This window comes from Pleurodeles waltl, unplaced genomic scaffold (assembly GCF_031143425.1).
Source record: "Pleurodeles waltl isolate 20211129_DDA unplaced genomic scaffold, aPleWal1.hap1.20221129 scaffold_39, whole genome shotgun sequence".
NCBI lineage: Eukaryota > Metazoa > Chordata > Amphibia > Caudata > Salamandridae > Pleurodeles > Pleurodeles waltl.
In genome coordinates this window covers 8,652,526-8,940,178 of record NW_027150097.1, presented here as the reverse complement: position 1 = coordinate 8,940,178, position 287,653 = coordinate 8,652,526, and the positions used below count along the sequence as shown (strand labels likewise).

General features: G+C 46.3%; 56 non-coding genes across 56 annotated transcripts; all 56 read right to left on the bottom strand.

The window, feature by feature from the left end:
* Positions 1–4,059: 4,059 nt before the first annotated feature.
* TRNAL-CAG (transfer RNA leucine (anticodon CAG)) lies at positions 4,060–4,142 on the bottom strand. The gene has a single exon. It is a non-coding gene; the product is annotated as a tRNA-Leu (tRNA).
* A 4,763-nt stretch (positions 4,143–8,905) lies between these two features.
* On the bottom strand, positions 8,906–8,988 carry TRNAL-UAA (transfer RNA leucine (anticodon UAA)). Its single transcript has one exon. It is a non-coding gene; the product is annotated as a tRNA-Leu (tRNA).
* Positions 8,989–33,774: 24,786 nt separating this feature from the next.
* Positions 33,775–33,857, bottom strand: TRNAL-UAG (transfer RNA leucine (anticodon UAG)). Its single transcript has one exon. It is a non-coding gene; the product is annotated as a tRNA-Leu (tRNA).
* Positions 33,858–38,627: 4,770 nt separating this feature from the next.
* On the bottom strand, positions 38,628–38,710 carry TRNAL-CAG (transfer RNA leucine (anticodon CAG)). The gene has a single exon. It is a non-coding gene; the product is annotated as a tRNA-Leu (tRNA).
* A 5,980-nt stretch (positions 38,711–44,690) lies between these two features.
* TRNAL-CAG (transfer RNA leucine (anticodon CAG)) lies at positions 44,691–44,773 on the bottom strand. The gene has a single exon. It is a non-coding gene; the product is annotated as a tRNA-Leu (tRNA).
* A 3,558-nt stretch (positions 44,774–48,331) lies between these two features.
* TRNAL-CAG (transfer RNA leucine (anticodon CAG)) lies at positions 48,332–48,414 on the bottom strand. The gene has a single exon. It is a non-coding gene; the product is annotated as a tRNA-Leu (tRNA).
* A 9,623-nt stretch (positions 48,415–58,037) lies between these two features.
* On the bottom strand, positions 58,038–58,120 carry TRNAL-CAG (transfer RNA leucine (anticodon CAG)). Its single transcript has one exon. It is a non-coding gene; the product is annotated as a tRNA-Leu (tRNA).
* A 2,347-nt stretch (positions 58,121–60,467) lies between these two features.
* Positions 60,468–60,550, bottom strand: TRNAL-CAA (transfer RNA leucine (anticodon CAA)). Its single transcript has one exon. It is a non-coding gene; the product is annotated as a tRNA-Leu (tRNA).
* Positions 60,551–71,825: 11,275 nt separating this feature from the next.
* On the bottom strand, positions 71,826–71,908 carry TRNAL-CAG (transfer RNA leucine (anticodon CAG)). The gene has a single exon. It is a non-coding gene; the product is annotated as a tRNA-Leu (tRNA).
* Positions 71,909–73,038: 1,130 nt separating this feature from the next.
* Positions 73,039–73,121, bottom strand: TRNAL-CAG (transfer RNA leucine (anticodon CAG)). Its single transcript has one exon. It is a non-coding gene; the product is annotated as a tRNA-Leu (tRNA).
* A 1,131-nt stretch (positions 73,122–74,252) lies between these two features.
* On the bottom strand, positions 74,253–74,335 carry TRNAL-CAG (transfer RNA leucine (anticodon CAG)). Its single transcript has one exon. It is a non-coding gene; the product is annotated as a tRNA-Leu (tRNA).
* A 1,130-nt stretch (positions 74,336–75,465) lies between these two features.
* On the bottom strand, positions 75,466–75,548 carry TRNAL-CAG (transfer RNA leucine (anticodon CAG)). Its single transcript has one exon. It is a non-coding gene; the product is annotated as a tRNA-Leu (tRNA).
* A 5,913-nt stretch (positions 75,549–81,461) lies between these two features.
* TRNAL-CAG (transfer RNA leucine (anticodon CAG)) lies at positions 81,462–81,544 on the bottom strand. The gene has a single exon. It is a non-coding gene; the product is annotated as a tRNA-Leu (tRNA).
* Positions 81,545–82,665: 1,121 nt separating this feature from the next.
* On the bottom strand, positions 82,666–82,748 carry TRNAL-CAG (transfer RNA leucine (anticodon CAG)). Its single transcript has one exon. It is a non-coding gene; the product is annotated as a tRNA-Leu (tRNA).
* Positions 82,749–85,095: 2,347 nt separating this feature from the next.
* On the bottom strand, positions 85,096–85,178 carry TRNAL-CAG (transfer RNA leucine (anticodon CAG)). The gene has a single exon. It is a non-coding gene; the product is annotated as a tRNA-Leu (tRNA).
* Positions 85,179–88,740: 3,562 nt separating this feature from the next.
* Positions 88,741–88,823, bottom strand: TRNAL-CAG (transfer RNA leucine (anticodon CAG)). Its single transcript has one exon. It is a non-coding gene; the product is annotated as a tRNA-Leu (tRNA).
* A 2,348-nt stretch (positions 88,824–91,171) lies between these two features.
* Positions 91,172–91,254, bottom strand: TRNAL-CAG (transfer RNA leucine (anticodon CAG)). The gene has a single exon. It is a non-coding gene; the product is annotated as a tRNA-Leu (tRNA).
* Positions 91,255–96,027: 4,773 nt separating this feature from the next.
* On the bottom strand, positions 96,028–96,110 carry TRNAL-CAG (transfer RNA leucine (anticodon CAG)). Its single transcript has one exon. It is a non-coding gene; the product is annotated as a tRNA-Leu (tRNA).
* A 3,553-nt stretch (positions 96,111–99,663) lies between these two features.
* On the bottom strand, positions 99,664–99,746 carry TRNAL-CAG (transfer RNA leucine (anticodon CAG)). Its single transcript has one exon. It is a non-coding gene; the product is annotated as a tRNA-Leu (tRNA).
* Positions 99,747–104,519: 4,773 nt separating this feature from the next.
* TRNAL-CAG (transfer RNA leucine (anticodon CAG)) lies at positions 104,520–104,602 on the bottom strand. The gene has a single exon. It is a non-coding gene; the product is annotated as a tRNA-Leu (tRNA).
* Positions 104,603–113,026: 8,424 nt separating this feature from the next.
* Positions 113,027–113,109, bottom strand: TRNAR-CCG (transfer RNA arginine (anticodon CCG)). Its single transcript has one exon. It is a non-coding gene; the product is annotated as a tRNA-Arg (tRNA).
* Positions 113,110–127,419: 14,310 nt separating this feature from the next.
* TRNAL-CAG (transfer RNA leucine (anticodon CAG)) lies at positions 127,420–127,502 on the bottom strand. The gene has a single exon. It is a non-coding gene; the product is annotated as a tRNA-Leu (tRNA).
* A 3,562-nt stretch (positions 127,503–131,064) lies between these two features.
* On the bottom strand, positions 131,065–131,147 carry TRNAL-CAG (transfer RNA leucine (anticodon CAG)). Its single transcript has one exon. It is a non-coding gene; the product is annotated as a tRNA-Leu (tRNA).
* A 1,131-nt stretch (positions 131,148–132,278) lies between these two features.
* TRNAL-CAG (transfer RNA leucine (anticodon CAG)) lies at positions 132,279–132,361 on the bottom strand. The gene has a single exon. It is a non-coding gene; the product is annotated as a tRNA-Leu (tRNA).
* Positions 132,362–134,705: 2,344 nt separating this feature from the next.
* On the bottom strand, positions 134,706–134,788 carry TRNAL-CAG (transfer RNA leucine (anticodon CAG)). The gene has a single exon. It is a non-coding gene; the product is annotated as a tRNA-Leu (tRNA).
* A 1,130-nt stretch (positions 134,789–135,918) lies between these two features.
* On the bottom strand, positions 135,919–136,001 carry TRNAL-GAG (transfer RNA leucine (anticodon GAG)). The gene has a single exon. It is a non-coding gene; the product is annotated as a tRNA-Leu (tRNA).
* Positions 136,002–137,130: 1,129 nt separating this feature from the next.
* Positions 137,131–137,213, bottom strand: TRNAL-CAG (transfer RNA leucine (anticodon CAG)). Its single transcript has one exon. It is a non-coding gene; the product is annotated as a tRNA-Leu (tRNA).
* Positions 137,214–138,343: 1,130 nt separating this feature from the next.
* On the bottom strand, positions 138,344–138,426 carry TRNAL-CAG (transfer RNA leucine (anticodon CAG)). The gene has a single exon. It is a non-coding gene; the product is annotated as a tRNA-Leu (tRNA).
* Positions 138,427–139,556: 1,130 nt separating this feature from the next.
* TRNAL-CAG (transfer RNA leucine (anticodon CAG)) lies at positions 139,557–139,639 on the bottom strand. Its single transcript has one exon. It is a non-coding gene; the product is annotated as a tRNA-Leu (tRNA).
* A 4,771-nt stretch (positions 139,640–144,410) lies between these two features.
* TRNAL-GAG (transfer RNA leucine (anticodon GAG)) lies at positions 144,411–144,493 on the bottom strand. The gene has a single exon. It is a non-coding gene; the product is annotated as a tRNA-Leu (tRNA).
* A 1,130-nt stretch (positions 144,494–145,623) lies between these two features.
* On the bottom strand, positions 145,624–145,706 carry TRNAL-CAG (transfer RNA leucine (anticodon CAG)). The gene has a single exon. It is a non-coding gene; the product is annotated as a tRNA-Leu (tRNA).
* Positions 145,707–149,263: 3,557 nt separating this feature from the next.
* Positions 149,264–149,346, bottom strand: TRNAL-CAG (transfer RNA leucine (anticodon CAG)). Its single transcript has one exon. It is a non-coding gene; the product is annotated as a tRNA-Leu (tRNA).
* A 1,130-nt stretch (positions 149,347–150,476) lies between these two features.
* Positions 150,477–150,559, bottom strand: TRNAL-CAG (transfer RNA leucine (anticodon CAG)). Its single transcript has one exon. It is a non-coding gene; the product is annotated as a tRNA-Leu (tRNA).
* Positions 150,560–151,689: 1,130 nt separating this feature from the next.
* Positions 151,690–151,772, bottom strand: TRNAL-CAG (transfer RNA leucine (anticodon CAG)). Its single transcript has one exon. It is a non-coding gene; the product is annotated as a tRNA-Leu (tRNA).
* Positions 151,773–156,542: 4,770 nt separating this feature from the next.
* Positions 156,543–156,625, bottom strand: TRNAM-CAU (transfer RNA methionine (anticodon CAU)). Its single transcript has one exon. It is a non-coding gene; the product is annotated as a tRNA-Met (tRNA).
* Positions 156,626–166,255: 9,630 nt separating this feature from the next.
* TRNAM-CAU (transfer RNA methionine (anticodon CAU)) lies at positions 166,256–166,338 on the bottom strand. Its single transcript has one exon. It is a non-coding gene; the product is annotated as a tRNA-Met (tRNA).
* A 12,814-nt stretch (positions 166,339–179,152) lies between these two features.
* On the bottom strand, positions 179,153–179,235 carry TRNAM-CAU (transfer RNA methionine (anticodon CAU)). The gene has a single exon. It is a non-coding gene; the product is annotated as a tRNA-Met (tRNA).
* A 2,341-nt stretch (positions 179,236–181,576) lies between these two features.
* Positions 181,577–181,659, bottom strand: TRNAL-GAG (transfer RNA leucine (anticodon GAG)). The gene has a single exon. It is a non-coding gene; the product is annotated as a tRNA-Leu (tRNA).
* Positions 181,660–182,789: 1,130 nt separating this feature from the next.
* Positions 182,790–182,872, bottom strand: TRNAQ-CUG (transfer RNA glutamine (anticodon CUG)). Its single transcript has one exon. It is a non-coding gene; the product is annotated as a tRNA-Gln (tRNA).
* A 32,850-nt stretch (positions 182,873–215,722) lies between these two features.
* On the bottom strand, positions 215,723–215,805 carry TRNAL-UAG (transfer RNA leucine (anticodon UAG)). The gene has a single exon. It is a non-coding gene; the product is annotated as a tRNA-Leu (tRNA).
* Positions 215,806–219,366: 3,561 nt separating this feature from the next.
* TRNAL-CAG (transfer RNA leucine (anticodon CAG)) lies at positions 219,367–219,449 on the bottom strand. Its single transcript has one exon. It is a non-coding gene; the product is annotated as a tRNA-Leu (tRNA).
* A 3,565-nt stretch (positions 219,450–223,014) lies between these two features.
* Positions 223,015–223,097, bottom strand: TRNAL-UAG (transfer RNA leucine (anticodon UAG)). Its single transcript has one exon. It is a non-coding gene; the product is annotated as a tRNA-Leu (tRNA).
* Positions 223,098–226,658: 3,561 nt separating this feature from the next.
* Positions 226,659–226,741, bottom strand: TRNAL-CAG (transfer RNA leucine (anticodon CAG)). The gene has a single exon. It is a non-coding gene; the product is annotated as a tRNA-Leu (tRNA).
* Positions 226,742–230,302: 3,561 nt separating this feature from the next.
* On the bottom strand, positions 230,303–230,385 carry TRNAL-CAG (transfer RNA leucine (anticodon CAG)). The gene has a single exon. It is a non-coding gene; the product is annotated as a tRNA-Leu (tRNA).
* Positions 230,386–233,946: 3,561 nt separating this feature from the next.
* On the bottom strand, positions 233,947–234,029 carry TRNAL-CAG (transfer RNA leucine (anticodon CAG)). The gene has a single exon. It is a non-coding gene; the product is annotated as a tRNA-Leu (tRNA).
* A 3,561-nt stretch (positions 234,030–237,590) lies between these two features.
* On the bottom strand, positions 237,591–237,673 carry TRNAL-CAG (transfer RNA leucine (anticodon CAG)). Its single transcript has one exon. It is a non-coding gene; the product is annotated as a tRNA-Leu (tRNA).
* A 3,561-nt stretch (positions 237,674–241,234) lies between these two features.
* TRNAL-CAG (transfer RNA leucine (anticodon CAG)) lies at positions 241,235–241,317 on the bottom strand. Its single transcript has one exon. It is a non-coding gene; the product is annotated as a tRNA-Leu (tRNA).
* A 5,993-nt stretch (positions 241,318–247,310) lies between these two features.
* TRNAL-CAG (transfer RNA leucine (anticodon CAG)) lies at positions 247,311–247,393 on the bottom strand. Its single transcript has one exon. It is a non-coding gene; the product is annotated as a tRNA-Leu (tRNA).
* A 2,344-nt stretch (positions 247,394–249,737) lies between these two features.
* Positions 249,738–249,820, bottom strand: TRNAL-CAG (transfer RNA leucine (anticodon CAG)). Its single transcript has one exon. It is a non-coding gene; the product is annotated as a tRNA-Leu (tRNA).
* Positions 249,821–252,088: 2,268 nt separating this feature from the next.
* On the bottom strand, positions 252,089–252,171 carry TRNAL-UAG (transfer RNA leucine (anticodon UAG)). Its single transcript has one exon. It is a non-coding gene; the product is annotated as a tRNA-Leu (tRNA).
* A 5,985-nt stretch (positions 252,172–258,156) lies between these two features.
* Positions 258,157–258,239, bottom strand: TRNAL-CAG (transfer RNA leucine (anticodon CAG)). The gene has a single exon. It is a non-coding gene; the product is annotated as a tRNA-Leu (tRNA).
* A 1,131-nt stretch (positions 258,240–259,370) lies between these two features.
* On the bottom strand, positions 259,371–259,453 carry TRNAL-CAG (transfer RNA leucine (anticodon CAG)). Its single transcript has one exon. It is a non-coding gene; the product is annotated as a tRNA-Leu (tRNA).
* A 1,978-nt stretch (positions 259,454–261,431) lies between these two features.
* Positions 261,432–261,514, bottom strand: TRNAL-CAG (transfer RNA leucine (anticodon CAG)). Its single transcript has one exon. It is a non-coding gene; the product is annotated as a tRNA-Leu (tRNA).
* Positions 261,515–267,499: 5,985 nt separating this feature from the next.
* Positions 267,500–267,582, bottom strand: TRNAL-CAG (transfer RNA leucine (anticodon CAG)). Its single transcript has one exon. It is a non-coding gene; the product is annotated as a tRNA-Leu (tRNA).
* A 1,131-nt stretch (positions 267,583–268,713) lies between these two features.
* On the bottom strand, positions 268,714–268,796 carry TRNAL-CAG (transfer RNA leucine (anticodon CAG)). The gene has a single exon. It is a non-coding gene; the product is annotated as a tRNA-Leu (tRNA).
* A 2,430-nt stretch (positions 268,797–271,226) lies between these two features.
* TRNAL-CAG (transfer RNA leucine (anticodon CAG)) lies at positions 271,227–271,309 on the bottom strand. Its single transcript has one exon. It is a non-coding gene; the product is annotated as a tRNA-Leu (tRNA).
* Positions 271,310–287,653: the final 16,344 nt, after the last annotated feature.

Genomic DNA, 287,653 nt, shown 5'->3' with positions numbered 1-287,653 from the left:
ACTCTATATTATTCTCTGTGTATTTATTAAAACTTATCTGCGAAACAGGCACTGTGTGTGCACGATGCAACACACCCCTCCCATGCCCTGAATACTGAAGTTAAAAACCAGCTGTGATTGGGACGCAGGGGACCCTGGAGCCACTGAACCTTCTGCAGTATGAACCTGCTGAACTATTGACAGCTGCGCCATTGATATACAGGGTCGAAACCTTTATCTCTGCAACTCTATCACGATTTGTTGAAGATGCTGAGATTTCCCGCTTTACCGATTTACTGCGATTTGGCCAACTTCAGGAAATTAGTGCAAGCAACGGACAATAGATCTTATCGATAATTTACAGAAACTGTTGACATTCATTTTGATACGGGTGCTTGGGGAAAAAAATATATATATATCCACCTCGCAAAATACACTTGTCACAAGTGGGATTTGAACCCACGCCTCCAAGAGAGACTGCAACCTGAACGCAGCGCCTTAGCCCACTCGGCCATCCTGACACTCTTGACACCACACTGATGGCTCAATTTCCAGCTAAGAAACCAAAATGAGTGCCATGTACAGAGTGAATGTTGTTTAATGTCCTCTGTATTTTCAATTCTAGACCTTCCTGCTCAGGGTAACACTGGGATCTGAAGCTGATGAAGGAGAGAGGATGGATAATCCTGACAGCGGATCCGGTGGTGACTGCTACTAATTCTCAATCATCTACTACATGGGGTGTGGACATGCAGAATTTTGAGCCAGTGCATATGGCCGGTGGTGACTGCTACTAATTCTCAATCATCTACTGCAGGGGGTGTGGACATGCAGAATTTGGAGCCAGTTCAAGATTCAGATCAGGAGGTGCCTGGCTCCATACCAATCAACTCAGTGCCTCTGAGACAAGGACTTGAATGGTACAGTTTGAGTCCTCGACCGCCATGCTCAACGCGGCTGCAAGGATTCGGGGTGGATTGACTGAATGTGGTATTTCTTGTTGTGTACTATTTTGTATACTGGATTAGTATAGTATCTTTTTTTTGAGCAGCTATGTTTGTTTTGTATTGGTTAAGGAGAAATGTTGTGTTCGTCATGGGCACGCCCATGATGCACACCAAGGGAGGTAGAGAGTGTTAGTCTCCCCCGAGGTATGGAGTTGGATGGTAGGCGCGGTGACGTGGAACCGGAGAGAATAAAAGGTCAGGAAAGGTGTTCCTCGTGGCCATTGACTCTATATTATTCTCTGTGTATTTATTAAAACTTATCTGCGAAACAGGCACTGTGTGTGCACGATGCAACACACCCCTCCCATGCCCTGAATACAGAAGTTAAAAACCAGCTGTCATTGGGACGCAAGGGACCCTGGTGCCACTGAGCCTTCTGCACTGTGAACCTGCTGAACTATTGACAGCTGCGCTCTTGATATGTAGGGTCGAAACCTTTATCTCTGCCCCTCTATCACAATTTCTTGAAGATGCTGTGATTTCCTGCCTTACCGATTTACTGCGATTTAGCCAACTTCAGGCAATTAGTGCAAGCAATGGACAATAGATCTTATCGATAATTTACAGAAACTGTTGACATTGTTTTTGATACGGGTGCTTGGAAAAAAAAAGTCCAAAAATGTACCCACCTTGCAAAAGACACTCGTCAGAGGTGGGATTCAAACCCACACCTCCAAGGGAAACTGTGACCTGAACGCAGGACCTTAGACCACTTGGCCATCCTGACACTTTTCACATCTCGCTCATGGCTCAATTTCCAGATAATAAACCAAAATGAGTGCCATGTACTGAGTGAATGTTGTTTAATGCCCTCTGTATTTTCAATTCCAGACCTTCCTGCTCAGGGAAACAGTGGGATATGAAGCTGCTGAAGGAGAGAGGATGGATCATCCTGACAGTGGATCCGGTGGTGACTGCTACTAATTCTCAATCATCTACTACATGGGGTGTGGACATGCAGAATTTTGAGCCAGTGCACATGGGCGGTGGTGACTGCTACTAATTCTCAATCATCTACTACAGGGGGTGTGGACATGCAGAATTTGGAGCCAGTTCAAGATTCAGATCAGGAGGTGCCTGGCTCCATAACAATCAACTCAGTGCCTCTGAGACAAGGACTTGAACGGTACAGTTTGAGTCCTCGACCGCCATGCAAAACTCGGCTGCAAGGATTCGGGGTGGATTGACTGAATGTGGCATTTCTTGTTGTGTACAATTCTTGTACACTGGATTAGCATAGTATCTTTTTTTTGAGCAGCTATGTTTGTTTTGTATTGGTTAAGGAGAAATGTTGTGTTCGTCATGGGCACGCCTATGATGCACACCAAGGGAGGTAGGGAGTGTTAGTCTCCCCCGAGTTTTGGAGTTGGATGGTAGGCGCGGTGACGTGGAACCGGAGAGAATAAAAGGTCAGGGAAGGTGTTCCTCGTGGCCAATGACTCTATATTATTCTCTGTGTATTTATTAAAACTTATCTGCGAAACAGGCACAGTGTGTGCACGATGCATCACACCCCTCCCATGCCCTGAATACAGAAGTTAAAAACCAGCTGTGATTGGGACGCAGTGGGACCCTGGTGCCACTGAACCTTCTGCACTGTGAACCTGCTGAACTATTAACAGCTGTGCTTTTGATATGTAGGGTCGAAACCTTTATCTCGGCCCCTCTATCACGATTTGTTGAAGATGCTGTGATTTCCTGCTTTACCGATTTACTGCGATTTAGCCAACTTCAGGCAATTAGTGCAAGCAACGGACAATAGATCTTATCGATAATTTACAGAAACTGTTGACATTGTTTTTGATACTGGTGCTTGGAATAAAAAAGTCCAAAAATGTATCCACCTCGCAAAAGACGTTTGTCTGAGGTTGGTTTCGAACCCACGTCTCCAAGAGAGACTGTGTTCTCAACACAGCTCCTAAGACCACTCGGCCATCCTGACACTCTTGACACCACACTGATGGCTCAATTTCCAGCTTATAAACCAAAATGAGGGCCATGTACTGAGTGAATGTTGTTTAATGTCCTCTGTATTTTCAATTCCAGACCTTCCTGCTCAGGGAAACAGTGGGATCTGAAGCTGATGAAGGAGAGAGGATGGATCATCCTGACAGTGAATCCGGTGGTGACTCCTACTAATTCTCAATCATCGACTACATGGGGTGTGGACATGCAGAAGTTTGAGCCAGTGCACATGGCCGGTGGTGACTGCTACTAATTCTCAATCATCTACTACAAGGGGGGTGGACATGCAGAATTTGGAGCCAGTTCAAGATTCAGATCAGGAGGTGCCTGGCTCCATACCAATAAACTCAGTGCCTCTGAGACAAGGACTTGAACGGTACAGTTTGAGTCCTCGACCGCCATGCTCAACGCGGCTGCAAGGATTCGGGGTGGATTGACTGAATGCAGCATTTCTTGTTGTGTACTATTCTTGTATACTGGATTAGTATAGTATCTTTTTTTTGAGCACCTATGTTTGTTTTGTATTGGTTAAGGAGAAATGTTGTGTTCGTCATGGGCACGCCTCTGATGCACACCATGGGAGATAGGGAGTGTTAGTCTCCCCCGAGTTTTGGAGTTGGATGGTAGGCGCGGTGACGTGGAACCGGAGAGAATAAAAGGTCAGGGAAGGTGTTCCTTGTGGCCAATGACTCTATATTATTCTCTGTGTATTTATTAAAACTTATCTGCGAAACAGGCACCGTGTGTGCACGATGCAACACACCACACCCATGCCCTGAATAAAGAAGTTAAAAACCAGCTATGATTGGGACGCAGGGGACCCAGGTGCCACTGAACCTTCTGCACGTTGCACCTGCTGAACTATTGACAGCTGCGCTCTTGATATGTAGGGTCGAAACCTTTATCTCGGCCCCTCTATCACGATTTGTTGAAGATGCTGTGATTTCCCGCTTTACTGATTTACTGCGATTTAGCCAACTTCAGGCAATTAGGGCAAGCAACGGGCAATAGATCTTATCGATAATTTACAGAAACTGTTGACATTGTTTTTGATACGGGTGCTTGGATAAAAAAAGTCCACAAATGTATCCACCTCGCAAAAGACACTTGTCAGAAGTGGGATTCGAACCCACACCTCCAAGGGAGACTGCGACCTGAACGCAGCACCTTAGACCACTTGGCCATCCTGACACTTGTGACACCACACTGATGGCTCAATTTACAGCTTATAAACCAAAATGAGTGCCATGTACTGAGTGAATGTTGTTTAATGTCCTCTGTATTTTCAATTCCAGACCTTCCTGCTCAGGGAAACAGTGGGATCAGAAGCTGATGAAGGAGAGAGGATGGATCATCCTGACAGTGGATCCGGTGGTGACTGCTACTAATTCTCAATCATCTACTACATGGGGTGTGGACATGCAGCATTTTGAGCCAGTGCACATGGCCAGTGGTGACTGCTACTAATTCTCAATCATCTACTACAGGGGGTGTGGACATGCAGAATTTGGAGCCAGTTCAAGATTCAGATCAGGAGGTGCCTGGCTCCATACCAATCAACTCAGTGCCTCTGAGACAAGGACTTGAACGGTACCGTTTGAGTCCTCGACCGCCATGCTCAACGTGGCTGCAAGGATTTGGGGTGGATTGACTGAATGTGGCTTTTCTTGTTGTGTACTATTCTTGTATACTGGATTAGTATAGTATCTTTTTTTGAGCAGCTATGTTTGTTTTGTATTGGTTAAGGAGAAATGTTGTGTTCGTCATGGGCACGCCTATGATGCACACCAAGGGAGGTAGGGAGTGTTAGTCTCCCCCGAGTGTTGGATGGTAGGCGCGGTGACGTGGAACCGGAGAGAATAAAAGGTCAGGGAAGGTGTTCCTCGTGGCCAATGACTCTATATTATTCTCTGTGTATTTATTAAAACTTATCTGCGAAACAGGCACCGTGTGTGCACGATGCAACACACCCCTCCCATGCCCTGAATACTGAAGTTAAAAACCAGCTGTGATTGGGACGCAGGGGACCCTGGAGCCACTGAACCTTCTGCAGTATGAACCTGCTGAACTATTGACAGCTGCGCCATTGATATACAGGGTCGAAACCTTTATCTCTGCAACTCTATCACGATTTGTTGAAGATGCTGAGATTTCCCGCTTTACCGATTTACTGCGATTTGGCCAACTTCAGGAAATTAGTGCAAGCAACGGACAATAGATCTTATCGATAATTTACAGAAACTGTTGACATTGTTTTTGATACGGGTGTTTGGGAAAAAAAAATATATATATCCACCTCGCAAAACACACTTGTCAGAAGTGGGATTTGAACCCACACCTCCAAGAGAGACTCCAACCTGAACGCAGCGCCTTAGCCCACTCGGTCATCCTGACACTCTTGACACCACACTGATGGCTCAATTTCCAGCTTATAAACCAAAATGAGTGCCATGTACTGAGTGAATGTTGTTTAATGTCCTCTGTATTTTCAATTCTAGACCTTCCTGCTCAGGGTAACACTGGGATCTGAAGCTGATGAAGGAGAGAGGATGGATAATCCTGACAGCGGATCCGGTGGTGACTGCTACTAATTCTCAATCATCTACTACATGGGGTGTGGACATGCAGAAGTTTGAGCCAGTGCATATGGCCGGTGGTGACTGCTACTAATTCTCAATCATCTACTACAGGGGGTGTGGACATGCAGAATTTGGAGCTAGTTCAAGATTCAGATCAGGAGGTGCCTGGCTCCATACCAATCAACTCAGTGCCTCTGAGACAAGGACTTGAACGGTACAGTTTGAGTCCTCGACCGCCATGCTCAACCCGGCTGCAAGGATTCGGGGTGGATTGACTGAATGTGGTATTTCTTGTTGTGTACTATTTTGTATACTGGATTAGTATAGTATCTTTTTTTTGAGCAGCTATGTTTGTTTTGTATTGGTTAAGGAGAAATGTTGTGTTCATCATGGGCACGCCCATGATGCACACCAAGGGAGGTAGAGAGTGTTAGTCTCCCCCGAGTTATGGAGTTGGATGGTAGGCGCGGTGACGTGGAACCGGAGAGAATAAAAGGTCAGGGAAGGTGTTCCTCGTGGCCATTGACTCTATATTATTCTCTGTGTATTTCTTAAAACTTATCTGCGAAACAGGCACCGTGTGTGCACGATGCAACACACCCCTCCCATGCCCTGAATATAGAAGTTAAAAACCAGCTGTCATTGGGACGCAGGGGACCCTGGTGCCACTGAACCTTCTGCACTGTGAACCTGCTGAACTATTCACAGCTGCTCTCTTGATATGTAGGGTCGAAACCTTTATCTCTGCCCCTCTATCACAATTTCTTGAAGATGCTGTGATTTCCCGCTTTACCGATTTACTGCGATTTAGCCAACTTCAGGCAATTAGTGCAAGCAACGGACAATAGATCTTATCGATAATTTACAGAAACTGTTGACATTGTTTTTGATACGGGTGCTTGGAGAAAAAAAAGTCCAAAAATGTATCCACCTCGCAAATGACACTTGTCAGAGGTGGGATTCAAACCCACGCCTCCAAGGCAAACTGCGACCTGAACGCAGCACCTTAGACCACTTGGCCATCCTGACACTTTTCACATCTTGCTCATGGCTCAATTTCCAGATAATAAACCAAAATGAGTGACATGTACTGAGTGAATGTTGTTTAATGCCCTCTGTATTTTCAATTCCAGACCTTCCTGCTCAGGGAAACAGTGGGATCTGAAGCTGCTGAAGGAGAGAGGATGGATCATCCTGAGAGTGAATCCGGTGGTGACTGCTACTAATTCTCAATCATCTACTACATGGGGTGTGGACATGCAGAAGTTTGAGCCAGTGCACTTGGCCGGTGGTGACTGCTACTAATTCTCAATCATCTACTACAAGGGGTGTGGACATGCAGAATTTGGAGCCAGTTCAAGATTAAGATCAGGAGGTGCCTGGCTCAATACCAATCAACTCAGTGCCTCTGAGACAAGGACTTGAACGGTACAGTTTGAGTCCTCGACCGCCATGCTCAATGCGGCTGCAAGGATTCGGGGTGGATTGACTGAATGTGGCATTTCTTGTTGTGTACTATTCTTGTATACTGGATTAGTATAGTATCTTTTTTTTGAGCAGCTATGTTTGTTTTGTATTGGTTAAGGAGAAATGTTGTGTTCGTCATGGGCACGCCTATGATGCACACCAAGCGAGGTAGGGAGTGTTAGCCTCCCCCGAGTTTTGGAGTTGGATGGTAGGCGCGGTGACGTGGAACCGGAGAGAATAAAAGGTCAGGGAAGGTGTTCCTCGTGGCCAATGACTCCATATTATTCTTTGTGTATTTATTAAAACTTATCTGCGAAACAGGCACTGTGTGTGCACGATGGAACACAACCCTCCCATGCCCTGAATACAGAAGTAAAAAACCAGCTATGATTGGGACGCAGGGGACCCTGGTGCCACTGAACCTTCTGCACTGTGAACCTGCTGAACTATTGACAGCTGTGCTTTTGATATGTAGGGTCGAAACCTTTATCTCGGCCCCTCTATCACGATTTGTTGGAGATGCTGTGATTTCCTGCTTTACCGATTTACTGCGATTTAGCCAACTTCAGGCAATTAGTGCAAGCAACGGACAATAGATCTTATCGATAATTTACAGAAACTGTTGACATTGTTTTTGATACGGGTGCTTGGAAAAAAAAAGTCCAAAAATGCATCCACCTCGCAAAAGGCACTTGTCAGAAGTGGGATTCGAACCCACGCCTCCAAAGGAGACTGGGACCTGAACGCAGCACCTTAGACCACTCAGCCATCCTGACACTCTTGACACTGCACTGATGGCTCAATTTACAGCTTAACGACCAAAATGAGTGCCATGTACTGAGTGAATGTTGTTTAATGTCCTCTGTATTTTCAATTCCAGACCTTACTGCTCAGGGAAACAGTGGGATCTGAAGCTGATGAAGGAGAGAGGATGGATCATCCTGACAGTGGATCCGGTGGTGACTGCTACTAATTCTCAATCATCTACTACATGGGGTGTGGACATGCTGAATTTTGAGCCAGTGCACATGGCCGGTGGTGACTGCTACTAATTCACAATCATCTACTACAGGGGGTGTGGACATGCAGAATTTGGAGCCAGTTCAAGATTCAGATCAGGAGGTTCCTGGCTCCATACCAATCAACTCAGTGCCTCTGAGACAAGGACTTGAACGGTACAGTTGGAGTCCTCGACCGCAATGCTCAACGCGGCTGCAAGGATTCGGGGTGGATTGACTGAATGTGGCATTTCTTGTTTTGTACTATTCTTGTATACTGGATTAGTATAGTATCTTTTTTTTGAGCAGCTATGTTTGTTTTGTATTGGTTAAGGAGAAATGTTGTGTTCGTCATGGGCATGCCTATGATGCACACCAAGGGAGGTAGGGAGTGTTAGTCTCCCCCGAGTTTTGGAGTTGGATGGTAGGCGCGGTGACGTGGAACCGGAGAGAATAAAAGGTCAGGGAAGGTGTTCCTCGTGGCCAATGACTCTATATTATTCTCTGTGTATTTAATAAAACTTATCTGCGAAACAGGCACCGTGTGTGCACGATGCAACACACCCCTCCCATGCCCTGAATACAGAAGTTAAAAACCAGCTGTGATTGGGACGCAGTGGGACCCTGGTGCCACTGAACCTTCTGCACTGTGAACCTGCTGAACTATTGACAGCTGTGCTTTTGATATGTAGGGTCGAAACCTTTATCTCGGCCCCTCTATCACGATTTCTTGAAGATGCTGTGATTTCCTGCTTTACCGATTTACTGCGATTTAGCCAACTTCAGGCAATTAGTGCAAGCAACGGACAATAGATCTTATCGATAACTTACAGAAACTGTTGACATTGTTTTTGATACGGGTGCTTGGAAAAAAAAAGTCCAAAAATGTATCCACCTCGCGAAAGACGCTGGTCAGAAGTGGGATTCGAACCCACGTCTCCAAGAGAGACGGCGATTTAAACACAGCGCCTTAGACCACTCGGCCATCCTGACACTCTTGACACCACACTGATGGCTCAATTTCCAGCTTATAAACCAAAATGAGTGCCATGTACTGAGTGAATGTTGTTTAATGTCCTTTGTATTTTCAATTCCAGACCTTCCTGCTCAGGGAAACAGTGGGATCTGAAGCTGATGAAGGAGAGAGGATGGATCATCCTGACAGTGAATCCGGTGATGACTCCTACTAATTCTCAATCATCAACTACATGGGGTGTGGACATGCAGAAGTTTGAGCCAGTGCACATGGCCGGTGGTGACTGCTACTAATTCTCAATCATCTACTACAAGGGGTGTGGACATGCAGAATTTGGAGCCAGTTCAAGATTCAGATCAGGAGGTGCCTGGCTCCATACCAATCAACTCAGTGCCTCTGAGACAAGGACTTGAACAGTACAGTTTGAGTCCTCGACCGCCATGCTCAACGCGGCTGCAAGGATTCGGGGTGGATTTACTGAATGTGGCATTTCTTGTTGTGTACTATTCTTGTATACTGGATTAGTATAGTATCTTTTTTTTGAGCACCTATGTTTGTTTTGTATTGGTTAAGGAGAAATGTTGTGTTCGTCATGGGCACGCCTATGATGCACACCAAGGGAGGTAGGGAGTGTTAGTCTTCCCCGAGTTTTGGAGTTGGATGGTAGGCGCGGTGACGTGGAACCGGAGAGAATAAAAGGTCAGGGAAGGTGTTCCTCGTGGCCAATGACTCTATATTATTCTCTGTGTATTTATTAAAACTTATCTGCGAAACAGGCACCGTGTGTGCACGATGCAACACACCCCTCCCATGCCCTGAATAAAGAAGTTAAAAACCAGCTGTCATTAGGACGCAGGGGACCCTGGTGCCACTGAACCTTCTGCACTGTGAACCTGCTGAACTATTGACAGCTGCGCTCTTGATATGTAGGGTCGAAACCTTTATCTCTGCCCCTCTATCACGATTTGTTGAAGATGGTGTGATTTCCCGCTTTACCGATTTACTGCGATTTAGGCAACTTCAGGCAATTAGTGGAAGCAACGGACAATAGATCTTATCGATAATTTACAGAAACTGTTGTGATTGTTTTTGATACGGGTGCTTGGAAAAAAAAAGTCCACAAATGTATCCACCTCGCAAAAGACACTTGTCAGAAGTGGGATTCAAAACCATATCTCCAAGGGACACTGCAACCTGAACGCAGCGCCTTAGAACACTCGGCCATCCTGACACTCTTGACACCACACTGATGGCTCAATTTCCAGCTTATAAACCAAAATGAGTGCCATGTACTAAGTGAATGTTGTTTAATGTCCTCTGTATTTTCAATTCCAGACCTTCCTGCTCAGGGAAACAGTGGGTTCTGAAGCTGATGAAGAAGAAAGGATGGATCATCCTGACAGTGGATCCGGTGGTGACTGCTACTTATTCTCAATCATCTACTACATGGGGTGTGGACATGCAGAATTTTGAACCAGTGCACATGGCCGGTGGTGACTGCTACTAATTCTCAATCATCTACTACAGGGGGTGTGGACATGCAGAATTTGGAGCCAGTTCAAGATTCAGATCAGGAGGTGCCTGGCTCCATACCAATCAACTCAGTGCCTCTGAGACAAGGACTTGAACGGTACAGTTTGAGTCCTCGACCGCCATGCTCAACGCGGCTGCAAGGATTCGGGGTGGATTGACTGAATGTGGCATTTCTTGTTGTGTACTATTCTTGTATACTGGTTTAGTATAGTATCTTTTTTTGAGCAGCTATGTTTGTTTTGTATTGGTTAAGGAGAAATGTTGTGTTCGTCATGGGCACGCCTATGATGCACACCAAAGGAGGTAGGGAGTGTTAGTCTCCCCCGAGTTTTGGAGTTGGATGGTAGGCGCGGTGACGTGGAACCGGAGAGAATAAAAGGTCAGGGAAGGTGTTCCTCGTGGCCAATGACTCTATATTATTCTCTGTGTATTTATTAAAACTTCTCTGTGAAACAGGCAACGTGTGTGCACGATGCAACACACCCCTCCCATGCCCTGAATACAGAAGTTAAAAACCAGCTGTCATTAGGACGCAGGGGACCCTGGTGCCACTGAACCTTCTGCACTGTGAACCTGCTGAACTATTGACAGCTGCGCTCTTGATATGTAGGGTCGAAACCTTTATCTCTGCCCCTCTATCACGATTTGTTGAAGATGGTGTGATTTCCCGCTTTACCGATTTACTGCGATTTAGGCAACTTCAGGCAATTAGTGGAAGCAACGGACAATAGATCTTATCGATAATTTACAGAAACTGTTGTGATTGTTTTTGATACGGGTGCTTGGAAAAAAAAAGTCCACAAATGTATCCACCTCGCAAAAGACACTTGTCAGAAGTGGGATTCAAAACCATATCTCCAAGGGACACTGCAACCTGAACGCAGCGCCTTAGAACACTCGGCCATCCTGACACTCTTGACACCACACTGATGGCTCAATTTCCAGCTTATAAACCAAAATGAGTGCCATGTACTAAGTGAATGTTGTTTAATGTCCTCTGTATTTTCAATTCCAGACCTTCCTGCTCAGGGAAACAGTGGGTTCTGAAGCTGATGAAGAAGAAAGGATGGATCATCCTGACAGTGGATCCGGTGGTGACTGCTACTTATTCTCAATCATCTACTACATGGGGTGTGGACATGCAGAATTTTGAACCAGTGCACATGGCCGGTGGTGACTGCTACTAATTCTCAATCATCTACTACAGGGGGTGTGGACATGCAGAATTTGGAGCCAGTTCAAGATTCAGATCAGGAGGTGCCTGGCTCCATACCAATCAACTCAGTGCCTCTGAGACAAGGACTTGAACGGTACAGTTTGAGTCCTCGACCGCCATGCTCAACGCGGCTGCAAGGATTCGGGGTGGATTGACTGAATGTGGCATTTCTTGTTGTGTACTATTCTTGTATACTGGTTTAGTATAGTATCTTTTTTTGAGCAGCTATGTTTGTTTTGTATTGGTTAAGGAGAAATGTTGTGTTCGTCATGGGCACGCCTATGATGCACACCAAAGGAGGTAGGGAGTGTTAGTCTCCCCCGAGTTTTGGAGTTGGATGGTAGGCGCGGTGACGTGGAACCGGAGAGAATAAAAGGTCAGGGAAGGTGTTCCTCGTGGCCAATGACTCTATATTATTCTCTGTGTATTTATTAAAACTTCTCTGTGAAACAGGCAACGTGTGTGCACGATGCAACACACCCCTCCCATGCCCTGAATACAGAAGTTAAAAACCAGCTGTGATTGGGACGCAGGGGACCCGGGTGCCACTGAACCTTCTGCACGTTGCACCTGCTGAACTATTGACAGCTGCGCTCTTGACATGTAGGGTCGAAACCTTTATCTCGGCCCCTCTATCACGATTTGTTGAAGATGCTGTGATTTCCCGCTTTACTGATTTACTGCGATTTAGCCAACTTCAGGCAATTAGTGCAAGCAACGGACAATAGATCTTATCGATAATTTACAGAAACTGTTGACATTGTTTTTGATACGGGTGTGTAAGGAAATGCCTCCTTGGCATGGTTGCCCCCTGACTTTTTGCCTTTGCTGATGCTATGTTTACAATTGAAAGTGTGCTGAGGCCTGCTAACCAGGCCCCAGCACCAGTGTTCTTTCCCTAACCTGTACTTTTGTATCCACAATTGGCAGACCCTGGCATCCAGATAAGTCCCTTGTAACTGGTACTTCTAGTACCAAGGGCCCTGATGCCATGGAAGGTCTCTAAGGGCTGCAGCATGTCTTATGCCACCCTGGAGACCTCTCACTCAGCACAGACACACTGCTTGCCAGCTTGTGTGTGCTAGTGAGGACAAAACGAGTAAGTCGACATGGCACTCCCCTCAGGGTGCCATGCCAGCCTCTCACTGCCTATGCAGTATAGGTAAGCCACCCCTCTAGCAGGCCTTACAGCCCTAAGGCAGGGTGCACTATACCATAGGTGAGGGTACCAGTGCATGAGCATGGTACCCCTACAGTGTCTAAACAAAACCTTAGACATTGTAAGTGCAGGGTAGCCATAAGAGTATATGGTCTGGGAGTCTGTCAATCACGAACTCCACAGCACCATAATGGCTACACTGAAAACTGGGAAGTTTGGTATCAAACTTCTCAGCACAATAAATGCACACTGATGCCAGTGTACATTTTATTGTAAAATACACCACAGAGGGCACCTTAGAGGTGCCCCCTGAAACTTAACCGACTGTCTGTGTAGGCTGACTAGTTCTAGCAGCCTGCCACAAACCGAGACATGTTGCTGGCCCCATGGGGAGAGTGCCTTTGTCACTCTGAGGCCAGTAACAAAGCCTGCACTGGGTGGAGATGCTAACACCTCCCCCAGGCAGGAATTGTCACACCTGGCGGTGAGCCTCAAAGGCTCCCCTCCTTTGTGCCAACCCAGCAGGACACTCCAGCTAGTGGAGTTGCCCGCCCCCTCCGGCCAGGCCCCCACTTTTGGCGGCAAGGCCGGAGAAGATAATGAGAAAAACAAGGAGGAGTCACTGGCCAGTCAGGACAGCCCCTAAGGTGTCCTGAGCTGAGGTGACTCTAACTTTTAGAAATCCTCCATCTTGCAGATGGAGGGTTCCCCCAATAGGGTTAGGATTGTGACCCCCTCCCCTTGGGAGGAGGCACAAAGAGGGTGTACCCACCCTCAGGGCTAGTAGCCATTGGCTACTAACCCCCCAGACCTAAACACGCCCTTAAATTTAGTATTTAAGGGCTACCCTGAACCCTAGAAAATTAGATTCCTGCAACTACAAGAAGAAGGACTGCCTAGCTGAAAACCCCTGCAGCGGAAGACCAGAAGACGACAACTGCCTTGGCTCCAGAAACTCACCGGCCTGTCTCCTGCCTTCCAAAGATCCTGCTCCAGCGACGCCTTCCAAAGGGACCAGCGACCTCGACATCCTCTGAGGACTGCCCCTGCTTCGAAAAGACAAGAAACTCCCGAGGACAGCGGACCTGCTCCAAGAAAAGCTGCAACTTTGTTTCCAGCAGCTTTAAAGATCCCTGCAAGCTCCCCGCAAGAAGCGTGAGACTTGCAACACTGCACCCGGCGACCCCGACTCGGCTGGTGGAGATCCGACACCTCAGGAGGGACCCCAGGACTACTCTAAGACTGTGAGTACAAAAACCTGTCCCCCCTGAGCCCCCACAGCGCCGCCTGCAGAGGGAATCCCGAGGCTTCCCCTGACCGCGACTCTTTGAATCCTAAGTCCCGACACCTGGGAGAGACCCTGCACCCGCAGTTCCCAGGACCTGAAGGACCGGACTTTCACTGGAGAAGTGACCCCCAGGAGTCCCTCTCCCTTGTCCAAGTGGAGGTTTCCCCGAGGAATCCCCCCCTTGCCTGCCTGCAGCGCTGAAGAGATCCCGAGATCTCTCATAGACTAACATTGCGAACCCGACGCCTGTTCCTACACTGCACCCGGCCGCCCCCGCGCTGCTGAGGGTGAAATTTCTGTGTGGACTTGTGTCCCCCCCCGTGCCCTACAAAACCCCCCTGGTCTGCTCTCCGAAGACGCGGGTACTTACCTGCAAGCAGACCGGAACCGGGGCACCCCCTTCTCTCCATTCTAGCCTATGTGTTTTGGGCACCACTTTGAACTCTGCACCTGACCGGCCCTGAGCTGCTGGTGTGGTGACTTTGGGGTTGCCCTGAACCCCCAACGGTGGGCTACCTTGGACCAAGAACTGAGCCCTGTAAGTGTCTTACTTACCTGGTTAACCTAACAAATACTTACCTCCCCTAGGAACTGTGAAAATTGCAGTGTGTCCACTTTTAAAACAGCTATTTGTGAATAACTTGAAAAGTATACATGCAATTTTGATGATTTGAAGTTCCTAAAGTACTTACCTGCAATACCTTTCGAATGAGATATTACATGTAGAATTTGAACCTGTGGTTCTTAAAATAAACTAAGAAAATATATTTTTCTATACAAAAACCTATTGGCTGGATTTGTCTCTGAGTGTGTGTACCTCATTTATTGTCTATGTGTATGTACAACAAATGCTTAACACTACTCCTTGGATAAGCCTACTGCTCGACCACACTACCACAAAATAGAGCATTAGTATTATCTATTTTTACCACTATTTTACCTCTAAGGGGAACCCTTGGACTCTGTGCATGCTATTCCTTACTTTGAAATAGCACATACAGAGCCAACTTCCTACATTGGTGGATCAGCGGTGGGGTACAAGACTTTGCATTTGCTGGACTACTCAGCCAATACCTGATCACACGACAAATTCCAAAATTGTCATTAGAAACTCATTTTTGCAATTTGAAAGTTTTCTAAATTCTTAAAAGTCCTGCTAGGGCCTTGTGTGTTAAGTCCCTGTTTAGCATTGTCTTTTTAGAGTTTAAAAGTTTGTTAAAAGTTTGAATTAGACTCTAGAAACAGTTTTAGATTCTTAAAAAAAGGTATTCCAACTCTTAGCAGAATAATGTCTGATACAGAGATGCAGGTGGTGGAACTCGACACCACACCTTACCTCCATCTTAAGATGAGGGAGCTAAGGTCTCTCTGTAATATAAAGAAAATAACCATTGGCTCCAGACCTACCAAAATTCAGCTCCAGGAGCTGTTGGCAGAGTTTGAAAAAGCCAACCCCTCTGATGATGACATCACAGAAGAAGAAATTAGTGACTTGGAGGCCAATGTCCCTCCTCCAGTCCTAAATAGGGAGAACAGGACCCCTCAAGTCCTGTCTCCAACTGTGTTAGTCAGAAATAGTGAGTCCCTCACAGGAGGGTCCCACATTTCTGAAATCACTGAGGATGCTCTCAGTGAAGATGACCTCCTGTTAGCCAGGATGGCCAAAAGATTGGCTTTAGAGAGACAGCTCCTAGCCATAGAAAGGGAAAGACAAGAGATGGGCCTAGGACCCATCAATGGTGGCAGCAATATAAATAGGGTCAGAGATTCTCCTGACATGTTAAAAATCCCCAAAGGGATTGTGACAAAATATGAAGATGGTGATGACATCACCAAATGGTTCACAGCTTTTGAGAGGGCTTGTGTAACCAGAAAAGTGAACAGGTCTCACTGGGGTGCTCTCCTTTGGGAAATGTTCACTGGAAAGTGTAGGGATAGACTCCTCACACTCTCTGGAAAAGATGCAGAATCTTATGACCTCATGAAGGGTACCCTGATTGAGGGCTTTGGATTCTCCACTGAGGAGTATAGGATTAGATTCAGGGGGGCTCAAAAATCCTCGAGCCAGACCTGGGTTGACTTTGTTGACTACTCAGTGAAAACACTAGATGGTTGGATTCAAGGCAGTGGTGTAAGTAATTATGATGGGCTGTACAATTTATTTGTGAAAGAACACCTGTTAAGTAATTGTTTCAATGATAAACTGCATCAGCATCTGGTAGACCTAGGACCAATTTCTCCCCAAGAATTGGGAAAGAAGGCGGACCATTGGGTCAAGACAAGGGTGTCCAAGACTTCAACAGGGGGTGACCAAAAGAAAGGGGTCACAAAGACTCCCCAGGGGAAGGGTGATGAGACAACCAAAACTAAAAATAGTAAAGAGTCTTCTACAGGCCCCCAAAAACCTGCACAGGAGGGTGGGCCCAGAGCCTCTTCACAAAACAATGGGTACAAGGGTAAAAACTTTGATCCCAAAAAGGCCTGGTGTCATAGCTGTAAACAGCATGGACACCAAACTGGAGACAAGGCCTGTCCCAAGAAAGGTTCCACTCCAAACTCCCATCCAGGTAACACTGGTATGGCTAGTCTCCAAGTGGGATCAACAGTGTGCCCAGAGCAAATCAGGGTCCACACTGAAGCTACTCTAGTTTCTGAGGGTGGGGTGGATTTAGCCACACTAGCTGTCTGGCCGCCTAACATGCAAAAATACAGACAGCAACTCTTAATTAATGGGACTAGAATAGAGGGCCTGAGGGATACAGGTGCCAGTGTCACCATGGTGACAGAGAAACTGGTTTCCCCTGGCCAATACCTGACTGGAAAAACTTACACAGTCACCAACGCTGACAATCAGAGAAAAGTACATCCCATGGCAATGGTTACTTTAGAATGGGGAGGGGTCAATGGCCTGAAACAGGTGGTGGTCTCCTCAAATATCCCAGTGGACTGTCTGCTTGGAAATGACCTGGAGTCCTCAGCATGGGCTGAGGTAGAACTAAAAACCCATGCAGCAATGCTGGGTATCCCTGAACTGGTGTGTGTGAAAACCAGAGCACAGTGCAAGGCACAGGGTGAACAAGTAGAGCTGGAGTCTGGAAGAATGGCCCAGCCTACCAAGAGGAAAGGAAAGTCAGTTGGGAAACCAACTGCAACACAGCAAAAGAAAGGGAACCTCTCTTCTCAGGAAGAAGTTCTGCCCTCTGAGGGAACTGAGCCTTTGGAGCTTGAACCTTATCAGGTTGAGCTCTTAGGCCCAGGGGGACCCTCAAGGGAGGAGCTGTGTAAGGGACAAGAAACCTGTCCCTCTCTTGAAGGCCTTAGGCAGCAAGCTGCTGGAGAGTCCAAAGGCAAGAAAAATGGAACGCATAGGGTCTATTGGGAAGATGGACTCCTGTACACTGAGGCCAGAGACCCCAAACCTGGTGCCACTAGGAGAGTGGTAGTGCCTCAGCTGTTCAGAGAGTTCATCCTAACATTGGCCCATGACATTCCCCTTGCTGGACATTTGGGACAAACCAAGACGTGGGAGAGGTTAGTCAACCACTTCTACTGGCCCAATATGTCCAACCTGGTTAAGGAGTTTTGCCTCTCCTGCCCCACCTGTCAAGCCAGTGGTAAGACAGGTGGGCATCCAAAGGCCCCCCTCATTCCACTTCCAGTGGTGGGGGTTCCCTTTGAAAGAGTGGGTGTGGACATAGTTGGTCCACTGGAACCTCCCACAGCCTCAGGAAATATGTATATCCTGGTAGTAGTGGATCATGCTACCAGGTATCCTGAAGCTATTCCCCTTAGGTCGACTACTGCCCCTGCAGTAGCCAAGGCCCTCATTGGTATCTTTACCAGAGTGGGTTTCCCTAAGGAGGTGGTGTCTGACAGAGGTACCAACTTCATGTCAGCATACCTAAAGCACATGTGGAATGAGTGTGGAGTGACTTATAAATTCACTACACCATACCATCCACAAACTAATGGCTTGGTTGAGAGATTCAACAAGACATTAAAAGGCATGATCATGGGGCTCCCAGAAAAGCTCAAAAGGAGATGGGATGTCCTCTTGCCATGTCTGCTTTTCGCTTACAGAGAGGTGCCACAGAAGGGAGTAGGATTCTCACCCTTTGAACTTCTGTTTGGTCATCCTGTAAGGGGACCACTTGCCCTTGTTAAAGAAGGCTGGGAGAGACCTCTCCATGAGCCTAAACAGGACATAGTGGACTATGTACTTGGCCTTCGCTCTAGAATGGCAGAGTACATGGAAAAGGCAACCAAAAACCTTGAGGCCAGCCAACAGCTCCAGAAGTTTTGGTATGACCAAAAGGCTGCACTGGTTGAGTTCCAACCAGGGCAGAAAGTCTGGGTTCTGGAGCCTGTGGCTCCCAGGGCACTCCAGGACAAATGGAGTGGCCCTTACCCAGTACTAGAAAGGAAGAGTCAGGTCACCTACCTGGTGGACCTGGGCACAAGCAGGAGCCCCAAGAGGGTGATCCATGTAAACCGCCTTAAGCTCTTCCACGACAGGGCTGATGTCAATCTGTTGATGGTAACAGATGAGGATCAGGAGGCAGAGAGTGAACCTCTCCCTGATCTTCTGTCATCAGACCCAAAAGATGGCACAGTAGATGGAGTGATCTACTCAGACACCCTCTCTGGCCAACAACAAGCTGATTGTAGGAGAGTCCTACAACAGTTTCCTGAACTCTTCTCCTTAACCCCTGGTCAGACACACCTGTGTACCCATGATGTGGACACAGGAGACAGCATGCCTGTCAAGAACAAAATCTTTAGACAATCTGACCATGTTAAGGAAAGCATCAAGGTGGAAGTCCACAAGATGCTGGAATTGGGAGTAATTGAGCGCTCTGACAGCCCCTGGGCTAGCCCAGTGGTCTTAGTCCCCAAACCTCACACCAAAGATGGAAAGAAAGAGATGAGGTTTTGTGTGGACTACAGAGGGCTCAATTCTGTCACCAAGACAGATGCTCATCCAATTCCAAGAGCTGATGAGCTCATAGACAAATTAGGTGCTGCCAAATTCTTAAGTACCTTTGACTTGACAGCAGGGTACTGGCAAATAAAAATGGCACCTGGAGCAAAAGAGAAAACAGCATTCTCCACACCTGATGGGCATTATCAGTTTACTGTTATGCCCTTTGGTTTAAAGAATGCCCCTGCCACCTTCCAAAGGTTGGTGAATCAAGTCCTTGCTGGCTTGGAGTCCTTTAGCACAGCTTATCTAGATGATATTGCTGTCTTTAGCTCCACCTGGCAGGATCACCTGGTCCACCTGAAGAAGGTTTTGAAGGCTCTGCAATCTGCAGGCCTCTCTATCAAGGCATCCAAATGCCAGATAGGGCAGGGAACTGTGGTTTACTTGGGACACCTTGTAGGTGGAGGCCAAGTTCAGCCACTCCAACCCAAGATCCAGACTATTCTGGACTGGGTAGCTCCAAAAACCCAGACTCAAGTCAGGGCATTCCTTGGCTTGACTGGGTATTACAGGAGGTTTGTGAAGGGATATGGATCCATTGTGACAGCCCTCACTGAACTCACCTCCAAGAAAATGCCCAAGAAAGTGAACTGGACTGTAGAATGCCAACAGGCCTTTGACACCCTGAAACAGGCAATGTGCTCAGCACCAGTTCTAAAAGCTCCAGATTATTCTAAGCAGTTCATTGTGCAGACTGATGCCTCTGAACATGGGATAGGGGCAGTTTTGTCCCAAACAAATGATGATGGCCTTGACCAGCCTGTTGCTTTCATTAGCAGGAGGTTACTCCCCAGGGAGCAGCGTTGGAGTGCCATTGAGAGGGAGGCCTTTGCTGTGGTTTGGTCCCTGAAGAAGCTGAGACCATACCTCTTTGGGACTCACTTCCTAGTTCAAACTGACCACAGACCTCTCAAATGGCTGATGCAAATGAAAGGTGAAAATCCTAAACTGTTGAGGTGGTCCATCTCCCTACAGGGAATGGACTTTATAGTGGAACACAGACCTGGGACTGCCCATGCCAATGCAGATGGCCTTTCCAGGTTCTTCCACTTAGAAAATGAAGACTCTCTTGGGAAAGGTTAGTCTCATCCTCTTTCGTTTGGGGGGGGGGTTGTGTAAGGAAATGCCTCCTTGGCATGGTTGCCCCCTGACTTTTTGCCTTTGCTGATGCTATGTTTACAATTGAAAGTGTGCTGAGGCCTGCTAACCAGGCCCCAGCACCAGTGTTCTTTCCCTAACCTGTACTTTTGTATCCACAATTGGCAGACCCTGGCATCCAGATAAGTCCCTTGTAACTGGTACTTCTAGTACCAAGGGCCCTGATGCCAAGGAAGGTCTCTAAGGGCTGCAGCATGTCTTATGCCACCCTGGAGACCTCTCACTCAGCACAGACACACTGCTTGCCAGCTTGTGTGTGCTAGTGAGGACAAAACGAGTAAGTCGACATGGCACTCCCCTCAGGGTGCCATGCCAGCCTCTCACTGCCTATGCAGTATAGGTAAGCCACCCCTCTAGCAGGCCTTACAGCCCTAAGGCAGGGTGCACTATACCATAGGTGAGGGTACCAGTGCATGAGCATGGTACCCCTACAGTGTCTAAACAAAACCTTAGACATTGTAAGTGCAGGGTAGCCATAAGAGTATATGGTCTGGGAGTCTGTCAAGCACGAACTCCACAGCACCATAATGGCTACACTGAAAACTGGGAAGTTTGGTATCAAACTTCTCAGCACAATAAATGCACACTGATGCCAGTGTACATTTTATTGTAAAATACACCACAGAGGGCACCTTAGAGGTGCCCCCTGAAACTTAACCGACTGTCTGTGTAGGCTGACTAGTTCTAGCAGCCTGCCACAAACCGAGACATGTTGCTGGCCCCATGGGGAGAGTGCCTTTGTCACTCTGAGGCCAGTAACAAAGCCTGCACTGGGTGGAGATGCTAACACCTCCCCCAGGCAGGAATTGTCACACCTGGCGGTGAGCCTCAAAGGCTCCCCTCCTTTGTGCCAACCCAGCAGGACACTCCAGCTAGTGGAGTTGCCCGCCCCCTCCGGCCAGGCCCCCACTTTTGGCGGCAAGGCCGGAGAAGATAATGAGAAAAACAAGGAGGAGTCACTGGCCAGTCAGGACAGCCCCTAAGGTGTCCTGAGCTGAGGTGACTCTAACTTTTAGAAATCCTCCATCTTGCAGATGGAGGGTTCCCCCAATAGGGTTAGGATTGTGACCCCCTCCCCTTGGGAGGAGGCACAAAGAGGGTGTACCCACCCTCAGGGCTAGTAGCCATTGGCTACTAACCCCCCAGACCTAAACACGCCCTTAAATTTAGTATTTAAGGGCTACCCTGAACCCTAGAAAATTAGATTCCTGCAACTACAAGAAGAAGGACTGCCTAGCTGAAAACCCCTGCAGCGGAAGACCAGAAGACGACAACTGCCTTGGCTCCAGAAACTCACCGGCCTGTCTCCTGCCTTCCAAAGATCCTGCTCCAGCGACGCCTTCCAAAGGGACCAGCGACCTCGACATCCTCTGAGGACTGCCCCTGCTTCGAAAAGACAAGAAACTCCCGAGGACAGCGGACCTGCTCCAAGAAAAGCTGCAACTTTGTTTCCAGCAGCTTTAAAGATCCCTGCAAGCTCCCCGCAAGAAGCGTGAGACTTGCAACACTGCACCCGGCGACCCCGACTCGGCTGGTGGAGATCCGACACCTCAGGAGGGACCCCAGGACTACTCTAAGACTGTGAGTACAAAAACCTGTCCCCCCTGAGCCCCCACAGCGCCGCCTGCAGAGGGAATCCCGAGGCTTCCCCTGACCGCGACTCTTTGAATCCTAAGTCCCGACACCTGGGAGAGACCCTGCACCCGCAGCTCCCAGGACCTGAAGGACCGGACTTTCACTGGAGAAGTGACCCCCAGGAGTCCCTCTCCCTTGTCCAAGTGGAGGTTTCCCCGAGGAATCCCCCCCTTGCCTGCCTGCAGCGCTGAAGAGATCCCGAGATCTCTCATAGACTAACATTGCGAACCCGACGCCTGTTCCTACACTGCACCCGGCCGCCCCCGCGCTGCTGAGGGTGAAATTTCTGTGTGGACTTGTGTCCCCCCCGGTGCCCTACAAAACCCCCCTGGTCTGCCCTCCGAAGACGCGGGTACTTACCTGCAAGCAGACCGGAACCGGGGCACCCCCTTCTCTCCATTCTAGCCTATGTGTTTTGGGCACCACTTTGAACTCTGCACCTGACCGGCCCTGAGCTGCTGGTGTGGTGACTTTGGGGTTGCCCTGAACCCCCAACGGTGGGCTACCTTGGACCAAGAACTGAGCCCTGTAAGTGTCTTACTTACCTGGTTAACCTAACAAATACTTACCTCCCCTAGGAACTGTGAAAATTGCACTGTGTCCACTTTTAAAACAGCTATTTGTGAATAACTTGAAAAGTATACATGCAATTTTGATGATTTGAAGTTCCTAAAGTACTTACCTGCAATACCTTTCGAATGAGATATTACATGTAGAATTTAAACCTGTGGTTCTTAAAATAAACTAAGAAAAGATATTTTTCTATACAAAAACATATTGGCTGGATTTGTCTCTGAGTGTGTGTACCTCATTTATTGTCTATGTGTATGTACAACAAATGCTTAACACTACTCCTTGGATAAGCCTACTGCTCGACCACACTACCACAAAATAGAGCATTAGTATTATCTATTTTTACCACTATTTTACCTCTAAGGGGAACCCTTGGACTCTGTGCATGCTATTCCTTACTTTGAAATAGCACATACAGAGCCAACTTCCTACAGGGTGCTTGGAAAAAAAAAGTCCACAAATGTATCCACCTCGCAAAAGACACTTGTCAGAACTGGGATTTGAACCCACGCCTCCAAGGGAGACTGCGATCTGAACGCAGCGCCTTAGACCACTTGGCCATCCTGACACTTGTGACACCACACTGATGGCTCAATTTCCAGCTTATAAACCAAAATGAGTGCCATGTACTGAGTGAATGTTGTTTAATGTCCTCTGTATTTTCAATTCCAGACCATCCTGCTCAGGGAAACAGTGGGATCTGAAGCTGATGAAGGAGAGAGGATGGATCATCCTGACAGTGGATCCGGTGGTGACTGCTACTAATTCGCAATCATCTACTACATGGGGTGTGGACATGCAGAATTTTGAGCCAGTGCACAAGGCCAGTGGTGACTGCTACTAATTCTCAATCATCTACTACAGGGGGTGTGGACATGCAGAATTTGGAGCCAGTTCAAGATTCAGATCAGTAGGTGCCTGGCTCCATACCAATCAACTCAGTGCCTCTGAGACAAGGACTTGAACGGTACAGTTTTAGTCCTAAACCGCCATGCTCAACGCGGCTGCAAGGATTCGGGGTGGATTGACTGAATGTGGCATTTCTTGTTGTGTACTATTCTTGTATACTGGATTAGTGTTGGAAAATGGGTTATTGGTAAGGGCAGGTAGGTACCTACACCTAGCAACAAGCCACTAACCTCCAATTAGGTACAGTTAGGTCTCAGTAAATTAATCCCAGCTCAACCCTTGGTAGCTTGGCAACGAGGGTCAAGGCTTAACTTAGGAGACAAAGTGTAAAGCATTCAAATATCACAAAACAGTAATTAAATAAAACACTGGAAACAGTTTAAAAATCCAAAACCAATTGATAAAAATAGTTTATATTTTTATCTTTAAAATGACACAAAAACGAATAAAATTGGTTCGGGGGAACCGGAGATATGAATTTTTAAAGTATTATTATTTTTCTAGCACTTAGAAACAAAAAGCGCCAATCGGGTCATCTGGTTGCACCAGGACCGGGGCAAAGTCAAAGTTTCAGGCCGACCGCGATGGAGCCCTGCTCGGCTACAAGTCGCGGGAGGCCTCGGTTAAAAAGTTACCTTCTGACTTAGTCTCTTTTTTGAAGTTTTTCTTCACCGGGACGAACCTGCCAGTTGAATCCGACCTCCTGGAGCCCTTGTCCGGATACGCGATGTGGGTTTCCTCGGTGGAGATTTTTACCTTCGGACTTAGTCGTTTTTTCGAGATGAAAATCCTTCGACCGGGGTAAACCTGGATCTTGATCCGACGTCCGTGGAGCCCTTCTCGGATACGATGGCTGGGAGGTCCCGGTCAACTTTTTACCTTCGGACTTAGTCTCTTGTTTGGAGGTTTTTCTTTACCGGGACGAACCACGAAGTCAGGCCGGGTCGCGGTTGAGGCAAGCCGGCTAGAATTTCCGCGGCGGGTCGGTCCCTCTCTGGAGCTTTTTTTCAAAAATTCTCAAATCTTTTCCAAACTTCTAGGGCTTCACCCAGATGTTCTTTTAAGGTTATTTTGGGGTCCACAGCTCACCCCAAGGGTCCAGAAGTTCTGTGATGGTCCTTGGGGGGTGCGGACTTCAACTCCCAGAATGCACCTGGCGCAAACTCCTTTTTGGCCACTAGGCAGTGGTCACTGGTCTCTTTTTTCAGGAGTTGGTGGAGGGGACTCTGGATAGCAATTTTTCACCTGTAGCAAACAGGGAGTCCCTCCTTGAACCAGTTGAAGCCAGGCAAAGTCCTTCTTGTGGTGAAGCCCAAGTGTGCAGCTGGTGCAGTCCTTCTGAGTGCAGGTTCCAGGTGCAGGCCAGGGGTCCAGCAGGGCAGTCCTTCTTCTCCTTGAGTTCCTTCTTCTTGAAATTTGGTGGGGATCTGAGGTGTGGGTGCAGGTCTGCCAGTTTTATCCTTGCTCCTGGGTGAAAAGCAGGGGGGTCCTGGTTCTCCAATCAGGGACAGGGTCGTCCCCCTGTGATGACCACTTCCTGGGAAGTGTGGCAAAAATCCAACCCAGAAGGCAACAGTCTCTAAAAATCCAACATGGATGAATCTGATTTTTGGAGATTACATCTGGCTGAGCCCACCCACTGGTGTGGCTAAAAATCATAAACACACCCCTCTCCTGCCCTCTCCTAATCTAATCAAGGGGGCACCTAATTGTCTGGGGTTGCAGGATGTGGGGGTGTTGCTGGGTGCTCCAAATGTCCTTCTCTGCCTTTGAAGACCAGTTTGGCCGCCCTCCCCCTTCCTGCCTCACCATCTGCTGAGGGGAGATTATCTCCCCCAAGCACATTCCTTTGTGTGAAGCCAGGCCACTTCACACCTCATCAAGGCAGCCTGGCAGAAGCTGCTGCAGGCTGGCCAATCAGAGCACAGCAGCAAAAACACTGCAGAGCTGAAATTGGCAACTTTTTAGGTAAAGTCTAAACTTTTTACCTGAACAAGTTATATTAAATCCCACAACTGGAAGTTGTGGGATTTATTACAACAATTAATTTGATACCAAATTCTTGGTATGTAACATTTAAGGAGACTTTAAAATTTAAAATAAAGTCTGCCCATTCTAGCCTATGAAGGCCATTTACTTCAATGAGGGAAAAACGAATTTGGCTGTTTTTACCTCACCAGGGCTTATAAATCTATTTTTATAAAGTCCCTGCTTATAGTTACATGGCACCCAGCCCTAGGGGCACATAGGGCACACCTTAGGGGTGACTTATATGTAAAAATAAGGTAGTTTAAGACTTTGGAAGTACCTTTAATTCCAAAGTCGAATTTGCATATAACTTTAATTTAAAAGCAGCCAGCAAGGCAGGCTTGCTTTTAAAATGACACTGGGCACCTCAGCAGTGCACCTAGGTGTGCACCACCTATGCTGTGGTCCCTAAACCTACATGCCCTACCATATACTAGGGTCTTATAGGTAGGTTAACTTAGCCAATTATAATTAGCCTAATTTGCATATCCATTTTACACAGAGCACAGGCCCTGGGACTGGTTAGCAGTACCCAGGGCACCATCAGAGTCAGGAAAACACCAGCAAGAAGGGGAAAATGGGGGCAAAAAGTTAGGGGGCCTCTGCAATCAGCCCTGTTTTCTCACACAACCGCCCCCCCCAGCCCACACGCCCAGGAGACTCAGCCCAACCCTGGGAGAGTCTTCCTGGCTTGTTAGGCGAGGAAGACAGTGAAGAAAACTAGCTGTCCCTTTGCAGGGCCTACTCTGCCTTACATCCTCCTGTCAGGGTCACTCCCTCTGGGTAGTGAACCCACCCCAACAATGAAAGGACCCATCTCTAACTGAAACTTCCCTCTAGGGGGGTCTTCCTCCTCTCTCTCTGCCAACTTGGGTAGTGAGGTGCCCACCTCCCCTACTCCTAACTTTGCTAGGACAACACCTAGCTTACCCAAAGAGGTCACCCAACACTTGAGCAACCCCACCATGACCAATAGGGTCAGGGGGCCTACTTTGCTATTGGCCCTGGGGTCTGCCTCCCAGGCCAAGTACAGTGCTGCCAGGAAGGCTAGCACCCAGCAGAGGCTACTGACAGCTGTCAGTACCCAGAACCACACCCTAAGCTCTCCACTGACAGGTGGCTGAGCTGCTTTAGGGGCAATTTTGGGGTCCTGGCACCCCTCTTGCTGTCTAGAGTGGGGGGCTACCACCTCTTGTGGCAGACACCCTCCTTCCACTCTCCCTTCTGTCAATGCAGGGGCAACACCCTGCACTTGGACAGCTACCTGACTACTCAGGACTTCCTTGGGGTCAGGGGAGGCCTCACCAGTGCCAACTCTGGGCTCCCCCCCTACTGGGGCAGAAGGCCTTTGGCTCCCTGGAACTCTCTTTAAGAGTGGCCTACCCTTCCTTTTCTTCTTTCCTTTTCTTGGGACCCCTGTCTCCTAACTGTAGGGACTGACTCCCCAGGACTTTGGTTTGGGGGGGCGCCCTGTGCGACCGCCCCATCTGGGACCAGACTCACCTCTGGGAGGTCATTGCCCAGGATACAATCTAGAGGGAGGTCAGCACTGACTACCACCCTAATCCAGTCAAGGATACCCTCCCTCTCTAGGGACACTATGGCTACAGGTTTGGAGGTGACCTCCCCTGTGGCTATCCTGACTTTCTTTGTCTCTCCTGGGACATACATGTCTGGTGTCACTAACCGGTCACTCACTATAGTGTGACTGGCACAGGTGTCTCTCAGGCCAGTGGTAGGGATCCCATTCACCTGAATGGGGTGGAAGTGCCTACTTCCACCCTCAGGGATCACCAGCTTACCAGCTGGTCGTGTCTTCCAGCTCAATGCTAGGAGGACTTCATCATCTGAGGAGTCCTCCTCCATGGCTACACTGGATAGCCCAATGCTAACCACCTTCTTTGGACAGGCTGCATCTCCTCTGAAGTGACCTGTCTGCTGACAGTCAAAGCAAGCCCTACTGTCCAAGAGCTTTTTTAACCCTGGGTCTCCCTGTCTCTTCTTGTCAGAGTGGGAGTGGGATTTACTCTACTCCTTTTTAGGGTTCTGGGGTACAGAGGGAGTCTCTGTGGTGGGCTTACCACCTCCCTCCTTAGGTTTTTGGGGACCTGACCCCCCCTTCTTGGAGTCTCCCCCCTGGGACTTGACAACCACCCTGGTTCTCAACCACTCATCAGCTGCCTCCCCTAGCTCTCTAGGGTTGGTCTGCTTAGAGTCCACTAGATGCTGGCGTAACCTTTCTTGGGTACAATTGGTCAAGATGGGCTCTCTCATGATCAGATTGTATAACCCCTCATAAGTATTTACTTTGTTACCAATAATCCAGCCCTCCAGTGCCTTTAGTGAGGTGTCTACAAAGTCAACCCATGACTGGGTACTGACCTTCTGGGTGTGCCTGAACTTCATTCTATATTGCTCTGGGGTCAGACCAAACTTCTTGGTTAAGCACCTCTTCATACTAGGGTATGAATCTGCCTCCTCCCCCCTTAAGGTCAGAAGCCTATCCCTCCCTGAGTTGGGGACCAACTCCCACAAAAGGGAACCCCAGTATTGAGGCCTAACCCTTCTCATCTGGAGTGCCCTCTCAAAGGCCCCCAGCCACTTATCTATGTCATCCCCCTCTACATAAGCAGGAACCACCCCCTTGGGTAATCTGGGGAAAACTCCCCCACCCATGGACACCTCAACTTCTCTGTCGCTGCCACCATCTCTTTTCTCTTTGTTTGCCCACTTTTTCTTTTCTAGGGCCAGCTTCTCTGCTTCCAAAGCTATGTATGCTAGCTGGGCCTCCAGCTCTCTTTCTCTGATGGATGGGTTCTCTCCTCCTGAAAGGACCCCCTTCCCACCACTAGCTTTGGATCTGCCCCTAGTGACTGTATTTACTGAGGACCGTTCTTCCTCATCCTCACTTGGGCTCAGATGCCTTCCCTCCCCTGAGAGGTTAGAGTTAGCATCGTCCCCTTTTTCTTCCTCCTCTGGAGCTTCCTCTGTGCCTAGCTCTTGGGCCTCAGCCCATGCTGTCAGGGATTTAATCAGGATTTGCTTCCTGAGATCAGTGGTTGCAGGCAACCCTCTTTCAATACACAACCCGCTAAGCTGGGCTACTGTCAGTGTGGGTAGGCTAGCCAGATCAAGCTCCATGGTTCCCTAGTTTTGTGTCAACAAAAACTTTTTGCAAAAATTGGAAACAATAATTTAGAAAAATTACAAAAATTCAATAATTGAAATTAATCCAAATTAAAAAAATTAAAATTAAGAATTAAAAATTAAAAAAAAACTTTTTTTTGCACTAAGACAATTTAAAGGATTTTTAATTTGTTTTACTCAAAACTGTAACGTGATACTGAACACAAGTACAGGATCCCACCGCTGCCACCAAAAATGTTGGAAAATGGGTTATTGGTAAGGGCAGGTAGGTACCTACACCTAGCAACAAGCCACTAACCTCCACCTAGGTACAGTTAGGTCTCAGTAAATGAATCCCAGCTCAACCCTTGGTAGCTTGGCAACGAGCGTCAAGGCTTAACTTAGGAGACAGTGTGTAAAGCATTCAAATATCACAAAACAATAATCAAATAAAACACAGGAAACAGTTTAAAAATCCAAAACCAATTTATAAAAATAGTTTATATTCTTATCTTTAAAATGACACAAAAACGAATAAAATTGGTTCAGTGGAACCGGAGATATGAATTTTTAAAGTATTATTATTTTTCTAGCGCTTAGAAACAAAAAGCGCCAATCGGGTCATCTGGTTGCACCAGGACCGGGGCAAAGTCAAAGTTTCAGGCCGACCGCGATGGAGCCCTGCTCGGCTACAAGTCGCGGGAGGCCTCGGTTAAAAAGTTACCTTCTGACTTAGTCTCTTTTTTGAAGTTTTTCTTCACCGGGACGAACCTGCCAGTTGAATCCGACCTCCTGGAGCCCTTGTCCGGATACGCGATGTGGGTTTCCTCGGTGGAGATTTTTACCTTCGGACTTAGTCCTTTTTTCGAGATGAAAATCCTTCGACAGGGGTAAACCTGGATCTTGATCCGACGTCCGTGGAGCCCTTCTCGGATACGATGGCTGGGAGGTCCCGGTCAACTTTTTACCTTCGGACTTAGTCTCTTTTTTGGATGTTTTTCTTTACCGGGACGAACCACGAAGTCAGGCCGGGTCGCAGTTGAGGCAAGCCGGCTAGAATTTTCGCGGCGGGTCGGTCCCTCTCTGGAGCTTTTTTTCAAAAATTCTCAAATCTTTTCCAAACTTCTGGGGATTCACGCAGATGTTCTTTTAAGGTTCATTTGGGGTCCACAGCTCACCCCAAGGGTCCAGAAGTTCTGTGATGGTCCTTGGAGGGTGGGGACTTCAACTCCCAGAATGCACCTGGCGCAAACTACTTTTTGGCCACTGGGCAGTGGTCACTGGTCTCTTTTTTCAGGAGTTGGTGCAGGGGACTCTGGATAGCAATTTTTCACCTGTAGCAAACAGGGAGTCCCTCCTTGAACCAGTTGAAGCCAGGCAAAGTCCTTCTTGTGGTGAAGCCCAAGTGTGCAGCTGGTGCAGTCCTTCTGAGTGCAGGTTCCAGGTGCAGGCCAGGGGTCCAGTAGGGCAGTCCTTCTTCTCCTTGAGTTCCTTCTTCTTGAAATTTGGTGGGGATCTGAGGTGTGGGTGCAGGTCTGCCAGTTTTATCCTTGCTCCTGGGTGAAAAGCAGGGGGGTCCTGGTTCTCCAATCAGGGACAGGGTCGTCCCCCTGTGATGACCACTTCCTGGGAAGTGTGGCAAAAATCCATCCCAGAAGGCAACAGTCTCTAAAAATCCAACATGGATGAATCTGATTTTTGGAGGTTACATCTGGCTGAGCCCACCCACTGGTGTGGCTAAAAATCATAAACACACCCCTCTCCTGCCCTCTCCTAATCTAATCAAGGGGGCACCTAATTGTCTGGGGTTGCAGGATGTGGGGGTGTTGCTGGGTGCTCCAAATGTCCTTCTCTGCCTTTGAAGACCAGTTTGGCCGCCCTCCCCCTTCCTGCCTCACCATCTGCTGATGGGAGATTCTCTCCCCCAAGCACATTCCTTTATGTGAAGCCAGGCCACTTCACACCTCATCAAGGCAGCCTGGCAGAAGCTGCTGCAGGCTGGCCAATCAGAGCACAGCAGCAAAAACATTGCAGAGCTGAAATTGGCAACTTTTTAGGTAAAGTCTAAACTTTTTACCTGAACAAGTTATATTAAATCCAACAACTGGAAGTTGTGGGATTTATTACAACAATTAATTTGATACCAAATTCTTGGTATGTAACATTTAAGGAGACTTTAAAATTTAAAATAAAGTCTGCCCATTCTAGCCTATGAAGGCCATTTACTTCAATGAGGGAAAAACAAATTTGGCTGTTTTTACCTCACCAGGGCTTATAAATCTATTTTTGTAAAGTCCCTGCTTATAGTTACATGGCACCCAGCCCTAGGGGCACATAGGGCACACCTTAGGGGTGACTTATATGTAAAAATAAGGTAGTTTAAGACTTTGGAAGTACCTTTAATTCCAAAGTCGAATTTGCATATAACTTTAATTTAAAAGCAGCCAGCAAGGCAGGCTTGCTTTTAAAATGACACTGGGCACCTCAGCAGTGCACCTAGGTGTGCACCACCTATGCTGTGGTCCCTAAACCTACATGCCCTACCATATACTTGGGTCTTATAGGTAGGTTAACTTAGCCAATTATAATTAGCCTAATTTGCATATCCATTTTACACAGAGCACAGGCCCTGGGACTGGTTAGCAGTACCCAGGGCACCATCAGAGTCAGGAAAACACCAGCAAGAAGGGGAAAATGGGGGCAAAAAGTTAGGGGGCCTCTGCAATCAGCCCTGTTTTCTCACAATATCCACCTCGCAAAATACACTTGTCAGAAGAGGGATTTGAACCCACGCCTCCAAGAGAGACTGCAATCTGAACGCAGCGCCTTAGCCCACTCACCCATCCTGACACTCTTGACATTGCACTGAAGGCTCAATTTCCAGCTTATCAACCAAAATGAGTGCCATGTACTGAGTGAATGTTGTTTAATGTCCTCTGAATTTTCAATTCTAGACCTTCCTGCTCAGGGTAACACTGGGATCTGAAGCTGATGAAGGAGAGAGGATGGATAATCCTGACAGCGGATCCGGTGGTGACTGCTACTAATTCTCAATCATCTACTACATGGGGTGTGGACATGCAGAAGTTTGAGCCAGTGCATATGGCCGGTGCTGACTGCTACTAATTCTCAATCATCTACTACAGGGGGTGTGGACATGCAGAATTTGGAGCTTGTTCAAGATTCAGATCAGGAGGTGCCTGGCTCCATATCAATCAACTCAGTGCCTCTGAGACAAGGACTTGAACGGTACAGTTTGAGTCCTCGACCGCCATGCTCAATGCGGGTGCAAGGATTCGGGGTGGATTGACTGAATGTGGTATTTCTTGTTGTGTACTATTTTGTATACTGGATTAGTATAGTATCTTTTTTTTGAGCAGCTATATTTGTTTTGTATTGGTTAAGGAGAAATGTTGTGTTCGTCATGGGCACGCCCATGATGCACACCAAGGGAGGTAGAGAGTGTTAGTCTCCCCCGAGTTATGGAGTTGGATGGTAGGCGCGGTGACGTGGAACCGGAGAGAATAAAAGGTCAGGGAAGGTGTTCCTCGTGGCCATTGACTCTATATTATTCTCTGTGTATTTATTAAAACTTATCTGCGAAACAGGCACCGTGTGTGCACGATGCAACACACCCCTCCCATGCCCTGAATACAGAAGTTAAAAACCAGCTGTCATTGGGACGCAGGGGACCCTGGTGCCACTGAACCTTCTGCACTGTGAACCTGCTGAACTATTGACAGCTGCGCTCTTGATATGTAGGGTCGAAACCTTTATCTCGGCCCCTCTATCACGATTTGTTGAAGATGCTGTGATTTACTGCTTTACCGATTTACTGCGATTTAGCCAACTTCCGGCAATTAGTGCAAGCAACGGACAATAGATCTTATCGATAATTTACAGAAACTGTTGACATTGTTTTTGATACGGGTGCTTGTAAAAAAAAAGTCCAAAAATGTATCCACCTCGCAAAAGACACTTGTCAGAAGTGGGATTCGAACCCACGTCTCCAAGAGAGACTGCAACCTGAACGCAGCACCTTAGACCACTCAGCCATCCTGACACTCTTGATACCACACTGATGGCTCAATTTCCAGCTTATAAACCAAAACGAGTGCCATGTACTGAGTGAATGTTGTTTAATGTCCTCTGTATTTTCAATTCTAGACCTTCCTGCTCAGGGAAACAGTGGGATCTGAAGCTGATGAAGGAGAGAGGATGGATCATCCTGACAGTGGATCCGGTGGTGACTGCTACTAATTCTCAATCATCTACTACATAGGGGTGTGGACATGCTGAATTTTGAGCCAGTGCACATGGCCGGTGGTGACTGCTACCTATTCTCAATCATCTACTACAGGGGGTGTGGACATGCAGAATTTGGAGCCAGTTCAAGATTCAGATCAGGAGGTGCCTGGCTCCATAACAATCAACTCAGTGCCTCTGAGACAAGGACTTGAGCGGTACAGTTTGAGTCCTCGACCGCCATGCAAAACTCGGCTGCAAGGATTTGGGGTGGATTGACTGAATGTGGCATTTCTTGTTGTGTACTATTCTTGTATACTGGATTAGTATAGTATCTTTTTTTTGAGCAGCTATGTTTGTTTTGTATTGGTTAAGGAGAAATGTTGTGTTCGTCATGGGCACACCTATGATGCACACTAAGGGAGGTAGGGAGTGTTAGCCTCCCCCGAGTTTTGGAGTTGGATGGTAGGCGCGGTGACGTGGAACCGGAGAGAATAAAAGGTCAGGGAAGGTGTTCCTCGTGGCCAATGACTCTATATTATTCTCTGTGTATTTATTAAAACTTATCTGCGAAACAGGCACTGTGTGTGCACGATGCAACACAACCCTCCCATGCCCTGAATACAGAAGTTAAAAACCAGCTGTGATTGGGACGCAGGGGACCCTGGTGCCACTGAACCTTCTGCACTGTGAACCTGCTGAACTATTGACAGCTGTGCTTTTGATATGTAGGGTCGAAACCTTTATCTCGGCCCCTCTATCACGATTTGTTGAAGATGCTGTGATTTCCTGCTTTACCGATTTACTGCGATTTAGCCAACTTCAGGCAATTAGTGCAAGCAACGGACAATAGATCTTATCGATAATTTACAGAAATTGTTGACATTGTTTTTGATACGGTGCTTGGGAAAAAAAAGTCCAAAAATGTATCCACCTCGCAAAATACACTTGCCAGAAGTGGGGTTTGAACTCACGCCTCCAAGGGAGACTGCGATCTAAACGCAGTGCCTTAGACCACTCGGCCATCCTGACACTCTGCACACCTTGCTCATGGCTCAATTTTGAGCGTATAAACCAAAATGAGTGCCATGTACAGAGTGAATGTTGTTTAATGTCCTCTGTATTTTCAATTCCAGACCTTCCTGCTCAGGGAAACAGTGGGATCTGAAGCTGATGAAGGAGAGAGGATGGATCATCCTGACAGTGAATCCGGTGGTGACTGCTACTAATTCTCAATCATCGACTACATGGGTTGTGGACATGCAGAAGTTTGAGCCAGTGCACATGGCCGGTGGTGACTGCTACTAATTCTCAATCATCTACTACAAGGGGTGTGGACATGCAGAATTTGGAGCCAGTTCAAGATTCAGATCAGGAGGTGCCTGGCTCCATACCAATCAACTCAGTGCCTCTGAGACAAGGACTTGAACGGTACAGTTTGAGTCCTCGACCGCCATGCTCAACGCAGCTGCAAGGATTCGGGGTGGATTGACTGAATGTGGCATTTCTTGTTGTGTACTATTCTTGTATAGTGGTTTAGTATAGTATCTTTTTTTTGAGCAGCTATGTTTGTTTTGTATTGGTTAAGGAGAAATGTTGTGTTCGTCATGGGCACGCCTATGATGCACACCAAGGGAGGTAGGGAGTGTTAGTCTCCCCCGAGTTTTGGAGTTGGATGGTAGGCGCGGTGACGTGGAACCGGAGAGAATAAAAGGTCAGGGAAGGTGTTCCTCGTGGCCAATGACTCTATATTATTCTCTGTGTATTTAATAAAACTTATCTGCGAAACAGGCACCGTGTGTGCACGATGCAAAACACCCCTCCCATGCCCTGAATACAGAAGTTAAAAACCAGCTGTGATTGGGACGCAGGGGACCCTGGTGTCACTGAACCTTCTGCACTGTGAACCTGCTGAACTATTGACAGCTATGCTTTTGATATGTAGGGTCGAAACCTTTATCTCTACCCCTCTATCACGATTTGTTGAAGATGCTGTGATTTCCTGCTTTACCGATTTACTGCGATTTAGCCAACTTCAGGCAATTAGTGCAAGCAACGGACAATAGATCTTATCGATAATTTACAGAAACTGTTGACATTGTTTTTGATAAGGGTGCTTGGAAAAAAAAAGTCCAAAAATGTATCCACCTCGCAAAAGACACTTGTCAGAAGTGGGGGTTGAACCCACATCTCCAAGGGAGACTGTGACCTGAATGCAGCACCTTAGACCACCCGGCCATCCTGACACGCTTGACACCAGACTGATGGCTCAATTTCCAGCTTATAAACCAAAATGAGTGCCATGTACTCAGTGAATGTTATTTAATGTCCTCTGTATTTTCAAATCCAGACCTTACTGCTCAGGGAAACAGTGGGATCTGAAGCTGATGAAGGAGAGAGGATGGATCATCCTGACAGTGGATCCGGTGGTGACTGCTACTAATTCTCAATCATCTACTATATGGGGTGTGGACATGCTGAATTTTGAGCCAGTGCACATCGCCGGTGGTGACTGCTACTAATTCTCAATCATCTACTACAGGGGGTGTGGAAATGCAGAATTTGGAGCCAGTACAAGATTCAGATCAGGAGGTGCCTGGCTCCATACCAATCAACTCAGTGCCTCTGAGACAAGGACTTGAACGGTACAGTTTGAGTCCTCGACCGCCATGCTCAACGCGGCTGCAAGGATTCGGGGTGGATTGACTGAATGTGGCATTTCTTGTTGTGTACTATTCTTGTATACTGGTTTAGTATAGTATCTTTTTTTTGAGCAGCTATGTTTGTTTTGTATTGGTTAAGGAGAAATGTTGTGATCGTCATGGGCACGCCTATGATGCACACCAAGGGAGGTAGGGAGTATTAGTCTTGCCCGAGTTTTGGAGTTGGATGGTAGGCGCGGTGACGTGGAACCGGAGAGAATAAAAGGTCAGGGAAGGTGTTCCTCGTGGCCAATGACTCTATATTATTCTCTGTGTATTTATTAAAACTTATCTGTGAAACAGGCACTGTGTGTGCACGATGCAACACACCCCTCCCATGCCCTGAATACAGAAGTTAAAAACCAGCTGTGATTGGGACACAGGGGACCCTGGTGCCACTGAACCTTCTGCTGTGAACCTGCTGAACTATTGACAGCTGTGCTTTTGATATGTAGGGTCGAAACCTTTATCTCTGCCCCTCTATCACGATTTGTTGAAGATGCTGTGATTTCCTGATTTACCGATTTACTGCGATTTAGCCAACTTCAGGCAATTAGTGCAAGCAACGGACAATAGATCTTATCGATAATTTACAGAAACTGTTGACATTGTTTTTGATAAGGGTGCTTGGGAAAAAAAAGTCCAAAAATGTATCCACCTCGCAAAAGACACTTGTCAGAAGTGGGGGTTGAACCCACGTCTCCAAGGGAGACTGCGACCTGAATGCAGCACCTTAGACCACCGGCCATCCTGACACTCTTGACACCAGACTGATGGCTCAATTTTCAGCTTATAAACCAAAATGAGTGCCATGTACTGAGTGAATGTTATATAATGTCCTCTGTATTTTCAATTCCAGACCTTCCTGCTCAGGGAAACAGTGGGATCTGAAGCTGATGAAGGAGAGAGGATAGATCATCCTGACAGTGGACCCTGTGGTGACTGCTACTAATTCTCAAACATCTACTACATGGGGTGTGGACTTGCAGAATTTTGAGCCAGTGCATAAGGCCGGTGGTGACTGCTACTAATTCTCAATCATCTAGTACAGGGGGTGTGGACATGCAGAATTTGGAGCCAGTTCAAGATTCAGATCAGGAGGTGCCTGGCTCTATACCAATCAACTCAGTGCCTCTGAGACAAGGACTTGAACGGTACAGTTTGAGTCCTCGACCGCCATGCTCAACGCGGCTGCAAGGATTCGGGGTGGATTAACTGAATGTGGTATTTATTGTTGTGTAATATTCTTGTATACTGGATTAGTATAGTATCTTTTTTTTGAGCAGCTATGTTTGATTTGCATTGGTTAAGGAGAAATGTTGTGTTTGTCATGGGCACGCCCATGATGCACACCAAGGGAGGTAGGGAGTGTTAGTCTCCCCCGAGTTTTGGAGTTGGATGGTAGGCGCGGTGACGTGGAACCGGAGAGAATAAAAGGTCAGGGAAGGTGTTCCTCGTGGCCAATGACTCTATATTATTCTCTGTGTATTTATTAAAACTTATCTGCGAAACAGGCACTGTGTGTGCACGATGCAACACACCCCTCCCATGCCCTGAATACAGAAGTTAAAAACCAGCTGTGATTGGGATGCAGGGGACCCTGGTCCCACTGAACCTTCTGCACTGTGAACCTGCTGAACTATTGACAGCTGTGCTTTTGATATGTAGGGTTGAAACCTTTATCTCGGCCCCTCTATCACGATTTGTTGAAGATGCTGTGATTTCCTGCTTTACCGATTTACTGCGATTTAGCCAACTTCAGGAAATTAGTGCAAGCAACGGACAATAGATCTTATCGATAATTTACAGAAACTGTTGACATTGTTTTTGATACGGGTGCTTGGAAAAAAAATGTCCAAAAATGTATCCACCTCGCAAAAAACACTTGTCAGAAGTGAGATTTGAACCCACGCCTCCAAGGGAGACGGCGACCTGACCGCAGCTCCTTAGACCACTCGGCCATCCTGACACACTTGACACCAGACTGAAGGCTCAGTTTCCAGCTTATAAGCCAAAATGAGTGCCATGTACTGAGTGAATGTTATTTAAGGTCCTCTGTATTTCCAATTCCAGACCTTCCTGCTCAGGGAAACAGTGGGATCTGAAGCTGATGAAGGAGAGAGGATGGATCATCCTGACTGTGGACCCTGTGGTGACTGCTACTAATTCTCAATCATCGACTACATGGGGTGTGGACATGCAGAATTTTGAGCCAGTGCATATGGCCGATAGTGACTGCTACTAATTCTCAATAATCTACTACAGGGGGTGTGGACATGCAGAATTTGGAGCCAGTTCAAGATTCAGATCAGGAGGTGCCTGGCTCCATACCAATCAACTCAGTGCCTCTGAGACAAGGACTTGAACGGTACAGTTTGAGTCCTCGACCGCCATGCTCAACGCAGCTGCAAGGATTCGGGGTGGATTGACTGAATGTGGCATTTCTTGTTGTGTACTATTCTTGTATACTGGATTAGTATAGTATCTTTTTTTTGAGCAGCTATGTTTGTTTTGTATTGATTAAGGAGAAATGTTGTGTTCGTCATGGGCACGCCTATGATGCACACCAAGGGAGGTAGGGAGTGTCAGTCTCCCCCGAGTTTTGGAGTTGGATGGTAGGCGCGGTGACGTGGAACCGGAGAGAATAAAAGGTCAGGGAAGGTGTTCCTCGTGGCCAATGACTCTATATTATTCTCTGTGTATTTATTAAAACTTATCTGCGAAACAGGCACTGTGTGTGAAAGATGCAACACACCCCTCCCATTCCCTGAATACAGAAGTTAAAAACCAGCTGTGATTGGGACGCAGGGGACCCTGGTGCCACTGAACCTTCTGCACTGTGAACCTGCTGAACTATTGACAGCTGCGCTCTTGATATGTAGGGTCGAAACCTTTATCTCTGCCCCTCTATCACGATTTGTTGAAGATGCTGTGATTTCCCGCTTTACCGATTTACTGCGATTTAGCCAACTTCAGGAAATTAGTGCAAGCAACGGACAATAGATCTTATCGATAATTTACAGAAACTGTTGACATTGTTTTTGATACGGGTGCTTGGTAAAAAAAATTCCAAAAATGTATCCTTCTCGCAAAAGACTTTTGTCAGAAGTGGGGTTCGAACCCACGCCTTCACAGGAGACTGCGACCTGAACGCAGCGCCTTAGACCACTCGGCCATCCTGACACTGCACTGATGGCTCAATTTCCAGCTTCTAAACCAAAATGAGTGCCATGTACTGAGTGAATGTTGTTTAATGTCCTCTGTATTTTCAATTCCAGACCTTCCTGCTCAGGGAAACAGTGGGATCTGAAGCTGATGAAGGAGAGAGGATGAATCATCCTGACAGTGGATCCGGTGGTGACTGCTACTAATTCTCAATCATCTACTACATGGGGTGTGGACATGCTGAATTTTGAGCCAGTGCACATGGCCGGTGGTGACTGCTACTAATTCTCAATCATCTACTACAAGGGGTGTGGACATGCAGAATTTGGAGCCAGTTCAAGATTCAGATCAGGAGGTGCCTGGCTCCATACCAATCAACTCAGAGCCTCTGAGACAAGGACTTGAACGGTACAGTTTGAGTCCTCGACCGCCATGCTCAACGCGGCTGCAAGGATTCGGGGTGGATTGACTGAATGTGGCATTTCTTGTTGTGTACTATTCTTGTATACTGGATTAGTATAGTATCTTTTTTTTGAGCAGCTATGTTTGTTTTGTATTGGTTAAGGAGAAATGTTGTGTTCGTCATGGGCACGCCTATGATGGACACCAAGGGAGGTAGGGAGTGTTAGTCTCCCCCGAGTTTTGTGAGTTGGATGGTAGGCGCGGTGATGTGGAACCGGAGAGAATAAAAGGTCAGGGAAGGTGTTCCTCGTGGCCAATGACTCTATATTATTCTCTGTGTATTTATTAAAACTTATCTGCGAAACAGACACCGTGTGTGCACGATGCAACACACCCCTCCCATGCCCTGAATACAGAAGTTAAAAACCAGCTGTGATTGGGACGCAGGGGACCCTGGTGCCACTGAACCTTCTGCACTGTGAACCTGCTGAACTATTGACAGCTGCGCTCTTGATATGTAGGGTCGAAAACTTTATCTCTGCCCCTCTATCACGATTTGTTGAAGATGCTGTGATTTCCCGCTTTACCGATTTACTGCGATTTAGCCAACTTTAGGAAATTAGTGCAAGCAACGGACAATAGATCTTATCGATAATTTACAGAAACTGTTGACATTGTTTTTGATACGGATGCTTGGAAAAAAAAAGTCCAAAAATGTATCCACCTCGCAAAAGACACTTGTCAGAAGTGGGATTCGAACCCACGCCTCCAAAGGAGACTGCGACCTGAACGCAGCGCCTTAGACCACTCACCATCCTGACACTCTTGACACTGCACTGATGGCTCAATTTCCAGCTTATAAACCAAAATGAGTGCCATGTACTGAGTGAATGTTGTTTAATGTCCTCTGTATTTTCAATTCCAGACCTTCCTGCTCAGGGAAACAGTGGGATCTGAAGCTGATGAAGGAGAGAGGATGGATCATCCTGACAGTGGATCCGGTGGTGACTGCTACTAATTCTCAATCATCTACTACATGGGGTGTGGACATGCTGAATTTTGAGCCAGTGCACATGGCCGGTGGTGACTGCTACTAATTCTCAATCATCTACTACAGGGGGTGTGGACATGCAGAATTTGGAGCCAGTTCAAGATTCAGATCAGGAGGTGCCTGGCTCCATACCAATCAACTCAGTGCGTCTGAGACAAGGACTTGAACGGTACAGTTTGAGTCCTCGACCGCCATGCTCAACGCGGCTGCAAGGATTCGGGGTGGATTGACTGAATGTGGCATTTCTTGTTGTGTACTATTCTTGTATACTGGATTAGTATAGTATCTTTTTTTTGAGCAGCTATGTCTGTTTTGTATTGATTAAGGAGAAATGTTGTGTTCGTCATGGGCACGCCTATGATGCACACCAAGGGAGGTAGGGAGTGTTAGTCTCCCCCGAGTTTTGGAGTTGGATGGTAGGCGCGGTGACGTGGAACCGGAGAGAATAAAAGGCCAGGGAAGGTGTTCCTCGTGGCCAATGACTCTATATTATTCTCTGTGTATTTATTCAAACTTATCTGCGAAACAGGCACCATGTGTGCAGGATGCAACACACCCCTCCCATGCCCTGAATACAGAAGTTAAAAACCAGCTGTGATTGGGACGCAGGGGACCCTGGTGCCACTGAACCTTCTGCACTGTGAACCTGCTGAACTATTGACAGCTGCGCTCTTGATATGTAGGGTCGAAACCTTTATCTCTGCCCCTCTATCACGATTTGTTGAAGATGCTGTGATTTCCCGCTTTACCGATTTACTGCGATTTAGCCAACTTCAGGAAATTAGTGCAAGCAACGGACAATAGATCTTATCGATAATTTACAGAAACTGTTGACATTGTTTTTGATACGGGTGCTTGGAAAAAAAAAGTCCAAAAATGTATCCACCTCGCAAAATACACTTGTCAGAAGTGAGATTTGAACCCACGCCTCCAAGGAAAACTGCGACCTGAACGCAGCTCCTTAGACCACTCGGCCATCCTGACACTCTTCACACCTCGCTTATGGCTCAATTTCGAGCGTATAAACCAAAATGAGTGCCATGTACTGAGTGAATGTTGTTTAATGTCCTCTGTATTTTCAATTCCAGACCTTCCTGCTCAGGGAAACAGTGAGATCTGAAGCTGATGAAGGAGAGAGGATGGATCATCCTGACAGTGAATCCGGTGGTGACTGCTACTAATTCTCAATCATCGACTACTTGGGGTGTGGACATGCAGAAGTTTGAGCCGGTGCACATGGCCGGTGGTGACTGCTACTAATTCTCAATCATCTACTACAAGGGGTGTGGACATGCAGAATTTGGAGCCAGTTCAATATTCAGATCAGGAGGTGCCTGGTTCCATACCAATCAACTCAGTGCCTCTGAGACAAGGACTTGAACGGTACAGTTTGAGTCCTCGACCGCCATGCTCAACGCGGCTGCAAGGATTCGGTGTGGATTGACTGAATGTGGCATTTCTTGTTGTGTACTATTCTTGTATACTGGATTAGTATAGTATCTTTTTTTTGAGCAGCTATGTTTGTTTTGTATTGGTTAAGGAGAAATGTTGTGTTCGTCATGGGCACGCCTATGATGCACACCAAGGGAGGTAGGGAGTGTTAGTCTCCCCCGAGTTTTGGAGTTGGATGGTAGGCGCGGTGACGTGGAACCGGAGAGAATAAAAGGCCAGGGAAGGTGTTCCTAGTGGCCAATGACTCTATATTATTCTCTGTGTATTTATTAAAACTTATCTGCGAAACAGGCACCATGTGTGCACGATGCAACACACCCCTCCCATGCACTGAATACAGAAGTTAAAAACCAGCTGTGATTGGGACGCAGGGGACCCTGGTGCCACTGAACCTTCTGCACTGTGAACCTACTGAACTATTGACAGCTGCGCTCTTGATATGTAGGGTCAAAACCTTTATCTCTGCCCCTCTATCACGATTTGTTGAAGATGCTGTGATTTCCCGCTTTACCGATTTACTGCGATTTAGCCAACTTCAGGAAATTAGTGCAAGCAACGGACAATAGATCTTATCGATAATTTACAGAAACTGTTGACATTGTTTTTGATACGGGTGCTTGGAAAAAAAAAGTCAAAAAATGTATCCACCTCGCAAAAGACACTTGTCAGAAGTGGGATTCGAACCCACGTCTCCAAAGGAGACTGCAACCTGAACCCAGCACCTTAGACCACCTGGCCATCCTGACACTCTTGACACCAGACAGATGGCTCAAATTTCAGCTTATAAAACAAAATGAGTGCCATGTACTGAGTGAATGTTATTTAATGTCCTCTGTATTTTCAATTCCAGACCTTCCTGCTCCGGGAAACAGTGGGATCTGAAGCTGATGAAGGAGAGAGGATGGATCATCCTGACAGTGGATCCGGTGGTGACTGCTACTAATTCTCAATCATCGACTACATGGGGTGTGGACATGCAGAAGTTTGAGCCAGTGCACATGGCCGGTGGTGACTGCTACTAATTCTCAATCATCTACTACAAGGGGTGTGGACATGCAGAATTTGGAGCCAGTCCAAGATTCAGATCAGGAGGTGCCTGGCTCCATACCAATCAACTCAGTGCCTCTGAGACAAGGACTTGAACGGTACAGTTTGAGTCCTCGATCGCCATGCTCAACGCGGCTGCAAGGATACGGGGTGGATTAACTGAATGTGGCATTTCTTGTTGTGTACTATTCTTGTATACTGGATTAGTATAGTATCTTTTTTTTGAGCAGCTATGTTTGTTTTCTATTGGTTAAGGAGAAATGTTGTGTTTGTCATGGGAACGCCTATGATGCACACCAAGGGAGGTAGGGAGTGTTAGTCTCCCCCGAGTTTTGGAGTTGGATGGTAGGCGCGGTGACGTGGAACCGGGGAGAATAAAAGGTCAGGGAAGGTGTTCCTCGTGGCCAATGACTCTATATTATTCTCTGTGTATTTATTAAAACTTATCTGCGAAACAGGCACCGTGTGTGCACGATGCAACACACCCCTCCCATGCCCTGAATACAGAAGTTAAAAACCAGCTGTGATTGGGACGCAGGGGACCCTGGTGCCACTGAACCTTCTGCACTGTGAACCTGCTGAACTATTGACAGCTGCGCTCTTGATATGTAGGGTCGAAACCTTTATCTCTGCCCCTCTATCACGATTTGTTGAAGATGCTGTGATATCCCGCTTTACCGATTTACTGCGATTTAGCCAACTTCAGGAAATTAGTGCAAGCAACGGACAATAGATCTTATCGATAATTTACAGAAACTGTTGACATTGTTTTTGATACAGGTGCTTGGAAAAAAAAAGTCCAACAAAGTATCCACCTCGCAAAAGACACTTATCAGAAGCGGGATTCAAACCCACGTCTCCAAAGGAGACTGTGACTTGAGCACAGCGCCTAAGACCACTCGGCCATCCTGACACTCTTGACAGTGCACTGATGGCTCAATTTCCAACTTATAAACCAAAATGAGTGCCATGTACTGAGTGAATGTTGTTTAATATCCTCTGTATTTTCAATTCCAGACCTTCCTGCTCAGGGAAACAGTGGGATCTGAAGCTGATGAAGGAGAGAGGATGGATCATCCTGACAGTGGACCCTGTGGTGACTGCTACTAATTCTCAATCATCTACTACATGGGGTGTGGGCTTGCAGAATTTTGAGCCAGTGCATATGGCCGGTGGTGACTGCTACTAATTCTCAATCATCTACTACAGGGGGTGTGGACATGCAGAATTTGGAGCCAGTTCAAGATTCAGATCAGGAGGTGCCTGGCTCCATACCAATCAACTCAGTGCCTTTGAGACAAGAACTTGAATGGTACAGTTTGAGTCCTCGACCGCCATGCTCAACGCGGCTGCAAGGATTCGGGGTAGATTGACTGAATGTGGTATTTATTGTTGTGTACTATTCTTGTATACTGGATTAGTATAGTATCTTTTTTTTGAGCAGCTATGTTTGTTTTGTATTGGTTAAGGAGAAATGTTGTGTTCGTCATGGGCACGCCCATGATGCACACCAAGGGAGGTAGGGAGTGTTAGTCTCCCCCGAGATTTGGAGTTGGATGGTAGGTGCGGTGATGTGGAATCGGAGAGATTAAAAGGTAGGGGAAGGTGTTCCTCGTAGCCAAAGACTCCATATTATTCTTTGTGTATTTATTCAAACTTCTCTGCAAAACAGGCACTGTGTGTGCACGACGCAAAACCCCCACCCCTCCCATCCCCTTAATACAGAAGTTAAAAACCAGCTGTGATTGGGACGCAGGGGACCCTGGTGCCACTGAACCTTCTGCACTGTTAACCTGCTGAACTATTGACAGCTGCGCTTTTGATATGTAGGGTCGAAACCTTTATCTCGGCCCCTCTATCACGATTTGTTGAAGATGCTGTGATTTCCTGCTTTACCGATTTACTGCGATTTAGCCAACTTCAGGCAATTAGTGCACGCAACGGAAAATAGATCTTATCGATAATTTACAGAAACTGTTGACATTGTTTTTGATACGGTGCTTGGGAAAAAAAGTCCAAAAATGTATCCACCTCGCAAAATACACTTGTCAGAAGTGGGATTTGAACCCACACCTCCAAGGGAGGCTGCGACCTGAACGCAGCGCCTTAGACCACTCGGCCATCCTGACACTATTCACACCTCGCTCATGGCTCAATTTCGAGCGTATAAACGAAAATGAGTGCCATGTACTGAGTGAATGTTGTTTAATGTCCTCTGTATTTTCAAGTCCAGACCTTCCTGCTCAGGGAAACAGTGGAATCTGAAGCTGATGAAGGAGAGAGGATGGATCATCCTGACAGTGAATCCGGTGGTGACTGCTACTAATTCTCAATCATCGACTACATGGAGTGTGGACATGCAGAAGTTTGAGCCAGTGCACATGGCCGGTGGTGACTGCTACTAATTCTCAATCATCTACTACAAGGGGTGTGGACATGCAGAATTTGGAGCCAGTTCAAGATTCAGATCAGGAGGTGCCTGGCTCCATACCAATCAACTAAGAGCCTCTGAGACAAGGACTTGAACGGTACAGTTTGAGTCCTCGACCGCCATGCTCAACGCGGCTGCAAGGATTCGGGGTGGATTGACTGAATGTGGCATTTCTTGTTGTGTACTATTCTTGTATACTGGATTAGTATAGTATCTTTTTTTTGAGAAGCTATGTTTGTTTTGTATTGGTTAAGGAGAAATGTTGTGTTCGTCATGGGCACGCCTATGATGCACACCAAGGGAGGTAGGGAGTGTTAGTCTCCCCCCAGTTTTGGAGTTGGATGGTAGGCGCGGTGATGTGGAACCGGAGAGAATAAAAGGTCAGGGAAGGTGTTCCTCGTGGCCAATGACTCTATATTATTCTCTGTGTATTTATTAAAACTTATCTGCGAAACAGGCACCGTGTGTGCACGATGCAACACACCCCTCCCATGCCCTGAATACAGAAGTTAAAAACCAGCTGTGATTGGGACGCAGGGGACCCTGGTGCCACTGAACCTTCTGCACTGTGAACCTGCTGAACTATTGACAGCTGCGCTCTTGATATGTAGGGTCGAAACCTTTATCTCGGCCCTTCTATCAAGATTTGTTGAAGATGCTGTGATTTCCTGCTTTACCGATTTACTGCGATTTAGCCAACTTCAGGCAATTAGTGCAAGCAACGGACAATAGATCTTATCGATAATTTACAGAAACTGTTGACATTGTTTTTGATAAGGGTGCTTGGAAAAAAAAAGTCCAAAAATGTATCCACCTCACAAAGACACTAGTCAGAAGAGGGGTTTGAACCCACGTCTCCAAGGAAGACTGTGACCTGAATGCAGCACCTTAGACCACCCGGCCATCCTGACACTCTTGACACCAGACTGATGGCTCAATTTCCAGCTTATAAACCAAAATGAGTGCCATGTACTGAGTGAATGTTATTTAATGTCCTCTGTATTTTCAATTCCAGACCTTCCTGCTCAGGGAAACAGTGGGATCTGAAGCTGATGAAGGAGAGAGGATGGATCATCCTGACAGGGGACCCTGTGGTGACTGCTACTAATTCTCAATCATCTACTACATGGGGTGTGGACTTGCAGAATTTTGAGCCAGTGCATATGGCCGGTGGTGACTGCTACTAATTCTCAATCATCTACTACAGGGGGTGTGGACATGCAGAATTTGGAGAAAGTTCAAGATTCAGATCAGGAGGTGCCTGGCTCCATACCAATCAACTCAGTGCCTCTGAGACAAGGACTTGAACGGTACAGTTTGAGTCATCGACCGCCATGCTCAACGCGGCTGCAAGGATTCGGGGTGGATTGACAGAATGTGCTATTTATTGTTGTGTACTATTCTTGTATACTGGATTAGTATAGAATCTTTTTTTTGAGCAGCTATGTTTGTTTTGTATTGGTTAAGGAGAAATGTTGTGTTCGTCATGGGCACGCCTATGATGCACACCAAGGGAGGTAGGGAGTGTTAGTCTCCCCCGAGTTTTGGAGTTGGATGGTAGGCGCGGTGACGTGGAACCGGAGAGAATAAAAGGCCAGGGAAGGTGTTCCTCGTGGCCAATGACTCTATATTATTCTCTGTGTATTTATTAAAACTTATCTGCGAAACAGGCACCATGTGTGCACGATGCAACACACCCCTCCCATGCCCTGAATACAGAAGTTAAAAACCAGCTGTGATTGGGACGCAGGGGACCCTGGTGCCACTGAACCTTCTGCACTGTGAACCTACTGAACTATTGACAGCTGCGCTCTTGATATGTAGGGTCAAAACCTTTATCTCTGCCCCTCTATCACGATTTGTTGAAGATGCTGTGATTTCCCGCTTTACCGATTTACTGCGATTTAGCCAACTTCAGGAAATTAGTGCAAGCAACGGACAATAGATCTTATCGATAATTTACAGAAACTGTTGACATTGTTTTTGATACGGGTGCTTGGAAAAAAAAAGTCAAAAAATGTATCCACCTCGCAAAAGACACTTGTCAGAAGTGTGATTCGAACCCATGCCTCCAAAGGAGACTGCGACCTGAACGCGGTGCCTTAGACCACCCGGCCATCCTGACACTCTTGACACCAGACTGATGGCTCAATTTCCAGCTTATAAACCAAAATGAGTGCCATGTACTGAGTGAATGTTATTTAATGTCCTCTGTATTTTCAATTCCATACCTTCCTGCTCAGGGAAACAGTGGGATCTGAAGCTGATGAAGGAGAGAGGATGGATCATCCTGACAGTGGACCCTGTGGTGACTGCTACTAATTCTCAATCATCGACTACATGGAGTGTGGACATGCAGAAGTTTGAGCCAGTGCACATGGCCGGTGGTGACTGCTACTAATTCTCAATCATCTACTACAACGGGTGTGGACATGCAGAATTTGGAGCCAGTTCAAGATTCAGATCAGGAGGTGCCTGGCTCCATACCAATCAACTCAGAGCCTCTGAGACAAGGACTTGAACGGTACAGTTTGAGTCCTCGACCGCCATGCTCAACGCGGCTGCAAGGATTCGGGGTGGATTGACTGAATGTGGCATTTCTTGTTGTGTACTATTCTTGTATACTGGATTAGTATAGTATCTTTTTTTTGAGAAGCTATGTTTGTTTTGTATTGGTTAAGGAGAAATGTTGTGTTCGTCATGGGCACGCCTATGATGCACACCAAGGGAGGTAGGGAGTGTTAGTCTCCCCCCAGTTTTGGAGTTGGATGGTAGGCGCGGTGATGTGGAACCGGAGAGAATAAAAGGTCAGGGAAGGTGTTCCTCGTGGCCAATGACTCTATATTATTCTCTGTGTATTTATTAAAACTTATCTGCGAAACAGGCACCGTGTGTGCACGATGCAACACACCCCTCCCATGCCCTGAATACAGAAGTTAAAAACCAGCTGTGATTGGGACGCAGGGGACCCTGGTGCCACTGAACCTTCTGCACTGTGAACCTGCTGAACTATTGACAGTTGCGCTCTTGATATATAGGGTCGAAACCTTTATCTCTGCCCCTCTATCACGATTTGTTGAAGATGCTGTGATTTCCCGCTTTACCGATTTACTGCGATTTAGCCAACTTTAGGAAATTAGTGCAAGCAACGGACAATAGATCTTATTGATAATTTACAGAAACTGTTGACATTGTTTTTGATACGGATGCTTGGAAAAAAAAAGTCCAAAAATGTATCCACCTCGCAAAAGACACTTGTCAGAAGTGGGATTCGAACCCACACCTCCAAAGGAGACTGCGACCTGAACACAGCGCCTTAGACCACTCGGCCATCCTGACACTCTTGGCACTTCACTGATGGCTCAATTTCCAGCTTATAAACCAAAATGAGTGCCATGTACTGAGTGAATGTTGTTAAATGTCCTCTGCATTTTTAATTCCAGACCTTTCTGCTCAGGGAAACAGTGGAATCTGAAGCTGATGAAGGAGAGAGGATGGATCATCCTGACAGTGGATCCGGTGGTGACTGCTACTAATTCTCAATCATCTACTACATGGGGTGTGGACATGCTGAATTTTGAGCCAGTGCACATGGCCGGTGGTGACTGCTACTAATTCTCAATCATCTACTACAGGGGGTGTGGACATGCAGAATTTGGAGCCAGTTCAAGATTCAGATCAGGAGTTGCCTGGCTCCATACCAATCAACTCAGTGCCTCTGAGACAAGGACTTGAACGGTACAGTTTGAGTCCTCGACCGCCATGCTCAACGCGGCTGCAAGGATTCGGGGTGGATTGACTGAATGTGGCATTTCTTGTTGTGTACTATTCTTGTATACTGGATTAGTATAGTATCTTTTTTTTGAGCATCTATGTTTGTTTTGTATTGGTTAAGGAGAAATGTTGTGTTCGTCATGGGCACGCCTATGATGCACACCAAGGGAGGTAGGGAGTGTTAGTCTCCCCGAGTTTTGGAGTTGGATGGTAGGTGCGGTGACGTGCAACCGGAGAGAATAAAAGGCCAGGGAAGGTGTTCCTCGTGGCCAATGACTCTATATTATTCTCTGTGTATTTATTCAAACTTATCTGCGAAACAGACACCATGTGTGCACGATGCAACACACCCCTCCCATGCCCTGAATACAGAAGTTAAAAACCAGCTGTGATTGGGACGCAGGGGACCCTGGTGCCACTGAACCTTCTGCACTGTGAACCTGCTGAACTATTGACAGCTGCGCTCTTGATATGTAGGGTCAAAACCTTTATCTCTGCCCCTCTATCACGATTTGTTGAAGATGCTGTGATTTCCTGCTTTACCGATTTACTGCGATTTAGCCAACTTCAGGCAATTAGTGCAAGCAACGGAAAATAGATCTTATCGATAATTTACAGAAACTGTTGACATTGTTTTTGATACGGTGCTTGGGAAAAAAAAGTCCAAAAATGTATCCACCTCGCAAAATGCACTTGTCAGAAGTGGGATTTGAACCCACGCCTCCAAGGGAGAATGCGACCTGAACACAGCGCCTTAGACCACTCGGCCATCCTGACACTCTTCACACCTTGCACATGGCTCAATTTCGAGCGTATAAACCAAAATGAGTGCCATGTACTGAGTGAATGTGTTTTAATGTCCTCCTGTATTTTCAATTCCAGACCTTCCTGCTCAGGGAAACAGTGGGATCTGAAGCTGATGAAGGAGAGAGGATGGATCATCCTGACAGTGAATCCGGTGGTGACTGCTACTAATTCTCAATCATCCACTACTTGGGGTGTGGACATGCAGAAGTTTGAGCCAGTGCATATGGCCGGTGGTGACTGCTACTAATTCTCAATCATCTACTACAAGGGGTGTGGACATGCAGAATTTGGAGCCAGTTCAAGATTCAGATCAGGAGGTGCCTGGCTCCATACCAATCAACTCAGTGCCTCTGAGACAAGGACTTGAACGGTACAGTTTGAGTCCTCGACCGCCATGCTCAACGCGGCTGCAAGGATTCGGGGTGGATTGACTGAATGTGGCATTTCTTGTTGTGTACTATTCTTGTATACTGGATTAGTATAGTATCTTTTTTTTGAGCAGCTATGTTTGTTTTGTATTGGTTAAGGAGAAATGTTGTGTTCGTCATGGGCACGCCTATGATGCACACCAAGGGAGGTAGGGAGTGTTAGTCTCCCCCGAGTTTTGGAGTTGGATGGTAGGCGCGGTGACGTGGAACCGGAGAGAATAAAAGGCCAGGGAAGGTGTTCCTCGTGGCCAATGACTCTATATTATTCTCTGTGTATTTATTAAAACTTATCTGCAAAACAGGCACCATGTGTGCACGATGCAACACACCCCTCCCATGCCCTGAATACAGAAGTTAAAACCAGCTGTGATTGGGACGCAGGGGACCCTGGTGCCACTGAACCTTCTGCACTGTGAACCTACTGAACTATTGACAGCTGCGCTCTTGATATGTAGGGTCAAAACCTTTATCTCTGCCCCTCTATCACGATTTGTTGAAGATGGTGTGATTTCCCGCTTTACCGATTTACTGCGATTTAGCCAACTTCAGGAAATTAGTGCAAGCAACGGACAATAGATCTTATCGATAATTTACAGAAACTGTTGACATTGTTTTTGATACGGGTGCTTGGAAAAAAAAAGTCAAAAAATGTATCCACCTCGCAAAAGACACTTGTCAGAAGTGGGATTCGAACCCACGCCTCCAAAGGAGACTGCGACCTGAAAGCAGCGCCTTAGACCACCCAGCCATCCTGACACTCTTAACACCAGACTGATGGCTCAATTTCCAGCTTATAAACCAAAATGAGTGACATGTACTGAGTGAATGTTATTTAATGTCCTCTGTATTTTGAATTCCAGACCTTCCTGCTCAGGGAAACAGTGGGATCTGAAGCTGATGAAGGAGAGAGGATGGATCATCCTGACAGTGGACCCTGTGGTGACTGCTACTAATTCTCAATCATCTACTACATGGGGTGTGGACTTGCAGAATTTTGAGCCAGTGCATATGGCCGGTGGTGACTGCTACTAATTCTCAATCATCTACTACAGGGGGTGTGGACATGCAGAATTTGGAGCCAGTTCAAGATTCAGACCAGGAGGTGCCTGGCTCCATACCAATCAACTCAGTGCCTCTGAGACAAGAACTTGAACGGTACAGTTTGAGTCCTCGACCGCCATGCTCAACGCGGCTGCAAGGATTCGGGGTGGATTGACTGAATGTGGTATTTATTGTTGTGTACTATTCTTGTATACTGGATTAGTATAGTATCTTTTTTTTGAGCAGCTATGTTTGTTTTGTATTGGTTAAGGAGAAATGTTGTGTTCGTCCTGGGCACGCCCATGATGCACACCAAGGGAGGTAGGGAGTGTTAGTCTCCCCCGAGATTTGGAGTTGGATGGTAGGTGCGGTGATGTGGAATCGGAGAGAATAAAAGGTAGGGGAAGGTGTTCCTCGTGGCCAAAGACTCCATATTATTCTTTGTGTATTTATTAAAACTTCTCTGCAAAACAGGCACTGTGTGTGCACGACGCAACACCCCCAACCCTCCCATCCCCTGAATACAGAAGTTAAAAACCAGCTATGATTGGAACGCAGGAGACCCTGGTGCCACTGAACCTTCTGCACTGTTAACCTGCTGAACTATTGACAGCTGCCCTTTTGATATGTAGGGTCGAAACCTTTATCTCGGCCCCTCTATCACGATTTGTTGAAGATGCTGTGATTTCCTGCTTTACCGATTTACTGCGATTTAGCCAACTTCAGGCAATTAGTGCAAGCAACGGAAAGTAGATCTTATCGATAATTTACAGAAACTGTTGACATTGTTTTTGATACGGTGCTTGGGAAAAAAAGTCCAAAAATGTATCCACCTCGCAAAATACACTTGTCAGAAGTGGGATTTGAACCCACACTTCCAAGGGAGGATGCGACCTGAACGCAGCACCTTAGACCACTAGGCCATCCTGACACTCTTCACACCTTGCTCATGGCTCAATTTCGAGCGTATAAACCAAAATGAGTGCCATGTACTGAGTGAATGTTGTTTAATGTCCTCTGTATTTTCAAGTCCAGACCTTCCTGCTCAGGGAAACAGTGGGATCTGAAGCTGATGAAGGAGAGAGGATGGATCATCCTGACAGTGAATCCGGTTGTGACTGCTACTAATTCTCAATCATCGACTACATGGGTGTGGACATGCAGAAGTTTGAGCCAGTGCACATGGCCGGTGGTGACTGCTACTAATTCTCAATCATCTACTACAAGGGGTGTGGACATGCAGAATTTGGAGCCAGTTCAAGATTCAGATCAGGAGGTGCCTGGCTCCATACCAATCAACTCAGTTCCTCTGAGACAAGGACTTGAACGGTACAGTTTGAGTCCTCGACCGCCATGCTCAACGCGGCTGCAAGGATTCGGGGTGGATTGACTGAATGTGGCATTTCTTGTTGTGTACTATTCTTGTATACTGGATTAGTATAGTATCTTTTTTTTGAGCAGCTATGTTTGTTTTGTATTGGTTAAGGAGAAATGTTGTGTTCGTCATGGGCACGCCTATGATGCACACCAAGGGAGGTAGGGAGTGTTAGTCTCCCCCGAGTTTTGGAGTTGGATGGTAGGCGCGGTGATGTGGAACCGGAGAGAATAAAAGGTCAGGGAAGGTGTTCCTCGTGGAAAATGACTCTATATTATTCTCTGTGTATTTATTAAAACTTATCTGCGAAACAGGCACCGTGTGTGCACGATGCAACACACCCCTCCCATGTCCTGAATACAGAAGTTAAAAACCAGCTGTGATTGGGACGCAGGGGACCCTGGTGCCACTGAACCTTCTGCACTGTGAACCTGCTGAACTATTGACAGCTGCGCTCTTGATATGTAGGGTCGAAACCTTTATCTCTGCCCCTCTATCACGATTTGTTGAAGATGCTGTGATTTCCCGCTTTACCGATTTACTGCGATTTAGCCAACTTTAGGAAATTAGTGCAAGCAACGGACAATAGATCTTATCGATAATTTACAGCAACTGTTGACATTGTTTTTGATACGGATGCTTGGAAAAAAAAAGTCAAAAAATGAATCCACCTCGCAAAAGACACTTGTCAGAAGTGGGATTCGAACCCACGCCTCCAAGGGAGACTGCGACCTGAACGCAGCCCCTTAGACCACTCTGCCATCCTGACAATGCACTGATGGCTCAATTTCCAGCTTATAAACCAAAATGAGTGCCATGTACTGAGTGAATGTTGTTTAATGTCCTCTGTATTTTCAATTCCAGACCTTCCTGCTCAGGGAAACAGTGGGATCTGAAGCTGATGAAGGAGAGAGGATGGATCATCCTGACAGTGGATCCGGTGGTGACTGCTACTAATTCTCAATCATCTACTACATGGGGTGTGGACATGCTGAATTTTGAGCCAGTGCACATGTCCGGTGGTGACTGCTACTAATTCTCAGTCATCTACTACAGGGGGTGTGGACATGCAGAATTTGGAGCCAGTTCAAGATTCAGATCAGGAGGTGCCTGGCTCCATACCAATCAACTCAGTGCCTCTGAGACAAGGACTTGAACGGTACAGTTTGAGTCCTTGACCGCCATGCTCAACGCGGCTGCAAGGATTCGGGGTGGATTGACTTAATGTGGCATTTCTTGTTGTGTACTATTCTTGTATACTGGTTTAGTATAGTATCTTTTTTTTGAGCAGCTATGTTTGTTTTGTATTGGTTAAGGAGAAATGTTGTGTTCGTCATGGGCACGCCTATGATGCACACCAAGGGAGGTAGGGAGTGTTAGTCTCCCCCGAGTTTTGGAGTTGGATGGTAGGCGCGGTGACGTGGAACCGGAGAGAATAAAAGGTCAGGGAAGGTGTTCCTCGTGGCCAATGACTCTATATTATTCTCTGTGTATTTATTAAAACGTATTTGCGAAACAGGCACTGTGTGTGCACGATGCAACACACCCCTCCCATGCCCTGAATACAGAAGTTAAAAACCAGCTGTGATTGGGACGCAGGGGACCCTGGTGCCATTGAACCTTCTGCACTGTGAACCTGCTGAACTATTGACAGCTGTGCTTTTGATATGTAGGGTCGAAACCTTTATCTCGGCCCCTCTATCAAGATTTGTTGAAGATGCTGTGATTTCCTGCTTTACCGATTTACTGCGATTTAGCCAACTTCAGGCAATTAGTGCAAGCAACGGACAATAGATCTTATCGATAATTTACAGAAACTGTTGACATTGTTTTTGATACGGGTGCTTGGAAAAAAAAAGTCAAAAAATGTATCCACCTCGCAAAAGACACTTGTCAGAAGTGGGATTCGAACCCACGCCTCCAAAGGAGACTGCTAGCTGAACGCAGCGCCTTAGACCACTCGGCCATCCTAACACTCTTGACACTGCACTGATAGCTCAATTTCCAGCTTATAAACCAAAATGAGTGCCATGTACTGAGTGAATGTTGTTTAATGTCCTCTGTATTTTCAATTCCAGACCTTACTGCTCAGGGAAACAGTGGGATCTGAAGCTGATGAAGGAGAGAGGATGGATCATCCTGACAGTGGATCCGGTGGTGACTGCTACTAATTCTCAATCATCTACTACATGGGGTGTGGACATGCTGAATTTTGAGCCAGTGCACATGGCCGGTGGTGACTGCTACTAATTCTCAATCATCTACTACAGGGGGTGTGGACATGCAGAATTTGGAGCCAGTTCAAGATTCAGATCAGGAGGTGCCTGGCTCCATACCAATCAACTCAGTGCCTCTGAGACAAGGACTTGAACGGTACAGTTTGAGTCCTCGACCGCCATGCTCAACGCTGCTGCAAGGATTCGGGGTGGATTGACTGAATGTGGCATTTCTTTTTGTGTACTATTCTTGTATACTGGATTAGTATAGTATCTTTTTTTTGAGCAGCTATGTTTGTTTTGTATTGGTTAAGGAGAAATGTTGTGTTCGTCATGGGCACGCCTCTGATGCACACCAAGGGAGGTAGGGAGTGTTAGTCTCCCCCGAGTTTTGGAGTTGGATGGTAGGCGCGGTGACGTGGAACCGGAGAGAATGAAAGGTCAGGGAAGGTGTTCCTCGTGGCCAATGACTCTATATTATTCTCTGTGTATTTATTAAAATTTATCTGCGAAACAGGCACCGTGTGTGCACGATGCAACACACCCCTCCCATGCCCTGAATACAGAAGTTAAAATCCAGCTGTGATTGGGACGCAGGGGACCCTGGTGCCACTGAACCTTCTGCACTGTGAACCTGCTGAACTATTGACAGCTGCGCTCTTGATATGTAGGGTCCAAACCTTCATCTCTGCCCCTCTATCACGATTTGTTGAAGATGCTGTGATTTCCCGCTTTACCGATTTACTGCGATTTAGCCAACTTCAGGAAATTAGTGCAAGCAACGGACAATAGATCTTATCGATAATTTACAGAAACTGTTGACATTGTTTTTTATACGGGTGCTTAGAAAAAAAAAGTCCAAAAATGTATCCACCTCGCAAAAGACACTTGTCAGAAGTGGGATTCAAACCCACGTCTCCAAGGGAGACTGTGACCTGAACGCAGCACCTTAGACCACCTGGCCATCCTGACACTCTTGACACCAGACTGATGGCTCAATTTCCAGCTTATAAACCAAAATGAGTGCCATGTACTGAGTGAATGTTATTTAATGTCCTCTGTATTTTCAATTCCAGACCTTCCTGCTCAGGGAAACAGTGGGATCTGGAGCTGATGATGGAGAGAGGATGGATCATCCTGACTGTGGACCCTGTGGTGACTGCTTCTAATTCTCAATCATCTACTACATGGGGTGTGGACATGCAGAATTTTGAGCCAGTGCATATGGCCGGTGGTGACTGCTACTAATTCTCAATCATCTACTACAGGGGGTGTAGACATGCAGAATTTGGAGCCAGTTCAAGATTCAGATCAGGAGGTGCCTGGCTCCATACCAATCAACTCAGTGCCTCTGAGACAAGGACTTGAACGGTACAGTTTGAGTCCTCGACCGCCATGCTCAACGCGGCTGCAAGGATTCGGGGTGGATTGACTGAATGTGGTATTTATTGTTGTGTACTATTCTTGTATACTGGATTAGTATAGTATCTTTTTTTGGAGCAGCTATGTTTGTTTTGTATTGGTTAAGGAGAAATGTTGTGTTCGTCATGGGGAAGCCCATGATGCACACCAAGGGAGGTAGGGAGTGTTAGTCTCCCCCGAGTTTTGGAGTTGGATGGTAGGTGCGGTGATGTGGAATCAGAGAAAATAAAAGGTAGGGGAAGGTGTTCCTCGTGGCCAAAGACTCCATATTATTCTTTGTGTATTTATTAAAACTTATCTGCAAAACAGGCACTGTGTGTGCACGATGCAACACCCCCACCCCTCCCATCCCCTGAATACAGAAGTTAAAAACCAGCTGTGATTGGGACGCAGGGGACCCTGGTGCCACGGAACCTTCTGCACTGTGAACCTGCTGAACTATTGACAGCTGCGCTCTTGATATGTAGGGTCGAAACCTTCATCTCTGCCCCTCTATCACGATTTGTTGAAGATGCTGTGATTTCCCGCTTTATCGATTTACTGCGATTTAGCCAACTTCAGGAAATTAGTGCAAGCAACGGACAATAGATCTTATCGATAATTTACAGAAACTGTTGACATTGTTTTTGATACGGGTGCTTGGAAAAAAAAAGTCCAAAAATGTAACCACCTCGCAAAATACACTTGTCAGAAGTGGGATTTGAACCCACTCCTCCAAGGGAGACTGCGACCTAAACGCAGCACCTTAGACCACGCAGCCATCCTGAAACTCTTGACACCTTGCTCATGTCTCAATTTCGAGCGTTTAAACCAAAATGAGTGCCATGTACTGAGTGAATGTTGTTTAATGTCCTCTGTATTTTCAATTCCAGACCTTCCTGCTCAGGGAAACAGTGGGATCTGAAGCTGATGAAGGAGAGAGGATGGATGATCCTGACAGTGAATCCGGTGGTGACTGCTACTAATTCTCAATCATCGACTACTTGGGGTGTGGACATGCAGAAGTTTGAGCCAGTGCACATGGCCGGTGGTGACTGCTACTAATTCTCAATCATCTACTACAAGGGGTGTGGACATGCAGAATTTGGAGCCAGTTCAAGATTCAGATCAGGAGGTGCCTGGCTCCATACCAATCAACTCAGTGCCTCTGAGACAAGGACTTGAACGGTACAGTTTGAGTCCTCGACCGCCATGCTCAACGTGGCTGCAAGGATTCGGGGTGGATTGACTGAATGTGGCATTTCTTGTTGTGTACTATTCTTGTATACTGGATTAGTATAGTATCTTTTTTTTGAGCAGCTATGTTTGTTTTGTATTGGTTAAGGAGAAATGTTGTGTTCGTCATGGGCACGCCTATGATGCACACCAAGGCAGGTAGGGAGTGTTAGTCTCCCCCGAGTTTTGGAGTTGGATGGTAGGCGCGGTGACGTGGAACCGGAGAGAATAAAAGGCCAGGGAAGGTGTTCCTCGTGGCCAATGACTCTATATTATTCTCTGTGTATTTATTAAAACTTATCTGCGAAACAGGCACCATGTGTGCACGATGCAACACACCCCTCCCATGCCCTGAACACAGAAGTTAAAAACCAGCTGTGATTGGGACGCAGGGGACCCTGGTGCCACTGAACCATCTGCACTGTGAACCTGCTGAACTACTGACAGCAGCGCTCTTGATATGTAGGGTCAAAACCTTTATCTCTGCCCCTCTATCACGATTTGTTGAAGATGCTGTGATTTCCCGCTTTACCGATTTACTGCGATTTAGCCAACTTCAGGAAATTAGTGCAAGCAACGGACAATAGATCTTATCGATAATTTTCAGAAACTGTTGACATTGTTTTTGATAATGGTGCTTGGAAAAAAAAAGTCAAAAAATGTATCCACCTCGCAAAATTGACTTGTCAGAAGTGGGATTCGAACCCACGCCTCCAAAGGAGACTGCGACCTGAACGCAGTGCCTTAGTCCACTCGGCCATCCTGACACGCTTGACACTGCACTGATGGCTCAATTTCCAGCTTATAAATCAAAATGAGTGCCATGTACTGAGTGAATGTTGTTTAATGTCCTCTGTATTTTCAATTCCAGACCTTCCTGCTCAGGGAAACAGTGGGATCTGAAGCTGATGAAGGAGAGAGGATGGATCAACCTGACAGTGGATCCGGTGGTGACTGCTACTAATTCTCAATCATCTACTACATGGGGTGTGGACATGCTGAATTTTGAGCCAGTGCACATGGCCGGTGGTGACTGCTACTAATTCTCAATCATCTACTACAGGGGGTGTGGACATGCAGAATTTGGAGCCAGTTCAAGATTCAGATCAGGAGGTGCCTGGCTCCATACCAATCAACTCAGTGCCTCTGAGACAAGGACTTGAACGGTACAGTTTGAGTCCTCGACCGTCATGCTCAAGGCGGGGTGCAAGGATTCGGGGTGGATTGACTGAATGTGGCATTTCTTGTTGTGTACTATTCTTGTATACTGGTTTAGTATAGTATATTTTTTTTTAGCAGCTATGTTTGTTTTGTATTGGTTAAGGAGAAATGTTGTGTTCGTCATGGTCACGCCTATGATGCACACCAAGGGAGGTAGGGAGTGTTAGTCTCCCCCGAGTTTTGGAGTTGGATGGTAGGCGCGGTGACGTGGAACCGGAGAGAATAAAAGGTCAGGGAAGGTGTTCCTCGTGGCCAATGACTCTATATTATTCTCTGTGTATTTATTAAAACTTATTTGCAAAACAGGCACTGTGTGTGCACGATGCAACATACCCCTCCCATGCCCAGAATACAGAAGTTAAAAACTAGCTGTGATTGGGACGCAGGGGACCCTGGTGCCACTGAACCTTCTGCACTGTGAACCTGCTGAACTATGGACAGCTGTGCTTTTGATATGTAGGGTCGAAACCTTTATCTCGGCCCCTCTATCAGGATTTGTTGAAGATGCTGTGATTTCCTGCTTTACCGATTTACTGCGATTTAGCCAACTTCAGGCAATTAGTGCAAGCAACGGACAATAGATCTTATCGATAATTTACAGAAACTGTTGACATTGTTTTTGATAAGGGTGCTTGGAAAAAAAAGTCCAAAAATGTATCCACCTCGCAAAGACACTTGTCAGAAGAGGGGTTTGAACCCTCGTCTCCAAGGGAGACTGTGACCTGAATGCAGCACCTTAGACCACCCGGCCATCCTGACACTCTTGACACCAGACTGATGGCTCAATTTCCAGCTTATAAACCAAAATGGGTGCCATGTACTGAGTGAATGTTGTTTAATGTCCTCTGTATTTTCAATTCCAGACCTTCCTGCTCAGGGAAACAGTGGGATCTGAAGCTGATGAAGGAGAGAGGATGGATCATCCTGACAGTGGATCCGGTGGTGACTGCTACTAATTCTCAATCATCTAATACCTGGGGTGTGGACATGCTGAATTTTGAGCCAGTGCACATGGCCGGTGGTGACTGCTACTAATTCTCAATCATCTACTACAGGGGGTGTGGACATGCAGGATTTGAAGCCAGTTCAAGATTCAGATCAGGAGGTGCCTGGCTCCATACCAATCAACTCAGTGCCTCTGAGACAAGGACTTGAACGGTACAGTTTGAGTCCTCGACCGCCATGCTCAACGCGGCTGCAAGGATTCGGGGTGGATTGACTGAATGTGGTATTTATTGTTGTGTACTATTCTTGTATACTGGATTAGTATAGTATCTTTTTTTTTAGCAGCTATGTTTGTTTTGTATTGGTTAAGGAGAAATGTTGTGTTCGTCATGGGCACGCCCATGATGCACACCAGGCGAGGTAGGGAGTGTTAGTCTCCCCCGAGTTTTGGAGTCAGATGTCAGGTGCGGTGATGTGGAATCGGAGAGAATAAAAGGTAGGGGAAGGTGTTCCTCGTGGCCAAAGACTCCATATTATTCTTTGTGTATTTATTAAAACTTCTCTGCAAAACAGGCACTGTGTGTGCACGACGCAACTCCCCCACCCCTCCCATCCCCTGAATACAGAAGTTAAAAACCAGCTCTGATTGGGACGCAGGGGACCCTGGTGCCACTGAACCTTCTGCACTGTGAACCTGCTGAACTATTGACAGCTGCGCTTTTGATATGTAGGGTCGAAACCTTTATCTCGGCCCCTCTATCACGATTTGTTGAAGATGCTGTGATTTCCTGATTTACCGATTTACTGCGATTTAGCCAACTTCAGGCAATTAGTGCAAGCAACGGAAAATAGATCTTATCGATAATTTACAGAAACTGTTGACATTGTTTTTGATACGGAGCTTGGGAAAAAAAAGTCCAAAAATGTATCCACCTCGCAAAATACACTTGTCAGAAGTGGGATTCGAACCCACGCCTCCAAAGGAGACTGCGACTTGAACGCAGCACCTTAGACCACTCGGCCATCCTGACACTCTTGACAGTGTACTGATGGCTCAATTTCCAGCTTATAAACCAAAATGAGTGCCATGTACTGAGTGAATGTTATTTAATGTCCTCTGTATTTTCAATTCCAGACCTTCCTGCTCAGGGAAACAGTGGGATCTGAAGCTGATGAAGGAGAGAGGATGGATCATCCTGACAGAGGAGAATGTGGTGACTGCTACTAATTCTCAATCATCTACTACATGGGGTGTGGACTTGCAGAATTTTGAGCCAGTGCATATGGCCGGTGGTGACTGCTACTAATTCTCAATCATCTTCTACAGGGGGTGTGGACATGCAGAATTTGAAGCCAGTTCAAGATTCAGATCAGGAGGTGCCTGGCTCCATACCAATCAACTCAGTGCCTCTGAGACAAGGACTTGAACGGTACAGTTTGAGTCCTCGACCACCATGCTCAACGCGGCTGCAAGGATTCGGGGTGGATTGACTGAATGTGGTATTTATTGTTGTGTACTATTCTTGTATACTGGATTAGTATAGTATCTTTTTTTTGAGCAGCTATGTTTGTTTTGTATTGGTTAAGGAGAAATGTTGTGTTCGTCATGGGCACGCCCATGATGCACACCAGGCGAGGTAGGGAGTGTTAATCTCCCCTGAGTTTTGGAGTTAGATGTCAGGTGCGGTGATGTGGAATCGGAGAGAATAAAAGGTTGGGGAAGGTGTTCCTCGTGGCCAAAGACTCCATATTATTCTTTGTGTATTTATTAAAACTTCTCTGCAAAACAGGCACTGTGTGTGCACGACGCAACACCCCCACCCCTCCCATCCCCTGAATACAGAAGTTAAAAACCAGCTCTGATTGGGACGCAGGGGACCCTGGTGCCACTGAACCTTCTGCACTGTGAACCTGCTGAACTATTGACAGCTGCGCTTTTGATATGTAGGGTCGAAACCTTTATCTCGGCCCAACTATCACGATTTGTTGAAGATGCTGTGATTTCCTGCTTTACTGATTTACTGCGATTTAGCCAACTTCAGGCAATTAGTGCAAGCAACGGAAAATAGATCTTATCGATAATTTACAGAAACTGTTGACATTGTTTTTGATACGGTGCTTGGGAAAAAAAAGTCCAAAAATGTATCCACCTCGCAAAATACACTTGTCAGAAGTGGGATTTGAATCCACACCTCCAAGGGAGGCTGCGACCTGAACGCAGCACCTTAGACCACTCGGCCATCCTGACACTCTTCACACCTCGCTCATGGCTCAATTTCGAGCGTATAAACCAAAATGAGTGCCATGTACTGAGTGAATGTTGTTTAATGTCCTCTGTATTTTCAATTCCAGACCTTCCTGCTCAGGGAAACAGTGGGATTTGAAGCTGATGAAGGAGAGAGGATGGATCATCCTGACAGTGAATCCGGTGGTGACTGCTACTAATTCTCAATCATCGACTACATGGGGTGTGGACATGCAGAATTTTGAGCCAGTGCACATGGCCGGTGGTGACTGCTACTAATTCTCAATCATCTACTACAGGGGGTGTGGACATGCAGAATTTGGAGCCAGTTCAAGATTCAGATCAGGAGGTGCCTGGCTCCATACCAATCAACTCAGTGCCTCTGAGACAAGGACTTGAACGGTACAGTTTGAGTCCTCGACCGCCATGCTCAACGCGGCTGCAAGGATTCGGGGTGGATTGACTGAATGTGGCATTTCTTGTTGTGTACTATTCTTGTATACTGGATTAGTATAGTATCTTTTTTTTGAGCAGCTATGTTTGTTTTGTATTGGTTAAGGAGAAATGTTGTGTTCGTCATGGGCACTCCTATGATGCACACCAAGGGAGGTAGGGAGTGTTAGTCTCCCCCGAGTTTTGGAGTTGGATGGTAGGCGCGGTGACGTGGAACCGGAGAGAATAAAAGGTCAGGGAAGGTGTTCCTCGTGGCCAATGACTCTATATTATTCTCTGTGTATTTATTAAAACGTATTTGCGAAACAGGCACTGTGTGTGCACGATGCAACACACCCCTCCCATGCCCAGAATACAGAAGTTAAAAACCAGCTCTGATTGGGACGCAGGGGACCCTGGTGCCACTGAACCTTCTGCACTGTGAACCTGCTGAACTATTGACAGCTGCGCTTTTGATATGTAGGGTCGAAACCTTTATCTCTGCCCCTCTATCACGATTTGTTGAATGTTGGAAAATGGGTTATTGGTAGGGCAGGTAGGTACCTACACCTAGCAACAAGCCACTAACCTCCACCTAGGTACAGTTAGGTCTCAGTAAATTAATCCCAGCTCAACCCTTGGTAGCTTGGCAACGAGCGTCAAGGCTTAACTTAGGAGACAAAGTGTAAAGCATTCAAATATCACAAAACAGTAATTAAATAAAACACAGGAAACAGTTTAAAAATCCAAAACCAATTTATAAAAATAGCTTATATTTTTATCTTTAAAATGACACAAAAACGATTAAAATCGGTTCAGGGGAACCGGAGATATGAATTTTTAAAGTATTATTATTTTCTAGCGCTTAGAAACAAAAAGCGCCAATCGGGTCATCTGGTTGCACCAGGACCGGGGCAAAGTCAAACTTTCAGGCCGACCGCGATGGAGCCCTGCTCGGCTACAAGTCGCGGGAGGCCTCGGTTAAAAAGTTACCTTCTGACTTAGTCTCTTTTTTGATGTTTTTCTTCCCCGGGACGAACCTGCCAGTTGAATCCGACCTCCTGGAGCCCTTATCCGGATACGCGAAGTCGGTTTCCTGGGTGGTGATTTTTACCTTCGGACTTAGTCGTTTTTTCGAGATGAAAATCCTTCGACCGGGGTAAACCTGGATCTTGATCCGACGTCCGTGGAGCCCTTCTCGGATTCGATGGCTGGGAGGTCCCGGTCAACTTTTTACGTTCAAACTTAGTCTCTTTTTTGGATGTTTTTCTTTACCGGGACGAACCACGAAGTCAGGCCGCGTCGCGGTTGAGGCAAGCCGGCTAGAATTTCCGCGGCGGGTCGGTCCCTCTCTGGAGCTTTTTTCCAAAAATTCTCAAATCTTTTCCAAACTTCTGGGGCTTCACCCAGATGTTCTTTTAAGGTTCTTTTGGGGTCCACAGCTCACCCCAAGGGTCCAGAAGTTCTGTGATGGTCCTTGGGGGGTGCGGACTTCAACTCCCAGAATGCATCTGGCGCAAACTCCTTTTTGGCCACTGGACAGTGGTCAGCTGTTCGCTTTCTTCAGGAGTTCGTGCAGGGGACTCTGGTTTAGCAATTTTTCACCTGTAGCAAACAGGGAGTCCCTCCTTGAACCAGTTGAAGCCAGGCAAAGTCCTTCTTGTGGTGAAGCCCAAGTGTGCAGCTGGTGCAGTCCTTCTGAGTGCAGGGTCCAGGTGCAGGCCAGGGGTCCAGCAGGGCAGTCCTTCTTCTTCTTTAGTTCCTTTCTTGTTGAATTCTGGAGGGGATCTGAGGTGTGGGGTCAGGTCTGCCAGTTTTATCCTTGCTCCTGGGTGAAAAGCAGGGGGGTCCTGATCCTCCAATCAGGTACAGGGTCGTCCCCCTGTGATGACCACTTCCTGGGAAGTGTGGCAAAAATCCATCCCAAAAGGCAACAGTCTCCAAAAATCCAACATGGCTGAATCTGATTTTTGGAGGTTACATCTGGCTGAGCCCACCCACTGGTGTGGCTAAAAATCATAAACACACCCCTCTCCTGCCCTCTCCTAATCTAATCAAGGGGGCACCTAGTTGTCTGGGGTTGCAGGATGTGGGGGTGTTGCTGGATGCTCCAAATGTCCTTCTCTGCCTTTGAAGACCAGTTTGGCCGCCCTCCCCCTTCCTGCCTCACCATCTGCTGAGGGGAGATTCTCTCCCCCAAGCACATTCCTTTGTGTGAAGTCAGGCCACTTCACACCTCATCAAGGCAGCCTGGCAGAAGCTGCTGCAGGCTGGCCAATCAGAGCACAGCAGCAAAAACAATGCAGAGCTGAAATTGGCAACTTTTTAGGTAAAGTCTAAACTTTTTACCTGAACAAGTTATATTAAATCCAACAACTGGAAGTTGTGGGATTTATTACAACAATCAATTTGATACCAAATTCTTGGTATGTAACATTTAAGGAGACTTTAAAATTTAAAATAAAGTCTGCCCATTCTAGCCTATGAAGGCCATTTACTTCAATGAGGGAAAAACGAATTTGGCTGTTTTTACCTCACCAGGGCTTATAAATCTATTTTTATAAAGTCCCTGCTTATAGTTACATGGCACCCAGCCCTAGGGGCACATAGGGCACACCTTAGGGGTGACTTATATGTAAAAATAAGGTAGTTTAAGACTTTGGAAGTACCTTTAATTCCAAATTCGAATTTGCATATAACTTTAATTTAAAAGCAGCCAGCAAGGCAGGCCTGCCTTTAAAATGACACTGGGCACCTCAGCAGTGCACCTAGGTGTGCACCACCTATGCTGTGGTCCCTAAACCTACATGCCCTACCATATACTAGGGACTTATAGGTAGGTTAACTTAGCCAATTATAATTAGCCTAATTTGCATATCCATTTTACACAGAGCACAGGCCCTGGGACTGGTTAGCAGTACCCAGGGCACCATCAAAGTCAGGAAAACACCAGCAAAAAGAGGAAAATGGGGGCAAAAAGTTATGGGGCCTCTGCAATCAGCCCTGTTTTCTCACACAACCCCCCCCCCAGCCCACACGCCCAGGAGACTCAGCCCAACCCTGGGAGAGTCTTCCTGGCTTGTTAGGCGAGGAAGACAGTAAAGAAAACTGTCTGTCCCTTTGCAGGGCCTACTCTGCCTTATATCCTCCTGTCAGGGTCACTCCCTATGGGTAGTGAAGCCATCCCAACAGTAAAAGGACCCAACTCAATCTGAAACTTTCCTCTAGGGGGGTCTTCCTCCTTTCTCTCTGCCAACTTGGGTAGTGAGGTGCCCACCTCCCCTACTCCAAACTTTGCTAGGGCAACACCTAGCTTACCCAAAGAGGTCACCCAACACTTGAGCAACCCCACCATGACCAATAGGGTCAGGGGGCCTACTTTGCTATTGGCCCTGGGGTCTGCCTCCCAGGCCAAGTACAGTGCTGCCAGGAAGGCTAGCACCCAGCAGAGGCTACTGACAGCTGTCAGTACCCAGAACCACACCCTGAGCTCTCCACTGACAGGTGGCTGAGCTGCTTTAGGGGCAACTTTGGGGTCCTGGCACCCCTCTTGCTGTCTAGAGTGGGGGGCTACCACCTCCTGTGGCAGGCACCCTCCTTCCACTCTCCCTTCTGTCAGTGCAGGGGCAACACCCTGCATCTGGACAGCTGCCTGACTACTCAGGACTTCCTTGGGGTCAGGTGAGGCCTCACCAGTGCCAACTCTGGGCTCCCCCCCTACTGGGGCAGAAGGCCTTTGGCTCCCTGGAACTCTCTTTAATAGTGGCCTACCCTTCCTTTTCTTCTTTCCTTTTCTTGGGGACCCCTGTCTCCTAACTGTAGGGACTGACTCCCCAGGACTTTGGGTTGGGGGGGCGCCCTGGGCGACCACCCCATCTGTGACCAGACTCACCTCTGGGAGGTCATTGCCCAGGATACAATCTAGGGGAAGGTCAGCACTGACTACCACCCTAATCCAGTCAAGGATACCCTCCCTCTCTAGGGGCACTATGGCTACAGGTTTGGAGGTGACCTCCCCTGTGGCTATCCTGACTTTCTTTGTCTTTCCTGGGACATACATGTCTGGGGTCACTAACCGGTCACTCACTATAGTGTGACTGGCACAGGTGTCTCTCAGGCCAGTGGTAGGGATCCCATTCACTTGAATGTGGTGGAAGTGCCTACTCCCACCCTCAGGGATCAACAGCTTACCATCTGGTCCTGTCTCCCAGCACAATGCTAGGAGGACTTCATCATCTGAGGAATCCTCCTCTATGGCTACACTGGACAGCCCAGTGCTAACCACCTTCTTTGGACAGGCTGCATCTCCTCTGAAGTGACCTGTCTGCTGACAGTCAAAGCAAGCCCTACTGTCCAAGAGTTTTTTTAACCCTGGGTCTCCCTGTCTCTGCTTGTCAGAGTGGGAGTGGGATTTACTCTCCTCCTTCTTAGGGTTCTGGGGTACAGAGGGAGTCTCTGTGGTGGGCTTACCACCTCCCTCCTTAGGTTTTTGGGGACCTGTCCCCCCCTTCTTGGAGTCTCCCCCCTGGGACTTGACAACCACCCTGGTTCTCAACCACTCATCAGCTGCCTCCCCTAGCTCTCTAGGGTTGGTCTGCTTAGAGTCCACTAGATGCTGGCGTAACCTTTCTTGGGTACAATTGGTCAAGATGTGCTCTCTCATGATCAGATTGTATAACCCCTCATAAGTATCTACTTTGTTACCAACAATCCAGCCCTCTAGTGCCCTTAGTGAAATGTCCACAAAGTCAACCCAAGACTGGGTACTGACCTTCTGGGTGTCCCTGAACTTCATTCTATATTGCTCTGGGGTCAGACCAAACTTCTTGGCTAAGCACCTCTTCATACTAGGGTATGAATCTGCCTCCTCCCCCCTTAAGGTCAGAAGCCTATCCCTCCCTGAGTTGGGGACCAACTCCCACAAAAGGGAACCCCAGTATTGAGGCCTAACCCTTCTCATTTGGAGTGCCCTCTCAAAGGCCCCCAGCCACTTATCTATGTCATCCCCCTCTACATAAGCAGGAACTACCCCCTTGGGTAATCTGGGGCAAACTCCCCCACCCATGGACACCTCAGCTTCTTTATCGCTGCTTCCATCTCTTTTCTCTTTGTATGCCAACTTTTTCTTTTCTAGGGCCAGCTTCTCTGCTTCCAAAGCTATGTATGCTAGCTGGGCCTCCAGCTCTCTTTCTCTGATGGATGGGTTCTCTCCTCCTGAAAGGACCCCCTTCCCACCACTAGCTTTGGATCTGCCCCTAGTGACTGTTTTTACTGAGGACCGTTCTTCCTCATCCTCACTTGGGCTCAGATGCCTTCCCTCCCCTGAGTGGTTAGAGCTTGCATCCTCCCTTCTTTCTCCCTCCTCTGGAGCTTCTTCTGACTCTACCTCTTGGGCCTCAGCCCATGCTGTCAGGGATGTGATCAGGATTTGCTTCCTGAGATCAGTGGTTGCAGGCAACCCTCTTTCAATACACAACCCCCTAAGCTGGACTACTGTCAGTGTGGGTAGGCTAGCCAGATCAAGCTCCATGGTTCCCTAGTTTTGTGTCAACAAAAACTTTTTGCAAAAATTGGAAACAAGAATTTAGAAAAATTACAAAAATTCAATAATTGAAATTAATCCAAATTAAAAATTAAAAACAATTTTTGCACTAGGACAATTTAAAGGATTTTTAATTTGTTTTACCTAAAACTGTAACGTGATATTGAACACAAGTACAGGATCCCGTCGCTGCTTCCAATTATGTTGGAAAATGGGTTATTGGTAGGGCAGGTAGGTACCTACACCTAGCAACAAGCCACTAACCTCCACCTAGGTACAGTTAGGTCTCAGTAAATTAATCCCAGTTCAACCCTTGGTAGCTTGGCAACGAGCGTCAAGGCTTAACTTAGGAGACAAAGTGTAAAGCATTCAAATATCACAAAACAGTAATTAAATAAAACACAGGAAACAGTTTAAAAATCCAAAACAAAATTAATAAAAATAGCTTATATTTTTATCTTTAAAATGACACAAAAACGATTAAAATCGGTTCAGGGGAACCGGAGATATGAATTTTTAAAGTATTATTATTTTCTAGCGCTTAGAAACAAAAAGCGCCAATCGGGTCATCTGGTTGCACCAGGACCGGGGCAAAGTCAAACTTTCAGGCCGACCGCGATGGAGCCCTGCTCGGCTACAAGTCGCGGGAGGCCTCGGTTAAAAAGTTACCTTCTGACTTAGTCTCTTTTTTTGATGTTTTTCTTCCCCGGGACTAACCTGCCAGTTGAATCCGACCTCCTGGAGCCCTTGTCCGGATACGCGAAGTCGGTTTCCTCGGTGGTGATTTTTACCTTCGGACTTAGTAGTTTTTTCGAGATGAAAATCCTTCGACCGGGGTAAACCTGGATCTTGATCCGACGTCCGTGGAGCCCTTCTCGGATTCAATGGCTGGGAGGTCCCGGTCAACTATTTACGTTCGGACTTAGTCTCTTTTTTGGATGTTTTTCTTTACCGGGACGAACCACGAAGTCAGGCCGGGTCGCGGTTGAGGCAAGCCGGCTAGAATTTCCGCGGTGGGTCGGTCCCTCTCTGGAGCTTTTTTCCAAAAATTCTCAAATCTTTTCCAAACTTCTGGGGCTTCACCCAGATGTTCTTTTAAGGTTCTTTTGGGGTCCACAGCTCACCCCAAGGGTCCAGAAGTTCTGTGATGGTCCTTGGGGGGAGCGGACTTCAACTCCCAGAATGCACCTGGCGCAAACTCCTTTTTGGCCACTGGACAGTGGTCAGCTGGTCGCTTTCTTCAGGAGTTGGTGCAGGGGACTCTGGTTTAGCAATTTTTCACCTGTAGCAAACAGGGAGTCCCTCCTTGAACCAGTTGAAGCCAGGCAAAGTCCTTCTTGTGGTGAAGCCCAAGTGTGCAGCTGGTGCAGTCCTTCTGAGTGCAGGGTCCAGGTGCAGGCCAGGGGTCCAGCAGGGCAGTCCTTCTTCTTCTTTAGTTCCTTTCTTGTTGAATTCTGGAGGGGATCTGAGGTGTGGGGTCAGGTCTGCCAGTTTTATCCTTGCTCCTGGGTGAAAAGCAGGGGGGTCCTGATCCTCCAATCAGGTACAGGGTCGTCCCCCTGTGATGACCACTTCCTGGGAAGTGTGGCAAAAATCCATCCCAAAAGGCAACAGTCTCCAAAAATCCAACATGGCTGAATCTGATTTTTGGAGGTTACATCTGGCTGAGCCCACCCACTGGTGTGGCTAAAAATCATAAACACACCCCTCTCCTGCCCTCTCCTAATCTAATCAAGGGGGCACCTAGTTGTCTGGGGTTGCAGGATGTGGGGGTGTTGCTGGATGCTCCAAATGTCCTTCTCTGCCTTTGAAGACCAGTTTGGCCGCCCTCCTCCTTCCTGCCTCACCATCTGCTGAGGGGAGATTCTCTCCCCCAAGCACATTCCTTTGTGTGAAGTCAGGCCACTTCACACCTCATCAAGGCAGCCTGGCAGAAGCTGCTGCAGGCTGGCCAATCAGAGCACAGCAGCAAAAACAATGCAGAGCTGAAATTGGCAACTTTTTAGGTAAAGTCTAAACTTTTTACCTGAACAAGTTATATTAAATCCAACAACTGGAAGTTGTGGGATTTATTACAACAATCAATTTGATACCAAATTCTTGGTATGTAACATTTAAGGAGACTTTAAAATTTAAAATAAAGTCTGCCCATTCTAGCCTATGAAGGCCATTTACTTCAATGAGGGAAAAACGAATTTGGCTGTTTTTACCTCACCAGGGCTTATAAATCTATTTTTATAAAGTCCCTGCTTATAGTTACATGGCACCCAGCCCTAGGGGCACATAGGGCACACCTTAGGGGTGACTTATATTTAAAAATAAGGTAGTTTAAGACTTTGGAAGTACCTTTAATTCCAAAGTCGAATTTGCATATAACTTTAATTTAAAAGCAGCCAGCAAGACAGGCCTGCCTTTAAAATGACACTGGGCACCTCAGCAGTGCACCTAGGTGTGCACCACCTATGCTGTGGTCCCTAAACCTACATGCCCTACCATATACTAGGGACTTATAGGTAGGTTAACTTAGCCAATTATAATTAGCCTAATTTGCATATCCATTTTACACAGAGCACAGGCCCTTGGACTGGTTAGCAGTACCCAGGGCACCATCAAAGTCAGGAAAACACCAGCAAAAAGAGGAAAATGGGGGCAAAAAGTTATGGGGCCTCTGCAATCAGCCCTGTTTTTTCACATTGAAGATGCTGTGATTTCCTGCTTTACCGATTTACTGCGATTTAGCCAACTTCAGGCAATTAGTGCAAGCAACGGACAATAGATCTTATCGATAATTTACAGAAACTGTTGACATTGTTTTTGATAAGGGTGCTTGGAAAAAAAAGTCCAAAAATGTATCCACCTCGCAAAGACACTTGTCAGAAAAGGGGCTTGAACCCACGTCTCCAAGGGAGACTGTGACCTGAATGCAGCACCTTAGACCACCCGGCCATCCTGACGCTCTTGACACCAGACTGATGGCTCAATTTTCAGCTTATAAACCAAAATGAGTGCCATGTACTGAGTGAATGTTATTTAATGTCCTCTGTATTTTCAATTCCAGACCTTCCTGCTCAGGGAAACAGTGGGATCTGAAGCTGATGAAGGAGAGAGGATGGATCATCCTGACAGTGGACCCTGTGGTGACTGCTACTAATTCTCAATCATCTACTACATGGGGTGTGGACTTGCAGAATTTTGAGCCAGTGCATATGGCCGGTGGTGACTGCTACTAATTCTCAATCATCTACTACAGGGGGTGTGGACATGCAGAATTTGGAGCCAGTTCAAGATTCAGATCAGGAGGTGCCTGGCTCCATACCAATCAACTCAGTGCCTCTGAGACAAGGACTTGAACGGTACAGTTTGAGTACTCGACCGCCTTGCTGAACGCAGCTGCAAGGATTCGGGGTGGATTGACTGAATGTGGTATTTATTGTTGTGTACTATTCTTGTATACTGGATTAGTATAGTATCTTTTTTTTGAGCAGCTAGGTTTGTTTTGTATTGGTTAAGGAGAAATGTTGTGTTCGTCATGGGCACGCCCATGATGCACACCAAGGGAGGTAGGGAGTGTTAGTCTCCCCCGAATTTTGGAGTTGGATGGTAGGTGCGGTGATGTGGAATCGGAGAGAATAAAAGGTAGGGGAAGGTGTTCCTCGTGGCCAAAGACTCCATATTATTCTTTGTGTATTTATTAAAACTTCTCTGCAAAACAGGCACTGTGTGTGCACGACGCAACACCCCCACCCCTCCCATCCCCTGAATACAGAAGTTAAAAACCAGCTCTGATTGGGACGCAGGGGACCCTGGTGCCACTGAACCTTCTGCACTGTGAACCTGCTGAACTATTGACAGCTGCGCTTTTGATATGTAGGGTCGAAACCTTTTCTCGGCCCCTCTATCACGATTTGTTGAAGATGCTGTGGTTTCCTGCTTTAACGATTTACTGCGATTTAGCCAACTTCAGGCAATTAGTGCAAGCAACGGAAAATAGATCTTATCGATAATTTACAGAAACTGTTGACATTGTTTTTGATACGGTGCTTGGGAAAAAAAAGTCCAAAAATATATCCACCTCGCAAAATACACTTGTCAGAAGTGGGATTTGAACCCACACCTCCAAGGGAGACTGCGACCTGAACGCAGCGCCTTAGACCACTCGGCCATCCTGACACTCTTCACACCTCGCTCATGGCTCAATTTCGAGCGTATAAACCAAAATGAGTGCCATGTACTGAGTGAATGTTGTTTAATGTCCTCTGTATTTTCAATTCCAGACCTTCCTGCTCAGGGAAACAGTGGGATCTGAAGCTGATGAAGGAGAGAGGATGGATCATCCTGACAGTGAATCCGGTGGTGACTGCTACTAATTCTCAATCATCGACTACATGGGGTGTGGACATGCAGAAGTTTGAGCCAGTGCACATGGCCGGTGGTGACTGCTACTAATTCTCAATCATCTACTACAAGGGGTGTGGACATGCAGAATTTGGAGCCAGTTCAAGATTCAGATCAGGAGGTGCCTGGCTCCATACCAATCAACTCAGTGCATCTGAGACAAGGACTTGAACAGTACAGTTTGTGTCCTCGACCGCCATGCTCAACGCGGCTGCAAGGATTCTGGGTGGATTGACTGAATGTGGCATTTCTTGTTGTGTACTATTCTTGTATACTGGATTAGTATAGTATCTTTTTTTTGAGCAGCTATGTTTGTTTTGTATTGGTTAAGGAGAAATGTTGTGTTCGTCATGGGCACGCCTATGATGCACACCAAGGGAGGTAGGGAGTGTTAGTCTCCCCGAGTTTTGGAGTTGGATGGTAGGCGCGGTGACGTGGAACCGGAGAGAATAAAAGGCCAGGGAAGGTGTTCCTCGTGGCCAATGACTCTATATTGTTCTCTGTGTATTTATTAAAACTTATCTGCGAAACAGGCACCATGTGTGCACGATGCAACACACCCCTCCCATGCCCTGAATATAGAAGTTAAAAACCAGCTGTGATTGGGACGCAGGGGACCCTGGTGCCACTGAACCTTCTGCACTGTGAACTTGCTGAACTATTGACAGCTGCGCTCTTGATATGTAGGGTCGAAACCTTTATCTCTGCCCCTCTATCACGATTTGTTGAAGATGCTGTGATTTCCCGCTTTACCGATTTACTGCGATTTAGCCAACTTCAGGAAATTAGTGCAAGCAACGGACAATAGATCTTATCGATAATTTACAGAAACTGTTGACATTGTTTTTGATACGGGTGCTTGGAAAAAAAAAGTCCAAAAATGTATCCACCTCGCAAAAGACACTTATCAGAAGTGGGATTCGAACCCACGCCTCCAAAGGAGACTGCGACCTGAACGCAGCGCCTTAGACCACTCGGCCATCCTGACACCCTTGAAACTGCACTGATGGCTCAATTTCCAGCTAATAAACCAAAATGAGTGCCATGTACTGAGTGAATGTTGTTTAATGTCCTCTGTATTTTCAATTCCAGACCTTCCTGCTCAGGGAAACAGTGGGATCTGAAGCTGATGAAGGAGAGAGGATGGATCATCCTGACAGTGAATCCGGTGGTGACTGCTACTAATTCTCAATCATCGACTACATGGGGTGTGGACATGCAGAAGTTTGAGCCAGTGCACATGGCCGGTGGTGACTGCTACTAATTCTCAATCATCTACTACAAGGGGTGTGGACATGCAGAATTTGGAGCCAGTTCAAGATTCAGATCAGGAGGTGCCTGGCTCCATACCAATCAACTCAGTGCCTCTGAGACAAGGACTTGAACAGTACAGTTTGTGTCCTCGACCGCCATGCTCAACGCGGCTGCAAGGATTCGGGGTGGATTGACTGAATGTGGCATTTCTTGTTGTGTACTATTCTTGTATACTGGATTAGTATAGTATCTTTTTTTTGAGCAGCTATGTTTGTTTTGTATTGGTTAAGGAGAAATGTTGTGTTCGTCATGGGCACGCCTTTGATGCACACCAAGGGAGGTAGGGAGTGTTAGTCTCCCCCGAGTTTTGGAGTTGGATGGTAGGCGCGGTGACGTGGAACCGGAGAGAATAAAAGGCCAGTGAAGGTGTTCCTCGTGGCCAATGACTCTATATTGTTCTCTGTGTATTTATTAAAACTTATCTGCGAAACAGGCACCATGTGTGCACGATGCAACACACCCCTCCCATGCCCTGAATACAGAAGTTAAAAACCAGCTGTGATTGGGACGCAGGGGACCCTGGTGCCACTGAACCTTCTGCACTGTGAACTTGCTGAACTATTGACAGCTGCGCTCTTGATATGTAGTGTCGAAACCTTTATCTCTGCCCCTCTATCACGATTTGTTGAAGATGCTGTGATTTCCCGCTTTACCGATTTACTGCGATTTAGCCAACTTCAGGAAATTAGTGCAAGCAACGGACAATAGATCTTATCGATAATTTACAGAAACTGTTGACATTGTTTTTGATACGGGTGCTTGGAAAAAAAAAGTCCAAAAATGTATCCACCTCGCAAAAGACACTTGTCAGAAGTGGGATTCGAACCCACGCCTCCAAAGGAGACTGCGACCTGAACGCAGCACCTTAGACCACTCGGCCATCCTGACACTCTTGAAACTGCACTGATGGCTCAATTTCCAGCTAATAAACCAAAATGAGTGCCATGTACTGAGTGAATGTTGTTTAATGTCCTCTGTATTTTCAATTCCAGACCTTCCTGCTCAGGGAAACAGTGGGATCTGAAGCTGATGAAGGAGAGAGGATGGATCATCCTGACAGTGAATCCGGTGGTGACTGCTACTAATTCGCAATCATCGACTACTTGGGGTGTGGACATGCAGAGTTTGAGCCAGTGCACATGGCCGGTGGTGACTGCTACTAATTCTCAATCATCTACTACAAGGGGTGTGGACATGCAGAATTTGGAGCCAGTTCAAGATTCAGATCAGGAGGTGCCTGGCTCCATACCAATCAACTCAGTGCCTCTGAGACAAGGACTTGAACTGTACAGTTTGAGTCCTCGACCGCCATGCTCAACGCGGCTGCAAGGATTCGGGGTGGATTGACTGAATGTGGCATTTCTTGTTGTGTACTATTCTTGTATACTGGATTAGTATAGTATCTTTCTTTTGAGCAGCTATGTTTGTTTTGTATTGGTTAAGGAGAAATGTTGTGTTCGTCATGGGCACGCCTATGATGCACACCAAGGGAGGTAGGGAGTGTTAGTCTCCCCCGAGTTTTGGAGTTGGATGGTAGGTGCGGTGACGTGGAACCGGAGAGAATAAAAGGTCAGGGAAGGTGTTCCTCGTGGCCAATGACTCTATATTATTCTCTGTGTATTTATTAAAACTTATCTGCGAAACAGGTACCGTGTGTGCACGATGCAACACACCCCTCCCATGCCCTGAATACAGAAGTTAAAAACCAGCTGTGATTGGGACGCAGGGGACCCTGGTGCCACTGAACCTTCTGCACTGTGAACCTGCTGAACTATTGACAGCTGCGCTCTTGATATGTAGGGTCGAAACCTTTATCTCTGCCCCTCTATCACGATTTGTTGAAGATGCTGTGATTTCCCGCTTTACCGATTTACTGCGATTTAGCCAACTTCAGGAAATTAGTGCAAGCAACGGACAATAGATCTTATCGATAATTTACAGAAACTGTTGACATTGTTTTTGACACGGGTGCTTGGAAAAAAAAAGTCCAAAAATGTATCCACCTCGCAAAAGACACTTGTCAGAAGTGGGATTCGAACCCACGCCTCCAAAGGAGACTGCGATCTGAACGCAGCGCCTTAGACCACTCGGCCATCCTGACACTCTTGACACTGCACTGATGGCTCAATTTCCAGCTTATAAACCAAAATGAGTGCCATGTACTGAGTGAATGTTGTTTAATGTCCTCTGTATTTTCAATTCCAGACCTTCCTGCTCAGGGAAACAGTGGGATCTGAAGCTGATGAAGGAGAGAGGATGGATCATCCTGACAGTGAATCCGGTGGTGACTGCTATTAATTCTCAATCATCGACTACTTGGGGTGTGGACATGCAGAAGTTTGAGCCAGTGCACATGGCCGGTGGTGACTGCTACTAATTCTCAATCATCTACTACAAGGGGTGTGGACATGCAGAATTTGGAGCCAGTTCACGATTCAGATCAGGAGGTGCCTGGCTCCATACCAATCAACTCAGTGCCTCTGAGACAAGGACTTGAACGGTACAGTTTGAGTCCTCGACCGCCATGCTCAACGCGGCTGCAAGGATTCGCGGTGGATTGACTGAATGTGGCATTTCTTGTTGTGTACTATTCTTGTATACTGGATTAGTATAGTATCTTTTTTTTGAGCAGCTATGTTTGTTTTGTATTGGTTAAGGAGAAATGTTGTGTTCGTCATGGGCACGCCTATGATGCACACCAAGGGAGGTAGGGAGTGTTAGTCTCCCCCGAGTTTTGGAGTTGGATGGTAGGTGCGGTGACGTGGAACCGGAGAGAATAAAAGGCCAGGGAAGGTGTTCCTCGTGGCCAATGACTCTATATTATTCTCTGTGTATTTATTAAAACTTATCTGCGAAACAGGCACCATGTGTGCACGATGCAACACACCCCTCCCATGCCCTGAATACAGAAGTTAAAAACCAGCTGTGATTGGGACGCAGGGGACCCTGGTGCCACTGAACCTTCTGCACTGTGAACCTGCTGAACTATTGACAGCTGCGCTCTTGATATGTAGGGTCAAAACCTTTATCTCTGCCCCTCTATCACGATTTGTTGAAGATGCTGTGATTTCCCGCTTTACCGATTTACTGCGATTTAGCCAACTTCAGGAAATTAGTGCAAGCAACGGACAATAGATCTTATCGATAATTTACAGAAACTGTTGACATTATTTTTGATACGGGTGCTTGGAAAAAAAAAGACAAAAAATGTATCCACCTCGCAAAAGTCACTAGTCAGAAGAGAGATTCGAATCCACGCCTCCAAAGGAGACTGCAACCTGAACGCAGCGCCTTAGACCACTCGGCCATCCTGACACTCGTGACAGTGCACTGATGGCTCAATTTTCAGCTTATAAACCAAAATGAGTGCCATGTACTGAGTGAATGTTGTTTAATGTCCTCTGTATTTTCAATTCCAGACCTTCCTGCTCAGGGAAACAGTGGGATCTGAAGCTGATGAAGGAGAGAGGATGGATCATCCTGACAGTGGATCCGGTGGTGACTGCTACTAATTCTCAATCATCTACTACAGTGGGTGTGGACATGCAGAATTTGGAGCCAGTTCAAGATTCAGATCAGGAGGTGCCTGGCTCCATACCAATCAACTCAGTGCCTCTGAGACAAGGACTTGAACGGTACAGTTTGAGTCCTCGACCGCCATGCTCAACGCGGCTGCAAGGATTCGGGGTGGATTGACTGAATGTGGCATTTCTTGTTGTGTACTATTCTTGTATACTGGTTTAGTATAGTATCTTTTTTTTGAGCAGCTATGTTTGTTTTGTATTGGTTAAGGAGAAATGTTGTGTTCGTCATGGGCACGCCTATGATGCACACCAAGGGAGGTAGGGAGTGTTAGTCTCCCCCGAGTTTTGGAGTTGGATGGTAGGCGCGGTGACGTGGAACCGGAGAGAATAAAAGGTCAGGGAAGGTGTTCCTCGTGGCCAATGACTCTATATTATTCTCTGTGTATTTATTCAAACCTATTTGCGAAACAGGCACTGTGTGTGCACGATGCAACACACCCCTCCCATGCCCTGAATACAGAAGTTAAAAACCAGCTGTGATTGGGACGCAGGGGACCCTGGTGCCACTGAACCTTCTGCACTGTGAACCTGCTGAACTATTGACAGCTGTGCTTTTGATATGTAGGGTCGAAACCTTTATCTCGGCCCCTCTATCACGATTTGTTGAAGATGCTGTGATTTCCTGCTTTACCGATTTACTGCGATTTAGCCAACTTCAGGCAATTAGTGCAAGCAACGGACAATAGATCTTATCGATAATTTACAGAAACTGTTGACATTGTTTTTGATAAGGGTGCTTGAAAAAAAAAAGTCCAAAAATGTATCCACCTCGCAAAAGACACTTGTCAGAAGAGGGGTTTGAACCCACGTCTCCAAGGGAGACTGTGACTTGAATGCAGCACCTTAGACCACCCGGCCATCCTGACACTCTTGACACCAGACTGATGGCTCAATTTCCAGCTTATAAACCAAAATGAGTGCCATGTACTGAGTGAATGTTATTTAATGTCCTCTGTATTTTCAATTCCAGACCTTCCTGCTCAGGGAAACAGTGGGATCTGAAGCTGATGAAGGAGAGAGGATGGATCATCCTGACAGTGGACCCTGTGGTGACTGCTACTAATTCTCAATCATCTACTACATGTGGTGTGGACTTGCAGAATTTTGAGCTAGTGCATATGGCCGGTGGTGACTGCTACTAATTCTCAATCATCTACTACAGGGGGTGTGGACATGCAGAATTTGGAGCCAGTTCAAGATTCAGATCAGGAGGCTCCTGGCTCCATACCAATCAACTCAGTGCCTCTGAGACAAGGACTTGAACGGTACAGTTTGAGTCCTCGACCGCCATGCTCAACGCGGCTGCAAGGATTCGGGGTGGATTGACTGAATGTGGTATTTCTTGTTGTGTACTATTCTTGTATACTGGATTAGTATAGTATCTTTTTTTTGAGCAGCTATGTTTGTTTTGTATTGGTTAAGGAGAAATGTTGTTTTCGTCATGGGCACGCCCATGATGCACACCAAGGGAGGTAGGGAGTGTTAGTCTCCCCCGAGTTTTGGAGTTGGATGGTAGGTGCGGTGATGTGGAATCGGAGAGAATAAAAGGTAGGGGAAGGTGTTCCTCGTGGCTAAAGACTCCATATTATTCTTTGTGTATTTATTAAAACTTCTCTGCAAAACAGGCACTGTGTGTGCACGACGCAACACCTCCACCCCTCCCACCCCCTGAATACAGAAGTAAAAAACCAGCTGTGATTGGGATGCAGGGGACCCTGGTGCCACTGAACCTTCTGCACTGTGAACCTGCTGAACTATTGACAGCTGCGCTTTTGATATGTAGGGTCGAAACCTTTATCTCGGCCCCTCTATCACGATTTGTTGAAGATGCTGTGATTTCCTGCTTTACCGATTTACTGCGATTTAGCCAACTTCAGGCAATTAGTGCAAGCAACGGAAAATAGATCTTATCGATAATTTACAGAAACTGTTGACAATGTTTTTGATACAGTGCTTGGGAAAAAAAAGTCCAAAAATGTATCCACCTCGCAAAATACACTTGTCCGAAGTGGGATTTGAACCCACACCTCCAAGGGAGGCTGCGACTTGAACGCAGCGCCTTAGACCACTCGGCCATCCTGACACTCTTCACACTGCCCTCATGGCTCAATTTCGAGCGTATAAACCAAAATGAGTGCCATGTACTGAGTGAATGTTGTTTAATGTCCTCTGTATTTTCAATTCCAGACCTTCCTGCTCAGGGAAACAGTGGGATCTGAAGCTGATGAAGGAGAGAGGATGGATCATCCTGACAGTGAATCCGGTGGTGACTGCTACTAATTCTCAATCATCGACTACATGGGGTGTGGACATGCAGAAGTTTGAGCCAGTGCACATGGCCGGTGGTGACTGCTACTAATTCTCAATCATCTACCACAAGGGGTGTGGACATGCAGAATTTGGAGCCAGTTCAAGATTCAGATCAGGAGGTGCCTGGCTCCATACCAATCAACTCAGTGCCTCTGAGACAAGGACTTGAACGGTACAGTTTGAGTCCTCGACCGCCATGCTCAACGCGGCTGCAAGGATTCGGGGTGGATTGACTGAATGTGGCATTTCTTGTTGTGTACTATTCTTGTATACTGGATTAGTATAGTATCTTTTTTTTTGAGCAGCTATGTTTGTTTTGTATTGGTTAAAGAGAAATGTTGTGTTCGTCATGGGCACGCCTATGATGCACACCAAGGGAGGTAGGGAGTGTTAGTCTCCCCCGAGTTTTGGAGTTGGATGGTAGGCGCAGTGACGTGGAACCGGAGAGAATAAAAGGCCAGGGAAGGTGTTCCTCGTGGCCAATGACTCTATATTATTCTCTGTGTATTTATTAAAACTTATCTGCGAAACAGGCACTGTGTGTGCACGATGCAACACACCCCTCCCATGCCCTGAATACAGAAGTTAAAAATCAGCTGTGATTGGGACGCAGGGGACCCTGGTGCCACTGAACCTTCTGCACTGTGAACCTGCTGAACTATTGACAGCTGCGCTCTTGATATGAAGGGTCAAAACCTTTATCTCTGCCCCTCTATCACGATTTGTTGAAGATGCTGTGATTTCCCACTTTACCGATTTACTGCGATTTAGCCAACTTCAGGAAATTAGTGCAAGCAACGGACAATAGATCTTATCGATAATTTACAGAAACTGTTGACATTGTTTTTGATACGGGTGCTTGGAAAAAAAAAAGACAAAAAATGTATCCACCTCGCAAAAGACACTTGTAAGAAGTGGGATTCGAACCCACACCTCCAAAGGAGACAGTGACCTGAACGCAGTGCCTTAGACCACTCGGCCATCCTGACACTTGTGACACTGCACTGATGGCTCAATTTCCAGCTTATAAACCAAAATGAGTGCCATGTACTGAGTGAATGTTGTTTAATGTCCTCTGTATTTTCAATTCCAGACCTTCCTGCTCAGGGAAACAGTGGGATCTGAAGCTGATGAAGTAGAGAGGATTGATCATCCTGACAGTGGATCCGGTGGTGACTGCTACTAATTCTCAATCATCTACTACATGGGGTGTGGACATGCTGAATTTTGAGCCAGTGCACATGGCCGGTGGTGACTGCTACTAATTCTCAATCATCTACTACAGGGGGTGTGGACATGCAGAATTCGGAGCCAGTTCAAGATTCAGATCAGGAGGTACCTGGCTGCATACCAATCAACTCAGTGCCTCTGAGACAAGGACTTGAACGGTACAGTTTGAGTCTTCGACCGCCATGCTCAACGTGGCTGCAAGGATTCTGGGTGGATTGACTGAATGTGGCATTTCTTATTGTGTACTATTCTTGTATACTGGTTTAGTATAGTATCTTTTTTTTGAGCAGCTATGTTTGTTTTGTATTGGTTAAGGAGAAATGTTGTGTTCGTCATGGGCACGCCTATGATGCACACCAAGGGAGATAGGGAGTGTTAGTCTCCCCCGAGTTTTGGAGTTGGATGGTAGGCGCGGTGACGTGGAACCGGAGAGAATAAAAGGTCAGGGAGGGTGTTCCTCGTGGCCAATGACTCTATATTATTCTCTGTGTATTTATTAAAACTTATTTGCGAAACAGGCACTGTGTGTGCACGATGCAACACACCCCTCCCATGCCATGAATACAGAAGTTAAAAACCAGCTGTGATTGGGACGCAGGAGACCCTGGTGCCACTGAACCTTCTGCACTGTGAACCTGCTGAACTATTGACAGCTGCGCTTTTGATATGTAGGGTTGAAACCTTTATCTCGGCCCCTCTATCACGATTTGTTGAAGATGCTGTGATTTCCCGCTTTACCGATTTACTGCGATTTAGCCAACTTCAGGAAATTAGTGCAAGCAACGGACAATAGATCTTATCGATAAGTTACAGAAACTGTTGACATTGTTTTTGATACGGGTGCTTGGAAAAAAAAAGTCCAAAAATGTATCCACCTCGCAAAAGACACTTGTCAGAAGTGGGATTCGAACCCACGCCTCCAAAGAAGACTGCGACCTGAACGCAGCGCCTTAGACCACTCGGCCATCCTGACACTGCACTGATGGCTCAATTTCCAGCTTATAAACCAAAATGAGTGCCATGTACTGAGTGAATGTTGTTTAATGTCCTCTGTATTTTCAATTCCAGACCTTCCTGCTCAGGGAAACAGTGGGATCTGAAGCTGATGAAGGAGAGAGGATGGATCATCCTGACAGTGGATCCGGTGGTGACTGCTACTAATTTTGAATCATCTACTACATGGGGTGTGGACATGCTGAATTTTGAGCCAGTGCACATGGCCGGTGGTGACTGCTACTAATTCTCAATCATCTACTACAGGGGGTGTGGACATGCAGAATTTGGAGCCAGTTCAAGATTCAGATCAGGAGGTGCCTGGCTCCATACCAATCAACTCAGTGCCTCTGAGACAAGGACTTGAACGGTACAGTTTGAGTCCTCGACCGCCATGCTCAACGCGGCTGCAAGGATTCGGGGTGGATTGACTGAATGTGGCATTTCTTGTTGTGTACTATTCTTGTATACTGGTTTAGTATAGTATCTTTTTTTGAGCAGCTATGTTTGTTTTGTATTGGTTAAGGAGAAATGTTGTGTTCGTCATGGGCACGCCTATGATGTACACCAAGGGAGGTAGCGAGTTTTAGTCTCCCCCGAGTTTTGGAGTTGGATGGTAGGCGCAATGACGTGGAACCGGAGAGAATAAAAGGTCAGGGAAGGTGTTCCTCGTGGCCAATGACTCTATATTATTCTCTGTGTATTTATTAAAACTTATCTGTGAAACAGGCACTGTGTGTGCACGATGCAACACACCCCTCCCATGCCCTGAATACAGAAGTTAAAAACCAGCTGTGATTGGGACGCAGGGGACCCTGGTGCCACTGAACCTTCTGCACTGTGAACCTGCTGAACTATTGACAGCTGCGCTCTTGATATGTAGGGTCGAAACCTTTATCTCTGCCCCTCTATCACGATTTGTTGAAGATGCTGTGATTTCCTGCTTTACCGATTTACTGCGATTTAGCCAACTTCAGGAAATTAGTGCAAGCAACGGACAATAGATCTTATCGATAATTTACAGAAACTGTTGACATTGTTTTTGATACGGGTGCTTGGAAAAAAAAAGTCAAAAAATGTATCCACCTCGCAAAAGACACTTGTCAGAAGTGGGATTCGAACCCACGCCTCCAAAGGAGACTGCGACCTGAACGCAGCGCCTTTGACCACTCGGCCATTCTGACACTCTTGACAATGTACTGATGGCTCAATTTCTAGCTTATAAACCAAAATGAGTGCCATGTACTGAGTGAATGTTGTTTAATGTCCTCTGTATTTTCAATTCCAGACCTTCCTGCTCAGGGAAACAGTGGGATCTGAAGCTGATGAAGGAGAGAGGATGGATCATCATGACAGTGAATCCGGTGGTGACTGCTACTAATTCTCAATCATCGACTACTTGGGGTGTGGACATGCAGAAGTTTGAGCCAGTGCACATGGCCGGTGGTGACTGCTACTAATTCTCAATCATCTACTACAAGGGGTGTGGACATGCAGAATTTGGAGCCAGTTCAAGATTCAGATCAGGAGGTGCCTGGCTCCATACCAATCAACTCAGTGCCTCTGAGACAAGGACTTGAACGGTACAGTTTGAGTCTTCGACCGCCATGCTCAACGCGGCTGCAAGGATTCGGGGTGGATTGACTGAATGTGGTATTTATTGTTGTGTACTATTCTTGTATACTGGATTAGTATAGTATCTTTTTTTTGAGCAGCTATGTTTGTTTTGTATTGGTTAAGGAGAAATGTTGTGTTCGTCATGGGCACGCCCATGATGCACACCAAGGGAGGTAGGGAGTGTTAGTCTCCCCCGAGTTTTGGAGTTGGATGGTAGGTGCGGTGATGTGGAATCGGAGAGAATAAAAGGTAGGGGAAGGTGTTCCTCGTGGCTAAAGACTCCATATTATTCTTTGTGTATTTATTAAAACTTCTCTGCAAAACAGGCACTGTGTGTGCACGACGCAACACCCCCACCCCTCCCATCCCCTGAATACAGAAGTTAAAAACCAGCTGTGATTGGGACGCAGGGGACCCTTGTGCCACTGAACCTTCTGCACTGTGAACCTGCTGAACTATTGACAGCTGCGCTTTTGATATGTAGGGTCGAAACCTTTATCTCGGCCCCTCTATCACGATTTGTTGAAGATGCTGTGATTTCCTGCTTTACCGATTTACTGCGATTTAGCCAACTTCAGGCAATTAGTGCAAGCAACGGAAAATAGATCTTATCGATAATTTACAGAAACTGTTGACATTGTTTTTGATACGGTGCTTGGGAAAAAAAGTACAAAAATGTATCCACCTCGCAAAATACACTTGTCAGTAGTGGGATTTGAACCCACACCTCCAAGGGAGGCTGCGACCTGAACATAGTGCCTTAGACCACTCGGCCATCCTGACACTCTTCACACCTCGCTCATGGCTCAATTTCGAGCGTATAAACCAAAATGAGTGCCATGTACTGAGTGAATGTTGTTTAATGTCCTCTGTATTTTCAATTCCAGACCTTCCTGCTCAGGGAAACAGTGGGATCTGAAGCTGATGAAGGAGAGAGGATGGATCATCCTGACAGTGAATCCGGTGGTGACTGCTACTAATTCTCAATCATCGACTACATGGGGTGTGGACATGCAGAAGTTTGAGCCAGTGCACATGGCCGGTGGTGACTGCTACTAATTCTCAATCATCTACTACAAGGGGTGTGGACATGCAGAATTTGGAGCCAGTTCAAGATTCAGATCAGGAGGTGCCTGGCTCCATACCAATCAACTCAGTGCCTCTGAGACAAGGACTTGAACGGTACAGTTTGAGTCCTCGACCGCCATGCTCAACGCATCTGCAAGGATTCGGGGTGGATTGACTGAAAGTGGCATTTCTTGTTGTGTACTATTCTTGTATACTGGATTAGTATAGTATCTTTTTTTTGAGCAGCTATGTTTGTTTTGTATTGGTTAAGGATAAATGTTGTGTTCGTCATGGGCACGCCTATGATGCACACCAAGGGAGGTAGGGAGTGTTAGTCTCCCCCGAGTTTTGGAGTTGGATGGTAGGCGCGGTGACGTGGAACCGGAGAGAATAAAAGGTCAGGGAAGGTGTTCCTCGTGGCCAATGACTCAATATTATTCTCTGTGTATTTATTAAAACTTATCTGCGAAACAGGCACCGTGTGTGCACGATGGAACACACCCCTCCGATGCCCTGAATACAGAAGTTAAAAACCAGCTGTGATTGGGACGCAGGGGACCCTGGTGCCACTGAACCTTCTGCACTGTGAACCTGCTGAACTATCGACAGCTGCGCTCTTGATATGTAGGGTCGAAACCTTTATCTCTGCCCCTCTATCACGATTTGTTGAAGATGCTGTGATTTCCCGCTTTACCTATTTACTGCGATTTAGCCAACTTTAGGAAATTAGAGCATGCAACGGACAATAGATCTTATCGATAATTTACAGAAACTGTTGACATCGTTTTTGATACGGGTGCTTGGAAAAAAAAAGTCCAAAAATGTATCCACCTCGCAAAAGACACTTGTCAGAAGTGGGATTCGAACCCACGCCTCCAAAAGAGACCGCGACCTGAACGCAGCGCCTTAGACCACTCGGCCATCCTGACACTCTTGACACTAGACTGATGGCTCAATTTCCAGCTTATAAACCAAAATGAGTGCCATGTACTGAGTGAATGTTGTTTAATGTCCTCTGTATTTTCAATTCCAGACCTTCCTGCTCAGGGAAACAGTGGGATCTGAAGCTGATGAAGGAGAGAGGATGGATCATCCTGACAGTGGATCCGGTGGTGAATGCTACTAATTCTCAATCATCTACTACATGGGGTGTGGACATGCTGAATTTTGAGCCAGTGCACATGGCCGGTGGTGACTGCTACTAATTCTCAATCATCTACTACAGGGGGTGTGGACATGCAGAATTTGGAGCCAGTTCAAGATTCAGATCAGGAGGTGCCTGGCTCCATACCAACCAATCAGTGCCCCTGAGACAAGGACTTGAACGGTACAGTTTGAGTCCTCGACCGCCATGCTCAACGCGGCTGCAAGGATTCGGGGTGGATTGACTGAATGTGGCATTTCTTGTTGTGTACTATTCTTGTATACTGGTTTAGTATAGTATCTTTTTTTTTAGCAGCTATGTTTGTTTTGTATTGGTTTAGGAGAAATGTTGTGTTCGTCATGGGCACGCCTATGATGCACACCAAGGGAGGTAGGGAGTGTTAGTCTCCCCCGAGTTTTGGAGTTGGATGGTAGGCGCGGTGACGTGGAACCGGAGAGAATAAAAGGTCAGGGAAGGTGTTCCTCGTGGCCAATGACTCTATATTATTCTCTGTGTATTTATTAAAACTTATTTGCGAAACAGGCACTGTGTGTGCACGATGCAACACACCCCTCCCATGCCATGAATACAGAAGTTAAAAACCAGCTGTGATTGGGACGCAGGGGACCCTGGTGCCACTGAACCTTCTGCACTGTGAACCTGCTGAACTATTGACAGCTGTGCTTTTGATATGTAGGGTCGAAACCTTTATCTCGGCCCCTCTATCACGATTTGTTGAAGATGCTGTGATTTCCTGCTTTACCGATTTACTGCGATTTAGCCAACTTCAGGCAATTAGTGCAAGCAACGGACAATAGATCTTATTGATAATTTACAGAAACTGTTGACATTGTTTTTGATAAGGGTGCTTGGAAAAAAAAAAGTCCAAAAATGTATCCACCTCGCAAAAGACACTTGTCAGAAGAGGGGTTTGAACCCACGTCTCCAAGGGCGACTGTGAACTGAATGCAGCACCTTAGAGCACCCGGCCATCCTGACACTCTTGACACCAGACTGATGCCTCAATTTCCAGCTTATAAACCAAAATGAGTGCCATGTACTGAGTGAATGTTATTTAATGTCCTCTGTATTTTCAATTCCAGACCTTCCTGGTCAGGGAAACAGTGAGATCTGAAGCTGATGAAGGAGAGAGGATGGATCATCCTGACAGTGGACCCTGTGGTGACTGCTACTAATTCTCAATCATCTACTACATGGGGTGTGGACATGCAGAATTTTGAGCCAGTGCATATGGCCGGTGGTGACTGCTGCTAATTCTCAATCATCTACTACAGGGGGTGTGGACATGCAGAATTTGGAGCCAGTTCAAGATTCAGATCAGGAGGTGCCTGGCTCCATACCAATCAACTCAGTGCCTCTGAGACAAGGACTTGAACGGTACAGTTTGAGTCCTCGACCGCCATGCTCAACGCGGCTGCAAGGATTCGGGGTGGATTGACTGAATGTGGTATTTCTTGTTGTGTACTATTCTTGTATACTGGATTAGTATAGTATCTTTTTTTTGAGCAGCTATGTTTGTTTTGTATTGGTTAAGGAGAAATGTTGTGTTCGTCATGGGCACGCCCATGATGCACACCAAGGGAGGTAGGGAGTATTAGTCTCCCCCGAGTTTTGGAGTTGGATGGTAGGTGCGGTGATGTGGAATCGGAGAGAATAAAAGGTAGGGGAAGGTGTTCCTCGTGGCCAAAGACTCCATATTATTCTTTGTGTATTTATTAAAACTTCTCTGCAAAACAGGCACTGTGTGTGCACGACGCAACACCCCCACCCCTCCCATCCCCTGAATACAGAAGTTAAAAACCAGCTCTGATTGGGACGCAGGGGACCCTGGTGCCACTGAACCTTCTGCACTGTGAACCTGCTGAACTATTGACAGCTGCGCTTTTGATATGTAGGGTCGAAACCTTTATCTCGGCCCCTCTATCACGATTTGTTGCAGATGCTGTGATTTCCTGCTTTACCGATTTACTGCGATTTAGCCAACTTCAGGCAATTAGTGCAAGCAACGGAAAATAGATCTTATCGATAATTTACAGAAACTGTTGACATTGTTTTTGATACGGTGCTTGGGAAAAAAAAGTCCAAAAATGTATCCACCTCGCAAAATACACTTGTCAGAAGTGGGATTTAAACCCACACCTCCAAGGGAGGCTTCAACCTGAACGCAGCACCTTAGACCACTCGGCCATCCTGACACTCTTCACACCTTGCTCATAGCTCAATTTCGAGCATATAAACCAAAATGAGTGCCATGTACTGAGTGAATGTTGTTTAATGTCCTCTGTATTTTCAATTCCAGACCTTCCTGCTCAGGGAAACAGTGGGATCTGAAGCTGATGAAGGAGAGAGGATGGATCATCCTGACAGTGAATCCGGTGGTGACTGCTACTAATTCTCAATCATCGACTACATGGGGTGTGGACATGCAGAAGTTTGAGCCAGTTCACATGGCCGGTGGTGACTGCTACTAATTCTCAATCATCTACTACAAGGGATGTGGACATGCAGAATTTGGAGCCAGTTCAAGATTCAGATCAGGAGGTGCCTGGCTCCATACCAATCAACTCAGTGCCTCTGAGACAAGGACTTGAACGGTACAGTTTGAGTCCTCGACCGCCATGCTCAACGCGGCTGCAAGGATTCGGGGTGGATTGACTGAATGTGGCATTTCTTGTTTTGTACTATTCTTGTGAACTGGATTAGTATAGTATCTTTTTTTTGAGCAGCTATGTTTGTTTTGTATTGGTTAAGGAGAAATGTTGTGTTCGTCATGGGCACGCCTATGATGCACACCAAGGGAGGTAGGGAGTGTTAGTCTCCCCTGAGTTTTGGAGTTGGATGGTAGGCGCGGTGACATGGAACCGGAGAGAATAAAAGGTCAGGGAAGGTGTTCCTCGTGACCAATGACTCTATATTATTCTCTGTGTATTTATTAAAACTTATCTGCGAAACAGGCACCGTGTGTGCACGATGCAACACACCCCTCCCATGCCCTGAATACAGAAGTTAAAAACCAGCTGTGATTGGGACGCAGGGGACCCTGGTTCCACTGAACCTTCTGCACTGTGAACCTGCTGAACTATTGACTGCTGCGCTCTTGATATGTAGGGTCGAAACCTTTATCTCTGCCCCTCTATCACGATTTGTTGAAGATGCTGTGATTTCCCTCTTTACTGATTTACTGCGATTTAGCCAACTTCAGGAAATTAGTGCAAGCAACGGACAATAGATCTTATCGATAATGTACAGAAACTGTTGACATTGTTTTTGATACAGGTGCTTGGAAAAAAAAAGTCCAAAAATGTATCCACCTCGCAAAAGATACTTGTCAGAAGTGGGATTCGAACCCACGCCTCCAAAGGAGACTGCAACCTGAACGCAGCGCCTTAGACCACTCGGCCATCCTGACACTCTTGACACTGCACTGATGGCTCAATTTCCAGCTTATAAACCAAAATGAGTGCCATGTACTGAGTGAATGTTGTTTAATGTCCTCTGTATTTTCAATTCCAGACCTTCCTGCTCAGGGAAACAGTGGGATCTGAAGCTGATGAAGGAGAGAGGATGGATCATGCTGACAGTGAATCCGGTGGTGACTGCTACTAATTCTCAATCATCGACTACTTGGGGTGTGGACATGCAGAAGTTTGAGCCAGTGCACATGGCCGGTGGTGACTGCTACTAATTCTCAATCATCTACTACAAGGGGTGTGGACATGCAGAATTTGGAGCCAGTTCAAGATTCAGATCAGGAGGTGCCTGGCTCCATACCAATCAACTCAGTGCCTCTGAGACAAGGACTTGAACGGTACAGTTTGAGTCCTCGACCGCCATGCTCAACGCGGCTGCAAGGATTCGGGGTGGATTGACTGAATGTGGCATTTCTTGTTGTGTACTATTCTTGTATACTGGATTAGTATAGTATCTTTTTTTTGAGCAGCTATGTTTGTTTTGTATTGGTTAAGGAGAAATGTTGTGTTCGTCATGGGCACGCCCATGATGCACACCAAGGGAGGTAGGGAGTGTTAGTCTCCCCCGAGTTTTGGAGTTGGATGGTAGGTGCGGTGATGTGGAATCGGAGAGAATAAAAGGTAGGGGAAGGTGTTCCTCGTGGCCAAAGACTCCATATTATTCGTTGAGTATTTATTAAAACTTCTCTGCAAAACAGGCACTGTGTGTGCACGACGCAACACCCCCACCCCTCCCATCCCCTGAATACAGAAGTTAAAAACCAGCTCTGATTGGGACGCAGGGGACCCTGGTGCCACTGAACCTTCTGCACTGTGAACCTGCTGAACTATTGACAGCTGCGCTTTTGATATGTAGGGTCGAAACCTTTATCTCGGCCCCTCTATCACGATTTGTTGCAGATGCTGTGATTTCCTGCTTTACCGATTTACTGCGATTTAGCCAACTTCAGGCAATTAGTGCAAGCAACGGAAAATAGATCTTATCGATAATTTACAGAAACTGTTGACATTGTTTTTGATACGGTGCTTGGGAAAAAAAAGTCCAAAAATGTATCCACCTCGCAAAATACACTTGTCAGAAGTGGGATTTAAACCCACACCTCCAAGGGAGGCTGCAACCTGAACGCAGCACCTTAGACCACTCGGCCATCCTGACACTCTTCACACCTTGCTCATGGCTCAATTTCGAGCGTATAAACCAAAATGAGTGCCATGTACTGAGTGAATGTTGTTTAATGTCCTCTGTATTTTCAATTCCAGACCTTCCTGCTCAGGGAAACAGTGGGATCTGAAGCTGATGAAGGAGAGAGGATGGATCATCCTGACAGTGAATCCGGTGGTGACTGCTACTAATTCTCAATCATCGACTACATGGGGTGTGGACATGCAGAAGTTTGAGCCAGTGCACATGGCCGGTGGTGACTGCTACTAATTCTCAATCATCTACTACAAGGGGTGTGGACATGCAGAATTTGGAGCCAGTTCATGATTCAGATCAGGAGGTGACTGGCTCCATACCAATCAACTCAGTGCCTCTGAGACAAAGACTTGAACGGTACAGTTTGAGTCCTCGACCGCCATGCTCAACGCGGCTGCAAGGATTCGGGGTGGATTGACTGATTGTGGCATTTCTTGTTGTGTACTATTCTTGTAAACTGGATTAGTATAGTATCTTTTTTTTGAGCAGCTATGTTTGTTTTGTATTGGTTAAGGAGAAATGTTGTGTTCGTCATGGGCACGCCTATGATGCACACCAAGGGAGGTAGGGAGTGTTAGTCTCCCCTGAGTTTTGGAGTTGGATGGTAGGCGCGGTGACGTGGAACTGGAGAGAATAAAAGGTCAGGGAAGGTGTTCCTCGTGGCCAATGACTCTATATTATTCTCTGTGTATTTATTAAAACTTATCTGCGAAACAGGCACCGTGTGTGCACGATGCAACACACCCCTCCCATGCCCTGAATACAGAAGTTAAAAACCAGCTGTGATTGGGACGCAGGGGACCCTGGTGCCACTGAACCTTCTGCACTGTGAACCTGCTGAACTATTGACAGCTGCGCTCTTGATATGTAGGGTCGAAACCTTTATCTCTGCCCCTCTACCACGATTTGTTGAAGATGCTGGGATTTCCCGCTTTACCGATTTACTACGATTTAGCCAACTTCAGGAAATTAGTGCAAGCAACGGACAATAGATCTTATCAATAATGTACAGAAACTGTTGACATTGTTTTTGATACAGGTGCTTGGAAAAAAAAAGTCAAAAAATTTATCCACCTCGCAAAAGACACTTGTCAGCAGTGGGATTCAAACCCACGCCTCCAAAGGAGACTGCGACCTGAACGCAGCGCCTTAGACCACTCGGCCATCCTGACACTCTTCACACTGTACTGATGGCTCAATTTCCAGCTTATAAACCAAAATGAGTGCCATGTACTGAGTGAATGTTGTTTAATGTCCTCTGTATTTTCAATTCCAGACCTTCCTGCTCAGGGAAACAGTGGGATCTGAAGCTGATGAAGGAGAGAGGATGGATCATGCTGACAGTGAATCCGGTGGTGACTGCTACTAATTCTCAATCATCGACTACTTGGGGTGTGGACATGCAGAAGTTTGAGCCAGTGCACATGGCCGGTGGTGACTGCTACTAATTCTCAATCATCTACTACAAGGGGTGTGGACATGCAGAATTTGGAGCCAGTTCAAGATTCAGATCAGGAGGTGCCTGGCTCCATACCAATCAACTCAGTGCCTCTGAGACAAGGACTTGAACGGTACAGTTTGAGTCCTCGACCGCCATGCTCAACGCGGCTGCAAGGATTCGGGGTGGATTGACTGAATGTGGCATTTCTTGTTGTGTACTATTTTTGTATACTGGATTAGTATAGTATCTTTTTTTTGAGCAGCTATGTTTGTTTTGTATTGGTTAAGGAGAAATGTTGTGTTCGTCATGGGCACGCCTATGATGCACACCAAGGGAGGTAGGGAGTGTTAGTCTCCCCCGAGTTTTGGAGTTGGATGGTAGGCGCGGTGACGTGGAACCGGAGAGAATAAAAGGCCAGGGAAGGTGTTCCTCGTGGCCAATGACTCTATATTATTCTCTGTGTATTTATTAAAACTTATCTGCGAAACAGGCACCATGTGTGCACGATGCAATACACCCCTCCCATGCCCTGAATACAGAAGTTAAAAACCAGCTGTGATTGGGACGCAGGGGACCCTGGTGCCACTGAACCTTCTGCACTGTGAACCTGCTGAACTATTGACATCTGCGCTCTTGATATGTAGGGTCAAAACCTTTATCTCTGCCCCTCTATCACGATTTGTTGAAGATGCTGTGATTTCCCGCTTTACCGATTTACTGCGATTTAGCCAACTTCAGGAAATTAGTGCAAGCAACGGACAATAGATCTTATCGATAATTTACAGAAACTGCTGACATTGTTTTTGATACGGGTGCTTGGAAAAAAAAAGACAAAAAATGTATCCACCTCGCAAAAGACACTTGTCAGAAGTGAGATTCGAACCCACGCCTCCAAAGGAGACTGTGACCTGAACGCAGTGCCTTAGACCACTCGGCCATCCTGACACTCGTGACACTGCACTGATGTCTCAATTTCCAGCTTATAAACCAAAATGAGTGCCATGTACTGAGTGAATGTTGTTTAATGTCCTCTGTATTTTCAATTCCAGACCTTCCTGCTCAGGGAAACAGTGGGATCTGAAGCTGATGAAGGAGAGAGGATGGATCATCCTGACAGTGGATCCGGTGGTGACTGCTACTAATTCTCAATCATCTACTACATGGGGTGTGGACATGCTGAATTTTGAGCCAGTGCACATGGCCGGTGTTGACTGCTACTAATTCTCAATCATCTACTACAGGGGGTGTGGACATGCAGAATTTGGAGCCAGTTCAAGATTCAGATCAGGAGGTGCCTGGCTCCATACCAATCATCTCAGTGCCTCTGCGACAAGGACTTGAACGGTACAGTTTGAGTCCTCGACCGCCATGCTCAACGCGGCTGCAAGGATTCGGGGTGGATTGACTGAATGTGGCTTTTCTTGTTGTGAACTATTCTTGTATACTGGTTTAGTATAGTATCTTTTTTTTTAGCAGCTATGTTTGTTTTGTATTGGTTAAGGAGAAATGTTGTGTTCGTCATGGGCACGCCTATGATGCACACCAAGGGAGGTAGGGAGTGTTAGTCTCCCCCGAGTTTTGGAGTTGGATGGTAGGCGCGGTGACATGGAACCGGAGAGAATAAAAGGTCAGGGAAGGTGTTCCTCGTGGCCAATGACTCTATATTATTCTCTGTGTATTTATTAAAACTTATCTGTGAAACAGGCACTGTGTGTGCACGATGCAACACACCCCTCACATGCCCTGAATACAGAAGTTAAAAACCAGCTGTGATTGGAACGCAGGGGACCCTGGTGCCACTGAACCTTCTGCACTGTGAACCTGCTGAACTATTGACAGCTGCGCTCTTGATATGTAGGGTCGAAACCTTTATCTCTGCCCCTCTACCACGATTTGTTGAAGATGCTGTGATTTCCCGCTTTACCGATTTACTGCGATTTAGCCAACTTCAGGAAATTAGTGCAAGCAACGGACAATAGATCTTATCGATAATGTACAGAAACTGTTGACATTGTTTTTGATACAGGTGCTTGGAAAAAAAAAGTCCAAAAATGTATCCACCTCGCAAAAGACACTTGTCAGAAGTGGGATTCAAACCCAAGCCTCCAAAGGAGACTGCCACCTGAACGCAGCGCCTTAGACCACTCGGCCATCCTGACACTCTTCACACTGTACTGATGGCTCAATTTCCAGCTTATAAACCAAAATGAGTGCCATGTACTGAGTGAATGTTGTTTAATGTCCTCTGTATTTTCAATTCCAGACCTTCCTGCTCAGGGAAACAGTGGGATCTGAAGCTGATGAAGGAGAGAGGATGTATCATGCTGACAGTGAATCCGGTGGTGACTGCTACTAATTCTCAATCATCGACTACTTGGGGTGTGGACATGCAGAAGTTTGAGCCAGTGCACATGGCCGGTGGTGACTGCTACTAATTCTCAATCATCTACTACAAGGGGTGTGGACATGCAGAATTTGGAGCCAGTTCAAGATTCAGATCAGGAGGTGCCTGGCTCCATACCAATCAACTCAGTGCCTCTGAGACAAGGATTTGAACGGAACAGTTTGAGTCCTCAACCGCCATGCTCAACGCGGCTGCAAGGATTCGGGGTGGATTGACTGAATGTGGCATTTCTTGTTGTGTACTATTCTTGTATACTGGATTAGTATAGTGTCTTTTTTTTGAGCAGCTATGTTTGTTTTGTATTGGTTAAGGAGAAATGTTGTGTTCGTCATGGGCACGCCTATGATGCACACCAAGGGAGGTAGGGAGTGTTAGTCTCCCCCGAGTTTTGGAGTTGGATGGTAGGCGCGGTGACGTGGAACCGGAGAGAATAAAAGGTTAGGGAAGGTGTTCCTCGTGGCCAATGACTCTATATTATTCTCTGTGTATTTATTAAAACTTATCTGCGAAACAGGCACCGTGTGTGCACGATGCAACACACCCCTCCCATGCCCTGAATACAGAAGTTAAAAACCAGCTGTGATTGGGACGCAGGGGACCCTGGTGCCACTGAACCTTCTGCACTGTGAACCTGCTGAACTATTGACAGCTGCGCTCTTGATATGTAGGGTCGAATCCTTTATCTCAGCCCCTCTATCACGATTTGTTGAAGATGCTGTGATTTCCCGCTTTACCGATTTACTGCGATTTAGCCAACTTCAGGAAATTAGTGCAAGCAACGGACAATAGATCTTATCGATAATTTACAGAAACTGTTGACATTGTTTTTGATACAGGTGCTTGGAAAAAAAAAGTCCAAAAATGTATCCACCTCGCAAAAGACACTTGTCAGAAGTTTGATTCGAACCCACGCCTCCAAAGGAGACTGCGACCTGAACGCAGCGCCTTAGACCACTCGGCCATCCTGACACTCTTGACACTGCCCTGATGGCTCAATTTCCAGCTTATAAACCAAAATGAGTGCCATGTACTGAGTGAATGTTGTTTAATGTCCTCTGTATTTTCAATTCCAGACCTTCCTGCTCAGGGAAACAGTGGGATCTGAAGCTGATGAAGGAGAGAGGATGGATCATCCTGACAGTGAATCCGGTGGTGACTGCTACTAATTCTCAATCATCGACTACTTGGGGTGTGGACATGCAGAAGTTTGAGCCAGTGCACATGGCCGGTGGTGACTGCTACTAATTCTCAATCATCTACTACAAGGGGTGTGGACATGCAGAATTTGGAGCCAGTTCAAGATTCAGATCAGGAGGTGCCTGGCTCCATACCAATCAACTCAGTGCCTCTGAGACAAGGACTTGAACGGTACAGTTTGAGTCCTCGACCGCCATGCTCAACGCGGCTGCAAGGATTCGGGGTGGATTGACTGAATGTGGCATTTCTTGTTGTGTACTATTCTTGTATACTGGATTAGTATAGTATCTTTTTTTTGAGCAGCTATGTTTGTTTTGTATTGGTTAAGGAGAAATGTTGTGTTCTTCATGGGCACGCCTATGATGTACACCAAGGGAGGTAGGGAGTGTTAGTCTCCCCCGAGTTTTGGAGTTGGATGGTAGGCGCGGTGACGTGGAACCGGAGAGAATAAAAGGTCAGGGAAGGTGTTCCTCGTGGCCAATGACTCTATATTATTCTCTGTGTATTTATTAAAACTTATCTGCGAAACAGGCACCGTGTGTGCACGATGCAACACACCCCTCCCATGCCCTGAATACAGAAGTTAAAAACCAGCTGTGATTGGGACGCAGGGGACCCTGGTGCCACTGAACCTTCTGCACTGTGAACCTGCTGAACTATTGACAGCTGCGCTCTTGATATGTAGGGTCGAAACCTTTATCTCTGCCCCTCTATCACGATTTGTTGAAGATGCTGTGATTTCCTGCTTTACCGATTTACTGCGATTTAGCCAACTTCAGGAAATTAGTGCAAGCAACGGACAATAGATCTTATCGATAATTTACAGAAACTGTTGACATTGTTTTTGATACGGGTGCTTGGAAAAAAAAAGTCAAAAAATGTATCCACCTCGCAAAATACACTTGTCAGAAGTGGGATTCGAACCCACGCCTCCAAAGGAGACTGCGACCTGAACGCAGCGCCTTTGACCACTCGGCCATTCTGACACTCTTGACACTGTACTGATGGCTCAATTTCCAGCTTATAAACCAAAATGAGTGCCATGTACTGAGTGAATGTTGTTTAATGTCCTCTGTATTTTCAATTCCAGACCTTCCTGCTCAGGGAAACAGTGGGATCTGAAGCTGATGAAGGAGAGAGGATGGATCATCATGACAGTGAATCCGGTGGTGACTGCTACTAATTCTCAATCATCGACTACTTGGGGTGTGGACATGCAGAAGTTTGAGCCAGTGCACATGGCCGGTGGTGACTGCTACTAATTCTCAATCATCTACTACAAGGGGTGTGGACATGCAGAATTTGGAGCCAGTTCAAGATTCAGATCAGGAGGTGCCTGGCTCCATACCAATCAACTCAGTGCCTCTGAGATAAGGACTTGAACGGTACAGTTTGAGTCCTCGACCGCCGTGCTCAACTGCAAGGATTCGGGGTGGATTGACTGAATGTGGCATTTCTTGTTGTGTACTATTCTTGTATACTGGATTAGTATAGTATCTTTTTTTTGAGCAGCTATGTTTGTTTTGTATTGGTTAAGGCGAAATGTTGTGTTCGTCATGGGCACGCCTATGATGCACACCAAGGGAGGTAGGGAGTGTTAGTCTCCCCCGAGTTTTGGAGTTGGATGGTAGGCGCGGTGACGTGGAACCGTAGAGAATAAAAGGCCAGGGAAGGTGTTCCTCGTGGCCAATGACTCTATATTATTCTCTGTGTATTTATTAAAACTTATCTGCGAAACAGGCACCATGTGTGCACGATGCAACACACCCCTCCCATGCCCTGAATACAGAAGTTAAAAAACAGCTGTGATTGGGACGCAGGGGACCCTGGTGCCACTGAACCTTCTGCACTGTGAACCTGCTGACCTATTGACAGCTGCGCTCTTGATATGTAGGGTCAAATCCTTTATCTCTGCCCCTCTATCACGATTTGTTGAAGATGCTGTGATTTCCCGCTTTACCGATTTACTGCGATTTAGCCAACTTCAGGAAATTAGTGCAAGCAACGGACAATAGATCTTATCGATAATTTACAGAAACTGCTGACATTGTTTTTGATACGGGTGCTTGATAAAAAAAAGACAAAAAATGTGTCCACCTCGCAAAAGACACTTGTCATAAGTGGGATTCGAGCCCACGCCTCCAAAAAAGACTACGATCTGAACGCAGCGCCTTAGACCACTCGGCCATCCTGACACTCGTGACACTGCACTGATGGCTCAATTTCCAGCTTATAAACCAAAAAGAGTGCCATGTACTGAGTGAATGTTGTTTAATGTCCTCTGTATTATCAATTCCAGACCTTCCTGCTCAGCGAAACAGTGGGATCTGAAGCTGATGAAGGAGAGAGGATGGATCATCCTGACAGTGGATTCGGTGGTGACTGCTACTAATTCTCAATCATCTACTACATGGGGTGTGGACATGCTGAATTTTGAGCCAGTGCACATGGCCGGTGGTGACTGCTACTAATTCTCAATCATCTACTACAGGGGGTGTGGACATGCAGAATTTGGAGCCAGTTCAAGATTCAGATCAGGAGGTGCCTGGCTCCATACCAATCAACTCAGTGCCTCTGAGACAAGGACTTGAACGGTACAGTTTGAGTCCTCGACCGCCATGCTCAACGCGGCTGCAAGGATTCGGGGTGGATTGACTGAATGTGGCATTTCTTGTTGTGTACTATTTTTGTATACTGGTTTAGTATAGTATCTTTTTTTTGAGAAGCTATGTTTGTTTTGTATTGGTTAAGGAGAAATGTTGTGTTCGTCATGGGCACGCCTATGATGAACACTAAGGGAGGTAGGGAGTGTTAGTCTCCCCCGAGTTTTGGAGTTGGATGGTAGGCGCGGTGACGTGGAACCGGAGAGAATAAAAGGTCAGGGAAGGTGTTCCTCGTGGCCAATGACTCTATATTATTCTCTGTGTATTTATTAAAACTTATTTGCGAAACAGGCACTGTGTGTGCACGATGCAACACACCCCTCCCATGCCCTGAATACAGAAGTTAAAAACCAGCTGTGATTGGGACGCAGGGGACCCTGGTGCCACTGAACCTTCTGCACTGTGAACCTGCTGAACTATTGACAGCTGTGCTTTTGAATGTAGGGTCGAAACCTTTATCTCGGCCCCTCTATCACGATTTGTTGAAGATGCTGTGATTTCCTGCTTTACCGATTTACTGCGATTTAGCCAACTTCAGGCAATTAGTGCAAGCAACGGACAATATATCTTATCGATAATTTACAGAAACTGTTGACATTGTTTTTGATACGGGTGCTTAGAAAAAAAAAAGACAAAAAATGTATCCACCTCGCAAAAGACACTTGTGAGAAGTGGGATTCGATCCCACGCCTCCAGAGGAGACTGCGACCTGAATGCAGCGCCTTAGACCACTCGGCCATCCTGACACTCTTAACACTGCACTGATGGCTCAATTTCCAGCTTATAAACCAAAATGAGTGCCATGTACTGAGTGAATGTTGTTTAATGTCCTCTGTATTTTCAATTCCAGACCTTCCTGCTCAGGGAAACAGTGGGATCTGAAGCTGATGAAGGAGAGAGGATGGATCATCCTGACAGTGGATCCGGTGGTGACTGCTACTAATTCTCAATCATCTACTACATGGGGTGTGGACATGCTGAATTTTGAGCCAGTGCACATGGCCGGTGGTGACTGCTACTAATTCTCAATCATCTACTACAGGGGGTGTGGACATGCAGAATTTGGAGCCAGTTCAAGATTCAGATCAGGAGGTGCCTGGCTCCATACCAATCAACTCAGTGCCTCTGAGACAAGGACTTGAACGGTACAGTTTGAGTCCTCGACCGCCTTGCTCAACGCGGCTGCAAGGATTCGGGGTGGATTGACTGAATGTGGCATTTCTTGTTGTGTACTATTCTTGTATACTGGTTTAGTATAGTATCTTTTTTTTGAGCAGCTATGTTTGTTTTGTATTGGTTAAGGAGAAATGTTGTGTTCGTCATGGGCACGCCTATGATGCACACCAAGGGAGGTAGGGAGTGTTAGTCTCCCCCGAGTTTTGGAGTTGGATGGTAGGCGCGATGACGTGGAACCGGAGAGAATAAAAGGTCAGGGAAGGTGTTCCTCGTGGCCAATGACTCTATATTATTCTCTGTGTATTTATTAAAACTTATTTGCGAAACAGGCACTGTGTGTGCACGATGCAACACACCCCTCCCATGCCCTGAATACAGAAGTTAAAAACCAGCTGTGATTGGGATGCAGGGGACCCTGGTGCCACTGAACCTTCTGCACTGTGAACCTGTTGAACTATTGACAGCTGTGCTTTTGATATGTAGGGTCGAAACCTTTATCTCGGCCCCTCTATCACGATTTGTTGAAGATGCTGTGATTTCCTGCTTTACCGATTTACTGCGATTTAGCCAACTTCAGGCAATTAGTGCAAGCAACGGAAAATAGATCTTATCGATAATTTACAGAAACTGTTGACAATGTTTTTGATACAGTGCTTGGGAAAAAAAAGTCCAAAAATGTATCCACCTCGCAAAATACACTTGTCAGAAGTGGGATTTGAACCCACGCCTCCAAAGGAGACTGCGACCTGAACGCAGCGCCTTAGACCACTCGGCCATCCTGACACTCTTCACACTGTACTGATGGCTCAATTTCCAGCTTATAAACCAAAATGAGTGCCATGTACTGAGTGAATGTTGTTTAATGTCCTCTGTATTTTCAATTCCAGACCTTCCTGCTCAGGGAAACAGTGGGATCTGAAGCTGATGAAGGAGAGAGGATGGATCATGCTGACAGTGAATCCGGTGGTGACTGCTACTAATTCTCAATCATCGACTACTTGGGGTGTGGACATGCAGAAGTTTGAGCCAGTGCACATGGCCGGTGGTGACTGCTACTAATTCTCAATCATCTACTACAAGGGGTGTGGACATGCAGAATTTGGAGCCAGTTCAAGATTCAGATCAGGAGGTGCCTGGCTCCATACCAATCAACTCAGTGCCTCTGAGACAAGGACTTGAACGGTACAGTTTGAGTCCTCGACCGCCATGCTCAACGCGGCTGCAAGGATTCGGGGTGGATTGACTGAATGTGGCATTTCTTGTTGTGTACTATTCTTGTATACTGGATTAGTATAGTATCTTTTTTTTGAGCAGCTATGTTTGTTTTGTATTGGTTAAGGAGAAATGTTGTGTTCGTCATGGGCACGCCTATGATGCACACCAAGGGAGGTAGGGAGTGTTAGTCTCCCCCGAGTTTTGGAGTTGGATGGTAGGCGCGGTGACGTGGAACCGGAGAGAATAAAAGGCCAGGGAAGGTGTTCCTCGTGGCCAATGACTCTATATTATTCTCTGTGTATTTATTAAAACTTATCTGCGAAACAGGCACCATGTGTGCACGATGCAATACACCCCTCCCATGCCCTGAATACAGAAGTTAAAAACCAGCTGTGATTGGGACGCAGGGGACCCTGGTGCCACTGAACCTTCTGCACTGTGAACCTGCTGAACTATTGACATCTGCGCTCTTGATATGTAGGGTCAAAACCTTTATCTCTGCCCCTCTATCACGATTTGTTGAAGATGCTGTGATTTCCCGCTTTACCGATTTACTGCGATTTAGCCAACTTCAGGAAATTAGTGCAAGCAACGGACAATAGATCTTATCGATAATTTACAGAAACTGCTGACATTGTTTTTGATACGGGTGCTTGGAAAAAAAAAGACAAAAAATGTATCCACCTCGCAAAAGACACTTGTCAGAAGTGAGATTCGAACCCACGCCTCCAAAGGAGACTGTGACCTGAACGCAGTGCCTTAGACCACTCGGCCATCCTGACACTCGTGACACTGCACTGATGTCTCAATTTCCAGCTTATAAACCAAAATGAGTGCCATGTACTGAGTGAATGTTGTTTAATGTCCTCTGTATTTTCAATTCCAGACCTTCCTGCTCAGGGAAACAGTGGGATCTGAAGCTGATGAAGGAGAGAGGATGGATCATCCTGACAGTGGATCCGGTGGTGACTGCTACTAATTCTCAATCATCTACTACATGGGGTGTGGACATGCTGAATTTTGAGCCAGTGCACATGGCCGGTGTTGACTGCTACTAATTCTCAATCATCTACTACAGGGGGTGTGGACATGCAGAATTTGGAGCCAGTTCAAGATTCAGATCAGGAGGTGCCTGGCTCCATACCAATCATCTCAGTGCCTCTGCGACAAGGACTTGAACGGTACAGTTTGAGTCCTCGACCGCCATGCTCAACGCGGCTGCAAGGATTCGGGGTGGATTGACTGAATGTGGCTTTTCTTGTTGTGAACTATTCTTGTATACTGGTTTAGTATAGTATCTTTTTTTTTAGCAGCTATGTTTGTTTTGTATTGGTTAAGGAGAAATGTTGTGTTCGTCATGGGCACGCCTATGATGCACACCAAGGGAGGTAGGGAGTGTTAGTCTCCCCCGAGTTTTGGAGTTGGATGGTAGGCGCGGTGACATGGAACCGGAGAGAATAAAAGGTCAGGGAAGGTGTTCCTCGTGGCCAATGACTCTATATTATTCTCTGTGTATTTATTAAAACTTATCTGTGAAACAGGCACTGTGTGTGCACGATGCAACACACCCCTCACATGCCCTGAATACAGAAGTTAAAAACCAGCTGTGATTGGAACGCAGGGGACCCTGGTGCCACTGAACCTTCTGCACTGTGAACCTGCTGAACTATTGACAGCTGCGCTCTTGATATGTAGGGTCGAAACCTTTATCTCTGCCCCTCTACCACGATTTGTTGAAGATGCTGTGATTTCCCGCTTTACCGATTTACTGCGATTTAGCCAACTTCAGGAAATTAGTGCAAGCAACGGACAATAGATCTTATCGATAATGTACAGAAACTGTTGACATTGTTTTTGATACAGGTGCTTGGAAAAAAAAAGTCCAAAAATGTATCCACCTCGCAAAAGACACTTGTCAGAAGTGGGATTCAAACCCAAGCCTCCAAAGGAGACTGCCACCTGAACGCAGCGCCTTAGACCACTCGGCCATCCTGACACTCTTCACACTGTACTGATGGCTCAATTTCCAGCTTATAAACCAAAATGAGTGCCATGTACTGAGTGAATGTTGTTTAATGTCCTCTGTATTTTCAATTCCAGACCTTCCTGCTCAGGGAAACAGTGGGATCTGAAGCTGATGAAGGAGAGAGGATGGATCATGCTGACAGTGAATCCGGTGGTGACTGCTACTAATTCTCAATCATCGACTACTTGGGGTGTGGACATGCAGAAGTTTGAGCCAGTGCACATGGCCGGTGGTGACTGCTACTAATTCTCAATCATCTACTACAAGGGGTGTGGACATGCAGAATTTGGAGCCAGTTCAAGATTCAGATCAGGAGGTGCCTGGCTCCATACCAATCAACTCAGTGCCTCTGAGACAAGGATTTGAACGGAACAGTTTGAGTCCTCAACCGCCATGCTCAACGCGGCTGCAAGGATTCGGGGTGGATTGACTGAATGTGGCATTTCTTGTTGTGTACTATTCTTGTATACTGGATTAGTATAGTGTCTTTTTTTTGAGCAGCTATGTTTGTTTTGTATTGGTTAAGGAGAAATGTTGTGTTCGTCATGGGCACGCCTATGATGCACACCAAGGGAGGTAGGGAGTGTTAGTCTCCCCCGAGTTTTGGAGTTGGATGGTAGGCGCGGTGACGTGGAACCGGAGAGAATAAAAGGTTAGGGAAGGTGTTCCTCGTGGCCAATGACTCTATATTATTCTCTGTGTATTTATTAAAACTTATCTGCGAAACAGGCACCGTGTGTGCACGATGCAACACACCCCTCCCATGCCCTGAATACAGAAGTTAAAAACCAGCTGTGATTGGGACGCAGGGGACCCTGGTGCCACTGAACCTTCTGCACTGTGAACCTGCTGAACTATTGACAGCTGCGCTCTTGATATGTAGGGTCGAATCCTTTATCTCAGCCCCTCTATCACGATTTGTTGAAGATGCTGTGATTTCCCGCTTTACCGATTTACTGCGATTTAGCCAACTTCAGGAAATTAGTGCAAGCAACGGACAATAGATCTTATCGATAATTTACAGAAACTGTTGACATTGTTTTTGATACAGGTGCTTGGAAAAAAAAAGTCCAAAAATGTATCCACCTCGCAAAAGACACTTGTCAGAAGTTTGATTCGAACCCACGCCTCCAAAGGAGACTGCGACCTGAACGCAGCGCCTTAGACCACTCGGCCATCCTGACACTCTTGACACTGCCCTGATGGCTCAATTTCCAGCTTATAAACCAAAATGAGTGCCATGTACTGAGTGAATGTTGTTTAATGTCCTCTGTATTTTCAATTCCAGACCTTCCTGCTCAGGGAAACAGTGGGATCTGAAGCTGATGAAGGAGAGAGGATGGATCATCCTGACAGTGAATCCGGTGGTGACTGCTACTAATTCTCAATCATCGACTACTTGGGGTGTGGACATGCAGAAGTTTGAGCCAGTGCACATGGCCGGTGGTGACTGCTACTAATTCTCAATCATCTACTACAAGGGGTGTGGACATGCAGAATTTGGAGCCAGTTCAAGATTCAGATCAGGAGGTGCCTGGCTCCATACCAATCAACTCAGTGCCTCTGAGACAAGGACTTGAACGGTACAGTTTGAGTCCTCGACCGCCATGCTCAACGCGGCTGCAAGGATTCGGGGTGGATTGACTGAATGTGGCATTTCTTGTTGTGTACTATTCTTGTATACTGGATTAGTATAGTATCTTTTTTTTGAGCAGCTATGTTTGTTTTGTATTGGTTAAGGAGAAATGTTGTGTTCTTCATGGGCACGCCTATGATGTACACCAAGGGAGGTAGGGAGTGTTAGTCTCCCCCGAGTTTTGGAGTTGGATGGTAGGCGCGGTGACGTGGAACCGGAGAGAATAAAAGGTCAGGGAAGGTGTTCCTCGTGGCCAATGACTCTATATTATTCTCTGTGTATTTATTAAAACTTATCTGCGAAACAGGCACCGTGTGTGCACGATGCAACACACCCCTCCCATGCCCTGAATACAGAAGTTAAAAACCAGCTGTGATTGGGACGCAGGGGACCCTGGTGCCACTGAACCTTCTGCACTGTGAACCTGCTGAACTATTGACAGCTGCGCTCTTGATATGTAGGGTCGAAACCTTTATCTCTGCCCCTCTATCACGATTTGTTGAAGATGCTGTGATTTCCTGCTTTACCGATTTACTGCGATTTAGCCAACTTCAGGAAATTAGTGCAAGCAACGGACAATAGATCTTATCGATAATTTACAGAAACTGTTGACATTGTTTTTGATACGGGTGCTTGGAAAAAAAAAGTCAAAAAATGTATCCACCTCGCAAAATACACTTGTCAGAAGTGGGATTCGAACCCACGCCTCCAAAGGAGACTGCGACCTGAACGCAGCGCCTTTGACCACTCGGCCATTCTGACACTCTTGACACTGTACTGATGGCTCAATTTCCAGCTTATAAACCAAAATGAGTGCCATGTACTGAGTGAATGTTGTTTAATGTCCTCTGTATTTTCAATTCCAGACCTTCCTGCTCAGGGAAACAGTGGGATCTGAAGCTGATGAAGGAGAGAGGATGGATCATCATGACAGTGAATCCGGTGGTGACTGCTACTAATTCTCAATCATCGACTACTTGGGGTGTGGACATGCAGAAGTTTGAGCCAGTGCACATGGCCGGTGGTGACTGCTACTAATTCTCAATCATCTACTACAAGGGGTGTGGACATGCAGAATTTGGAGCCAGTTCAAGATTCAGATCAGGAGGTGCCTGGCTCCATACCAATCAACTCAGTGCCTCTGAGATAAGGACTTGAACGGTACAGTTTGAGTCCTCGACCGCCGTGCTCAACTGCAAGGATTCGGGGTGGATTGACTGAATGTGGCATTTCTTGTTGTGTACTATTCTTGTATACTGGATTAGTATAGTATCTTTTTTTTGAGCAGCTATGTTTGTTTTGTATTGGTTAAGGCGAAATGTTGTGTTCGTCATGGGCACGCCTATGATGCACACCAAGGGAGGTAGGGAGTGTTAGTCTCCCCCGAGTTTTGGAGTTGGATGGTAGGCGCGGTGACGTGGAACCGTAGAGAATAAAAGGCCAGGGAAGGTGTTCCTCGTGGCCAATGACTCTATATTATTCTCTGTGTATTTATTAAAACTTATCTGCGAAACAGGCACCATGTGTGCACGATGCAACACACCCCTCCCATGCCCTGAATACAGAAGTTAAAAAACAGCTGTGATTGGGACGCAGGGGACCCTGGTGCCACTGAACCTTCTGCACTGTGAACCTGCTGACCTATTGACAGCTGCGCTCTTGATATGTAGGGTCAAATCCTTTATCTCTGCCCCTCTATCACGATTTGTTGAAGATGCTGTGATTTCCCGCTTTACCGATTTACTGCGATTTAGCCAACTTCAGGAAATTAGTGCAAGCAACGGACAATAGATCTTATCGATAATTTACAGAAACTGCTGACATTGTTTTTGATACGGGTGCTTGATAAAAAAAAGACAAAAAATGTGTCCACCTCGCAAAAGACACTTGTCATAAGTGGGATTCGAGCCCACGCCTCCAAAAAAGACTACGATCTGAACGCAGCGCCTTAGACCACTCGGCCATCCTGACACTCGTGACACTGCACTGATGGCTCAATTTCCAGCTTATAAACCAAAAAGAGTGCCATGTACTGAGTGAATGTTGTTTAATGTCCTCTGTATTATCAATTCCAGACCTTCCTGCTCAGCGAAACAGTGGGATCTGAAGCTGATGAAGGAGAGAGGATGGATCATCCTGACAGTGGATTCGGTGGTGACTGCTACTAATTCTCAATCATCTACTACATGGGGTGTGGACATGCTGAATTTTGAGCCAGTGCACATGGCCGGTGGTGACTGCTACTAATTCTCAATCATCTACTACAGGGGGTGTGGACATGCAGAATTTGGAGCCAGTTCAAGATTCAGATCAGGAGGTGCCTGGCTCCATACCAATCAACTCAGTGCCTCTGAGACAAGGACTTGAACGGTACAGTTTGAGTCCTCGACCGCCATGCTCAACGCGGCTGCAAGGATTCGGGGTGGATTGACTGAATGTGGCATTTCTTGTTGTGTACTATTTTTGTATACTGGTTTAGTATAGTATCTTTTTTTTGAGAAGCTATGTTTGTTTTGTATTGGTTAAGGAGAAATGTTGTGTTCGTCATGGGCACGCCTATGATGAACACTAAGGGAGGTAGGGAGTGTTAGTCTCCCCCGAGTTTTGGAGTTGGATGGTAGGCGCGGTGACGTGGAACCGGAGAGAATAAAAGGTCAGGGAAGGTGTTCCTCGTGGCCAATGACTCTATATTATTCTCTGTGTATTTATTAAAACTTATTTGCGAAACAGGCACTGTGTGTGCACGATGCAACACACCCCTCCCATGCCCTGAATACAGAAGTTAAAAACCAGCTGTGATTGGGACGCAGGGGACCCTGGTGCCACTGAACCTTCTGCACTGTGAACCTGCTGAACTATTGACAGCTGTGCTTTTGAATGTAGGGTCGAAACCTTTATCTCGGCCCCTCTATCACGATTTGTTGAAGATGCTGTGATTTCCTGCTTTACCGATTTACTGCGATTTAGCCAACTTCAGGCAATTAGTGCAAGCAACGGACAATATATCTTATCGATAATTTACAGAAACTGTTGACATTGTTTTTGATACGGGTGCTTAGAAAAAAAAAAGACAAAAAATGTATCCACCTCGCAAAAGACACTTGTGAGAAGTGGGATTCGATCCCACGCCTCCAGAGGAGACTGCGACCTGAATGCAGCGCCTTAGACCACTCGGCCATCCTGACACTCTTAACACTGCACTGATGGCTCAATTTCCAGCTTATAAACCAAAATGAGTGCCATGTACTGAGTGAATGTTGTTTAATGTCCTCTGTATTTTCAATTCCAGACCTTCCTGCTCAGGGAAACAGTGGGATCTGAAGCTGATGAAGGAGAGAGGATGGATCATCCTGACAGTGGATCCGGTGGTGACTGCTACTAATTCTCAATCATCTACTACATGGGGTGTGGACATGCTGAATTTTGAGCCAGTGCACATGGCCGGTGGTGACTGCTACTAATTCTCAATCATCTACTACAGGGGGTGTGGACATGCAGAATTTGGAGCCAGTTCAAGATTCAGATCAGGAGGTGCCTGGCTCCATACCAATCAACTCAGTGCCTCTGAGACAAGGACTTGAACGGTACAGTTTGAGTCCTCGACCGCCTTGCTCAACGCGGCTGCAAGGATTCGGGGTGGATTGACTGAATGTGGCATTTCTTGTTGTGTACTATTCTTGTATACTGGTTTAGTATAGTATCTTTTTTTTGAGCAGCTATGTTTGTTTTGTATTGGTTAAGGAGAAATGTTGTGTTCGTCATGGGCACGCCTATGATGCACACCAAGGGAGGTAGGGAGTGTTAGTCTCCCCCGAGTTTTGGAGTTGGATGGTAGGCGCGATGACGTGGAACCGGAGAGAATAAAAGGTCAGGGAAGGTGTTCCTCGTGGCCAATGACTCTATATTATTCTCTGTGTATTTATTAAAACTTATTTGCGAAACAGGCACTGTGTGTGCACGATGCAACACACCCCTCCCATGCCCTGAATACAGAAGTTAAAAACCAGCTGTGATTGGGACGCAGGGGACCCTGGTGCCACTGAACCTTCTGCACTGTGAACCTGTTGAACTATTGACAGCTGTGCTTTTGATATGTAGGGTCGAAACCTTTATCTCGGCCCCTCTATCACGATTTGTTGAAGATGCTGTGATTTCCTGCTTTACCGATTTACTGCGATTTAGCCAACTTCAGGCAATTAGTGCAAGCAACGGAAAATAGATCTTATCGATAATTTACAGAAACTGTTGACAATGTTTTTGATACAGTGCTTGGGAAAAAAAAGTCCAAAAATGTATCCACCTCGCAAAATACACTTGTCAGAAGTGGGATTTGAACCCACACCTCCAAGGGAGGCTGCGACCTGAACGTAGCACCTTAGACCACTCGGCCATCCTGACACTCTTCACACCTCCCTCATGGCTCAATTTCGAGCGTATAAACCAAAATAAATGCCATGTACTGAGTGAATGTTGTTTAATGTCCTCTGTATTTTCAATTCCAGACCTTCCTGCTCAGGGAAACAGTGGGATCTGAAGCTGATGAAGGAGAGAGGATGGATCATCCTGACAGTGAATCCGGTGGTGACTGCTACTAATTCTCAATCATCGACTACATGGGGTGTGGACATGCAGAAGTTTGAGCCAGTGCACATGGCCGGTGGTGACTGCTACTAATTCTCAATCATCTACTACAAGGGGTGTGGACATGCAGAATTTGGAGCCAGTTCAAGATTCAGATCAGGAGGTGCCTGGCTCCATACCAATCAACTCAGTGCCTCTGAGACAAGGACTTGAACGGTACAGTTTGAGTCCTCGACCGCCATGCTCAACGCGGCTGCAAGGATTCGGGGTGGATTGACTGAATGTGGCATTTCTTGTTGTGTACTATTCTTGTATACTGGATTAGTATAGTATCTTTCTTTTTGAGCAGCTATGTTTGTTTTGTATTGGTTAAGGAGAAATGTTGTGTTCGTCATGGGCACGCCTATGATGCACACCAAGGGAGGTAGGGAGTGTTAGTCTCCCCCGAGTTTTGGAGTTGGATGGTAGGCGCGGTGACGTGGAACCGGAGATAATAAAAGGCCAGGGAAGGTGTTCCTCGTGGCCAATGACTCTATATTATTCTCTGTGTATTTATTAAAACTTATCTGCGAAACAGGCACTGTGTGTGCACGATGCAACACACCCCTCCCATGCCCTGAATACAGAAGTTAAAAACCAGCTGTGATTGGGACGCAGGGGACCCTGGTGCCACTGAACCTTCTGCACTGTGAACCTGCTGAACTATTGACAGCTGCGCTCTTGATATGTAGGGTCAAAACCTTTATCTCTGCCCCTCTATCACGATTTGTTGAAGATGCTGTGATTTCCCGCTTTACCGATTTACTGCGATTTAGCCAACTTCAGGAAATTAGTGCAAGCAACGGACAATAGATCTTATCGATAATTTACAGAAACTGTTGACATTGTTTTTGATACGAGTGCTTGGAAAAAAAAAGACAAAAAATGTATCCACCTCGCAAACGACACTTGTCAGAAGTGGGATTCAAACCCACGCCTCCAAAAAAGACTGCAACCTGAACGCAGCGCCTTAGACCACTCGGCCATCCTGACACTCGCGACACTAGACTGATGGCTCAATTTCCAGCTTATAAACCAAAATGAGTGCCATGTACTGAGTGAATGTTGTTTAATGTCCTCTGTATTTTCAATTCCAGACCTTCCTGCTCAGGGAAACAGTGGGATCTGAAGCTGATGAAGGAGAGAGGATGGATCATCCTGACAGTGGATCCGGTGGTGACTGCTACTAATTCTCAATCATCTACTACATGGGGTGTGGACATGCTGAATTTTGAGCCAGTGCACATGGCCGGTGGTGACTGCTACTAATTCTCAATCATCTACTACAGGGGGTGTGGACATGCAGAATTTGGAGCCAGTTCAAGATTCAGATCAGGAGGTGCCTGGCTCCATACCAATCAACTCAGTGCCTCTGAGACAATGACTTGAACGGTACAGTTTGAGTCCTCGACTGCCATGCTCAACGCGGCTGCAAGGATTCGGGGTGGATTGACTGAATGTGGCATTTCTTGTTGTGTACTATTCTTGTATACTGGTTTAGTATAGTATCTTTTTTTTTAGCAGCTATGTTTGTTTTGTATTGGTTTAGGAGAAATGTTGTGTTCGTCATGGGCACGCCTATGATGCACACCAAGGGAGGTAGGGAGTGTTAGTCTCCCCCGAGTTTTGGAGTTGGATGGTAGGCGCGGTGACGTGGAACCGGAGAGAATAAAAGGTCAGGGAAGGTGTTCCTCGTGGCCAATGACTCTATATTATTCTCTGTGTATTTATTAAAACTTATTTGCGAAACAGGCACTGTGTGTGCACGATGCAACACACCCCTCCCATGCCCAGAATACAGAAGTTAAAAACCAGGTGTGATTGGGACACAGGGGACCCTGGTGCCACTGAACCTTCTGCACTGTGAACCTGCTGAACTATGGACAGCTGTGCTTTTGATATGTAGGGTCGAAACCTTTACCTCGGCCCCTCTATCACCATTTGTTGAAGATGCTGTGATTTCCTGCTTTACCGATTTACTGCGATTTAGCCAACTTTAGGCAATTAGTGCAAGCAACGGACAATAGATCTTATCGATAATTTACAGAAACTGTTGCCATTGTTTTTGATAAGGGTGCTTGGAAAAAAAAGTCCAAAAATGTATCCACCACGCAAAGACACTTGCCAGAAGAGGGGTTTGAACCCATGTCTCCAAGGGAGACTGTGACCTGAATGCAGCACCTTAGACCACCTGGCCATCCTGACACTCTTGACACGCTTGACACCAGACTGATGGCTCAATTTCCAGCTTATAAACCAAAATGAGTGCCATGTACTGAGTGAATGTTATTTAATGTCCTCTGTATTTTCAATTCCAGACCTTCCTGCTCAGGGAAACAGTGGGATCTGAAGCTGATGAAGGAGAGAGGATGGACCATCCTGACAGTGGACCCTATGGTGACTGCTACTAATTCTCAATCATCTACTACATGGGGTGTGGACTTGCAGAATTTTGAGCCAGTGCATATGGCCGGTGGTGACTGCTACTAATTCTCAATCATCTACTACAGGGGGTGTGGACATGCAGGATTTGGAGCCAGTTCAAGATTCAGATCAGGAGGTGCCTGGCTCCATACCAATCAACTCAGTGCCTCTGAGACAAGGACTTGAACGGTACAGTTTGAGTCCTCGACCGCCATGCTCAACGCGGCTGCAAGGATTCGGGGTGGATTGACTGAATGTGGTATTTATTGTTGTGTACTATTCTTGTATACTGGATTAGTATAGTATCTTTTTTTTGAGCAGCTATGTTTGTTTTGTATTGGTTAAGGAGAAATGTTGTGTTCGTCATGGGCACGCCCATGATGCACACCAAGGGAGGTAGGGAGTGTTAGTCTCCCCCGAGTTTTGGAGTTGGATGGTAGGTGCGGTGATGTGGAATCGGAGAGAATAAAAGGTAGGGGAAGGTGTTCCTCGTGGCCAAAGACTCCATATTATTCTTTGTGTATTTATTAAAACTTCTCTGCAAAACAGGCACTGTGTGTGCACGACGCAACACCCCCACCCCTCCCATCCCCTGAATACAGAAGTTAAAATCCAGCTGTGATTGGGACGCAGGGGACCCTGGTGCCACTGAACCTTCTGCACTGTGAACCTGCTGAACTATTGACAGCTGCGCTTTTGATATGTAGGGTCGAAACCTTTATCTAGGCCCCTCTATCACGATTTGTTGAAGATGCTGTGATTTCCTGCTTTACCGATTTACTGCGATTTAGCCAACTTCAGGCAATTAGTGCAAGCAACGGAAAATAGATCTTATCGATAATTTACAGAAACTGTTGACATTGTTTTTGATAAGGGTGCTTGAAAAAAAAAAGTCCAAAAATGTATCCACCTCGCAAAAGACACTTGTCAGAAGAGGGGTTTGAACCCACGTCTCCAAGGGAGGCTGCAACCTGAACGCAGCGCCTTAGACCACTCGGCCATCCTGACACTCTTCACACCACGCTCATGGCTCAATTTCGAGCGTATAAACAAAAATGACTGCCATGTACTGAGTGAATGTTGTTTAATGTCCTCTGTATTTTCAATTCCAGACCTTCCTGCTCAGGGAAACAGTGGGATCTGAAGCTGATGAAGGAGAGAGGATGGATCATCCTGACAGTGAATCCGGTGGTGACTGCTACTAATTCTCAATCATCGACTACTTGGGGTGTGGACATGCAGAAGTTTGAGCCAGTGCACATGGCCGGTGGTGACTGCTACTAATTCTCAATCATGTACAACAAGGGGTGTGGACATGCAGAATTTGGAGCTAGTTCAAGATTCAGATCAGGAGGTGCCTGGCTGCATACCAATCAACTCAGTGCCTCTGAGACAAGGACTTGAACGGTACAGTTTGAGTCCTCGACCGCCATTCTCAACGCGGCTGCAAGGATTCGGGGTGGATTGACTGAATGTGGTATTTATTGTTGTGTACTATTCTTGTATACTGGATTAGTATAGTATCTTTTTTTTGAGCAGCTATGTTTGTTTTGTATTGGTTAAGGAGAAATGTTGTGTTCGTCATGGGCACGCCCATGATGCACACCAAGGGAGGTAGGGAGTGTTAGTCTCCCCCGAGTTTTGGAGTTGGATGGTAGGTGCGGTGATGTGGAATCGGAGAGAATAAAAGGTAGGGGAAGGTGTTCCTCGTGGCCAAAGACTCCATATTATTCTTTGTGTATTTATTAAAACTTCTCTGCAAAACAGGCACTGTGTGTGCACGACGCAACACCCCCACCCCTCCCATCCCCTGAATACAGAAGTTAAAAACCAGCTGTGATTGGGACGCAGGGGACCCTGGTGCCACTGAACCTTCTGCACTGTGAACCTGCTGAACTATTGACAGCTGCGCTTTTGATATGTAGGGTCGAAACCTTTATCTCGGCCCCTCTATCACGATTTGTTGCAGATGCTGTGATTTCCTGCTTTACCGATTTACTGCGATTTAGCCAACTTCAGGCAATTAGTGCAAGCAACGGAAAATAGATCTTATCGATAATTTACAGAAACTGTTGACATTGTTTTTGATACGGTGCTTGGGAAAAAAAAGTCCAAAAATGTATCCACCTCGCAAAATACACTTGTCAGAAGTGGGATTTGAACCCACACCTGCAAGGGAGGCTGCGACCGGAACGCAGCGCCTTAGACCACTCAGCCATCCTGACACTCTTCAAACTTCCCTCATGGCTCAATTTCGAACGTATAAATCAAAATGAGTGCCATGTTCTGAGTGAATGTTGTTTAATGTCCTCTGAATTTTCAATTCCAGACCTTCCTGCTCAGGGAAACAGTGGGATCTGAAGCTGATGAAGGAGAGAGGATGGATCATCCTGACAGTGAATCCGGTGGTGACTGCTACTAATTCTCAATCATCGACTACTTGGGGTGTGGACATGCAGAAGTTTGAGCCAGTGCACATGGCCGGTGGTGACTGCTACTAATTCTCAATCATCTACTACAAGGGGTGTGGACATGCAGAATTTGGAGCTAGTTCAAGATTCAGATCAGGAGGTGCCTGGCTCCATACCAATCAACTCAGTGCCTCTGAGACAAGGACTTGAACGGTACAGTTTGAGTCCTCGACCGCCATTCTCAACGCGGCTGCAAGGATTCGGGGTGGATTGACTGAATGTGGCATTTCTTGTTGTGTACTATTCTTGTATACTGGATTAGTATAGTATCTTTTTTTTGAGCAGCTATGTTTGTTTTGTATTGGTTAAGGAGAAATGTTGTGTTCGTCATGGGCACGCCTATGATGCACACCAAGGGAGGTAGGGAGTGTTAGTCTCCCCCGAGTTTTGGAGTTGGGTGGTAGGCGCGGTGACGTGGAACCGGAGAGAATAAAAGGTCAGGGAAGGTGTTCCTCGTGGCCAATGACTCTATATTATTCTCTGTGTATTTATTAAAACTTATCTGCGAAACAGGCACCGTGTGTGCACGATGCAACACACCCCTCCCATGCCCTGAATACAGAAGTTAAAAACCAGCTGTGATTGGGACGCAGGGGACCCTGGTGCCACTGAACCTTCTGCACTGTGAACCTGCTGAACTATTGACAGCTGCGCTCTTGATATGTAGGGTCGAAACCTTTATCTCTGCCCCTCTATCACGATTTGTTGAAGATGCTGTGATTTCCCGCTTTACCGATTTACTGCGATTTAGCCAACTTCAGGAAATTAGTGCAAGCAACGGACAATAGATCTTATCGATAATTTACAGAAACTGTTGACATTGTTTTTGATACGGGTGCTTGGAAAAAAAAAGTCAAAAAATGTATCCACCTCGCAAAAGACACTTGTCAGAAGTGGGATTCGAACCCACGCCTCCAAAGGAGACTGCGACCTGAATGCAAAGCCTTAAACCACTCGGCCACCCTGACACTCTTGACACTGCACTGATGGCTCAATTTCCAGCTTATAAACCAAAATGAGTGCCATGTACTGAGTGAATGTTGTTTAATGTCCTCTGTATTTTCAATTCCAGACCTTCCTGCTCAGGGAAACAGTGGGATCTGAAGCTGATGAAGGAGAGAGGATGGATCATCCTGACAGTAAATCCGGTGGTGACTGCTACTAATTCTCAATCATCGACTACTTGGGGTGTGGACATGCAGAAGTTTGAGCCAGTGCACATGGCCGGTGGTGACTGCTACTAATTCTCAATCATCTACTACAAGGGGTGTGGACATGCAGAATTTGGAGCCAGTTCAAGATTCAGATCAGGAGGTGCCTGGCTCCATACCAATCAACTCTGTGCCTCTGAGACAAGGACTTGAACGGTACAGTTTGAGTCCTCGACCGCCATGCTCAACGCGGCTGCAAGGATTCGGGGTGGATTGACTGAATGTGGCATTTCTTGTTGTGTACTATTCTTGTATACTGGATTAGTATAGTATCTTTTTTTTGAGCAGCTATGTTTGTTTTGTATTGGTTAAGGAGAAATGTTGTGTTCGTCATGGGCACGCCTATGATGCACACCAAGGGAGGTAGGGGAGTGTTAGTCTCCCCCGAGTTTTGGAGTTGGATGGTAGGCGCGGTGACGTGGAACTGGAGAGAATAAAAGGCCAGGGAAGGTGTTCCTCGTGGCCAATGACTCTATATTATTCTCTGTGTATTTATTAAAACTTATCTGCGAAACAGGCACCATGTGTGCACGATGCAACATACCCCTCCCATGCCCTGAATACAGAAGTTAAAAAACAGCTGTGATTGGGACGCAGGGGACCCTGGTGCCACTGAACCTTCTGCACTGTGAACCTGCTGAACTATTGACAGCTGCGCTCTTGATATGTAGGGTCAAAACCTTTATCTCTGCCCCTCTATCACGATTTGTTGAAGATGGTGTGATTTCCCGCTTTACCGATTTACTGCGATTTAGCCAACTTCAGGAAATTAGTGCAAGCAACGGATAATAGATCTTATCGATAATTTACAGAAACTGTTGACATTGTTTTTGATACGGGTGCTTGGAAAAAAAAAAGACTAAAAATGTATCCACCTCGCAAAAGACACTTGTGAGAAGTGGGATTCGATCCCACGCCTCCAGAGGAGACTGCGACCTGAATGCAGCGCCTTAGACCACTCGGCCATCCTGACACTCTTAACACTGCACTGATGGCTCAATTTCCAGCTTATAAACCAAAATGAGTGCCATGTACTGAGTGAATGTTGTTTAATGTCCTCTGTATTTTCAATTCCAGACCTTCCTGCTCAGGGAAACAGTGGGATCTGAAGCTGATGAAGGAGAGAGGATGGATCATCCTGACAGTGGATCCGGTGGTGACTGCTACTAATTCTCAATCATCTACTACATGGGGTGTGGACATGCTGAATTTTGAGCCAGTGCACATGGCCGGTGGTGACTGCTACTAATTCTCAATCATCTACTACAGGGGGTGTGGACATGCAGAATTTGGAGCCAGTTCAAGATTCAGATCAGGAGGTGCCTGGCTCCATACCAATCAACTCAGTGCCTCTGAGACAAGGACTTGAACGGTACAGTTTGAGTCCTCGACCGCCATGCTCAACGCGGCTGCAAGGATTCGGGGTGGATTGACTGAATGTGGCATTTCTTGTTGTGTACTATTCTTGTATACTGGTTTAGTATAGTATCTTTTTTTTGAGCAGCTATGTTTGTTTTGTATTGGTTAAGGAGAAATGTTGTGTTCGTCATGGGCACGCCTATGATGCACACCAAGGGAGGTAGGGAGTGTTAGTCTCCCCCGAGTTTTGGAGTTGGATGGTAGGCGCGATGACGTGGAACCGGAGAGAATAAAAGGTCAGGGAAGGTGTTCCTCGTGGCCAATGACTCTATATTATTCTCTGTGTATTTATTAAAACTTATTTGCGAAACAGGCACTGTGTGTGCACGATGCAACACACCCCTCCCATGCCCTGAATACAGAAGTTAAAAACCAGCTGTGATTGGGACGCAGGGGACCCTGGTGCCACTGAACCTTCTGCACTGTGAACCTGCTGAACTATTGACAGCTGTGCTTTTGATATGTAGGGTCGAAACCTTTATCTCGGCCCCTCTATCACGATTTGTTGAAGATGCTGTGATTTCCTGCTTTACCGATTTACTGCGATTTAGCCAACTTCAGGCAATTAGTGCAAGCAACGGAAAATAGATCTTATTGATAATTTACAGAAACTGTTGACAATGTTTTTGATACAGTGCTTGGGAAAAAAAAGTCCAAAAATGTATCCACCTCGCAAAATACACTTGTCAGAAGTGGGATTTGAACCCACACCTCCAAGGGAGGCTGCGACCTGAACGTAGCACCTGAGACCACTCGGCCATCCTGACACTCTTCACACCTCCCTCATGGCTCAATTTCGAGCGTATAAACCAAAATAAATGCCATGTACTGAGTGAATGTTGTTTAATGTCCTCTGTATTTTCAATTCCAGACCTTCCTGCTCAGGGAAACAGTGGGATCTGAAGCTGATGAAGGAGAGAGGATGGATCATCCTGACAGTGAATCCGGTGGTGACTGCTACTAATTCTCAATCATCGACTACATGGGGTGTGGACATGCAGAAGTTTGAGCCAGTGCACATGGCCGGTGGTGACTGCTACTAATTCTCAATCATCTACTACAAGGGGTGTGGACATGCAGAATTTGGAGCCAGTTCAAGATTCAGATCAGGAGGTGCCTGGCTCCATACCAATCAACTCAGTGCCTCTGAGACAAGGACTTGAACGGTACAGTTTGAGTCCTCGACCGCCATGCTCAACGCGGCTGCAAGGATTCGGGGTGGATTGACTGAATGTGGCATTTCTTGTTGTGTACTATTCTTGTATACTGGATTAGTATAGTATCTTTCTTTTTGAGAGTTAGTCTCCCCCGAGTTTTGGAGTTGGATGGTAGGCGCGGTGACGTGGAACCGGAGATAATAAAAGGCCAGGGAAGGTGTTCCTCGTGGCCAATGACTCTATATTATTCTCTGTGTATTTATTAAAACTTATCTGCGAAACAGGCACTGTGTGTGCACGATGCAACACACCCCTCCCATGCCCTGAATACAGAAGTTAAATACCAGCTGTGATTGGGACGCAGGGGACCCTGGTGCCACTGAACCTTCTGCACTGTGAACCTGCTGAACTATTGACAGCTGCGCTCTTGATATGTAGGGTCAAAACCTTTATCTCTGCCCCTCTATCACGATTTGTTGAAGATGCTGTTGACATTGTTTTTGATACGGGTGCTTGGAAAAAAAAAGACAAAAAATGTATCCACCTCGCAAACGACACTTGTCAGAAGTGGGATTCAAAACCACGCCTCCAAAGAAGACTGCAACCTGAACGCAGCGCCTTACACCACTCGGCCATCCTGACACTCACGACACTAGACTGATGGCTCAATTTCCAGCTTATAAACCAAAATGAGTGCCATGTACTGAGTGAATGTTGTTTAATGTCCTCTGTATTTTCAATTCCAGACCTTCCTGCTCAGGGAAACAGAGGGATCTGAAGCTGATGAAGGAGAGAGGATGGATCATCCTGACAGTGGATCCGGTGGTGACTGCTACTAATTCTCAATCATCTACTACATGGGGTGTGGACATGCTGAATTTTGAGCCAGTGCACATGGCCGGTGGTGACTGCTACTAATTCTCAATCATCTACTACAGGGGGTGTGGACATGCAGAATTTGTAGCCAGTTCAAGATTCAGATCAGGAGGTGCCTGGCTCCATACCAATCAACTCAGTGCCTCTGAGACAAGGACTTGAACGGTACAGTTTGAGTCCTCGACTGCCATGCTCAACGCGGCTGCAAGGATTCGGGGTGGATTGACTGAATGTGGCATTTCTTGTTGTGTACTATTCTTGTATACTGGTTTAGTATAGTATCTTTTTTTTTAGCAGCTATGTTTGTTTTGTATTGGTTTAGGAGAAATGTTGTGTTCGTCATGGGCACGCCTATGATGCACACCAAGGGAGGTAGGGAGTGTTAGTCTCCCCCGAGTTTTGGAGTTGGATGGTAGGCGCGGTGACGTGGAACCGGAGAGAATAAAAGGTCAGGGAAGGTGTTCCTCGTGGCCAATGACTCTATATTATTCTCTGTGTATTTATTAAAACTTATTTGCGAAACAGGCACTGTGTGTGCACGATGCAACACACCCCTCCCATGCCCAGAATACAGAAGTTAAAAACCAGCTGTGATTGGGACACAGGGGACCCTGGTGCCACTGAACCTTCTGCACTGTGAACCTGCTGAACTATGGACAGCTGTGCTTTTGATATGTAGGGTCGAAACCTTTACCTCGGCCCCTCTATCACCATTTGTTGAAGATGCTGTGATTTCCTGCTTTACCGATTTACTGCGATTTAGCCAACTTTAGGCAATTAGTGCAAGCAACGGACAATAGATCTTATCGATAATTTACAGAAACTGTTGCCATTGTTTTTGATAAGGGTGCTTGGAAAAAAAAGTCCAAAAATGTATCCACCACGCAAAGACACTTGCCAGAAGAGGGGTTTGAACCCATGTCTCAAAGGGAGACTGTGACCTGAATGCAGCACCTTAGACCACCTGGCCACCCTGACACTCTTGACACCAGACTGATGGCTCAATTTCCAGCTTATAAACCAAAATGAGTGCCATGTACTGAGTGAATGTTATTTAATGTCCTCTGTATTTTCAATTCCAGACCTTCCTGCTCAGGGAAACAGTGGGATCTGAAGCTGATGAAGGAGAGAGGATGGACCATCCTGACAGTGGACCCTATGGTGACTGCTACTAATTCTCAATCATCTACTACATGGGGTGTGGACTTGCAGAATTTTGAGCCAGTGCATATGGCCGGTGGTGACTGCTACTAATTCTCAATCATCTACTACAGGGGGTGTGGACATGCAGGATTTGGAGCCAGTTCAAGATTCAGATCAGGAGGTGCCTGGCTCCATACCAATCAACTCAGTGCCTCTGAGACAAGGACTTGAACGGTACAGTTTGAGTCCTCGACCGCCATGCTCAACGCGGCTGCAAGGATTCGGGGTGGATTGACTGAATGTGGTATTTATTGTTGTGTACTATTCTTGTATACTGGATTAGTATAGTATCTTTTTTTTGAGCAGCTATGTTTGTTTTGTATTGGTTAAGGAGAAATGTTGTGTTCGTCATGGGCACGCCCATGATGCACACCAAGGGAGGTAGGGAGTGTTAGTCTCCCCCGAGTTTTGGAGTTGGATGGTAAGTGCGGTGATGTGGAATCGGAGAGAATAAAAGGTAGGGGAAGGTGTTCCTCGTGGCCAAAGACTCCATATTATTCTTTGTGTATTTATTAAAACTTCTCTGCAAAACAGGCACTGTGTGTGCACGACGCAACACCCCCACCCCTCCCATCCCCTGAATACAGAAGTTAAAATCCAGCTGTGATTGGGACGCAGGGGACCCTGGTGCCACTGAACCTTCTGCACTGTGAACCTGCTGAACTATTGACAGCTGCGCTTTTGATATGTAGGGTCGAAACCTTTATCTAGGCCCCTCTATCACGATTTGTTGAAGATGCTGTGATTTCCTGCTTTACCGATTTACTGCGATTTAGCCAACTTCAGGCAATTAGTGCAAGCAACGGAAAATAGATCTTATCGATAATTTACAGAAACTGTTGACAATGTTTTTGATACAGTGCTTGGGAAAAAAAAGTCCAAAAATGTATCCACCTCGCAAAATACACTTGTCAGAAGTGGGATTTGAACCCACACCTCCAAGGGAGGCTGCGACCTGAACGTAGCGCCTTAGACCACTCGGCCATCCTGACACTCTTCACACCTCCCTCATGGCTCAATTTGGAGCGTATAAACCAAAATGAATGCCATGTACTGAGTGAATGTTGTTTAATGTCCTCTGTATTTTCAATTCCAGACCTTCCTGCTCAGGGAAACAATGGGATCTGAAGCTGATGAAGGAGAGAGGATGGATCATCCTGACAGTGAATCCGGTGGTGACTGCTACTAATTCTCAATCATCGACTACATGGGGTGTGGACATGCAGAAGTTTGAGCCAGTGCACATGGCCGGTGGTGACTGCTACTAATTCTCAATCATCTACTACAAGGGGTGTGGACATGCAGAATTTGGAGCCAGTTCAATATTCAGATCAGGAGGTGCCTGGCTCCATACCAATCAACTCAGTGCCTCTGAGACAAGGACTTGAACGGTACAGTTTGAGTCCTCGACCGCCATGCTCAACGCGGCTGCAAGGATTCGGGGTGGATTGACTGAATGTGGCATTTCTTGTTGTGTACTATTCTTGTATACTGGATTAGTATAGTATCTTTCTTTTTGAGCAGCTATATTTGTTTTGTATTGGTTAAGGAGAAATGTTGTGTTCGTCATGGGCACGCCTATGATGCACACCAAGGGAGGTAGGGAGTGTTAGTCTCCCCCAAGTTTTGGAGTTGGATGGTAGGCGCGGTGACGTGGAACCGGAGAGAATAAAAGGCCAGGGAAGGTGTTCCTCGTGGCCAATGACTCTATATTATTCTCTGTGTATTTATTAAAACTTATCTGCGAAACAGGCACTGTGTGTGCACGATGCAACACACCCCTCCCATGCCCTGAATACAGAAGTTAAAAACCAGCTGTGATTGGGACGCAGGGGACCCTGGTGCCACTGAACCTTCTGCACTGTGAACCTGCTGAACTATTGACAGCTGCGCTCTTGATATGTAGGGTCAAAACCTTTATCTCTGCCCCTCTATCACGATTTGTTGAAGATGCTGTGATTTCCCGCTTTACCGATTTACTGCGATTTAGCCAACTTCAGGAAATTAGTGCAAGCAACGGACAATAGATCTTATCGATAATTTACAGAAACTGTTGACATTGTTTTTGATACGGGTGCTTGGAAAAAAAAAGACAAAAAATGTATCCACCTCGCAAACGACACTTGTCAGAAGTGGGATTCGAATCCACGCCTCCAAAGGAGACTGAAACCTGAACGCAGCGCCTTAGACCACTCGGCCATCCTGACACTCGTGACACTGTACTGATGGCTCAATTTCCAGCTTATAAACCAAAATGAGTGCCATGTACTGAGTGAATGTTGTTTAAGGTCCTCTGTATTTTCAATTCCAGACCTTCCCGCTCAGGGAAACAGTGGGATCTGAAGCTGATGAAGGAGAGAGGATGGATCATCCTGACAGTGGATCCGGTGGTGACTGCTACTAATTCTCAATCATCTACTACATGGGGTGTGGACATGCTGAATTTTGAGCCAGTGCACATGGCCAGTGGTGACTGCTACTAATTCTCAATCATCTACTACAGGGGGTGTGGACATGCAGAATTTGGAGCCAGTTCAAGATTCAGATCAGGAGGTGCCTGGCTCCATACCAATCAACTCAGTGCCTCTGAGACAAGGACTTGAACGGTACAGTTTGAGTCCTCGACCGCCATGCTCAACGCGGCTGCAAGGATTCGGGGTGGATTGACTGAATGTGGCATTTCTTGTTGTGTACTATTCTTGTATACTGGTTTAGTATAGTATCTTTTTTTTTAGCAGCTATGTTTGTTTTGTATTGGTTTAGGAGAAATGTTGTGTTCGTCATGGGCACGCCTATGATGCACACCAAGGGAGGTAGGGAGTGTTAGTCTCCCCCGAGTTTTGGAGTTGAATGGTAGGCGCGGTGACGTGGAACCGGAGAGAATAAAAGGTCAGGGAAGGTGTTCCTCATGGCCAATGACTCTATATTATTCTCTGTGTATTTATTAAAACTTATTTGCGAAACGGGCACTGTGTGTGCACGATGCAACACACCCCTCCCATGCCCAGAATACAGAAGTTAAAAACCAGCTGTGATTGGGACGCAGGGGACCCTGGTGCCACTGAACCTTCTGCACTGTGAACCTGCTGAACTATGGACAGCTGTGCTTTTGATATGTAGGGTCGAAACCTTTACCTCGGCCCCTCTATCACCATTTGTTGAAGATGCTGTGATTTCCTGCTTTACCGATTTACTGCGATTTAGCCAACTTCAGGCAATTAGTGCAAGCAACGGACAATAGATCTTATCGATAATTTACAGAAACTGTTGCCATTGTTTTTGATAAGGGTGCTTGGAAAAAAAAGTCCAAAAATGTATCCACCACGCAAAGACACTTGTCAGAAGATGGGTTTGAACCCATGTCTCCAAGGGAGACTGTGACCTGAATGCAGCACCTTAGACCACCCGGCCATCCTGACACTCTTGACACCAGACTGATGGCTCAATTTCCAGCTTATAAACCAAAATGAGTGCCATGTACTGAGTGAATGTTATTTAATGTCCTCTGTATTTTCAATTCCAGACCTTTCTGCTCAGGGAAACAGTGGGATCTGAAGCTGATGAAGGAGAGAGGATGGACCATCCTGACAGTGGACCCTGTGGTGACTGCTACTAATTCTCAATCATCTACTACATGGGGTGTGGACTTGCAGAATTTTGAGCCAGTGCATATGGCCGGTGGTGACTGCTACTAATTCTCAATCATCTATACAGGGGGTGTGGACATTCAGAATTTGGAGCCAGTTCAAGATTCAGATCAGGAGGTGCCTGGCTCCATACCAATCAACTCAGTGCCTCTGAGAAAAGGACTTGAACGGTACAGTTTGAGTCCTCGACCGCCATGCTCAACGCGGCTGCAAGGATTCGGGGTGGATTGACTGAATGTGGTATTTATTGTTGTGTACTATTCTTGTATACTGGATTAGTATAGTATCTTTTTTTTGAGCAGCTATGTTTGTTTTGTATTGGTTAAGGAGAAATGTTGTGTTCGTCATGGGCACGCCCATGATGCACACCAAGGGAGGTAGGGAGTGTTAGTCTCCCCCGAGTTTTGGAGTTGGATGGTAGGTGCGGTGATGTGGAATCGGAGAGAATAAAAGGTAGGGGAAGGTGTTCCTCGTGGCCAAAGACTCCATATTATTCTTTGTGTATTTATTAAAACTTCTCTGCAAAACAGGCACTGTGTGTGCACGACGCAACACCCCCACCCCTCCTATCCCCTGAATACAGAAGTTAAAAACCAGCTGTGATTGGGACGCAGGGGACCCTGGTGCCACTGAACCTTCTGCACTGTGAACCTGCTGAACTATTGACAGCTGCGCTTTTGATATGTAGGGTCGAAACCTTTATCTCGGCCCCTCTATCACGATTTGTTGAAGATGCTGTGATTTCCTGCTTTACCGATTTACTGCGATTTAGCCAACTTCAGGCAATTAGTGCAAGCCACGGAAAATAGATCTTATCGATAATTTACAGAAACTGTTGACATTGTTTTTGATAAGGGTGCTTGAAAAAAAAAAGTCCAAAAATGTATCCACCTCGCAAAAGACACTTGTCAGAAGAGGGGTATGAACCCACGTCTCCAAGGGAGGCTGCAACCTGAACGCAGCGCCTTAGACCACTCGGCCATCCTGACACTCTTCACACCATGCTCATGGCTCAATTTCGAGCGTATAAACCAAAATGACTGCCATGTACTGAGTGAATGTTGTTTAATGTCCTCTGTATTTTCAATTCCAGACCTTCCTGCTCAGGGAAACAGTGGGATCTGAAGCTGATGAAGGAGAGAGGATGGATCATCCTGACAGTGAATCCGGTGGTGACTGCTACTAATTCTCAATCATCGACTACTTGGGGTGTGGACATGCAGAAGTTTGAGCCAGTGCACATGGCCGGTGGTGACTGCTACTAATTCTCAATCATCTACTACAAGGGGTGTGGACATGCAGAATTTGGAGCCAGTTCAAGATACAGATCAGGAGGTGCCTGGCTCCATACCAATCAACTCAGTGCCTCTGAGACAAGGACTTGAACGGTACAGTTTGAGTCCTCGACCGCCATGCTCAACGCGGCTGCAAGGATTCGGGGTGGATTGACTGAATGTGGCATTTCTTGTTGTGTACTATTCTTGTATACTGGATTAGTATAGTATCTTTTTTTTGAGCAGCTATGTTTGTTTTGTATTGGTTAAGGAGAAATGTTGTGTTCGTCATGGGCACGCCTATGATGCACACCAAGGGAGGTAGGGAGTCTTAGTCTCCCCCGAGTTTTGGAGTTGGATGGTAGGCACGGTGACGTGGAACCGGAGAGAATAAAAGGTCAGGGAAGGTGTTCCTCGTGGCCAATGACTCTATATTATTCTCTGTGTATTTATTAAAACTTATCTGAGAAACAGGCACCGTGTGTGCACGATGCAACCCACCCCTCCCATGCAATGAATACAGAAGTTAAAAACCAGCTGTGATTGGGACGCAGGGGACCCTGGTGCCACTGAACCTTCTGCACTGTGAACCTGCTGAACTATTGACAGCTGCGCTCTTGATATGTAGGTTCAAAACCTTTATCTCTGCCCCTCTATCACGATTTGTTGAAGATGCTGTGATTTCCCGCTTTACCGATTTACTGCGATTTAGCCAACTTCAGGAAATTAGTGCAAGCAACGGACAATAGATCTTATCGATAATTTACAGAAACTGTTGACATTGTTTTTGATACGGGTGCTTGGAAAAAAAAAGACAAAAAATGTATCCACCTCGCAAAAGACGCTTGTCAGAAGTGGGATTCGAACCCACGTCTCCAAAGGAGACTGCGACCTGAAAGCAGCGCCTTGGACCACTCAGCCATCCTGACACTCTTGACACTGCACTGATGGCTCAATTTCCAGCTTATAAACCAAAATGAGTGCTATGTACTGAGTGAATGTTGTTTAATGTCCTCTGTATTTTCAATTCCAGACCTTCCTGCTCAGGGAAACAGTGGGATCTGAAGCTGATGAAGGAGAGAGTATGGATCATCCTGACAGTGGACCCTGTGGTGACTGCTACTAATTCTCAATCATCTACTACATGGGGTGTGGACTTGCAGAATTTTGAGCCAGTGCATATGGCCGGTGGTGACTGCTACTAATTCTCAATCATCTACTACAGGGGGTGTGGACATGCAGAATTTGGAGCCAGTTCAAGATTCAGATCAGGAGGTGCCTGGCTCCATACCAATCAACTCAGTGCCTCTGAGACAAGGACTTGAAGGGTACAATTTGAGTCCTCGACCGCCATGCTCAACGCGGCTGCAAGGATTCGGGGTGGATTGACTGAATGTGGTATTTATTGTTGTGTACTATTCTTGTATACTGGTTTAGTATAGTATCTTTTTTTTGAGCAGCTATGTTTGTTTTGTATTGGTTAAGGAGAAATGTTGTGTTCGTCATGGGCACGCCTATGATGCAAACCAAGGGAGGTAGGGAGTGTTAGTCTCCCCCGAGTTTTGGAGTTGGATGGTAGGCGCGGTGACGTGGAACCGGAGAGAATAAAAGGTCAGGGAAGGTGTTCCTCGTGGCCAATGACTCTATATTATTCTCTGTGTATTTATTAAAACTTATTTGCGAAACAGGCACTGTGTGTGCACGATGCAACACACCCCTCCCATGCCCTGAATACAGAAGTTAAAAACCAGCTGTGATTGGGACGCAGGGGACCCTGGTGCCACTGAACCTTCTGCACTGTGAACCTGCTGAACTATTGACAGCTGTGCTTTTGATATGTAGGGTCGAAACCTTTATCTCGGCCCCTCTATCACGATTTGTTGAAGATGCTGTGATTTCCTGCTTTACCGATTTACTGCGATTTAGCCAACTTCAGGCAATTAGTGCAAGCAACGGACAATAGATCTTATCGATAATTTACAGAAACTTTTGACATTGTTTTTGATAAGGGTGCTTGGAAAAAAAAAGTCCAAAAATGTATCCACCTCGCAAAAGACACTTGTCAGAAGAGGGGTTTGAACCCACGTCTCCAAGGGAGACTGTGACATGAATGCAGCACCTTAGACCACCCGGCCATCCTGACACTCTTGACACCAGACTGATGGCTCAATTTTCAGCTTATAAACCAAAATGAGTGCCATGTACTGAGTGAATGTTATTTAATGTCCTCTGTATTTTCAATTCCAGACCTTCCTGCTCAGGGAAACAGTGGGATCTGAAGCTGATGAAGGAGAGAGTATGGATCATCCTGACAGTGGACCCTGTGGTGACTGCTACTAATTCTCAATCATCTACTACATGGGGTGTGGACTTGCAGAATTTTGAGCCAGTGCATATGGCCGGTGGTGACTGCTACTAATTCTCAATCATCTACTACACGGGGTGTGGACATGCAGAATTTGGAGCCAGTTCAAGATTCAGATCAGGAGGTGCCTGGCTCCATACCAATCAACTCAGTGCCTCTGAGACAAGGACTTGAAGGGTACAATTTGAGTCCTCGACCGCCATGCTCAACGCGGCTGCAAGGATTCGGGGTGGATTGACTGAATGTGGTATTTATTGTTGTGTACTATTCTTGTATACTGGTTTAGTATAGTATCTTTTTTTTGAGCAGCTATGTTTGTTTTGTATTGGTTAAGGAGAAATATTGTGTTCGTCATGGGCACGCCAATGATGCACACCAAGGGAGGTAGGGAGTGTTAGTCTCCCCCGAGTTTTGGAGTTGGATGGTAGGTGCGGTGATGTGGAATCGGAGAGAATAAAAGGTAGGGGAAGGTGTTCCTCGTGGCTAAAGACTCCATATTATTCTTTGTGTATTTATTAAAACTTCTCTGCAAAACAGGCACTGTGTGTGCACGACGCAACACCCCCACCCCTCCCATCCCCTGAATACAGAAGTTAAAAACCAGCTGTGATTGGGACGCAGGGGACCCTGGTGCCACTGAACCTTCTGCACTGTGAACCTGCTGAACTATTGACAGCTGCGCTTTTGATATGTAGGGTCGAAACCTTTATCTCGGCCCCTCTATCACGATTTGTTGAAGATGCTGTGATTTCCTGCTTTACCGATTTACTGCGATTTAGCCTACTTCAGGCAATTAGTGCAAGCAACGGAAAATAGATCTTATCGATAATTTACAGAAACTGTTGACATTGTTTTTGATACGGTGCATGGGAAAAAAAAGTCAAAAAATGTATCCACCTCGCAAAATACACTTGTCAGAAGTGGGATTCGAACCCACGCCTCCAAAGGAGACTGCAACCTGAACGCAGCGCCTTAGACCACTCAGCCATCCTGACACTCTTGACACCATATTGATGGCTCAATTTCCAGCTTATAAACCAAAATGAGTGCCATGTATTGAGTGAATGTTGTTTAATGTCCTCTGTATTTTCAATTCCAGACCTTCCTGCTCAGGGAAACAGTGGGATCTGAAGCTGATGAAGGAGAGAGGATAGATCATCCTGACAGTAAATCCGGTGGTGACTGCTACTAATTCTCAATCATCAACTACTTGGGGTGTGGACATGCACAAGTTTGAGCCAGTGCACATGGCCGGTGGTGACTGCTACTAATTCTCAATCATCTACTACAAGGGGTGTGGACATGCAGAATTTGGAGCCAGTTCAAGATTCAGATCAGGAGGTGCCTGGCTCCATACCAATCAACTCAGTGCCTCTGAGACAAGGACTTGAACGGTACAGTTTGAGTCCTCGACCGCCATGCTCCACGCGGCTGCAAGGATTCGGGGTGGATTGACTGAATGTGGCATTTCTTGTTGTGTACTATTCTTGTATACTGGATTAGTATAGTATCTTTTTTTTGAGCAGCTATGTTTGTTTTGTATTGGTTAAGGAGAAATGTTGTGTTCGTCATGGGCACGCCTATGATGCACACCAAGGGAGGTAGGGAGTGTTAGTCTCCCCCGAGTTTTGGAGTTGGATGGTAGGCGCGGTGACGTGGAACTGGAGAGAATAAAAGGCCAGGGAAGGTGTTCCTCGTGGCCAATGACTCTATATTATTCTCTGTGTATTTATTAAAACTTATCTGCGAAAGAGGCACCGTGTGTGCACGATGCAACACACCCCTCCCATGCCCTGAATACAGAAGTTAAAAACCAGCTGTGATTGGGACGCAGGGGACCCTGGTGCCACTGAACCTTCTGCACTGTGAACCTGCTGAACTATTGACAGCTGCGCTCTTGATATGTAGGGTCAAAACCTTTATCTCTGCCCCTCTATCACGATTTGTTGAAGATGCTGTGATTTCCCGCTTTACCGATTTACTGCGATTTAGCCAACTTCAGGAAATTAGTGCAAGCAACGGACAATAGATCTTATCGATAATTTACAGAAACTGTTGACATTGTTTTTGATACGGGTGCTTGGAAAAAAAAAGTCCAAAAATGTATCCACCTCGCAAAAGACACTTGTCAGAAGTGGGATTCAAACCCACGCCTCCAAAGGAGACTGCAACCTGAACTCAGTGCCTTAGACCACTCGGCCATCCTGACACTCTTGACACTGCACTGATGGCTCAATTTCCAGCTTATAAACCAAAATGAGTGCCATGTACTGAGTGAATGTTGTTTAATGTCCTCTGTATTTTCAATTCCAGACCTTCCTGCTCAGGGAAAAAGTGGGATCTGAAGCTGATGAAGGAGAGAGGATGGATCATCCTGACAGTGGATCCGGTGGTGACTGCTACTAATTCTCAATCATCTACTACATGGGGTGTGGACATGCTGAATTTTGAGCCAGTGCACATGGCCGGTGGTGACTGCTACTAATTCTCAATCATCTACTACAGGGGGTGTGGACATGCAGAATTTGGAGCCAGTTCAAGATTCAGATCAGGAGGTGCCTGACTCCATACCAATCAACTCAGTGCCTCTGAGACAAGGACTTGATCGGTACAGTTTGAGTCCTCGACCGCCATGCTCAACGCGGCTGCAAGGATTCGGGGTGGATTGACTGAATGTGGCATTTCTTGTTGTGTACTATTCTTGTATACTGGTTTAGTATAGTATCTTTTTTTTGAGCAGCTATGTTTGTTTTGTATTCGTTAAGGAGAAATGTTGTGTTCGTCATGGGCACGCCTATGAGGCAAACCAAGGGAGGTAGGGAGTGTTAGTCTCCCCCGAGTTTTGGAGTTGGATGGTAGGCGCGGTGACGTGGAACCGGAGAGAATAAAAGGTCAGGGAAGGTGTTCCTCGTGGCCAATGACTCTATATTATTCTCTGTGTATTTATTAAAACTTATTTGCGAAACAGGCACTGTGTGTGCACGATGCAACACACCCCTCCCATGCCCTGAATACAGAAGTTAAAAACCAGCTGTGATTGGGACGCAGGGGACCCTGGTGCCACTGAACCTTCTGCACTGTGAACCTGCTGAACTATTGACAGCTGTGCTTTTGATATGTAGGGTCGAAACCTTTATCTCGGCCCCTCTATCACGATTTGTTGAAGATGCTGTGATTTCCTGCTTTACCGATTTACTGCGATTTAGCCAACTTCAGGCAATTAGTGCAAGCAACGGACAATAGATCTTATCGATAATTTACAGAAACTTTTGACATTGTTTTTGATAAGGGTGCTTGGAAAAAAAAAGTCCAAAAATGTATCCACCTCGCAAAAGACACTTGTCAGAAGAGGGGTTTGAACCCACGTCTCCAAGGGAGACTGTGACCTGAATGCAGCACCTTAGACCACCCGGCCATCCTGACACTCTTGACACCAGATTGATGGCTCAATTTCCAGCTTATAAACCAAAATGAGTGCCATGTACTGAGTGAATGTTATTTAATGTCCTCTGTATTTTCAATTCCAGACCTTCCTGCTCAGGGAAACAGTGGGATCTGAAGCTGATGAAGGAGAGAGGATGGATCATCCTGACAGTGGACCCTGTGGTGACTGCTACTAATTCTCAATCATCTACTACATGGGGTGTGGACTTGCAGAATTTTGAGCCAGTGCATATGGCCGGTGGTGACTGCTACTAATTCTCAATCATCTACTACAGGGGGTGTGGACATGCAGAATTTGGAGCCAGTTCAAGATTCAGATCAGGAGGTGCCTGGCTCCATACCAATCAACTCAGTGCCTCTGAGACAAGGACTTGAAGGGTACAATTTGAGTCCTCGACCGCCATGCTCAACGCGGCTGCAAGGATTCGGGGTGGATTGACTGAATGTGGTATTTATTGTTGTGTACTATTCTTGTATACTGGTTTAGTATAGTATCTTTTTTTTGAGCAGCTATGTTTGTTTTGTATTGGTTAAGGAGAAATGTTGTGTTCGTCATGGGCACGCCAATGATGCACACCAAGGGAGGTAGGGAGTGTTAGTCTCCCCCGAGTTTTGGAGTTGGATGGTAGGTGCGGTGATGTGGAATCGGAGAGAATAAAAGGTAGGGGAAGGTGTTCCTCGTGGCTAAAGACTCCATATTATTCTTTGTGTATTTATTAAAACTTCTCTGCAAAACAGGCACTGTGTGTGCACGACGCAACACCCCCACCCCTCCCATCCCCTGAATACAGAAGTTAAAAACCAGCTGTGATTGGGACGCAGGGGACCCTGGTGCCACTGAACCTTCTGCACTGTGAACCTGCTGAACTATTGACAGCTGCGCTTTTGATATGTAGGGTCGAAACCTTTATCTCGGCCCCTCTATCACGATTTGTTGAAGATTCTGTGATTTCCTGCTTTACCGATTTACTGCGATTTAGCCAACTTCAGGCAATTAGTGCAAGCAACGGAAAATAGATCTTATCGATAATTTACAGAAACTGTTGAGATTGTTTTTGATACGGTGCTTGGGAAAAAAAAGTCAAAAAATGTATCCACCTCGCAAAATACACTTGTCAGAAGTGGGATTCGAACCCACGCCTCCAAAGGAGACTGCGACCTGAACGCAGCGCCTTAGACCACTCGGCCATCCTGACACTCTTGACACTGCACTGATGGCTCAATTTCCAGCTTATAAACCAAAATGAGTGCCATGTACTGAGTGGATGTTGTTTAATGTCCTCTGTATTTTCAATTCCAGACCTTCCTGCTCAGGGAAACAGTGGGATCTGAAGCTGATGAAGGAGAGAGGATGGATCATCCTGACAGTAAATCCGGTGGTGACTGCTACTAATTCTCAATCATCGACTACTTGGGGTGTGGACATGCAGAAGTTTGAGCCAGTGCACATGGCCGGTGGTGACTGCTACTCATTCTCAATCATCTACTACAAGGGGTGTGGACATGCAGAATTTGGAGCCAGTTCAAGATTCAGATCAGGAGGTGCCTGGCTCCATACCAATCAACTCAGTGCCTCTGAGACAAGGACTTGAACGGTACAGTTTGAGTCCTCAACCGCCATGCTCAACGCGGCTGCAAGGATTCGGGGTGGATTGACTGAATGTGGCATTTCTTGTTGTGTACTATTCTTGTATACTGGATTAGTATAGTATCTTTTTTTTGAGCAGCTATGTTTGTTTTGTATTGGTTAAGGAGAAATTTTGTGTTCGTCATGGGCACGCCTATGATGCACACCAAGGGAGGTAGGGAGTGTTAGTCTCCCCCGAGTTTTGGACTTGGATGGTAGGCGCGGTGACGTGGAACTGGAGAGAATAAAAGGCCAGGGAAGGTGTTCCTCGTGGCCAATGACTCTATATTATTCTCTGTGTATTTATTAAAACTTATCTGCGAAACAGGCACCATGTGTGCACGATGCAACACACCCCTCCCATGCCCTTAATACAGAAGTTAAAAACCAGCTGTGATTGGGACGCAGGGGACCCTGGTGCCACTGAACCTTCTGCACTGTGAACCTGCTGAACTATTGACAGCTGCGCTCTTGATATGTAGGGTCAAAACCTTTATCTCTGCCCCTCTATCACGATTTGTTGAAGATGCTGTGATTTCCCGCTTTACCGATTTACTGCGATTTAGCCAACTTCAGGAAATTAGTGCAAGCAACGGACAATAGATCTTATCGATAATTTACAGAAACTGTTGACATTGTTTTTGATACGGGTGCTTGAAAAAAAAAAGACAAAAAATGTATCCACCTCGCAAAAGACACTTGTCAGAAGTGGGATTCGAACCCACGCCTCCAAAGGAGACTGCAACCTGAACGCAGCGCCTTAGACCACTCAGCCATCCTGACACTCTTGACACTGCACTGATGGCTCAATTTCCAGCTTATAAACCAAAATGAGTGCCATGTATTGAGTGAATGTTGTTTAATGTCCTCTGTATTTTCAATTCCAGACCTTCCTGCTCAGGGAAACAGTGGGATCTGAAGCTGATGAAGGAGAGAGGATGGATCATCCTGACAGTAAATCCGGTGGTGACTGCTACTAATTCTCAATCATCGACTACTTGGGGTGTGGACATGCAGAAGTTTGAGCCAGTGCACATGTCCGGTGGTGACTGCTACTAATTCTCAATCATCTACTACAAGGGGTGTGGACATGCAGAATTTGGAGCCAGTTCAAGATTCAGATCAGGAGGTGCCTGGCTCCATACCAATCAACTCAGTGCCTCTGAGACAAGGACTTGAACGGTACAGTTTGAGTCCTCGACCGCCATGCTCAACGCGGCTGCAAGGATTCGGGGTGGATTGACTGAATGTGGCATTTCTTGTTGTGTACTATTCTTGTATACTGGTTTAGTATAGTATCTTTTTTTTGAGCAGCTATGTTTGTTTTGTATTGGTTAAGGAGAAATGTTGTGTTCGTCATGGGCACGCCTATGAGGCAAACCAAGGGAGGTAGGGAGTGTTAGTCTCCCCCGAGTTTTGGAGTTGGATGGTAGGCGCGGTGACGTGGAACCGGAGAGAATAAAAGGTCAGGGAAGGTGTTCCTCGTGGCCAATGACTCTATATTATTCTCTGTGTATTTATTAAAACTTATTTGCGAAACAGGCACTGTGTGTGCACGATGCAACACACCCCTCCCATGCCCTGAATACAGAAGTTAAAAACCAGCTGTGATTGGGACGCAGGGGACCCTGGTGCCACTGAACCTTCTGCACTGTGAACCTGCTGAACTATTGACAGCTGTGCTTTTGATATGTAGGGTCGAAACCTTTATCTCGGCCCCTCTATCACGATTTGTTGAAGATGCTGTGATTTCCTGCTTTACCAATTTACTGTGATTTAGCCAACTTCAGGCAATTAGTGCAAGCAACGGAAAATAGATCTTATCGATAATTTACAGAAACTGTTGACATTGTTTTTGATACGGTGCTTGGGAAAAAAAAGTCAAAAAATGTATCCACCTCGCAAAATACACTTGTCAGAAGTGGGATTTGAACCCACACCTCCAAGGGAGGCTGCGACCTGAAGGCAGCGCCTTAGACCACTCAGCCATCCTGACACTCTTCACACTTCCCTCATGGCTCAATTTCGAGCGTATAAACCAAAATGAGTGCCATGTACTGAGTGAATGTTGTTTAATGTCCTCTGTATTTTCAATTCCAGACCTTCCTGCTCAGGGAAACAGTGGGATCTGAAGCTGATGAAGGAGAGAGGATGGATCATCCTGACAGTGAATCCGGTGGTGACTGCTACTAATTCTCAATCATCGACTACATGGGGTGTGGACATGCAGAAGTTTGAGCCAGTGCACATGGCCGGTGGTGACTGCTACTAATTCTCAATCATCTACTACAAGGGGTGTGGACATGCAGAATTTGGAGCCAGTTCAAGATTCAGATCAGGAGGTGCCTGGCTCCATACAAATCAACTCAGTGCCTCTGAGACAAGGACTTGAACGGTACAGTTTGAGTCCTCGACCGCCATGCTCAACGCGGCTGCAAGGATTCGGGGTGGATTGACTGAATGTGGCATTTCTTGTTGTGTACTATTCTTGTATACTGGATTAGTATAGTATCTTTTTTTTGAGCAGCTATGTTTGTTTTGTATTGGTTAAGGAGAAATGTTGTGTTCGTCATGGGCACGCCTATGATGCACACCAAGGGAGGTAGGGAGTGTTAGTCTCCCACGAGTTTTGGAGTTGGATGGTAGGTGCGGTGATGTGGAACCGGAGAGAATAAAAGGTCAGGGAAGGTGTTCCTCGTGGCCAATGACTCTATATTATTCTCTGGGTATTTATTCAAACTTATCTGCGAAACAGGCACCGTGTGTGCACGATGCAACACACCCCTCCCATGCCCTGAATACAGAAGTTAAAAACCAGCTGTGATTGGGACGCAGGGGACCCTGGTGCCACTGAACCTTCTGCACTGTGAACCTGCTGAACTATTGACAGCTGCGCTCTTGATATGTAGGGTCGAAACCTTTATCTCTGCCCCTCTATCATGATTTGTTGAAGATGCTGTGATTTCCCGCTTTACCGATTTACTGCGATTTAGCCAACTTCAGGAAATTAGTGCAAGCAACGGACAATAGATCTTATCGATAATTTACAGAAACTGTTGACATTGTTTTTGATACGGGTGCTTGGAAAAAAAAAGTCCAAAAATGTATCCACCTCGCAAAAGACACTTGTCAGAAGTGGGATTCGAACCCATGTCTCCAAAGGAGACTGCGACCTGAACGCAGCGCCTTAGACCACTCGGCCATCCTGACACTCTTGACATTGCATTGATGGCTCAATTTCCAGCTTATAAACCAAAATGAGTGCCATGTACTGAGTGAATGTTGTTTAATGTCCTCTGTATTTTCAATTCCAGACCTTCCTGCTCAGGGAAAAAGTGGGATCTGAAGCTGATGAAGGAGAGAGGATGGATCATCCTGACAGTGGATCCGGTGGTGACTGCTACTAATTCTCAATCATCTACTACATGGGGTGTGGACATGCTGAATTTTGAGCCAGTGCACATGGCCGGTGGTGACTGCTACTAATTCTCAATCATCTACTACAGGGGGTGTGGACATGCAGAATTTGGAGCCAGTTCAAGATTCAGATCAGGAGGTGCCTGGCTCCATACCAATCAACTCAGTGCCTCTGAGACAATGACTTGAACGGTACAGTTTGAGTCCTCGACCGCCATGCTCAACGCGGCTGCAAGGATTCGGGGTGGATTGACTGAATGTGGCATTTCTTGTTGTGTACTATTCTTGTATACTGGTTTAGTATAGTATCTTTTTTTTGAGCAGCTATGTTTGTTTTGTATTGGTTAAGGAGAAATGTTGTGTTCGTCATGGGCACGCCTATGATGCACACCAAGGGAGGTAGGGAGTGTTAGTCTCCCCCGAGTTTTGGAGTTGGATGGTAGGCGCGGTGACGTGGAACCGGAGAGAATAAAAGGTCAGGGAAGGTGTTCCTCGTGGCCAATGACTCTATATTATTCTCTGTATATTTATTAAATCTTATTTGCGAAACAGGCACCGTGTGTTCACGATGCAACACACCCCTCCCATGCCCTGAATACAGAAGTTAAAAACCAGCTGTGATTGGGACGCAGGGGACCCTGGTGCCACTGAACCTCCTGCACTGTGAACCTGCTGAACTATTGACAGCTGCGCTTTTGATATGTAGGGTCGAAACCTTTATCTCGGCCTCTCTATCACGATTTGTTGAAGATGCTGTGATTTCCTGCTTTACCGATTTACTGCGATTTAGCCAACTTCAGGCAATTAGTGCAAGCAAGGGAAAATAGATCTTTTCGATAATTTACAGAAACTGTTGACATTGTTTTTGATACGGTGCTTGGGAAAAAAAAGTCCAAAAATGTATCCACCTTGCAAAATACACTTGTCAGAAGTGGGATTTGAACCCACACCTCCAAGTAAGGCTGCGACCTCAACGCAGCACCTTAGACCACTCGGCCATCCTGACACTCTTCACATCTCCCTCATGGCTCAATTTCGAGCGTATAAACCAAAATGAGTGCCATGTAATGAGTGAATGTTGTTTAATGTCCTCTGTATTTTCAATTCCAGACCTTCCTGCTCAGGGAAACAGTGGGATCTGAAGCTGATGAAGGAGAGAGGATAGATCATCCTGACAGTGAATCTGGTGGTGACTGCTACTAATTCTCAATCATCGACTACATGGGGTGTGGACATGCAGAAGTTTGAGCCAGTGCACATGGCCGGTGGTGACTGCTACAAATTCTCAATCATCTACTACAAGGGGTGTGGACATGCAGAATTTGGAGCCAGTTCTAGATTCAGATCAGGAGGTGCCTGGCTCCATACCAATCAACTTAGTGCCTCTGAGACAAGGACTTGAACGGTACAGTTTGAGTCCTCGACCGCCATGCTCAACGCGGCTGCAAGGATTCGGGGTGGATTGACTGAATGTGGCATTTCTTGTTGTGTACTATTCTTGTATACTGGATTAGTATAGTATCTTTTTTTTGAGCAGCTATGTTTGTTTTGTATTGGTTAAGGAGAAATGTTGTGTTCGTCATGGGCACGCCTATGATGCACACCAAGGGAGGTAGGGAGTGTTAGTCTCCCCGAGTTTTGGAGTTGGATGGTAGGCACAGTGACGTGGAACCGGAGAGAATAAAAGGTCAGGGAAGGTGTTCCTCATGGCCAATGACTCTATATTATTCTCTGTGTATTTATTAAAACTTATCTGCGAAACAGGCACCGTGTGTGCACGATTCAACACACCCCTCCCATGCCCTGAATACAGAAGTTAAAAACCAGCTGTGATTGGGACGCAGGGGACCCAGGTGCCACTGAACCTTCTGCACTGTGAACCTGCTGAACTATTGACAGCTGCGCTCTTGATATGTAGGGTCGAAACCTTTATCTCTGCCCCTCTATCACGATTTGTTGAAGATGCTGTAATTTCCTGCTTTACCGATTTACTGCGATTTAGCCAACTTCAGGAAATTAGTGCAAGCAACGGACAATAGATCTTATCGATAATTTACAGAAACTGTTGACATTGTTTTTGATACCGGTGCTTGGAAAAAAAAGTCCAAAAATGTATCCACCTCGCAAAAGACACTTGTCAGAAGTGGGATTCGAACCCACGCCTCCAAAGGAGACTGCAACCTGAACGCAGCGCCTTAGACCACTCGGCCATCCTGACACTCTTGACACTGCACTGATGGCTCAATTTCCAGCTTATAAACCAAAATGAGTGCCATGTACTGAGTGAATGTTGTTTAATGTCCTCTGTATTTTCAATTCCAGACCTTCCTGCTCAGGGAAACAGTGGGATCTGAAGCTGATGAAGGAGAGAGGATGGATCATCCTGACAGTGGATCCGATGGTGACTGCTACTAATTCTCAATCATCTACTACATGGGGTGTGGACATGCTGAATTTTGAGCCAGTGCACATGGCCGGTGGTGACTGCTACTAATTCTCAATCATCTACTACAGGGGGTGTGGACATGCAGAATTTGGAGCCAGTTCAAGATTCAGATCAGGAGGTGCCTGGCTCCATACCAATCAACTCAGTGCCTCTGAGACAAGGACTTGAACGGTACAGTTTGAGTCCTCGACCGCCATGCTCAACGCGGCTGTAAGGATTCGGGGTGGATTGACTGAATGTGGCATTTCTTGTTGTGTACTATTCTTGTATACTGGATTAGTATAGTATCTTTTTTTTGAGCAGCTATGTTTGTTTTGTATTGGTTAAGGAGAAATGTTGTGTACGTCATGGGCACGCCTATGATGCACACCAAGGGAGGTAGGGAGTGTTAGTCTCCCACGAGTTTTGGAGTTGGATGGTAGGCGCGGTGACGTGGAACCGGAGAGAATAAAAGGTCAGGGAAGGTGTTCCTCGTGGCCAATGACTCTATATTATTCTCTGTGTATTTATTAAAACTTATCTGCGAAACAGGCACCGTGTGTGCACGATGCAACACACCCCTCCCATGCCCTGAATACAGAAGTTAAAAACCAGCTGTGATTGGGACGCAGGGGACCCTGGTGCCACTGAACCTTCTGCACTGTGAACCTGCTGAACTATTGACAGCTGCGCTCTTGATATGTAGGGTCGAAACCTTTATCTCTGCCCCTCTATCACGATTTGTTGAAGATGCTGTGATTTCCCGCTTTACCGATTTACTGCGATTTAGCCAACTTCAGGAAATTAGTGCAAGCAACGGACAATAGATCTTATCGATAATTTACAGAAACTGTTGACATTGTTTTTGATACCGGTGCTTGGAAAAAAAAGTCCAAAAATGTATCCACCTCGCAAAAGACACTTGTCAGAAGTGGGATTCGAACCCACGCCTCCAAAGGAGACTGCAACCTGAACGCAGCGCCTTAGACCACTCGGCCATCCTGACACTCTTGACACTGCACTGATGGCTCAATTCCCAGCTTATAAACCAAAATGAGTGCCATGTACTGAGTGAATGTTGTTTAATGTCCTCTGTATTTTCAATTCCAGACCTTCCTGCTCAGGGAAAAAGTGGGATCTGAAGCTGATGAAGGAGAGAGGATGGATCATCCTGACAGTGGATCCGGTGGTGACTGCTACTAATTCTCAATCATCTACTACATGGGGTGTGGACATGCTGAATTTTGAGCCAGTGCACATGGCCGGTGGTGACTGCTACTAATTCTCAATCATCTACTACCGGGGGTGTGGACATGCAGAATTTGGAGCCAGTTCAAGATTCAGATCAGGAGGTGCCTGGCTCCATACCAATCAACTCAGTGCCTCTGAGACAAGGACTTGAACGGTACAGTTTGAGTCCTCGACCGCCATGCTCAACGCGGCTGCAAGGATTCGGGGTGGATTGACTGAATGTGGAATTTCTTGTTGTGTACTATTCTTGTATACTGGTTTAGTATAGTATCTTTTTTTTGAGCAGCTATGTTTGTTTTGTATTGGTTAAGGAGAAATGTTGTGTTCGTCATGGGCACGCCTATGATGCACACCAAGGGAGGTAGGGAGTGTTAGTCTCCCCCGAGTTTTGGAGTTGGATGGTAGGCGCGGTGACGTGGAACCGGAGAGAATAAAAGGTCAGGGAAGGTGTTCCTCGTGGCCAATGACTCTATATTATTCTCTGTATATTTATTAAAACTTATTTGCGAAACAGGCACCGTGTGTTCACGATGCAACACACCCCTCCCATGCCCTGAATACAGAAGTTAAAAACCAGCTGTGATTGGGACGCAGGGGACCCTGGTGCCACTGAACCTTCTGCACTGTGAACCTGCTGAACTATTGACAGCTGCGCTTTTGATATGTAGGGTCGAAACCTTTATCTCGGCCCCTCAATCACGATTTGTTGAAGATGCTGTGATTTCCTGCTTTACCGATTTACTGCGATTTAGCCAACTTCAGGCAATTAGTGCAAGCAACGGAAAATAGATCTTATCGATAATTTACAGAAACTGTTGACATTGTTTTTGATACGGTGCTTGGGAAAAAAAAGTAAAAAAATGTATCCACCTCGCAAAATACACTTGTCAGAAGTGGGATTCGAACCCACGCCTCCAAAGGAGACTGCGACCTGAACGCAGCGCCTTAGACCACTCGGCCATCCTGACACTCTTGACACTGCACTGATGGCTCAATTTCCAGCTTATAAACCAAAATGAGTGCCATGTACTGAGTGGATGTTGTTTAATGTCCTCTGTATTTTCAATTCCAGACCTTCCTGCTGAGGGAAACAGTGGGATCTGAAGCTGATGAAGGAGAGAGGATGGATCATCCTGACAGTAAATCCGGTGGTGACTGCTACTAATTCTCAATCATCGACTACTTGGGGTGTGGACATGCACAAGTTTGAGCCAGTGCACATGGCCGGTGGTGACTGCTACTAATTCTCAATCATCTACTACAAGGGGTGTGGACATGCAGAATTTGGAGCCAGTTCAAGATTCAGATCAGGAGGTGCCTGGCTCCATACCAATCAACTCAGTGCCTCTGAGACAAGGACTTGAACGGTACAGTTTGAGTCCTCAACCGCCATGCTCAACGCGGCTGCAAGGATTCGGGGTGGATTGACTGAATGTGGCATTTCTTGTTGTGTACTATTCTTGTATACTGGATTAGTATAGTATCTTTTTTTTGAGCAGCTATGTTTGTTTTGTATTGGTTAAGGAGAAATTTTGTGTTCGTCATGGGCACGCCTATGATGCACACCAAGGGAGGTAGGGAGTGTTAGTCTCCCCCGAGTTTTGGACTTGGATGGTAGGCGCGGTGACGTGGAACTGGAGAGAATAAAAGGCCAGAGAAGGTGTTCCTCGTGGCCAATGACTCTATATTATTCTCTGTGTATTTATTAAAACTTATCTGCGAAACAGGCACCATGTGTGCACGATGCAACACACCCCTCCCATGCCCTTAATACAGAAGTTAAAAACCAGCTGTGATTGGGACGCAGGGGACCCTGGTGCCACTGAACCTTCTGCACTGTGAACCTGCTGAACTATTGACAGCTGCGCTCTTGATATGTAGGGTCAAAACCTTTATCTCTGCCCCTCTATCACGATTTGTTGAAGATGCTGTGATTTCCCGCTTTACCGATTTACTGCGATTTAGCCAACTTCAGGAAATTAGTGCAAGCAACGGACAATAGATCTTATCGATAATTTACAGAAACTGTTGACATTGTTTTTGATACGGGTGCTTGGAAAAAAAAAGACAAAAAATGTATCCACCTCGCAAAAGACACTTTTCAGAAGTGGGATTCGAACCCACGCCTCCAAAGGAGACTGCAACCTGAACGCAGCGCCTTAGACCACTCAGCCATTCTGACACTCTTGACACTGCACTGATGGCTCAATTTCCAGCTTATAAACCAAAATGAGTGCCATGTATTGAGTGAATGTTGTTTAATGTCCTCTGTATTTTCAATTCCAGACCTTCCTGCTCAGGGAAACAGTGGGATCTGAAGCTGATGAAGGAGAGAGGATGGATCATCCTGACAGTAAATCCGGTGGTGACTGCTACTAATTCTCAATCATCGACTACTTGGGGTGTGGACATGCAGAAGTTTGAGCCAGTGCACATGGCCGGTGGTGACTGCTACTAATTCTCAATCATCTACTACAAGGGGTGTGGACATGCAGAATTTGGAGCCAGTTCAAGATTCAGATCAGGAGGTGCCTGGCTCCATACCAATCAACTCAGTGCCTCTGAGACAAGGACTTGAACGGTACAGTTTGAGTCCTCGACCGCCATGCTCAACGCGGCTGCAAGGATTCGGGGTGGATTGACTGAATGTGGCATTTCTTGTTGTGTACTATTCTTGTATACTGGTTTAGTATAGTATCTTTTTTTTGAGCAGCTATGTTTGTTTTGTATTGGTTAAGGAGAAATGTTGTGTTCGTCATGGGCACGCCTATGAGGCAAACCAAGGGAGGTAGGGAGTGTTAGTCTCCCCCGAGTTTTGGAGTTGGATGGTAGGCGCGGTGACGTGGAACCGGAGAGAATAAAAGGTCAGGGAAGGTGTTCCTCGTGGCCAATGACTCTATATTATTCTCTGTGTATTTATTAAAACTTATTTGCGAAACAGGCACTGTGTGTGCACGATGCAACACACCCCTCCCATGCCCTGAATACAGAAGTTAAAAACCAGCTGTGATTGGGACGCAGGGGACCCTGGTGCCACTGAACCTTCTGCACTGTGAACCTGCTGAACTATTGACAGCTGTGCTTTTGATATGTAGGGTCGAAACCTTTATCTCGGCCCCTCTATCACGATTTGTTGAAGATGCTGTGATTTCCTGCTTTACCAATTTACTGCGATTTAGCCAACTTCAGGCAATTAGTGCAAGCAACGGAAAATAGATCTTATCGATAATTTACAGAAACTGTTGACATTGTTTTTGATACGGTGCTTGGGAAAAAAAAGTCAAAAAATGTATCCACCTCGCAAAATACACTTGTCAGAAGTGGGATTTGAACCCACACCTCCAAGGGAGGCTGCAACCTGAAGGCAGCGCCTGAGACCACTCAGCCATCCTGACACTCTTCACACTTCCCTCATGGCTCAATTTCGAGCGTATAAACCAAAATGAGTGCCATGTACTGAGTGAATGTTGTTTAATGTCCTCTGTATTTTCAATTCCAGACCTTCCTGCTCAGGGAAACAGTGGGATCTGAAGCTGATGAAGGAGAGAGGATGGATCATCCTGACAGTGAATCCGGTGGTGACTGCTACTAATTCTCAATCATCGACTACATGGGGTGTGGACATGCAGAAGTTTGAGCCAGTGCACATGGCCGGTGGTGACTGCTACTAATTCTCAATCATCTACTACAAGGGGTGTGGACATGCAGAATTTGGAGCCAGTTCAAGATTCAGATCAGGAGGTGCCTGGCTCCATACAAATCAACTCAGTGCCTCTGAGACAAGGACTTGAACGGTACAGTTTGAGTCCTCGACCGCCATGCTCAACGCGGCTGCAAGGATTCGGGGTGGATTGACTGAATGTGGCATTTCTTGTTGTGTACTATTCTTGTATACTGGATTAGTATAGTATCTTTTTTTTGAGCAGCTATGTTTGTTTTGTATTGGTTAAGGAGAAATGTTGTGTTCGTCATGGGCACGCCTATGATGCACACCAAGGGAGGTAGGGAGTGTTAGTCTCCCACGAGTTTTGGAGTTGGATGGTAGGTGCGGTGATGTGGAACCGGAGAGAATAAAAGGTCAGGGAAGGTGTTCCTCGTGGCCAATGACTCTATATTATTCTCTGGGTATTTATTCAAACTTATCTGTGAAACAGGCACCGTGTGTGCACGATGCAACACACCCCTCCCATGCCCTGAATACAGAAGTTAAAAACCAGCTGTGATTGGGACGCAGGGGACCCTGGTGCCACTGAACCTTCTGCACTGTGAACCTGCTGAACTATTGACAGCTGCGCTCTTGATATGTAGGGTCGAAACCTTTATCTCTGCCCCTCTATCATGATTTGTTGAAGATGCTGTGATTTCCCGCTTTACCGATTTACTGCGATTTAGCCAACTTCAGGAAATTAGTGCAAGCAACGGACAATAGATCTTATCGATAATTTACAGAAACTGTTGACATTGTTTTTGATACGGGTGCTTGGAAAAAAAAAGTCCAAAAATGTATCCACCTCGCAAAAGACACTTGTCAGAAGTGGGATTCGAACCCATGTCTCCAAAGGAGACTGCGACCTGAACGCAGCACCTTAGACCACTCGGCCATCCTGACACTCTTGACATTGCATTGATGGCTCAATTTCCAGCTTATAAACCAAAATGAGTGCCATGTACTGAGTGAATGTTGTTTAATGTCCTCTGTATTTTCAATTCCAGACCTTCCTGCTCAGGGAAAAAGTGGGATCTGAAGCTGATGAAGGAGAGAGGATGGATCATCCTGACAGTGGATCCGGTGGTGACTGCTACTAATTCTCAATCATCTACTACATGGGGTGTGGACATGCTGAATTTTGAGCCAGTGCACATGGCCGGTGGTGACTGCTACTAATTCTCAATCATCTACTACAGGGGGTGTGGACATGCAGAATTTGGAGCCAGTTCAAGATTCAGATCAGGAGGTGTCTGGCTCCATACCAATCAACTCAGTGCCTCTGAGACAAGGACTTGAACGGTACAGTTTGAGTCCTCGACCGCCATGCTCAACGCGGCTGCAAGGATTCGGGGTGGATTGACTGAATGTGGCATTTCTTGTTGTGTACTATTCTTGTATACTGGTTTAGTATAGTATCTTTTTTTTGAGCAGCTATGTTTGTTTTGTATTGGTTAAGGAGAAATGTTGTGTTCGTCATGGGCACGCCTATGATGCACACCAAGGGAGGTAGGGAGTGTTAGTCTCCCCCGAGTTTTGGAGTTGGATGGTAGGCGCGGTGACGTGGAACCGGAGAGAATAAAAGGTCAGGGAAGGTGTTCCTCGTGGCCAATGACTCTATATTATTCTCTGTATATTTATTAAAACTTATTTGCGAAACAGGCACCGTGTGTTCACGATGCAACACACCCCTCCCATGCCCTGAATACAGAAGTTAAAAACCAGCTGTGATTGGGACGCAGGGGACCCTGGTGCCACTGAACCTTCTGCACTGTGAACCTGCTGAACTATTGACAGCTGCGCTTTTGATATGTAGGGTCGAAACCTTTATCTCTGCCCCTCTATCACGATTTGTTGAAGATGCTGTGATTTCCTGCTTTACCGATTTACTGCGATTTAGCCAACTTCAGGCAATTAGTGCAAGCAACGGAAAATAGATCTTATCGATAATTTACAGAAACTGTTGACATTGTTTTTGATACGGTGCTTGGGAAAAAAAAGTCCAAAAATGTATCCACCTTGCAAAATACACTTGTCAGAAGTGGGATTTGAACCCACACCTCCAAGTAAGGCTGCGACCTCAACGCAGCACCTTAGACCACTCGGCCATCCTGACACTCTTCACATCTCCCTCATGGCTCAATTTCGAGCGTATAAACCAAAATGAGTGCCATGTAATGAGTGAATGTTGTTTAATGTCCTCTGTATTTTCAATTCCAGACCTTCCTGCTCAGGGAAACAGTGGGATCTGAAGCTGATGAAGGAGAGAGGATAGATCATCCTGACAGTGAATCTGGTGGTGACTGCTACTAATTCTCAATCATCGACTACATGGGGTGTGGACATGCAGAAGTTTGAGCCAGTGCACATGGCCGGTGGTGACTGCTACTAATTCTCAATCATCTACTACAAGGGGTGTGGACATGCAGAATTTGGAGCCAGTTCAAGATTCAGATCAGGAGGTGCCTGGCTCCATACCAATCAACTTAGTGCCTCTGAGACAAGGACTTGAACGGTACAGTTTGAGTCCTCGACCGCCATGCTCAACGCGGCTGCAAGGATTCGGGGTGGATTGACTGAATGTGGCATTTCTTGTTGTGTACTATTCTTGTATACTGGATTAGTATAGTATCTTTTTTTTGAGCAGCTATGTTTGTTTTGTATTGGTTAAGGAGAAATGTTGTGTTCGTCATGGGCACGCCTATGATGCACACCAAGGGAGGTAGGGAGTGTTAGTCTCCCCCGAGTTTTGGAGTTGGATGGTAGGCACAGTGACGTGGAACCGGAGAGAATAAAAGGTCAGGGAAGGTGTTCCTCGTGGCCAATGACTCTATATTATTCTCTGTGTATTTATTAAAACTTATCTGCGAAACAGGCACCGTGTGTGCACGATTCAACACACCCCTCCCATGCCCTGAATACAGAAGTTAAAAACCAGCTGTGATTGGGACGCAGGGGACCCTGGTGCCACTGAACCTTCTGCACTGTGAACCTGCTGAACTATTGACAGCTGCGCTCTTGATATGTTGGGTCGAAACCTTTATCTCTGCCCCTCTATCACGATTTGTTGAAGATGCTGTAATTTCCCGCTTTACCGATTTACTGCGATTTAGCCAACTTCAGGAAATTAGTGCAAGCAACGGACAATAGATCTTATCGATAATTTACAGAAACTGTTGACATTGTTTTTGATACCGGTGCTTGGAAAAAAAAGTCCAAAAATGTATCCACCTCGCAAAAGACACTTGTCAGAAGTGGGATTCGAACCCACGCCTCCAAAGGAGACTGCAACCTGAACGCAGCGCCTTAGACCACTCGGCCATCCTGACACTCTTGACACTGCACTGATGGCTCAATTTCCAGCTTATAAACCAAAATGAGTGCCATGTACTGAGTGAATGTTGTTTAATGTCCTCTGTATTTTCAATTCCAGACCTTCCTGCTCAGGGAAACAGTGGGATCTGAAGCTGATGAAGGAGAGAGGATGGATCATCCTGACAGTGGATCCGATGGTGACTGCTACTAATTCTCAATCATCTACTACATGGGGTGTGGACATGCTGAATTTTGAGCCAGTGCACATGGCCGGTGGTGACTGCTACTAATTCTCAATCATCTACTACAGGGGGTGTGGACATGCAGAATTTGGAGCCAGTTCAAGATTCAGATCAGGAGGTGCCTGGCTCCATACCAATCAACTCAGTGCCTCTGAGACAAGGACTTGAACGGTACAGTTTGAGTCCTCGACCGCCATGCTCAACGCGGCTGTAAGGATTCGGGGTGGATTGACTGAATGTGGCATTTCTTGTTGTGTACTATTCTTGTATACTGGATTAGTATAGTATCTTTTTTTTGAGCAGCTATGTTTGTTTTGTATTGGTTAAGGAGAAATGTTGTGTACGTCATGGGCACGCCTATGATGCACACCAAGGGAGGTAGGGAGTGTTAGTCTCCCCCGAGTTTTGGAGTTGGATGGTAGGCGCGGTGACGTGGAACCGGAGAGAATAAAAGGTCAGGGAAGGTGTTCCTCGTGGCCAATGACTCTATATTATTCTCTGTGTATTTATTAAAACTTATCTGCGAAACAGGCACCGTGTGTGCACGATGCAACACACCCCTCCCATGCCCTGAATACAGAAGTTAAAAACCAGCTGTGATTGGGACGCAGGGGACCCTGGTGCCACTGAACCTTCTGCACTGTGAACCTGCTGAACTATTGACAGCTGCGCTCTTGATATGTAGGGTCGAAACCTTTATCTCTGCCCCTCTATCACGATTTGTTGAAGATGCTGTGATTTCCCGCTTTACCGATTTACTGCGATTTAGCCAACTTCAGGAAATTAGTGCAAGCAACGGACAATAGATCTTATCGATAATTTACAGAAACTGTTGACATTGTTTTTGATACCGGTGCTTGGAAAAAAAAGTCCAAAAATGTATCCACCTCGCAAAAGACACTTGTCAGAAGTGGGATTCGAACCCACTCCTCCAAAGGAGACTGCAACCTGAACGCAGCACCTTAGACCACTCGGCCATCCTGACACTCTTGACACTGCACTGATGGCTCAATTTCCAGCTTATAAACCAAAATGAGTGCCATGTACTGAGTGAATGTTGTTTAATGTCCTCTGTATTTTCAATTCCAGACCTTCCTGCTCAGGGAAACAGTGGGATCTGAAGCTGATGAAGGAGAGAGGATGGATCATCCTGACAGAGGATCCGATGGTGACTGCTACTAATTCTCAATCATCTACTACATGGGGTGTGGACATGCTGAATTTTGAGCCAGTGCACATGGCCGGTGGTGACTGCTACTAATTCTCAATCATCTACTACAGGGGGTGTGGACATGCAGAATTTGGAGCCAGGTCAAGATTCAGATCAGAAGGTGCCTGGCTCCATACCAATCAACTCAGTGCCTCTGAGACAAGGACTTGAACGGTACAGTTTGAGTCGTCGACCGCCATGCTCAACGCGGCTGCAAGGATTCGGGGTCGATTGACTGAATGTGGCATTTCTTGTTGTGTACTATTCTTGTATACTGGTTTAGTATAGTATCTTTTTTTTGAGCACCTATGTTTGTTTTGTATTGGTTAAGGAGAAATGTTGTGTTCGTCATGGGCACGCCTATGATGCACACCAAGGGAGGTAGGGAGTGTTAGTCTCCCCCGAGTTTTGGAGTTGGATGGTAGGCGCGGTGACGTGGAACCGGAGAGAATAAAAGGTCAGGGAAGGTGTTCCTCGTGGCCAGTGACTCTATATTATTCTCTGTGTATTTATTAAAACTTACTTGCGAAACAGGCACTGTGTGTGCACGATGCAACACACCCCTCCCATGCCCTGAATACAGAAGTTAAAAACCAGCTGTGATTGGGACGCAGGGGACCCTGGTGCCACTGAACCTTCTGCACTGTGAACCTGCTGAACTATTGACAGCTGCGCTTTTGATATGTAGGGTCGAAACCTTTATCTCGGCCCCTCTATCACGATTTGTTGAAGATGCTGTGATTTCCTGCTTTACCGATTTACTGCGATTTAGCCAACTTCAGGCAATTAGTGCAAGCAACGGAAAATAGATCTTATCGATAATTTACAGAAACTGTTGACATTGTTTTTGATACGGTGCTTGGGAAAAAAAAGTCCAAAAATGTATCCACCTCGCAAAATTCACTTGTCAGAAGTGGGATTTGAACCCACACCTCCAAGGGAGGCTGTGACCTGAACACAGCGCCTTAGACCACTCGGCCATCCTGACACTCTTCACACCTCCCTCATGGCTCAATTTCGAGCGTATAAACCAAAATGAGTGCCATGTACTGAGTGAATGTTGTTTAATGTCCTCTGTATTTTCAATTCCAGACCTTCCTGCTCAGGGAAACAGTGGGATCTGAAGCTGATGAAGGAGAGAGGATGGATCATCCTGACAGTGAATCCGGTGGTGACTGCTACTAATTCTCAATCATCGACTACATGGGGTGTGGACATGCAGAAGTTTGAGCCAGTGGACATGGCCGGTGGTGACTGCTACTAATTCTCAATCATCTACTACAAGGGGTGTAGACATCCAGAATTTGGAGCCAGTTCAAGATTCAGATCAGGAGGTGCCTGGCTCCATACCAATCAACTCAGTGCCTCTGAGACAAGGACTAGAACGGTATAGTTTGAGTCCTCGACCGCCATGCTCAACGCGGCTGCAAGGATTCGGGGTGGATTGACTGAATGTGGCATTTCTTGTTGTGTACTATTCTTGTATACTGGATTAGTATAGTATCTTTTTTTTGAGCAGCTATGTTTGTCTTGTATTGGTTAAGGAGAAATGTTGTGTTCGTCATGGGCACGCCTATGATGCACACCAAGGGAGGTAGGGAGTGTTAGTCTCCCCTGAGTTTTGGAGTTGGATGGTAGGCGCGGTAACGTGGAACCGGAGAGAATAAATGGTCAGGGAAGGTGTTCCTCGTGGCCAATGACTCTATATTATTCTCTGTGTATTTATTAAAACTTATCTGCGAAACAGGCACCGTGTGTGCACGATGCAACACACCCCTCCCATGCCCTGAATACAGAAGTTAAAAACCAGCTGTGATTGGGACGCAGGGGACCCTGGTGCCACTGAACCTTCTGCACTGTGAACCTGCTGAACTATTGACAGCTGCGCTCTTGATATGTAGGGTCGAAACCTTTATCTCTGCCCCTCTATCACGATTTGTTGAAGATGCTGTGATTTCCCGCTTTACCGATTTACTGCGATTTAGCCAACTTCAGGAAATTAGTGCAAGCAACGGACAATAGATCTTATCGATAATTTACAGAAACTGTTGACATTGTTTTTGATACGGGTGCTTGGAAAAAAAAAGTCCAAAAATGTATCCACCTCGCAAAAGACACTTGTCAGAAGTGGGATTCGAACCCACGTCTCCAAAGGAGACTGCGACCTGAACACAGCGCCTTAGACCACTCGGCCATCCTGACACTCTTGACACTGCACTGATGGCTCAATTTCCAGCTTATAAACCAAAATGAGTGCCATGTACTAAGTGAATGTTGTTTAATGTCCTCTGTATTTTCAATTCCAGACCTTCCTGCTCAGGGAAACAGTGGGATCTGAAGCTGATGAAGGAGAGAGGATGGATCATCCTGACAGTGGATCCGATGGTGACTGCTACTAATTCTCAATCATCTACTACATGGGGTGTGGACATGCTGAATTTTGAGCCAGTGCACATGGCCGGTGGTGACTGCTACTAATTCTCAATCATCTACTACAGGGGGTGTGGACATGCAGAATTTGGAGCCAGTTCAAGATTCAGATCAGGAGGTGCCTGGCTCCATACCAATCAACTCAGTGCCTCTGAGACAAGGACTTGAACGGTACAGTTTGAGTCCTCGACCGCCATGCTCAACGCGGCTGCAAGGATTCGGGGTGGATTGACTGAATGTGGCATTTCTTGTTGTGTACTATTCTTGTATACTGGTTTAGTATAGTATCTTTTTTTTGAGCAGCTATGTTTGTTTTGTATTGGTTAAGGAGAAATGTTGTGTTCGTCATGGGCACGCCTATGAGGCAAACCAAGGGAGGTAGGGAGTGTTAGTCTCCCCCGAGTTTTGGAGTTGGATGGTAGGCGCGGTGACGTGGAACCGGAGAGAATAAAAGGTCAGGGAAGGTGTTCCTCGTGGCCAATGACTCTATATTATTCTCTGTGTATTTATTAAAACTTATTTGCGAAACAGGCACTGTGTGTGCACGATGCAACACACCCCTCCCATGCCCTGAATACAGAAGTTAAAAACCAGCTGTGATTGGGACGCAGGGGACCCTGGTGCCACTGAACCTTCTGCACTGTGAACCTGCTGAACTATTGACAGCTGCGCTTTTGATATGTAGGGTCGAAACCTTTATCTCGGCCCCTCTATCACGATTTGTTGAAGATGCTGTGATTTCCTGCTTTACCGATTTACTGCGATTTAGCCAACTTCAGGCAATTAGTGCAAGCAACGGAAAATAGATCTTATCGATAATTTACAGAAACTGTTGACATTGTTTTTGATACGGTGCTTGGGAAAAAAAAGTCCAAAAATGTATCCACCTCGCAAAATTCACTTGTCAGAAGTGGGATTTGAACCCACACCTCCAAGGGAGGCTGCGACCTGAACACAGCGCCTTAGACCACTCGGCCATCCTGACACTCTTCACACCTCCCTCATGGCTCAATTTCGAGCGTATAAACCAAAATGAGTGCCATGTACTGAGTGAATGTTGTTTAATGTCCTCTGTATTTTCAATTCCAGACCTTCCTGCTCAGGGAAACAGTGGGATTTGAAGCTGATGAAGGAGAGAGGATGGATCATCCTGACAGTGAATCCGGTGGTGACTGCTACTAATTCTCAATCATCGACTACATGGGGTGTGGACATGCAGAAGTTTGAGCCAGTGGACATGGCCGGTGGTGACTGCTACTAATTCTCAATCATCTACTACAAGGGGTGTAGACATCCAGAATTTGGAGCCAGTTCAAGATTCAGATCAGGAGGTGCCTGGCTCCATACCAATCAACTCAGTGCCTCTGAGACAAGGACTAGAACGGTATAGTTTGAGTCCTCGACCGCCATGCTCAACGCGGCTGCAAGGATTCGGGGTGGATTGACTGAATGTGGCATTTCTTGTTGTGTACTATTCTTGTATACTGGATTAGTATAGTATCTTTTTTTTGAGCAGCTATGTTTGTTTTGTATTGGTTAAGGAGAAATGTTGTGTTCGTCATGGGCACGCCTATGATGCACACCAAGGGAGGTAGGGAGTGTTAGTCTCCCACGAGTTTTGGAGTTGGATGGTAGGCACAGTGACGTGGAACCGGAGAGAATAAAAGGTCAGGGAAGGTGTTCCTCGTGGCCAATGACTCTATATTATTCTCTGTGTATTTATTAAAACTTATCTGCGAAACAGGCACCGTGTGTGCACGATTCAACACACCCCTCCCATGCCCTGAATACAGAAGTTAAAAACCAGCTGTGATTGGGACGCAGGGGACCCTGGTGCCACTGAACCTTCTGCACTGTGAACCTGCTGAACTATTGACAGCTGCGCTCTTGATATGTAGGGTCGAAACCTTTATCTCTGCCCCTCTATCACGATTTGTTGAAGATGCTGTGATTTCCCGCTTTACCGATTTACTGCGATTTAGCCAACTTCAGGAAATTAGTGCAAGCAACGGACAATAGATCTTATCGATAATTTACAGAAACTGTTGACATTGTTTTTGATACCGGTGCTTGGAAAAAAAAGTCCAAAAATGTATCCACCTTGCAAAAGACACTTGTCAGAAGTGGGATTCAAACCCACGCCTCCAAAGGAGACTGCAACCTGAACGCAGCGCCTTAGACCACTCGGCCATCCTGACACTCTTAACACTGCACTGATGGCTCAATTTCCAGCTTATAAACCAAAATGAGTGCCATGTACTGAGTGAATGTTGTTTAATGTCCTCTGTATTTTCAATTCCAGACCTTACTGCTCATGGAAACAGTGGGATCTGAAGCTGATGAAGGAGAGAGGATGGATCATCCTGACAGTGGATCCGATGGTGACTGCTACTAATTCTCAATCATCTACTACATGGGGTGTGGACATGCTGAATTTTGAGCCAGTGCACATGGCCGGTGGTGACTGCTACTAATTCTCAATCATCTACTACAGGGGGTGTGGACATGCAGAATTTGGAGCCAGTTCAAGATTCAGATCAGGAGGTGCCTGGCTCCATACCAATCAACTCAGTGCCTCTGAGACAAGGACTTGAACGGTACAGTTTGAGTCCTCGACCGCCATGCTCAACGCGGCTGCAAGGATTCGGGGTCGATTGACTGAATGTGGCATTTCTTGTTGTGTACTATTCTTGTATACTGGTTTAGTATAGTATCTTTTTTTTGAGCACCTATGTTTGTTTTGTATTGGTTAAGGAGAAATGTTGTGTTCGTCATGGGCACGCCTATGATGCACACCAAGGGAGGTAGGGAGTGTTAGTCTCCCCCGAGTTTTGGAGTTGGATGGTAGGCGCGGTGACGTGGAACCGGAGAGAATAAAAGGTCAGGGAAGGTGTTCCTCGTGGCCAGTGACTCTATATTATTCTCTGTGTATTTATTAAAACTTACTTGCGAAACAGGCACTGTGTGTGCACGATGCAACACACCCCTCCCATGCCCTGAATACAGAAGTTAAAAACCAGCTGTGATTGGGACGCAGGGGACCCTGGTGCCACTGAACCTTCTGCACTGTGAACCTGCTGAACTATTGACAGCTGCGCTTTTGATATGTAGGGTCGAAACCTTTATCTCGGCCCCTCTATCACGATTTGTTGAAGATGCTGTGATTTCCTGCTTTACCGATTTACTGCGATTTAGCCAACTTCAGGCAATTAGTGCAAGCAACGGAAAATAGATCTTATCGATAATTTACAGAAACTGTTGACATTGTTTTTGATACGGTGCTTGGGAAAAAAAAGTCCAAAAATTTATCCACCTCGCAAAAGACACTTGTCAGAAGAGGGGCTTGAACCCACGTCTCCAAGGGAGACTGTGATCTGAATGCAGCACCTTAGACCACTCGGCCATTCTGACACTCTTCAAACCTCCCTCATGGCACAATTTCGAGCGTATAAACCAAAATGAGTGCCATGTACTGAGTGAATGTTGTTTAATGTCCTCTGTATTTTCAATTCCAGACCTTCCTGCTCAGGGAAACAGTGGGATCTGAAGCTGATGAAGGAGAGAGGATGGATCATCCTGACAGTGAATCCGGTGGTGACTGCTACTAATTCTCAATCATCGACTACATGGGGTGTGGACATGCAGAAGTTTGAGCCAGTGCACATGGCCGGTGGTGACTGCTACTAATTCTCAATCATCTACTACAAGGGGTGTGGACATGCAGAATTTGGAGCCAGTTCAAGATTCAGATCAGGAGGTGCCTGGCTCCATACCAATCAACTCAGTGCCTCTGAGACAAGGACTTGAATGGTGCAGTTTGAGTCCTCGACCGCCATGCTCAACGCGGCTGCAAGGATTCGGGGTGGATTGACTGAATGTGGCATTTCTTGTTGTGTACTATTCTTGTATACTAGTTTAGTATAGTATCTTTTTATTGAGCAGCTATGTTTGTTTTGTATTGGTTAAGGAGAAATGTTGTGTTCGTCATGGGCACGCCTATGATGCACACCAAGGGAGGTAGGGAGTGTTAGTCTCCCCCGAGTTTTGGAGTTGGATGGTAGGCGCGGTGACGTGGAACCGGAGAGAATAAAAGGTCAGGGAAGGTGTTCCTCGTGGCCAATGACTCTATATTATTCTCTGTGTATTTATTAAAACTTATCTGCGAAACAGGCATCGTGTGTGCACGATGCAACACACCCCTCCCATGCCCTGAATACAGAAGTTAAAAACCAGCTGTGATTGGGACGCAGGGGACCCTGGTGCCACTGAACCTTCTGCACTGTGAACCTGCTGAACTATTGACAGCTGTGCTTTTGGTATGTAGGGTCGAAACCTTTATCTCGGCCCCTCTATCACGATGTGTTGAAGATGCTGTGATTTCCTGCTTTACCGATTTACTGCGATTTAGCCAACTTCAGGCAATTAGTGAAAGCAATGGACAATAGATCTTATCGATAATTTACAGAAACTGTTGACATTGTTTTTGATAAGGGTGCTTGGAAATAAAAAGTCCAAAAATGTATCCACCTCGCAAAAGACACTTGTCAGAAGAGGGGTTTGAACCCACGTCTCCAAGGGAGACTGTGACCTGAATGCAGCACCTTAGACCACCCGGCCATCCTGACACTCTTGACACCAGACTGATGGCTCAATTTTCAGCTTATAAACCAAAATGAGTGCCATGTACTGAGTGACTGTTATTTAATGTCCTCTGTATTTTCAATTCCAGACCTTCCTGCTCAGGGAAACAGTGGGATCTGAAGCTGATGAAGGAGAGAGGATGGATCATCCTGACAGTGGACCCTGTGGTGACTGCTACTAATTCTCAATCATCTACTACATGGGGTGTGGACTTGCAGAATTTTGAGCCAGTGCATATGGCCGGTGGTGACTGCTACTAATTCTCAATCATCTACTACAGGGGGTGTGGACATGCAGAATTTGGAGCCAGCTCAAGATTCAGATCAGGAGGTGCCTGGCTCCATACCAATCAACTCAGTGCCTCTGAGACAAGGACTTGAACGGTACAGTTTGAGTCCTCGACCGCCATGCTCAACGCAGCTGCAAGGATTCGGGGTGGATTGACTGAATGTGGTATTTATTGTTGTGTACTATTCTTGTATACTGGATTAGTATAGTATCTTTTTTTTGAGCAGCTATGTTTGTTTTGTATTGGTTAAGGAGAAATGTGTTTGTCATGGGCACGCCCATGATGCACACCAAGGGAGGTAGGGAGTGTTAGTCTCCCCCGAGTTTTGGAGTTGGATGGTAGGTGCGGTGATGTGGAAACTGAGAGAATAAAAGGTAGGGGAAGGTGTTCCTCGTGGCTAAAGACTCCATATTATTCTTTGTGTATTTATTAAAACTTCTCTGCAAAACAGGCACTGTGTGTGCACGACGCAACACCCCCACCCCTCCCATCCCCTGAATACAGAAGTTAAAAACCAGCTGTGATTGGGACGCAGGGGACCCTGGTGCCACTGAACCTTCTGCACTGTGAACCTGCTGAACTATTGACAGCAGCGCTTTTTATATGTAGGGTCGAAACCTTTATCTCAGCCCCTCTATCACGATTTGTTGAAGATGCTGTGATTTCCTGCTTTACCGATTTACTGCGATTTAGCCAACTTCAGGTAATTAGTGCAAGCAACGGAAAATAGATCTTATCGATAATTTACAGAAACTGTTGACATTGTTTTTGATACGGTGCTTGGGAAAAAAAAGTCCAAAAATGTATCCACTTCGCAAAATACACTTGTCAGAAGTGGGATTTGAACCCACACCTCCAAGGGAGGCTGTGACCTGAACGCAGCGCCTCAGACCACTCGGCCATCCTGACACTCTTCACACCCCCCTCATGGCTCAATTTCGAGCGTATAAACCAAAATAAGTGCCATGTACTGAGTGAATGTTGTTTAATGTCCTCTGTATTTTCAATTCCAGACCTTCCTACTCAGGGAAACAGTGGGATCTGAAGCTGATGAAGGAGAGAGGATGGATCATCCTGACAGTGAATCCGGTGGTGACTGCTACTAATTCTCAATCATCGACTACATGGGGTGTGGACATGCAGAAGTTTGAGCCAGTGCACATGGCCGGTGGTGACTGCTACTAATTCTCAATCATCTACTACAAGGGGTGTGGACATGCAGAATTTGGTGCCAGTTCAAGATTCAGATCAGGAGGTGCCTGGCTCCATACCAATCAACTCAGTGCCTCTGAGACAAGGACTTGAACGGTACAGTTTGAGTCCTCGACCGCCATGCTCAACGCGGCTGCAAGGATTCGGGGTGGATTGACTGAATGTGGCATTTCTTGTTGTGTACTATTCTTGTATACTGGATTAGTATAGTATCTTTTTTTTGAGCAGCTATGTTTGTTTTGTATTGGTTAAGGAGAAATGTTGTGTTCGTAATGGGCACGCCTATGATGCACACCAAGGGAGGTAGGGAGTGTTAGTCTCCCCGAGTTTTGGAGTTGGATGGTAGGCGCGGTGACGTGGAACCGGAGAGAATAAAAGGTCAGGGAAGGTGTTCCTCGTGGCCAATGACTCTATATTATTCTCTGTGTATTTATTAAAACTTATCTGCGAAACAGGCACCGTGTGTGCACGATGCAACACACCCCTCCCATGCCCTGAATACAGAAGTTAAAATCCAGCTGTGATTGGGACGCAGGGGACCCTGGTGCCACTGAACCTTCTGCACTGTGAACCTGCTGAACTATTGACAGCTGCGCTCTTGATATGTAGGGTCGAAACCTTTATCTCTGCCCCTCTATCACGATTTGTTGAAGATGCTGTGATTATCCGCTTTACCGATTTACTGCGATTTAGCCAACTTCAGGAAATTAGTGCAAGCAACGGACAATAGATCTTATCGATAATTTACAGAAACTGTTGACATTGTTTTTGATACGGGTGCTTGGAAAAAAAAGTCAAAAAATGTATCCACCTCGCAAAAGACACTTGTCAGAAGTGGGATTCGAACCCACGCCTCCAAAGGAGACTGCGACATGAACGCAGCACCTTAGACCACTCGGCCATCCTGACACTCTTGACACTGCACTGATGGCTCAATTTCCAGCTTATAAACCAAAATGAGTGCCATGTACTGAGTGAATGTTGTTTAATGTCCTCTGTATTTTCAATTCCAGACCTTCCTGCTCAGGGAAACAGTGGGATCTGAAGCTGATGAAGGAGAGAGGATGGACCCTCTGCACCCCCCTTCCCCGCCCAAGTCGGGGATGGAAGGGGAAGACCTTCCCCTTCCACCCCCGACCCCCCCCCACCCCCCCCTGTGACGTCAGCGCGCGCGCGCTGATGTGTCACAGGGGCCTCCCTCGTCGCGCTGGAAGCTCTGCTTCCAGCGCGATTGAAAAAGAAATGCAAAAGCATTTCTTTTTCAATCACTTGGGAGGCCCGGAGGGGCTTCAAAGGGAAGGAAAAGTATTTCCTTCCCTTTGAAGTCCCTCCGAGGGTTTCAAAAGCCGGATTGCTTGCAATCCGGCTTTTGAAACCCCACTAGACACCAAGGATTTTTATTTTTTTCTTAGAAATTGACAAAAGGGAGCGACCCCTTGGGCAAGGGTCGCTCCCAGGGGGGGCATTTTTTTGAAAAGGCCTTTTCTGCCCCCAGGGGGGGCAGAAACCTCTAGGCACCAGGGACCATTTTTTTTTTTTTTTTTTCATTTTTTTTTTTTTTTGGTGGGGAGCGACCCCTTAGGCAAGGGTCGCTCCCCTTGGGGGAAAATTATAATTTGCCCATTTCTGCCCCCCTTGGGGGCAGATTGGCCTATTTTGATGAGGCCAATCTGCCCCCAAGGGGGGTAGAAACCACTAGACACCAGGGAGTTTTTTCTTTGCGTGAATTTCACGCAAAGGGAGCGACCACTTAGGCAAGGGTCGCTCCCTGGGGGGGGAGGGGAATTTATTTTAGGCCATTTCTGCCCCCCCTGGGGGCAGATCGGCCTATTATTAGGCCGATCTGCCCCCAGGGGGGGAAGAAACCTCTAGGCGCCAGGGCAAAATTTTTTTGTGTGTTTTTTTTTTTTTTCTTTTTTTTTTTTTAGAGATGGGGAGTGACCCATCAGGCAAGGGTCGCTCCCCTGGGGAGCAAATTGTATTTAGACCATTTCTGCCCCCCTGGGGGCAGATTGGCCGATTTTAGGTCAATCTGCCCCCAAGGGGGCAGAAACCACTAGGCACCGGGGATTTGTTTTTTGGCGCCAATGTCACGCAGGGGGAGCGACCCCGTAGGCAAGGGTCGCTCCCGGGGGGGGGGTGGGGGTTGGGGGGGCAAATTTATTTTAGGCCATTTCTGCCCCCCCGGGGAACAGATCGGCCTATTATTAGGCCGAACTGCCCCCGGGGGGGGGGCAGAACACTCTAGGCGCCAGGGCAATTTTTTTTTTGTGTTTTTTTTTTTTGTTGTTTCTTTTTTTAGAGATGGGGAGCGACCCATCAGGCAAGGGTCGCTCCCCTGGGGGGGGCAAATTGTATTTAGACCATTTCTGCCCCCCTGGGGGCAGATTGGCCAATTTTAGGTCAATCTGCCCCCAAGGGGGCAGAAATCACTAGGCACCGGGGATTTGTTTTTTGGCGCCAATGTCACGCAGGGGGAGTGACCCCGTAGGCAAGGGTCGCTCCCGGGGGGGGGTGGGGGTTGGGGGGGCAAATTTATTTTAGGCCATTTCTGCCCCCCCGGGGGGCAGATCGTCCTATTATTAGGCCGAACTGCCCCCGGGGGGGGGGGGGGGAAGAACACTCTAGGCCCCAGGGCAATTTTTTTTTTGTGTTTTTTTTTTTTTGTTGTTTCTTTTTTTAGAGATGGGGAGCGACCCATCAGGCAAGGGTCGCTCCCCTGGGGGGGCAAATTGTATTTAGACCATTTCTGCCCCCCTGGGGGCAGATTGGCCAATTTTAGGTCAATCTGCCCCCAAGGGGGCAGAAACCACTAGGCACCGGGGATTTGTTTTTTGGCGCCAATGTCACGCAGGGGGAGCGACCCCGTAGGCAAGGGTCGCTCCCGGGGGGGGTGGGTGTTGGGGGGGCAAATTTATTTTAGGCCATGTCTGCCCCCCCGGGGGGCAGATCGGCCTATTATTAGGCCGATCTGCCCCCGGGGGGGGGCAGAAACCTCTAGGCGCCAGGGGAATTTTTCTTTTTTTTCTTTGTTTTTTTTTTTAGAGATGGGGAGCGACCCATCAGGCAAAAGTCGCTCCCCTGGGGGACAAATTGTATTTAGGCCATTTCTGCCCCCCTTGGGGGCAGATTGGCTGAGTTTAGGTCAACCTGCCCCCAAGGGGGCAGAAACCACTAGGCACCGGGGATTTGTTTTTTGGTGCCAATGTCACGCAGGGGGAGCGACCCCGTAGGCAAGGGTCGCTCCCGGCGGGGGAGGGTGGGGGTTGGGGGGGCAAATTTATTTTAGGGCATTTCTGCCCCCCCCCCCCTGGGGCCGGCTGAGCTACAGGCCAAACACCACAGGTAGGCACCTTGCAAAAAACACCTCTGTTTTCTGTGAAAAAATATGTTGTGTCCACGTTGTGTTTTGGGCCATTTCCTTTTGTGGGCGCTAGGCCTACCCACAGAAGTGATGTACCATTTTTATCGAGAGACTTAGGGGAACGCTGGGTGGAAGGAAATTTGTGGCTCCTCTCAGATTCCAGAACTTTCTGTCACCGAAATGAGAGGAAAAAGTGTTTTTTGGGCCAAATTTTGATGTTTGCAAAGGATTCTGGGTAACATAACCTGGTCAGAGCCCCGCAAGTCACCCCATCTTGGATTCCCCTGGGTTTCTAGTTTTCAAAAATGCACTGGTTTGCTAGGTTTCCTCAGGTGTCGGCTGAGCTACAGGCCAAAATCCACAGGTAGGCACTGCTTTTTATAAAAAAATTTGATGTGTCCACGTTGTGTTTTGGGCCCTTTCCTTTCGTGGGCGCTAGTCCTACCCACACAAGTGAGGTATCATTTTTATCGGGAGACTTGGGGGAACGCTGGGTAGAAGGAAATTTGTGGCTCCTCTCAGATTCCAGAACTTTCTGCCACAGAAATGTGAGTAACATGTGTATTTTTAGCCAAATTTTGATGTTTGCAAAGGATTCAGGGTAACAGAACCTGGTCCGAGCCCCGCAAGTCACCCCTCCTTGGATTCCCCTAGGTCTCTAGTTTTCAGAAATGCACAGGTTTGGTAGGTTTCCCTAGGTGGCGGCTGAGCTAGAGGCCAAAATCTACAGGTAGTCACTTTGCTAAAAACAGCTCTGTTTTCTGTGATATGTCCACGTTGTGTTTTGGGGCATATCCTGTCGCGGGCGCTAGGCCTACCCACACAAGTGAGGTATCATTTTTATCGGGAGACGTGGGGGAACGCTGGGTGGAAGGAAATTTGTGGCTCCTCTCAGATTCCAGAACTTTCTGCCACAGAAATGTGAGGAACATGTGTTTTTTTAGCCAAATTTTGAGGTTTGCAAAGGATTCTGGGTAACAGAACCTGGTCCGAGCCACACAAGTCACCCCTCCTTGGATTCCCCTTGGTCTCTAGTTTTCAGAAATGCATAGGTTTGGTAGGTTTCCCTAGGTGGCGGCTGAGCTAGAGGCCAAAATCTACAGGTAGTCACTTTGCTAAAAACAGCTCTGTTTTCTGTGATGTGTCCACGTTGTGTTTTGGGGCATATCCTGTCGCGGGCGCTAGGCCTACCCACACAAGTGAGGTATCATTTTTATCGGGAGACGTGGGGGAACGCTGGGTGGAAGGAAATTTGTGGCTCCTCTCAGATTCCAGAACTTTCTGCCACAGAAATGTGAGGAACATGTGTTTTTTTAGCCAAATTTTGAGGTTTGCAAAGGATTCTGGGTAACAGAACCTGGTCCGAGCCACACAAGTCACCCCTCCTTGGATTCCCCTAGGTCTCTCGTTTTCAGAAATGCACAGGTTTGGTAGGTTTCCCTAGGTGGCGGCTGAGCTAGAGGCCAAAATCTACAGGTAGTCACTTTGCTAAAAACAGCTCTGTTTTCTGTGATATGTCCACGTTGTGTTTTGGGGCATATCCTGTCGCGGGCGCTAGGCCTACCCACACAAGTGAGGTATCATTTTTATCGGGAGACGTGGGGGAACGCTGGGTGGAAGGAAATTTGTGTCTCCTCTCAGATTCCAGAACTTTCTGCCACAGAAATGTGAGGAACATGTGTTTTTTAGCCAAATTTTGAGGTTTGCAAAGGATTCTGGGTAACAGAACCTGGTCCGAGCCACACAACTCACCCCTCCTTGGATTCCCCTAGGTCTCTAGTTTTCAGAAATGCACAGGTTTGGTAGGTTTCCCTAGGTGGCGGCTGAGCTAGAGGCCAAAATCTACAGGTAGTCACTTTGCTAAAAACAGCTCTGTTTTCTGTGATATGTCCACGTTGTGTTTTGGGGCATATCCTGTCGCAGGCGCTAGGCCTACCCACACAAGTGAGGTATCATTTTTATCGGGAGACGTGGGGGAACGCTGGGTGGAAGGAAATTTGTGGCTCCTCTCAGATTCCAGAACTTTCTGCCACAGAAATGTGAGGAACATGTGTTTTTTTAGCCAAATTTTGAGGTTTGCAAAGGATTCTGGGTAACAGAACCTGGTCCGAGCCACACAAGTCACCCCTCCTTGGATTCCCCTAGGTCTCTAGTTTTCAGAAATGCATAGGTTTGGTAGGTTTCCCTAGGTGGCGGCTGAGCTAGAGGCCAAAATCTACAGGTAGTCACTTTGCTAAAAACATATCTGTTTTCTGTGATATGTCCACGTTGTGTTTTGGGGCATATCCTGTCGCGGGCGCTAGGCCTACCCACACAAGTGAGGTATCATTTTTATCTGGAGACGTGGGGGAACGCTGGGTGGAAGGAAATTTGTGTCTCCTCTCAGATTCCAGAACTTTCTGCCACAGAAATGTGAGGAACATGTGTTTTTTAGCCAAATTTTGAGGTTTGCAAAGGATTCTGGGTAACAGAACCTGGTCCGAGCCACACAAGTCACCCCTCCTTGGATTCCCCTAGGTTTCTAGTTTACAGAAATGCACAGGTTTGGTAGGTTTCCCTAGGTGGCGGCTGAGCTAGAGGCCAAAATCTACAGGTAGTTACTTTGCTAAAAACAGCTCTGTTTTCTGTGATATGTCCACGTTGTGTTTTGGGGCATATCCTGTCGCGGGCGCTAGGCCTACCCACACAAGTGAGGTATCATTTTTATCGGGAGACGTGGGGGAACGCTGGGTGGAAGGAAATTTGTGGCTCCTCTCAGATTCCAGAACTTTCTGCCACAGAAATGTGAGGAACATGTGTTTTTTTTAGCCAAATTTTGAGGTTTGCAAAGAATTCTGGGTAACAGAACCTGGTCCGAGCCACACAAGTCACCCCTCCTTGGATTCCCCTAGGTCTCTAGTTTTCAGAAATGCACAGGGTTGGTAGGTTTCCCTAGGTGGCGGCTGAGCTAGAGGCCAAAATCTACAGGTAGTCACTTTGCTAAAAACAGCTCTGTTTTCTGTGATGTATCCACGTTGTGTTTTGGGGCATATCCTGTCGCGGGCGCTAGGCCTACCCAAACAAGTGAGGTATCATTTTTATCGGGAGACTTGGGGGAACATAGAATAGCAAAACAAGTGTTATTGCCCCTTGTCTTTCTCTACATTTATTCCTTCCAAATATAGGGGTGTGTGTAAAAAAGACATCTATTTGAGAAATTCCATGTAATTCACGTGCTACTATGGTCACCCCGGAATTCAGAGATGTGCCAATAACCACTGCTCCTCAACACCTTATCTTGTGCCCTTTTTGGAAATGCAAAGGTTTTCTTGATAGCTATTTTTTACTCCTTATATTTCAGCAAATGAATTACTGTATACCCGGTATAGAATGAAAACGCACTGCAGGGTGCAGCTCATTTATTGGCTCTGGGTTCCTCGGGTTCTTGATGAACCTACAAACCCTATATATCCCCGCAACCAGAGGAGTCCAGCAGACGTAACGGTATTTTGCTTTCGATAATCTGACATTGCAGGGAAAAGTTAAAGAGTAAAAAGTAGAGAAAAATTGATGTTTTTTTCACCTCAATTTCAATATTTTTCTTTTTCAGCTGTTATTTTCTGTAGGAAACCCTTGTAGGATCTACACAAATGACCCCTTGCTGAATTCAGAATTTTGTCTACTTTTCAGAAATGTTTAGGTTTCAGGGATCCAGCATTGGTTTCATGACCATTCCTGTCACTGACTGGAAGGAGGCTGAAAGCACAAAAAATTGCACAAATGGGGTATGCCCCAGTAAAATGCCAAAATTGTGTTGAAAAATTGGGTTTTCGGATTCAAGTCTGCCTGTTCCTGAAAGCTGGGAAGCTGCTGAGTTTAGCACCGCAAACCCTTTGTTGATGCCATTTTCAGGGGAAAAACCACAAGCCTTCTTCTGAAGCCCCTTTTTCCAATTTTTTTGAAAAAAACGAAATTTTCACTGTATTTTGGCCAATTTCTTGGCCTCCTTCAGGGGAACCCACAAAGTCTGGGTACCTATAGAATCCCTAGGATGTTGGAAAAAAAGGACGCAAATTTGGCTTGGTTAGCTTATGTGGACAAAAAGTTATGAGGGCCTAAGCGCGAACTGCCCCAAATAGGCAAAAAAAGGCCTGGCACAGGAGGGGGAAAAGGCCTGGCAGCGAAGGGGTTAAGGAGAAATGTTGTGTTCGTCATGGGCACGCCTATGATGCACACCAAGGGAGGTAGGGAGTGTTAGTCTCCCCCGAGTTTTGGAGTTGGATGGTAGGCGCGGTGACGTGGAACCGGAGAGAATAAAAGGTCAGGGAAGGTGTTCCTCGTGGCCAATGACTCTATATTATTCTCTGTGTATTTATTAAAACTTATCTGTGAAACAGGCACTGTGTGTGCACGATGCAACACACCCCTCCCATGCCCTGAATACAGAAGTTAAAAACCAGCTGTGATTGGGATGCAGGGGACCCTGGTGCCACTGAACCTTCTGCACTGTGAACCTGCTGAACTATTGACAGCTGTGCTTTTGATATGTAGGGTCGAAAACTTTATCTCGGCCCCTCTATCACGATTTGTTGAAGATGCTGTGATTTCCTGCTTTACCGATTTACTGCGATTTAGCCAACTTCAGGCAATTAGTGCAAGCAACAGACAATAGATCTTATCGATAATTTACAGAAACTGTTGACATTGTTTTTGATAAGGGTGCTTGGAAAAAAAAAGTCCAAAAATATATCCACCTCGCAAAAGACACTTGTCAGAAGAGGGGTTTGAACCCACGTCTCCAAGGGAGACTGTGATCTGAATGCAGCACCTTAGACCACCCAGCCATCCTGACACTCTTGACACCAGACTGATGGCTCAATTTCCAGCTTATAAACCAAAATGAGTGCCATGTACTGAGTGAATGTTATTTAATGTCCTCTGTATTTTCAATTCCAGACCTTCCTGCTCGGGGAAACAGTGGGATCTGAAGCTGATGAAGGAGAGAGGATGGATCATCCTGACAGTGGACCCTGTGGTGACTGCTACTAATTCTCAATCATCTACTACATGGGGTGTGGACTTGCAGAATTTTGAGCCAGTGCATATGGCCGGTGGTGACTGCTACTAATTCTCAATCATCTACTACAGGGGGTGTGGACATGCAGAATTTGGAGCCAGCTCAAGATTCAGATCAGGAGGTGCCTGGCTCCATACCAATCAACTCAGTGCCTCTGAGACAAGGACTTGAACGGTACAGTTTGAGTCCTCGACCGCCATGCTCAACGCAGCTGCAAGGATTCGGGGTGGATTGACTGAATGTGGTATTTATTGTTGTGTACTATTCTTGTATACTGGATTAGTATAGTATCTTTTTTTTGAGCAGCTATGTTTGTTTTGTATTGGTTAAGGAGAAATGTGTTTGTCATGGGCACGCCCATGATGCACACCAAGGGAGGTAGGGAGTGTTAGTCTCCCCCGAGTTTTGGAGTTGGATGGTAGGTGCGGTGATGTGGAAACGGAGAGAATAAAAGGTAGGGGAAGGTGTTCCTCGTGGCTAAAGACTCCATATTATTCTTTGTGTATTTATTAAAACTTCTCTGCAAAACAGGCACTGTGTGTGCACGACGCAACACCCCCACCCCTCCCATCCTCTGAATACAGAAGTTAAAAACCAGCTGTGATTGGGACGCAGGGGACCCTGGTGCCACTGAACCTTCTGCACTGTGAACCTGCTGAACTATTGACAGCAGCGCTTTTTATATGTAGGGTCGAAACCTTTATCTCAGCCCCTCTATCACGATTTGTTGAAGATGCTGTGATTTCCTGCTTTACCGATTTACTGCGATTTAGCCAACTTCAGGCAATTAGTGCAAGCAACGGAAAATAGATCTTATCGATAATTTACAGAAACTGTTGACATTGTTTTTGATACGGTGCTTGGGAAAAAAAAGTCCAAAAATGTATCCACTTCGCAAAATACACTTGTCAGAAGTGGGATTTGAACCCACACCTCCAAGGGAGGCTGTGACCTGAATGCAGCGCCTCAGACCACTCGGCCATCCTGACACTCTTCACACCTCCCTCATGGCTCAATTTCGAGCGTATAAACCAAAATGAGTGCCATGTACTGAGTGAATGTTGTTTAATGTCCTCTGTATTTTCAATTCCAGACCTTCCTACTCAGGGAAACAGTGGGATCTGAAGCTGATGAAGGAGAGAGGATGGATCATCCTGACAGTGAATCCGGTGGTGACTGCTACTAATTCTCAATCATCGACTACATGGGGTGTGGACATGCAGAAGTTTGAGCCAGTGCACATGGCCGGTGGTGACTGCTATTAATTCTCAATCATCTACTACAAGGGGTGTGGACATGCAGAATTTGGAGCCAGTTCAAGATTCAGATCAGGAGGTGCCTGGCTCCATACCTATCAACTCAGTGCCTCTGAGACAAGGACTTGAACGGTACAGTTTGAGTCCTCGACCGCCATGCTCAACGCGGCTGCAAGGATTCGGGGTGGATTGACTGAATGTGGCATTTCTTGTTGTGTACTATTCTTGTATACTGGATTAGTATAGTATCTTTTTTTTGAGCAGCTATGTTTGTTTTGTATTGGTTAAGGAGAAATGTTGTGTTCGTCATGGGCACGCCTATGATGCACACCAAGGGAGGTAGGGAGTGTTAGTCTCCCCGAGTTTTGGAGTTGGATGGTAGGCGCGGTGACGTGGAACCGGAGAGAATAAAAGGTCAGGGAAGGTGTTCCTCGTGGCCAATGACTCTATATTATTCTCTGTGTATTTATTAAAACTTATCTGCGAAACAGGCACCGTGTGTGCACGATGCAACACACCCCTCCCATGCCCTGAATACAGAAGTTAAAAACCAGCTGTGATTGGGACGCAGGGGACCCTGGTGCCACTGAACCTTCTGCACTGTGAACCTGCTGAACTATTGACAGCTGCGCTCTTGATATGTAGGGTCGAAACCTTTATCTCTGCCCCTCTATCACGATTTGTTGAAGATGCTGTGATTATCCGCTTTACCGATTTACTGCGATTTAGCCAACTTCAGGAAATTAGTGCAAGCAACGGACAATAGATCTTATCGATAATTTACAGAAACTGTTGACATTGTTTTTGATACGGGTGCTTGGAAAAAAAAAGTCAAAAAATGTTTCCACCTCGCAAAAGACACTTGTCAGAAGTGGGATTCGAACCCACGCCTCCAAAGGAGACTGCGACATGAACGCAGCGCCTTAGACCACTCGGCCATCCTAACACTCTTGACACTGCACTGATGGCTCAATTTCCAGCTTATAAACCAAAATGAGTGCCATGTACTGAGTGAATGTTGTTTAATGTCCTCTGTATTTTCAATTCCAGACCTTCCTGCTCAGGGAAACAGTGGGATCTGAAGCTGATGAAGGAGAGAGGATGGACCCTCTGCACCCCCCTTCCCCCCCCTAGTCGGGGATGGAAGGGGAAGACCTTCCCCTTCCACCCCCGCCCCCCCCCCACCCCCCCCTGTGACGTCAGCGCGCGCGCGCTGATGTGTCACAGGGGCCTCCCTCGTCGCGCTGGAAGCTCTGCTTCCAGCGCGATTGAAAAAGAAATGCAAAAGCATTTCTTTTTCAATCACTTGGGAGGCCCGGAGGGGCTTCAAAGGGAAGGAAAAGTATTTCCTTCCCTTTGAAGTCCCTCCGAGGGTTTCAAAAGCCGGATTGCTTGCAATCCGGCTTTTGAAACCCCACTAGACACCAAGGATTTTTTTTTTTTTCTTAGAAATTGACAAAAGGGAGCGACCCCTTGGGCAAGGGTCGCTCCCAGGGGGGGCATTTTTTTGAAAAGGCCTTTTCTGCCCCCAGGGGGGGCAGAAACCTCTAGGCACCAGGGACCATTTTTTTTTTTTTTTTTTTCATTTTTTTTTTTTTTTGGTGGGGAGCGACCCCTTAGGCAAGGGTCGCTCCCCTTGGGGGAAAATTATAATTTGCCCATTTCTGCCCCCCTTGGGGGCAGATTGGCCTATTTTGATGAGGCCAATCTGCCCCCAAGGGGGGTAGAAACCACTAGACACCAGGGAGTTTTTTCTTTGCGTGAATTTCACGCAAAGGGAGCGACCACTTAGGCAAGGGTCGCTCCCTGGGGGGGGAGGGGAATTTATTTTAGGCCATTTCTGCCCCCCCTGGGGGCAGATCGGCCTATTATTAGGCCGATCTGCCCCCAGGGGGGGAAGAAACCTCTAGGCGCCAGGGCAAATTTTTTTTGTGTGTTTTTTTTTTTTTTTCTTTTTTTTTTTTTAGAGATGGGGAGCGACCCATCAGGCAAGGGTCGCTCCCCTGGGGGGCAAATTGTATTTAGACCATTTCTGCCCCCCTGGGGGCAGATTGGCCGATTTTAGGTCAATCTGCCCCCAAGGGGGCAGAAACCACTAGGCACCGGGGATTTGTTTTTTGGCGCCAATGTCACGCAGGGAGAGCGACCCCGTAGGCAAGGGTCGCTCCCGGGGGGGGGGTGGGGGTTGGGGGGGCAAATTTATTTTAGGCCATTTCTGCCCCCCCGGGGGACAGATCGGCCTATTATTAGGCCGAACTGCCCCCGGGGGGGGCAGAACACTCTAGGCGCCAGGGCAATTTTTTTTTTGTGTTTTTTTTTTTGTTGTTTCTTTTCTTAGAGATGGGGAGCGACCCATCAGGCAAGGGTCGCTCCCCTGGGGGGGCAAATTGTATTTAGACCATTTCTGCCCCCCTGGGAGCAGATTGGCCAATTTTAGGTCAATCTGCCCCCAAGGGGGCAGAAACCACTAGGCACCGGGGATTTGTTTTTTTGGCACCAATGTCACGCAGAGGGAGCGACCCCGTAGGCAAGGGTCGCTCCCGGGGGGGGGGGTGGGGGTTGGGGGGCAAATTTATTTTAGGCCATTTCTGCCCCCCCGGGGGACAGATCGGCCTATTATTAGGCCGAACTGCCCCCGGGGGGGGGGGCAGAACACTCTAGGCGCCAGGGCAATTTTTTTTTGTGTTTTTTTTTTTTTGTTGTTTCTTTTTTTAGAGATGGGGAGCGACCCATCAGGCAAGGGTCGCTCCCCTGGGGGGGCAAATTGTATGTAGACCATTTCTGCCCCCCTGGGGGCAGATTGGCCAATTTTAGGTCAATCTGCCCCCAAGGGGGCAGAAACCACTAGGCACCGGGGATTTGTTTTTTGGCGCCAATGTCACGCAGGGGGAGCGACCCCGTAGGCAAGGGTCGCTCCCGGGGGGGGGGGGGGTGGTTGAGGGGGGAAATTTATTTTAGGCCATTTCTGCCCCCCCGGGGGACAGATCGGCCTATTATTAGGCCGAACTGCCCCCGGGGGGGGGGGCAGAACACTCTAGGCGACAGGGCAATTTTTTTTTTGTGTTTTTTTTTGTTGTTGTTTCTTTTTTTAGAGATGGGGAGCGACCCATCAGGCAAGGGTCGCTCCCCTGGGGGGGGGGAAATTGTATTTAGACCATTTCTGCCCCCCTGGGGGCAGATTGGCCAATTTTAGGTCAATCTGCCCCCAAGGGGACAGAAATCACTAGGCACCGGGGATTTGTTTTTTGGCGCCAATGTCACGCAGGGGGAGTGACCCCGTAGGCAAGGGTCGCTCTCGGGGGGGGGTGAGGGTTGGGGGGGCAAATTTATTTTAGGCCATTTCTGCCCCCCCGGGGGGCAGATCGTCCTATTATTAGGCCGAACTGCCCCCGGGGGGGGGGGGGCAGAACACTCTAGGCACCAGGGCAATTTTTTTTTTGTGTTTTTTTTTTTTTTTTGTTTCTTTTTTTAGAGATGGGGAGCGACCCATCAGGCAAGGGTCGGTCCCCTGGGGGGGCAAATTGTATTTAGACCATTTCTGCCCCCCTGGGGGCAGATTGGCCAATTTTAGGTCAATCTGCCCCCAAGGGGGCAGAAACCACTAGGCACCGGGGATTTGTTTTTTGGCACCAATGTCACGCAGGGGGAGCGACCCCGTAGGCAAGGGTCGCTCCCGGGGGGGGTGGGTGTTGGGGGGGCAAATTTATTTTAGGCCATGTCTGCCCCCCCGGGGGGCAGATCGGCCTATTATTAGGCAGATCTGCCCCCGGGGGGGGGGCAGAAACCTCTAGGCGCCAGGGGAATTTTTCTTTTTTTTCTTTGTTTTTTTTTTTAGAGATGGGGAGCGACCCATCAGGCAAAAGTCGCTCCCCTGGGGTACAAATTGTATTTAGGCCATTTCTGCCCCCCTTGGGGGCAGATTGGCTGAGTTTAGGTCAACCTGCCCCCAAGGGGGCAGAAACCACTAGGCACCGGGGATTTGTTTTTTGGTGCCAATGTCACGCAGGGGGAGCGACCCCGTAGGCAAGGGTCGCTCCCGGCGGGGGAGGGTGGGGGTTGGGGGGGCAAATTTATTTTAGGGCATTTCTGCCCCCCTCCCCCTGGGGCCGGCTGAGCTACAGGCCAAACACCACAGGTAGGCACCTTGCAAAAAACACCTCTGTTTTCTGTGAAAAAATATGTTGTGTCCACGTTGTGTTTTGGGCCATTTCCTTTTGTGGGCGCTAGGCCTACCCACAGAAGTGATGTACCATTTTTATCGAGAGACTTAGGGGAACGCTGGGTGGAAGGGAATTTGTGGCTCCTCTCAGATTCCAGAACTTTCTGTCACCGAAATGAGAGGAAAAAGTGTTTTTTGGGCCAAATTTTGATGTTTGCAAAGGATTCTGGGTAACATAACCTGGTCAGAGCCCCGCAAGTCACCCCATCTTGGATTCCCCTGGGTTTCTAGTTTTCAAAAATGCACTGGTTTGCTAGGTTTCCTCAGGTGTCGGCTGAGCTACAGGCCAAAATCCACAGGTAGGCACTGCTTTTTATAAAAAAAATTGATGTGTCCACGTTGTGTTTTGGGCCCTTTCCTTTCGTGGGCGCTAGTCCTACCCACACAAGTGAGGTATCATTTTTATCGGGAGACTTGGGGGAACGCTGGGTAGAAGGAAATTTGTGGCTCCTCTCAGATTCCAGAACTTTCTGCCACAGAAATGTGAGTAACATGTGTATTTTTAGCCAAATTTTGAGGTTTGCAAAGGATTCTGGGTAACAGAACCTGGTCCGAGCCCCGCAAGTCACCCCTCCTTGGATTCCCCTAGGTCTCTAGTTTTCAGAAATGCACAGGTTTGGTAGGTTTCCCTAGGTGGCGGTTGAGCTAGAGGCCAAAATCTACAGGTAGTCACTTTGCTAAAAACAGCTCTGTTTTCTGTGATATGTCCACGTTGTGTTTTGGGGCATATCCTGTCGCGGGCGCTAGGCCTACCCACACAAGTGAGGTATCATTTTTATCGGGAGACGTGGGGGAACGCTGGGTGGAAGGAAATTTGTGGCTCCTCTCAGATTCCAGAACTTTCTGCCACAGAAATGTGAGGAACATGTGTTTTTTTAGCCAAATTTTGAGGTTTGCAAAGGATTCTGGGTAACAGAACCTGGTCCGAGCCACACAAGTCACCCCTCCTTGGATTCCCCTTGGTCTCTAGTTTTCAGAAATGCATAGGTTTGGTAGGTTTCCCTAGGTGGCGGCTGAGCTAGAGGCCAAAATCTACAGGTAGTCACTTTGCTAAAAACAGCTCTGTTTTCTGTGATGTGTCCACGTTGTGTTTTGGGGCATATCCTGTCGCGGGCGCTAGGCCTACCCACACAAGTGAGGTATCATTTTTATCGGGAGACGTGGGGGAACGCTGGGTGGAAGGAAATTTGTGGCTCCTCTCAGATTCCAGAACTTTCTGCCACAGAAATTTGAGGAACATGTGTTTTTTTAGCCAAATTTTGAGGTTTGCAAAGGATTCTGGGTAACAGAACCTGGTCCGAGCCACACAAGTCACCCCTCCTTGGATTCCCCTAGGTCTCTAGTTTTCAGAAATGCACAGGTTTGGTAGGTTTCCCTAGGTGGCGGCTGAGCTAGAGGCCAAAATCTACAGGTAGTCACTTTGCTAAAAACAGCTCTGTTTTCTGTGATATGTCCACGTTGTGTTTTGGGGCATATCCTGTCGCGGGCGCTAGGCCTACCCACACAAGTGAGGTATCATTTTTATCGGGAGACGTGGGGGAACGCTGGGTGGAAGGAAATTTGTGTCTCCTCTCAGATTCCAGAACTTTCTGCCACAGAAATGTGAGGAAAATGTGTTTTTTAGCCAAATTTTGAGGTTTGCAAAGGATTCTGGGTAACAGAACCTGGTCCGAGCCACACAACTCACCCCTCCTTGGATTCCCCTAGGTCTCTAGTTTTCAGAAAAGCACAGGTTTGGTAGGTTTCCCTAGGTGGCGGCTGAGCTAGAGGCCAAAATCTACAGGTAGTCACTTTGCTAAAAACAGCTCTGTTTTCTGTGATATGTCCACGTTGTGTTTTGGGGCATATCCTGTCGCAGGCGCTAGGCCTACCCACACAAGTGAGGTATCATTTTTATCGGGAGACGTGGGGGAACGCTGGGTGGAAGGAAATTTGTGGCTCCTCTCAGATTCCAGAACTTTCTGCCACAGAAATGTGAGGAACATGTGTTTTTTTAGCCAAATTTTGAGGTTTGCAAAGGATTCTGGGTAACAGAACCTGGTCCGAGCCACACAAGTCACCCCTCCTTGGATTCCCCTAGGTCTCTAGTTTTCAGAAATGCATAGGTTTGGTAGGTTTCCCTAGGTGGCGGCTGAGCTAGAGGCCAAAATCTACAGGTAGTCACTTTGCTAAAAACATCTCTGTTTTCTGTGATATGTCCACGTTGTGTTTTGGGGCATATCCTGTCGCGGGCGCTAGGCCTACCCACACAAGTGAGGTATCATTTTTATCTGGAGACGTGGGGGAACGCTGGGTGGAAGGAAATTTGTGTTTCCTCTCAGATTCCAGAACTTTCTGCCACAGAAATGTGAGGAACATGTGTTTTTTAGCCAAATTTTGAGGTTTGCAAAGGATTCTGGGTAACAGAACCTGGTCCGAGCCACACAAGTCACCCCTCCTTGGATTCCCCTAGGTCTCTAGTTTACAGAAATGCACAGGTTTGGTAGGTTTCCCTAGGTGGCGGCTGAGCTAGAGGCCAAAATCTACAGGTAGTTACTTTGCTAAAAACAGCTCTGTTTTCTGTGATATGTCCACGTTGTGTTTTGGGGCATATCCTGTCGCGGGCGCTAGGCCTACCCACACAAGTGAGGTATCATTTTTATCGGGAGACGTGGGGGAACGCTGGGTGGAAGGAAATTTGTGGCTCCTCTCAGATTCCAGAACTTTCTGCCACAGAAATGTGAGGAACATGTGTTTTTTTAGCCAAATTTTGAGGTTTGCAAAGGATTCTGGGTAACAGAACCTGGTCCGAGCCACACAAGTCACCCCTCCTTGGATTCCCCTAGGTCTCTAGTTTTCAGAAATGCACAGGTTTGGTAGGTTTCTCTAGGTGGCGGCTGAGCTAGAGGCCAAAATCTACAGGTAGTCACTTTGCTAAAAACAGCTCTGTTTTCTGTGATGTGTCCACGTTGTGTTTTGGGGCATATCCTGTCGCGGGCGCTAGGCCTACCCAAACAAGTGAGGTATCATTTTTATCGGGAGACTTGGGGGAACATAGAATAGCAAAACAAGTGTTATTGCCCCTTGTCTTTCTCTACATTTATTCCTTCCAAATATAGGGGTGTGTGTAAAAAAGACATCTATTTGAGAAATTCCATGTAATTCATGTGCTACTATGGTCACCCCGGAATTCAGAGATGTGCAAATAACCACTGCTCCTCAACACCTTATCTTGTGCCCTTTTTGGAAATGCAAAGGTTTTCTTGATAGCTATTTTTTACTCCTTATATTTCAGCAAATGAATTACTGTATACCCGGTATAGAATGAAAACGCACTGCAGGGTGCAGCTCATTTATTGGCTCTGGGTTCCTCGGGTTCTTGATGAACCTACAAACCCTATATATCCCCGCAACCAGAGGAGTCCAGCAGACGTAACGGTATTTTGCTTTCGATAATCTGACATTGCAGGGAAAAGTTACAGAGTAAAAAGTAGAGAAAAATTGATGTTTTTTTCACCTCAATTTCAATATTTTTCTTTTTCAGCTGTTATTTTCTGTAGGAAACCCTTGTAGGATCTACACAAATGACCCCTTGCTGAATTCAGAATTTTGTCTACTTTTCAGAAATGTTTAGTTTTGTGAGATCCAGCATTGGTTTCATGACCATTCCTGTCACCGACTGGAAGGAGGCTGAAAGCACAAAAAATTGCACAAATGGGGTATGCCCCAGTAAAATGCCAAAATTGTGTTGAAAAATTGGGTTTTCGGATTCAAGTCTGCCTGTTCCTGAAAGCTGGGAAGCTGCTGAGTTTAGCACCGCAAACCCTTTGTTGATGCCATTTTCAGGGGAAAAACCACAAGCCTTCTTCTGCAGCCCCTTTTTAATTTTTTTTTGAAAAAAACGAAATTTTCACTGTATTTTGGCCAATTTCTTGGCCTCCTTCAGGGGAACCCACAAAGTCTGGGTACCTATAGAATCCCTAGGATGTTGGAAAAAAAGGACGCAAATTTGGCTTGGTTAGCTTATGTGGACAAAAAGTTATGAGGGCCTAAGCGCGAACTGCCCCAAATAGGCAAAAAAAGGCCTGGCACAGGAGGGGGAAAAGGCCTGGCAGCGAAGGGGTTAAGGAGAAATGTTGTGTTCGGCATGGGCACGCCTATAATGCACACCAAGGGAGGTAGGGAGTGTTAGTCTCCCCCGAGTTTTGGAGTTGGATGGTAGGCGCGGTGACGTGGAACCGGAGAGAATAAAAGGTCAGGGAAGGTGTTCCTCGTGGCCAATGACTCTATATTATTCTCTGTGTATTTATTAAAACTTATCTGTGAAACAGGCACTGTGTGTGCACGATGCAACACACCCCTCCCATGCCCTGAACACAGAAGTTAAAAACCAGCTGTGATTGGGACGCAGGGGACCCTGGTGCCACTGAACCTTCTGCACTGTGAACCTGCTGAACTATTGACAGCTGTGCTTTTGATATGTAGGGTCGAAAACTTTATCTCGGCCCCTCTATCACGATTTGTTGAAGATGCTGTGATTTCCTGCTTTACCGATTTACTGCGATTTAGCCAACTTCAGGCAATTAGTGCAAGCAACAGACAATAGATCTTATCGATAATTTACAGAAACTGTTGACATTGTTTTTGATAAGGGTGCTTGGAAAAAAAAAGTCCAAAAATGTATCCACCTCGCAAAAGACACTTGTAAGAAGAGGGGTTTGAACCCACGTCTCCAAGGGAGACTGTGATCTGAATGCAGCACCTTAGACCACCCAGCCATCCTGACACTCTTGACACCAGACTGATGGCTCAATTTCCAGCTTATAAACCAAAATGAGTGCCATGTACTGAGTGAATGTTATTTAATGTCCTCTGTATTTTCAATTCCAGACCTTCCTGCTCAGGGAAACAGTGGGATCTGAAGCTGATGAAGGAGAGAGGATGGATCATCCTGACAGTGGACCCTGTGGTGACTGCTACTAATTCTCAATCATCTACTACATGGGGCGTGGACTTGCAGAATTTTGAGCCAGTGCATATGGCCGGTGGTGACTGCTACTAATTCTCAATCATCTACTACAGGAGGTGTGGACATGCAGAATTTGGAGCCAGTTCAAGATTCAGATCAGGAGGTGCCTGGCTCCATACCAATCAACTCAGTGCCTCTGAGACAAGGACTTGAACCGTACAGTTTGAGTCCTCGACCGCCATGCTCAACGCGGCTGCAAGGATTCGGGGTGGATTGACTGAATGTGGTATTTATTGTTGTGTACTATTCTTGTATACTGGATTAGTATAGTATCTTTTTTTTGAGCAGCTATGTTTGTTTTGTATTGGTTAAGGAGAAATGTTGTGTTCGTCATGGGCACGCCCATGATGCACACCAAGGGAGGTAGGGAGTGTTAGTCTCCTCCGAGTTTTGGAGTTGGATGGTAGGTGCGGTGATGTGGAATCGGAGAGAATAAAAGGTAGGGGAAGGTGTTCCTCGTGGCTAAAGACTCCATATTATTCTTTGTGTATTTATTCAAACTTCTTTGCAAAACAGGCACTGTGTGTGCACGACGCAACACCCCCACCCCTCCCATCCCCTGAATACAGAAGTTAAAAACCAGCTGTGATTGGGACGCAGGGGACCCTGGTGCCACTGAACCTTCTGCACTGTGAACCTGCTGAACTATTGACAGCTGCGCTTTTGATATGTAGGGTCGAAACCTTTATCTCGGCCCCTCTATCACGATTTGTTGAAGATGCTGTGATTTCCTGCTTTACCGATTTACTGAGATTTAGCCAACTTCAGGCAATTAGTGCAAGCAACGGAAAATAGATCTTATCGATAATTTACAGAAACTGTTGACATTGTTTTTGATACGGTGCTTGGGAAAAAAAAGTCCAAAAATGTATCCACCTCGCAAAATACACTTGTCAGAAGTGGGATTTGAACCCATACCTCCAAGGGAGGCTGCGACCTGAAAGCAGCGCCTTAGACCACTCGGCCATCCTGACACTCTTCACACCTCCCTCATGGCTCAATTTCGAGCATATAAACCAAAATGAGTGCCATGTACTGAGTGAATGTTGTTTAATGTCCTCTGTATTTTCAATTCCAGACCTTCCTGCTCAGGGAAACAGTGGGATCTGAAGCTGATGAAGGAGAGAGGATGGATCATCCTGACAGTGAATCCGGTGGTGACTGCTACTAATTCTCAATCATCGACTACATGGGGTGTGGACATGCAGAAGTTTGAGCCAGTGCACATGGCCGGTGGTGACTGCTACTAATTCTCAATCATCTACTACAAGGGGTGTGGACATGCAGAATTTGGAGCCAGTTCAAGATTCAGATCAGGAGGTGCCTGGCTCCATACCAATCAACTCAGTGCCTCTGAGACAAGGACTTGAACGGTACAGTTTGAGTCCTCGACCGCCATGCTCAACGCGGCTGCAAGGATTCGGGGTGGATTGACTGAATGTGGCATTTCTTGTTGTGTACTATTCTTGTATACTGGTTTAGTATAGTATCTTTTTTTTGAGCAGCTATGTTTGTTTTGTATTGGTTAAGGAGAAATGTTGTGTTCGTCATGGGCACGCCTATGATGCACACCAAGGGAGGTAGGGAGTGTTAGTCTCCCCCGAGTTTTGGAGTTGGATGGTTGGCGCGGTGACGTGGAACCGGAGAGAATAAAAGGTCAGGCAAGGTGTTCCTCGTGGCCAATGACTCTATATTATTCTCTGTGTATTTATTAAAACTTATCTGCGAAACAGGCATCGTGTGTGCACGATGCAACACACCCCTCCCATGCCCTGAATACAGAAGTTAAAAACCAGCTGTGATTGGGACGCAGGGGACCCTGGTGCCACTGAACCTTCTGCACTGTGAACCTGCTGAACTATTGACAGCTGTGCTTTTGGTATGTAGGGTCGAAACCTTTATCTCGGCCCCTCTATCATGATTTGTTGAAGATGCTGTGATTTCCTGCTTTACCGATTTACTGCGATTTAGCCAACTTCAGGCAATTAGTGCAAGCAATGGACAATAGATCTTATCGATAATTTACAGAAACTGTTGACATTGTTTTTGATAAGGGTGCTTGGAAATAAAAAGTCCAAAAATGTATCCACCTCGCAAAAGACACTTGTCAGAAGAGGGGTTTGAACCCACGTCTCCAAGGGAGACTGTGACCTAAATGCAGCACCTTAGACCACCTGGCCATCCTGACACTCTTGACACCAGACGGATGGCTCAATTTTCAGCTTATAAACCAAAATGAGTGCCATGTACTGAGTGAATGTTATTTAATGTCCTCTGTATTTTCAATTCCAGACCTTCCTGCTCAGGGAAACAGTGGGATCTGAAGCTGATGAAGGAGAGAGGATGGATCATCCTGACAGTGGACCCTGTGGTGACTGCTACTAATTCTCAATCATCTACTACATGGGGTGTGGACTTGCAGAATTTTGAGCCAGTGCATATGGCCGGTGGTGACTGCTACTAATTCTCAATCCTCTACTACAGGGGGTGTGGACATGCAGAATTTGGAGCCAGTTCAAGATTCAGATCAGGAGGTGCCTGGCTTCATACCAATCAACTCAGTGCCTCTGAGACAAGGACTTGAACGGTACAGTTTGAGTCCTCGACCGCCATGCTCAACGCGGCTGCAAGGATTCGGGGTGGATTGACTGAATGTGGTATTTATTGTTGTGTACTATTCTTGTATACTGGATTAGTATAGTATCTTTTTTTTGAGCAGCTATGTTTGTTTTGTATTGGTTAAGGAGAAATATGTTTGTCATGGGCACGCCCATGATGCACACCATGGGAGGTAGGGAGTGTTAGTCTCCCCCGAGTTTTGGAGTTGGATGGTAGGTGCGGTGATGTGGAATCGGAGAGAATAAAAGGTAGGGGAAGGTGTTCCTCGTGGCTAAAGACTCCATATTATTCTTTGTGTATTTATTAAAACTTCTCTGCAAAACAGGCACTGTGTGTGCACGACGCAACACCCCCATCCCTCCCATCCCCTGAATACAGAAGTTAAAAACCAGCTGTGATTGGGACGCAGGGGACCCTGGTGCCACTGAACCTTCTGCACTGTGAACCTGCTGAACTATTTACAGCTGCGCTTTTGATATGTAGGGTCGAAACCTTTATCTCGGCCCCTCTATCACGATTTGTTGAAGATGCTGTGATTTCCTGCTTTACCGATTTACTGCGATTTAGCCAACTTCAGGCAATTAGTGGAAGCAACGGAAAATAGATCTTATCGATAATTTACAGAAACTGTTGACATTGTTTTTGATACGGTGCTGCGGAAAAAAAAGTCCAAAAATGTATCCACCTCGCAAAATACACTTGTCAGAAGTGGGATTTGAACCCACACCTCCAAGGGAAGCTGTGACCTGAACGCAGCGCCTTAGACCACTCGGCCATCCTGACACTCTTCACACCTCCCTCATGGCTCAATTTCGAGCATATAAACCAAAATGAGTGCCATGTACTGAGTGAATGTTGTTTAATGTCCTCTGTATTTTCAATTCCAGACCTTCCTACTCAGGGAAACAGTGGGATCTGAAGCTGATGAAGGAGAGAGGATGGATCATCCTGACAGTGAATCCGGTGGTGACTGCTACTAATTCTCAATCATCGACTACATGGGGTGTGGACATGCAGAAGTTTGAGCCAGTGCACATGGCCGGTGGTGACTGCTACTAATTCTCAATCATCTACTACAAGGGGTGTGGACATGCAGAATTTGGAGCCAGTTCAAGATTCAGATCAGGAGGTGCCTGGCTCCATACCAATCAACTCAGTGCCTCTGAGACAAGGACTTGAACGGTACAGTTTGAGTCCTCGACCGCCATGCTCAACGCGGCTGCAAGGATTCGGGGTGGATTGACTGAATGTGGCATTTCTTGTTGTGTACTATTCTTGTATACTGGATTAGTATAGTATCTTTTTTTTGAGCAGCTATGTTTGTTTTGTATTGGTTAAGGAGAAATGTTGTGTTCGTCATGGGCACGCCTATGATGCACACCAAGGGAGGTAGGGAGTGTTAGTCTCCCCCGAGTTTTGGAGTTGGATGGTAGGCGCGGTGACGTGGAACCGGAGAGAATAAAAGGTCAGGGAAGGTGTTCCTCGTGGCCAATGACTCTATATTATTCTCTGTGTATTTATTAAAACTTATCTGCGAAACAGGCACCGTGTGTGCACGATGCAACACACCCCTCCCATGCCCTGAATACAGAAGTTAAAAACCAGCTGTGATTGGGACGCAGGGGACCCTGGTGCCACTGAACCTTCTGCACTGTGAACCTGCTGAACTATTGACAGCTGCGCTCTTGATATGTAGGGTCGAAACCTTTATCTCTGCCCCTCTATCACGATTTGTTGAAGATGCTGTGATTATCCGCTTTACCGATTTACTGCGATTTAGCCAACTTCAGGAAATTAGTGCAAGCAACGGACAATAGATCTTATCGATAATTTACAGAAACTGTTGACATTGTTTTTGATACGGGTGCTTGGAAAAAAAAAGTCAAAAAATGTATCCACCTCGCAAAAGACACTTGTCAGAAGTGGGATTCGAACCCACGCCTCCAAACAAGACTGCGACATGAACGCAGCGCCTTAGACCACTCGGCCATCCTGACACTCTTGACACTGCACTGATGGCTCAATTTCCAGCTTATAAACCAAAATGAGTGCCATGTACTGAGTGAATGTTGTTTAATGTCCTCTGTATTTTCAATTCCAGATCTTCCTGCTCAGGGAAACAGTGGGATCTGAAGCTGATGAAGGAGAGAGGATGGATCATCCTGACAGTGGATCCGGTGGTGACTGCTACTAATTCTCAATCATCTACTACATGGGGTGTGGACATGCTGAATTTTGAGCCAGTGCACATGGCCGGTGGTGACTGCTACTAATTCTCAATCATCTACTACAGGGGGTGTGGACATGCAGAATTTGGAGCCAGTTCAAGATTCATATCAGGAGGTGCCTGGCTCCATACCAATCAACTCAGTGCCTCTGAGACAAGGACTTGAACGGTACAGTTTGAGTCCTCGACCGGCATGCTCAATGCGGCTGCAAGGATTCGGGGTGGATTGACTGAATGTGGCATTTCTTGTTGTGTACTATTCTTGTATACTGGTTTAGTATAGTATCTTTTTTTTGAGCAGCTATGTTTGTTTTGTATTGGTTAAGGAGAAATGTTGTGTTCGTCATGGGCACGCCTATGATGCACACCAAGGGAAGTAGGGAGTGTTAGTCTCCCCCGAGTTTTGGAGTTGGATGGTAGGCGCGGTGACGTGGAACCGGAGAGAATAAAAGGTCAGGGAAGGTGTTCCTCGTGGCCAATGACTCTATATTATTCTATGTATATTTATTAAAACGTATCTGTGAAACAGGCACTGTGTGTGCACGATGCAACACACCCCTCCCATGCCCTGAATACAGAAGTTAAAAACCAGCTGTGATTGGGATGCAGTTGACCTTGGTGCCACTGAACCTTCTGCACTGTGAACCTGCTGAACTATTGACAGCTGTGCTTTTGATATGTAGGGTCGAAACCTTTATGTCGGCCCCTCTATCACGATTTGTTGAAGATGCTGTGATTTCCTGCTTTACCGATTTACTGCGATTTAGCCAACTTCAGGCAATTAGTGCAAGCAACGGACAATAGACCTTATCGATAATTTACAGAAACTGTTGACATTGTTTTTGATAAGGGTGCTTGGAAAAAAAAAAGTCCAAAAATGTATCCACCTCGCAAAAGACACTTGTCAGAAGTGGGGTTTGAACCCACATCTCCAAGGGAGACTGTGATCTGAATGCAGCACCTTAGACCACCCAGCCATCCTGACACACTTGACACCAGACTGATGGCTCAATTTTCAGCTTATAAACCAAAATCAGTGCCATGTACTGAGTGACTGTTATTTAATGTCCTCTGTATTTTCAATTCCAGACCTTCCTGCTCAGGGAAACAGTGGGATCTGAAGCTGATGAAGGAGAGAGGATGGATCATCCTGACAGTGGACCCTGTGGTGACTGCTACTAATTCTCAATCATCTACTACATGGGGTGTGGACTTGCAGAATTTTGAGCTAGTGCATATGGCCGGTGGTGACTGCTACTAATTCTCAATCATCTACTACAGGGGGTGTGGACATGCAGAATTTGGAGCCAGTTCAAGATTCAGATCAGGAGGTGCCTGGCTCCATACCAATCAACTCAGTGCCTCTGAGACAAGTACTTGAACGGTACAGTTTTAGTCCTCTACCGCCATGCTCAACGCGGCTGCAAGGATTCGGGGTGGATTGACTGAATGTGGTATTTATTGTTGTGTAGTATTCTTGTATACTGGATTAGTATAGTATCTTTTTTTTGAGCAGCTATGTTTGTTTTGTATTGGTTAAGGAGAAATGTTGTGTTCGTCATGGGCACGCCCATGATGCACACCAAGGGAGGTAGGGAGTGTTAGTCTCCCCCGAGTTTTGGAGTTGGATGGTAGGTGCGGTGATGTCGAATCAGAGAGAATAAAAGGTAGGGGAAGGTGTTCCTCGTGGCCGAAGACTCCATATTATTCTTTGTGTATTTATTTAAACTTCTCTGCAAAACAGGCACTGTGTGTGCACGACGCAACACCCCCACCCCTCCCATCCCCTGAATACAGAAGTTAAAAACCAGCTGTGATTGGGACGCAGGGGACCCTGGTGCCACTGAACCTTCTGCACTGTGAACCTGCTGAACTATTGACAGCTGCGCTTTTGATATGTAGGGTCAAAACCTTTATCTCGGCCACTCTATCACGATTTGTTGAAGATGCTGTGATTTCCTGATTTACTGCGATTTAGCCAACTTCAGGCAATTAGTGGAAGCAACGGAAAATAGATCTTATCGATAATTTACAGAAACTGTTGACATTGTTTTTGATACGGTGCTTGGGAAAAAAAAGTCCAAAAATGTATCCACCTCGCAAAATACACTTGTCAGAAGTGGGATTTGAACCCACACCTCCAAGGGAGGCTGCAATCTCAACGCAGCACCTTAGACCACTCAGCCATCCTGACACTCTTCACACCTCCCTCATGGCTCAATTTCGAGCGTATAAACCAAAATGAGTGCCATGTACTGAGTAAATGTTGTTTAATGTCCTCTGTATTTTCAATTCCAGACCTTCCTGCTCAGGGAAACAGTGGGATCTGAAGCTGATGAAGGAGAGAGGATGGATCATCCTGACAGTGGATCCGGTGGTGACTGCTACTAATTCTCAATCATCTACTACATGGGGTGTGGACATGCTGAATTTTGAGCCAGTGCACATGGCCGGTGGTGACTGCTACTAATTCTCAATCATCTACTACAGGGGGTGTGGACATGCAGAATTTGGAGCCAGTTCAAGATTCAGATCAGGAGGTGCCTGGCTCCATACCAATCAACTCAGTGCCTCTGAGACAAGGACTTGAACGGTACAGTTTGAGTCCTCGACCGCCATGCTCAACGCGGCTGCAAGGATTCGGGGTGGATTGACTGAATGTGGCATTTCTTGTTGTGTACTATTCTTGTATACTGGTTTAGTATAGTATCTTTTTTTTGAGCAGCTATGTTTGTTTTGTATTGGTTAAGGAGAAATGTTGTGTTCGTCATGGGCACGCCTATGATGCACACCAAGGGAGGTAGGGAGTGTTAGTCTCCCCCGAGTTTTGGAGTTGGATGGTAGGCGCGGTGACGTGGAACCGGAGAGAATAAAAGGTCAGGGAAGGTGTTCCTCGTGGCCAATGACTCTATATTATTCTCTGTGTATTTATTAAAACTTATTTGCGAAACAGGCACTGTGTGTGCACGATGCAACACACCCCTCCCATGCCCTGAATACAGAAGTTAAAAACCAGCTGTGATTGGGACGCAGGGGACTCTGGTGCCACTGAACCTTCTGCACTGTGAACCTGCTGAACTATTGACAGCTGCGCTTTTGCTATGTAGGGTCGAAACCTTTATCTCGGCCCCTCTATCACGATTTGTTGAAGATGCTGTGATTTCCTGCTTTACCGATTTACTGCGATTTAGCCAACTTCAGGCAATTAGTGCAAGCAACGGAAAATAGATCTTATCGATAATTTACAGAAACTGTTGACATTGTTTTTGATACGGTGCTTGGGAAAAAAAAGTCCAAAAATGAATCCACCTCGCAAAATACACTTGTCAGAAGTGGGATTTGAACCCACACCTCCAAGGGAGGCTGCGACCAGAACGCAGCGCCTTAGACCACTCGGCCATCCTGACACTTTTCACAACTACCTCATGGCTCAATTTCGAGCGTATAAACCAAAATGAGTGCCATGTACTGAGTGAATGTTGTTTAATGTCCTCTGTATTTTCAATTCCAGACCTTCCTGCTCAGGGAAACAGTGGGATCTGAAGCTGATGAAGGAGAGAGGATGGATCATCCTGACAGTGAATCCGGTGGTGACTGCTACTAATTCTCTATCATCGACTACATGGGGTGTGGACATGCAGAAGTTTGAGCCAGTGCACATGGCCGGTGGTGACTGCTACTAATTCTCAATCATCTACTACAAGGGGTGTGGACATGCAGAATTTGGAACCAGTTCAAGATTCAGATCAGGAGGTGCCTGGCTCCATACCAATCAACTCAGTGCCTCTGAGACAAGGATTTGAACTGTACAGTTTGAGTCCTCGACCGCCATGCTCAACGCGGCTGCAAGGATTCGGGGTGGATTGACTGAATGTGGCATTTCTTGTTGTGTACTATTCTTGTATACTGGATTAGTGTTGGAAAATGGGTTATTGGTAAGGGCAGGTAGGTACCTACACCTAGCAACAAGCCACTAACCTCCAATTAGGTACAGTTAGGTCTCAGTAAATTAATCCCAGCTCAACCCTTGGTAGCTTGGCAACGAGCGTCAAGGCTTAACTTAGGAGACAAAGTGTAAAGCATTCAAATATCACAAAACAGTAATTAAATAAAACACAGGAAACAGTTTAAAAATCCAAAACCAATTGATAAAAATAGTTTATATTTTTATCTTTAAAATGACACAAAAACGAATAAAATTGGTTCAGGGGAACCGGAGATATGAATTTTTAAAGTATTATTATTTTTCTAGCGCTTAGAAACAAAAAGCGCCAATCGGGTCATCTGGTTGCACCAGGACCGGGGCAAAGTCAAAGTTTCAGGCCGACCGCGATGGAGCCCTGCTCGGCTACAAGTCGCGGGAGGCCTCGGTTAAAAAGTTACCTTCTGACTTAGTCTCTTTTTTGAAGTTTTTCTTCACCGGGACGAACCTGCCAGTTGAATCCGACCTCCTGGAGCCCTTGTCCGGATACGCGAAGTCGGTTTCCTCTGTGGTGATTTTTACCTTCGGACTTAGTCGTTTTTTCGAGGTGAAAATCCTTCGACCGGGGTAAACCTGGATCTTGATCCGACGTCCATGGAGCCCTTCTCGGATACGATGGCTGGGAGGTCCCGGTCAACTTTTTACCTTCGGACTTAGTCTCTTTTTTGGATGTTTTTCTTTACCGGGACGAACCACGAAGTCAGGCCGGGTCGCGGTTGAGGCAAGCCGGCTAGAATTTCCGCGGCGGGTCGGTCCCTCTCTGGAGCTTTTTTCCAAAAATTCTCAAATCTTTTCCAAACTTCTGGGGCTTCACCCAGATGTTCTTTTAAGGTTCTTTTGGGGTCCACAGCTCACCCCAAGGGTCCAGAAGTTCTGTGATGGTCCTTGGGGGGTGCGGACTTCAACTCCCAGAATGCACCTGGCGCAAACTCCTTTTTGGCCACTGGACAGTGGTCAGCTGGTCGCTTTCTTCAGGAGTTGGTGCAGGGGACTCTGGTTAGCAATTTTTCACCTGTAGCAAACAGGGAGTCCCTCCTTGAACCAGTTGAAGCCAGGCAAAGTCCTTCTTGTGGTGAAGCCCAAGTGTGCAGCTGGTGCAGTCCTTCTGAGTGCAGGGTCCAGGTGCAGGCCAGGGGTCCAGCAGGGCAGTCCTTCTTCTCCTTGTAGTTCCTTCTTCTTGAAATTTGGTGGGGATCTGAGGTGTGGGTGCAGGTCTGCCAGTTTTATCCTTGCTCCTGGGTGAAAAGCAGGGGTGTCCTGGTTCTCCAATCAGGGACAGGGTCGTCCCCCTGTGATGACCACTTCCTGGGAAGTGTGGCACAAATCCATCCCAGAAGGCAACAGTCTCTAAAAATCCAACATGGATGAATCTGATTTTTGGAGGTTACATCTGGCTGAGCCCACCCACTGGTGTGGCTAAAAATCATAAACACACCCCTCTCCTGCCCTCTCCTAATCTAATCAAGGGGCACCTAGTTGTCTGGGGTTGCAGGATGTGGGGGTGTTGCTGGGTGCTCCAAATGTCCTTCTCTGCCTTTGAAGACCAGTTTGGCCGCCCTCCCCCTTCCTGCCTCACCATCTGCTGAGGGGAGATTCTCTCCCCCAAGCACATTCCTTTGTGTGAAGTCAGGCCACTTCACACCTCATCAAGGTAGAATGGCAGAAGCTGCTGCAGGCTGGCCAATCAGAGCACAGCAGCAAAAACAATGCAGAGCTGAAATTGGCAACTTTTTAGGTAAAGTCTAAACTTTTTACCTGAACAAGTTATATTAAATCCAACAACTGGAAGTTGTGGGATTTAATACAACAATTAATTTGAAACCACATTATTGGTATGTAACATTTAAGGAGACTTTACAATTTAAAATAAAGTCTGCCCATTCTAGCCTATGAAGGCCATTTACTTCAATGAGGAAAAAACGAATTTGGCTGTTTTTACCTCACCAGGGCTTATAAATCTATTTTTATAAAGCCCCTGCTTATAGTTACATGGCACCCAGCCCTAGGGGCACATAGGGCACACCTTAGGGGTGACTTATATGTAAAAATAAGGAAGTTTAAGACTTTGGAAGTACCTTTAATTCCAAAGTCGAATTTGCATATAACTTTAATTTAAAAGCAGCCAGCAAGGCAGGCTTGCTTTTAAAATGACACTGGGCACCTCAGCAGTGCACCTAGGTGTGCACCACCTATGCTGTGGTCCCTTAACCTACATGCCCTACCATATACTAGGGACTTATAGGTAGGTTAACTTAGCCAATTATAATTAGCCTAATTTGCATATCCATTTTACACAGAGCACAGGCCCTGGGACTGGTTAGCAGTACCCAGGGCACCATCAGAGTCAGGAAAACACCAGCATAAAGTGGAAAATGGGGGCAAAAAGTTAGGGGGCCTCTGCAATCAGCCCTGTTTTCTCACAATTAGTATTGTATCTTTTTTTTGAGCACTTGAGCAAGGATTCGGGGTGGATTGACTGAATGTGGCATTTCTTGTTGTGTACTATTCTTGTATACTGGATTAGTATAGTATCTTTTTTTTGAGCAGCTATGTTTGTTTTGTATTGGTTAAGGACAAATGTTGTGTTCGTCATGGGCACGCCTATGATGCACACCAAGGGAGGTAGGGAGTGTTAGTCTCCCCGAGTTTTGGAGTTGGATGGTAGGTGCGGTGACGTGGAACCGGAGAGATTAAAAGGTCAGGGAAGGTGTTCCTCGTGGCCAATGACTCTATATTATTCTCTGAGTATTTATTAAAACTTATCTGCGAAACAGGCACTGTGTGTGCACAATGCAACACACCCCTCCCATGCCCTGAATACAGAAGTTAAAAACCAGCTGTGATTGGGACGCAGGGGACCCTGGTGCCACTGAACCTTCTGCACTGTGAACCTGCTGAACTATTGACAGCTGTGCTTTTGATATGTAGGGTCGAAACCTTTATCTCGGCCCCTCTATCACGATTTGTTGAAGATGCTGTGATTTCCTGCTTTACCGATTTACTGCAATTTAGCCAATTTCAGGCAATTAGTGCAAGCAACGGACAATAGATCTTATCGATAATTTACAGAAACTGTTGACATTGTTTTTGATAAGGGTGCTTGGAAAAAAAAAGTCCAAAAATGTATCCACCTCGCAAAAGACACTTGTCAGAAGTGGGGTTTGAACCCACTTCTCCAAGGGAGACTGTGACCTGAATGCAGCACCTTAGACCACCCGGCCATCCTGACACTCTTGACACCACACTGATGTCTCAATTTCCAGCTTATAAACCAAAATGAGTGCCATGTACTGAGTGAATGTTATTTAATGTCCTCTGTATTTTCAATTCCAGACCTTCCTGCTCAGGGAAACAGTGGGATCTGAAGCTGATGAAGGAGAGAGGATGGATCATCCTGACAGTGGACCCTGTGGTGACTGCTACTAATTCTCAATCATCTACTACATGGGGTGTGGACTTGCAGAATTTTGAGTCAGTGCATATGGCCGGTGGTGACTGCTACTAATTCTCAATCATCTACTACAGGGGGTGTGGACATGCAGAATTTGGAGCCAGTTCAAGATTCAGATCAGGAGGTGCCTGGCTCCATACCAATCAACTCAGTGCCTCTGAGACAAGAGACTTGAACAGTACAGTTTGAGTCCTCGACCGCCATGCTCAACGCGGCTGCAAGGATTCGGGGTGGATTGACTGAATGTGGTATTTATTGTTGTGTACTATTCTTGTATACTGGATTAGTATAGTATCTTTTTTTTGAGCAGCTATGTTTGTTTTGTATTGGTTAAGGAGAAATGTTGTGTTCGTCATGGGCATGCCCATGATGCACACCAAGGGAGGTAGGGAGTGTTAGTCTCCCCCGAGTTTTGGAGTTGGATGGTAGGTGCGGTGATGTGGAATCGGAGAGAATAAAAGGTAGGGGAAGGTGTTCCTCGTGGCCGAAGACTCCATATTATTCTTTGTGTATTTATTAAAACTTCTCTGGAAAACAGGCACTGTGTGTGCACGACGCAACACCCCCACCCCTCCCATCCCCTGAATACAGAAGTTAAAAACCAGCTGTGATTGGGACGCAGGGGACCCTGGTGCCACTGAACCTTCTGCACTGTGAACCTGCTGAACTATTGACAGCTGCGCTTTTAATATGTAGGGTCGAAACCTTTATCTCGGCCCCTCTATCACGATTTGTTGAAGATGCTGTGATTTCCTGCTTTACCGATTTACTGCGATTTAGCCAACTTCAGGAAATTAGTGCAAGCAACGGACAATAGATCTTATCGATAATTTACAGAAACTGTTGACATTGTTTTTGATACGGGTGCTTGGAAAAAAAAAGTCCAAAAATGTATCCACCTCGCAAAAGACACTTGTCAGAAGTGGGATTCGAACCCACGCCTCCAAAGGAGACTGCGACCTGAACGTAGCGCCTTAGACCACTCGCCATCCTGACACTCTTGAAACTGCACTGATGGCTCAATTTCCAGCTTATAAACCAAAATGAGTGCCATGTACTGAGTGAATGTCGTTTAATGTTCTCTGTATTTTTAATTCCAGACCTTACTGCTCAGGGAAACAGTGGGATCTGAAGCTGATGAAGGAGAGAGGATGGATCATCCTGACAGTGGATCCGGTGGTGACTGCTACTAATTCTCAATCATCTACTACATGGGGTGTGGACATGCTGAATTTTGAGCCAGTGCACATGGCCGGTGGTGACTGCTACTAATTCTCAATCATCTACTACAGGGGGTGTGGACATGCAGAATTTGGAGCCAGTTCAAGATTCAGATCAGGAGGTGCCTGGCTCCATACCAATCAACTCAGTGCCTCTGAGACAAGGACTTGAACGGTACAGTTTGAGTCCTCGACCGCCATGCTCAACGCGGCTGCAAGGATTCGGGGTGGATTGACTGAATGTGGCATTTCTTGTTGTGTACTATTCTTGTATACTGGTTTAGTATAGTATCTTTTTTTTGAGCAGCTATGTTTGTTTTGTATTGGTTAAGGAGAAATGTTGTGTTCGTCATGGGTACGCCTATGATGCACACCAAGGGAGGTAGGGAGTGTTAGTCTCCCCCGAGTTTTGGAGTTGGATGGTAGGCGCGGTGACGTGGAACCGGAGAGAATAAAAGGTCAGGGAAGGTGTTCCTCGTGGCCAATGACTCTATATTATTCTCTGTGTATTTATTAAAACTTATCTGTGAAACAGGCACTGTGTGTGCACGATGCAACACACCCCTCCCATGCCCTGAATACAGAAGTTAAAAACCAGCTGTGATTGGGACGCAGGGGACCCTGGTGCCACTGAACCTTCTGCACTGTGACCCTGCTGAACTATTGACAGCTGTGCTTTTGATATGTAGGGTCGAAACCCTTATCTCGGCCCCTCTATCACGATTTGTTGAAGATGCTGTGATTTCCCGCTTTACCGATTTACTGCAATTTAGCCAACTTCAGGTAATTAGTGCAAGCAACGGAAAATAGATCTTATCGATAATTTACAGAAACTGTTGACATTGTTTTTGATACGGTGGTTGGGAAAAAAAAGTACAAAAATGTATCCACCTCGCAATATACACTTGTCAGAAGTGGGATTTGAACCCACCCCTCCAAGGGAGACTGCGACCTGAACGCAGCGCCTTAGACCAATCGGCCATCCTGACACTCTTCACACCTCGCTCATGGCTCAATTTCGAGCGTATAAACCAAAATGAGTGCCATGTACTGAGTGAATGTTGTTTAATTTCCTCTGTATTTTCAATTCCAGACCTTCCTGCTCAGGGAAACAGTGGGATCTGAAGCTGATGAAGGAGAGAGGATGGATCATCCTGACAGTGAATCCGGTGGGGACTGCTACTAATTCTCAATCATCGACTACATGGGGTGTGGACATGCAGAAGTTTGAGCCAGTGCACATGGCGAGTGGTGACTGCTACTAATTCTCAATCATCTACTATAAGGGGTGTGGACTTGCAGAATTTGGAGCCAGTTCACGATTCAGATCAGGAGGTGCCTGGCTCCATACCTATCAACTCAGTGCCTCTGAGACAAGGACTTGAACGGTACAGTTTGAGTCCTCGACCGCCATACTCAACGCGGCTGCAAGGATTCGGGGTGGATTGACTGAATGTGGCATTTCTTGTTGTGTACCATTCTTGTATACTGGATTAGTATAGTATCTTTTTTTTGAGCAGCTATGTTTGTTTTGTATTGGTTAAAGAGAAATGTTGTGTTCGTCATGGGCACGCCTATGATGCACACCAAGGGAGGTAGGGAGTGTTAGTCTCCCCCGAGTTTTGGAGTTGGATGGTAGGCGCGGTGACGTGGAACCGGAGAGAATAAAAGGTCAGGGAAGGTGTTCCTCGTGGCCAATGACTCTATATTATTCTCTGTGTATTTATTAAAACTTATCAGCGAAACAGGCAGTGTGTGTGCACGATGCAACACACCCCTCTCATGCCCTGAATACAGAAGTTAAAAACCAGCTGTGATTGGGACGCAGGGGACCCTGGTGCCACTGAACCTTCTGCACTGTGAACCTGCTGAACTATTGACAGCTGTGCTTTTGATATGTAGGGTCGAAACCTTTATCTCGGCCCCTCTATCACGATTTGTTGAAGATGCTGTGATTTCCTGCTTTACCGATTTACTGCGATTTAGCCAATTTCAGGCAATTAGTGCAAGCAACGGACAATAGATCTTATCGATAATTTACAGTAACTGTTGACATTGTTTTTGATAAGGGTGCTTGGAAAAAAAAAGTCCAAAAATGTATCCACCTCGCAAAAGACACTTGTCAGAAGTGGGGTTTGAACCCACTTCTCCAAGGGAGACTGTGACCTGAATGCAGTACCTTAGACCACCCGGCCATCCTGACACTCTTGACACCACACTGATGTCTCAATTTCCAGCTTATAAACCAAAATGAGTGCCATGTACTGAGTGAATGTTATTAATGTCCTCTGTATTTTCAATTCCAGACCTTCCTGCTCAGGGAAACAGTGGGATCTGAAGCTGATGAAGGAGAGAGGATGGATCATCCTGACAGTGGACCCTGTGGTGACTGCTACTAATTCTCAATCATCGACTACATGGGGTGTGGACTTGCAGAATTTTGAGTCAGTGCATATGTCCGGTGGAGACTGCTACTAATTCTCAATCATCTACTACAGGGGGTGTGGACATGCAGAATTTGGAGCCAGTTCAATATTCAGATCAAGAGGTGCCTGGCTCCATACCAATCAACTCAGTGCCTCTGAGACAAGAGACTTGAACGGTACAGTTTGAGTCCTCGACCGCCATGCTCAACGCGGCTGCAAGGATTCGGGCTGGATTGACTGAATGTGGTATTTATTGTTGTGTACTATTCTTGTATACTGGATTAGTATAGTATCTTTTTTTTGAGTAGCTATGTTTGTTTTGTATTGGTTAAGGAGAAATGTTGTTTTCGTCATGGGCATGCCCATGATGCACACCAAGGGAGGTAGGGAGTGTTAGTCTCCCCCGAGTTTTGGAGTTGGATGGTAGGTGCGGTGATGTGGAATCGGAGAGAATAAAAGGTAGGGGAAGGTGTTCCTCGTGGCCGAAGACTCCATATTATTCTTTTTGTATTTATTAAAACTTCTCTGGAAAACAGGCACTGTGTGAGCACGACGCAACACCCCCACCCCTCCCATCCCCTGAATACAGAAGTTAAAAACCAGCTGTGATTGGGACGCAGGGGACCCTGGTGCCACTGAACCTTCTGCACTGTGAACCTGCTGAACTATTGACAGCTGCGCTTTTAATATGTAGGGTCGAAACCTTTATCTCGTCCCCTCTATCACGATTTGTTGAAGATGCTGTGATTTCCTGCTTTACCGATTTACTGCGATTTAGCCAACTTCAGGCAATTAGTGCAAGCAACGGAAAATAGTTTTTATCGATAATTTACAGAAACTGTTGACATTGTTTTTGATACGGTGCTTGGGAAAAAAAAGTCCAAAAATGTATCCACCTCGCAAAATACACTTGTCAGAAGTGGGATTTGTACCCACGCCTCCAAGGGAGACTGCGACCTGAACACAGGGCCTTAGACCACTCGGCCATCCTGACACTCTTCACACCTTGCTCATGGCTCAATTTCGAGCGTATAAACCAAAATGAGTGCCATGTACTGAGTGAATGTTGTTTAATGTCCTCTGTATTTTCAATTCCAGACCTTCCTGCTCAGGGAAACAGTGGGATCTGAAGCTGATGAAGGAGAGAGGATGGATCATCCTGACAGTGAATCCGGTGGTGACTGCTACTAATTCTCAATCATCGACTACATGGGGTGTGGACATGCAGAAGTTTGAGCCAGTGCACATGGCGGGTGGTGACTGCTACTAATTCTCAATCATCAACTACAAGGGGTGTGGACATGCAGAATTTGGAGCCAGTTCAAGATTCAGATCAGGAGGTGCCTGGCTCCATACCAATCAACTCAGTGCCTCTGAGACAAGGACTTGAACGGTACAGTTTGAGTCCTCGACCGCCATGCTCAACGCGGCTGCAAGGATTCGGGGTGAATTGACTGAATGCGGCATTTCTTGTTGTGTACTATTCTTGTATACTGGATTAGTATAGTATCGTTATTTTGAGCAGCTATGTTTGTTTTGTATTGGTCAAGGAGAAATGTTGTGTTCGTCATGCGCACGCCTATGATGCACACCAAGGGAGGTAGGGAGTGTTAGTCTCCCCCGAGTTTTGGAGTTGGATGGTAGGCGCGGTGACGTGGAACTGGAGAGAATAAAAGGTCAGGGAAGGTGTTCCTCGTGGCCAATGACTCTATATTATTCTCTGTGTATTTATTAAAACTTATCTGCGAAACAGGCACCATGTGTGCACGATGCAACACACCCCTCCCATGCCCTGAATACAGAAGTTAAAAACCAGCTGTGATTGGGACGCAGGGGACGCTGGTGCCACTGAACCTTCTGCACTGTGAACCTGCTGAACTATTGACAGCTGCGCTCTTGATATGTAGGGTCGAAATCTTTATCTCTGCCCCTCTATCACGATTTGTTGAAGATGCTGTGATTTCCCGCTTTACCGATTTATTGCGATTTAGCCAACTTCAGGAAATTAGTGCAAGCAACGGACAATAGATCTTATCGATAATTTACAGAAACTGTTGACATTGTTTTTGATACGGGTCCTTGGAAAAAAAAAGTCAAAAAATGTATCCACCTCGCAAAAGACACTTGTCCGAAGTGGGATTCGAACCCACGCCTCCAAAGGAGACTACGACGTTAACGCAGTGCATTAGACCACTCGCCCATCCTGACACTCTTGACACTGCACTGATGGCTCAATTTTGAGCGTATAAACCAAAATGAGTGCCATGTACTGAGTGAATGTTGTTTAATGTCCTCTATATTTTCAATTCCAGACCTTCCTGCTCAGGGAAACAGTGGGATCTGAAGCTGATGAAGGAGAGAGGATGGATCATCCTGACAGTGAATCCGGTGGTGACTGCTACTAATTCTCAATCATCGACTACATGGGGTGTGGACATGCAGAAGTTTGAGCCAGTGCACATGGCCGGTGGTGACTGCTACTAATTCTCAATCATCTACTACAAGGGGTGTGGACATTCAGAATTTGGAGCCAGTTCAAGATTCAGATCAGGAGGTGCCTGGCTCCATACCAATCAACTCAGTGCCTCTGAGACAAGGACTTGAACGGTACAGTTTGAGTCCTCGACCGCCATGCTCAACGCGGCTGCAAGGATTCGGGGTGGATTGACAGAATGTGGCATTTCTTGTTGTGTACTATTCTTGTATACTGGATTAGTATAGTATCTTTTTTCTGAGCAGCTATGTTTGTTTTGTATTGGTTAAGGAGAAATGTTGTGTTCGTCATGGGCACGCCTATGATGCACACCAAGGGAGGTAGGGAGTGTTAGTCTGCGCCGAGTTTTGGAGTTGGATGGTAGGTGCGGTGACGTGGAACCGGAGAGAATAAAATGTCAGGGAAGGTGTTCCTCGTGGCTAATGACTCTATATTATTCTCAGTGTATTTATTAAAACTTATCTGCGAAACAGGCACTGTGTGTGCACGATGCAACACACCCCTCCCATGCCCTGAATACAGAAGTTAAAAACCAGCAGTGATTGGGACTCAGGGGACCCTGGTGCTACTGAACCTTCTGCACTGTGAACCTGCTGAACTATTGACAGCTGCGCTCTTGATATGTAGGTTCGAAACCTTTATCTCTGCCCCTCTATCACGATTTGTTGAAGATGCTGTGATTTCCCGCTTTACCGATTTACTGCGATTTAGCCAACTTCAGGAAATTAGTGCAAGCAACGGACAATAGATCTTATCGATAATTTACAGAAACTGTTGACATTGTTTTTGATACGGGTGCTTGGAAAAAAAAAGTCCAAAAATGAATCCACCTCGCAAAAGACACTTGTCAGAAGTGGGATTCGAACCCACGCCTCCAAAGGAGACTGCAACCTGAACGCAGCACCTTAGACCACTCGGCCATCCGTACACTCTTGACACTGCACTGATGGCTCAATTTCCAGCTTATAAACCAAAATGAGTGCCATGTACTGAGTGAATGTTGTTTAATGTCCTCTGTATTTTCAATTCCAGACCTTACTGCTCAGGGAAACAGTGGGATCTGAAGCTGATGATGGAGAGAGGATGGATCATCCTGACAGTGGATCCGGTGGTGACTGCTACTAATTCTCAATCATCTACTACAATGGGTGTGGACATGCTGAATTTTGAGCCAGTGCACATGGCCGGTGGTGACTGCTACTAATTCTCAATCATCTACTACAGGGGGTGTGGACATGCAGAATTTGGAGCCAGTTCAAGATTCAGATCAAGAGGTGCCTGGCTCCATACCAATCAACTCAGTGCCTCTGAGACAAAGACTTGAACGGTACAGTTTGAGTCCTCGACCGCCATGCTCAACGCGGCTGCAAGGATTCGGGGTGGATTGACTGAATGTTGCATTTCTTGTTGTGTACTATTCTAGTATCCTGGTTTAGTATAGTATCTTTTTTTTGAGCAGCTATGTTTGTTTTGTATTGGTTAAGGAGAATTGTTGTGTTCGTCATGGGCACGCCTATGAAGCACACCAAGGGAGGTAGGGAGTGTTATTCTCCCCCGAGTTTTGGAGTTGGATGGTAGGCGCGGTGACGTGGAACCGGAGAGAATAAAAGGTCAGGGAAGGTGTTCCTCGTGGCCAATGACTCTATATTATTCTCTGTGTATTTATTAAAACTTATCTGCGAAACAGGCACTGTGTGTGCACGATGCAACCCACCCCTCCCATGCCCTGACTACAGAAGTTAAAAAACAGCTGGGATTGGGACGCAGGGGACCCTGGTGCCACTGAACCTTCTGCACTGTGAACCTGCTGAACTATAGACAGCTGCGCTCTTGATATGTAGGGTCGAAACCTTTATCTCTGCCCCTCTATCACGATTTGTTGAAGATGCTGTGATTTCCCGCTTTACCGATTTACTGCGATTTAGCCAACTTCAGGAAATTAGTGCAAGCAATGGACAATAGATCATATCGATAATTTACAGTAACTGTTGACATTGTTTTTGATAGGGGTGCTTGGAAAAAAAAAGTATCCACCTCGCAAAAGACACTTGTCAGAAGTTGGATTCGAACCCACGCCTCCAAAGGAGACTGTGACCTGAACGCAGCGCCTTAGACCACTCGCCATCCTGACACTCTTGACACTGCACTGATGGCTCAATTTCCAGCTTATAAACCAAAATGAATGCCATGTACTGAGTGAATGTCGTTTAATGTCCTCTGTATTTTTAATTCCAGACATTACTGCTCAGGGAAACAGTGGGATCTGAAGCTGATGAAGGAGAGAGGATGGATCATACTGACAGTGGATCCGGTGGTGACTGCTACTAATTCTCAATCATCTACTACATGGGGTGTGGACATGCTGAATTTTGAGCCAGTGCACATGGCCGGTGGTGACTGCTACTAATTCTCAATCATCTACTACAGGGGGTGTGGACATGCAGAATTTGGAGCCAGTTCAAGATTCAGATCAGGAGGTGCCTGGCTCCATACCAATCAACTCAGTGCCTCTGAGACAAGGACTTGAACGGTACAGTTTGAGTCCTCGACCGCCATGCTCAACGCGGCTGAATGGATTCGGGGTGGATTGACTGAATGTGGCATTTCTTGTTGTGTACCATTCTTGTATACTGGATTAGGATAGTATCTTTTTTTTGAGCAGCTATGTTTGTTTTGTATTGGTTAAGGAGAAATGTTGTGTTCGTCATGGGCACGCCTATGATGCACACCAAGGGAGGTAGGGAGTGTTAGTCTCCCCCGAGTTTTGGAGTTGGATGGTAGGCGCGGTGACGTGGAACCGGAGAGAATAAAAGGTCAGGGAAGGTGTTCCTCGTGGCCAATGACTCTATATTATTCTCTGTGTATTTATTAAAACTTATCTGCGAAACAGGCACTGTGTGTGCACGATGCAACACACCCCTCCCATGCCCTGAATACAGAAGTTAAAAACCAGCTGTGATTGGGACGCAGGGGACCCTGGTGCCACTGAACCTTCTGCACTGTGAACCTGCTGAACTATTGACAGCTGTGCTTTTGATATGTAGGGTCGAAACCTTTATCTCAGCCCCTCTATCACGATTTGTTGAAGATGCTGTGATTTCCCGCTTTACCGATTTACTGCGATTTAGCCAATTTCAGGCAATTAGTGCAAGCAACGGACAATAGATCTTATCGATAATTTACAGAAACTGTTGACATTGTTTTTGATAAGGGTGCTTGGAAAAAAAAAGTCCAAAAATGTATCCACCTCGCAAAAGACACTTGTCAGAAGTGGGGTTTGAACCCACTTCTCCAAGGGAGACTGTGACCTGAATGCAGCACCTTAGACCACCCAGCCATCCTGACACTCTTGACACCACACTGATGTCTCAATTTCCAGCTTATAAACCAAAATGAGTGCCATGTACTGAGTGAATGTTATTTAATGTCCTCTGTATTTTCAATTCCAGACCTTCCTGCTCAGGGAAACAGTGGGATCTGAAGCTGATGAAGGAGAGAGGATGGATCATCCTGACAGGGGACCCTGTGGTGACTGCTACTAATTCTCAATCATCTACTACATGGGGTGTGGACTTGCAGAATTTTGAGTCAGTGCATATGGCCGGTGGTGACTGCTACTAATTCTCAATCATCTACTACAGGGGGTGTGGACATGCAGAATTTGGAGCCAATTCAAGATTCAGATCAGGAGGTGCCTGGCTCCATACCAATCAACTCAGTGCCTCTGAGACAAGGACTTGAACGGTACAGTTTGAGTCCTCGACCGCCATGCTCAACGCGGCTGCAAGGATTCGGGGTGGATTGACTGAATGCGGCATTTCTTGTTGTGTACTATTCTTGTATACTGGATTAGTATAGTATCGTTATTTTGAGCAGCTATGTTTGTTTTGTATTGGTCAAGGAGAAATGTTGTGTTTGTCATGCGCACGCCTATGATGTACACCAAGGGAGGTAGGGAGTGTTAGTCTCCCCCGAGTTTTGGAGTTGGATGGTAGGCGCGGTGACGTGGAACTGGAGAGAATAAAAGGTCAGGGAAGGTGTTCCTCATGGCCAATGACTCTATATTATTCTCTGTGTATTTATTAAAACTTATCTGCGAAACAGGCACCATGTGTGCACGATGCAACACAACCCTCCCATGCCCTGAATACAGAAGTTAAAAACCAGCTGTGATTGGGACGGAGGGGACCCTGGTGCCACTGAAACTTCTGCACTGTGAACCTGCTGAACTATTGACAGCTGCGCTCTTGATATGTAGGGTCGAAACCTTTATCTCTGCCCCTCTATCACGATTTGTTGAAGATGCTGTGATTTCCCGCTTTACCGATTTATTGCGATTTAGCCAACTTCAGGAAATTAGTGCAAGCAACGGACAATAGATCTTATCGATAATTTACAGAAACTGTTGACATTGTTTTTGATACGGGTGCTTGGAAAAAAAAAGTCCAAAAATGTATCCACCTCGCAAAAGACACTTGTCAGAATAGAGATTCGAACCCACGCCTCCAAAGGAGACTACAACCTTAACGCAGCGCATTAGACCACTCGGCCATCCTGACACACTTGACACTGCACTGATGGCTCAATTTCGAGCGTATAAACCAAAATGAGTGCCATGTACTGAGTGAATGTTGTTTAATGTCCTCTATATTTTCAATTCCAGACCTTCCTGCTCAGGGAAACAGTGGGATCTGAATTTGATGAAGGAGAGAGGATGGATCATCCTGACAGTGAATCCGGTGGTGACTGCTACTAATTCTCAATCATCGACTACATGGGGTGTGGACATGCAGAAGTTTGAGCCAGTGCACATGGCCGGTGGTGACTGCTACTAATTCTCAATCATCTACTACAAGGGGTGTGGACATGCAGAATTTGGAGCCAGTTCAAGATTCAGATCAGGAGGTGCCTGGCTCCATACCAATCAACTCAGTGTCTCTGAGACAAGGACTTGAACGGTACAGTTTGAGTCCTCGACCGCCATGCTCAACGCGGCTGCAAGGATTCGGGGTGGATTGACTGAATGTGGCATTTCTTGTTGTGTACTATTCTTGTATACTGGATTAGTATAGTATCTTTTTTTTGAGCAGCTATGTTTGTTTTGTATTGGATAAGGAGAAATGTTGTGTTCGTCATGGGCACGCCTATGATGCACACCAAGGGAGGTAGGGAGTGTTAGTCTGCCCCGAGTTTTGGAGTTGGATGGTAGGTGCAGTGACGTGGAACCGGAGAGAATAAAAGGTCAGGGAAGGTGTTCCTCGTGGCTAATGACTCTATATTATTCTCTGTGTATTTATTAAAACTTATCTGCGAAACAGGCACCGTGTGTGCACGATGCAACACACCCCTCCCATGCCCTGAATACAGAAGTTAAAAACCAGCTGTGATTGGGACTCAGGGGACCCTGGTGCCACTGAACCTTCTGCACTGTGAACCTGCTGAACTATTGACAGCTGCGCTCTTGATATGTAGGGTCGAAACCTTTATCTCTGCCCCTCTATCACGATTTGTTGAAGATGCTGTGATTTCCCGCTTTACCGATTTACTGCGATTTAGCCAACTTCAGGAAATTAGTGCAAGCAACGGACAATAGATCTTATCGATAATTTACAGAAACTGTTAACATTGTTTTTCATACGGGTGCTTGGAGAAAAAAAAGTCAAAAAATGTATCCACCTCGCAAAAGACACTTGTCAGAAGTGGAATTCGAACCCACACCTCCAAAGGAGTCTGCAACCTGAACGCAGCACCTTAGACCACTCGGCCATCCTGACACTCTTGACACTGCACTGATGGCTCAATTTCCAGCTTATAAACCAAAATGAGTGCCATGTACTGAGTGAATGTTGTTTAATGTCCTCTGTATTTTCAATTCCAGACCTTACTGCTCAGGGAAACAGTGGGACCTGAAGCTGATGAAGGAGAGAGGATGGATCATCCTGACAGTGGATCCGGTGGTGACTGCTACTAATTCTCAATCATCTACTACATGGGGTGTGGACATGCTGAATTTTGAGCTAGTGCACATGGCCGGTGGTGACTGCTACTAATTCTCAATCATCTACTACAGGGGGTGTGGACATGCAGAATTTGGAGCCAGTTCAAGATTCAGATCAAGAGGTGCCTGGCTCCACACAATCAACTCAGTGCCTCTGAGACAAGGACTTGAACTGTACAGTTTGAGTCCTCGACCGCCATGCTCAACGCGGCAGCAAGGATTCGGGGTGGATTGACTGAATGTGGCATTTCTTGTGGTGTACTATTCTAGTATACTGGTTTAGTATAGTATCTTTTTTTTGAGCAGCTATGTTTGTTTTGTATTGGTTAAGGAGAAATGTTGTGTTCGTCATGGGCACGCCTATGAAGCACACCAAGGGAGGTAGGGAGTGTTATTCTCCCCCGAGTTTTGGAGTTGGATGGTAGGCGCGGTGACGTGGAACCGGAGAGAATAAAAGGTCAGGGAAGGTGTTCCTCGTGGCCAATGACTCTATATTATTCTCTGTGTATTTATTAAAACTTATCTGCGAAACAGGAACTGTGTGTGCACGATGCAACACACCCCTCCCATGCCCTGAATACAGAAGTTAAAAACCAGCTGTGATTGGGACGCAGGGGACCCTGGTGCCACTGAACCTTCTGCACTGTGAACCTGCTGAACTATTGACAGCTGTGCTTTTGATATGTAGGGTCAAAACCTTTATCTCGGCCCCTCTATCACGATTTGTTGAAGATGCTGTGATTTCCTGCTTTACCGATTTACTGCGATTTAGCCAACTTCAGGCAATTAGTGCAAGCAACGGACAATAGATCTTATCGATAATTTACAGAAACTGTTGACATTGTTTTTGATACGGGTGCTTGGAAAAAAAAAGTCCAAAAATGTATCCACCTCGCAAAAGACACTTGTCAGAAGTGGGATTCAAACCCACGCCTCCAAAGGAGACTGCGACCTGAACGTAGCGCCTTAGACCACTCGCCATCCTGACACTCTTGACATTGCACTGATGGCTCAATTTCCAGCTTATAAACCAAAATGAGTGCCATGTACTGAGTGAATGTCGTTTAATGTCCTCTGTATTTTCAATTCCAGACCTTACTGCTCAGGGAAACAGTGGGATCTGAAGCTGATGAAGGAGAGAGGATGGATCATCCTGACAGTGGATCCGGTGGTGACTGCTACTAATTCTCAATCATCTACTACATGGGGTGTGGACATGCTGAATTTTGAGCCAGTGCACATGGCCGGTGGTGACTGCTACTAATTCTCAATCATCTACTACAGGGGGTGTGGACATGCAAAATTTGGAGCCAGTTCAAGATTCAGATCAGGAGGTGCCTGGCTCCATACCAATCAACTCAGTGCCTCTGAGACAAGGACTTGAACGGTACAGTTTGAGTCCTCGACCGCCATGCTCAACGCGGCTGCAAGGATTTGGGGTGGATTGACTGAATGTGGCATTTCTTGTTGTGTACTATTCTTGTATACTGGTTTAGTATAGTATCTTTTTTTTGAGCAGCTATGTTTGTTTTGTATTGGTTAAGGAGAAATGTTGTGTTCGTCATGGGCACACCTATGATGCACACCAAGGGAGGTAGGGAGTGTTATTCTCCCCCGAGTTTTGGAGTTGGATGGTAAGCGCGGTGACGTGGAACCGGAGAGAATAAAAGGTCAGGGAAGGTGTTCCTCGTGGCCAATGACTCTATATTATTCTCTGTGTATTTATTAAAACTTATCTGCGAAACAGGCACTGTGTGTGCACGATGCAACACACCCCGCCCATGCCCTGAATACAGAAGTTAAAAACCAGCTGTGATTGGGACGCAGGGGACCCTGGTGCCACTGAACCTTCTGCACTGTGACCCTGCTGAACTATTGACAGCTGTGCTTTTGATATGTAGGGTCGAAACCTTTATCTCTGCCCCTCTATCACGATTTGTTGAAGATGCTGTGATTTCCTGCTTTACCGATTTACTGCGATTTAGCCAACTTCAGGCAATTAGTGCAAGCAACGGAAAATAGATCTTATCTATAATTTACAGAAACTGTTGACATTGTTTTTGATACGGTGCTTGGGGAAAAAAACTCCAAAAATGTATCCACCTCGCAAAATACACTTGTCAGAAGTGGGATTTGAACCCACGCCTCCAAGGGAGACTGTGACCTGAACGCAGGGCCTTAGACCACTCTGCCATTCTGACACTCTTCCCACCTCGCTCATGGCTCAATTTCGAGCGTATAAACCAAAATGAGTGCCATGTACTGAGTGAATGTTGTTTAATGTCCTCTATATTTTCAATTCCAGACCTTCCTGCTCAGGGAAACAGTGGGATCTGAAGCTGATGAAGGAGAGAGGATGGATCATCCTGACAGTGAATCCGATGGTGACTGCTACTAATTCTCAATCATCGACTACATGGGGTGTGGACATGCAGAAGTTTGAACCAGTGCACATGGGGGGTGGTGACTGCTACTAATTCTCAATCATCTACTACAAGGGGTGTGGACATGCAGAATTTGGAGCCAGTTCAAGATTCAGATCAGGAGGTGCCTGGCTCCATACCAATCAACTCAGTGCCTCTGAGACAAGGACTTGAACGGTTCAGTTTGAGTCCTCGACCGCCATGCTCAACGCGGCTGCAAGGATTCGGGGTGGATTGACTGAATGTGGCATTTCTTGTTGTGTACTATTCTTGTATACTGGATTAGTATAGTATCTTTTTTTTGAGCAGCTATGTTTGTTTTGTATTGGTTAAGGAGAAATGTTGTGTTCGTCATGGGCACGCCTATGATGCACACCAAGGGAGGTAGGGAGTGTTAGTCTCCCCCGAGTTTTGGAGTTGGATGGTAGGCGCGGTGACGTGGAACCGGAGAGAATAAAAGGTCAGGGAAGGTGTTCCTCGTGGCCAATGACTCTATATTATTTTCTGTGTATTTATTAAAACTTATCTGCGAAACAGGCACTGTGTGTGCACGATGCAACCCACCCCTCCCATGCCCTGACTACAGAAGTTAAAAACCAGCTGTGATTGGGACGCAGGGGACCCTGGTGCCACTGAACCTTCTGCACTGTGAACCTGCTGAACTATAGACAGCTGCGCTCTTGATATGTAGGGTCGAAACCTTTATCTCTGCCCCTCTATCACGATTTGTTGAAGATGCTGTGATTTCCCGCTTTACCTATTTACTGCGATTTAGCCAACTTCAGGAAATTGTGCAAGCAACGGACAATAGATCTTATCGATAATTTACAGAAACTGTTGACATTGTTTTTGATACGGGTGCTTGGAAAAAAACGTCCAAAAATGTATCCACCTCGCAAAAGACACTTGTCAGAAGCGGGATTCGAACCCACGCCTCCAAAGGAGACTGCGACCTGAACGTAGCGCCTTAGACCACTCGCCATCCTGACACTCTTGACACTGCACTGATGGCTCAATTTCCAGCTTATAAACCAAAATGAGTGCCATGTACTGAGTGAATGTCGTTTAATGTCCTCTGTATTTTTAATTCCAGACCTTACTGCTCAGGGAAACAGTGGGATCTGAAGCTGATGAAGGAGAAAGGATGGATAATCCTGACAGTGGATCCGGTGGTGACTGCTACTAATTCTCAATCATCTACTACATGGGGTGTGGACATGCTGAATTTTGAGCCAGTGCACATGGCCGGTGGTGACTGCTACTAATTCTCAATCATCTACTACAGGGGGTGTGGACATGCAGAATTTGGAGCCAGTTCAAGATTCAGATCAGGAGGTGCCTGGCTCCATACCAATCAACTCAGTGCCTCTGAGACAAGGACTTGAACGGTACAGTTTGAGTCCTCGACCGCCATGCTCAACGCGGCTGCAAGGATTCGGGGTGGATTGACTGAATGTGGCATTTCTTGTTGTGTACTATTCTTGTATACTGGTTTAGTATAGTATCTTTTTTTTGAGCAGCTATGTTTGTTTTGTATTGGTTAAGGAGAAATGTTGTGTTCGTCATGGGCACACCTATGATGCACACCAAGGGAGGTAGGGAGTGTTAGTCTCCCCCGAGTTTTGGAGTTGGATGGTAGGCGCGGTGACGTGGAACCGGAGAGAATAAAAGGTCAGGGAAGGTGTTCCTCGTGGCCAATGACTCTATATTATTCTCTGTGTATTTATTAAAACTTATCTGCGAAACAGGAACTGTGTGTGCACGATGCAACACACCCCTCCCATGCCCTGAATACAGAAGTTAAAAACCAGCTGTGATTGGGACGCAGGGGACCCTGGTGCCACTGAACCTTCTGCACTGTGAACCTGCTGAACTATTGACAGCTGTGCTTTTGATATGTAGGGTCGAAACCTTTATCTCGGCCCCTCTATCACGATTTGTTGAAGGTGCTGTGATTTCCCGCTTTACCGATTTACTGCGATTTAGCCAACTTCAGGCAATTAGTGCAAGCAACGGACAATAGATCTTATCGATAATTTACAGAAACTGTTGACATTGTTTTTGATACGGGTGCTTGGAAAAAAAAAGTCCAAAAATGTATCCACCTCGCAAAAGACACTTGTCAGAAGTGGGATTCAAACCCACGCCTCCAAAGGAGACTGCGACCTGAACGTAGCGCCTTAGACCACTCGCCATCCTGACACTCCTGACATTGCACTGATGGCTCAATTTCCAGCTTATAAACCAAAATGAGTGCCATGTACTGAGTGAATGTCGTTTAATGTCCTCAGTATTTTCAATTACAGACCTTACTGCTCAGGGAAACAGTGGGATCTGAAGCTGATGAAGGAGAGAGGATGGATCATCCTGACAGTGGATCCGGTGGTGACTGCTACTAATTCTCAATCATCTACTACATGGGGTGTGGACATGCTGAATTTTGAGCCAGTGCACATGGCCGGTGGTGACTGCTACTAATTCTCAATCATCTACTACAGGGGGTGTGGACATGCAGAATTTGGAGCCAGTTCAAGATTCAGATCAGGAGGTGCCTGGCTCCATACCAATCAACTCAGTGCCTCTGAGACAAGGACTTGAACGGTACAGTTTGAGTCCTCGACCGCCATGCTCAACGCGGCTGCAAGGATTTGGGGTGGATTGACTGAATGTGGCATTTCTTGTTGTGTACTATTCTTGTATACTGGTTTAGTATAGTATCTTTTTTTTGAGCAGCAATGTTTGTTTTGTATTGGTTAAGGAGAAATGTTGTGTTCGTCATGGGCACACCTATGATGCACACCAAGGGAGGTAGGGAGTGTTATTCTCCCCCGAGTTTTGGAGTTGGATGGTAAGCGCGGTGACGTGGAACCGGAGAGAATAAAAGGTCAGGGAAGGTGTTCCTCGTGGCCAATGACTCTATATTATTCTCTGTGTATTTATTAAAACTTATCTGCGAAACAGGCACTGTGTGTGCACGATGCAACCCACCCCTCCCATGCCCTGACTACAGAAGTTAAAAAACAGCTGTGATTGGGACGCAGGGGACCCTGGTGCCACTGAACCTTCTGCACTGTGAACCTGCTGAACTATAGACAGCTGCGCTCTTGATATGTAGGGTCGAAACCTTTATCTCTGCCCCTCTATCACGATTTGTTGAAGATGCTGTGATTTCCCGCTTTACCGATTTACTGCGATTTAGCCAACTTCAGGAAATTAGTGCAAGCAACGGACAATAGATCATATCGATAATTTACAGTAACTGTTGACATTGTTTTTGATAGGGGTGCTTGGAAAAAAAAAGTCCAAAAATGTATCCACCTCGCAAAAGGCACTTGTCAGAAGTTGGATTCGAACCCACGCCTCCAAAGGAGACTGCGACCTGAACGTAGCGCCTTAGACCACTCGCCATCCTGACACTCTTGACACTGCACTGATGGCTCAATTTTCAGCTTATAAACCAAAATGAATGCCATGTACTGAGTGAATGTCGTTTAATGTCCTCTGTATTTTTAATTCCAGACCTTACTGCTCAGGGAAACAGTGGGATCTGAAGCTGATGAAGGAGAGAGGATGGATCATCCTGACAGTGGATCCGGTGGTGACTGCTACTAATTCTCAATCATCTACTACATGGGGTGTGGACATGCTGAATTTTGAGCCAGTGCACATGGCCGGTGGTGACTGCTACTAATTCTCAATCATCTACTACAGGGGGTGTGGACATGCAGAATTTGGAGCCAGTTCAAGATTCAGATCAGGAGGTGCCTGGCTCCATACCAATCAACTCAGTGCCTCTGAGACAAGGACTTGAACGGTACAGTTTGAGTCCTCGACCGCCATGCTCAACGCGGCTGCAAGGATTTGGGGTGGATTGACTGAATGTGGCATTTCTTGTTGTGTACTATTCTTGTATACTGGTTTAGTATAGTATCTTTTTTTTGAGCAGCTATGTTTGTTTTGTATTGGTTAAGGAGAAATGTTGTGTTCGTCATGGGCACGCCTATGATGCACACCAAGGGAGGTAGGGAGTGTTAGTCTCCCCCGAGTTTTGGAGTTGGATGGTAGGCGCGGTGACGTGGAACCGGAGAGAATAAAAGGTCAGGGAAGGTGTTCCTCGTGGCCAATGACTCTATATTATTCTCTGTGTATTTATTAAAACTTATCTGCGAAACAGGCACTGTGTGTGCACGATGCAACACACCCCTCCCATGCCCTGAATACAGAAGTTAAAAACCAGCTGTGATTGGGACGCGGGGACCCTGGTGCCACTGAACCTTCTTCACTGTGACCCTGCTGAACTATTGACAGCTGTGCTTTTGATATGTAGGGTCGAAACCCTTATCTCGGCCCCTCTATCACGATTTGTTGAAGATGCTGTGATTTCCCGCTTTACCGATTTTCTGCGATTTAGCCAACTTCAGGCAATTAGTGCAAGCAACGGAAAATAGATCTTATCGATAATTTACAGAAACTGTTGATATTGTTTTTGATACGGTGCTTGGGGAAAAAAAGTACAAAAATGTATCCACCTCGCAATATACACTTGTCAGAAGTGGGATTTGAACCCACCCCTCCCAGGGAAACTGCGACCTGAACGCAGCGCCTTAGACCACTCGGCCATCCTGACACTCTTCACACCTCGCTCATGGCTCAATTTCGAGCGTATAAACCAAAATGAGTGCCATGTACTGAGTGAATGTTGTTTAATGTCCTCTGTATTTTCAATTCCAGACCTTCCTGCTCAGGGAAACAGTGGGATCTGAAGCTGATGAAGGAGAGAGGATGGATCATTCTGACAGTGAATCCCGTGGTGACTGCTACTAATTCTCAATCATCGACTACATGGGGTGTGGACATGCAGAAGTTTGAGCCAGTGCACATGGCGGGTGGTGACTGCTACTAATTCTCAATCATCTACTATAAGGGGTGTGGACTTGCAGAATTTGGAGCCAGTTCACGATTCAGATCAGGAGGTGCCTGGCTCCATACCAATCAACTCAGTGCCTCTGAGACAAGGACTTGAACGGTACAGTTTGAGTCCTCGACCGCCATGCTCAACGCGGCTGCATGGATTCGGGGTGGATTGACTGAATGTGGCATTTCTTGTTGTCTACCATTCTTGTATACTGGATTAGTATAGTATCTTTTTTTGAGCAGCTATGTTTGTTTTGTATTGGTTAAGGAGAAATGTTGTGTTCGTCATGGGCACGCCTATGATGCACACCAAGGGAGGTAGGGAGTGTTAGTCACCCCGAGTTTTGGAGTTGGATGGTAGGCGCGGTGACGTGGAACCGGAGAGAATAAAAGGTCAGGGAAGGTGTTCCTCGTGGCCAATGACTCTATATTATTCTCTGAGTATTTATTAAAACTTATCTGCGAAACAGGCACTGTGTGTGCACGATGCAACACACCCCTCCCATGCCCTGAATACAGAAGTTAAAAACCAGCTGTGATTGGGACGCAGGGGACCCTGGTGCCACTGAACCTTCTGCACTGTGAACCTGCTGAACTATTGACAGCTGTGCTTTTGATATGTAGGGTCGAAACCTTTATCTCGGCCCCTCTATCACGATTTGATGAAGATGCTGTGATTTCCCGCTTTACCGATTTACTGCGATTTAGCCAATTTCAGGCAATTAGTGCAAGCAACGGACAATAGATCTTATCGATAATTTACAGAAACTGTTGACATTGTTTTTGATAAGGGTGCTTGGAAAAAAAAAGTCCAAAAATGTATCCACCTCGCAAAAGACACTTGTCAGAAGTGGGGTTTGAACCCACTTCTCCAAGGGAGACTGTGACCTGAATGCAGCACCTTAGACCACCCGGCCATCCTGACACTCTTGACACCACACTGATGTCTCAATTTCCAGCTTATAAACCAAAATGAGTGCCATGTACTGAGGGAATGTTATTTAATGTCCTCTGTATTTTCAATTCCAGACCTTCCTGCTCAGGGAAACAGTGGGATCTGAAGCTGATGAAGGAGAGAGGATGGATCATCCTGACAGTGGACCCTGTGGTGACTGCTACTAATTCTCAATCATCTACTACATGGGGTGTGGACTTGCAGAATTTTGAGTCAGTGCATATGGCCGGTGGTGACTGCTACTAATTCTCAATCATCTACTACAGGGGGTGTGGACATGCAGAATTTGGAGCCAATTCAAGATTCAGATCAGGAGGTGCCTGGCTCCATACCAATCAACTCAGTGCCTCTGAGACAAGAGACTTGAACGGTACAGTTTGAGTCCTCGACCGCCATGCTCAACGCGGCTGCAAGGATTCGGGGTGGATTGACTGAATGTGGTATTTATTGTTGTGTACTATTCTTGTATACTGGATTAGTATAGTATCTTTTTTTTGAGCAGCTATGTTTGTTTTGTATTGGTTAAGGAGAAATGTTGAGTTCGTCATGGGCATGCCCATGATGCACACCAAGGGAGGTAGGGAGTGTTAGTCTCCCCCGAGTTTTGGAGTTGGATGGTAGGTGCGGTGATGTGGAATCGGAGAGAATAAAAGGTAGGGGAAGGTGTTCCTCGTGGCCGAAGACTCCATATTATTCTTTGTGTATTTATTAAAACTTCTCTGGAAAACAGGCACTGTGTGTGCACGACGCAACACCCCCACCCCTCCCATCCCCTGAATACAGAAGTTAAAAACCAGCTGTGATTGGGACGCAGGGGACCCTGGTGCCACTGAACCTTCTGCACTGTGAACCTGCTGAACTATTGACAGCTGCGCTTTTAATATGTAGGGTCGAAACCTTTATCTCGGCCCCTCTATCACGATTTGTTGAAGATGCTGTGATTTCCTGCTTTACCGATTTACTGCGATTTAGCCAACTTCAGGAAATTAGTGCAAGCAACGGACAATAGATCTTATCGATAATTTACAGAAACTGTTGACATTGTTTTTGATACGGGTGCTTGGAAAAAAAAAGTCCAAAAATGTATCCACCTCGCAAAAGACACTTGTCAGAAGTGGGATTCGAACCCACACCTCCAAAGGAAACTGCGACCTGAACGTAGCGCCTTAGACCACTCGCCATCCTGACGCGCTTGACACTGCGCTGATGGCTCAATTTCCAGCTTATAAACCAAAATGAGTGCCATGTACTGAGTGAATGTCGTTTAATGTCCTCTGTATTTTTTATTCCAGACCTTACTGCTCAGGGAAACAGTGGGATCTGAAGCTGATGAAGGAGAGAGGATGGATCATCCTGACAGTGAATCCGGTGGTGACTGCTACTAATTCTCAATCATCTACTACATGGGGTGTGGACATGCTGAAATTTGAGCCAGTGCACATGGCGGGTGGTGACTGCTACTAATTCTCAATCATCAACTACAAGGGGTGTGGACATGCAGAATTTGGAGCCAGTTCAAGATTCAGATCAGGAGGTGCCTGGCTCCATACCAATCAACTCAGTGCCTCTGAGACAAGGACTTGAACGGTACAGTTTGAGTCCTCGACCGCCATGCTCAATGCGGCTGCAAGGATTCGGGGTGGATTGACTGAATGCGGCATTTCTTGTTGTGTACTATTCTTGTATACTGGATTAGTATAGTATCGTTATTTTGAGCAGCTATGTTTGTTTTGTATTGGTCAAGGAGAAATGTTGTGTTTGTCATGCGCACGCCTATGATGCACACCAAGGGAGGTAGGGAGTGTTAGTCTCCCCCGAGTTTTGGAGTTGGATGGTAGGCGCGGTGACGTGGAACTGGAGAGAATAAAAGGTCAGGGAAGGTGTTCCTCGTGGCCAATGACTCTATATTATTCTCTGTGTATTTATTAAAACTTATCTGCGAAACAGGCACCATGTGTGCACGATGCAACACACCCCTCCCATGCCCTGAATACAGAAGTTAAAAACCAGCTGTGATTGGGACGCAGGGGACCCTGGTGCCACTGAACCTTCTGCACTGTGAACCTGCTGAACTATTGACAGCTGCGCTCTTGATATGTAGGGTCGAAACCTTTATCTCTGCCCCTCTATCACGATTTGTTGAAGATGCTGTGATTTCCCGCTTTACCGATTTATTGCGATTTAGCCAACTTCAGGAAATTAGTGGAAGCAACGGACAATAGATCTTATTGATAATTTACAGAAACTGTTGACATTGTTTTTGATACGGGTGCTTGGAAAAAAAAAGTCAAAAAATGTATCCACCTCCCAAAAGACACTTGTCAGAAGAGAGATTCAAACCCACGCCTCCAAAGGAGACTACAACCTTAACGCAGCGCATTAGACCACTCGGCCATCCTGACACACTTGACACTGCACTGATGGCTCAATTTCGAGCGTATAAACCAAAATGAGTGCCATGTACTGAGTGAATGTTGTTTAATGTCCTCTATATTTTCAATTCCAGACCTTCCTGCTCAGGGAAACAGTGGGATCTGAAGTTGATGAAGGAGAGAGGATGGATCATCCTGACAGTGAATCCGGTGGTGACTGCTACTAATTCTCAATCATCGACTACATGGGGTGTGGACATGCAGAAGTTTGAGCCAGTGCACATGGCCGGTGGTGACTGCTACTAATTCTCAATCATCTACTACAAGGGGTGTGGACATGCAGAATTTGGAGCCAGTTCAAGATTCAGATCAGGAGGTGCCTGGCTCCATACCAATCAACTCAGTGTCTCTGAGACAAGGACTTGAACGGTACAGTTTGAGTCCTCGACCGCCATGCTCAACGCGGCTGCAAGGATTCGGGGTGGATTGACTGAATGTGGCATTTCTTGTTGTGTACTATTCTTGTATACTGGATTAGTATAGTATCTTTTTTTTGAGCAGCTATGTTTGTTTTGTATTGGTTAAGGAGAAATGTTGTGTTCGTCATGGGCACGCCTATGATGCACACCAAGGGAGGTAGGGAGTGTTAGTCTGCCCCGAGTTTTGGAGTTGGATGGTAGGTGCGGTGACGTGGAACCGGAGAGAATAAAAGGTCAGGGAAGGTGTTCCTCGTGGCTAATGACTCTATATTATTCTCTGTGTATTTATTAAAACTTATCTGCGAAACAGGCACCGTGTGTGCACGATGCAACACACCCCTCCTATGCCCTGAATACAGAAGTTAAAAACCAGCTGTGATTGGGACTCAGGGGACCCTGGTGCCACTGAACCTTCTGCACTGTGAACCTGCTGAACTATTGACAGCTGCGCTCTTGATACGTAGGGTCGAAACCTTTATCTCTGCCCCTCTATCACGATTTGTTGAAGATGCTGTGATTTCCTGCTTTACCGATTTACTGCGATTTAGCCAACTTCAGGAAATTAGTGCAAGCAACGGACAATAGATCTTATCGATAATTTACAGAAACTGTTGACATTGTTTTTGATACGGGTGCTTGGAGAAAAAAAAGTCCAAAAATGTATCCACCTCGCAAAAGACACTTGTCAGAAGTGGGATTCAAACCCACACCTCCAAAGGAGACTGCAACCTGAACGCAGCACCTTAGACCACTCGGCCATCCTGACACTCTTGACACTGCACTGATGGCTCAATTTCCAGCTTATAAACCAAAATGAGTGCCATGTACTGAGTGAATGTTGTTTAATGTCCTCTGTATTTTCAATTCCAGACCTTACTGCTCAGGGAAACAGTGGGATCTGAAGCTGATGAAGGAGAGAGGATGGATCATCTTGACAGTGGATCCGGTGGTGACTGCTACTAATTCTCAATCATCGACTACATGGGGTGTGGACATGCAGAAGTTTGAGCCAGTGCAAATGGGGGGTGGTGACTGCTACTAATTCTCAATCATCTACTACAAGGGGAGTGGACATGCAGAATTTGGAGCCAGTTCAAGATTCAGATCAGGAGGTGCCTGGCTCCATACCAATCAACTCAGTGCCTCTGAGACAAGGACTTGAACGGTACAGTTTGAGTCCTCGACCGCCATGCTCAACGCGGCTGCAAGGATTCGGGGTGGATTGACTGAATGTGGCATTTCTTGTTGTGTACTATTCTTGTATACTGGATTAGTATAGTATCTTTTTTTTGAGCAGCTATGTTGGTTTTGTATTGGTTAAGGAGAAATGTTGTGTTCGTCATGGGCACGCCTATGATGCACACCAAGGGAGGTAGGGAGTGTTAGTCTCCCCCGAGTTTTGGAGTTGGATGGTAGGCGCGGTGACGTGGAACCGGAGAGAATAAAAGGTCAGGGAAGGTGTTCCTCGTGGCCAATGACTCTATATTATTTTCTGTGTATTTATTAAAACTTATCTGCGAAACAGGCACTGTGTGTGCACGATGCAACCCACCCCTCCCATGCCCTGACTACAGAAGTTAAAAACCAGCTGTGATTGGGACGCAGGGGACCCTGGTGCCACTGAACCTTCTGCCCTGTGAACCTGCTGAACTATAGACAGCTGCGCTCTTGATATGTAGGGTCGAAACCTTTATCTCTGCCCCTCTATCACGATTTGTTGAAGATGCTGTGATTTCCCACTTTACCTATTTACTGCGATTTAGCCAACTTCAGGAAATTAGTGCAAGCAACGGACAATAGATCTTATCGATAATTTACAGAAACTGTTGACATTGTTTTTGATACGGGTGCTTGGAAAAAAACGTCCAAAAATGTATCCACCTCGCAAAAGACACTTGTCAGAAGTGGGATTCGAACCCACGCCTCCAAAGGAGACTGTGACCTGAACGTAGCGCCTTAGACCACTCGCCATCCTGACACTCTTGACACTGCACTGATGGCTCAATTTCCAGCTTATAAACCAAAATGAGTGCCATGTACTGAGTGAATGTCGTTTAATGTCCTCTGTATTTTTAATTCCAGACCTTACTGCTCAGGGAAACAGTGGGATCTGAAGCTGATGAAGGAGAAAGGATGGATAATCCTGACAGTGGATCCGGTGGTGACTGCTACTAATTCTCAATCATCTACTACATGGGGTGTGGACATGCTGAATTTTGAGCCAGTGCACATGGCCGGTGGTGACTGCTACTAATTCTCAATCATCTACTACAGGGGGTGTGGACATGCAGAATTTGGAGCCAGTTCAAGATTCAGATCAGAAGGTGCCTGGCTCCATACCAATCAACTCAGTGCCTCTGAGACAAGGACTTGAACGGTACAGTTTGAGTCCTCGACCACCATGCTCAACGCGGCTGCAAGGATTCGGGGTGGATTGACTGAATGTGGCATTTCTTGTTGTGTACTATTCTTGTATACTGGTTTAGTATAGTATCTTTTTTTTGAGCAGCTATGTTTGTTTTGTATTGGTTAAGGAGAAATGTTGTGTTCGTCATGGGCACGCCTATGATGCACACCAAGGGAGGTAGGGAGTGTTAGTCTCCCCCGAGTTTTGGAGTTGGATGGTAGGCGCGGTGACGTGGAACCGGAGAGAATAAAAGGTCAGGGAAGGTGTTCCTCGTGGCCAATGACTCTATATTATTCTCTGTGTATTTATTAAAACTTATCTGCGAAACAGGCACTGTGTGTGCACGATGCAACACACCCCTCCCATGCCCTGAATACAGAAGTTAAAAACCAGCTGTGATTGGGACGCAGGGGACCCTGGTGCCACTGAACCTTCTGCACTGTGACCCTGCTGAACTATTGACAGCTGTGTTTTTGATATGTAGGCTCGAAACCCTTATCTCGGCCCCTCTATCACGATTTGTTGAAGATGCTGTGATTTCCCGCTTTACCGATTTACTGCGATTTAGCCAACTTCAGGCAATTAGTGCAAGCAACGGAAAATAGATCTTATCGATAATTTACAGAAACTGTTGACATTGTTTTTGATACGGTGCTTGGGGAAAAAAAGTACAAAAATGAATCCACCTCGCAATATACACTTGTCAGAAGTGGGATTTGAGCCCACCCCTCCCAGGGAGACTGCGGCCTGAACGCAGCGCCTTAGACCACTCGGCCATCCTGACACTCTTCACACCCCGCTCATGGCTCAATTTCGAGCGTATAAACCAAAATGAGTGCCATGTACTGAGTGAATGTTGTTTAATGTCCTATGTATTTTCAATTCCAGACCTTCCTGCTCAGGGAAACAGTGGGATCTGAAGCTGATGAAGGAGAGAGGATGGATCATCCTGACAGTGAATCCGGTGGTGACTGCTACTAATTCTCAATCATCGACTACATGGGGTGTGGACATGCAGAAGTTTGAGCCAGTGCACATGGCGGGTGGCGACTGCTACTAATTCTCAATCATCTACTATAAGGGGTGTGGACTTGCAGAATTTGGAGCCAGTTTACGATTCAGATCAGGAGGTGCCTGGCTCCATACCAATCAACTCAGTGCCTCTGAGACAAGGACTTGAACGTTACAGTTTGAGTCCTCGACCGCCATGCTCAACGCGGCTGCAAGGATTCGGGGTGGAATGACTGAATGTGGCATTTCTTGTTGTGTACCATTCTTGTATACTGGATTAGTATAGTATCTTTTTTTTGAGCAGCTATGTTTGTTTTGTATTGGTTAAGGAGAAATGTTGTGTTCGTCATGGGCACGCCTATGATGCACACCAAGGGAGGTAGGGAGTGTTAGTCTCCCCCGAGTTTTGGAGTTGGATGGTAGGTGCGGTGATGTGGAACCGGAGAGAATAAAAGGTCAGGGAAGGTGTTCCTCGTGGCCAATGACTCTATATTATTCTCTGTGTATTTATTAAAACTTATCTGCGAAACAGGCACTGTGTGTGCACGATGCAACACACCCCTCCCATGCCCTGAATACAGAAGTTAAAAACCAGCTGTGATTGGGACACAGGGGACCCTGGTGCCACTGAACCTTCTGCACTGTGAACCTGCTGAACTATTGACAGCTGTGCTTTTGATATGTAGGGTCGAAACCTTTATCTCGGCCCCTCTATCAGGATTTGTTGAAGATGCTGTGATTTCCTGCTTTACCGATTTACTGCGATTTAGCCAATTTCAGGCAATTAGTGCAAGCAACGGACAATAGATCTTATCGATAATTTACAGAAACTGTTGACATTGTTTTTGATAAGGGTGCTTGGGAAAAAAAAGTCCAAAAATGTATCCACCTCGCAAAGGACACTTGTCAGAAGTGGGGTTTGAACCCACTTCTCCAAGGGAAACTGTGACCTGAATGCAGCACCTTAGACCACCCGGCCATCCTGACACTCTTGACACCAGACTGATGTCTCAATTTCCAGCTTATAAAAAAAAATGAGTGCCATGTACTGAGTGAATGTTATTTAATGTCCTCTGTATTTTCAATTCCAGACCTTCCTGCTCAGGGAAACAGTGGGATCTGAAGCTGATGAAGGAGAGAGGATGGATCGTCCTGACAGTGGACCCTGTGGTGACTGCTACTAATTCTCAATCATCTACTACATGGGGTGTGGACTTGCAGAATTTTGAGTCAGTGCATATGGCCGGTGGTGACTGCTACTAATTCTCAATCATCTACTACAGGGGGTGTGGACATGCAGAATTTGGAGCCAGTTCAAGATTCAGATCAGGAGGTGCCTGGCTCCATACCAATCAACTCAGTGCCTCTGAGACAAGAGACTTGAACGGTACAGTTTGAGTCCTCGACCGCCATGCTCAACGCGGCTGCAAGGATTCGGGGTGGATTGACTGAATGTGGTATTTATTGTTGTGTACTATTCTTGTATACTGGATTAGTATAGTATCTTTTTTTTGAGCAGCTATGTTTGTTTTGTATTGGTTAAGTAGAAATGTTGTGTTCGTCATGGGCATGCCCATGATGCACACAAAGGGAGGTAGGGAGTGTTAGTCTCCCCCGAGTTTTGGAGTTGGATGGTAGGTGCGGTGATGTGGAATCGGAGAGAATAAAAGGTAGGGGAAGGTGTTCCTCGTGGCCGAAGACTCCATAATATTCTTTGTGTATTTATTAAAACTTCTCTGGAAAACAGGCACTGTGTGTGCACAACGCAACACCCCCACCCCTCCCATCCCCTAAATACAGAAGTTAAAAACCAGCTGTGATTGGGACGCAGGGGACCCTGGTGCCACTGAACCTTCTGCACTGTGAACCTGCTGAACTATTGACAGCTGCGCTCTTGATATGTAGGGTCGAAACCTTTATCTCTGCCCCTCTATCACGATTTGTTGAAGATGCTGTGATTTCCCGCTTTACCGATTTACTGCGATTTAGCCAACTTCAGGAAATTAGTGCAAGCAACGGACAATAGATCTTATCGATAATTTACAGAAACTGTTGACATTGTTTTTGATACGGGTGCTTGGAGAAAAAAAAAGTCCAAAAATGTATCCACCTCGCAAAATACACTTGTCAGAAGTGGGATTCGAACCCATGCCTCCAAAGGAGACTGCGCCCTAAACACAGCACCTTAGACCACTCGGCCATCCTGACACTCTTGACACTGCTCTGATGGCTCAATTTCCAGCTTATAGACCAAAATGAGTGCCATGTACTGAGTGAATGTTGTTTAATGTCCTCTGTATTTTCAATTCCAGATCTTACTGCTCAGGGAAACAGTGGGATCTGAAGCTGATGAAGGAGAGAGGATGGATCATCCTGACAGTGGATCCGGTGGTGACTGCTACTAATTCTCAATCATCTACTACATGGGGTGTGGACATGCTGAATTTTGAGCCAGTGCACATGGCCGGTGGTGACTGCTACTAATTCTCAATCATCTACTACAGGGGGTGTGGACATGTAGAATTTGGAGCCAGTTCAAGATTCAGATCAGGAGGTGCCTGGCTCCATACCAATCAACTCAGTGCCTCTGAGACAAGGACTTGAACGGTACAGTTTGAGTCCTCGACCGCCATGCTCAACGCGGCTGCAAGGATTCGGGGTGGATTGACTGAATGTGGCATTTCTTGTTGTGTACTATTCTTGTATACTGGTTTAGAATAGTATCTTTTTTTTGAGCAGCTATGTTTTTTTTGTATTGGTTAAGGAGAAATGTTGTGTTCGTCATGGGCACGCCTATGATGCACACCAAGGGAGGAAGGGAGTGTTAGTCTCCCCCGAGTTTTGGAGTTCGATGGTAGGCGCGGTGACGTGGAACCGGAGAGAATAAAAGGTCAGAGAAGGTGTTCCTCGTGGCCAATGACTCTATATTATTCTCTGAGTATTTATTAAAACTTATCTGTGAAACAGGCACTGTGTGTGCATGATGAAACAAACCCCTCCCATGCCCTGAATACAGAAGTTAAAAACCAGCTGTGATTGGGACGCAGGGGACCCTGGTGCCACTGAACCTTCTGCACTGTGAACCTGCTGAACTATTGACAGCTGTGCTTTTGATATGTAGGGTCGAAACCTTTATCTCGGCCCCTCTATCACGATTTGTTGAAGATTATGTGATTTCCTGCTTTACCGATTTACTGCGATTTAGCCAATTTCAGGCAATTAGTGCAAGCAACGCACAATAGATCTTTTCGATAATTTACAGAAACTGTTGACATTGTTTTTGATAAGGGTGCTTGGAAAAAAAAAGTCCAAAAATGTATCCACCTCGCAAAAGACACTTGTCAGAAGTGGGGTTTGAACCCACTTCTCCAAGGGAAACTGTGACCTGAATGCAGTACCTTAGACCACCCGGCCATCCTGACACTCTCGACACCAGACTGATGTCTCAATTTCCAGCTTATAAACCAAAATGAGTGCCATGTACTGAGTGAATGTTATTTAATGTCCTCTGTATTTTCAATTCCAGATCTTCCTGCTCAGGGAAACAGCGGGATCTGAAGCTGATGAAGGAGAGAGGATGGATCATCCTGACAGTGGACCCTGTGGTGACTGCTACTAATTCTCAATCATCTACTACATGGGGTGTGGACTTGCAGAATTTTGAGTCAGTGCATATGGCCGATGGTGACTGCTACTTATTCTCAATCATCTACTACAGGGGGTTTGGACATGCAGAATTTGGAGCCAGTTCAAGATTCAGATCAGGAGGTGCCTGGCTCCATACCAATCAACTCAGTGCCTCTGAGACAAGAGACTTGAACGGTACAGTTTGAGTCCTCGACCGCCATGCTCAACGCGGCTGCAAGGATTCGGGGTGGATTGACTGAATGTGGTATTTATTGTTATGTACTATTCTTGTATACTGGATTAGTATAGTATCTTTTTTTTGAGCAGCTATGTTTGTTTTGTATTGGTTAAGGAGAAATGTTGTGTTCGTCATGGGCATGCCCATGATGCACACCAAGGGAGGTAGGGAGTGTTAGTCTCCAACGAGTTTTGGAGTTGGATGGTAGGTGCGGTGATGTGGAATCGGAGAGAATAAAAGGTAGGGGAAGGTGTTCCTCGTGGCCGAAGACTCCATATTATTCTTTGTGTATTTATTAAAACTTCTCTGGAAAACAGGCACTGTGTGTGCACGACGCAACACCCCCACCCCTCCCATCCCCTGAATACAGAAGTTAAAAACCAGCTGTGATTGGGACGCAGGGGACACTGGTGCCACTGAACCTTCTGCACTGTGAACCTGCTGAACTATTGACAGCTGCGCTTTTAATATGTAGGGTCGAAACCTTTATCTCAGCCCCTCTATCACGATTTGTTGAAGATGCTGTGATTTCCTGCTTTACCGATTTACTGCGATTTAGCCAACTTCAGGAAATTAGTGCAAGCAACGGACAAAAGATCTTATTAATAATTTACAGAAACTGTTGACATTGTTTTTGATACGGTGCTTGGGAAAAAAAAGTCCAAAAATGTATCCACCTCGCAAAAGACACTTGTCAGAAGTGGGATTCGAACCCACGCCTCCAACGGAGACTGCGACCTGAACGTAGCGCCTTAGACCACTCGCCATCCTGACACTCGTGACACTGCACTGATGGCTCAATTTCCAGCTTATAAACCAGAATGAGTGCCATGTACTGAGTGAATGTCGTTTAATGTCCTCTGTATTTTTAATTCCAGACCTTACTGCTCAGGGAAACAGTGGGATCTGAAGCTGATGAAGGAGAGAGGATGGATCATCCTGACAGTGGATCCGTTGGTGACTGCTACTAATTCTCAATCATCTACTACATGGGGTGTGGACATGCTGAATTTTGAGCCAGTGCACATGGCCGGTGGTGACTGCTACTAATTCTCAATCATCTACTACAGGGGGTGTGGACATGCAGAATTTGGACCCAGTTCAAGATTCAGATCAGGAGGTGCCTGGCTCCATACCAATCAACTCAGTGCCTCTGAGACAAGGACTTGAACGGTACAGTTTGAGTCCTCGACCGCCATGCTCAACGCGGCTGCAAGGATTCGGGGTGGATTGACTGAATGTGGCATTTCTTGTTGTGTACTATTCTTGTATACTGGTTTAGTATAGTATCTTTTTTTTGAGCAGCTATGTTTGTTTTGTATTGGTTAAGGAGAAATGTTGTGTTCGTCATGGGCACGCCTATGATGCACACCAAGGGAGGTAGGGAGTGTTAGTCTACCCCGAGTTTTGGAGTTGGATGGTAGGCGCGGTGACGTGGAACCGGAGAGAATAAAAGGTCAGGGAAGGTGTTCCTCGTGGCCAATGACTCTATATTATTCTCTGTGTATTTATTAAAACTTATCTGCAAAACAGGCACTGTGTGTGCACGATGCAACACACCCCTCCCATGCCCTGAATACAGAAGTTAAAAACCAGCTGTGATTGGGACGCAGGGGACCCTGGTGCCACTGAACCTTCTGCACTGTGACCCTGCTGAACTATTGACAGCTGTGCTTTTGATATGTAGGGTCGAAACCCTTATCTCGGCCCCTCTATCACGATTTGTTGAAGATGCTGTGATTTCCCGCTTTACCGATTTACTGCGATTTAGCCAACTTTAGGCAATTAGTGGAAGCAACGGAAAATAGATCTTATCGATAATTTACAGAAACTGTTGACATTGTTTTTGATACGGTGCTTAGGAAAAAAAAGTACAAAAATGTATCCTCCTCCCAATATACACTTGTCAGAAGTGGGATTTGAACCCACCCCTCCAAGGGAGACTGCGACCTGAACGCAGCGCCTTAGACCACTCGGCCATCCTGACACTCTTGATACCTCGCTCATGGCTCAATTTCGAGCGTATAAACCAAAATGAGTGCCATGTACTGAGTGAATGTTGTTTAATGTCCTCTGTATTTTCAATTCCAGACCTTCCTGCTCAGGGAAACAGTGGGATCTGAAGCTGATGAAGGAGAGAGGATGGATCATCCTGACAGTGAATTCGGTGGTGACTGCTACTAATTCTCAATCATCGACTACATGGGGTGTGGACATGCAGAAGTTTGAGCCAGTGCACATGGCGGGTGGTGACTGCTACTAATTCTCAATCATCTTCTATAAGGGGTGTGGACTTGCAGAATTTGGAGCCAGTTCACGGTTCAGATCAGGAGGTGCCTGGCTCCATACCTATCAACTCAGTGCCTCTGAGACAAGGACTTGAACGGTACAGTTTGAGTCCTCGACCGCCATCCTCAACGCGGCTGCAAGGATTCGGGGTGGATTGACTGAATGTGGCATTTCTTGTTGTGTACCATTCTTGTATACTGGATTAGTATAGTATCTTTTTTTTGAGCAGCTATGTTTGTTTTGTATTGGTTAAGGAGAAATGTTGTGTTCGTCATGGGCACGCCTATGATGCACACCAAGGGAGGTAGGGAGTGTTAGTCTCCCCCGAGTTTTGGAGTTGGATGGTAGGCGCGGTGACGTGGAACCGGAGAGAATAAAAGGTCAGGGAAGGTGTTCCTCGTGGCCAATGACTCTATATTATTCTCTGTGTATTTATTAAAACTTATCTGCGAAACAGGCACTGTGTGTGCACGATGCAACACACCCCTCCCATGCCCTGAATACAGAAGTTAAAAACCAGCTGTGATTGGGACGCAGGGGACCCTGGTGCCACTGAACCTTCTGCACTGTGACCCTGCTGAACTATTGACAGCTGTGTTTTTGATATGTAGGCTCGAAACCCTTATCTCGGCCCCTCTATCACGATTTGTTGAAGATGCTGTGATTTCCCGCTTTACCGATTTACTGCGATTTAGCCAACTTCAGGCAATTAGTGCAAGCAACGGAAAATAGATCTTATCGATAATTTACAGAAACTGTTGACATTGTTTTTGATACGGTGCTTGGGGAAAAAAAGTACAAAAATGAATCCACCTCGCAATATACACTTGTCAGAAGTGGGATTTGAGCCCACCCCTCCCAGGGAGACTGTGGCCTGAACGCAGCGCCTTAGACCACTCGGCCATCCTGACACTCTTCACACCCCGCTCATGGCTCAATTTCGAGCGTATAAACCAAAATGAGTGCCATGTACTGAGTGAATGTTGTTTAATGTCCTATGTATTTTCAATTCCAGACCTTCCTGCTCAGGGAAACAGTGGGATCTGAAGCTGATGAAGGAGAGAGGATGGATCATCCTGACAGTGAATCCGGTGGTGACTGCTACTAATTCTCAATCATCGACTACATGGGGTGTGGACATGCAGAAGTTTGAGCCAGTGCACATGGCGGGTGGCGACTGCTACTAATTCTCAATCATCTACTATAAGGGGTGTGGACTTGCAGAATTTGGAGCCAGTTTACGATTCAGATCAGGAGGTGCCTGGCTCCATACCAATCAACTCAGTGCCTCTGAGACAAGGACTTGAACGTTACAGTTTGAGTCCTCGACCGCCATGCTCAACGCGGCTGCAAGGATTCGGGGTGGAATGACTGAATGTGGCATTTCTTGTTGTGTACCATTCTTGTATACTGGATTAGTATAGTATCTTTTTTTTGAGCAGCTATGTTTGTTTTGTATTGGTTAAGGAGAAATGTTGTGTTCGTCATGGGCACGCCTATGATGCACACCAAGGGAGGTAGGGAGTGTTAGTCTCCCCCGAGTTTTGGAGTTGGATGGTAGGTGCGGTGATGTGGAACCGGAGAGAATAAAAGGTCAGGGAAGGTGTTCCTCGTGGCCAATGACTCTATATTATTCTCTGTGTATTTATTAAAACTTATCTGCGAAACAGGCACTGTGTGTGCACGATGCAACACACCCCTCCCATGCCCTGAATACAGAAGTTAAAAACCAGCTGTGATTGGGACACAGGGGACCCTGGTGCCACTGAACCTTCTGCACTGTGAACCTGCTGAACTATTGACAGCTGTGCTTTTGATATGTAGGGTCGAAACCTTTATCTCGGCCCCTCTATCAGGATTTGTTGAAGATGCTGTGATTTCCTGCTTTACCGATTTACTGCGATTTAGCCAATTTCAGGCAATTAGTGCAAGCAACGGACAATAGATCTTATCGATAATTTACAGAAACTGTTGACATTGTTTTTGATAAGGGTGCTTGGGAAAAAAAAGTCCAAAAATGTATCCACCTCGCAAAGGACACTTGTCAGAAGTGGGGTTTGAACCCACTTCTCCAAGGGAAACTGTGACCTGAATGCAGCACCTTAGACCACCCGGCCATCCTGACACTCTTGACACCAGACTGATGTCTCAATTTCCAGCTTATAAAAAAAAATGAGTGCCATGTACTGAGTGAATGTTATTTAATGTCCTCTGTATTTTCAATTCCAGACCTTCCTGCTCAGGGAAACAGTGGGATCTGAAGCTGATGAAGGAGAGAGGATGGATCGTCCTGACAGTGGACCCTGTGGTGACTGCTACTAATTCTCAATCATCTACTACATGGGGTGTGGACTTGCAGAATTTTGAGTCAGTGCATATGGCCGGTGGTGACTGCTACTAATTCTCAATCATCTACTACAGGGGGTGTGGACATGCAGAATTTGGAGCCAGTTCAAGATTCAGATCAGGAGGTGCCTGGCTCCATACCAATCAACTCAGTGCCTCTGAGACAAGAGACTTGAACGGTACAGTTTGAGTCCTCGACCGCCATGCTCAACGCGGCTGCAAGGATTCGGGGTGGATTGACTGAATGTGGTATTTATTGTTGTGTACTATTCTTGTATACTGGATTAGTATAGTATCTTTTTTTTGAGCAGCTATGTTTGTTTTGTATTGGTTAAGTAGAAATGTTGTGTTCGTCATGGGCATGCCCATGATGCACACAAAGGGAGGTAGGGAGTGTTAGTCTCCCCCGAGTTTTGGAGTTGGATGGTAGGTGCGGTGATGTGGAATCGGAGAGAATAAAAGGTAGGGGAAGGTGTTCCTCGTGGCCGAAGACTCCATAATATTCTTTGTGTATTTATTAAAACTTCTCTGGAAAACAGGCACTGTGTGTGCACAACGCAACACCCCCACCCCTCCCATCCCCTAAATACAGAAGTTAAAAACCAGCTGTGATTGGGACGCAGGGGACCCTGGTGCCACTGAACCTTCTGCACTGTGAACCTGCTGAACTATTGACAGCTGCGCTCTTGATATGTAGGGTCGAAACCTTTATCTCTGCCCCTCTATCACGATTTGTTGAAGATGCTGTGATTTCCCGCTTTACCGATTTACTGCGATTTAGCCAACTTCAGGAAATTAGTGCAAGCAACGGACAATAGATCTTATCGATAATTTACAGAAACTGTTGACATTGTTTTTGATACGGGTGCTTGGAGAAAAAAAAAGTCCAAAAATGTATCCACCTCGCAAAATACACTTGTCAGAAGTGGGATTCGAACCCATGCCTCCAAAGGAGACTGCGCCCTAAACACAGCACCTTAGACCACTCGGCCATCCTGACACTCTTGACACTGCTCTGATGGCTCAATTTCCAGCTTATAGACCAAAATGAGTGCCATGTACTGAGTGAATGTTGTTTAATGTCCTCTGTATTTTCAATTCCAGATCTTACTGCTCAGGGAAACAGTGGGATCTGAAGCTGATGAAGGAGAGAGGATGGATCATCCTGACAGTGGATCCGGTGGTGACTGCTACTAATTCTCAATCATCTACTACATGGGGTGTGGACATGCTGAATTTTGAGCCAGTGCACATGGCCGGTGGTGACTGCTACTAATTCTCAATCATCTACTACAGGGGGTGTGGACATGTAGAATTTGGAGCCAGTTCAAGATTCAGATCAGGAGGTGCCTGGCTCCATACCAATCAACTCAGTGCCTCTGAGACAAGGACTTGAACGGTACAGTTTGAGTCCTCGACCGCCATGCTCAACGCGGCTGCAAGGATTCGGGGTGGATTGACTGAATGTGGCATTTCTTGTTGTGTACTATTCTTGTATACTGGTTTAGAATAGTATCTTTTTTTTGAGCAGCTATGTTTTTTTTGTATTGGTTAAGGAGAAATGTTGTGTTCGTCATGGGCACGCCTATGATGCACACCAAGGGAGGTAGGGAGTGTTAGTCTCCCCCGAGTTTTGGAGTTCGATGGTAGGCGCGGTGACGTGGAACCGGAGAGAATAAAAGGTCAGAGAAGGTGTTCCTCGTGGCCAATGACTCTATATTATTCTCTGAGTATTTATTAAAACTTATCTGTGAAACAGGCACTGTGTGTGCATGATGAAACACACCCCTCCCATGCCCTGAATACAGAAGTTAAAAACCAGCTGTGATTGGGACGCAGGGGACCCTGGTGCCACTGAACCTTCTGCACTGTGAACCTGCTGAACTATTGACAGCTGTGCTTTTGATATGTAGGGTCGAAACCTTTATCTCGGCCCCTCTATCACGATTTGTTGAAGATTATGTGATTTCCTGCTTTACCGATTTACTGCGATTTAGCCAATTTCAGGCAATTAGTGCAAGCAACGCACAATAGATCTTTTCGATAATTTACAGAAACTGTTGACATTGTTTTTGATAAGGGTGCTTGGAAAAAAAAAGTCCAAAAATGTATCCACCTCGCAAAAGACACTTGTCAGAAGTGGGGTTTGAACCCACTTCTCCAAGGGAAACTGTGACCTGAATGCAGTACCTTAGACCACCCGGCCATCCTGACACTCTCGACACCAGACTGATGTCTCAATTTCCAGCTTATAAACCAAAATGAGTGCCATGTACTGAGTGAATGTTATTTAATGTCCTCTGTATTTTCAATTCCAGATCTTCCTGCTCAGGGAAACAGCGGGATCTGAAGCTGATGAAGGAGAGAGGATGGATCATCCTGACAGTGGACCCTGTGGTGACTGCTACTAATTCTCAATCATCTACTACATGGGGTGTGGACTTGCAGAATTTTGAGTCAGTGCATATGGCCGATGGTGACTGCTACTTATTCTCAATCATCTACTACAGGGGGTTTGGACATGCAGAATTTGGAGCCAGTTCAAGATTCAGATCAGGAGGTGCCTGGCTCCATACCAATCAACTCAGTGCCTCTGAGACAAGAGACTTGAACGGTACAGTTTGAGTCCTCGACCGCCATGCTCAACGCGGCTGCAAGGATTCGGGGTGGATTGACTGAATGTGGTATTTATTGTTATGTACTATTCTTGTATACTGGATTAGTATAGTATCTTTTTTTTGAGCAGCTATGTTTGTTTTGTATTGGTTAAGGAGAAATGTTGTGTTCGTCATGGGCATGCCCATGATGCACACCAAGGGAGGTAGGGAGTGTTAGTCTCCAACGAGTTTTGGAGTTGGATGGTAGGTGCGGTGATGTGGAATCGGAGAGAATAAAAGGTAGGGGAAGGTGTTCCTCGTGGCCGAAGACTCCATATTATTCTTTGTGTATTTATTAAAACTTCTCTGGAAAACAGGCACTGTGTGTGCACGACGCAACACCCCCACCCCTCCCATCCCCTGAATACAGAAGTTAAAAACCAGCTGTGATTGGGACGCAGGGGACACTGGTGCCACTGAACCTTCTGCACTGTGAACCTGCTGAACTATTGACAGCTGCGCTTTTAATATGTAGGGTCGAAACCTTTATCTCAGCCCCTCTATCACGATTTGTTGAAGATGCTGTGATTTCCTGCTTTACCGATTTACTGCGATTTAGCCAACTTCAGGAAATTAGTGCAAGCAACGGACAAAAGATCTTATTAATAATTTACAGAAACTGTTGACATTGTTTTTGATACGGTGCTTGGGAAAAAAAAGTCCAAAAATGTATCCACCTCGCAAAAGACACTTGTCAGAAGTGGGATTCGAACCCACGCCTCCAACGGAGACTGCGACCTGAACGTAGCACCTTAGACCACTCGCCATCCTGACACTCGTGACACTGCACTGATGGCTCAATTTCCAGCTTATAAACCAGAATGAGTGCCATGTACTGAGTGAATGTCGTTTAATGTCCTCTGTATTTTTAATTCCAGACCTTACTGCTCAGGGAAACAGTGGGATCTGAAGCTGATGAAGGAGAGAGGATGGATCATCCTGACAGTGGATCCGTTGGTGACTGCTACTAATTCTCAATCATCTACTACATGGGGTGTGGACATGCTGAATTTTGAGCCAGTGCACATGGCCGGTGGTGACTGCTACTAATTCTCAATCATCTACTACAGGGGGTGTGGACATGCAGAATTTGGACCCAGTTCAAGATTCAGATCAGGAGGTGCCTGGCTCCATACCAATCAACTCAGTGCCTCTGAGACAAGGACTTGAACGGTACAGTTTGAGTCCTCGACCGCCATGCTCAACGCGGCTGCAAGGATTCGGGGTGGATTGACTGAATGTGGCATTTCTTGTTGTGTACTATTCTTGTATACTGGTTTAGTATAGTATCTTTTTTTTGAGCAGCTATGTTTGTTTTGTATTGGTTAAGGAGAAATGTTGTGTTCGTCATGGGCACGCCTATGATGCACACCAAGGGAGGTAGGGAGTGTTAGTCTACCCCGAGTTTTGGAGTTGGATGGTAGGCGCGGTGACGTGGAACCGGAGAGAATAAAAGGTCAGGGAAGGTGTTCCTCGTGGCCAATGACTCTATATTATTCTCTGTGTATTTATTAAAACTTATCTGCAAAACAGGCACTGTGTGTGCACGATGCAACACACCCCTCCCATGCCCTGAATACAGAAGTTAAAAACCAGCTGTGATTGGGACGCAGGGGACCCTGGTGCCACTGAACCTTCTGCACTGTGACCCTGCTGAACTATTGACAGCTGTGCTTTTGATATGTAGGGTCGAAACCCTTATCTCGGCCCCTCTATCACGATTTGTTGAAGATGCTGTGATTTCCCGCTTTACCGATTTACTGCGATTTAGCCAACTTTAGGCAATTAGTGGAAGCAACGGAAAATAGATCTTATCGATAATTTACAGAAACTGTTGACATTGTTTTTGATACGGTGCTTAGGAAAAAAAAGTACAAAAATGTATCCACCTCGCAATATACACTTGTCAGAAGTGGGATTTGAACCCACCCCTCCAAGGGAGACTGCGACCTGAACGCAGCGCCTTAGACCACTCGGCCATCCTGACACTCTTGATACCTCGCTCATGGCTCAATTTCGAGCGTATAAACCAAAATGAGTGCCATGTACTGAGTGAATGTTGTTTAATGTCCTCTGTATTTTCAATTCCAGACCTTCCTGCTCAGGGAAACAGTGGGATCTGAAGCTGATGAAGGAGAGAGGATGGATCATCCTGACAGTGAATTCGGTGGTGACTGCTACTAATTCTCAATCATCGACTACATGGGGTGTGGACATGCAGAAGTTTGAGCCAGTGCACATGGCGGGTGGTGACTGCTACTAATTCTCAATCATCTACTATAAGGGGTGTGGACTTGCAGAATTTGGAGCCAGTTCACGGTTCAGATCAGGAGGTGCCTGGCTCCATACCTATCAACTCAGTGCCTCTGAGACAAGGACTTGAACGGTACAGTTTGAGTCCTCGACCGCCATCCTCAACGCGGCTGCAAGGATTCGGGGTGGATTGACTGAATGTGGCATTTCTTGTTGTGTACCATTCTTGTATACTGGATTAGTATAGTATCTTTTTTTTGAGCAGCTATGTTTGTTTTGTATTGGTTAAGGAGAAATGTTGTGTTCGTCATTGGCACGCCTCTGATGCACACCAAGTGAGGTAGGGAGTGTTAGTCTCCCCCGAGTTTTGGAGTTGGATGGTAGGCGCGGTGACGTGGAACCGGAGAGAATAAAAGGTCAGGGAAGGTGTTCCTCGTGGCCAATGACTCTATATTATTCTCTGTGTATTTATTAAAACTTATCTGCGAAACAGGCACTGTGTGTGCAAGATGCAACACACCCATCCCATGCCCTGAATGCAGAAGTTAAAAACCAGCTGTGATTGGGACGCAGGGGACCCTGGTGCCACTGAACCTTCTGCACTGAAAACCTGCTGAACTATTGACAGCTGTGCTTTTGATATGTAGGGTCGAAACCTTTATCTCGGCCCCTCTATCACGATTTGTTGAAGATGCTGTGATTTCCTGCTTTACCGATTTACTGCGATTTAGCCAATTTCAGGCATTTAGTGCAAGCAACGCACAATAGATCTTTTCGATAATTTACAGAAACTGTTGACATTGTTTTTGATAAGGGTGCTTGGAAAAAAAAAGTCCAAAAATGTATCCACCTCGCAAAAGACACTTGTCAGAAGTGGGGTTTGAACCCACTTTTCCAAGGGAAACTGTGACCTGAATGCAGCACATTAGACCACCCGGCCATCCTGACACTCTCGGCACCAGACTGATGTCTCAATTTCCAGCTTATAAACCAAAATGAGTGCCATGTACTGAGTGAATGTTATTTAATGTCCTCTGTATTTTCAATTCCAGATCTTCCTGCTCAGGGAAACAGCGTGATCTGAAGCTGATGAAGGAGAGAGGATGGATCAGCCTGACAGTGGACCCTGTGGTGACTGCTACTAATTCTCAATCATCTACTACATGGGGTGTGGACTTGCAGAATTTTGAGTCAGTGCATATGGCCGGTGGTGACTGCTACTAATTCTCAATCATCTACTACAGGGGGTGTGGACATGCAGAATTTGGAGCCAGTTCAAGATTCAGATCAGGAGGTGCCTGGCTCCATACCAATCAACTCAGTGCCTCTGAGACAAGAGACTTGAACGGTACAGTTTGAGTCCTCGACCGCCATGCTCAACGCGGCTGCAAGGATTCGGGGTGGATTGACTGAATGTGGTATTTATTGTTATGTACTATTCTTGTATACTGGATTAGTATAGTATCTTTTTTTTGAGCAGCTATGTTTGTTTTGTATTGGTTAAGGAGAAATGTTGTGTTCGTCATGGGCATGCCCATGATGCACACCAAGGGAGGTAGGGAGTGTTAGTCTCCAACGAGTTTTGGAGTTGGATGGTAGGTGCGGTGATGTGGAATCGGAGAGAATAAAAGGTAGGGGAAGGTGTTCCTCGTGGCCGAAGACTCCATATTATTCTTTGTGTATTTATTAAAACTTCTCTGGAAAACAGGCACTGTGTGTGCACGACGCAACACCCCCACCCCTCCCATCCCCTGAATACAGAAGTTAAAAACCAGCTGTGATTGGGACGCAGGGGACCCTGGTGCCACTGAACCTTCTGCACTGTGAACCTGCTGAACTATTGACAGCTGCGCTTTTAATATGTAGGGTCGAAACCTTTATCTCAGCCCCTCTATCACGATTTGTTGAAGATGCTGTGATTTCCTGCTTTACCGATTTACTGCGATTTAGCCAACTTCAGGAAATTAGTGCAAGCAACGGACAATAGATCTTATTGATAATTTACAGAAACTGTTGACATTGTTTTTGATACGGTGCTTGGGAAAAAAAAGTCCAAAAATGTATCCACCTCGCAAAAGACACTTGTCAGAAGTGGGATTCGAACCCACGCCTCCAACGTAGACTGCGACCTGAACGTAGCGCCTTAGAACACTCGCCATCCTGACACTCTTGACACTGCACTGATGGCTCAATTTCCAGCTTATAAACCAAAATGAGTGCCATGTACTGAGTGAATGTCGTTTAATGTCCTCTGTATTTTTAATTCCAGACCTTACTGCTCAGGGAAACAGTGGGATCTGAAGCTGATGAAGGAGAGAGGATGGATCATCCTGACAGTGGATCCGTTGGTGACTGCTACTAATTCTCAATCATCTACTACATGGGGTGTGGACATGCTGAATTTTGAGCCAGTGCACATGGCCGGTGGTGACTGCTACTAATTCTCAATCATCTACTACAGGGGGTGTGGACATGCAGAATTTGGACCCAGTTCAAGATTCAGATCAGGAGGTGCCTGGCTCCATACCAATCAACTCAGTGCCTCTGAGACAAGGACTTGAACGGTACAGTTTGAGTCCTCGACTGCCATGCTCAACGCGGCTGCAAGGATTCGGGGTGGATTGACTGAATGTGGCATTTCTTGTTGTGTACTATTCTTGTATACTGGTTTAGTATAGTATCTTTTTTTTGAGCAGCTATGTTTGTTTTGTATTGGTTAAGGAGAAATGTTGTGTTCGTCATGGGCACGCCTATGATGCACACCAAGGGAGGTAGGGAGTGTTAGTCTACCCCGAGTTTTGGAGTTGGATGGTAGGCGCGGTGACGTGGAACCGGAGAGAATAAAAGGTCAGGGAAGGTGTTCCTCGTGGCCAATGACTCTATATTATTCTCTGTGTATTTATTAAAACTTATCTGCAAAACAGGCACTGTGTGTGCACGATGCAACACACCCCTCCCATGCCCTGAATACAGAAGTTAAAAACCAGCTGTGATTGGGACGCAGGGGACCCTGGTGCCACTGAACCTTCTGCACTGTGACCCTGCTGAACTATTGACAGCTGTGCTTTTGATATGTAGGGTCGAAACCCTTATCTCGGCCCCTCTATCACGATTTGTTGAAGATGCTGTGATTTCCCGCTTTACCGATTTACTGCGATTTAGCCAACTTTAGGCAATTAGTGCAAGCAACGGAAAATAGATCTTATCGATAATTTACAGAAACTGTTGACATTGTTTTTGATACGGTGCTTAGGAAAAAAAAGTACAAAAATGTATCCACCTCGCAATATACCCTTGTCAGAAGTGGGATTTGAACCCACCCCTCCAAGGGAGACTGCGACCTGAACGCAGCACCTTAGACCACTCGGCCATCCTGACACTCTTCACACCTAGCTCATGGCTCAATTTCGAGCGTATAAACCAAAATGAGTGCCATGTACTGAGTGAATGTTGTTTAATGTCCTCTGTATTTTCAATTCCAGACCTTCCTGCTCAGGGAAACAGTGGGATCTGAAGCTGATGAAGGAGAGAGGATGGATCATCCTGACAGTGAATTCGGTGGTGACTGCTACTAATTCTCAATCATCGACTACATGGGGTGTGGACATGCAGAAGTTTGAGCCAGTGCACATGGCGGGTGGTGACTGCTACTAATTCTCAATCATCTACTATAAGGGGTGTGGAGTTGCAGAATTTGGAGCCAGTTCACGGTTCAGATCAGGAGGTGCCTGGCTCTATACCTATCAACTCAGTGCCTCTGAGACAAGGACTTGAACGGTACAGTTTGAGTCCTCGACCGCCATCCTCAACGCGGCTGCAAGGATTCGGGGTGGATTGACTGAATGTGGCATTTCTTGTTGTGTACCATTCTTGTATACTGGATTAGTATAGTATCTTTTTTTTGAGCAGCTATGTTTGTTTTGTATTGGTTAAGGAGAAATGTTGTGTTCGTCATTGGCACGCCTATGATGCACACCAAGGGTGGTAGGGAGTGTTAGTCTCCCCCGAGTTTTGGAGTTGGATGGTAGGCACGGTGACGTGGAACCGGAGAGAATAAAAGGTCAGGGAAGGTGTTCCTCGTGGCCAATGACTCTATATTATTCTCTGTGTATTTATTAAAACTTATCTGCGAAACAGGCACTGTGTGTGCAAGATGCAACACACCCATCCCATGCCCTGAATGCAGAAGTTAAAAACCAGCTGTGATTGGGACGCAGGGGACCCTGGTGCCACTGAACCTTCTGCACTGAAAACCTGCTGAACTATTGACAGCTGTGCTTTTGATATGTAGGGTCGAAACCTTTATCTCGGCCCCTCTATCACGATTTGTTGAAGATGCTGTGATTTCCTGCTTTACCGATTTACTGCGATTTAGCCAATTTCAGGCAATTAGTGCAAGCAACGCACAATAGATCTTTTCGATAATTTACAGAAACTGTTGACATTGTTTTTGATAAGGGTGCTTGGAAAAAAAAAGTCCAAAAATGTATCCACCTCGCAAAAGACACTTGTCAGAAGTGGGGTTTGAACCCACTTTTCCAAGGGAAACTGTGACCTGAATGCAGCACCTTAGACCACCCGGCCATCCTGACACTCTCGGCACCAGACTGATGTCTCAATTTCCAGCTTATAAACCAAAATGAGTGCCATGTACTGAGTGAATGTTATTTAATGTCCTCTGTATTTTCAATTCCAGATCTTCCTGCTCAGGGAAACAGCGTGATCTGAAGCTGATGAAGGAGAGAGGATGGATCATCCTGACAGTGGACCCTGTGGTGACTGCTACTAATTCTCAATCATCTATTAGATGGGGTGCGGACTTGCAGAATTTTGAGTCAGTGCATATGGCCGGTGGTGACTGCTACTAATTCTCAATCATCTACTACAGGGGGTGTGGACATGCAGAATTTGGAGCCAGTTCAAGATTCAGATCAGGAGGTGCCTGGCTCCATACCAATCAACTCAGTGCCTCTGAGACAAGAGACTTGAACGGTACAGTTTGAGTCCTCGACCGCCATGCTCAACGCGGCTGCAAGGATTCGGGGTGGATTGACTGAATGTGGTATTTATTGTTATGTACTATTCTTGTATACTGGATTAGTATAGTATCTTTTTTTTGAGCAGCTATGTTTGTTTTGTATTGGTTAAGGAGAAATGTTGTGTTCGTCATGGGCATGCCCATGATGCAAACCAAGGGAGGTAGGGAGTGTTAGTCTCCAACGAGTTTTGGAGTTGGATGGTAGGTGCGGTGATGTGGAATCGGAGAGAATAAAAGGTAGGGGAAGGTGTTCCTCGTGGCCGAAGACTCCATATTATTCTTTGTGTATTTATTAAAACTTCTCTGGAAAACAGGCACTGTGTGTGCACGACGCAACACCCCCACCCCTCCCATCCCCTGAATACAGAAGTTAAAAACCAGCTGTGATTGGGACGCAGGGGACACTGGTGCCACTGAACCTTCTGCACTGTGAACCTGCTGAACTATTGACAGCTGCGCTTTTAATATGTAGGGTCGAAACCTTTATCTCAGCCCCTCTATCACGATTTGTTGAAGATGCTGTGATTTCCTGCTTTACCGATTTACTGCGATTTAGCCAACTTCAGGAAATAAGTGCAAGCAACGGACAAAAGATCTTATTAATAATTTACAGAAACTGTTGACATTGTTTTTGATACGGTGCTTGGGAAAAAAAAGTCCAAAAATGTATCCACCTCGCAAAAGACACTTGTCAGAAGTGGGATTCGAACCCACGCCTCCAACGGAGACTGCGACCTGAACGTAGCGCCTTAGACCACTCGCCATCCTGACACTCGTGACACTGCACTGATGGCTCAATTTCCAGCTTATAAACCAGAATGAGTGCCATGTACTGAGTGAATGTCGTTTAATGTCCTCTGTATTTTTAATTCCAGACCTTACTGCTCAGGGAAACAGTGGGATCTGAAGCTGATGAAGGAGAGAGGATGGATCATCCTGACAGTGGATCCGTTGGTGACTGCTACTAATTCTCAATCATCTACTACATGGGGTGTGGACATGCTGAATTTTGAGCCAGTGCACATGGCCGGTGGTGACTGCTACTAATTCTCAATCATCTACTACAGGGGGTGTGGACATGCAGAATTTGGACCCAGTTCAAGATTCAGATCAGGAGGTGCCTGGCTCCATACCAATCAACTCAGTGCCTCTGAGACAAGGACTTGAACGGTACAGTTTGAGTCCTCGACCGCCATGCTCAACGCGGCTGCAAGGATTCGGGGTGGATTGACTGAATGTGGCATTTCTTGTTGTGTACTATTCTTGTATACTGGTTTAGTATAGTATCTTTTTTTTGAGCAGCTATGTTTGTTTTGTATTGGTTAAGGAGAAATGTTGTGTTCGTCATGGGCACGCCTATGATGCACACCAAGGGAGGTAGGGAGTGTTAGTCTACCCCGAGTTTTGGAGTTGGATGGTAGGCGCGGTGACGTGGAACCGGAGAGAATAAAAGGTCAGGGAAGGTGTTCCTCGTGGCCAATGACTCTATATTATTCTCTGTGTATTTATTAAAACTTATCTGCAAAACAGGCACTGTGTGTGCACGATGCAACACACCCCTCCCATGCCCTGAATACAGAAGTTAAAAACCAGCTGTGATTGGGACGCAGGGGACCCTGGTGCCACTGAACCTTCTGCACTGTGACCCTGCTGAACTATTGACAGCTGTGCTTTTGATATGTAGGGTCGAAACCCTTATCTCGGCCCCTCTATCACGATTTGTTGAAGATGCTGTGATTTCCCGCTTTACCGATTTACTGCGATTTAGCCAACTTTAGGCAATTAGTGGAAGCAACGGAAAATAGATCTTATCGATAATTTACAGAAACTGTTGACATTGTTTTTGATACGGTGCTTAGGAAAAAAAAGTACAAAAATGTATCCACCTCGCAATATACACTTGTCAGAAGTGGGATTTGAACCCACCCCTCCAAGGGAGACTGCGACCTGAACGCAGCGCCTTAGACCACTCGGCCATCCTGACACTCTTGACACCTTGCTCATGGCTCAATTTCGAGCGTATAAACCAAAATGAGTGCCATGTACTGAGTGAATGTTGTTTAATGTCCTCTGTATTTTCAATTCCAGACCTTCCTGCTCAGGGAAACAGTGGGATCTGAAGCTGATGAAGGAGAGAGGATGGATCATCCTGACAGTGAATTCGGTGGTGACTGCTACTAATTCTCAATCATCGACTACATGGGGTGTGGACATGCAGAAGTTTGAGCCAGTGCACATGGCGGGTGGTGACTGCTACTAATTCTCAATCATCTACTATAAGGGGTGTGGACTTGCAGAATTTGGAGCCAGTTCACGGTTCAGATCAGGAGGTGCCTGGCTCCATACCTATCAACTCAGTGCCTCTGAGACAAGGACTTGAACGGTACAGTTTGAGTCCTCGACCGCCATCCTCAACGCGGCTGCAAGGATTCGGGGTGGATTGACTGAATGTGGCATTTCTTGTTGTGTACCATTCTTGTATACTGGATTAGTATAGTATCTTTTTTTTGAGCAGCTATGTTTGTTTTGTATTGGTTAAGGAGAAATGTTGTGTTCGTCATTGGCACGCCTATGATGCACACCAAGTGAGGTAGGGAGTGTTAGTCTCCCCCGAGTTTTGGAGTTGGATGGTAGGCGCGGTGACGTGGAACCGGAGAGAATAAAAGGTCAGGGAAGGTGTTCCTCGTGGCCAATGACTCTATATTATTCTCTGTGTATTTATTAAAACTTATCTGCGAAACAGGCACTGTGTGTGCAAGATGCAACACACCCATCCCATGCCCTGAATGCAGAAGTTAAAAACCAGCTGTGATTGGGACGCAGGGGACCCTGGTGCCACTGAACCTTCTGCACTGAAAACCTGCTGAACTATTGACAGCTGTGCTTTTGATATGTAGGGTCGAAACCTTTATCTCGGCCCCTCTATCACGATTTGTTGAAGATGCTGTGATTTCCTGCTTTACCGATTTACTGCGATTTAGCCAATTTCAGGCAATTAGTGCAAGCAACGCACAATAGATCTTTTCGATAATTTACAGAAACTGTTGACATTGTTTTTGATAAGGGTGCTTGGAAAAAAAAAGTCCAAAAATGTATCCACCTCGCAAAAGACACTTGTCAGAAGTGGGGTTTGAACCCACTTTTCCAAGGGAAACTGTGACCTGAATGCAGCACATTAGACCACCCGGCCATCCTGACACTCTCGGCACCAGACTGATGTCTCAATTTCCAGCTTATAAACCAAAATGAGTGCCATGTACTGAGTGAATGTTATTTAATGTCCTCTGTATTTTCAATTCCAGATCTTCCTGCTCAGGGAAACAGCGTGATCTGAAGCTGATGAAGGAGAGAGGATGGATCAGCCTGACAGTGGACCCTGTGGTGACTGCTACTAATTCTCAATCATCTACTACATGGGGTGTGGACTTGCAGAATTTTGAGTCAGTGCATATGGCCGGTGGTGACTGCTACTAATTCTCAATCATCTACTACAGGGGGTGTGGACATGCAGAATTTGGAGCCAGTTCAAGATTCAGATCAGGAGGTGCCTGGCTCCATACCAATCAACTCAGTGCCTCTGAGACAAGAGACTTGAACGGTACAGTTTGAGTCCTCGACCGCCATGCTCAACGCGGCTGCAAGGATTCGGGGTGGATTGACTGAATGTGGTATTTATTGTTATGTACTATTCTTGTATACTGGATTAGTATAGTATCTTTTTTTTGAGCAGCTATGTTTGTTTTGTATTGGTTAAGGAGAAATGTTGTGTTCGTCATGGGCATGCCCATGATGCACACCAAGGGAGGTAGGGAGTGTTAGTCTCCAACGAGTTTTGGAGTTGGATGGTAGGTGCGGTGATGTGGAATCGGAGAGAATAAAAGGTAGGGGAAGGTGTTCCTCGTGGCCGAAGACTCCATATTATTCTTTGTGTATTTATTAAAACTTCTCTGGAAAACAGGCACTGTGTGTGCACGACGCAACACCCCCACCCCTCCCATCCCCTGAATACAGAAGTTAAAAACCAGCTGTGATTGGGACGCAGGGGACCCTGGTGCCACTGAACCTTCTGCACTGTGAACCTGCTGAACTATTGACAGCTGCGCTTTTAATATGTAGGGTCGAAACCTTTATCTCAGCCCCTCTATCACGATTTGTTGAAGATGCTGTGATTTCCTGCTTTACCGATTTACTGCGATTTAGCCAACTTCAGGAAATTAGTGCAAGCAACGGACAATAGATCTTATTGATAATTTACAGAAACTGTTGACATTGTTTTTGATACGGTGCTTGGGAAAAAAAAGTCCAAAAATGTATCCACCTCGCAAAAGACACTTGTCAGAAGTGGGATTCGAACCCACGCCTCCAACGTAGACTGCGACCTGAACGTAGCGCATTAGAACACTCGCCATCCTGACACTCTTGACACTGCACTGATGGCTCAATTTCCAGCTTATAAACCAAAATGAGTGCCATGTACTGAGTGAATGTCGTTTAATGTCCTCTGTATTTTTAATTCCAGACCTTACTGCTCAGGGAAACAGTGGGATCTGAAGCTGATGAAGGAGAGAGGATGGATCATCCTGACAGTGGATCCGTTGGTGACTGCTACTAATTCTCAATCATCTACTACATGGGGTGTGGACATGCTGAATTTTGAGCCAGTGCACATGGCCGGTGGTGACTGCTACTAATTCTCAATCATCTACTACAGGGGGTGTGGACATGCAGAATTTGGACCCAGTTCAAGATTCAGATCAGGAGGTGCCTGGCTCCATACCAATCAACTCAGTGCCTCTGAGACAAGGACTTGAACGGTACAGTTTGAGTCCTCGACCGCCATGCTCAACGCGGCTGCAAGGATTCGGGGTGGATTGACTGAATGTGGCATTTCTTGTTGTGTACTATTCTTGTATACTGGTTTAGTATAGTATCTTTTTTTTGAGCAGCTATGTTTGTTTTGTATTGGTTAAGGAGAAATGTTGTGTTCGTCATGGGCACGCCTATGATGCACACCAAGGGAGGTAGGGAGTGTTAGTCTACCCCGAGTTTTGGAGTTGGATGGTAGGCGCGGTGACGTGGAACCGGAGAGAATAAAAGGTCAGGGAAGGTGTTCCTCGTGGCCAATGACTCTATATTATTCTCTGTGTATTTATTAAAACTTATCTGCAAAACAGGCACTGTGTGTGCACGATGCAACACACCCCTCCCATGCCCTGAATACAGAAGTTAAAAACCAGCTGTGATTGGGACGCAGGGGACCCTGGTGCCACTGAACCTTCTGCACTGTGACCCTGCTGAACTATTGACAGCTGTGCTTTTGATATGTAGGGTCGAAACCCTTATCTCGGCCCCTCTATCACGATTTGTTGAAGATGCTGTGATTTCCCGCTTTACCGATTTACTGCGATTTAGCCAACTTTAGGCAATTAGTGCAAGCAACGGAAAATAGATCTTATCGATAATTTACAGAAACTGTTGACATTGTTTTTGATACGGTGCTTAGGAAAAAAAAGTACAAAAATGTATCCACCTCGCAATATACCCTTGTCAGAAGTGGGATTTGAACCCACCCCTCCAAGGGAGACTGCGACCTGAACGCAGCACCTTAGACCACTCGGCCATCCTGACACTCTTCACACCTAGCTCATGGCTCAATTTCGAGCGTATAAACCAAAATGAGTGCCATGTACTGAGTGAATGTTGTTTAATGTCCTCTGTATTTTCAATTCCAGACCTTCCTGCTCAGGGAAACAGTGGGATCTGAAGCTGATGAAGGAGAGAGGATGGATCATCCTGACAGTGAATTCGGTGGTGACTGCTACTAATTCTCAATCATCGACTACATGGGGTGTGGACATGCAGAAGTTTGAGCCAGTGCACATGGCGGGTGGTGACTGCTACTAATTCTCAATCATCTACTATAAGGGGTGTGGAGTTGCAGAATTTGGAGCCAGTTCACGGTTCAGATCAGGAGGTGCCTGGCTCTATACCTATCAACTCAGTGCCTCTGAGACAAGGACTTGAACGGTACAGTTTGAGTCCTCGACCGCCATCCTCAACGCGGCTGCAAGGATTCGGGGTGGATTGACTGAATGTGGCATTTCTTGTTGTGTACCATTCTTGTATACTGGATTAGTATAGTATCTTTTTTTTGAGCAGCTATGTTTGTTTTGTATTGGTTAAGGAGAAATGTTGTGTTCGTCATTGGCACGCCTATGATGCACACCAAGGGAGGTAGGGAGTGTTAGTCTCCCCCGAGTTTTGGAGTTGGATGGTAGGCACGGTGACGTGGAACCGGAGAGAAAAAAAGGTCAGGGAAGGTGTTCCTCGTGGCCAATGACTCTATATTATTCTCTGTGTATTTATTAAAACTTATCTGCGAAACAGGCACTGTGTGTGCAAGATGCAACACACCCATCCCATGCCCTGAATGCAGAAGTTAAAAACCAGCTGTGATTGGGACGCAGGGGACCCTGGTGCCACTGAACCTTCTGCACTGAAAACCTGCTGAACTATTGACAGCTGTGCTTTTGATATGTAGGGTCGAAACCTTTATCTCGGCCCCTCTATCACGATTTGTTGAAGATGCTGTGATTTCCTGCTTTACCGATTTACTGCGATTTAGCCAATTTCAGGCAATTAGTGCAAGCAACGCACAATAGATCTTTTCGATAATTTACAGAAACTGTTGACATTGTTTTTGATAAGGGTGCTTGGAAAAAAAAAGTCCAAAAATGTATCCACCTCGCAAAAGACACTTGTCAGAAGTGGGGTTTGAACCCACTTTTCCAAGGGAAACTGTGACCTGAATGCAGCACCTTAGACCACCCGGCCATCCTGACACTCTCGGCACCAGACTGATGTCTCAATTTCCAGCTTATAAACCAAAATGAGTGCCATGTACTGAGTGAATGTTATTTAATGTCCTCTGTATTTTCAATTCCAGATCTTCCTGCTCAGGGAAACAGCGTGATCTGAAGCTGATGAAGGAGAGAGGATGGATCATCCTGACAGTGGACCCTGTGGTGACTGCTACTAATTCTCAATCATCTATTAGATGGGGTGCGGACTTGCAGAATTTTGAGTCAGTGCATATGGCCGGTGGTGACTGCTACTAATTCTCAATCATCTACTACAGGGGGTGTGGACATGCAGAATTTGGAGCCAGTTCAAGATTCAGATCAGGAGGTGCCTGGCTCCATACCAATCAACTCAGTGCCTCTGAGACAAGAGACTTGAACGGTACAGTTTGAGTCCTCGACCGCCATGCTCAACGCGGCTGCAAGGATTCGGGGTGGATTGACTGAATGTGGTATTTATTGTTATGTACTATTCTTGTATACTGGATTAGTATAGTATCTTTTTTTTGAGCAGCTATGTTTGTTTTGTATTGGTTAAGGAGAAATGTTGTGTTCGTCATGGGCATGCCCATGATGCAAACCAAGGGAGGTAGGGAGTGTTAGTCTCCAACGAGTTTTGGAGTTGGATGGTAGGTGCGGTGATGTGGAATCGGAGAGAATAAAAGGTAGGGGAAGGTGTTCCTCGTGGCCGAAGACTCCATATTATTCTTTGTGTATTTATTAAAACTTCTCTGGAAAACAGGCACTGTGTGTGCACGACGCAACACCCCCACCCCTCCCATCCCCTGAATACAGAAGTTAAAAACCAGCTGTGATTGGGACGCAGGGGACACTGGTGCCACTGAACCTTCTGCACTGTGAACCTGCTGAACTATTGACAGCTGCGCTTTTAATATGTAGGGTCGAAACCTTTATCTCAGCCCCTCTATCACGATTTGTTGAAGATGCTGTGATTTCCTGCTTTACCGATTTACTGCGATTTAGCCAACTTCAGGAAATAAGTGCAAGCAACGGACAAAAGATCTTATTAATAATTTACAGAAACTGTTGACATTGTTTTTGATACGGTGCTTGGGAAAAAAAAGTCCAAAAATGTATCCACCTCGCAAAAGACACTTGTCAGAAGTGGGATTCGAACCCACGCCTCCAACGGAGACTGCGACCTGAACGTAGCGCCTTAGACCACTCGCCATCCTGACACTCGTGACACTGCACTGATGGCTCAATTTCCAGCTTATAAACCAGAATGAGTGCCATGTACTGAGTGAATGTCGTTTAATGTCCTCTGTATTTTTAATTCCAGACCTTACTGCTCAGGGAAACAGTGGGATCTGAAGCTGATGAAGGAGAGAGGATGGATCATCCTGACAGTGGATCCGTTGGTGACTGCTACTAATTCTCAATCATCTACTACATGGGGTGTGGACATGCTGAATTTTGAGCCAGTGCACATGGCCGGTGGTGACTGCTACTAATTCTCAATCATCTACTACAGGGGGTGTGGACATGCAGAATTTGGACCCAGTTCAAGATTCAGATCAGGAGGTGCCTGGCTCCATACCAATCAACTCAGTGCCTCTGAGACAAGGACTTGAACGGTACAGTTTGAGTCCTCGACCGCCATGCTCAACGCGGCTGCAAGGATTCGGGGTGGATTGACTGAATGTGGCATTTCTTGTTGTGTACTATTCTTGTATACTGGTTTAGTATAGTATCTTTTTTTTGAGCAGCTATGTTTGTTTTGTATTGGTTAAGGAGAAATGTTGTGTTCGTCATGGGCACGCCTATGATGCACACCAAGGGAGGTAGGGAGTGTTAGTCTACCCCGAGTTTTGGAGTTGGATGGTAGGCGCGGTGACGTGGAACCGGAGAGAATAAAAGGTCAGGGAAGGTGTTCCTCGTGGCCAATGACTCTATATTATTCTCTGTGTATTTATTAAAACTTATCTGCAAAACAGGCACTGTGTGTGCACGATGCAACACACCCCTCCCATGCCCTGAATACAGAAGTTAAAAACCAGCTGTGATTGGGACGCAGGGGACCCTGGTGCCACTGAACCTTCTGCACTGTGACCCTGCTGAACTATTGACAGCTGTGCTTTTGATATGTAGGGTCGAAACCCTTATCTCGGCCCCTCTATCACGATTTGTTGAAGATGCTGTGATTTCCCGCTTTACCGATTTACTGCGATTTAGCCAACTTTAGGCAATTAGTGGAAGCAACGGAAAATAGATCTTATCGATAATTTACAGAAACTGTTGACATTGTTTTTGATACGGTGCTTAGGAAAAAAAAGTACAAAAATGTATCCACCTCGCAATATACACTTGTCAGAAGTGGGATTTGAACCCACCCCTCCAAGGGAGACTGCGACCTGAACGCAGCGCCTTAGACCACTCGGCCATCCTGACACTCTTGACACCTCGCTCATGGCTCAATTTCGAGCGTATAAACCAAAATGAGTGCCATGTACTGAGTGAATGTTGTTTAATGTCCTCTGTATTTTCAATTCCAGACCTTCCTGCTCAGGGAAACAGTGGGATCTGAAGCTGATGAAGGAGAGAGGATGGATCATCCTGACAGTGAATTCGGTGGTGACTGCTACTAATTCTCAATCATCGACTACATGGGGTGTGGACATGCAGAAGTTTGAGCCAGTGCACATGGCGGGTGGTGACTGCTACTAATTCTCAATCATCTACTATAAGGGGTGTGGACTTGCAGAATTTGGAGCCAGTTCACGGTTCAGATCAGGAGGTGCCTGGCTCCATACCTATCAACTCAGTGCCTCTGAGACAAGGACTTGAACGGTACAGTTTGAGTCCTCGACCGCCATCCTCAACGCGGCTGCAAGGATTCGGGGTGGATTGACTGAATGTGGCATTTCTTGTTGTGTACCATTCTTGTATACTGGATTAGTATAGTATCTTTTTTTTGAGCAGCTATGTTTGTTTTGTATTGGTTAAGGAGAAATGTTGTGTTCGTCATTGGCACGCCTATGATGCACACCAAGGGAGGTAGGGAGTGTTAGTCTCCCCCGAGTTTTGGAGTTGGATGGTAGGCACGGTGACGTGGAACCGGAGAGAATAAAAGGTCAGGGAAGGTGTTCCTCGTGGCCAATGACTCTATATTATTCTCTGTGTATTTATTAAAACTTATCTGCGAAACAGGCACTGTGTGTGCAAGATGCAACACACCCATCCCATGCCCTGAATGCAGAAGTTAAAAACCAGCTGTGATTGGGACGCAGGGGACCCTGGTGCCACTGAACCTTCTGCACTGAAAACCTGCTGAACTATTGACAGCTGTGCTTTTGATATGTAGGGTCGAAACCTTTATCTCGGCCCCTCTATCACGATTTGTTGAAGATGCTGTGATTTCCTGCTTTACCGATTTACTGCGATTTAGCCAATTTCAGGCAATTAGTGCAAGCAACGCACAATAGATCTTTTCGATAATTTACAGAAACTGTTGACATTGTTTTTGATAAGGGTGCTTGGAAAAAAAAAGTCCAAAAATGTATCCACCTCGCAAAAGACACTTGTCAGAAGTGGGGTTTGAACCCACTTTTCCAAGGGAAACTGTGACCTGAATGCAGCACCTTAGACCACCCGGCCATCCTGACACTCTCGGCACCAGACTGATGTCTCAATTTCCAGCTTATAAACCAAAATGAGTGCCATGTACTGAGTGAATGTTATTTAATGTCCTCTGTATTTTCAATTCCAGATCTTCCTGCTCAGGGAAACAGCGTGATCTGAAGCTGATGAAGGAGAGAGGATGGATCATCCTGACAGTGGACCCTGTGGTGACTGCTACTAATTCTCAATCATCTACTAGATGGGGTGCGGACTTGCAGAATTTTGAGTCAGTGCATATGGCCGGTGGTGACTGCTACTAATTCTCAATCATCTACTACAGGGGGTGTGGACATGCAGAATTTGGAGCCAGTTCAAGATTCAGATCAGGAGGTGCCTGGCTCCATACCAATCAACTCAGTGCCTCTGAGACAAGAGACTTGAACGGTACAGTTTGAGTCCTCGACCGCCATGCTCAACGCGGCTGCAAGGATTCGGGGTGGATTGACTGAATGTGGTATTTATTGTTATGTACTATTCTTGTATACTGGATTAGTATAGTATCTTTTTTTTGAGCAGCTATGTTTGTTTTGTATTGGTTAAGGAGAAATGTTGTGTTCGTCATGGGCATGCCCATGATGCAAACCAAGGGAGGTAGGGAGTGTTAGTCTCCAACGAGTTTTGGAGTTGGATGGTAGGTGCGGTGATGTGGAATCGGAGAGAATAAAAGGTAGGGGAAGGTGTTCCTCGTGGCCGAAGATTCCATATTATTCTTTGTGTATTTATTAAAACTTCTCTGGAAAACAGGCACTGTGTGTGCAAGACACAACACCCCCACCCCTCCCATCCCCTGAATACAGAAGTTAAAAACCAGCTGTGATTGGGACGCAGGGGACCCTGGTGCCACTGAACCTTCTGCACTGTGAACCTGCTGAACTATTGACAGCTGCGCTTTTAATATGTAGGGTCGAAACCTTTATCTCAGCCCCTCTATCACGATTTGTTGAAGATGCTGTGATTTCCTGCTTTACCGATTTACTGCGATTTAGCCAACTTCAGGAAATTAGTGCAAGCAACGGACAATAGATCTTATTGATAATTTACAGAAACTGTTGACATTGTTTTTGATACGGTGCTTGGGAAAAAAAAGTCCAAAAATGTATCCACCTCGCAAAAGACACTTGTCAGAAGTGGGATTCGAACCCACGCCTCCAACGTAGACTGCGACCTGAACGTAGCGCCTTAGAACACTCGCCATCCTGACACTCTTGACACTGCACTGATGGCTCAATTTCCAGCTTATAAACCAAAATGAGTGCCATGTACTGAGTGAATGTCGTTTAATGTCCTCTGTATTTTTAATTCCAGACCTTACTGCTCAGGGAAACAGTGGGATCTGAAGCTGATGAAGGAGAGAGGATGGATCATCCTGACAGTGGATCCGTTGGTGACTGCTACTAATTCTCAATCATCTACTACATGGGGTGTGGACATGCTGAATTTTGAGCCAGTGCACATGGCCGGTGGTGACTGCTACTAATTCTCAATCATCTACTACAGGGGGTGTGGACATGCAGAATTTGGAGCCAGTTCAAGATTCAGATCAGGAGGTGCCTGGCTCCATACCAATCAACTCAGTGCCTCTGAGACAAGGACTTGAACGGTACAGTTTGAGTCCTCGACCGCCATGCTCAACGCGGCTGCAAGGATTCGGGGTGGATTGACTGAATGTGGCATTTCTTGTTGTGTACTATTCTTGTATACTGGTTTAGTATAGTATCTTTTTTTTGAGCAGCTATGTTTGTTTTGTATTGGTTAAGGAGAAATGTTGTGTTCGTCATGGGCACGCCTATGATGCACACCAAGGGAGGTAGGGAGTGTTAGTCTACCCCGAGTTTTGGAGTTGGATGGTAGGCGCGGTGACGTGGAACCGGAGAGAATAAAAGGTCAGGGAAGGTGTTCCTCGTGGCCAATGACTCTATATTATTCTCTGTGTATTTATTAAAACTTATCTGCAAAACAGGCACTGTGTGTGCACGATGCAACACACCCCTCCCATGCCCTGAATACAGAAGTTAAAAACCAGCTGTGATTGGGACGCAGGGGACCCTGGTGCCACTCAACCTTCTGCACTGTGACCCTGCTGAACTATTGACAGCTGTGCTTTTGATATGTAGGGTCGAAACCCTTATCTCGGCCCCTCTATCACGATTTGTTGAAGATGCTGTGATTTCCCGCTTTACCGATTTACTGCGATTTAGCCAACTTTAGGCAATTAGTGCAAGCAACAGAAAATAGATCTTATCGATAATTTACAGAAACTGTTGACATTGTTTTTGATACGGTGCTTAGGAAAAAAAAGTACAAAAATGTATCCACCTCGCAATATACACTTGTCAGAAGTGGGATTTGAACCTACCCCTCCAAGGGACTCTGCGACCTGAACGCAGCGCCTTAGACCACTCGGCCATCCTGACACTCTTCACACCTCGCTCATGGCTCAATTTCGAGCGTATAAACCAAAATGAGTGCCATGTACTGAGTGAATGTTGTTTAATGTCCTCTGTATTTTCAATTCCAGACCTTCCTGCTCAGGGAAACAGTGGGATCTGAAGCTGATGAAGGAGAGAGGATGGATCATCCTGACAGTGAATCCGGTGGTGACTGCTACTAATTCTCAATCATCGACTACATGGGGTGTGGACATGCAGAAGTTTGAGCCAGTGCACATGGCGGGTGGTGACTGCTACTAATTCTCAATCATCTACCATAAGGGGTGTGGACTTGCAGAATTTGGAGCCAGTTCACGGTTCAGATCAGGAGGTGCCTGGCTCCATACCTATCAACTCAGTGCCTCTGAGACAAGGACTTGAACAGTACAGTTTGAGTCCTCGACCGCCATGCTCAACGCGGCTGCAAGGATTCGGGGTGGATTGACTGAATGTGGCATTTCTTGTTGTGTACCATTCTTGTATACTGGATTAGTATAGTATCTTTTTTTTGAGCAGCTATGTTTGTTTTGTATTGGTTAAGGAGAAATGTTGTGTTCGTCATTGGCACGCCTATGATGCACACCAAGGGAGGTAGGGAGTGTTAGTCTCCCCCGAGTTTTGGAGTTGGATGGTAGGCCCGGTGACGTGGAACCGGAGAGAATAAAAGGTCAGGGAAGGTGTTCCTCGTGGTCAATGACTCTATATTATTCTCTGTGTATTTATTAAAACTTATCTGCGAAACAGGCACTGTGTGTGCACGATGCAACACACCCCTCCCATGCCCTGAATGCAGAAGTTAAAAACCAGCTGTGATTGGGACGCAGGGGACCCTGGTGCCACTGAACCTTCTGCACTGAAAACCTGCTGAACTATTGACAGCTGTGCTTTTGATATGTAGGGTCGAAACCTTTATCTCGGCCCCTCTATCACGATTTGTTGAAGATGCTGTGATTTCCTGCTTTACCGATTTACTGCGATTTAGCCAATTTCAGGCAATTAGTGCAAGCAACGGACAATAGATCTTATCGATAATTTACAGAAACTGTTGACATTGTTTTTGATAAGGGTGCTTGGAAAAAAAAAGTCAAAAAAGGTATCCACCTCGCAAAAGACATTTGTCAGAAGTGGGGTTTGAACCGACTTCTCCAAGGGAGACTGTGACCTGAATGCAGCACCTTAGACCACCCGGCCATCCTGACACACTTGACACCAGACTAATGTCTCAATTTTCAGCTTATAAACCAAAATGAATGCCATGTACTGAGTGAATGTTATTTAATGTCCTCTATATTTTCAATTCCAGACCTTCCTGCTCAGGGAAACAGTGGGATCTGAAGCTGATGAAGGAGAGAGGATGGATCATCCTGACAGTGGACCCTGTGGTGACTGCTACTAATTGTCAATCATCTACTACATGGGGTGTGGACTTGCAGAATTTTGAGTCAGTGCATATGGCCGGTGGTGAATGCTACTAATTCTCAATCATCTACTACAGGGGGTGTGGACATGCAGAATTTGGAGCCAGTTCAAGATTCAGATCAGGAGGTGCCTGGCTCCATACCAATCAACTCAGTGCCTCTGAGACAAGAGACTTGAACGGTACAGTTTGAGTCCTCGACCGCCATGCTCAACGCGGCTGCAAGGATTCGGGGTGGATTGACTGAATGTGGTATTTATTGTTGTGTACTATTCTTGTATACTGGATTAGTATAGTATCTTTTTTTTGAGCAGCTATGTTTGTTTTGTATTGGTTAAGGAGAAATGTTTTGTTCGTCATGGGTATGCCCATGATGCACACCAAGGGAGGTAGGGAGTGTTAGTCTCCCCCGAGTTTTGGAGTTGGATGGTAGGTGCGGTGATGTGGAATCGGAGAGAATAAAAGGTAGGGGAAGGTGTTCCTCGTGGCCAAAGACTCCATATTATTCTTTGTGTATTTATTAAAACTTCCCTGGAAAACAGGCACTGTGTGTGCACGACGCAACACCCCCACCCCTCCCATCCCCTGAATACAGAAGTTAAAAACCAGCTGTGATTGGGACGCAGGGGACCCTGGTGCCACTGAACCTTCTGCACTGTGAACCTGCTGAACTATTGACAGCTGCGCTTTTAATATGTAGGGTCGAAACCTTTATCTCGGCCCCTCTATCACGATTTGTTGAAGATGCTGTGATTTCCTGCTTTACCGATTTACTGCGATTTAGCCAACTTCAGGCAATTAGTGCAAGCAACGGAAAATAGATCTTATCGATAATTTACAGAAACTGTTGACATTGTTTTTGATACGGTGCTTGGGAAAAAAAAGTCCAAAAATGTATCCACCTCGCAAAATACACTTGTCAGAAGTGGGATTTGAACCCACGCCTCCAAGAGAGACTGCGACCTGAACGCAGCACCTTAGACCACTCGGCCATCCTGACACTTTTCACACCTCGCTCATGGCTCAATTTCGAGCGTATAAACCAAAATGAGTGCCATGTACTCAGTGAATGTTGTTTAATGTCCTCTGTATTTTCAATTCCAGACCTTCCTGCTCAGGGAAACAGTGGGATCTGAAGCTGATGAAGGAGAGAGGATGGATGATCCTGACAGTAAATCCGGTGGTGACTGCTACTAATTCTCAATCATCGACTACATGGGGTGTGGACATGCAGAAGTTTGAACCAGTGCACATGGCGGGTGGTGACTGCTACTAATTCTCAATCATCAACTACAAGGGGTGTAGACATGCAGAATTTGGAGCCAGTTCAAGATTCAGATCAGGAGGTGCCTGGCTCCATACCAATCAACTCAGTGCCTCTGAGACAAGGACTTGAACGGTACAGTTTGAGTCCTCGACCGCCATGCTCAACGCGGCTGCAAGGATTCGGGGTGGATTGACTGAATGCGGCATTTCTTGTTGTGTACTATTCTTGTATACTGGATTAGTATTGTATCGTTATTTTGAGCAGCTATGTTTGTTTTGTATTGGTTAAGGAGAAATGTTGTGTTCGTCATGCGCACGCCTATGATGCACACCAAGGGAGGTAGGGAGTGTTAGTCTCCCCCGAGTTTTGGAGTTGGATGGTAGGCGCGGTGACGTGGAACTGGAGAGAATAAAAGGTCAGGGAAGGTGTTCCTCGTGGCCAATGACTCTATATTATTCTCTGTGTATTTATTAAAACTTATCTGCGAAACAGGCACCATGTGTGCACGATGCAACACACCCCTCCCATGCCCTGAATACAGAAGTTAAAAACCAGCTGTGATTGGGACGCAGGGGACCCTGGTGCCACTGAACCTTCTGCACTGTGAACCTGCTGAACTATTGACAGCTGCGCTCTTGATATGTAGGGTCGAAACCTTTATCTCTGCCCCTCTATCACGATTTGTTGAAGATGCTGTGATTTCCTGCTTTACCGATTTACTGCGATTTAGCCAACTTCAGGCAATTAGTGCAAGCAACGGACAATAGATCTTATCGATAATTTACGGAAACTGTTGACATTGTTTTTGATACGGTGCTTGGGAAAAAAAAGTCCAAAAATGTATCCACCTCGCAAAATACACTTACCAGAAGTAGGGTTTGAACCCACAACTCCAAGGGAGACTGCGACCTGAACGCAGTGCCTTAGACCACTCGGCCATCCTGACACTCTTCACGCCTTGCTCATGGCTCAATTTCGAGCGTATAAACCAAAATGAGTGCCATGTACTGAGTGAATGTTGTTTAATGTCCTCTGTATTTTCAATTCCAGACCTTCCTGCTCAGGGAAACAGTGGGATCTGAAGCTGATGAAGGAGAGAGGATGGATCATCCTGACAGTGAATCCGGTGGTGACTGCTACTAATTCTCAATCATCGACTACATGGGGTGTGGACATGCAGAAGTTTGAGCCAGTGCACATGGCCGGTGGTGACTGCTACTAATTCTCAATCATCTACTACAAGGGGTGTGGACATGCAGAATTTGGAGCCAGTTCAAGATTCAGATCAGGAGGTGCCTGGCTCCATACCAATCAACTCAGTGCCTCTGAGACAAGGACTGGAACGGTACAGTTTGAGTCCTTCACCGCCATGCTCAACGCGGCTGCAAGGATTCGGGGTGGATTGACTGAATGTGGCATTTCTTGTTATGTACTATTCTTGTATACTGGATTAATATAGTATCTTTTTTTTTAGCAGCTATGTTTGTTTTGTATTGGTTAAGGAGAAATGTTGTGTTCGTCATGGGCACGCCTATGATGCACACCAAGGGAGGTAGGGAGTGTTAGTCTCCCCCGAGTTTTGGAGTTGGATGGTAGGCGCGGTGACGTGGAACCGGAGAGAAGGTGGAAGGGGAAGGTGTTCCTCGTGGCCAAAGACTCCATATTATTCTTTGTGTATTTATTAAAACTTATCTGCAAAACAGGCACTGTGTGTGCACGACGCAACACACCCCTCCCATGCCCTGAATACAGAAGTTAAAAACTAGCTGTGATTGGGACGCAGGGGACCCTGGTGCCACTGAACCTTCTGCACTGTGAACCTGCTGAACTATTGACAGCTGCGCTCTTGATATGTAGGGTCGAAACCTTTATCTCTGCCCCTCTATCACGAATTTGTTGAAGATGCTGTGATTTCCCGCTTTACCGATTTACTGCGATTTAGCCAACTTCAGGAAATTAGTGGAAGCAACGGACAATAGATCTTATCGATAATTTACAGAAACTGTTGACATTGTTTTTGATACGGGTGCTTGGAAAAAAAAAAGTCCAAAAATGTATCCACCTCGCAAAATACACTTGTCAGAAGTGGGATTCGAACCCACGCCTCCAAAGGAGACTGCGACCTGAACGCAGCACCTTAGACCACTCGGCCATCCTGACACTCTTGACACTGCACTGATGGCTCAATTTCCAGCTTATAGACCAAAATGAGTGCCATGTACTGAGTGAATGTTGTTTAATGTCCTCTGTATTTTCAATTCCAGATCTTACTGCTCAGGGAAACAGTGGGATCTGAAGCTGATGAAGGAGAGAGGATGGATCATCCTGACAGTGGATCCGGTGGTGACTGCTACTAATTCTCAATCATCTACTACATGGGGTGTGGACATGCTGAATTTTGAGCCAGTGCACATGGCCGGTGGTGACTGCTACTAATTCTCAATCATCTACTACAGGGGGTGTGGACATGCAGAATTTGGAGCCAGTTCAAGATTCAGATCAGGAGGTGCCTGGCTCCATACCAATCAACTCAGTGCCTCTGAGACAAGGACTTGAACGGTACAGTTTGAGTCCTCGACCGCCATGCTCAACGCGGCTGCAAGGATTCGGGGTGGATTGACTGAATGTGGCATTTCTTGTTGTGTACTATTCTTGTATACTGGTTTAGTATAGTATCTTTTTTTTGAGCAGCTATGTTTGTTTTGTATTGGTTAAGGAGAAATGTTGTGTTCGTCATGGGCACGCCTATGATGCACACCAAGGGAGGTAGGGAGTGTTAGTCTCCCCCGAGTTTTGGAGTTGGATGGTAGGCGCGGTGACGTGGAACCGGAGAGAATAAAAGGTCAGAGAAGGTGTTCCTCGTGGCCAATGACTCTATATTATTCTCTGAGTATTTATTAAAACTTATCTGTGAAACAGGCACTGTGTGTGCACGATGCAACACACCCCTCCCATGCCCTGAATACAGAAGTTAAAAACCAGCTGTGATTGGGATGCAGGGGACCCTGGTGCCACTGAACCTTCTGCACTGTGAACCTGCTGAACTATTGACAGCTGTGCTTTTGATATGTAGGGTCGAAACCTTTATCTCTGCCCCTCTATCACGATTTGTTAAAGATGCTGTGATTTCCTGCTTTACCGATTTACTGCGATTTAGCCAACTTCAGGCAATTAGTGCAAGCAACGGACAATAGATCTTATTGATAATTTACAGAAACTGTTGACATTGTTTTTGATAAGGGTGCTTGGAAAAAAAAGTCCAAAAATGTATCCACCTCGCAAAAGACACTTGTCAGAAGTGGGGTTGAACCCACGTCTCCAAGGGAGACTGCGATCTGAATGCAGCACCTTAGACCACCCGGCCATCCTGACACTCTTGACACCAGACTGATGGCTCAATTTTCAGCTTATAAACCAAAATGAGTGCCATGTACTGAGTGAATGTTATTTAATGTCCTCTGTATTTTCAATTCCAGACCTTCCTGCTCAGGGAAACAGTGGGATCTGAAGCTGATGAAGGAGAGAGGATGGATCATCCTGACAGTGGACTCTGTGGTGACTGCTACTAATTCTCAATCATCTACTACATGGGGTGTGGACTTGCAGAATTTTGGAGCCAGTTCAAGATTCAGATCAGGAGGTGCCTGGCTCCATACCAATCAACTCAGTGCCTCTGAGACAAGGACTTGAACGGTACAGTTTGAGTCCTCGACCGCCATGCTCAACGCGGCTGCAAGGATTCGGGGTGGATTGACTGAATGTGGTATTTATTGTTGTGTACTATTCTTGTATACTGGATTAGTATAGTATCTTTTTTTTGAGCAGCTATGTTTGTTTTGTATTGGTTAAGGAGAAATGTTGTGTTCGTCATGGGCACGCCCATGATGCACACCAAGGGAGGTAGGGAGTGTTAGTCTCCCCCGAGTTTTGGAGTTGGATGTTAGGTGCGGTGATGTGGAATCGGAGAGAATAAAAGGTAGGGGAAGGTGTTCCTCGTGGCCAAAGACTCTATATTATTCTTTGTGTATTTATTAAAACTTCTCTGCAAAACAGGCACTGTGTGTGCACGACGCAACACCCCCACCCCTCCCATCCCCTGAATACAGAAGTTAAAAACAAGCTGTGATTGTGACGCAGGGGACCCTGGTGCCACTGAACCTTCTGCACTGTGAACCTGCTGAACTATTGACAGCTGCGCTTTTGATATGTAGGGTCGAAACCTTTATCTCGGCCCCTCTATCACGATTTGTTGAAGATGCTGTGATTTCCTGCTTTACCGATTTACTGCGATTTAGCCAAATTCAGGCAATTAGTGCAAGCAACGGAAAATAGATCTTATCGATAATTTACAGAAACTGTTGACATTGTTTTTGATACGGTGCTTGGGAAAAAAAAGTCCAAAAATGTATCCACCTCGCAAAATACACTTGTCAGAGGTGGGATTTGAACCCACACCTTCAAGGGAGACTGCGACCTAAACGCAGTGCCTTAGACCACTCGGCCATCCTGACACTCTTCACACTTTGCTCATGGCTCAATTTCGAGCGTATAAACCAAAATGAGTGCCATGTACTGAGTGAATGTTGTTTAATGTCCTCTGTATTTTCAATTCCAGACCTTCCTGCTCAGGGAAACAGTGGGACCTGAAGCTGATGAAGGAGAGAGGATGGATCATCCTGACAGTGAATCCGGTGGTGACTGCTACTAATTCTCAATCATCGACTACATGGGGTGTGGACATGCAGAAGTTTGAGCCAGTGCGCATGGCGGGTGGTGACTGCTACTAATTCTCAATCATCTACTACAAGGGGTGTGGACTTGCAGAATTTGGAGCCAGTTCACAATTCAGATAAGGAGGTGCCTGGCTCCATACCAATCAACTCAGTGCCTCTGAGACAAGGACTTGAACGGTACAGTTTGAGTCCTCGACCGCCATGCTCAATGCGGCTGCAAGGATTCGGGGTGGAATGACTGAATGTGGCATTTCTTGTTGTGTACCATTCTTGTATACTGGATTAGTATAGTATCTTTTTTTTGAGCAGCTATGTTTGTTTTGTATTGGTTAAGGAGAAATGTTGTGTTCGTCATGGGCACGCCTATGATGCACACCAAGGGAGGTAGGGAGTGTTAGTCTCCCCCGAGTTTTGGAGTTGGATGGTAGGCGCGGTGACGTGGAACCGGAGAGAATACAAGGTCAGGGAAGGTGTTCCTCGTGGCCAATGACTCTATATTATTCTCTGAGTATTTATTAAAACTTATCTGCGACACAGGCACTGTGTGTGCACGATGCAACACACCCCTCCCATGCCCTGAATACAGAAGTTAAAAACCAGCTGTGATTGGGATGCAGGGGAACCTGGTGCCACTGAACCTTCTGCACTGTGAACCTGCTGAACTATTGACAGCTGTGCTTTTGATTTGTAGGGTCGAAACCTTTATCTCGGCCCTCTATCACGATTTGTTGAAGATGCTGTGATTTCCTGCTTTACCGATTTACTGCGATTTAGCCAACTTCAGGCAATTAGTGCAAGCAATGGACAATAGATCTTATCGATAATTTACAGAAACTGTTGACATTGTTTTTGATAAGGGTGCTTGGAAAAAAAAAGTCCAAAAATGTATCCACCTCGCAAAAGACACTTGTCAGGAGTGGGGTTTGAACCTACGTCTCCGAGGGAGACTGTGACCTGAACCCAGCACCTTAGACCACCTGGCCATCGTGACACTCTTGACACTAGACGGATGGCTCAATTTTCAGCTTATAAACCAAAATGAGTGCCATGTACTGAGTGAATGTTATTTAATGTCCTCTGTATTTTCAATTCCAGACCTTCCTGCTCAGGGAAACAGTGGGATCTGAAGCTGATGAAGGAGAGAGGATGGATCATCCTGACAGTGAATCCGGTGGTGACTGCTACTAATTCTCAATCATTGACTACATGGGTTGTGGACATGCAGAAGTTTGAGCCAGTGCGCATGGCGGGTGGTGACTGCTACTAATTCTCAATCATCTACTACAAGGGGTGTGGACTTGCAGAATTTGGAGCCAGTTCACAATTCAGATAAGGAGGTGCCTGGCTCCATACCAATCAACTCAGTGCCTCTGAGACAAGGACTTGAACGGTACAGTTTGAGTCCTCGACCGCCATGCTCAATACGGCTGCAAGGATTCGGGGTGGAATGACTGAATGTGGCATTTCTTGTTGAGTACCATTCTTGTATACTGGATTAGTATAGTATCTTTTTTTTGAGCAGCTATGTTTGTTTTGTATTGGTTAAGGAGAAATGTTGTGTTCGTCATGGGCACGCCTATGATGCACACCAAGGGAGGTAGGGAGTGTTAGTCTCCCCCGAGTTGTGGAGTTGGATGGTAGGCGCGGTGACGTGGAACCGGAGAGAATACAAGGTCAGGGAAGGTGTTCCTCGTGGCCAATGACTCTATATTATTCTCTGTGTATTTATTAAAACTTATCTGCGACACAGGCACTGTGTGTGCACGATGCAACACACCCCTCCCATGCCCTGAATACAGAAGTTAAAAACCAGCTGTGATTGGGATGCAGGGGAACCTGGTGCCACTGAACCTTCTGCACTGTGAACCTGCTGAACTATTGACAGCTGTGCTTTTGATATGTAGGGTCGAAACCTTTATCTCGGCCCCTCTATCACGATTTGTTGAAGATGCTGTGATTTCCTGCTTTACCGATTTACTGCGATTTAGCCAACTTCAGGCAATTAGTGCAAGCAATGGACAATAGATCTTATCGATAATTTACAGAAACTGTTGACATTGTTTTTGATAAGGGTGCTTGGAAAAAAAATGTCCAAAAATGTATCCACCTCGCAAAAGACACTTGTCAGGAGTGGGGTTAGAACCTACATCGCCAAAGGAGACTGTGACCTGAACCCAGCACCTTAGACCACATGGCCATCGTGACACTCTTGACACTAGACGGATGGCACAATTTCCAGCTTATAAACCAAAATGAGTGCCATGTACTGAGTGAATGTTATTTAATGTCCTCTGTATTTTCAATTCCAGACCTTCCTGCTCAGGGAAACAGTGGGATCTGAAGCTGATGAAGGAGAGAGGATGGATCATCCTGACAGTGAATCCGGTGGTGACTGCTACTAATTCTCAATCATTGACTACATGGGGTGTGGACATGCAGAAGTTTGAGCCAGTGCACATGGCCGGTGGTGACTGCTACTAATTCTCAATCATCTACTACAAGGGGTGTGGACATGCAGAATTTGGAGCCAGTTCAAGATTCAGATCAGGAGGTGCCTGGCTCCATACCAATCAACTCAGTGCCTCTGAGACAAGGACTTGAACGGTACAGTTTGAGTCCTCGACCGCCATGCTCAACGCGGCTGCAAGGATTCGGGGTGGATTGACTGAATGTGGCATTTCTTGTTGTGTACTATTCTTGTATACTGGATTAGTATAGTATCTTTTTTTTGAGCAGCTATGTTTGTTTTGTATTGGTTAAGGAGAAATGTTGTGTTCGTCATGGGCACGCCTATGATGCACACCAAGGGAGGTAGGGAGTGTTAGTCTCCCCCGAGTTTTGGAGTTGGATGGTAGGCGCGGTGACGTGGAACCGGAGAGAATAAAAGGTAGGGGAAGGTGTTCCTCGTGGCCAAAGACTCCATATTTTCTTTGTGTATTTATTAAAACTTATCTGCAAAACAGGCACTGTGTGTGCACGACGCAACACACCCCTCCCATGCCCTGAATACAGAAGTTAAAAACCAGCTGTGATTGGGATGCAGGGGAACCTGGTGCCACTGAACCTTCTGCACTGTGAACCTGCTCAACTATTGACAGCTGTGCTTTTGATATGTAGGGTCGAAACCTTTATCTCGGCCCCTCTATCACGATTTGTTGAAGATGCTGTGATTTCCTGCTTTACCGATTTACTGCGATTTAGCCAACTTCAGGCAATTAGTGCAAGCAATGGACAATAGATCTTATCGATAATTTACAGAAACTGTTGACATTGTTTTTGATAAGGATGCTTGGAAAAAAAAAGTCCAAAAATGTATCCACCTCGCAAAAGACACTTGTCAGGAGTGGGGTTTGAACCTACGTCTCCAAGGGAGACTATGACCTGAACCCAGCACCTTAGACCACCTGGCCATCCTGACACTCTTGACACTAGACGGATGGCTCAATTTCCAGCTTATAAACCAAAATGAGTGCCATGTACTGAGTGAATGTTATTTAATGTCCTCTGTATTTTCAATTCCAGACCTTACTGCTCAGGGAAACAGTGGGATCTGAAGCTGATGAAGGAGAGAGGATGGATCATCCTGACAGTGAATCCGGTGGTGACTGCTACTAATTCTCAATCATCGACTACATGGGGTGTGGACATGCAGAAGTTTGAGCCAGTGCACATGGCCGGTGGTGACTGCTACTAATTCTCAATCATCTACTACAAGGGGTGTGGACATGCAGAATTTGGAGCCAGTTCAAGATTCAGATCAGGAGGTGCCTGGCTCCATACCAATCAACTCAGTGCCTCTGAGACAAGGACTTGAACGGTACAGTTTGAGTCCTCGACCGCCATGCTCAACGCGGCTGCAAGGATTCGGGGTGGATTGACTGAATGTGGCATTTCTTGTTGTGTACTATTCTTGGATACTGGATTAGTATAGTATCTTTTTTTTTAGCAGCTATGTTTGATTTGTATTGGTTAAGGAGAAATGTTGTGTTCGTCATGGGCACGCCTATGATGCACACCAAGGGAGGTAGGGAGTGTTAGTCTCCCCCGAGTTTGGGAGTTGGATGGTAGGCGCGGTGACGTGGAACCGGAGAGAATAAAAGGTAGGGGAAGGTGTTCCTCGTGGCCAAAGACTCCATATTATTCTTTGTGTATTTATCAAAACTTATCTGCAAAACAGGCACTGTGTTTGCACGACGCAACACACCCCTCCCATGCCCTGAATACAGAAGTTAAAAACCAGCTGTGATTGGGACGCAGGGGACCCTGGTGCCACTGAACCTTCTGCACTGTGAACCTGCTGAACTATTGACAGCAGCGCTCTTGATATGTAGGGTCGAAACCTTTCTCTCTGCCCCTCTATCACGATTTGTTGAAGATGCTGTGATTTCCCGCTTTACCGATTTACTGCGATTTAGCCAACTTCAGTAAATTAGTGCAAGCAACGGACAATAGATCTTATCGATAATTTACAGAAACTGTTGACATTGTTTTTGATACGGGTGCTTGGAAAAAAAAAGTCCAAAAATGTATCCACCTCGCAAAATACACTTGTCAGAAGTGGGATTCGAACCCACGCCTCCAAAGGAGTCTGCGACCTGAACGCAGCACCTTAGATCACTCGGCCATCATGACACTCTTGACACTGCACTGATGGCTCAATTTCCAGCTTATAGACCAAAATGAGTGCCATGTACTGAGTGAATGTTGTTTAATGTCCTCTGTATTTTCAATTCCAGACCTTCCTGCTCAGGGAAACAGTGGGATCTGAAGCTGATGAAGGAGAGAAGATGGATCATCCTGACAGTGAATCCGGTGGTGACTGCTACTAATTCTCAATCATCGACTACATGGGGTGTGGACATGCAGAAGTTTGAGCCAGTGCACATGGCCGGTGGTGACTGCTACTAATTCTCAATCATCTACTACAAGGGGTGTGGACATGCAGAATTTGGAGCCAGTTCAAGATTCAGATGAGGAGGTGCCTGGCTCCATACCAATCAACTCAGTGCCTCTGAGACAAGGACTTGAACGGTACAGTTTGAGTCCTCGACTGCCATGCTCAACGCGGCTGCAAGGATTCGGGGTGGATTGACTGAATGTGGCATTTCTTGTTGTGTACTATTCTTGGATACTGGATTAGTATAGTATCTTTTTTTTTAGCAGCTATGTTTGTTTTGTATTGGTTAAGGAGAAATGTTGTGTTCGTCATGGGCACGCCTATGATGCACACCAAGGGAGGTAGGGAGTGTTAGTCTCCTCCGAGTTTTGGAGTTGGATGGTAGGCGCGGTGACGTGGAACCGGAGAGAATAAAAGGTAGGGGAAGGTGTTCCTCGTGGCCAAAGACTCCATATTATTCTTTGTGTATTTATCAAAACTTATCTGCAAAACAGGCACTGTGTGTGCACGACGCAACACACCCCTCCCATGCCCTGAATACAGAAGTTAAAAACCAGCTGTGATTGGGACGCAGGGGACCCTGGTGCCACTGAACCTTCTGCACTGTGAACCTGCTGAACTATTGACAGCTGCGCTCTTGATATGTAGGGTCGAAACCTTTATCTCTGCCCCTCTATCACGATTTGTTGAAGATGCTGTGATTTCCCGCTTTACCGATTTACTGCGATTTAGCCAACTTCAGGAAATTAGTGCAAGCAACGGACATTAGATCTTATCGATAATTTACAGAAACTGTTGACATTGTTTTTGATACGGGTGCTTGGAAAAAAAAAGTCCAAAAATGTATCCACCTCGCAAAATACACTTGTCAGAAGTGGGATTCGAACCCATGCCTCCAAAGGAGACTGCGATCTGAACGCAGCGCCTTAGACCACTCGGCCATCCTGACACACTTGTCACTGCACTGATGGCTCAATTTCCAGCTTATAGACCAAAATGAGTGCCATGTACTGAGTGAATGTTGTTTAATGTCCTCTGTATTTTCAATTCCAGATCTTACTGCTCAGGGAAACAGTGGGATCTGAAGCTGATGAAGGAGAGAGGATGGATCATCCTGACAATGGATCCGGTGGTGACTGCTACTAATTCTCAATCATCTACTACATGGGGTGTGGACATGCTGAATTTTGAGCCAGTGCACATGGCCGGTGGTGACTGCTACTAATTCTCAATCATCTACTACAGGGGGTGTGGACATGCAGAATTTGGAGCCAGTTCAAGATTCAGATCAGGAGGTGCCTGGCTCCATACCAATCAACTCAGTGCCTCTGAGACAAGGACTTGAACGGTACAGTTTGAGTCCTCGACCGTCATGCTCAACGCGGCTGCAAGGATTCGGGGTGGATTGACTGAATGTGGCATTTCTTGTTGTGTACTATTCTTGTATACTGGTTTAGTATAGTATCTTTTTTTTGAGCAGCTATGTTTGTTTTGTATTGGTTAAGGAGAAATGTTGTGTTCGTCATGGGCACGCCTATGATGCACACCAAGGGAGGTAGGGAGTGGTAGTCTCCCCCGAGTTTTGGAGTTGGATGGTAGGCGCGGTGACGTGGAACCGGAGAGAATAAAAGGTAAGAGAAGGTGTTCCTCGTGGCCAATGACTCTATATTATTCTCTGTGTATTTATTAAAACTTATCTGTGAAACAGGCACTGTGTGTGCACGATGCAACACACCCCTCCCATGCCCTGAATACAGAAGTTAAAAACCAGCTGTGATTGGGACGCAGGGGACCCTGGTGCCACTGAACCTTCTGCACTGTGAACCTGCTGAACTATTGACAGCTGAGCTTTTGATATGTAGGGTCGAAACCTTTATCTCTGCCCCTCTATCACGATTTGTTGAAGATGCTGTGATTTCCTGCTTTACCGATTTACTGCGATTTAGCCAACTTCAGGCAATTAGTGCAAGCAACGGACAATAGATCTTATCGATAATTTACAGAAACTGTTGACATTGTTTTTGATAAGGGTGCTTGGAAAAAAAAAGTCCAAAAATGTATCCACCTCGCACAAGACACTTGTCAGAAGTGGGATTCGAACCCACGCCTCCAAAGGAGACTGTGACCTGAACGCAGCGCCTTAGACCACTCGGCCATCCTGACACTGCACTGATGCCTCAATTTCCAGCTTATAAACCAAAATGAGTGCCATGTACTGAGTGAATGTTGTTTAATGTCCTCTGTATTTTCAATTCCAGACCTTCCTGCTCAGGGAAACAGTGGGATCTGAAGCTGATGAAGAAGAAAGGATGGATCATCCTGACAGTGGATCCGGTGGTGACTGCTACTAATTCTCAATCATCTATTACAGGGGGTGTGGACATGCAGAATTTGGAGCCAGTTCAAGATTCAGATCAGGAGGTGCCTGGCTACATACCAATCAACTCAGTGCCCCTGAGACAAGGATTTGAATGGTACAGTTTGAGTCCTCGACCACCATGCTCAACGTGGCTGCAAGGATTCGGGGTGGATTGACTGAGTGTGGTATTTCTTGTTGTGTACTATTCTTGTATGCTGGATTAGTATAGGATCTTTTTTTTGAGCAGCTATGTCTGTTTTGTATTGGTTAAGGAGAAATGTTGTGTTCGTCATGGGCACGCCCATGATGCACACCAAGGGAGGTAGAGAGTGTTAGTAAAAGGTAGGGGAAGGTGTTCCTCGTGGCCAAAGACTCTATCACGATTTGTTGAAGATGCTGTGATTTCCCGCTTTACCAATTTACTGCGATTTAGCCAACTTCAGGAAATTAGTGCAAGCAACGGACAATAGATCTTATCGATAATTTACAGAAACTGTTGACATTGTTTTTGATAAGGGTGCTTGGTAAAAAAAATTCCAAAAATGTATCCACCTCGCAAAAGACACTTGTCAGAAGTGGGATTTGAACCCAGGCCTCCAAAGGAGACTGTGACCTGAATGCACCGCCGTAAACCACTCGGCCATCCTAACACTCTTCACACCTTGCTCATTGCTCAATTTCGAGCGTATAAACCAAAATGAGTGCCATGTACTGAGTGAATGTTTTTTAATGTCCTCTGTATTTTCAATTCCAGACCTTCCTGCTCAGGGAAACAGTGGGATCTGAAGCTGATGAAGGAGAGAGGATGGATCATCCTGACAGTGGATCCGGTGGTGACTGCTACTAATTCTCAATCATCTACTACATGGGGTGTGGACATGCTGAATTTTGAGCCAGTGCACATGGCCGGTGGTGACTGCTACTAATTCTCAATCATCTACTACAGGGGGTGTGGACATGCAGAATTTGGAGCCAGTTCAAGATTCAGATCAGGAGGTGCCTGGCTCCATACCAATCAACTCAGTGCCTCTGAGACAAGGACTTGAACGGTACAGTTTGTGTCCTCGACCGCCATGCTCAACGCGGCTGCAAGGATTCGGGGTGGATTGACTGAATGTGGCATTTCTTGTTGTGTACTATTCTTGTATAATGGATTAGTATAGTATCTTTTTTTTTGAGCAGCTATGTTTGTTTTGTATTGGTTAAGGAGAAATGTTGTGTTCGTCATGGGCACGCCTCTGATGCACACCAAGGGAGGTAGGGAGTGTTAGTCTCCCCCGAGTTTTGGAGTTGGATGGTAGGCGCGGTGACGTGGAACCGGAGAGAATAAAAGGTCAGGGAAGGTGTTCCTCGTGGCCAATGACTCTATATTATTCTCTGTGTATTTATTAAAACTTATCTGCGAAACAGGCACCGTGTGTGCACGATGCATCACACCCCTCCCATGCCCTGAATACAGAAGTTAAAAACCAGCTGTGATTGGGACGCAGGGGACCCTGGTGCCACTGAACCTTCTGCACTGTGAACCTGCTGAACTATTGACAGCTGCGCTCTTGATATGTAGGGTCGAAACCTTTATCTCTGCCCCTCTATCACAATTTGTTGAAGATGCTGTGATTTCCCGCTTTACCGATTTACTGCGATTTAGCCAACTTCAGGAAATTAGTGCAAGCAACGGACAATAGATCTTATCAATAATTTACAGAAACTGTTGACATTGTTTTTGATACGGGTGCTTGGAAAAAAAAAGTCCAAAAATGTATCCACCTCGCAAAAGACACTTGTCAGAAGTGGGATTCGAACCCACGCCTCCTAAGGAGACTGCGACCTGAACGCAGCACCTTAGACCACTCGGCCATCCTGACACTCTTGACACTACACTGATGGCTCAATTTCCAGCTTATAAACCAAAATGAGTGCCATGTACTGAGTGAATGTTGTTTAATGTCCTCTGTATTTTCAATTCCAGACCTTCCTGCTCAGGGAAACAGTGGGATCTGAAGCTGATGAAGGAGAGAGGATGGATAATCCTGACAGTGGATCCGGTGGTGACTGCTACTAATTCTCAATCATCTACTACATGGGGTGTGGACATGCTGAATTTTGAGCCAGTGCACATGGCCGGTGGTGACTGCTACTAATTCTCAATCATCTACTACAGGGGATGTGGACATACAGAATTTGGAGCCAGTTCAAGATTCAGATCAGGAGGTGCCTGGCTCCATACCAATCAACTCAGTGCCTCTGAGACAAGGACTTGAACGGTACAGTTCTCGACTGCCATGCTCAACGCGGCTGCAAGGATTCGGGGTGGATTGACTGAATGTGGCATTTCTTGTTGTGTACCATTCTTGTATACTGGATTAGTATAGTATCTTTTTTTTGAGCAGCTATGTTTGTTTTGTATTGGTTAAGGAGAAATGTTGTGTTCGTCATGGGCACGCCTATGATGCACACCAAGGGAGGTAGGGAGTGTTAGTCTCCCCCGAGTTTTGGAGTTGGATGGTAGGCGCAGTGACGTGGAACTGGAGAGAATAAAAGGTCAGGGAAGGTGTTCCTCGTGGCCAATGACTCTATATTATTCTCTGTGTATTTATTAAAACTTATCTGCGAAACAGGCACCGTGTGTGCACGATGCAACACACCCCTCCCATGCCCTGAATATAGAAGTTAAAAACCAGCTGTGATTGGGACGCAGGGGACCCTGGTGCCACTGAACCTTCTGCACTGTGAACCTGCTGAACTATTGACAGCTGCGCTCTTGATATGTAGGGTCGAAACCTTCATCTCTGCCCCTCTATCACGATTTGTTGAAGATGCTGTGATTTCCCGCTTAACCGATTTACTGCGATTTAGCCAACTTCAGGAAATTAGTGCAAGCAACGGACAATAGATCTTATCGATAATTTACAGAAACTGTTGACATTCTTTTTGACACAGGTGCTTGGAAAAAAAAAGTTCAAAAATGTATCCACTTCGCAAAAGACCCTTGTCAGAAGTGGGATTCGAACCCACGCCTCCAAAGGAGACAGCAACCTGAACGCAGCGCCTTAGACAACTCGCCCACCCTGACACTCTTGACACTGCACTGAAGGCTCAATTTCCAGCTTATAAACCAAAATGAGTGCCATGTACTGAGTGAATGTTGTTTAATATCCTATGTATTTTCAATTCCAGACCTTCCTGCTCAGGTAAACAGTGGGATCTGAAGCTGATGAAGGAGAGAGGATGGATCATCCTGACAGTGGATCCGGTGGTGACTGCTACCAATTCTCAATCATCTACTACATGGGGAGTGGACATGCTGAATTTTGAACCAGTGCACATGGCCGGTGGTGACTGCTACTAATTCTCAATCATCTACTACAGGGGGTGTGGACATGCAGAATTTGGAGCCAGTTCAAGATTCAGATCAGGAGGTGCCTGGCTCCATACCAATCAACTCAGTGCCTCTGAGACAAGGACTTGAACGGTACAGTTTGAGTCCTCGACCGCCATGCTCAATGCGGCTGCAAGGATTCGGGGTGGATTGACTGAATGTGGCATTTCTTGTTGTGTACTATTCTTGTATACTGGTTTAGTATAGTATCTTTTTTTTGAGCAGCTATGTTTGTTTTGTATTGGTTAAGGAGAAATGTTGTGTTCGTCATGGGCACGCCTATGATGCACACCAAGGGAGGTAGGGAGTGTTAGTCTCCCCCGAGTTTTGGAGTTGGATGGTAGGCGTGGTGACGTGGAACCGGAGAGAATAAAAGGTCAGGGAAGGTGTTCCTCGTGGCCAATGACTCTATATTATTCTCTGTGTATTTATTAAAACTTATCTGCGAAACAGGCACCATGTGTGCACGATGCAACACACCCCTCCCATGGCCTGAATACAGAAGTTAAAAACCAGCTGTGATTGGGACGCAGGGGACCCTGGTGCCACTGAACCTTCTGCACTGTGAACCTGCTGAACTATTGACAGATGCGCTCTTGATATGTAGGGTCGAAACCTTTATCTCTGCCCCTCTATCACGATTTGTTGAAGATGCTGTGATTTCCCGCTTTACCGATTTACTGCGATTTAGCCAACTTCAGGAAATTAGTGCAAGCAACGGACAATAGATCTTATCGATAATTTACAGAAACTGTTGACATTGTTTTTGATACGGGTGCTTGGAAAAAAAAAGTCAAAAAATGTATCCACCTCGCAAAAGACACTTGTTAGGAGTAGGGTTTGAACCCACGTTTCCAAGGGAGACTGCGACCTGAACCCAGAACCTTAGACCACCTGGCCATGCTGACACTCTTGACACCAGACAGATGGCTCAATTTCCAGCTTATAAACCAAAATGAGTGCCATGTACTGAGTGAATTTTATTTAATGTCCTCTGTATTTTCAATTCCAGACCTTCCTGCTCAGGGAAACAGTGGGATCTGAAGCTGATGAAGAAGAGAGGATGGATCATCCTGACAGTGAATCCGGTGGTGACTGCTACTAATTCTCAATCATCGACTACATGGGGTGTGGACATACAGAAGTTTGAGCCACTGCACATGGCCGGTGGTGACTGCTACTAGTTCTCAATCATCTACTACAAGGGGTGTGGACATGCAGAATTTGGAGCCAGTTCAAGATTCAGATCAGGAGGTGCCTGGCTCCATACCAATCAACTCAGTGCCTCTGAGACAAGGACTTGAACGGTACAGTTTGAGTCCTCAACCGCCATGCTCAACGCGGCTGCAAGGATTCGGGGTGGATTGACTAAATGTGGCATTTCTTGTTGTGTACTATTCTTGTATACTGGATTAGTATAGTATCTTTTTTTTGAGCAGCTATGTTTGTTTTGTATTGGTTAAGGAGAAATGTTCTGTTCGTCATGGGCACGCCTATGATGCACACCAAGGTAGGTAGGGACTGTTAGTCTCCCCCGAGTTTTGGAGTTGGATGGTAGGCGCGGTGACGTGGAACCGAAGAGAATAAAAGGTCAGGGAAGGTGTTCCTCGTGGCCAATGACTCTATATTATTCTCTGTGTATTTATTAAAACTTATCTGCGAAACAGGCACCGTGTGTGCACGATGCAACACACCCCTCCCATGCCCTGAATCCAGAAGTTAAAAACCAGCTGTGATTGGGACGCAGGGGACCCTGGTGCCACTGAACCTTCTGCACTGTGAACCTGCTGAACTATTGACAGCTGCGCTCTTGATATGTAGGGTCGAAACCTTTATCTCTGCCCCTCTATCACGATTTGTTGAAGATGCTGTGATTTCCCGCTTTACCGATTTACTGCGATTTAGCCAACTTCAGGAAATTAGTGCAAGCAACGGACAATAGATCTTATCGATAATTTACAGAAACTGTTGACATTGTTTTTGATACAGGTGCTTGGAAAAAAAAAGTCAAAAAATGTATCCACCTCGCAAAAGACACTTGTCAGAAGTGGGATTTGAACCGACGCCTCCAAAGGAGACTGCGACTTGAACACAGCACCTTAGACCACTCGGCCATCCTGACACTCTTGACACTGCACTGATGGCTCAATTTCCAGGTTATAAACCAAAATGAGTGCCATGTACTGAGTGAATGTTGTTTAATATCCTCTGTATTTTCAATTCCAGACCTTCCTGCTCAGGGAAACAGTGGGATCTGAAGCTGATGAAGGAGAGAGGATGGATCATCCTGACAGTGGATCCGGTGGTGACTGCTACCAATTCTCAATCATCTACTACATGGGGTGTGGACATGCTGAATTTCGAGCCAGTGCACATGGCCGGTGGTGACTGCTACTAATTCTCAATCATCTACTACAGGGAGTGTGGACATGCAGAATTTGGAGCCAGTTCAAGATTCAGATCAGGAGGTGCCTGGCTCCATACCAATCAACTCAGTGCCTCTGAGACAAGGACTTGAATGGTACAGTTTGAGTCCTCGACCGCCATGCTCAACGCGGCTGCAAGGATTCGGGGTGGATTGACTGAATGTGGCATTTCTTGTTGTGTACTATTCTTGTATACTGGATTAGTATAGTATCTTTTTTTTGAGCAGCTATGTTTGTTTTGTATTGGTTAAGGAGAAATGTTGTGTTCGTCATGGGCACGCCTATGATGCACACCAAGGGAGAAAGGGAGTGTTAGTCTCCCCCGAGTTTTGGAGTTGGATGGTAGGCGCGGTGACGTGGAACCGGAGAGAATAAAAGGTCAGGGAAGGTGTTCCTCGTGGCCAATGACTCTATATTATTCTCTGTGTATTTATTAAAACTTATCTGCGAAACAGGCACCGTGTGTGCACGATGCAACACACCCCTCCCATGCCCTGAATACAGAAGTTAAAAACCAGCTGTGATTGGGACGCAGGGGACCCTGGTGCCACTGAACCTTCTGCACTGTGAACCTGCTGAACTATTGACAGCTGCGCTCTTGATATGTAGGGTCGAAACCTTTATCTCTGCCTCTCTATCACGATTTGTTGAAGATGCTGTGATTTCCCGCTTTACCGATTTACTGCGATTTAGCCAACTTCAGGAAATTAGTGCAAGCAACGGACAATAGATCTTATCGATAATTTACAGAAACTGTTGACACTGTTTTTGATACAGGTGCTTGGAAAAAAAAAGTCCAAAAATGTATCCACCTCGCAAAAGACACTTGTCAGAAGTGGGATTCGAACCCATGCCTCCAAAGGAGACTGTGACCTGAACGCAACACCTTAGACCACTCAGCCATCCTGACACTCTTGACACTGCACTGATGGCTCAATTTCCAGCTTATAAACCAAAATGAGTGCCATGTACTGAGTGAATGTTATTTAATGTCCTCTGTATTTTCAATTCCAGACCTTCCTGCTCAGGGAAACAGTGGGATCTGAAGCTGATGAAGGAGAGAGGATGGATCATCCTGACAGTGGACCCTGTGGTGACTGCTACTAATTCTCAATCATCTACTACATGGGGTGTGGACTTGCAGAATTTTGAGCCAGTGCATATGGCCGGTGGTGACTGCTACTAATTCTCAATCATCTACTACAGGGGGTGTGGAGATGCAGAATTTGGAGCCAGTTCAAGATTCAGATCAGGAGGTGCCTGGCTCCATACCAATCAACTCAGTGCCTCTGAGACAAGGACTTGAACAGTACAGTTTGAGTCCTCCACCGCCATGCTCAACGCAGCTGCAAGGATTAGGGGTGGATTGACTGAATGTGGTATTTATTGTTGTGTACTATTCTTGTATACTGGATTAGTATAGTATCTTTTTTTTGAGCAGCTATGTTTGTTTTGTATTGGTTAAGGAGAAATGTTGTGTTCGTCATGGGCACGCAAATGATGCACACCAAGGGAGGTAGGGAGTGTTAGTCTCCCCCGAGTTTTGGAGTTGGATGCTAGGTGCGGTGATGTGGAATCGGAGAGAATAAAAGGTAGGGGAAGGTGTTCCTCGTGGCCAAAGACTCCATATTGTTCTTTGTGTATTTATTAAAACTTCTCTGCAAAACAAGCACTGTGTGTGCACGACGCAACACCCCCACCCCTCCCATCCCCTGAATACAGAAGTTAAAAACCAGCTGTGATTGGGACGCAGGGGACCCTGGTGCCACTGAACCTTCGGCACTGTGAACCTGCTGAACTATTGACAGCTGTGCTTTTGATATGTAGGGTCGAAACCTTTATCTCGGCCCCTCTATCACGATTTGTTGAAGATGCTGTGATTTCCTGCTTTACCGATTTACTGCGATTTAGCCAACTTCAGGCAATTAGTGCAAGCAACGGACAATAGACCTTATCGATAATTTACAGAAACTGTTGACATTGTTTTTGATACAGGTGCTTGGAAAAAAAAAGTCCAAAAATGTATCCACCTCGCAAAAGTCACTTGTCAGAAGTGGGATTCGAACCCACGCCTCCAAAGGGGACTGCAACCTGAACGCAGCGCCTTAGACCACTCGGCCATCCTGACACTCTTGACACTGCACTGATGGCTCAATTTCCAGCTTATAAACCAAAATGAGTGCCATGTACTGAGTGAATGTTGTTTAATATCCTCTGTATTTTCAATTCCAGACCTTCCTGCTCAGGGAAACAGTGGGATCTGAAGCTGATGAAGGAGAGAGGATGGATCATCCTGCCAGTGGATCCGGTGGTGACTGCTACCAATTCTCAATCATCTACTACATGGGGTGTGGCCATGCTGAGTTTTGAGCCAGTGCACATGGCCGGTGGTGACTGCTACTAATTCTCAATCATCTACTACAGGGGGTGTGGACATGCAGAATTTGGAGCCAGTTCAAGATTCAGATCAGGAGGTGCCTGGCTCCATACCAATCAACTCAGTGCCTCTGAGACAAGGACTTGAACAGTACAGTTTGAGTCCTCGACCGCCATGCTCAACGCGGCTGCAGGGATTCGGGGTGGATTGACTGAATGTGGCATTTCTTGTTGTGTACTATTCTTGTATACTGGTTTAGTATAGTATCTTTTTTTTTAGCAGCTATGTTTGTTTTGTATTGGTTTAGGAGAAATGTTGTGTTCGTCATGGGCACGCCTCTGATGCACACCAAGGGAGGTAGGGAGTGTTAGTCTCCACCGAGTTTTGGAGTTGAATGGTAGGCGCAGTGACGTGGAACCGGAGTGAATAAAAGGTAGGGGAAGGTATTCCTCGTGGCCAAAGACTCCATATTATTCTTTGTGTATTTATTAAAACTTATCTGCAAAACAGGCACTGTGTGTGCACGACGCAACACACCCCTCCCATGCCCTGAATACAGAAGTTAAAAACCAGCTGTGATTGGGACGCAGGGGACCCTGGTGCCACTGAACCTTCTGCACTGTGAACCTGCTGAACTATTGACAGCTGCGCTCTTGATATGTAGGGTCGAAACCTTTATCTCTGCTCCTCTATCACGATTTGTTGAAGATGCTGTGATTTCCCGCTTTTCCAATTTACTGCGATTTAGCCAACTTCAGGAAATTAGTGCAAGCAACGGACAATAGATCTTATCGATAATTTACAGAAACTGTTGACATTGTTTTTGATACGGGTGCTTGGAAAAAAAAAGTCCAAAAATGTATCCACCTCGCAAAAGACACTTGTCAGAAGTGGGATTCGAACCCATGCCTCCAAAGGAGACTGCGACCTGAACGCAGCGCCTTAGACCACTCGGCCATCCTGACACTCTTGACACTGCACTGATGGCTCAATTTCCAGCTTATAAACCAAAATGAGTGCCATGTACTGAGTGAATGTTGTTTATTGATCTCTGTATTTTCAATTCCAGACCTTACTGCTCAGGGAAACAGTGGGATCTGAAGCTGATGAAGGAGGGAGGATGGATCATCCTGACAGTGGATCCGGTGGTGACTGCTACTAATTCTCAATCATCTACTACATGGGGTTGGACATGCTTAATTTTGAGCCAGTGCACATGGCCGGTGGTGACTGCTACTAATTCTCAATCATCTACTACATGGGGTGTGGACATGCTGAATTTTGAGCCAGTGCACATGGCCGGTGGTGACTGCTACTAATTCTCAATCATCTACTACAGGGAGTGTGGGCATGCAGAATTTGGAGCCAGTTCAAGATTCAGATCAGGAGGTGTCTGGCTCCATACCAATGAACTCAGTGCCTCTGAGACAAGGACTTGAACGGTACAGTTTGAGTCCTCGACCGCCATGCTCAACGGGGCTGCAAGGATTCGGGGAGGATTAACTGAATGTGGCATTTCTTGTTGTGTACTATTCTTGTATAATGGTTTAGTATAGTATCTTTTTTTTGAGCAGCTATGTTTGTTTTGTCTTGGTTAAGGAGAAATGTTGTGTTCGTCATGGGCACCCCTATGATGCACACCAAGGGAGGTAGGGAGTGTTAGTCTCCCCCGAGTTTTGGAGTTGGATGGTAGGCGCGGTGACGTGGAACCGGAGTGAATAAAAGGTAGGGGAAGGTGTTCCTCGTGGCCAAAGACTCCATATTATTCTTTGTGTATTTATTAAAACTTCTCTGCAAAACAGGCACTGTGTGTGCACGACGCAACACCCCCACCCCTCCCATCCCCTGAATACAGAAGTTAAAAAACAGCTGTGATTGGGACGCAGGGGACCCTGGTGCCACTGAACCTTCGGCACTGTGAACCTGCTGAACTATTGACAGCTGTGCTTTTGATATGTAGGGTCGAAACCTTTATCTCGGCCACCCTATCACGATTTGTTGAAGATGCTGTGATTTCCTGCTTTACCGATTTAATGCGATTTAGCCAACTTCAGGCAATTAGTGCAAGCAACGGACAATAGATCTTATCGATAATTTACAGAAACTGTTGACATTGTTTTTGATAAGGGTGCTTGGAAAAAAAAAGTCCAAAAATGTATTCACCTCGCAAAAGACACTTGTCAGAAGTGGGGTTTGAACCCACATCATCATGGGAGACTGTGACCTGAACGCAGCACCTTAGACCACCTGGACATCCTGACACTCTTGACACCAGACTGATGGCTCAATTTCCAGCTTATAAACCAAAATGAGTGCCATGTACTGAGTGAATGTTATTTAATGTCCTCTGTATTTTCAATTCCAGACCTTCCTGCTCAGGGAAACAGTGGGATCTGAAGCTGATGAAGGAGAGAGGATGGATCATCCTGACAGTGGACCCTGTGGTGACTGCTACTAATTCTCAATCATCTACTACATGTGGTGTCGACATGCAGAATTTTGAGCCAGTGCATATGGCCGGTGGTGACTGCTACTAATTCTCAATCATCTACTACAGGGGGTGTGGACATGCAGAATTTGGAGCCAGGTCAGGATTCAGATCAGGAGGTGCCTGGCTCCATACCAATCAACTCAGTGCCTCTGAGACAAGGACTTGAACGGTACAGTTTGAGTCCTCGACCGCCATGCTCAACGCGGCTGCAAGGATTCGGGGTGGATTGACTGAATGTGGTATTTATTGTTGTGTACTATTCTTGTATACTGGATTAGTATAGTATCTTTTTTTTGAGCAGCTATGTTTGTTTTGTATTGGTTAAGGAGAAATGTTGTGTTCGTCATGGGCACGCCCATGATGCACACCAAGGGAGGTAGGGAGTGTTAGTCTCCCCCGAGTTTTGGAGTTGGATGGTAGGTGCGGTGATGTGGAATCGGAGAGAATAAAAGGTAGGGGAAGGTGTTCCTCGTGGCCAAAGACTCCATATTATTCTTTGTGTATTTATTAAAACTTATCTGCAAAACAGCCACTGTGTGTGCACGACGCAACACCCCCAGCCCTCCCATCCCCTGAATACAGAAGTTAAAAACCAGCTGTGATTGGGACGCAGGGGACCCTGGTGCCACTGAACCTTCTGCACTGTGAACCTGCTGAACTATTGACAGCTGCGCTTTTGATATGTAGGGTCGAAACCTTTATCTCGGCCCCTCTATCACGATTTGTTGAAGATGCTGTGATTTCCTGCTTTACCGATTTACTGTGATTTAGCCAACTTCAAGCAATTAGTGCAAGCAACGGAAAATAGTTCTTATCGATAATTTACAGAAACTGTTGACATTGTTTTTGATACGGTGCTTGGGAAAAAAAAGTCCAAAAATGTATCCACCTCACAAAATACACTTGTCAGAAGTGGGATTTGAACCCACACCTCCAAGGGAGGCTGCGACCTGAACGCAGTGCCTTAGACCACTCGGCCATCCTGACACTCTTCACACCTTGCTCAAGGATCAATTTCGAGCGTATAAACCAAAATGAGTGCCATGTACTGAGTGAATGTTGTTTAATGTCCTCTGTATTTTCAATTCCAGACCTTCCTGCACAGGGAAACAGTGGGATCTGAAGGTGATGAAGGAGAGAGGATGGATCATCCTGACAGTGAATCCGGTGGTGACTGCTACTAATTCTCAATCATCGACTATATGGGGTGTGGACATGCAGAAGTTTGAGCCAGTGCACATGGCCGGTGGTGACTGCTACTAATTCTCAATCATCTACTACAGGGGGTGTGGACATGCAGAATTTGGAGCCAGTTCAAGATTCAGATCAGGAGGTGCCTGGCTCCATACCAATCAACTCAGTGCCTCTGAGACAAGGACTTGAACGGTACAGTTTGAGTCCTCGACCGCCATGCTCAACGCGGCTGCAAGGATTCGGGGTGGATTGACTGAATGTGGCATTTCTTGTTGTGTACTATTCATGTATACTGGATTAGTATAGTATCTTTTTTTTGAGCAGCTATGTTTGTTTTGAATTGGTTAAGGAGAAATGTTGTGTTTGTCATGGGCACGCCTATGATGCACACCAAGGGAGGTAGGGAGTGTTAGTCTCCCCCGAGTTTTGGAGTTGGATGGTAGGCGCGGTGACGTGGAACCAGAGAGAATAAAAGGTCAGGGAAGGTGTTCCTCATGGCCAATGACTCTATATTATTCTCTGTGTATTTATTAAAACTTATCTGCGAAACAGGCACCGTGTGTGCACGATGCAACACACCCCTCCCATGCCCTGAATACAGAAGTTAAAAACCAGCTGTGATTGGGACGCAGGGGACCCTGGTGCCACTGAACCTTCTGCACTGTGAACCTGCTGAACTATTGACAGCTGCGCTCTTGATATGTAGGGTCGAAACCTTTATCTCTGCCCCTCTATCACGATTTGTTGAAGATGCTGTGATTTCCCGCTTTACCGATTTACTGCGATTTAGCCAACTTCAGGAAATTAGTGTAAGCAACGGACAATAGATCTTATCGATAATTTACAGAAACTGTTGACACTGTTTTTGATACAGGTGCTTGGAAAAAAAAAGTCCAAAAATGTATCCACCTCGCAAAAGACACTTGTAAGAAGTGGGATTCGAACCCACGCCTCCAAAAGAGACTGTAACCCGAACGCAGCGCCTTAGACCACTCAGCCAGCCTGACACTCTTGACACTGCACTGATGGCTCAATTTCCAGCTTAAAAACCAAAATGAGTGCCATGTACTGAGTGAATGTTGTTTAATATCCTCTGTATTTTAAATTCCAGACCGTCCTGCTCAGGGAAACAGTGGGATCTGAAGCTGATGAAGGAGAGAGGATGGATCATCCTGACAGTGGATCCGGTGGTGACTGCTACCAATTCTCAATCATCTACTACATGGGGTGTGGACATGCTGAATTTTGAGCCAGTGCACATGGCCGGTGGTGACTGCTACTAATTTTCAATCATCTACTACAGGGGGTGTGGACATGCAGAATTTGGAGCCAGTTCAAGATTCAGATCAGGAGGTGCCTGGCTCCATACCAATCAACTCAGTGCCTCTGAGACAAGGACTTGAACGGTACAGTTTGAGTCCTCGACCGCCATGCTCAACGTGGCTGCAAGGATTCGGGGTGGATTGACTGAATGTGGCATTTCTTGTTGTGTACTATTCTTGTATACTGGTTTAGTATAGTATCTTTTTTTTGAGCAGCTATGTTTGTTTTGTATTGGTTAAGGAGAAATGTTGTGTTCGTCATGGGCACGCCTATGATGCACACCAAGGGAGGTAGGGAGTGTTAGTCTCCCCCGAGTTTTGGAGTTGGATGGTAGGCGTGGTGACGTGGAACCGGAGAGAATAAAAGTTCAGGGAAGGTGTTCCTCGTGGCCAATGACTCTATATTATTCTCTGTGTATTTATTAAAACTTATCTGCGAAACAGGCACTGTGTGTGCACGATGCAACACACCCCTCCCATGCCCTGAATACAGAAGTTAAAAACCAGCTGTGATTGGGACGCAGGGGACCCTGGTGCCACTGAACCTTCTGCACTGTGAACCTGCTGAACTATTGACAGCTGTGCTTTTGATATGTAGGGTCGAAACCTTTATCTCGGCCCCTCTATCACGATTTGTTGAAGATGCTGTGATTTCCTGCTTTACCGATTTACTGCGATTTAGCCAACTTCAGGCAATTAGTGCAAGCAACGGACAATAGATCTTATCGATAATTTACAGAAACTGTTGACATTGTTTTTGATACGGTGCTTGGGAAAAAAAAGTCCAAAAATGTATCCACCTCACAAAATACACTTGTCAGAAGTGGGATTTGAACCCACACCTCCAAGGGAGGCTACGACCTGAACGCAGCGCCTTAGACCACTCGGCCATCCTGACACTCTTCACACCTCACTCAAGGATCAATTTCGAGCGTATAAACCAAAATGAGTGCCATGTACTGAGTGAATGTTGTTTAATGTCCTCTGTATTTTCAATTCCAGACCTTCCTGCACAGGGAAACAGTGGGATCTGAAGCTGATGAAGGAGAGAGGATGGATCATCCTGACAGTGAATCCGGTGGTGACTGCTACTAATTCTCAATCATCGACTACATGGGGTGTGGATATGCAGAAGTTTGAGTCAGTGCACATGGCCGGTGGTGACTGCTACTAATTCTCAATCATCTACTACAGGGGGTGTGGACATGCAGAATTTGGAGCCAGTTCAAGATTCAGATCATGAGGTGCCTGGCTCCATACCAATCAACTCAGTGCCTCTGAGACAAGGACTTGAACGGTACAGTTTGAGACCTCGACCTCCATGCTCAACGTGGCTGCAAGGATTCGGGGTGGATTGACTGAATGTGGCATTTCTTGTTGTGTATTATTCTTGTATACTGGTTTAGTATAGTATCTTTTTTTGAGCAGCTATGTTTGTTTTGTATTGGTTAAGGAGAAATGTTGTGTTCGTCATGGGCACGCCTATGATGCACACCAAGGGAGGTAGGGAGTGTTAGTCTCCCCCGAGTTTTGGAGTTGGATCGTAGGCGTGGTGACGTGGAACCGGAGAGAATAAAAGTTCAGGGAAGGTGTTCCTCGTGGCCAATGACTCTATATTATTCTCTGTGTATTTATTAAAACTTATCTGCGAAACAGGCACTGTGTGTGCACGATGCAACACACCCCTCCCATGCCCTGAATACAGAAGTTAAAACCAGCTGTGATTGGGACGCAGGGGACCCTGGTGCCACTGAACCTTCTGCACTGTGAACCTGCTGAACTATTGACAGCTGTGCTTTTGATATGTAGGGTCGAAACCTTTATCTCGGCCCCTCTATCACGATTTGTTGAAGATGCTGTGATTTCCTGCTTTACCGATTTACTGCGATTTAGCCAACTTCAGGCAATTAGTGCAAGCAACGGACAATAGATCTTATCGATAATTTACAGAAACTGTTGACATTGTTTTTGATACGGTGCTTGGGAAAAAAAAGTCCAAAAATTTATCCACCTCACAAAATACACTTGTCAGAAGTGGGATTTGAACCCACATCTCCAAGGGAGGCTACGACCTGAACGCAGCGCCTTAGACCACTCGGCCATCCTGACACTCTTCAAACCTCGCTCAAGGATCAATTTCGAGCGTATAAACCAAAATGAGTGCCATGTACTGAGTGAATGTTGTTTAATGTCCTCTGTATTTTCAATTCCAGACCTTCCTGCACAGGGAAACAGTGGGATCTGAAGCTGATGAAGGAGAGAGGATGGATCATCCTGACAGTGAATCCGGTGGTGACTGCTACTAATTCTCAATCATCGACTACATGGGGTGTGGATATGCAGAAGTTTGAGCCAGTGCACATGGCCGGTGGTGACTGCTACTAATTCTCAATCATCTACTACAGGGGGTGTGGACATGCAGAATTTGGAGCCAGTTCAAGATTCAGATCAGGAGGTGTCTGGCTCCATACCAATCAACTCAGTGCCTCTGAGACAAGGACTTGAACGGTACAGTTTGAGTCCTCAACCGCCATGCTCAAGGCGGCTGCAAGGATTCGGGGTGGATTGACTGAATGTGGTATTTATTGTTGTGTACTATTCTTGTATACTGGATTAGTATAGTATCTTTTTTTTGAGCAGCTATGTTTGTTTTGTAATGGTTAAGGAGAAATGTTGTGTTCGTCATGGGCACGCCCATGATGCACACCAAGGGAGGTAGGGAGTGTTAGTCTCCCCCGAGTTTTGGAGTTGGATGGTAGGTGCGGTGATGTGGAATCGGAGAGAATAAAAGGTAGGGGAAGGTGTTCCTCGTGGCCAAAGACTCCATATTATTCTTTGTGTATTTATTAAAACTTATCTGCAAAACAGGCACTGTGTGTGCACGACGCAACACCCCCACCCCTCCCATCCCCTGAATACAGAAGTTAAAAACCAGCTGTGATTGGGACGCAGGGGGCCCTCGTGCCACTGAACCTTCTGCACTGTGAACCTGCTGAACTATTGACAGCTGCGCTCTTGATATGTAGGGTCGAAACCTTTATCTCTGCCCCTCTATCACGATTTGTTGAAGATGCTGTGATTTCCCGCTTTACCGATTTACTGCGATTTAGCCAACTTCAGGAAATTAGTGCAAGCAACGGACAATAGATCTTATCGATAATTTACAGAAACTGTTGACACTGTTTTTGATACAGGTGCTTGGAAACAAAAAGTCCAAAAATGTATCCACCTCGCAAAAGACACTTGTCAGAAGTGGGATTCGAACCCACGCCTCCAAAAGAGACTGTAACCTGAACGCAGCGCCTTAGACCACTCGGCCATCCTGACACTGCACTGATGGCTCACTTTCCAGCTTAAAAACCAAAATGAGTGCCATGTACTGAGTGAATGTTGTTTAATATCCTCTGTATTTTCAATTCCAGACCTTCCTGCTCAGGGAAACAGTGGGATCTGAAGCTGATGAAGGAGAGAGGATGGATCATCCTGACAGTGGATCCGGTGGTGACTGCTACCAATTCTCAATCATCTACTACATGGGGTGTGGACATACTGAATTTTGAGCCAGTGCACATGGCCAGTGGTGACTGCTACTAATTCTCAATCATCTACTACAGGGGGTGTGGACATGCAGAATTTGGAGCCAGTTCAAGATTCAGATCAGGAGGTGCCTGGCTCCATACCAATCAACTCAGTGCCTCTGAGACAAGGACTTGAACGGTACAGTTTGAGTCCTCGACCGCCATGCTCAACGTGGCTGCAAGGATTCGGGGTGGATTGACTGAATGTGGCATTTCTTGTTGTGTACTATTCTTGTATACTGGTTTAGTATAGTATCTTTTTTTTGAGCAGCTATGTTTGTTTTGTATTGGTTAAGGAGAAATGTTGTGTTCGTCATGGGCACGCCTATGATGCACACCAAGGGAGGTAGGGAGTGTTAGTCTCCCCCGAGTTTTGGAGTTGGATGGTAGGCGTCGTGACGTGGAATCGGAGAGAATAAAAGGTCAGGGAAGGTGTTCCTCGTGGCCAATGACTCTATATTATTCTCTGTGTATTTATTAAAACTTATCTGCGAAACAGGCACTGTGTGTGCACGATGCAACACACCCCTCCCATGCCCTGAATACAGAAGTTAAAAACCAGCTGTGATTGGGACGCAGGGGACCCTGGTGCCACTGAACCTTCGGTACTGTGAACCTGCTGAACTATTGACAGCTGTGCTTTTGATATGTAGGGTCGAAACCTTTATCTCGGCCCCTCTATCACGATTTGTTGAAGATGCTGTGATTTCCTGCTTTACCGATTTACTGCGATTTAGCCAACTTCAGGCAATTAGTGCAAGCAACGGACAATAGATCTTATCGATAATTTACAGAAACTGTTGACATTGTTTTTGATAAGGGTGCTTGGAAAAAAAAAGTCCAAAAATGTAGCCACCTCGCAAAAGACACTTGTCAGAAGTGGGGTTTGAACCCAGGTCTCCAAGGGAGACAGTGACCTGAATGCAGCACCTTAGACCACTCGGCCATCCTGACACTCTTGACACCAGACTGATGGCTCAATTTCCAGCTTATAAACCAAAATGAGTGCCATGTACTGAGTGAATGTTATTTAATGTCCTCTGTATTTTCAATTCCAGACCTTCCTGCTCAGGGAAACAGTGGGATCTGAAGCTGATGAAGGAGAGAGGATGGATCATCCTGACAGTGGACCCTGTGGGGACTGCTACTAATTCTCAATCATCTACTACATGGGGTGTGGACTTGCAGAATTTTGAGCCAGTGCATATGGCCGGTGGTGACTCCTACTAATTCTCAATCATCTACTACAGGGGGTGTGGACAATCAGAATTTGGAGCCAGTTCAAGATTCAGATCAGGAGGTTCCTGGCTCCATACCAATCAACTCAGTGCCTCTGAGACAAGGACTTGAACGGTACAGTTTGAGTCCTCGACCGCCATGCTCAACGCGGCTGCAAGGATTTGGGGTGGATTGACTGAATGTGGTATTTATTGTTGTCTACTATTCTTGTATACTGGATTAGTATAGTATCTTTTTTTTGAGCAGCTATGTTTGTTTTGTATTGGTTAAGGAGAAATGTTGTGTTCGTCATGGGCACGTCCATGATGCACACCAAGGGAGGTAGGGAGTGTTAGTCTCCCCCGAGTTTTGGAGTTGGATGGTAGGTGCGGTGATGTGGAATCGGAGAGAATAAAAGGTAGGGGAAGGTGTTCCTCGTGGCCAAAGACTCCATATTATTCTTTGTGTATTTATTAAAACTTCTCTGCAAAACAGGCACTGTGTGTGCACGACGCAACACCCCCACCCCTCCCATCCTCTGAATACAGAAGTTAAAAACCAGCTGTGATTGGGACGCAGGGGACCCTGGTGCCACTGAACCTTCTGCACTGTGAACCTGCTGAACTATTGACAGCTGCGCTCTTGATATGGAGGGTCGAAACCTTTATCTCTGCCCCTCTATCACGATTTGTTGAAGATGCTGTGATTTCCCGCTTTACCGATTTACTGCGATTTAGCCAACTTCAGGAAATTAGTGCAAGCAACGGGTAATAGATCTTATCGATAATTTACAGAAGCTGTTGACATTGTTTTTGATACAGGTGCTTGGAAAAAAAAAGTCCAAAAATGTATCCACCTCGCAAAAGACAGTTGTCAGAAGTGGGATTCGAACCCACGCCTCCAAAGGAGACTGCGACCTGAACGCAGTGCCTTAGACCACTCAGACATCCTGACACTCTTGACACTGCACTGAAGGCTCAATTTCCAGCTTATAAACCAAAATGAGTGCCATGTACTGAGTGAATGTTGTTTAATATCCTCTGTATTTTCAATTCTAGACCTTCCTGCTCAGGGAAACAGTGGGATCTGAAGCTGATGAAGGAGAGAGGATGGATCATCCTGACAGTGGATCCGGTGGTGACTGCTACCAATTCTCAATCATCTACTACATGGGGTGTGGACATGCTGAATTTTGAGCCAGTGCACATGGCCGGTGGTGACTGCTACTAATTCTCAATCATCTACTACAGGGGGTGTGGACATGCAGAATTTGGAGCCAGTTCAAGATTCAGATCAGGAGGTGCCTGGCTCCATACCAATCAACTCAGTGCCTCTGAGACAAGGACTTGAACGGTACAGTTTGAGTCCTCGACCGCCATGCTCAACGTGGCTGCAAGGATTCGGGGTGGATTGACTGAATGTGGCATTTCTTGTTGTGTACTATTCTTGTATACTGGTTTAGTATAGTATCTTTTTTTTGAGCAGCTATGTTTGTTTTGTATTGGTTAAGGAGAAATGTTGTGTTCGTCATGGGCACCCCTATGATGCACACCAAGGGAGGTAGGGAGTGTTAGCCTCCCCCGAGTTTTGGAGTTGGATGGTAGGCGCGGTGACGTGGAACCGGAGTGAATAAAAGGTAGGGGAAGGTGTTCCTCGTGGCCAAAGACTCAATATTATTCTTTGTGTATTTATTAAAACTTCTCTGCAAAACAGGCACTGTGTGTGCACGACGCAACACCCCCACCCCTCCCATCCCCTGAATACAGAAGTTAAAAACCAGCTGTGATTGGGACGCAGGGGACCCTGGTGCCACTGAACCTTCGGCACTGTGAACCTGCTGAACTATTGACAGCTGTGCTTTTGATATGTAGGGTCGAAACCTTTATCTCGGCCCCTCTATCACGATTTGTTGAAGATGCTGTGATTTCCTGCTTTACCGATTTAATGCGATTTAGCCAACTTCAGGCAATTAGTGCAAGCAACGGACAATAGATCTTATCGCTAATTAACAGAAACTGTTGACATTGTTTTTGATAAGGGTGCTTGGAAAAAAAAAGGTCCAAAAATGTATCCACCTCGCAAAAGACACTTGTCAGAAGTGGGGTTTGATCATACGTCTCCAAGGGAGACTGTGACCTGAACGCAGCACCTTAGACCACCTGGACATCCTGATATTCTTGACACCAGACTGATGGCTCAATTTCCAGCTTATAAACCAAAATGAGTGCCATGTACTGAGTGAATGTTATTTAATATCCTCTGTATTTTCAATTCCAGACCTTCCTGCTCAGGGAAACAGTGGGATCTGAAGCTGATGAAGGAGAGAGGATGGATCATCCTGACAGTGGACCCTGCGGTGACTGCTACTAATTCTCAATCATCTACTACATGTGGTGTGGACATGCAGAATTTTGAGCCAGTGCATATGGCCGGTGGTGACTGCTACTAATTCTCAATCATCTACTACAGGGGGTGTGGACATGCAGAATTTGGAGACTGTTCAAGATTCAGATCAGGAGGTAACTGGCTCCATACCAATCAACTCAGTGCCTCTGAGACAAGGACTTGAACGGTACAGTTTGAGTCCTCGACCGCCATGCTCAACGTGGCTGCAAGGATTCGGGGTGGATTGACTGAATGTGGCATTTCTTGTTGTGTACTATTCTTGTATACTGGTTGAGTATAGTATCTTTTTTTTGAGCAGCTATATTTGTTTTGTATTGGTTAAGGAGAAATGTTGTGTTCGTCATGGGCACCCCTATGATGCACACCAAGGGAGGTAGGGAGTGTTATCCTCCCCCGAGTTTTGGAGTTGGATGGTAGGTGCGGTGATGTGGAATCGGAGAGAATAAAAGGTAGGGGAAGGTGTTCCTCGTGGCCAAAGACTCCATATTATTCTTTGTGTATTTATTAAAACTTATCTGCAAAACAGGCACTGTGTGTGCACGACGCAACACCCCCAGCCCTCCCATCCCCTGAATACAGAAGTTAAAAACCAGCTGTGATTGGGACGCAGGGGACCCTGGTGCCACTGAACCTTCTGCACTGTGAACCTGCTGAACTATTGACAGCTGCGCTTTTGATATGTAGAGTCGAAACCTTTATCTCGGCCCCTCTATCACGATTTGTTGAAGATGCTGTGATTTCCTGCTTTACCGATTTACTGCGATTTAGCCAACTTCAGGCAATTAGTGCAAACAACGGAAAATAGATCTTATCGATAATTTACAGAAACTGTTGACATTGTTTTTGATACGGTGCTTGGGAAAAAAAAGTCCAAAAATGTATCCACCTCGCAAAATACACTTGTCAGAAGTGGGATTTGAACCCAAACCTCCAAGGGCGGCTGCGACCTGAAGACAGCGCCTTAGACCACTCGGCCATCCTGACACTTTTCACACCTTGCTCAAGGATCAATTTCGAGCGTATAAACCAAAATGAGTGCCATGTACTGAGTGAATGTTGTTTAATGTCCTCTGTATTTTCAATTCCAGACCTTCCTGCACAGGGAAACAGTGGGATCTGAAGCTGATGAAGGAGAGAGGATGGATCATCCTGACAGTGAATCCGGTGGTGACTGCTACTAATTCTCAATCATCGACTACATGGGGTGTGGAAATGCAGAAGTTTGAGCCAGTGCACATGGCCGGTGGTGACTGCTACTAATTCTCAATCATCTACTACAAGGGGTGTGGACATGCAGAATTTGGAGCCAGTTCAAGATTCAGATCAGGAGGTGCCTGGCTCCATACCAATCAACTCAGTGCCTCTGAGACAAGGACTTGAACGGTACAGTTTGAGTCCTCGACCGCCATGCTCAACGTGGCTGCAAGAATTCGGGGTGGATTGACTGAATGTGGCATTTCTTGTTGTGTACTAATCTTGTATACTGGATCAGTATAGTATCTTTTTTTTTAGCAGCTATGTTTGTTTTGTATTGGTTAAGGAGAAATGTGGTGTTCGTCATGGGCACGCCTATGATGCACACCAAGGGAGGTAGGGAGTGTTAGTCTCCCCCGAGTTTTGGAGTTGGATGGTAGGCGCGGAGACGTGGAACCAGAGAGAATAAAAGGTCAGGGAAGGTGTTCCTCGTGGCCAATGACTCTATATTATTCTCTGTGTATTTATTAAAACTTATCTGCGAAACAGGCACCGTGTGTGCACAATGCAACACACCCCTCCCATGGCCTGAATACAGAAGTTAAAAACCAGCTGTGATTGGGACGCAGGGGACCCTGGTGCCACTGAACCTTCTGCACTCTGAACCTGCTGAACTATTGACAGCTGCGCTCTTGATATGTAGGGTCAAAACCTTTATCTCTGCCCCTCTATCACGATTTGTTGAAGATGCTGTGATTTCCCGCTTTACCGATTTACTGCGATTTAGCCAACTTCAGGAAATTAGTGCAAGCAAAGGACAATAGATCTTATCGATAATTTACAGAAACTGTTGACATTGTTTTTGATACAGGTGCTTGGAAAAAAAAGTCACAAAATGTATCCACCTCGCAAAAGACACTTGTCCGAAGTGGGATTCGAACCCACACCTCCAAAGGAGACTGCGACCTGAACGCAGCGCCTTAGACCACTCGGCAATCCTGACACTCTTGACACTGCACTGATGGCTCAATTTCCAGCTTATAAACCAAAATGAGTGCCATGTACTGAGTGAATGTTGTTTAATGTCCTCTGTATTTTCAATTCCAGACCTTCCTGCTCAGGGAAACAGTGGGATCTGAAGCTGATGAAGGAGAGAGGATGGATCATCCTGACAGTGGATCCGGTGGTGACTGCTACTAATTCTCAATCATCTACTACATGGGGTGTGGACATGCTGAATTTTGAGCCAGTGCACATGGCCGGTGGTGACTGCTACTAATTCTCAATCATCCACTACAGGAGGTGTGGACATGCAGAATTTGGAGCCAGTTCAAGATTCAGATCAGGAGGTGCCTGGCTCCATACCAATCAACTCAGTGCCTCTGAGACAAGGACTTGAACGGTACAGTTTGAGTCCTCGACCGCCATGCTCAACGCGGCTGCAAGGATTCGGGGTGGATTGACTGAATGGGGCATTTCTTGTTGTGTACTATTCTTGTATACTGGATTAGTATAGTATCTTTTTTTTGAGCAGCTATGTTTGTTTTGTATTGGTTAAGGAGAAATGTTGTGTTCATCATGGGCACGCCTATGATGCACACCAAGGGAGGTAGGGAGTATTAGTGTCCCCCGAGTTTTGGAGTTGGATGGTAGGCGCGGTGACGTGGAACCGGAGAGAATAAAAGGTCAGGGAAGGTGTTCCTCGTGGCCAATGACTCTATATTATTCTCTGTGTATTTATTAAAACTTATCTGCGAAACAGGCACTGTGTGTGCACGATGCAACACACCCCTCCCATGCCCTGAATACAGAAGTTAAAAACCAGCTGTGATTGGGACGCAGGGGACCCTGGTGCCACTGAACCTTCTGCACTGTGAACCTGCTGAACTATTGACAGCTGTGCTTTTGATATGTAGGGTCGAAACCTTTATATCGGCCCCTCTTTCACGATTTGTTGAAGATGCTGTGATTTCCTGCTTTACCGATTTACTGCGATTTAGCCAACTTCAGGCAATTAGTGCAAGCAACGGACAATAGATCTTATCGATAATTTACAGAAACTGTTGACATTGTTTTTGATAAGGGTGCTTGGAAAAAAAAAGTCAAAAAATGTATCCACCTCACAAAAGACACTTGTCAGATGTGGGGGTTGAACCCACGTCTCCAAGAGAGACTGCAACCAGAATGCAGCACCTTAGACCACCCGGCCATCCTGACACTTTTGACACCAGACTGATGGCTCAATTTCCAGCTTATAAACCAAAATGAGTGCCATGTACTGAGTGAATGTTGTTTAATGTCCTCTGTATTTTCAATTCCAGACCTTCCTGCTCAGGGAAACAGTGGGATCTGAAGCTGATGAAGGAGAGAGGATGGATCATCCTGACAGTGAATCCGGTGGTTACTGCTACTAATTTTCAATCATGGATTACATGGGGTGTGGACATGCAGAAGTTAGAGCCAGTGCACATGGCCGGTGGTGACTGCTACTAATTCTCAATCATCTACTACAAGGGGTGTGGACATGCAGAATTTGGAGCCAGTTCAAGATTCAGATCAGGAGGTGCCTGGCTCCATACCAATCAACTCAGTGCCTCTGAGACAAGGACTTGAACGGTACAGTTTGAGTCCTCGACCGCCATGCTCAACGTGGCTGCAAGGATTCGGGGTGGATTGACTGAATGTGGCATTTCTTGTTGTGTACTATTCTTGTATACTGGATTAGTATAGTATCTTTTGTTTGAGCAGCTATGTTTGTTTTGTATTGGTTAAGGAGAAATGTTGTGTTTGTCATGGGTACGCCTATGATGCACACCAAGGGAGGTAGGGAGTGTTAGCCTCCCCCGAGTTTTGGAGTTGGATGGTAGGCGCGGTGACGTGGAACCGGAGAGAATAAAAGGTAGGGGAAGGTGTTCCTCGTGGCCAAAGACTCCATATTATTCTTTGTGTATTTATTAAAACTTATCTGCAAAACAGGCACTGTGTGTGCACGACGCAACACACCCCTCCCATGCCCTGAATACAGAAGTTAAAAACCAGCTGTGATTGGGACGCAGGGGACCCTGGTGCCACTGAACCTTCTGCACTGTGAACCTGCTGAACTATTGACAGCTGCGCTCTTGATATGTAGGGTCGAAACCTTTATCTCTGCCCCTCTATCACGATTTGTTGAAGATGCTGTGATTTCCTGCTTTACCAATTTACCGCGATTTAGCCAACTTCAGGAAATTAGTGCAGGCAACGGACAATAGATCTTATTGATAATTTACAGAAACTGTTGACATTGTTTTTGATACGGGTGCTTGGAAAAAAAAAGTCCAAAAATGACTCCACCTCGCAAAAGACACTTGTCAGAAGTGTGATTCTAACCCACGCCTCCAAAGTAGACTGCGACCTTAACGCAGCGCCTTAGACCACTCGGCCATCCTGACACTCTTGACACCAGACTGATGGCTCAATTTCCAGCTTATAAACCAAAATGAGTGCCATGTACTGAGTGAATGTTATTTAATGTCCTCTGTATTTTCAATTCCAGACCTTCCTGCTCAGGGAAACAGTGGGATCTGAAGCTGATGAAGGAGAGAGGATGGATGATCCTGACAGTGGACCCTGTGGTGACTGCTACTAATTCTCAATCATCTACTACATGTGGTGTGGACATGCAGAATTTTGAGCCAGTGCACATGGCCGGTGGTGACTGCTACTAATTCTCAATCATCTACTATAGGGAGTGTGGACATGAAGAATTTGGAGCCAGTTCAAGATTCAGATCAGGAGGTGCCTGGCTCCATACCAATGAACTCAGTGCCTCTGACACAAGGACTTGATCGGTACAGTTTGAGTCCTCGTCCGCCATGCTCAACGCGGCTGCAAGGATTCGGGGTGGATTGACTGAATGTGGCATTTCTTGTTGTGTACTATTCTTGTATACTGGTTTAGTATAGTATCTTTTTTTTGAGCAGCTATGTTTGTTTTGTATTGGTTAAGGAGAAATGTTGTGTTCGTCATGGGCACCCCTATGATGCACACCAATGGAGGTAGGGAGTGTTAGCCTCCCCCGAGTTTTGGAGTTGGATGGTAGGCGCGGTGACGTGGAACCGGAGTGAATAAAAGGTAGGGGAAGGTGTTCCTCGTGGCCAAAGACTCCATATTATTCTTTGTGTATTTATTAAAACTTCTCTGCAAAACAGACACTGTGTGTGCACGACGCAACACCCCCACCCCTCCCATCCCCTGAATACAGAAGTTCAAAACCAGCTGTGATTGGGACGCAGGGGACCCTGGTGCCACTGAACCTTCGGAACTGTGAACCTGCTGAACTATTGACAGCTGTGCTTTTGATATGTAGGGTCGAAACCTTTATCTCGGCCCCTCTATCACGATTTGTTGAAGATGCTGTGATTTCCTGCTTTACCGATTTATTGCGATTTAGCCAACTTCAGGCAATTAGTGCAAGCAACGGAAAATAGATCTTATCGATAATTTACAGAAACTGTTGACATTGTTTTTGATACAGGTGCTTGGAAAAAAAAAGTCCAAAAATGTGTCCACCTCGCCAAAGACACTTGTCCGAAGTGGGATTCGAACCCACGCCTCGAAAGAAGACTGCGACCTTAACGCAGCGCCTTAGACCACTCGGCAATCCTGACACTCTTGACACTGCACTGATGGCTCGATTTCCAGCTTATAAACCAAAATGAGTGCCATGTACTGAGTGAATGTTGTTTAATATCCTCTGTATTTTCAATTCCAGACCTTCCTGCTCAGGGAAACAGTGGGAACTGAAGCTGATGAAGGAGAGAGGATGGATCATCCTGACAGTGGATCCGGTGGTGACTGCTACTAATTCTCAATCATCTACTACATGGGGTGTGGACATGCTGAATTTTGAGCCAGTGCACATGGCCGGTGATGACTGCTACTAATTCTCAATCATCTACTACAGGGGGTGTGGACATGCAGAATTTGGAGCCAGTTCAAGATTCAGATCAGGAGGTGCCTGGCTCCATACCAATCAACTCAGTGCCTCTGAGACAAGGACTTGAACGGTACAGTTTGAGTCCTCGACCGCCATGCTCAACTCGGCTGCAAGGATTTGGGGTGGATTGACTGAATGTGGCATTTCTTGTTGTGTACCATTCTTGTATACTGGATTAGTATAGTATCTTTTTTTTGAGCAGCTATGTTTGTTTTGTATTGGTTAAGGAGAAATGTTGAGTTCGTCATGGGCACGCCTATGATGCACACCAAGGGAGGTAGGGAGTGTTAGTCTCCCCCGAGTTTTGGAGTTGGATGGTAGGCGCGGTGACGTGGAACCGGAGAGAATAAAAGGTCAGGGAAGGTGTTCCTCGTGGCCAATGACTCTATATTATTCTCTGTGTATTTATTAAAACTTATCTGCGAAACAGGCACTGTGTGCACGATGCAACACACCCCTCCCACGCCCTGAATACAGAAGTTAAAAACCAGCTGTGATTGGGATGCAGGGGACCCTGGTGCCACTGAGCCTTCTGCACTGTGAACCTGCTGAACTATTGACAGCTGTGCTTTTGATATGTAGGGTCGAAACCTTTAATTTGGCCCCTCTATCACGATTTGTTGAAGATGCTGTGATTTCCCGCTTTACCGATTTACTGCGATTTAGCCAACTTCAGGCAATTAGTGCAAGCAACGGACAATAGATCTTATCGATAATTTACAGAAACTGTTGACATTGTTTTTGATACGGGTGCTTGGAAAAAAAATTCCAAAACTGTATCCACCTCGCAAAAGACACTTATCAGAAGTGGGATTCAAACCCACGCCTCCAAAGAAGACTGCGACCTGAACTCAGCGCCTTAGACCACTCGGCCATCCTGACACTCTTGACACTGCACTGATGGCTCAATTTCCAGCTTATAAACCAAAATGAGTGCCATGTACTGAGTAAATGTTGTTTAATGTCCTCTGTATTTTCAATTCCAGACCTTCCTGCTCAGGGACACAGTGGGATCTGAAGCTGATCAAGGAGAGAGGATGGATCATCCTGACAGTGGATCCGGTGGTGACTGCTACTAATTCTCAATCATCTACTACATGGGGTGTGGACATGCTGAATTTTGAGCCAGTGCACATGGCCGGTGGTGACTGCTATTAATTCTCAATCATCTACTACAGGGGGTGTGGACATGCAGAATTTGGAGCTAGTTCAAGATTCAGATCAGGAGGTGCCTGACTCCATACCAATCAACTCAGTGCCTCTGAGAGAAGGACTTGAACGGTACAGTTTGAGTCCTCGACCGCCATGCTCAAAGCGGCTGCAAGGATTCAGGGTGGATTGACTGAATGTGGCATTTCTTGTTGTGTACTATTATTGTATACTGGATTAGTATAGTATCTTTTTTTTGAGCAGCTATGTTTGTTTTGTATTGGTTAAGGAG